The sequence below is a fragment of the Lynx rufus genome, unplaced genomic scaffold (genome assembly GCF_022079265.1).
Source record: "Lynx rufus isolate CCGP_SWC_20201006 ecotype Redwood Valley unplaced genomic scaffold, mLynRuf1.p SCAF_1, whole genome shotgun sequence".
In the NCBI taxonomy this organism is placed as follows: domain Eukaryota; kingdom Metazoa; phylum Chordata; class Mammalia; order Carnivora; family Felidae; genus Lynx; species Lynx rufus.
The window spans coordinates 197,158,239-197,399,894 of NW_025814823.1; the positions used below are offsets into that span (position 1 = coordinate 197,158,239).

A 241,656-nucleotide genomic window follows, 5' to 3' on the forward strand; every position below is an offset into this window, starting at 1 on the left:
ACACTAGTCTCCACCCCCCAGGCTTCTAATCCCACCTGCACCTGCCCGACGACCACCTGGCAGGAGGATCGGGGCCGGGGACGGCGGCCTCTTTCTGTGAGCCTGACTCAGGGACTGTCCCACGAGCCGTCCGTCACTGGCTGCACCTCAGAGTCCCAAAGCTGGTTTCCCGTCCACGATACCGACCAGCCCTCATGACGACCGGGAAGAGGCCAGAGATCGTCACCCCCGTTTTGAGAAGCAGGGCCGGGCGTTTACTGCGCAGCTGCTTGACTCCAAACCCAGTGCTCCCGTTGCTGTCACAGGGTCTCCCAACCTCCCATCCTTCAAGTCCTCCACCTGACTTTCGCCGGGTCCCTATGCCACCCGTCACCGTTCATTAGAAGTATTCTTTTAAAGGTGGCCCATCTTGTTTCCTTAGCTTAAAGGCCTTTGCTTCAAAACGAAACTTGATTTCACTGCCCTACTTGGAAATCTGGTGTCACTTACCATAAATGGAAGGCAGCCGTAAAAATAAAGGCAAGGAAATGTTATCACATCCCAGTTAGACACTGTTGCCTGCTCATGGCTCTGAGCCTGAGGCCTGATCTGTCTTTGTAAAAAGGGAGGGTAGCGAGTGTCAGAGGTGTTAAAGACCTCCCAGTGGAGGCTTGCTCCTTGAGGGACTGAGGCAGGATTGAGAACTTGAGCTTCCTCCCTGTGACAGCGCCATGCCCCTCCTCTCTCATAGGCAGCAGCCCCCCAGTAGGGTGTATCTGGCTCTTGGGAAGACCTGGGCGCAGACCAGAGGCCTCACCCTTGCTGACCCCCAGGCTGGTTCCCCCGAGCACCACCCCTACCGTCACCCCCGGCTGTCTCAGAGGCTATCCTTTGCGGGTCCTCTGGTCTCTGCCTCCTCACGTGAGGTCGCAGGCTCCATCACTGCCCGCTCACAGCCCAGCACGAGACCCCTCTTCTAACCCACCCGCTGCCTTAGCCAGGCACCCCCCAGAGCTCCGCCATATTGCCACAGCCCCTCCTGAGTGCTCCCTCTGCTTCCCATTCGGCCCCCCTCAATCTGTCCTCCACACCCAGGCGCCTTCTAAAGCCACGTCACTGCCGAAAACCTCTCCATGTCCCCCACAGCCCTCGGGATCCTGTCCCTCCTCCCTCGAGGTCCCACGAGGCCCTGCCTGCCCACACATCTCCCAGCCTCATTCCTCACCACTTCCAGCTCCAGCCGTAGGAGCTCGCCATCTTGGGCTTCTTCATTTCCTTACCAGGCCCCCCCCCCCTTGACTTTGCAATTTCACAACCGGTGCTCCCTCTGCTTACCCACACATTCGACCTGTCTCCGTGCAAATGGCACTCTCTCTGGGCGGCCTCCCCTAGTCTCCCTTGAGGCAGTCCCCCCACCCTGACCCCGGGCTTCGGTGGCCCTGTGTTTCTCCCGTCCCTCACGCTCCGTAGGAACTGCCTATGTCTGCCTGCCGCTGTGGTGCAATGCCTAGCACAGGATCAGACCTGTGTGCGGAGTCACGGAACCGCTCGTGGATCGAATGGAGGGTTCCTGATCCCCTGCACAGATCAATCTCCGCTTCCACTTCCGCCCCCTCCCCCGTTCTCCCCTCTGTCTTCATCTGACTAAATCCTGCCTCTCCCAGCCTTGATATTCTAGGTCAGTTCCTGCCTCTTCCATGAAGTCATCCCTGATCACTCTAGCCCAGACAGAATTCTCTTCCGTTGAACCCCCACAACATCTGTGTAGTTGTTGCACGAATGAATGGACGGATGAATGAGACATCTTATAAATGGAACGGCGCGAGAAAACAACGTCACTTAAAATTCAAGCTCACTGCAATGACTTCGGTTTTCTAAGAGGGAGAGTATAATTCCTAGCGGTGGAAAAAGAAATCCTGAAACCATTCACTTCTTTGGAGAGGCTGGCGGAGAGGGGAGACAACAGGCTGAACTCACACGGCATTTTTGGTTTCGGTTGCTGGTGCTGTATTTCCTCTGCAATAAAGGTGAAGGCCTGAGAAGAAGGCCTCTTTCGGAAAGGTACTTGGTTTGGGGGAATAAATCACGGCTGTACGTGGTAGGAGATCCAAAAGCAGATGGTTTCTGCTTAGCACACCACATTAATGAGTCTTTGAGTGTGCAAGGAGGTAGGGATCCGTGAGTGTGCAGAATCCATGGCTCCACACGATACAGTAAGGAAAACGGCATGCCTGGGGGAGCCCCCGGGGGTAGAAAAGTAGACGCTGAGAGCAAAGGAGACAAGCCCTCGAATGGAGTTCCCAGGTCCATAAAGGCGGTGTCCAGAGAGGAGGTCTTAGGGCCGGGTGGCCTGAGGGCCTTCGGGCCCGGAGCTGGCCAGGATCGACATTACTATTATCGGCCTTACTGGCTACATCAAGGTTTCAGGAGAGTTGGCTGCACTCAAAGCCCCGGAGGGAGAGATTTGGGGTCAAACAAGGAAAGATAGCTTGAATTGCCTGGAATCCAAACAGCCTCAGAAAGAACAGGAACCCGGGGCCTGGGGACATGGGGGTGACGGAGGCCCCTGGGAATTTGTGGAAACCTTGAGAGGGCATCACACTCTTCACAGAGGAGGGATAGGACTCCAGCTAATTTTATTTCATTTCAGAGGACATATGACCTCAGCTAACATTAGAATGATGAGGAACCTTGCTTTATAGTATCTTTTTTGTTTGCTAACACTCTGCATTCCTGACTAGACTGTAGACACTGGGTCTCACATTTTCTGTTTCACCCCCCACTTCCCCGCCAATAACAGTGGGCTGAGCACTGAATCCATTTTGGGGGCAGCTCATGACATCATCACTGAGGGACGATGGTGACTGAGTAATTCATATCTACCCCCCTCCCACCACACCCCCCACTTGGAAACCGCCCCGGGGAGGGCGCAAGCCATATCTGGGCCCTGGGCCTTAGCCTGGCCCCCACTACCAATGTGTTTGGAACAACCTTGGGGAAAAGCCCTTGACTAACTAAGTCAGCTTTTAACTAACACACCCTTCAATCAACAACTCAAAGAACCTCAAAGCAATCTTTATGGCTGTCATTCTAGCTGGACTGCAGAAAGTATAAATAAGGCCGTTTCTAAAGAATTCCCAAATTGCTGAGATATGAAGGTTGTAATGGGCAGCGACTGGCATCGGTGGGGGAGGCGGGCAAAGCAAGGTTGCCAGCGGCCTCTGTGACTGTGTTTCTGCGGCTATAAGTCTGGAACCAGCTCCAAGTCAAATATATGTACAAAGAGGAGGCTCGAACCCCACCTCACTGGGCAGGGCTGGCCGTCTCTCTGCCTCCACTGGAGAGATAAGGAAGCAAAGACGGAGAGGTTAATATAGTCATGTGAACATCAATGGGTTAGTCAAGAATTAACCCCATTAGGCCAATAGCAAATTCCTGACTTCTTCAGATCTCCGAGTTACTGAATTTCTGCCAAACTGAGGTTTTCACCACCTTCCGGAGGGCTTGCGATCAGACCAGGTAGTCATCAGCTCGGTATTCTGGATTCTTGACAGTGTTCAGTTTAAATTTTTGGTTTTAATTATTGCGTGAACCAGAACACTCATGGCAAGGATGTGGCATTTTGCTCGAGCCCAAATTTCTGTCGCAGCCCTGGGAAGCTGGTGTACCGGAAATATTAACAGCCAGTAAGTAAGCCCAGCCTGAGGCCCAGTGGCTACATTTCAGCATTGTTTTGTTGTTGTCACTTGTCACATCTGAAATTCCCAGGAGGTAGCGTTAAAACAACAACAACAACAACAAGAAAAACAACAACCCCAAAACAAAAAAGCAACCAAAAAAGAGATCTTTGACTTTCTATAAAATATGGTTCCTTGAAAAATAAGCCAACCTGTGTTGGTGATAGAACGGAAGAATAAGAGAAGTGTAAGTTCATGTTGGTCCCTACGCCAGAAAAGAGAAGTTCTGGATAAATTGCAGAGTGGAAGGTTGGACCCAGTGGGGGCTCAGATCCTAAAAGTGACCAAGTTCACCTTCTCTAAATGGTAACTTTGTGGGGTTTTTTATTTGTTTATTTTGAGAGAGCACAAGCGGGGGAGGGGCAGAGAGAAGGAGAGACAGAATCAGAGAAGGAGAGACAGAATCCCAAGCAGGTTTCACACCATCAGCAGAGGCTGAGGTGGGTGAGAGCATGACCTGAGCTGAGATCAAGAGTCAGACACTTAACCAGCTGAGCCACCCAGGTGCCCCTCTACATGGTAACTTTAAAAAACAATTTACAAAACCATTTCAAGAAATCACCAGCAACAACGACAACGCTAATAAAACAACTCTTTGGTAAGCCAGAGGAGACACTGCAGAGAATTGGAAAAAGCATTTGACGTGTAGATGGAAACCCTGATGGAAATGGGGAGTCATGCAAATACCCGAGCAAAGACCGCCACACATACAAATGCAGGGCTTGCAAAAGTCTCCAGCTGTTAGTCTGCAGGAGACTGCATGCCCCCTGGGAAGTCTGGCCTCCCCCCGTCGACTTGCTCATCCCTCAATTTTACCCCCACTCCCTTCCCAGCGCAACTGAGATGTCATGGTGGCATGCCATCTAGTGGTCAAAATGATTACCGCAAGTAATTGCGGTGAGCTTTCTGGTTTGGGGTTTTTTTTTTTTTTTCAATTTTTCTTTTTTTTTTTCTTAAGTTTATTGATTTATTTTGAGAGCGCACGAGAGAGGAAGGGGCGGAGAGTGAGGGAGAGAGACAACCAGTGCAGAGCCCGAAGTGGGGGATCCGTCCCATGAACCGTGCGATCATGCATGACCTGAGCCGGAATCAAGTCTGACACTTAACCAACTGAGCCACCCAGGCGCCCCTGAGCTTTCTGTTTTGATTTCATTACGTCTTCATTCATTTACTTATTCATTTAATGCATTGTTACCGTGTGCCGGACGCTGAGAATATAATAGGGAACAGTATCGATACAGTCTTTCCTTCAGGAACCCGCGATAGTCTAGTGAGAGGACACAAAAAATCCGAGGGTAAGATCATGACCTCCTATAGGGAGCTAACAGAGCACTGTCAAGGGGGGGGGGGCACCTGAGCTAGATTTGGTGGTCAGAGAAGACCTCCCAGAGGAAATGCAACCAAATTTGGGACCTGTAGGATGAGTAGAGACTTGGTAAGCAGAGGAAGGGAAGCGATAGCCTTCCAGATAGAAGGGGCAGCGAGCCTGAAAGCCGGATGTCAAGAGGGTGCAACCAGCTCGCGCTGGGCTTTCAGCTTTGTTTGAATTTTGAATCGCACCGCTAAGAGCAGTGAGGGCCATTTCTTTTCAGGGGGAAAAATTAAGAAGCCCCCTCGAATTTTAATTTCCCCCAGGCCCTGGCTTACACCTTTCCCTCTTAAAGTCCATAGCCTGGCACCAACCTCCTGTGCCGCACACGCCCCTGTGCTTTACTTTTTTGTTTTCCTCCCAGGCACGAGTTGCTCATCCTGCATGCCCTCGGTCTCTTGTTTCCTTCCGTCAGCAGAGAAGTTTGTCTTGCCCCGTAATCATTCTTAAGCTAGGGCAGAGCTTTAGCCCTGGCAAGAATAGGCCTGGAAATGCCAAATTGCTTTCTAGGGCCAAAGCCCTGGAGGGGAAGACAGTGGCTACTCTCAGGGTGAGGTCCTGGGTACCTTTGGCATCAGTATCCCCTGGCGCGTTTGTTAACGAGGTCGATCCCCAGATCCCATGTCAGGCCTGCGCTCTCCTCATTCAGAGCAGGGTGGCCCTGGAATGGGCACCAGGGTCCCAGGGGACCCTGCTGCTCACTCAGGTTAGAAGTACAGGTGCAGTGGGGGCACCTGGGTGGCTCAGTGGGTGAAGCGTCCGACTTCGGCTCAGGTCATGATCTCACAGTCTGTGAGTTCGAGCCCCGCGTCGGGCTCTGTGCTGACAGCTCAGAGCCTGGAGCCTGTTTCAGATTCTGTGTCTCCCTCTCTCAGACCCTACCCCGTTCATGCTCTGTCTCTGTCTCAAAAATAAATAAACGTTAAAAAAAATTAAAAAAAAAGTCAATCCAAAAGAGTACACAGTGAAGAGTACACGTTAAGACACACACACACACACCCAGAGGAGGGGGCTGGTGCTGAGGGAAAGATCTCAGCCCAAAGGGGTGGAAATGAAATGTCCATTAAATGTTTGGAGAATCTGATGGGGATCTTGGCTCCGCCAACTTCGGGTAGCAATCATGATTCTTGCCATTCCAAACTGGCGTCAACACAAAAAAGGATTTGTTTTTAACTTTGTTTATTTATTTTGAGAGAGAGACGGCACCAGGGAAGGGCAGAGAGGAAGAGAGAGGATCCCAAGTAGGCTCCCGCGCTGCCCGCGCGGAACCTGACGCAAGACTTGTACTCACAAACCGAGAGATCGTGACCTGAGCCGAAACCAAGAGGAGGACGCCCAACCCACTGAGCCACCCAGGTGCCCCGCCCCCGCCAGAAAGGGAATTTTTGATTCACTGAGCTGCAAAGGGTGGAAGGTAGATGGATCCGGTTTACATAACGTCATCAACCAGTCTCCAGTTCCCGGCTTGACTTCCTTCTGTCTTGGCTTTGTTCTCAGACAGGCTTGCTCTTTTGTGGAGAAAAGCCAACCAGCCGCTACAAGCGTAGCTGCGCAGGGGGCAACCCCAGCAGAGAGGCGGCATCTCTTCTGTGGCAGCTCCCGCCCTGGCAAAAATCCTGAGGCTTGGCTTGGATCACACGCCCATCAGTAAACCAATCAGTGTGGCCGGGAAAATGGAATGTTCCGATTGGCCAGGCCTGTGTCATGTGTGCAGTCTGGTATCCAAACTCCCTGGGCTGAACATAAGGAGTCCCTTGGATAAAATAGGGGCCTTGTTTCTGGAAGAAGGGGTGAGACCCAGTACGAGAGATGTCCTCAGTTTGTCCGTGTGAGACATCCCTGTGGCCCAGCTGTCCCTGGGGCCAAGTTCCTGGGCACCTGACCATCCATGTAGGTGTGCCACAGCTTGGTCCCTGGGCAAGGGGATTCTGGCGGCTCTGGGCGGCAGGTGGGAGGAGTCTCTCCCCTCGGGGTGGTCAACAACAGATGGTGCTCGCTGAAAAGGCATCTCTAGGAGGCAGCAGGCACAGCTGGTCTGCCCAAGCCCCCCAGCTGTATTTTCCTAGTGTCCTTCAAGAGAGGTTGGAAATGACAAAGATTGGGGGATGTTATCGGAGGAGGGGAGGGGAGAGATGCTAAAATGCCCCCAGCTGTCTCCGGAAGGCTAGGACCCCTCAACCAGGGTGCCCAAAGACCGTGGGAAGCTGCAGCCTCGGGCTGGAGTGGCATCGGGGATGATGTCCCTGCTCAGCCATCCTTACCTGTCCCCTCCTTTCTTCTCAGACCACCCTCCACCCCCACCCCAGCACCCTCTGAACTATGCGTGCCTCCTTTGAATGTATTCCTCCGCTCCAGATACACATCTCTTGGGCGCTTGTATTCATTCATTCAATAGCTAGATTAGCATCTACAATGGTCCCCACCCTGTGCCAGGAGCCACAGTGAATCCCCAGGCAGGCATCGCCCACAAGCTCACAGAATGTGCAGATCTAGAAAGTGTGCCTTCTTTGTTCTTAATTGCACAAGTTAGGCACGAACTGGTTCTCTTTGGAAGGTAGTCCAACAATATATTTGCCACTGTGGCCACTTGATTTTCCCCAGCCAGGTCCTCCCTCAAAGCTACCTCCATTATTCATTGGGTGTACAGCTGGCGAAATATTTTCTGCATATGAGCGTCCCAATATGTTCACGTGCAGACACGTACAGCTTTTGCTTTGTTGACATTTAAAAAGTAAATCCAAAAGAGGACACAGTGAAGACGCCCTCTGACTCCGTCCCCCAGCTTCTCGGTGCCTTCCCAGAACAGCCTCTTGGGTTCACCAATTTCCAGTGCTTTCTTCCAGATAAGCTGGGACAGAAGTCAACAAACCTTGTCTGTAAAGGGCCGGATCACAAATACTTTAGGCTCTGTGGGCTTATGGTCTCTGTCACAACTCGTCAACCCTGCTATTGTACTGAGAACGCAGCCATAGACCACACATAAATGAATGAGCGTGGCTGTGTGCCAATAAAACTTTATTTAAGGACGTGGCATTGTGAACTTCACATCATTTTCACATGTAAGGAAATATTATTTTCTTTGGATTGCTTTTCAACTAATTTAAAAATCTAGACACCAATCTCAGCTTGCTGGCTACACCAAGACAGGCAACTGGCTGGATTTGGCCCTTGGACCGTAGTTTGCCAACCCTGGCCTACACATGTAAAGAACGAATATGGCTTCCCCTTTCTCTTGCATGAGGAGAGCATACTATATACACTGTTCTATACCTTACTTTTCTCATTTTGCAATATGTCTTAGAGGTCCTGCCACATCATTTCATACGGAACGTCTTCATTTTTGCCTTTGTCATAATATTACATTTTATTCCATGATCATACATTCTTTTTTTTTTTTAATTTTTTTTCAACGTTTTTATTTATTTTTGGGACAGAGAGAGACAGAGCATGAACGGGGGAGGCGCAGAGAGAGAGGGAGACACAGAATCGGAAACAGGCTCCAGGCTCCGAGCCATCAGCCCAGAGCCCGACGCGGGGCTCGAACTCACGGACCACGAGATCGTGACCTGGCTGAAGTCGGACGCTTAACCGACTGCGCCACCCAGGCACCCCCATACATTCTTTTTTTAAAAAAAAGCTTATTTATCGGGACGCCTGGGTGACTCGGTCAGTTGAGTGTCAAACTTCAGCTCAGGTCACGACCTCGCGGTCCGTGAGTTCGAGCCCTGCATCGGGCTCTGGGCTGAGAGCTCAGAGCCTGGAGTCTGCTTCGGATTCTGTGTCTCCCTCTCTCTCTGCCCCTGCCCCACTCACACTCTCTCTCTCTCTCTCTCTCTCTCTCGCTCTCGTGTCAAAAATAAATAAAACCTTTTTTAAAATTTTTATTTATTTATTTTTGAGACAGAGAGAGCACGAGCAGGGGAGGGACAGAGAGAGGGAGAGAGAGAATCCAAAGGAGGCTCCGACAGAGCCCAGTGCAGGGCTCTTTCTCACGAACCGTGAGATCATGAGCTGAGCTGACACGAGTCGGATACTTAACCGACTGAGCCACCCAGATGCCCCAGCCCGTGAACATACATTTATCACAATTTCCTTAGCCGATCACTTATTTGAGTGTATGTGTTTTGAGCTTTCTTGGGATATAATGCACACGTCATACAATTTATCCATTCTAGGTGTCCCATTAAAGATATCCACAGAGCTGTGACACAGCAGCATAATTTTAGAGCATTGTCGTTGCCTCAAAATAAACCCCTCACACTTAGCTATCATCCCCATCCCTCATCACTCCCCTGGGCCGTGGGCAACTACTCACCTATTTTCTGTCTCCCTTGCCTATTTTGGATACGTATATAGAATCATAAGATATTTCGGCTTTGTGGCTGGCTTTTTTCACTTAGCATGAGGTTTTCAGGGTTAATCCCGGCCACAGTGTGGGTCAGCCCTTCACTCCTTTTTACTGCAGAGTGATGTTCTCCTGTAGGGCATACCACATTTTATGTATCCATTCAGCAGCTCGGGGGACATTTGGATTGTTTCCACTTTGGGGCTAGCAGGAATGCTGCTGTGAACATTCATACACAAGTTGTTGTGTGAACATATGTTTCCTTTCCTCTTGTTTATGTATCTACGAGTGGAAGCACTGGGTCACGTGGTAACTCTACGTTTAACCATTTGAGGAACTGTCCGTATGTTTTCCAGAGTGGCCGCACCATTTCATTTTCCCAGCAGCAATGCATGAGGGTTCTATTTTCTCCACAGCCTCGCCAACATTTGTCATTACCTGGTGGGGTTTTTGGTTTGTTTGTTTGTTTTCATTATAGCCATCCCGGTGGGTAGAAAGCAGGATCTCATGGTGGGGCATGTGTGTTTTTAACCAAATGTATTGTTCTGAGGTTTTAAGAATTCATTTCTAGGGGTGCCTGGGTGTCTCAGTCAGTTGAGCGACTGACTTCAGCTCAGGTCATGATCTCAGGGTTTGTGGGTTCGAGCCCCACATCACGCTCTGTGCTGACGGCTCAGAGCCCGGAGCCTGCTTCAGATTCTGTGTCTCCCTCTCTCTCTGCCCCTCCCCCACTCATACTCTGTCTCTCTCAGAAATAAACATTAAAAAATTTAAAAACCAAGAAAAATAAATAAATAAACAAATCAACAAACAAAAATGTGGAATCTGAGATTCCCCTCAAAACCCTGCCCCAAGCTCCTATTTTCCTAACTGGATATCACAGCTTTCCCCAGAAGGCAGCATAGAGAGCGGGGGTTAGAGCCCTGGCTTTCAAACCAGACTGTTCTGGATTCCAATCCCAGCTCAGCCCTCTGAGGCCTACTTACTTTACCCTTTGACCCTCAGGGTCTTTTTCTCTGACGGTTAATCTTCCCTACCTCACAGGGTGATGGTCCCATTTAGTCTGACGTACCCACCTCACAGGCTTATATCAGATTGAAATGAGCCAAACACATTGCCTGGCATATAGTAAGCACCCAGTAAGTAAACTGTGCCTATTATTTCTTCCCCTCCAGTTAGTTCTCCCCATCTTGGGTGACTCGGTGGTGGGTGGGTGGGTGGTAAAGATTCATTTATCACGGGCAGGGGATTCCTGGTTCAGAATCCACGCACTTGGTTGGGTCACGTGTCGCCTCTGTGTTGTTATTCCACGAGACTTGGCTTGACTTGCCCCCTGCTGAGTCCCGCTTCAATAAACTGTCGAGGGACAGGCCACATACCCTCGTGGATCACCACTGCGTAAGGTAGAAGGAGCTGAGAACAAGAGTTCCATTGAGCTCAAAGTTTTCTCAGCCTCGGCTGCCACGAGAATCACTTGGGGGAACATTTCAAAAAATGCCAAGGGCTGGACCCCATGCCCTCCCTGACCCTGATCACATTGGTTGGGAGTGGGGTCAGCAGCTTAAAACTCTCCAGGGGATTCTAACTGAAGTCAGAAGTGAGATCCACTGGTTTATGTGAGTGGTGTTCAAACTTCACTGTGTGTCCCTATCTCCCAGAGGGTCGGGCCCCGCCCAGCCCATAGGCCTGGGAACTTGTGTTTCTAACAAGTTTCCATGTGACGTCGATGCTGCCCATCTGGAGGACACACTCTGATACCAGCTGATCTAGATGAACCTGAATGGGCTTTTCCCACCCGAGTGGGGAGGTCCTTTCCTTCCCGGCATCCTTTCCCCTCTAGTAATAGCTCCTGACTTGTCTTTCATCAACCATCCTACCCCTCCTCACCTCTTAGGCCAGTGGTGTGAGTGGTCCTCACCTTGCTTGTCAATCTTAGGAGCAGGAACATGACCAAATCTAGCCAATCCACAGAATCTATACCCTGGCTCCGTGAGTGGTTCAGCGATGGGCATGTCACCTAATAGAGCCCATGACAGTCAGCCCTATGACTTTTGCCAGAATGCTTGGGAAGAGGCTTTAGGCTGGCAAGGTGTAAGCCTGGGGCTGCTACATCGTGCCTTTGCAGGGGCAGAGCTTGTCTGATGGCGAAGCAGGCAACAGACAGCAGAAGAGACCAATAGAGACCAGGTCCCATGACGCCTTCTTACACCCTAGATCTAGCCACGCCTGACTCCCGGCCTAAATGTTTCAGCTAGATAAGCCAACCAATTCTTTTTCGCTTGAGTTAATGGAGGTGGGTGTTTGCCGTGTGGAACTCAAAGGGTCTGAAACACAGCACACCTCAAGAGCCTTTCTGCCCAGAGTAGGATTCCAACTTCTCCCCCGGCTGCTGCTTCCGTCTGGCAATGCCCTTCCAAAAGGCCCCAGAACTGAACAGCAGAACGGGTCATTTAGTCCCATCCTCTCCTTGTTCATGCGGGGTGACCTGGGGGCCAAGAAGGGCGAGGACTGGTCCTGAGTCATGCGTACAACAAAGCCAATGGGATGTCAGCCCTTGGCTCTGTTAATAAATTCACCCATAGCAGCGGGGTGATAACAGTCGCCAGTGCTGAGGCCCCGCTCAAGGACACCCATGCAGGGACGGGGCTCACTCCTTCAGCACAAAAAAGGGCTTCATTGCCCTTTGCTCAGTGTCTCAGTTTCTGTAATTGCAATCCAACAAGCATACGCGTGAGCACCATTGTTATGATAAAGATCATAAATAGAGTGTATGGACATAGGAAACGATTTTTCAGGAGACAAAGATGTACTAGAAGGGGAAAATGAAGCCCTCCGGGTATCTCACCACCCTGCACGAATAGTGACAACATTCGGGAAGCATATTCTTTTGCATTTTTTGCTTTTTCTGCGAGGATTCATATGAAGCAAGGTGGGGATCTGTCCTGGGGAACGTAAAGTATCCTCTGAGGAAGGAATCCGGGCGAGTCCTGGAAGTAAGAGAGGGAAAAAGATACTCCACCCTTGGGGGGTGTATCACACAGGGTGATCGGTACAAGCTCCAGCATATAGAGAACAGGGGTTTGGGGGGGAAGGCCAATGGAAACTTCCACAACTGATGAAAGACTAGAAGAGCAGGCTTGGGTCAGCAGGAATTAAGGAAATTCTGAGGGCCAAGAAGCAGGAAGCAGGAAAAGCAACCATTGCCTTTAACTAGATGCTGTCAATGACCCACCACTGCCACTGCCCTTGCCAGAGCCAAAGTCCAGAGGAAGAACATTTTAGAAAGCATGCTCCCCCGCTGATTTACCCAGGTGAATGACCTCTTTGACTTTAATTGGAGGAGGCCAGCATAGGAGGACGGAACCAAAAATTACCCCACCCCTGCCCAAGACGGTCAGGGGGAGGCAACTTCCTTAATGAAACCGGGGAGGGAAATGGTTTCCCAGTTTCCAGGTTCAGCTATAAACCCAGAGCTACCCTCTAGTGAGCCTAGAGAGGGCAAGAGCTTGGGGTTTCTTCTTCTTCTTTTTTTTTCTTTACTGTTTATTCATTTTTGAGAGACAGACACAGAGCATGAGCGGGAGAGGGCTAGAGAGAGGGAGACACAGAATCTGACGCAGGCTCCAGGCTCCAAGCTGTCAGCACGGAGCCCGATGTGTGGGCTCAAACCCACGAACCGTGAGATCATGACCTGAGCCGAAGTCGGATGCCTAACCGACTGAGCCACCCAGGCGCCCCTGGGGCTGCTGCTGCTTCTAGGGACAGTTTGTAGCAGAGCCTGGAAACCGGTGCCAACCCAGCCACCCCCTAGCACACTGTCGGTATACTTGGGGAAATAAATCGATTTGTGTTTGAGTATCCATGTATCGATAAAGAGCTCTAACACCCACGTCCGGGCCTACCTGTCACGGAGTGGCCACAGCTGTGTGAGAGCTGTCTTTTTCCTTCCCAGAATCCTCCCGAGAAACACCTGAAGGACCAGCCGAATGGAATATGCCTTGATCAAGAAAGTGGTTTCTTTAGGGAGTAGGCACTGCCTCAGGGGCTGGGCCCGTGGTGTTTCCAGGCTCTTGAAGATGGTAGTAGAGACCTCCCACCTCACCAGGAGGGCCAGATTTTTGATTCGTGGAGTCTTGAAAAGGAGTTGAGGGTGGAGGCGGTTCTCCTCAGGGGGGAGACAGTTTGGAGGACTTGGGGCCACTGGGCGGGGGATATAACATAGTATCAGCAGCTGATGTCCATTTAAATGCAAAGCCTAATGTGCTGTCCCCAAAGTGTGTGCCATCTCCGGCTGCATTAATAGAAGCAGGTCTGTGGAAGGAGGGAGGAGATGTCCTTGCCCCTACTCTGGCCAGCCCACTGTCCCGTTCCAGGCGACTTAACAGGGATGTGGACACAATTGGTGGCATCCCCAGACCTTCTCATCAGCTGCACTGGGTTTCTCCTCACCATCACCATCCCTGACCCCCGCCCCCCACCGCCCCCACCTCCCGGAGCAGTTGATCGTGGTCACAGCTCCTTTCTTCCAAGCATTGTCAACTTTGCAGGACTCTCCCAACTGTCCCCTGGAGAAAACATGCCTGGAGGCTGAGTCCTGTTGCAGGTCAAGAATCCTACTTTATCAGCAGCTGCAAAAACATTTAGCGGATCCCGAGGGCAAAGCTTAGCCTGCCTGGCAACTCCTGGGACCTCCCCACCTGGCCTCCGGAGATCCTGCACACCGCCCCCCCCCCAGGGGTCTCAGAGACGGGGGGGGGGGGGGGCTGGGGGGGGCGCTGTCTCAAAGTCCTCAAGGCCCTGTGCCATGTGTCTCCAGCCAAGTTTTCCCATGTGATCTCCCGTTGTTCCCCTTTACATACATACGACTCAGCCAAAGGCGAGCACAGTTCAGCTTTTCAAAAACACATGCTATATTAGTTGTTTTTTGATTACAAGGGGCAGAGTGCCCAGTGAGACTAGGTTGACCAAGAAAGGAAAGTGAGATGTGCAGCCGTGTCTGGCGCCAGGCCCGATTGGGTCCCGCAGCCGAGGGTCTCTGGGTCTCGGTCTCTTGGCTTCGTGTTAGCTTCGCCCTCAGACCGGCTTTCCCCGGGAAGTTGCAAAAACGGTCGCTGAAAGCCTGTAGCGCAACAAGTCTGGTGGAAATAAAATTTGTCTCCTCCTAGGAGTTTGAGCCCAAGGCCCAGGAACTGACTTTCATGGAGCAGACTGGGGTTCTTGTCCATCCTAAGTCACGGCCTGTGGCAAGAGGCACCGAACGCAGTGATTGGATAGGCCTAAGTCTCATGCCCCAGGATGCAGGGGAAGAGGCCTTGTAGGGGTTGGGCTTGGCACGAGGGTCATTGTTGCTTATGACACATGGCTTGAGAGTGGGAGGGGGTGGGTCCCTAAGGAACAACGTGCATTCTGCAGTTAGAAGCAGGGGAAACAGGGGATGGGCAGGGAACACCGCATGCCCGCCACCCCACGTGCCGATCAGTCCTCCCAGCAACCCAGCACACTGGTATGAGTCCAACAGACAGTGAGGGAACTAAAGCCAGGTAGAGCAGCTCTGGATATTGGAGGGAAAGTCCTGTGTTTCTTTGGAACGTCTTAGTGGCTATGGGAGAGGACTGGAGAAATGGTTGAGGAAGCCATGTGAAGGATTTTGAACTTTGAAAATGGACCGTTCTGCAAGGATCATGCCTAATGAAAAGAGAGACGCTTCTGGAGCATTCTAGAGTATTCTGGGCCAGGAGAGGAACTGCGTTGGCAGACACAACCCAACACCCTTTGTCCCCTTCCTTCTTTCCTTCTTGAAGAGCCCTGCGCTGCTCAGGTGTCCACTCAGCCCAGCCTCAGGGTGAATCGTGAGTGGTCCACACCCATCGTGAGGCTCCGACCCGTCTTGCCAACCATTGGACTAGGAATACACACGTGATGCAATTCTGACTAGTGACGAGAGGCTCTTTGGGGAACCATGTTTTCACCGATGAGAGGACACACGCCGGAAGAAACAGACCGCCTCCCCTTCGCTGGACATCGTCATGTCTCGAAGTCCAGCAGTTACCTCGTGACCAAGAAGAAAGCCAGCGTGAAGGACAGTTGACACCCAAAGAGGACGGAGCCGAAAAATGCAAGGAACCTGAGCTCTTGATTGTGACAACCGAGCCTCCGAATTAACCAACGCTGGAGTCCTCCTACTTTGGGGCATCTTAGAAGGTAGTGTAATACATGTCCCTTCTTGTTTCCGTCAGCCGCATTGGAGCCCTCCCTTACGGCAGCAGCAGCACACGAAGCGACTCAGACAGGCTTGGCTTGTTGAGAGTCTCTGAAGACAGAGGACATTTTCAACACCAGCTGTTGAGGCTGTAGGCAAGCCGAGGGACTATTCTGGGAAGTGCAGAATCCTGGAAAGTGGATGAGCTTCATTCAGAGACTCACACTCCCAGATCCATTACTTACTAGCTGTGCGCCCTTGAACACTCGCACGCACCTCTCTCGGCCTCAGCGTTTTCCTCTGTCAAATGGGAAGAACAGCGCGTTCTTCACGGAGGCGTGGTGAGGATTGAGATCCCGAACAGCGTTCTGACAGACGATGATGATGGCTATTTATGGAAGGATCACTTTTATCTGCGCATCGCTGTACCGGGATCTCGGCGATGTCCCCACAAGGACTTGACGAGGTGCTGACACTTGAGCAGAATGTCTTCAGAAGCTTTTTGAAAACTCTAGATTCCTGGACTCCATCCACAGACACCACGATTCAGGAGATCTGAGACGGGGGTCTCTGTAGTAGTCAGGACTCTCGCGTGCAAGTAGCAGAAACCCCAAATCAAACTGGCCAAAGCCAAAAAAAAAAAAAAAAAAGGCAATTTATCGGCTCGTGTATCTGAACAGTCCAGGGGGATAAACCTCAGACATGGCTGGGTCCAGGTGCTCTTGACATGTCGCGAGGAATGTCCGTTTGCCTCTCTCTCTCTGATCCCTTGTCGTGGTCGGCCTCTGTGTCGGCTTCATTCTTAGCTGGTAGTTCCAAGCTGACAGCTACAGCCTAGGGCCTCCGAGAAAAGAGAACATCTCTTCCCCTAAAGCTCTGCCAAAATCCTGGGGCTGCCACTGCAGTGACCTTTGACCCTGGGCTGACCATGCCTGTGATTCGCCAGGCCTGGGGAACATGCTCACTCCTAGAGACCCGGGGGCGGGTCTCCACCCGAACCACACTGGGTCGCATGTGGGGAGGGGCATAGCTTTGTAACCTAACATAGGGGCTCTCCTGGGGGGGGGGGGGAGAGAAAATGGGTGCTGAATGGGCAAACACACTACAAGGCTCAGAATCTGTATTTCTGACCAAGTCACCCATTGATTCAGATTCACAGGCAGGTTTGGGAATGACTGCTGGTTTTAGGACTTATTACAGCCATGGAATCCCTTTCTTCCTAGGAACTCTTAAACAGGAGCCAGTAAACAAGACTGATGCAAAAATGGTCCTGTCCTAGTGGAAGGAGGGGCGCAGAAGCCTCCAGCTATCCCCCGAGCAGCCCTAAAGGCACCCCAGGGGTTCCCCTGAGCTCCCCAATTTCATTGCTCTCTGAGGTCCCTTTGGCTCTGATTCTCCAGCCCTGCATTTGGTGCAACGGTGGCGGGGGAAGGGTCGGGGGAGAGTCTCAAAGAGCTCCCCTAACGCGGTGCCCCCCGCCTCCAGCCCCCGCAACCTGCGTTAGAAGCCAGTGCCAGAGGAGCAAATCAGGACAGGAGAGGCCAGGGGCTGGCTTAGGAGGTGCGTCAGACGCGCCACATCGGATGCTTCTGGCTTTGAAAGCCCATCCTGGCCCGAGGCCAAATGGCCTCATGGGCTCTGCAGAGCCCTGTGCCATGGGCTGCGTGGGCGTCATGACCCGCCTGTCTGCCGGGGACAGAGAGGCTGGAGACAGTGCTGCATCCGTGGTAGCAGAGGGAGACGCTACAGGGACACGCTGGCTGGGGAGATGTGGTGGAGGATGAAGCCAATTTCACACCTTATTAGTCTGTTTGGGGCCAATTAAGGCCATCCGGAAACTGGGCTGAGGCCCTTTCCCTCCCCCCTCCCTTTGCCAAGAAGAAAGGCCTCTATGGCCTGAAACTCTTCTTGTGGAAGGAGCACTGTTTTTTTTGTTTTTTGTTTTTGTTTTTTCCTACTCAAAACCCCACAGTATCCAAACCGGGAGTCGAGATGCCTTTTCTTTTGCAAGAGACCGCAAAGTGCAGAGGTGAACGCATCCAGCGTGTGTCTGGCGGGGGAGGGGTTGAGCCATGTTGTTTATTCATTTATTCATCCACCGTCCATTCAACAGATGTGTCCTGGGAGCCTACTGTGTGCCAGGAAACTGAACCTTGGTGCTTAGTTTAGTAAAACATAATGTCCTCAGAAAACCCTCATTCCTTCCCCAGCTTTTCCACTGAACATCAACCATGTCGGACACCCTGCCGGGCTCGGGGGTGCAGTGCAAATAGACACAGCCCCCGCCCTCATGGAGCTAACTCCATGGAGAGACCCTCGAGTAAAAAGGCAATTTCAAAGAGGGAGAAGGACCCCAGGTAGAGGTATACATAGGAAAAGGACCTGAACTAAGCAAGGAAGGCTTCCTGGAGGAAGTGATGTATCACTGAGACTTGAAGGATGATTTAGCAGGGGAGGAGGTTGCGGGAGGATGTACCTACCACCCAGATGAAAGAGAGAGTGCAAAGGAGGCCAGAGAGAGCAATGCAGTGTGCAGAGGTCAAGGAAGGGAAGGAATAAACAGGGTCCACACCACAAAGCCACGGTCAGGAACCCCGGAAGGTCCTACCAAAGCCTGGATTCAGATTTGTGTCCCTGAAAGCTCTCCCTGGCAGTGGCCTCATGAAAAACAGAGGGAAGGCGGGAGGAACACAGTTGGAGACACAGCTGGAGGCTGTTGTAAGATGACAGGTGATGGGGCACCCGGGTGGCTCAGTTGGTTAAGTGTCTAACTTAAGCTCATGATCTCTCCGTTCATGAGTTCAAGCCCCACGTCGGGCTCTGTGCTGACAGCTCAGAGCCCGGAGCTTGCTTCGGATTCTGTGTCTCCCTCTCTCTCTGCCCCTCCCCCGCTCACACTCTGTCTCTGTCTCTCTCTCAAAAGTGAATAACGTTAAAGGAAAAAAAAAAATTAAAAAAAAAAAGATGGCAGGTGAGCGCTTGGGGAACCCCAAGCTGCGAGTTCACTGGCAGTGGGGATGAAGAGGAGTGGGTGACTTTGGAGGACCTGAGAGATGTCCTGCTCTGTGGGAATTCTCTGTAGGTCAGCGGGTGAGTACAGGGGACAAGAGACTGGACCGGGCATCAGACGAAGCTAGGTGTAGAACCTGTTCTATCTAATCTGCTTAACGTCTATGTGGCCCTCGGCAAATCCCTGTACATTTCCTCTCTTCCCTTCCTGTGCCAGCTTCATTCTCACGGGACCATGTTCCCAAGATGTGGACCCATGGGCCTTAAGTAGGGTTACCAGCGAAAATACAGGGCACCTAGTTAAGTCTGATTTGCACATAAACCATAAATAATTTTTTACTATAAGGATATCCCATTTGGGACATACTAACACATATTTTAATTTAGGACTGAATAAGATGGATAAAATCTCTACCTTTGAGGATCCTACTGTCTTCTTTTTTAAAGATTTTTTTAAATACAAAAATTTTTTTAACGTTTATTTATTATTGAGGGACAGAGAGAGAGACAGAGCATGAGCATGGGAGGGGCAGACACAGAATCCGAAGCAGGCTCCAGGCTCTGAGCTGTTAGCACAGAGCCCGACGTGGGGCTCAAACTCACAAACTACGAGATCATGAGCCGAAGTTGGATGCTTAACCGACTGAGCCACCCAGGCGCTCCAAGATTTTTTTAAAACTTTTAAGTAATCTCTACACCCAATGTGGGGCTCGAACTTATAACCCCAAGATCAAGAGTTGTATGCTCTACAGACTAAGCCAGCGAGGCGCCCCAAGGAACTTACTTTCTAAAGGGAGAATCAGACAACAAACTAACTAATAATAAGAGGGAATGATATAGTCTGCAATGACAGTAAGGGTGATGTAATAGTGAGCGACTGGGGTCGGGGTGGGGAGGGTTGGAGGCTACCCAGGTGGAGTGGTCAGCAAAGGTATCACTGAGGAGCTGACCTTCCTGACAAGAAGTTAAGCCATGGGCAGATCTGGGGGTAGAGTGGCCAGAGAAGGGAAGGGCCAGTGCAGAGACCCGAAGTCAGGAACAAGTCACGAGGAATAGAAAGAGAGAAAGCCAGTGTGGCCTCATATGGTGATCAAAGGGCAGGAAGGTCTGTGATGTGGTGGGAAGGAGGCAGGGTCTTTTAGGTTAGAGTGAGGAGCTGGGGTTTTGTTCAGTGTCGAGCAGGGGCAGGACATTCTCTGCGTGTTTCGAGAGTCACTCTGACCGCTTTGTGGCCAGTGGGCTGCGGGTGACGGACGAGGGTGGGAACAGAGTGACCGTCAGGAGGCGGTGGAGGCAGGGAGTGGAGTGACAGCAGGAAGGTTGACTGGCCTCGCTGAGGGGTTGAATGTGAGGGGCTGAGAGGAAAAGAGGAAGCAGGCCGAATGCCAGGTTGGGGGCTTGAATGACTGAAGGGATGGTTGGCGCCATTTACGGAGAGGAGAAGGCTGGGGGCTTTGGGGTGGCGGTTGCCGAGTAGGTATTGATTGCTGCCGTGCCTTGTGAGGAGGCGCAGAAGTGTGACCGTCCCTTGGGGAGCAAGTGACACAATTCTAATTCCAGATTCAATTTTGTTAAACATAACGTGGTACCTGCATATTGTAATACATTAACAAAAACACAGTATCGCTCCAGTAGGACTACAGAAAGGAACGCTGCGCCCAGAGTTTCCAGCTGGTGGCTGTGATTCTCCAGGTGGGGGTGGGGACACATGACTCCTAAGGGACGTGCCATAGCTTAGAGTCTCTGGCCTGGGAGGTGGCCAGGGGTGTGATATAAAGGAGAAGAAAATGGATGTTGAGATTTTTTCAATTGGGTATGTGTGTGGGGGGTGGGGGGTGGGGTGTGCACTGGGGATGCGTGTGTTTGTGCGGCTACGGGTGTGTGTGGGTAGGTGTGGGGGTTACGTGAGAGGTATGTGTGGGTGTGGGTGGCGAGGTGGCGGGGGGGGGGGGCGATCCTTGTGCTTGTGTTTTTATTTTATGCATGCTCTTCCGTCCCATGGCTTTTTGGGGGTGTGTGGGGGGGGAGTATGAAAAATAATTTGAGGTAGAAACATTTGGGAATTTGAAAAAGTCAGGGGAAGGCACACTCGAACGCTGGCCATATCAGCCAGGCCATCTGTCACTGGGCCCACGGCTGCTGGGGAGGCCTCTCCGGAGAGTGAAGTAATTCAAGATGGCCAACTCCAATCTCCAGAGAGTCTTCGAGGACATGGTTGCAGTTACATTCCCAGGGGAACAACCTTTGGCCTCTGAAGATATCTACTTGTTTTCAGTTTCGAAAAGAGGCCCTGTAGTGAGGGGGTATTTTTTCAGAGTCTGAGGTGGTCGAGGGTCAGGAACACAGACGTTGGAGGAACGGTGAAGACGCAGGCAGTGTTAGCCCAGAGGCAAGAAAACTCGGGTGCAGGGTCACTGCCTGCAAAGTTTGGAAGGGATCCCGTGGAGGGGGTGGCTTACGTGCTCAAGGATCAATCATTTATTAAGCACTCGATATGGTGCCTCACCAGATACAGCAGGCGCTTCCCTACCTTATCCCATTTCGACATCCCGACAACCCTTTGAGGCAGGACCATTTCCTGATTTGCCCACAGAGAGGAAAGTGAGGTTTTAGAGAGATGGACCAACTTGCTCGCTGAGGTCACACAGTGGGTAAGTGTCGAGCCGGGGTTTGAACTCGAGCATTTTGCAACACGAAGCCTGGGCTCCTGACTACCACCACCTCTGTATCTTTGATCCGGTCCACTGTACCCACCAGGTTCAACTCTGCCCTCGTACGGGGTGGGAGTGGGTGGGTTCCAAGCAGCTCTAGGTCCCAGGGCTCAGCATGAAGTCCCTTGTGCTGGAACCTCCTAACCTGGTGCCCAGCTCTCAATCCTGCCTCCTGCCAGGATCTCTGTGTCCTTATTGAGCCTGATCCCCGGGTCCTCAGGGCCTGGGACTTGAACTTCAACCCAAAGACTGGGCCCCTACTGCTCACTCTCTGACCTGGCCTCGATCTCTTCCTTCCTGGACACTAGGAGAGAGCTGTCCTCAAGTGCCCCACGGGGGCTCTGACCGCCTGCTGGACACCTGCCACCTCCCCCACGTCCCTAGGGAGTGTGCCCTCCCAAGCTCACAACTCCTTCACCTGACCCAACCCCCTTCCTTGCCCTGGCCGCTGGATCTGTGCTCCCAGCCTTGGCTGTGTCCCAGGGGAGAGGCCCGGGGCTCAATCCTAACTAGGACACCGGCATGGCTCGTGAAATGCTTGCAGAATGAGTTCCACAGTGCTGGGCTGCTGGTGAGATTTGTGTTTGTGTTTGTATTTGTTTGTTTGTTTGTTTGTTTGTTTTTTAGCCTGCAGCCCTTGAGAGCTTGCTATGTGCCAGGTACTGAATTAATCATGTCAAGTGGATTCCCTCATGTCACCCTCAAGCAGCCCCGTGAGCTGTGACAAGACGCTGTGGTGATCACTGTTAATGCACTGGTCCTTCCCCAGGTCAGAGGCTCTGCTGACATGCCCAGAAACCCCGAGACCCCAGAATCAAGACAAGCAGCCTCCTCCTTGGCCAGAAGCCCCACCTCCACTCCCTATCTCCCTGACCTGGGCCTCACTGCCCCTCCTGAGCTAGGACCAGACTCTAGGCACTATGGCCGGAAGGAGGTGACCCCGTCCTCCTGCCCACAGCCTGGCTTTGTTCTCACACAGCTGCCTTTGGGCCTCTGCCTGCTTAGAGCCCTGCAGGCACAGCCTCAGCTGGCCAAGACTAGGGGCCGCTCAGATTCTCACAGCCACTGACCCCGGGGTGTGACCCACTCAGCTGCTATCTGCTGCTGAAGACACTTTTAAGAGCTCCAGATGGGAGGGCTGGACAGTCCCCTGCCCCAGGGAAGGCGCAGCAGACCTGGCGATGGTCCCAATCTTCCCTGAGGGTTGGGCAGCCTCAAGCAGGGGCACCTGGGAGCCCCGTATTTCCACTGCCCGGTCCCTCCCTGCACCCCTAGCTACTGAGCAACCTATCAGTCACTGTCTGGTCGGAAAGAGAACCACCCGATGCATTCTGAACAGAAAAATTTAATACAGGGAGGAGGTTACGCAGAGGACAGAAGATCCAAGGAGCACCCCAGAGGTTAACAACAGCAAAAAAGACACTCCAGTCCTTTGGCTGGAGGGACGCAGGGAAGAGGCAGTGTTATTAGTGTCCAGTGTTGGAAGCTACTGACAGAAACGGGGAAGGATAGCCAGGTCTGTTCAACAAGGCTTGAGGCCACAGGGAGAGAGGGGCTGTCCCGTAGGGGCTGGAACCATGGAGAAGACCAGCCACAAGGAGCAATGGAGAGAGAGGGAGGGAGAAATACCTTGGGTTCTCCCCACCTCGCCCCTGCCAGGAAAGCAGAGGGCGGGAGGCCTGGGAAATGTAGTTCCCCGCAGCACAGAGCAGAGCAGGGCCGAGGATGAAGGCGAGGGCGAGCAAGCCAACAGCCAACGTCTGGAGGTGCGAGCTGCCCAGAGGGGATGGCTGCGGCCCCAACACTCGCTCCGGCTTCAACTTCCCGCGGCCCAGGGCTGTCCCGAATCTGGGGCTACTGTTTAGAGCCCCCTTTCCGCTCACAGGCTCCAAGGATGCCCCGTCCCCTGAGGACAGGCGGATGGGCCCAAGACGGGGAACCCAGAAGCACCTGAGATGTGCTAGAAGCACGGGGGCCGCCTGGGGCCTCGGTAGGGACCGGACAGCAGCAGCCGGTGCTCCTGAGCCCAGCCAGAAGTCAGAGCCCGGGAGGACAAACCTTTGCTCCCTAATCTGCTACGGGAGCCCCAGCAAGCTCTGGTTCCAGGGAATACACTGAGAAGACACCCCCGGGTGCAGAAGGCCCCAAGCCTGTGACCGGAGTTGCTGCTCCGGCAGAATCACGATGCTGATTGCCGCCTGGGTGCCTGGCCCACTTGTCCGGGCGCAGGACAGCAGAAAGGATATCGCTGGGGAGAAGCAGCAGAATCCGGGCCACTGGTGCCCTCGGGTGTGGCGCTGGACGGGAAACCTGCCCACCCTGGCCACACCACAGAGGGCAGAAGAGGGAAGATTCCAGGGATGCCTTTGGGGCGTGACGGCAGCCTCTGAGGGAAGGGCTGTGCCCAACTACAGCCAGGCTCTCAGGAGCCAGGATCCGGGGCTTCCTCCCCGTAGGGAAGTAGCAGGCCTCATCACCCTCCCACGTACAAGGGAGAAAGACAGGCCCTACGAACCTGTCCCCCCATGTCATGCCGTCTCTGCTGAGGTGCCCATAATGATGATAACTGTGTTTGTTGAGCACTAATGTGCTGGGTGCTGGGTGTTACGGCAGTATCTCATTTAATCCTTAAAAGAGTTTTGCGGGAGGGGTGCCTGGCCGGCTCAGTCGGTTAAGCATCTGACTCTCGGTTTTCACTCAGGTCATCACCTCATGGTTTCGTGATTCCAAGCCCCGAGCTGGGCTCTTCACTGGCAGCGTGGGGCCTGTGGTCTCCCTCTCTCTCTCTCTCTCTGCCCCTCTCCCAGTGGCACTGTCTTTCTCTCTCTCCCTCCAATAAATAAATAAACTTAAAAGAAATCTGTGGGATAGGTACCGTGGAGATCCCCATGGGTGGGTCAGAAAATATGGGACACCATCCAGTAAGTTCGAAGATGGCAACAGTAACAGGAGTATGAAAGGAATCAGCACTCCCAGAGATCCAAGGAAGGGGGATTAATGTCTGGGTGAAGTGGGGACACATGAAGGCACTTCAGAGGAACTATAAAGAAATGACACTCATTCTCCAGAGGAGACTCTCCACCCACACTCAGGCAGAAGATGCAAAGCGGGGCTTGATGTGGCCCATACAATCTCCACACGGATTTCACACACACACACACAAAAACAGACACAACCCTGGTTTCTGGCTTCTCTTGAAAAATCAGAACGTTGGGGCGCCTGGGTGGCGCAGTCGGTTAAGCGTCCGACTTCAGCCAGGTCACGATCTCGCGGTCCGTGAGTTCGAGCCCCGCGTCGGGCTCTGGGCTGATGGCTCAGAGCCTGGAGTCTGTTTCCGATTCTGTGTCTCCCTCTCTCTCTGCCCCTCCCCCGTTCATGCTCTGTCTCTCTCTGTCCCAAAAATAAATAAACGTTGAAAAAAAAAAAATTTAAAAAAAAAAAAGAAAAATCAGAACGTCTGGCATCGCTGGGCCCTCATTCTGTGGAACACTGGTTGCAGCCGAGAAGCTGCCAGCAAATCTGGACCGTGGGGGAGTGCTCTGGTCCAACACAGTCCCCACCACTCCCTAAGCTCTCACCCGGTCCTTCCTCTCAACCGTGCCATCTGCCCACCCCGAGGGCATTTCGGGAGGACCCGCAGCGGACGGGTAGAGCCCTGCTGCCACCTGGTGGCCAGAGCTCACCATTTCCTTCAGGGCACAGCAGTGAGGCTCCTGGGATGTGTGACCCATGAGCCGTCACACTGTTCCATTTACTACTCCCACCCACCACCCTGTGAGACCAGGAGTTGTGCCCATTTTACAGATGAGAAGACAGAAAAGACAAGTTCAGAAGTTACGATAAGAACACATGAGGGGCGCCTGGGCGGCTCAGTCGGTTGAGCGTCCAACTTCCGCTCAGGTCATGATCTCACGGTTTGTGGGTTCAAGTCCCATGTCAGGCTTTGCATTGACAGTGTGGAGCCCGCTTCGGATTCTGTCTCCTCTGCGCCTCCCCCACTCTCTCTCTCTCTCTCTCTCTCTCAAAAATAAATGTTTAAAAATTAAAAAAAACAAAAACAAAAACAAAACAAAAAACAGACAAGCAAGGTGAGATGAATGGATTGTTCGGGTTACCTGCTCTTCCTGGTTGATGTTGCCAAAGTGGAATCCAATTTTTCCCATAACCCCGGTCCAGGGTACTTTAGGCTCTGCCCTGTCATAACAGGCCCTACAGTGACCTCCATGCTGGAAGCTAGGTCCCGGTGGAGGGAGCCAGGGACTCCTTGGGATAAACCAGGACTCAACAATGAGTACTTTTGGGGCTGAGTGGAGAGGACAGGGCAGGCTGGGGGGCCTCACCAAATTTCTTCACATGCAGAAACCATGATAAGTGCACTTGCTACTTGCCTGTGGTCAAGGAGACCTTGAACTCAGGAGTCCTAAGACCGAGCAAAAGGGAAAGAGAGGTCTTCTCAGGCCCAGGAGCTTTTCACACCACCACGCTAGCTCCCCAGGCCTGAGAGGGTCTCTCTTTCGAGTCCCCCAATCCCACTTATCCCACAGAGCCCGGCCCCTGCCCTGCATCCTCCAGGAAGCCTCCCTGAGCACTTCAGCCTTCCACTCCCCCAGAACTCCCTCTTATCTGAGCACCTGCAAGCCTGGTCCATAGGACCCCTCTGGGGCTGACGGCATCCTGCCCTGTCCTGCTTCTCCAGCTGGCCGGGAGATCGAGTCCCTGGAGGCAGGGCCTCCCAGCCCCTCTGGGATGTTTATGTAAGCAGTACGCATGGAAAATCTATTTCTTGAGCAGTGTGACAGGACCTTGGGGAAATTCCAGAATGCACTAGAGCTTGTATCCTTAAATACAGCCCTGGGTATGTCACTCCTCTACTTCAATCCCTTCGGTGGCTCCCCATTGCCTTCAGAACACAACCCAGAGCTCCTTCTCACGCTGCCCTCTCTCAGCCGTCTCCCACGACACCTACCACGCCTCCACACACGCGGTGTCCTAGCTCTACAGCCTTTCAGGTCCCCAATGAAACATGCTCATGCTTGCCCCTGGGCCTTGGCATGTGCCCTCCCTCCCACCTTCACCCAAGTTACCCATCAAGCCTCAGCTCGGACAGCGCTTCTTTCAGGAAGCCTTCCTGAGCTGCCAAGTCTCGGGGGTGACCCCTCCGCTGGCACTTGCTACTGCCCCACCCGAACGTTTACACTGCACGGTAACTGACTACTGATTTGTCTGTCTCCCTCCCCAGACCGTGGGCTTCGGGAGGACAGGGCCCCCATCCGTCTGACTCCTCACCGGATCCCAGCAGCGGAGGCCAACTCCTGGAGGCACCAAGGGGTGGGTGTTAGACACTCATTAAACGAACCCAGGAGCAGATGAGGCGCCATTTTTATGAACAGCAAGTATCCAGTGAGCACAGGTCACACGGTGGCATCCGACTATCCAATGGGTAGAGTCCCACAAACCCCAGAGACATTTTCATCGGTGAAGTCCTTTATTCTCAGCAGGTCACATCATTGATTCACCAAGCTAGACCTCCATATCGTATGCGAGAATTCATTCATCTTCCCTTGACATTGTAATCTTATCCTCATGTTCAAAACCGGGTTTGGGCCCAAAAGGTTAAGGAGGATCCACTCTGTCGCAGGGAGCGAGGGCTACCCTTGTGAATCGGTCTTGTTTGGTTCACAGGCAAGTAACCTTAGCAAGTTTAATAGGTGAGAGCCCACCATGAAATAAGTAAGACACAGTGTAATGGATCTAGGCATTTAGGGGGGAAAAGGCACATTACCCAGAGTCCCCTGGAGAAAGTTCAGGCCGTTCTCTCTCTCTCTCGACATGCAATTTCTTACCTGTCAGTGACTTTTAATCTCATCCTCTTATCTACAAGACACCACAACCCATGTGCTACTGAACACATTTTCATTTTCCCCTCGCGAGATAGATTTGGTTCCAAGTGTATTTCAGGTTTCTCCCTTACGCCTTCAAGAACACCCACTTTTGTTCAGGTCCCTGTTAATGGCACTTAATAAATATACATTCTGGGACCCGACAGAACAGGCTGTCCTATTTCAAGCCACCTCTACAGCCGCCCATTCCAAACATCTGAGCTAGGACAAAGCTCAGATGGGGTACATCCTAGCTTATAGCCTGTGGCCACTTCTGACTGCACACCCCTCTCGTCCACCCCTGAGTGTCTCGTCCAGCCCCGATGGCACACCAGAAGCACCTCAGGAGCTTTCTGAGTTCCTGAGGCCCTGGCCACACCCCAGATGAATTCCATTAGAATCTCTGGGTGAGATCCTGGCATCAGTCACAGCTGAAAGTTGCCCAGGGACCACAGCAAGTAGCCAAGTTGAGAAGCCCTGAGCTAGGATTCCAGCCCACGGCAGATTCTCGGCAGTGAGGAACACACAAATGCATTTTCTATTTTATTATCTGCTCCCCTAGGCTTCCTGTTGGTACTAGAAACCTGAGCAGGAAAGAGAAAGGAAAATGAGCCAAGAGCATCTTACAGAGTGAATTTCGTGCTGGGAAAGGGCCAGCGGGGACTGAGTTTCTCTTGCATTATGCATCTTCTGCTTTCACAAGCCGAGGAGTGAGGTGCAGACTCTCACACAGGCATGCATATTTCTCAAATGCCCTCCCCAAACCAGAGCTAACGGCGTTAGGCCCTACAGTTATAATAACATGGAGATGTTCTTGGAAATAAGCCAAAACCGCCACCAGTTTTTACACACACTCTAACTTGGGTTCGTTCCAAAATTGATCACTTGCATTAAAGATCACGCTGGACCATCCCCTTCTTTGGACCTTGAGATTTATCTTAGCCAAAGTGACAACCCAGAGATGATGATTCAACAGTGGCTGCACCCCAAATTGCCCCAGTGGGCCAGTCTTCCTTGAACAGGAACTGTTTTTCAATTTCCAGGTTCGAGAAAGGGTTGACAATGGGTTTGATCTCACCAAGTTCAAGAGAGTGGCTGCCTAGAATGCAGTGTTGAGAAGGATCCTGAAGTAGACCCTGGGTTTATGGGAAAGGCCGCCACATTGATTGACAATGTCTGGCCTGGGGCCCGGGGAATGGGGAGCGGAACGCTCCTAGCTGCAGCTGGGTCAGGTGATGCTGGGCACATCCTGCTACCAAAGGCAATTTACATTTATACCACACTTTGCAATTTACAAGCAGCTTCCCAACCTTAGCCTCAGCTCATTCTCACCACAACCCTGTGAGTTGGATCTTTGTGGCGGGGAGGGAGAAACAGGTTGTGTCCTGTGTCTAAGGCTCCACGGCCAACTGACTTCACATTCACTGCTGCCTCCAGGCCCTGAAACCACCGGGGATTCCCCCTGGCTCCCAACTTCCAGAAACTGGAAACCAAGCCATGCCTAAGCTCCCCCACCCACCAGGCTTTTGACCACTTGCTGCATAGAGTTGCCTCTGCCATTTGCATAGCCTTTCGCTCCCTAATCCAGCAGTGTGTAACAGCCTCACAGGCCCCACCTAACACGCTTTCAAAGTCCCTCCCTTCCCCGGAACAGATTCTCAATTTGCCTAAACACATTCCAGAACTGTGATGTGGCCACGCCCATTCCCAGGCCGGGCCAACGGTCTCCTGAGAACCTTCCCACGGGCCCCACACGGCCTGGCTTCCCTGCTCAAGAGGGCTCCCAGGGGTTCGATGCCCAGGATAGCTCAGCTCCCAGCGTGGAGAAATAAAAGACGACCGGTCGGCTGTGGTGTCTCCTGATGCCACATGAAGGAAGCGAACCGTCAGGGCAGGTAGCCCTGGACCTCTCCAGTGTGTCCCCGTAACCCCATCGCACGCAGGTACCCTTCACCTGGGTGACCCACTCCCATGGGCAGGGCTGGATGAAAGCACAGGTAAGACTGGCCATAAGCTACAGCAAGTCCTTATCAATCTGACCTGCCATCCAGGCTGTTGTGACTTCAGATGGGAACCACCTTCTTTGCAGGCATAACAGTGGTTCTGCCTGGGGCCTTCCAAGCTCACCCAAGCCAAGCCGGGTACTCTGCAAGGTCCACCCACCTCTTCTGGCTGCCCTTCACCCAACCTTGGCCTGATCCCCCCCTTCCAGCCCCGCCTTCTCTTGGCTTCTGTCCCTTCGCAGGATCACGGCATCTAAGCCTCCCCATCCCTTGGCAACACGGGCTCCAAGGAGGGCACCCTAAGAGGGCAGACTCCAGCCCCACGGAGCTGGGCTTGGGGCCCTGGCCAGGAAGCTGGAAGGCACATATCCCCTCTGCCCGTTCACTTCCACGAGGCTCCATTCTGGGTTCCCCTTCTTGTCCTGGGCCTCCAGGACAGTCACCAGCTGGCCTGCCTGCAGACTCACTTCATGGCTGCTTCTGGCCACGAAGGGGTACACTGCCACCACCTGAAACACATGGAAAGTGACACAGAAATGGTCGGGGGGGGGCGGGGGAGACAGACAGACTCCACCCAGAGAGGCTGTTCGTCCTGCTCCCTCCCGACTCAGTCCCCACTGCTGGGCTGTCACCACCTCCCAAGGACATCCTGTATGCTACAGATGAAGGCTACCTCTGCTACTTCCGCCACCAATACCCACTATGTGGCAGGTTCCGTCCCAGCACTTTGCCTCGTGTTGATGCTCACAATTATATAATCCCAGTTGGCCCATTTTTCAGATACGGAAGTTGAGACTCCGAGGGGTCAAACAACTTATTCAGAAATCACATGGCAATGAAGTCAGGCCTGTCTGGCCTCAGCCCACTGCTGCCATCTCACTGACTAGAAGGCATGGCCTTCTCTGCCTCGTCACCTCCCCCCCACCCCGCCCTATCTAAAGGTGTCATCTGCTCAGGCCCATTTCCCAGCTTGGAGTACAGAAAAGAGGTTGGGTGACTTGGTCATGTTTTCGGGAAAAGCACGGAGCTGGAGGAAAAATTGGAGGGAAGGGCATTTATCAGGCTAATATTTCACCTCCCTGGCCTCAGTTTCATCATCTGCAAAATGGACGTGATATCATCCTTCCCGCCAGGTGGCTGTGGGAATTTAATGAATGATGAAGGCCCGTGCCTGGTACACAGTAAGGGCTCAGTAAATGCAGGCTGCTCTGATTATTTTTACCGTTCCCACTGTTACTGTGGCCAAGCCTCAGGAACAATCAGGAGCAAGGGAAGACTGGGAGGACCCCACATGTGTGGACCCATGAACAGGGAGGCAGCTGATGTGTCTGGGAAGATAGACCCAGAGACACTGCCCACCCTGGGTGGAGCAGGGACTCAACTGGGGGGCCAGGCCCTCTCGTGAGATCCTCGTGGGTCCTTTGCTGATAGGTGGGAAGGCAGGCTTGATGCACTAATTGTGGCTGGTTCTCCAGGCACTGGCCCTTGGAGCCTTCCCAGGGACGCGTCACAAGCCGCAAACGTCAGATTCCACAGGCTTCCATGCAGCCCCCACGCGGCCCACTTCAGGCTCGGCTCTGGTCTGAGACACCCCCTGGCTATTCACTGCAAGCCTCTGGGTTCCCACCCCTTGTCCCCCCAGGCCCTTTCTGCTGCTCAACTGTCACCTGTGAAGCTCCTCCTTTCTAACTGGGAGCGTGGCCTCCCTTTACTGAGGTTCACACATGCCCACCCGGCTTTCCTATCCCATCCAGCCCTCGTGGCGACCCCACTGAGCTGCTCTCCCTCCAGAACTCTGTCCCAGCAAAGTCAAACCCTTCCGTGGCTTCCCATCACTGACTTGTGTTTTGAGATATAAGTCAAATACCGTGACAGTCATCTTTCTAAAGCGTACAATGCAATCGTTTTTAATACGTTCAGAGGCTGAGCAACCCTCACTGCTGATTCCAGAACATTTTCATCACCTCGAAAAGAAACCCCATACCAGACAGCAGCACATCCCATCCCCCAACCGCAGCCCCTGCCAGCCACTGATCCACTTTGTGTCTCTGCATTTGCCGGTTCTGGACTCTGGACTTTTCATATAAGCGGAATCACACAGCACGTGGCCTCTCGTATCACACTGAATGTGGTGGCAGGTATTGGCACCTCCTTTTTTATGGCTGAGTAATAATTAACTGGACGGATATGCCATATTGTGTTTACCCATTCATCTACTGGTGGACATTTCACTTGTTTCTAATTTTTGGCAGTTATGGATAGTGCTGCAGTGAACGTGCATGTACGTCTCCCATTGCTTTTAAGTAAAGGCTGACACCCTCACCGAGACCACCAGGCCCTGCTGGCCTGGCCCTGCCCACCTCTCTAGCAGCGCCTCACCCCTGCCCTCCTCTTCCCGGACCACACCTGCTTTAGTCAGTTCCTCACGAGCCCCTGTCTGGGCCTCTGCATTCCCGGAGCACGCTTTCTGGGGAGCTCTTCCCCTCCACATCCCAGCACACCCCCTTCAGCCAATCAGTCCCTGCTCACCCTTCAAGTCTGAGAAAAAGCATCATTTTTCTGAGAAAAGCCTTTCCTGAACCTCTCCCACACCTGGGGCCCTGGCATGTATCACTGCTCTAACTTTACAATTATCCACATGATGATTTTACTACTTGCTCAGATTATAAATCTGAGGAAGGCAAGGACCAGGATTTACTTGTGCTCATTATTAGGTCTCTCCTCTAGCACACTGCCTGGCAAATATTCAATGAATGAATGAATGAACGAATGAATGAATCCCACTTGTCCTGCTGATAGGGAGCAAGGGGTTGCTGATGTGGCAGGGATGGGGGTTTCCTTCTTCCAGGTCCACTCCTGACCAGGACACCGGTGTGGCCACTGACCAAGGCCCTGGCCTCATGGGACGGTAGCCTCTTGGAACAGGAGGAAAATGAAAGCCCCACTCCAGGTGGCCATGCAGAGACAGATCCCACCCCTCCCCCAGACTCACCTGGGTCACTGTTGGGACGGAGGGGACTGGGGCTGGGCTGGGCTCTGGTGTTAGATGATGGGAGTCCTTGGGAGGCTGCACTTGCTCTTTGACCTCCTCCTGACCGGGGATGACATGGTACAGCTCCAGCTTCCCAGCTGGCACGTACCCTCGATGCCCTACAGGACATGCAGAACGTTATCGGGCTGCGGACCGCCCTCCCCACCCTTCAGGGGTAGAGGAAGTTACCACCATTTCGCGGAAGTGAATACCTCCAACACAGCTCTCCAGCCCAAAAGAGGACCTGAAAAGGTCACGGCAGGAACTTCACAAAGCCATCCCCAACCCACTCCCACTCACCGTTTCCAGCCTCTACTTGCACACCCTCACTGACAGGGAGCTCATTCCCTACTGAGGCAGCCTACTCTGTTTTGAACAGCTTTGACAGAGATTAAAAAGTTCTTCCTGGGGCTGGTATGAAAACTGCTTTTCCGGTGCTGGGCCCACGGGTCCCCTCCCCCTCTAGCAGAGGCCCAGAGCAGGGCTGCTTCCTCACCCCAGGACGGCCTTTTCCAGGAGGCAGAAACTGCCTTTCCCTTCTCCAAGTGCCCCCAGTTCCTGCTCAGGAACAACGACTCCAGTGCCATTCCGGCTGCTATGGCTGTGCGTGGTCAGCGCTTCCCAAGGGCCCGCGGGGAGCCAGAACTGGCATTCGATGGTCTAGCTTTCACATCCACCCTCCGGGTCAGGACTCCTGTCTCCATCTGATGGCTGAGCCAACACAGCTTAAGAGGCTCCGTAACTTCTCTGGGGTCACGCAGTTAGTAGGGTGGCAGGCTGGGGATCCCGGCTCCGTCCTCCTGACCCCAGGGGCCAGCTTGAACACCCAGGCGGCTGGGTCACGAAGAGTGCCCTTTCACGATTTCCGCTCGATTGTATCGTTTTCTTAAGTTTTTGATAGACTCACTTTTTAAACCTTAGACCTGTGCTATCAATAATTTGAAGAAAATATCGGCTTCTGTACTGGTTCTAGTTTTTCTCAAACGCAGAAAAACATTTCAGTAACAATTACAATAAACAGTCTGAAGGGGAAAAGCTGTCTGTGGATCCCCACCGGGTCCTGTGTCACCCTCGCCTCGTGGGTCACGTGCCCCTTTTTGGAAGACACTGCAGGCCATCCTGTCCTGGGTTCAAAGTGCCCCTCGCCTCCTGCCCAGTTACACTGGGGCACCCAGACCTGAGCAGCACACCCGAGGGTGGGACCAGTGCGCAGGAGACAGGACAACATCTCCCTCATTCTGGATGTCAGATGTCTCCCATGTGGCTGGGATCCAAGCGTCCCCTGTCTGCAAATCTACATCTTTCAGAGCGAGACTGGAGTTCTCTCCATACATCTCTGTCCACCCCGGTGGTCTGTGAAGTCCCGAGGCAGGGTCCTTGTCTTCTCTGCACAGCGCTCAGCACACAGTAGGTGCTTGATAATGCACGCAGCAACATGAGACTGCCTTCCTCTTGTTGGCATGTCACCTACCATACCAGCTGGCTGTGCCCCAAGCCCTGCATTTTCCCCTGTGCCGATCCCCATCCTGGGTTTGCACAGCCAGGCTCTGGCCCACACTAGTGCCCGGATCTCCCCGCTGGTTCCTGTTGGGTGGTTTTCCCAGAGGAAGGGGAAGAGCCCACGAAGTCCCACGTACCCCCAGTGTCCACCAGCCAGCGGCTGCTGTTGCCTTTGGTGTCCTTGTTTTGAAGGAGAGCCACAATCTGGCCCCGCAGCAGCGTCAGGTCCAGAGTCCCAGCCCCACTGATGTTGCTTGTCACCTGGTACAGCTTCTCCGGGCCATATCTGCTTAGCAGCGCCTGCACCTGGCGTTCAGCCCCTGGAAGGAGCGGCTGGGGGGGCGGGAGGGAGGGACAGACAGAGACACGGGGGCCTGAGTTGGCGTGTCAAAGCCGGTGCAGTGTTTGCCCACGTGCCGACGGCCAGGGGACCTGGGCTGATCCAACCTCTGCTGCCGACAGGCATCCCAGCCGGGCAACAGTCTCCTCGCCAACAGATGGCTGGACCACAGGAAGAACACATACTCTTAGCAGCCGAAGGGATCTCAGAAAAAAAAAAAAAAAAAAACCAAAAACCCTCTAATTTAACCCCTAAAGCCCCTCTAGGTCTACACTTCTGGGATTTTCTAAAATCCTAATTCGGGTCCTGAAATTTCTCAGTTACAGCACTCTAGGACTGGGCCCTAAACTCTGGCCCCAGCCTCAAGCTGAATCATCCCACAGGAAAAAGCCCGGCAGGGCTCTTAGCAGGGCTGTGAGCTTCCCACGGCCACCTGGCCTTCCTCGTGTGGCTGCTGTGACAGCCAGCACAGGGTGACACGCACAGACCCTCCCTCACGTGTGAAGGAAGGGAGTGCTATCTTTTATTCCACAAGTGTTCATTGAGCACCTACTGTTTACAAGGCCCAGGAAGCCTTGGGAATGGGGTAGTGGAAACACAGAAGACAGCTTTGCCCTGATGCGAACTGCCACCCAGCTGGGAAGAATGACTCAGTGGCACTGTCCGCCCATCCAACGACCTCCTGGCATTGCCTTTGTTTTCTTGCTCATGGTTTCCAGAAGTATCACCAAGAAGGGACTCGGGGACAACTGTCCCCTTTTTGTAAAACAAAGGAGAAATTTAAGATGTTCAATATAGATCTACCATATACTCTCTGACTATGTATCATATTCTATATGATTATTTCTGGGAGAAGAGGTGTTGGTGTAGGGAAAACAGGCAGAGGTGCCCTTCAGGGGCATTTGGGCACAGACTCTGCCATTAGCCCTACTCCAGAGGGTTCGCTAGTCAGGATCGAGAACCAGGAGGACCTGGTGTTTCTAAATAGGCCCTTAAATGAAAGTGGAGACAGGGTGGCTTTCCCCGCTGCGCACCCCCTCTCCCCCCGCCCCAGAATGCTGGTGTTAACCCGAGTATAAAAGCCAGTGGTGTAGAAACATTTGCCTCCTTTCTCAAGTCTGAGAGAGGCCCTAGGAAGAGAACAGCAGTATTCCCTGGAGGAGCCGAGGGGAGCCAGGGAAAAATATCACCAGGAGTGATGGGACAGAAGCACTCCTGGGTGACCACCTCGCTTCTGTGGGTTCTGCACCCTCAGGCAGAGAAGTCTGGAATGGATAGGGGGAGTGTGGGCGGTGGGGCAGAAACAAAGGTGGAAAAGAAGGGGCTTCCCTTCTCTTCTACTGACTTGCAACACATACTGGGGTTATGATGTTCCCATTCGTTTTCTCTTTTTTGTTTCTCTGTGTCTTCTTTCTACAATCAGCTTGGGATGCTTTTCCGATAAGAACGTTATTGTGTCTTAAGTAGAAAGAGAGAGGAGGCTCCCACGCCCCGGGACCCATACAAGTGCCTGCTCTGTGATTTTCTGCACCTTCCTCTCCCCGCATAGCAGGGCCCCTGCCACACCCCCCAGGAGACCTCTGCTGGGGCAGTGTCAGCGTAGGGGAGGAAGTGGGGGACGGCTGTGGCCCAAGCAGGAGTCAGCACCCCTCGGAACGGCCATGCATCTCTGATGGTCTTTGACCTTCTCTGCACTCCAGCCACGTGCCCAGGCCACGTGTATGGGCGCGCTCTGCTGGGCTCCTTTACTTGTCCCTCTGTGTCCCCTTCCCCCTTCTGGGGAATCCTGGTAGTGTCTCCTGACCCTTAATTTCGCAATTCCACGTACGACTGAACACCCAGTTTGAATTTCCTCAAATCCAGGCCCGTCCTCCTCTGGGGACTCTTTCTCCTTTAGCTACTTCAGCTCTGTTTACAAAACAGACTACCTAGGGGCACCTGGATGGCTTAGTCGGTTAAGCATCTGACTTCAGCTCAGGTCATGATCTCATGGTTTTGTGAGTTCGAGCCCCTTGTCGGGCTCTGTGCTGACAGCTCAGAGCCTGGAGCCTGCTTCCGATTCCGTCTCTGTCTCTCTGCCCCTCCCCTACTCGCTCTCTGTCTCTCTCTCTCTCAACTATAAAACATAAAAAAAAAATTTTTTTTAAACAAAACAGATTATCTGTGTATCTCCTTCAAGTGGACTGGAAGGTACCCTTTCCTTATATTTTAGAGAAAAATATTTTACAAAAAAAAAAAAAAAGCTGCACCCCATTGGCAGGTGAAGGACCGAACGGTCTACGGGACAAGGAGGGACACTTACCTGTACGGTGGGAGGTGGCAGCACTTTCTCAAAGCTCTCCTGAAAGGAGCGAAGCTGGTGACCAGTCTGGCCCAGCACATCCTCCACCAGCTTCCTGAAGGCTGGCTCGGAGAGGTGGTGGTGAGGCAGCTGGGTGGGGCAGACACTGTCATCAGAGCACGCTCTGGAGAAAGGGGACAGAAGGACTCTGGCAGCCTACACTCCAGCCCCGTTGTGTTACGATGGGTCTTTCTGTCTTTGTCGGCTGCCATTTTTGCCTGCCGACTGCCCCACTCTCTGTCCTTCAAGAAAGCATCCCTCTGGGAGGGTCTCGAGGGATTGCCCACCGTGGTGTTGCAGCCACACAGCTGGCAGGCACGACCACCCTTCTCCCATCCACCGTGATCAGCCCACGGACTGGACAAGCAGCCCACGCAAGGCTCAGAGTCGTCCTCCCGCAGATTTAGTATGTGAAGGCTGAGAACGACAGAATAACATTTCCCCTAGCTTCTGAGATGTGAAGCTGTCTCTCCCACCGTGCAGAAAAAGGGTCTGCCTGAGAATGAAGCCAACCCGGAGAGGGACACAGAGCCAGGAGGGGGAGCGAGAGTCAGAGCCCCGACAACCATATCTGTACTGAATGCAGCCTGCCCGGGGCTCATCCCCTCCGGAGCCTCCCAGTTATGCAAGTCACGACACTGTTCTTTAGGCCTAAGCTGGGTTGGAGCCCAAGGAGTTCTGAGTAATGCTCCACGCTGAGCCCCTGGCCCTGCTAGCCATCTCCAGCATTCTTACCACACGACCTAGGAATGAGTTAGACCCCACAGCTAACAGAGACATGTCCTCTCTCAGCTTGTCACCAAACTCACTGCTCTTGGCTCTGACTCAGAGCCCTTCCCCCGCCCCCCAGGATGCGGACAGACTGAGGCTCCACCGTGCAGGCCTTTCTTGGGCTCCACAGGACCAGTCCAGGGGGAGGGGCCATGGGCCACAGACAGGAAGCGGGCACCAATCACTGACAGGCCCAACCAGGAAATGTCCCCTTTCAGCTTGTATAAAGCTGACCTTCCCGCTATTGGCACCCTGTAATACTCCCCAGCCCAGCACATCCCGGTCTGAACACCAGGGGCCTGGCAGCCTTGGAGGGAAAACTAGAGGGCGGGAAGAGAGTGACAAGATCATCTAATCAGATTTACCCTCTGCCTTCAGGAAAGAGAAATGCTTCTTTTTGCAGATGGTTCAGGCTTAATTGAATTCAAAAAGAGTGTCTGAGATAGAACTCTGTATTAAATGCTTGGAAGGCCAAAAAGAATAAAGCCTACAGTCCCAGCCCTCCTCAATAAGGGGAAACAGCTTCATCCAGCAGCCCAGCAGAAGGCAGTCTCTGCTAAGTGCTTCACAGAGCACATCCGAAGGGCTGGTGGAGGGCAGAGGACGGTGAGATGGGCTCTCCCAGCCGGGAGAGGGGATTCGGAGGGCTTCATGGAGAGACTTGTTCATCCTCCACATGTTTGGGGCGTTCCCGCCATACACCAGGCACTGTGGAAGGCATGGGGGACGATGGGGTAGGGGTGTTCCAGGCCAAGGAAGGAGTTGGTGCAAAGGGCCGTGGTCACACTCAGAAGAGGTGTGCTGGAAGGGGCTGCAGGGGTGCAGCGAGGCACAGAGTCTCCACGGAGGTGGAGCATGTGTGATTTAGAGGAAATCTCATGCAACAAACTGCATGGGGGCAGCTGAGCTGGAGGCCATGAGGCAGAGGAGACAGCATGTGGTATGGGGAGTGCTGAAGTTCCCGGGGGGCCAGACCCACAAGCCCCTCAGCTCGGATGCTGACATCAGAGAGAGACTGGAAAGCAGCTGAGTCTGCCTTCCTGTGTCAACCCCAGTTTTCAAGAACCAAAGTTTGCCCTTGGAAGTTTGTCCAAACCTCTTTGCAAGCTCTTTATGCTTTCAGCAGACAGCTCTTCTAACGGGCTGTCAAGCGTTGTTCAGAGCCTGGGCTCCAGGGTTGAACTGCAAGGGTTCAAATCCTGCTATCAGTGGGGGTGGCCTTGGGCAAGCCGTTTAACCCCTCTGTGCCCGGGGCTTCCTTTTGGAATGAGGACAATAACACCACCTACTCTACAGGGTCACTGTGAAGATTAGGTGAGACAATTCACGGAAGGTACTCACTAAGTGCTCACAAGGAGGCGGCTGCTAGAAGAATAGTAGCAGCAGAACAATAGTAGCAGCAGAACGAGGCTTGGGACATTCACTCCTGATTGTGTAGAAGGGTCCTGGCCTCTGTCACCAATGTCTAATACACCCCAAGGCCTGGCCCCAAGGTCTGCTATTTTCCCAGCAGAGCCTCTTCTGCTTCTGAATCCCAGAGCCCAGGAATGGCCTGAAGTCCCAGTTCTACCCTTGTTTACATGATCTGATTCCATTAATGGAAGGAGAACCGGCATCAGAGAGATCCAGAAGGTCCCCGTGGGCTCCTCCCAAGCACCTGATGGCCTGTTTGGAAGGCCCCCCATCCCAGCCCCCGCAAACAGCTGACTGAAGGGGCCAAGAGGCCTTGCCTGGCTATCCTACAGAGGCCTTACCTGGGCCAAGCTGCCCTCTGCCCTCTGCAGCACTTGCTTTGCAAGGTCCCTCTGGAGGTCCACGAACGTGTGCAAGATCTGGCCCAGCCACCGCATGGCCAGCTGGTTAAGCTGGGGGAGTTCAGCCACCAACAGGGAGTTGAGGGCCTGGTACGTGTGCCGGGCCTCCTGCTCCTCGTACGTCACGCTGCCCACCTCCGACAGCTTCTCTTCCACCCTCTCGAAGTCCAGTAGTTTGTCCAGACGCTTCTTGACCAGGTTCTGAGGGCCACTCAGGGCTTTAGCGAGGCTGCACAATGGCTGCCATACCAGGCCTTCCAGCCGCTGCTTCTGTGGGGAGAGGTGAGCTGGGGGCTGGGCAAGGAAGTGGCAGAGGACAGGCACCTGGGAGAAGGGGTTTTGGAGGCAGGTAGGACTGGGCTCTAGTCCCGCCCCCACAGACTAGCCGTGGCCTCTTGCGTGTTACGGAACCTTTCTGGGCCTCCACGTGCCCATCTGAAAAACGGGGACGGCGCACATACGAGCTTAGCAGAGTGCCTGGCGCTTCCCAGCATCTGTGCACAGGTCTGAAAAGATCTTGTATAGAGTGGTGATCGCAAACACAATCTTTGGGGGCTCAGATCCCAACTTGCCATTGACCATCTGAGTCACTTGGGAAGTCACCCTCTCTGAGCCTCCAGCTCTCATCTGTAGAATGGGGCTCTTAATAGCATCGACCCCGTGAGCCATGTTGTGAAGATTAAATGAGATGAAGACTGTAAAGGGCTCAGCAGCTTATGTGCCTGGCAGACAGCAAGGCACAACAAACATTAGCGGGGGCTATTTTTATCAGTAAAATGCATTAATAATAATCCCTGCCCTGCTGACAACTCCGGGCAGTTGCGGATGTGACAACTATGTAAAGGTCCTGACTTTTAAATATTCTTCTTTTTCTTCTTCTTTTTTTTTTTTTTTAAGTAATCTCTACACCCAACGTGGAGTTCGAACTCCCAACCGCGAGATCAAGAGCTGCATGTTCTACCGACGGAGCCCGCGAGGCGCCCCCTAAATATCGTTCCTAATAGGCTCTGCCGCCTGCCTGAAAAGCAAGGGGAAAGGAGAGGCTGCACTTACAAAGTCTGGGAAGGCCTGGAGCTGGAGGTCTCCCATCAGGCTGCAGTACTGCACCACCGGCCCCCCAGGGATGTCCAGCTCGGATTCCTGCGGCCTGAAGCGGAGGAAAGCCTGGACCCCGAGCAAAGGAGAGACAGTCAGTCATGGCCCATCACAGCCATCTCACGCCTGTATCCCCACCCCCCAACTCTACCCTCAAAGAGACTGTCCAGGCTCTCTGCACACCCACCGTGACAGGGAAGCACACAGCCTAGTCAATCCTTGCACAACTTGGGTGATTAGAAAGTTCTTCCTTGGACTGAACCAACATCTCTCTCCCTATTCCAGCGCTTTCCAAACTTCATGCCTTTGCCAATCACCTTTGTGGTTTTACTGCCATGTCCATGTTCCACACATTCTATTAACCCTTGAAATCAACTAACCATGCCTATTTGTATCAAAGAATTTAAAAAAAAAAACAACAACCCACTGATGACACTACCATAAGAGGAAAACCAGCAATCACTGTCATAAATAGGCATGTAAGAGTAATTGCAATAAAAACAATGTCGTTAAGTTCTGTCTGGACATCATTGCCTACAGAAGGCTCCCAGCCCGAGACTCGCTCTGCCCGTGTTTGTTTGGTTTTTTTTAATGTTTATTTTTGAGAGAGAGAGAGACAGAGCTTGAGCGGGGAAGGGGCAGAGAGAGAGGGAGACACAGAATCAGAAGCAGGCTCCAGGCTCCAGGCTCCGAGCTTTTCGCACAGAGCCCGACGCAGGGCTGGAACTCACAGACCGTAAGATCACGACCCGAGCCGAAGTCGGACGCCCAACCGACTGAGCCACCCAGGCGCCCCTCGCTCTGCCTGTGTTAAAGACACACAGGCAAAAGAAGGTTCTCCTGGACTGGGGATTACAAGAGGGAGTTGCGTGCTTGTTATGGGATTGCATGTCAATGCTGTGTCTGTCACATAAGCCTGAGTCTGGGGAAATGCAGCCAAATGCTTCCAAATATCTGTCCTACCTGCAGAGCCACATGTGTCTCTCATACGCCTCTGGTTTCTCTCTCATGGCCTCTCCATCCTTTTTCTTGAGAGCCTTCCCCACCCAGCTCGTTGTACTGTGACAGGATCCTGCTGCCGGATCCTTCCGCTGGGGGGCCCGGGATGGAGCAGGAATGAGCAGGGGGATCTGCCCCACACAAAGGGAACTGTGGCCTCCCTCATTTTACACACTTCCCGTAAGGCCACCCCAAACCTCACTGTACGAAGAGCCTGTGATCATCTGACCAGACTGCTTTGCACCAATGGACATGACTGAGAGCGAAACCACAGGAAAGGGACAGAGTGGATGGAATGAGTCAGCATCGATAACAAAAGTGAAGGACGCTTTGGGCACGAGGCAAATGACGTGTCGGAAGGCATGCAAACTGGGGTTCCTGCAGGCTAAATTCAGCCCCTAGAAACATTTTTTCTTGGGCCTGTACAGCATTTAAATTTTCATTTGTCGTTCACATGGACACATCAGGAGATTTCGTCTAAAAGTCTGAATTTTCAGTTGTTGTCTTTTTTTTCCCCCTAAAATCAGAACTGGCTACTCTGGGTCCACACTCCCAAACAGCAACAGCTTCCCCGAGCCAAGTAACAGCTGCCCCTTTAGCTTGGAACCATCCGCCCATCCAGTCAGTCAGTCAAATTCTAAATATTATTATGTATTTAACGCTCCTGAAAAGTCTCATAAATAGCCTGTTAGATATTAAGCCTTGAACACCTGCACATTTCACTCGGTAATATTACCTGCCTGACTCCTTCAGGCACCTGAGTCTGTCACCTGCTCTAGGTGCCAGAATGGCAGGGTCCCTCTAGAGGGCTCGGACGCCAGTGAATTTTAACCAAGCTCATTCCCTACCAGCTCAATGGGCTTGGAAGCTAAGGGTTGGGGAGTGCTTGCCCAGGGCCTTCTTCTGGCCTACAGCCAGTGACCAGGTGACCTCTTCCGTTTGGTTCCCGCAGCTCCTGCCTCTGCCAGCTTGTCAGATTAGCCCGGCGTGCCTCCTGCCTGGGGGGCCCAGCCCAGCCCACCCGTCATTAACTGCAAGATCCTCACCTCCAGATTAGCCAGGTAAACAGCCACGTTGTTCTTCGTCTCGGTCACACACAGCGACACCCAGTGCAACCTCTCTTCTAAGTAATCGAATTCCTTGTCTTCTGTCTGAGAGGAGAGTTTGTGAGAGCTGAGAATATCCCTGGGGGAGGCAGTGAGGCAGTGTAGACCCACACCCGCATCCCAAATCCTCACGGGGGACCACCTCGCCCAGCCCTGCCCCTCAGAGCCACTTCCTATGGCCCCAAAGCCGAGTGGGACAGTTAGAGGCAGTGAGTGCGGCCTAATGGAATTGTACTCAGACCATGAACTCCGATACATGAGCGAGCGTAGGAGTCCTGGTTCACTTGCTTCCTAGCTGTGGGACCTTGGGCAAGTGTTTTACCCTCTCTGAGCCTGTTCTGTCATCTGCAAATGGGGTAATCAAAACACCTACTTCACTGGGTGGATCAAACCATGCCTGGTTCAGAGGAGGTATTCGATCAGCCTGAGCTGCTGATAGTTATTCAGAGCTGGTTCCTTGCCCAAACCCAGAGATCAGCTCTCCTGTCTGCATATAAAAAAGTACTCAGAGAAAGAGTAGCACAGGAGGCAGAGGAGAAAGCCCTACCCTGGCTCTTCAGAATCACGTGAGGGGACCACCTCTGCCTCCTCCTGGCTATGCCGTGTGGGGCACTCCCTTCACCCGCTTAGCCTCAGCTTCCTCATCTCCGAAAGGGGTCTAAGCCTGCCCCACCCACTGCATAGTCCTGCTCCTTGGGATGGCTGGGATGCAACCCTTCCTCCGTCGCCCCCGCCCTGGGAGCTCACCCTGGGCACAAGCCCAGCTTCCTGCTTCAGCAGCTGGCTCAGCCGGGTGGTCTTCTTGGAGAGGGTGTGCGTGTTGATCCGGGCCAGCCTCTCCCGGAGCGTCAGCTGCCCCACTCTGGTATACTTGGAGGCTGCACCAACAGAGGACAGAGAAGGCATGGGAACCAAAGCGGACCCAGGAAAGCAGGCATCCCTGACACACCTGGTCCGGCACCCACCCAGAGCCCTCTTCTCAGACATCAGCGTCACATCCATTAGGATGGCAGGCTGCCGAGGAAGAGCACAGGGCTCGGCGCCCCTCGCTCCAAGGTGTGAGCCCCGGCTCAGGAGCTGTGGGACTTTGGCAAGTCGCCCACTTCTTGGGCCCATTTCTTCATTTGCACACGAGACCAGCCCCCTCGTGTGATTGCTGGGAGGGTCACATAAGATAGTGGGTCTGAAGGCACTTTCTAAAGAAGAGGGAGGTGATTTGCCTGGGGCCCCGTGGCCAGTGCTAGCCAGGCCAGGCTGGGGCGCACACATCCCCAGTCCTGGTGTAGGACCGGTCTGCCACCCAGCCCCGGGGCCTGAGTTTGACACCCAGCTCTGCCTCTTCCCAGCTCTGTCAGCTCTCATTTTACCTGGAGTGTAGATTGTAAGGCTCAGCCCAGATAATGAATGAAAGACATGTCACGGTCAGCCCTGGGAAACGTGAGCTGGCTAAACTAGCACCTCTGTACCATCTAGGTCGTGCGGTTGCGTGTTCTCCCCGCTTGGGACACGGCTTCCTTTTCCAAGTCCTTCAGTTCCAACAACCTGAGAGATAGAGTTCCCCACCCACTAGCTGCTCTTCCCAAGGTATATATACACGGCTCCTGGCCTCCCCCTATTCATGTCTCCTCCGCAGTAGAGCAGCCTCCTGGTTCGGATGGGACTGATCTCACTTTAGTTCAAGGGGTGGGGGCTCACGGGCATAAGCCAGTTCATGTAATCCCAAACCCCTGGCCACAGTGATTGGTCTCAAGAATGAAACATAAACCAGGCCCAAGCCAATCAGCTCATGGCATTCTCCTAAGCGTGCTGATTGGTTCAGGGGGAGCACATGACCCAAGTGGATCCTATCAGCGTGAAGCTCCAATTTAATTTTATGACTAAGGGGAGAAAGGCCCCGTCTTCTCCTAGAGGCTTTGCTGTGCAGATGTGAGTCTTGGAACTACTATCATGAGGGAGGCCAGCCTGAAGATGACGCTGACACAGAGTAAAGACCGGAGATAAGAGAATTATGGGAAATGGAGCCAGCCCCCTGATTAAATCCTACCGAAAGCCCATATTATCTCTGGACTTGTGGTTACGTGAGCTGCTACATTCCCTTTATTAATGAAGACAGTCTGAGATGAGTTTTGGATCTGGACGCATTCTCACTGATAACAGCCCCTAAATCCCCCCAGTCCTTACCCACTTCCTTGCGCCTCTTGTACTCATTGATGTTGGCGTTCACGTCTTGGAGGGCAGAGGCAGCCCTCTGAAGTACAGGGTAGGCACTGGCATCAGGATCTGTGTTCTCCAGGATTTTCTGCAGCAGCAATGGGTACTTGGTAATCCTCTGCAGAGGGATTACCAGTAAGAAACTGAGGCCTGAGGGCCCAGCTTGTGGCCTGGGGGAGAAGGTTGGCGTTAGGTAGGTAAAGCCCACCCTTTCGGGCACCAGGAGGACTGGGCTCTGGTCCCAGAGCTGCCGTTTAACTCGCCGTGGGCTCTCAGGTAAGTCACCCTCCTTCCATGGCCCTCGGTTTCCTCATCTGTAACGCGTGAGGTCTAGATGTTAGATAGGCAGTGCTACTTCTCACTGTACCTCTTTCTGGGCCCTGAGTCCCCATCTGTACTAAATGCAACGGTTAGTTCTTTGTCCTCAGCTTCCTTGGCCTCTCAGCAGCAGACACAGCTGACTGCTCCCTGCTCATATATTTTTTTTTTTAATGTTTATTAATTTTTGAAGGAGAGAGAGACAGAGCGTGAGCGGGGGCGGGGCAGAGAGAGGGAGACACAGAATCAGAAATGGGCTCCAGGCTCCAAGCTGTCAGCACAGAGCCCGATGAGCGGCTCTAACTCACGAACCGTGAGATCATGACCTGAGCCAAAGTCGGTCGCTTTAACCGACTGAGCCACCCAGGCGCCCCTGCTCCCTGCTCTTAAAACAGTTTCTTCTTTTGGCCCCATAGATGCCCATTGTCCTGCTTCTCCTTCTCCATGGGCCATTTTCTTGGCCTGTGGCTTTAAGCACATCCCAAACCCAGATCTCCATTTCCAGCTTCTGTCCAGAGCTCCAGACTCACACAGTCAACTGCCTGCTTGACACGTCCACTTGGCACTGTCTCAAGCACAACTCCGTATGCGGGACATCCATTTTATATTTCACTCATTCAAATGGTTCTGTTGCTTTAAAAATCAAAAGCTTTCTGTCTCCCTCTCTCTCTGCCCCTCCCCCACCAGTACTCTGTCTCTCTCTCTTTCTCTCTCAAAAATAAATAAAACATTTAAAACAATTTTTAAATCAAAAGTTGTAGGGGCGCCTGGGGGGCTCATTCGGTTAGGCATCTTTTGACTCTTGATTTCGGCTCAACTCATGATCTCACAGTTTGTGAATCTGAGTCCTCGTCGAGCTCCACGCGGACAGTGGGGAGCCTGCTTGGGACTCTCTCTGTTTCTGCCCCAACCCTGCTTGTGCACATGCACACACTCTCTCTCAAAATAAATAAATGAAAATTAAAAAAAAATAAAACTCGGGGGAAAATGGGTGATGGGCATTGAGGAGGGCAGTTCTTGGGATGAGCACCGGCTGTTGTATGTAAGCTATGAATCACGGGAATCGATCTCTGAAGTCAAGAGCACACTGTATACACCGTATGTTAGCTAACTTGGCAATAAACTATATTTTAAAAAAATCAAATCAAATCAATCAATCAAGAAATAAATATTTTTTAAAAATGAACTGCTAAAAAGACTCGCTTGCGCAAACTCTAGACCTCAGCCTCAAGATTTCTTCCAAGGACAAATACAAATCTCAAAAACCTTCTTCACAAATACTAATAACAACAAAATCTCCGGATCTGTCTGTATATTTATATACGTTGCATCTATTTTGAATATATGGCACTTTCTACCTCTAAGGTATTGCTAAAATTACTTGGTAAAACAATTCTCTTTAACCAGCTTAAAGAAAATGAAGCACTTACATAATCCTAGTATTCATAAAAATTCTCAAAAATGGGGGTGCCTGGCTGGCTCAGCTGGTAAGCATGCAACTGTTGATCTTAGGGTTATGAGTTCCAGCTCCATGTTGGGTGTAGAGATTACTTAAGTAAAACTTCTTTAAAATTTCTCAAAAACAGAATAAAAACAACCAAAGTGAATTTCAGGTTTATGTGATCTGGGACAAGATTTGGTAATGAAGCTAGTTTATCAGTTTAGTTAAAACAGGCTTGTCTTGGGGCACCTGGGTGGCTCATTCAGTTAAGCATCTGACTTCAGCTCAGGTCATGATCTCACAGTTTGTGAGTTCAAGCCCCACATCGGGCTCTGTACAGACACTTCAGAGCCTGGAGCCTGCTTTAGATTCTGTGTCTCCCTCTCTGTCTGCCCCTCCCTCCCTCTCTCTCTCAAAAATAAATAAACATTTTTTTAAAAATGCCTATCTCTACAGTCATCAACATTAAATATGAAATACTTATTCTACCCAGGTTTACTAAAATAAGCTCATGTTATCGCTGTTACAAAATTTGTCAATAAAAACTTGGTAAATAAAACTTAAAAAAATAAAAAATCAAAGTCAAAAGATTTAAAAAAAATCATAGGCACTTTATGTTTAGGATGCATTTAAAGTATTTAAGGGTAAAAAGTCATAATGTCTACATTTGTCTTTAAATAGTTTAGTATAAAGATAGACGAAACAAAATGTTAACACTGGTTAATTTTAGGAAGTGGCATACGTTTATTACATTCTTCCATTTTTCTACAGGTGTGGAAATTTTCACTAAAAAGCTAAAAAATAAAACAAAACACATGAACAACTAGCGTCAAGACCCCTTCCAGATGCACTATTTGATGAATGGGTGACCATTTCTAGTCCCTTTATTGATGATGTCTAGCATTTGCAGAAAGAATGCTCAAGTCAATGGCATCTGGGAAGAGGTTCCAACAGTCTTCCCTTGATCGTGACCAGCAGCCTTTAGACCTGCCTTTCGAGAAGCTCGCGAGGATTTCAAGCCTCAGTGTCTACGCATGCCTCCTCCAAGAAGACTTACAGATGCTGCTCACAGCCATTCTTTGCCCCCCTCTCCGTGGTACCCATGCCTCTTGCTCTTCCTCCAAAGGAAATATTTCCAGACCAAATGTCCAGCAAAGATCAGTCATGAGGCTAAGAATAGGCAGAGCAGGTGGGTGCCCTTCATTAGCTGCAGGGGGTTGGGGGTGGGTGGGTAGGGGTAGAATTACCTGTCAGGACATGCCTACGCTAACCATCTGCTCTCGCCACGGGTTTCCTAGCACTTGGCTGACCACGAGCAGGGGAGATGGAGAAAGTCACCAGACATTTGCAATACTCTATCCTCTGAGCTTACTTTCCATGGGAAAGGGCCAACTGCCTCCTAGGGACAGCTGTCACTCCACAAATAAGGGGATGGGGGGGGTCTTCAAAGAAATGATCACAGCTCTTCTCCAGAATTATCAAGCAGTCATGACAGAATCATAGCAGCCTTTTATGTTTATGGCTTTTCTAAGGTAATCTGGAGAAAATGTTTAAGTAGCCTTTCAGACAGGCAACAAAAACTGAAAGATAATCCAAAGGGAGGGAGGGAGAGAGGAAGGAAGGAAGGAAGGAAGGAAGGAAGGAAGGAAGGAAGGAAGAAAAAGAAAATGGGTGTGGGAAGGGGAAACAGGCCCACTTACATTCTCTTGGTGGTAGCAGCAATTGGTAAGATCATTTTGAAGAACAGTTTGGCAATTTGTGAAATGTACAAATCCTTGTTCCATCGATCCTACTCCAGATATCTGCCCACAGAAATGTCAACTCAAGTGAGCAAAGATAAAGGTGGGAGCTACCAACAACTCTATTTATCGCAGTAAAAAATTGGAAACAAGCCAGATATCCATCAGTAGGGGCTTGGTTAAATAAACCACAGTCTGAGCTGCCCTGGAAAGGAACTCTGTGGGGCCATTAACAAGAACATGCTAGAAGTATTCCTAGTGTTGTGAAAAGATATTCATGACCGTGGTTAAGTGAAAAAGTTCTAGAAAAGCAGGTAAGTCAGAGCCCCTTTAAATTTCTCCTTCCTTCATTACTTTTCTTTCCATCCATCCATCCATCCATCCAACACTTAGACTTCTGCGTGTAAAGTCTGTCTGCCTGTCTTTAAATGAACAGAAGAAAACCTGGATAGAAAAGGTTAACTACGAGGTGGAGAGATGGGGAAATGTGAGACCAACGGGGAATGGACTTTTACCTTTTACTTTATATATCTGTGAATTGTTTAAATATTCCTTTTTTTTTTTAGTAAGCATACATTACTTTTATATTTATTTATTTGTTAAAGTTTATTTATTTACAGGGAGAAAGAGAGAGCATGAGTGCATGCACCTGTGCCCACAAGCAAGGGAGGGGCAGAGAGAGAGGGAGAGAGAGAGAATGAGTAGGGGAGGGGCAGAGAGAGAGAGAGAGAGAGAGAGAGAAAATGAGTAGGGGAGGGACAGAGAGAGAAGGGGACAGAGAATCTGAAGTGGGCTCCCTGCTGTCAGCAGAGAGCCCAGGGCTTGAACTCACAAACTGTGGGATCATGACCTGAGTCAAAGTTGGGCACTTCACTGACTGAGCCATCTGTCAGCTCAGGTCATGATTTCACAGTCATGGGATTGAGCCCTGCGTCAGGCTCTGCCCTGAGCGTGGAGCCTGCTTAAGATTCTCTCTTTCCCTCTGCCCCTCCCCAGCTCACGTGCTCTCTCTCTGTCTAAAATAAAAATTAAAATAGACAAACAAATAAATAAAAATAAAACAAACCAAGATTGCCAATAAAGGAAAACAAAGAAGGTTTATCTGCCTTCTGCAAACTGCCTCCGCCATCATTCTGAGTGCTTCATGCCTCTGCAAGGCAGCCTCCCCCAGCTGACAGCTGTACAATCAGAGGCAGAACTTCCTGCATACGGCAAGGGCGAGCCTTTGATCCCCTTGGCCCTCAAGGTGGGGGCTGCATTAAGAGACAGGATAAACTGAACACCTCACCCACTCACCCACCCAAATAAAGGGCGGGAGGCAGCATGCATTTTGGAATCACAAAGAATCTGATCAGATGGTCCATCCTATCCGGATGAGAAAGAACCACTTACGGTCGATGTGGGGATTCTGGTTGGCTAAGCTCTGGAAAGAGTCCCATGATCATAAGCACAAGAAAGCCAAGAGCAGGTATAGCTCATTGGTAGAGCATTTGACTGCAGAAGCACAAAAAAGCCAGGATTATTGTTTCAAGAGAGAGGAGACAGCAATGCTGACAGGAAGAACGGCATCCCTGGTGCAACACTGGACCAGAGGCTTTCCCCGAGGGGCACTGTGGAAACCTTCGGGCACCAGGCAGCTACAGGCACTTAGTGGGCAGGGACCAGGGAAGCGGGACATCTGCAACGACAGTCCCGCACTGTGCAGAATAGTGCTATGTCTCCTACGTCCCTCTGAACATTCAGAGACTGAATGAATGCCTCAAAATGTGCTGTGATTTCAAGAACTGAGATCTGAACTCCATCTAGTCACTTACCAGAACACTGGAAATTATTATGATGCTACCCTTCATAAACAAGACCCAGATCATCTGGAAGAACATCATTACTTCCTCACTTCCACTGCCCCCCCACCCCCACCCAGATGTGATGCTATCCCTACATCACCTATGTCGTTTCCTTCTTTTTCATATCATACACAGGGAAGTCAAATTTGCTATCATTGCTACTTGTCATTCTAGGGGACGCACATTCTCTGCTCTCTCCTTTTTCCCTACTTCTTTCTTATGCAGAATGGCTTCTGACTTTCCTTTCCTTGAATCCAAACTTATTTTATTATAAGTAGGTGCCAGCATCTGATTGCTTCATTAGATTTTCTAGGGTAGTGGTGCCCAAGTATTTGCACACCGAAATACATATAACTTGATTAGAAATTATTTTCCTTTTACTTCTCCTTTTTATTTTGAGCCATTATATTGATTTTTTTTAAGTTCTGTATATAGGTAGCATATATATGTAGATTTCGAGAATATATTTCAGGATATTAATGGGGGGGAGGGGCAAAGGGAGAGGGAGAATCTTAAGCAGACTCCACGCTCAGTGTGGAACCCAACATGGGGCTCGATCCCATGACCCTGGGATCATGACCTGAGCTGACATCGAGTCGGATGCTCAACGGACTGAGCCACCCGGGCACCCCTCAGGATAATAATTTAATGTCTGTTATAAAAAAGGAGCATTGGAACCATTAGATCTGAGAGCCACGATGTGGTTTCAAGAGACAAGGATAGCCAAGACAAGGATGAGAGCTGGGGCTCATAGAGTGTCACTTGGGTACAATGAGTCCGTGTCCCCATGAGGTGTAGTTATTACTCTCCCATTAAGTAAGGAAACTAGGTTCTGATTCATGAAATGGCTTCACCAAGGTGAGTTAGGAGCAGAGCCAGGTCCGCTACTGGGCAGTGTGGCACTGGAGCCCATGAGAAAAGTCTGGACTGGCCTGGCTGGGAAAGACCAGAGTGTGGAAGGCACGACAAACAGCAGCCTCTGTACCAACCACGGCCCCCCAACAGTGCTTCTAACATGTCAGAGCTAGATGCCAGCATTTGGCGCCTGGGAGACGTTATATCAAAGTTTCTGACTTCTCTGGAAAAATCAGAGGATCTCATTCCTACATGGCATTTGAGGCAGATGGTTTGTAAAATAGGGCTGTAATCATTCTACTCTCTGTGTTCGCACCCTTTGTTGTGGTGGTGGTGGTTGTATCCACACCCTCTGAATATGACCTTGAAGCTCCTCTATTCTATTTTTCCACCCCTTGGGTCTGTCGCCGCATGCCAATTCCCAGCCAAGACCTCTAAAGGCCTGCCCTGCCCTCTCACCGTCCTTCTCCCTCCCTCCTGCTCTCTCCCTCTCTCTATCCTGTGACCACCGTGTGAACGAGCCTGGGCCACCTGCCAGATGATGAGAGGCTGTACCGCCAGAGCTGAGTCAGCTCACGTGTCTCAGATGCACGACAGAGCCCCACCAAGATCAGCAAAGCTGACCTTCGGTCGATCACAGGCACGTGAAGGTGCTCGGCCAGGGCTGACAGAACGGTTTACTGAGCCCGGCCACATTGCTAACAGGCAACAACGTGAGCCAAACAAATGTCTGTCTTAAGCCATTCCATTCTGGGGTGGTCTGCTACATAGCAAAAGCTACTTGATAGAGCAACAATCAGTGGAAGGTGGGCTGCAACCACTCTCTCCACAGGGTCTGTTGGCTCTGGTTGGCCTCAGTCTCCACTGCTCCCTTTTGCCTCGCACCGGGCACCTTGCTTCCCTCATTTCTGTTATCTGCCTCTCTCCTACTGAAATGTATTTAGTGACCGTTGCAAAAGCCTAAATTTGTTAAGACCCGTGGAAGGATGAATCAAAGGAGGAAGTGAATGTAGGTTTTGAGGGGCAGGGAGGGGCTAGGACATGGGTACTTAAAAAGAAGGCTTCAGGGGGGTTGAGGGCATAAGGTAAGAGAGAGGAGGAGGGGAGGTAGCAGGAGGTTCCACATGAGATACCGTCATCTTCAAAGACCTAAATCGAGGCGCCTGGGTGGCTCAGTCGGATAAGCATCCGACTCCAGACTCTGGCTCGGGTCATGATCTCATAGTCCGTGAGTTCGAGGGCTGCGTTGGGCTCTGCGCTGACCAAGTGGAGACTGCTTGGGATTCTCTCTCTCCCTCTCTCTCTACCCATCCCTATTGCTTGCTCTCTATCTCTCAAAAAAAAAAAAAAAGAGAGAGAGAAAGATCTAAATCTATATACTGTGTTTCTCTTGGGTGTAAAGGGAATGTCTAAGCAAGATGAAATGGTAATAACCTTTGTTCTTCCTGCCCTATTTTGATTTCCAGAAAATAACCTTCATCTCTCTCCATTTGGTGAGCTAGTCCTGGGGAAGACATAAGCCTTTGTAAAACAGAAAAGAAGCAGGACGATCCCAGGCAAGGAAATATAAACAAGTCTTAAATATACAAAGGGATGACCAACTTTAACCATAAGAAGCAAATGCAACATGAAACTACACTGAGACACCATTTGTCACCTGTCTCAGAGGCAAATATTCTAAAGTTTAATAACATAGTCTGGTGAGGCTATGAGGAAACAGACACCCCTACCTTGGTCACGGGAATGCAACTTGGTGTAGCCTCTACAGAAGGAAATTTTGCAATAGTATCAAAATTATCCATACATAATTTCTTTGACCTAGCAACCCATGTCTGGAATCTACCTCACAGAAATACCTGTACCTGAGTAAAATGACATATGCTCATAAATAATTACTCAACACTACCTGTAACATCAAAAGAAAAGAAGTGAACCAATGTCCGTTAATAAGAGACCAGTTAGGGGTGCCTGGGTGGCTCAGTCAGTTAAATGTCTGAATCTTTATTTCAGCTCAGGTCATGATCTCACAGTTTGTGAGATCAAGCCCAGTGTCGGGCTCTGTGCTGACGGAGCAAAGCCTGCCTGGGATTCATTCTTTCTCTCTTTCTCTCTCTCTCTCTGCCTTTCCCCCTCTCAGAGCTCTCTCACTCCATCTCTCTCTCTCTCACTCAACATAGATAAACATAAAAAAACAAAACAAAACAGAGACCAGTTAAATAAACTGGGAAACAGCCATGTGGTGAAGGATATGCCATTCACAGGATCACACGTGTATGTGTTGAAATGGAAAGATATTGGGGCGCCCGGGTGGCCCGGTTGGTTAAGCATCCGACTTTGGCTCAGGTCATGATCTCACAGTTCGTGAGTTCAAGCCCCGCGTCTGGCTCTGTGCTGACAGCTCAGAGCCTGGAGCCTGCTTCGGATTCTGTGTCTCCCTTTCGCTCTCTGCCGCTCTCCCACTTGCACTCTGTCTCTCTCTGTCTCTCAAAAATAAATAAACATTAGGGGCGCCTGGGTGGCGCAGTCGGTTAGGCGTCCGACTTCAGCCAGGTCACGATCTCGCGGTCCGTGAGTTCGAGCCCCGCGTCAGGCTCTGGGCTGATGGCTCAGAGCCTGGAGCCTGTTTCCGATTCTGTGTCTCCCTCTCTCTCTGCCCCTCCCCCATTCATGCTCTGTCTCTCTCTGTCCCAAAAATAAATAAACGTTGAAAAAAAAAATTAAAAAAAAATAAATAAACGTTAAAAAAAATTTAAACAAATAAATGGAAAGCTATCCAAGATACGGTGTAAGTGAAAAAAAATACAAACATTCTTTAAAAAGGCAGTAAAATGATAGTATATGTTTGTATTTGCTTGTGTTCACACATAGGAACTTTGCCAAGATCCATAAGCAATTTCAAAGTGGCTACCTTAACGCTGGGGCTGGGAGTAGGACTTGGGTAGAGGAAGGGACGGGGTTGGGAAGAATTTTTGGCTGCCTAAATGCGGATGCTTTTAAGTTTCTGAACCATAACTGCTATCCATTCAAAATTTTAATTTAAAAAAAAATATTTGTTCTCTACATATTTCCTTCTAGAGCTTCCACCCGCTGGGGCCAGCTCTGGGCAGTGAAGCCACCCAGGGCAGTTCTGATCCTGTTTCGTGGGACAGTCTTCAGCTATCTGGAGAGAGGCCCTCCCAGGTGATACAAACCAGCTTCGTGCCACTGCCGTCCTGTCCCACAGCCCGTAATTCCGTCTCACTGCCCTTCCTACGGTAGACACGAGTGCTGTTCACCACATGTTTCTGTTCTTCCACCTCTGGACACATGGCAGGGTAGAAGCCCTGGCCTCCTGGTGGTCGGATGAAGCCACGTGATTAGTTCTGGCCCACGGATCACGAGAGCTGATAGAGACCATTTCTGGTCGGGAGCATTTAATTACCAGCATTAGACCCTTCAGAGCTCTTTTCCCTTTGTCACAGTTACTGGCAATAATCCAGAGAGTGGCTCCCGTCAAGCTTGGGCCCCAGTGTGAGGATGACACAGACAAGGGCCTCAAGTCAACCGCAGTGGCGCATAAGGAAGGCATAAACCTTTGCTGTTTGAAGCCGCCAAGAGCGGGGGGGTGGGGGGGGGCTGTTTGTCTCTGCAGCCTCGCCTGACTGAGACACTCCTGAAGCAGCGTGAGCGGCACCAAGGAGGGGTGAGACCTTAACGGCTCCTGACCTCGGAGTCAATGGCAGCGGAAACGTGTGCTCACTGGTCATACTACTTACACCGCTGCCTCAATGATGCCCTGGATCTCTCGCTGAAGCTCTGGCTCCTTCCGGTAGGTCTCCACCAGCAGCAAGGCCTGGTCGTAGCTGGCGCAGTAGACCTTATAGACACGCTCCAGCTCCTCTTGGAATTCCAGGAATAAGTTGCCTGGTGATGAAAGAGCGACAAGAAACCCTCAGAGGCATGTCTGTCCGTACCCTTGCTTGGGACACGGAGGTGTTGAGAGAGACAGCTAAGCCCTCGGCTCGGGAGTGAGGCTGCCAGGCCTAACCCGCTTTGTCACTTTGGGCACGTTCACGCTTCTTCCTGAGCTTCCGTTTTTTCATCTCACGTTCAAAAGGCTGCTAGAAGGATTAAGTGACAGGGTGATACAGGGCTCAGGCTGGTGCACTGTGAGTCTTAATAAATGGTAGGTATAATTATGGCAACGATATTAAGAATTCCCCTATCTGTACAGTGCTTTACAGTTCATAAAACACACTCGTGTTATAGCTTTACAATTGTATCCTGACAATTACTGTGTGTGGCTGTAAGGGTTAAATTGTACTGTAGGGCTAACGCTTAGCTTGAAAGATAACAACTTTGTTCTGACACTGAAGGTCAAAAGATAACAACCTTGCTTTTACTCTTGTAAATCATACTTCATACTCTTGTGAATCAGGCTTTACCAATGAAGGAAACAAAAGCTCAAAAAAGAGCATCAGAGACAAGGTCAAGGAGATCCACTGGTTGCAACTTAGCGGCAGAAAGTCTAAAATAATCACCTCATTCGATAACTGTTTCTGACTCATCTGGCAACTATTTTAACTCATCTGGGAACTGTTTCTCTGTTCTGTTCCCAGATAACGGTAAAACGATGTGATCGGCTTTAAAAACTCTGTACCCCGGCTGTTAAAAACTCTGTACCCCGGCTGTTCGGGGCCACACTCTTATCAAGAGTGTTGGTCCCGATCGGTCGGCCTTGCCTCTCATTGTAATAAACTTTGTTGCAACTGTCACTGGTGCCTGTAAGCATTCTGTTTCAGGAGTCGCGTGGATGCAACATGGCAAGTACAACTTCAAACCCCCAGTTTACAAAGACACGCTATAGCAAGCAGAGCATACACATGGACTCTGGAGTCAGAGAGAACGAGGGCCAGATCTCTGGTCAACCCTTCCCCAAGGGCATACCCTAGGGCAAGCACTTGACCTCCTGGACCCTCCATTTTTTCACCGATAGATTGGAATAAAAATAGTATTCACTTCCAATTATCTTTTTATGAGGATTAAGTCAAATAACACATGTAAAAACACCTGACACAAACTTTACTCACCAAATATTTACCGACTGCTTATTTACGGACTATATGCCAGGCACTCTTCTAAGCTCTGTGAACAAAACAAAGCCCCTGCCTCACGGAGCTTATATTCTAGTGGGGAAGAGAGACAGTAAATAAATATATTATATTCGTCAAATTGAATATATGACGTCATACTGATTCTTGTTACCAAGAATCAAAACAAAACATTAGAAAGTAGTAGGAGAGCTATTTAAGGAAGGCCTCCATGAAGATGTGCATGCTTATCAGAGACCAGAAGCACATGGCCCTGGGAGTGTGTGGTGGGAACAGCAATTCAGGTTTAGGGGGAAAAAATCCAAAGGGCATAAGGGCAGGAGAAAGAGGGGGAAGAACAGCCAGAGCAGAGTGAACGAGAGCAGAAAGCAGAGAAAATAAACAGAAAACACAAGTCAGATCCCAGAGGGCCTCAAAGTAAGTAGGTACGGTGGGATAAGGGGTTTGGATTTTATTCTAATTCTAATGGTGGTAAGAAGCAACCAGAGGGGTCTGAACAGGGGCGATCTGCTTTCTGTTTTTTTTTTTAAATTTTTTTTTTCAACGTTTATTTATTTTTGGGACAGAGAGAGACAGAGTATGAACGGGGGAGGGGCAGAGAGAGAGGGAGACACAGAATCAGAAACAGGCTCTGAGCCATCAGCCCAGAGCCCGACGCGGGGCTCGAACTCACGGACTGCGAGATCGTGACCTGGCTGAAGTCAGACGCTTAACCGACTGCGCCACCCAGGCGCCCCTGCTTTCTGTTTTAAATAGATTACTCTAGTGCTCAATTTCAGCAGCACATATACCAAAGTTGGAATAATATGGAGAAGGTTAATGCACAAGAATAAAAGGCAAGTCTGTGGAGCATTCCAAATTTTTAAATCAGAAATTTATGAGGTTGGTTACTGCAGCAGGTGGATGGAATGGGGTGGAAAGAATGAGGGAACAGGATAGGATAGTAGGGATGAGAGGGAGCATGGACTGGATGGACTGGAATTGTAGGTATCAGTACGAACTCATGGTCTTAAATATATAAAGATAGATAGATAGATAGATAGATAGATAGATAGATAGATAGATAGAAAAGATAGAGATAGAAAGAAATGTAGATAAGTGCATATGCACACATTAGTATACACACATATATTTCCCAGCTCTATTAGTTGAGAGGGTAATGACACCCCAGGGGCAATGAGCATACCTAGAGCCTAGAACTTGGTGTCTAAATACCATTCCGCCAAAATAGGAACCAGGGCTCCCAGGAGAAATGGCTGATTCCAAGGATGGGACAGGGAAGTACAAGATGAACCTGGAACGTCTTGTGGTGTCTGAAAGTAAGGGTGTGCTCAAAAATTGTTGGAGGCATACAGAAAGGACACAGGAGCCAATGTGAAGGAGCTCTCAATGGCCAGCACTGGCATAATCTGAGCAAGAATATATATATAATATATATAATATATATATTATATATATATAATATAAAATATATAGTCCATAAATAAATAAATAAATAAATATATATATAAAAAGTCCAAGAGTCCATACTGATATAAATACCTGAATAAATGAATGGGCAAGAAAGGACAGTTTGTGCTTATAGAAAAATTGCAATTAATAAATGTAGAAGGAATAAGGGAAATAGAAAATTACCACAAGAACACCAGTAATAATTACTGCAGGGCAGAACCACTGATGGATGCTAAAATTAATGCTTACTTAAAATTAAGTTTGAAATGAAATAGAACATTTGTGTAATATAAAAGTTTTTCTCCATATTTACTAATTGTAACAGAAAAATTGTAACTTTGTAGAGGAAAAACACAGAAGACACCATCTTCTATCAATCATGTGATCAAAATTAACAATATTTTAAGTAACAACATATAGAAACATCATGTGCCCCTGTTCTGAGCCACTAAGAAGGACAGGATGTTAACCATGATCTTATTGCCAAAAATGTCCAACCTCAATTTAAGAATGAAATATAAAGTGTTTATAAAATATTTATAATTTATAAAATATAAACGATACATCTATAAAATTTTACAAAATCTATAAAATCTTTTTAGTTTTAACAACTGAAAACCTCAAATTGAGGGATATACTATAAATCTGGCTTGGACTTTCCAAAGTGTTATGGTCCCAAAAGACAGACAGACTAAAGAAGTCTAAGGGAACATCACAATAAAATGAAATGTGGTACCCTAGGTTAGATCCCGGGCCAGAAAAAGGACGTTTATAGGTATGCTGTCAAAATGTGAGTGAGGTCAGGAGAGTCAATAGTGTTCCAATGCTGTTAATTTCCTGGTTTCAACATCTGTACTGTGACTGTCTGAGATGTTAAAATTAGGGGACTCTGTATCGAGGGTTATTTAGGACCTCTGCATTATTTTTGCCACTTTTCTGTAAGTCTAAGCTGATTTTAAGATTCATTTTTTAAGATTTAAAAAGTTTAAAAAGAATTTTGAAGACATTATGCTGAAGGCCAAACACGACAGGACAAATTATTGTAGGATCCCCCTTTTGTGAGTTACCTAGAGTAGTCAAATTCACAGAGACAGAAAGTAAACTAGAAGTGACCAGGGGCTGGTTATTATTTGATGGGGACAGGGTTTCAGTTCAGGGTGAGGAAGTAGTTCCAGAGAAGGGCAGTACTTATGGTTGCACAACAATGTGAAGGTACTTAACACCATTGGACTCATACTTAAATATGCGTAAAATGGTACATTTCATGCTATGTGTATTTTACCACTATAGAAAAAAGTTTAAAAGTGAGTTTTAAAAAGGGGCACCTGGGTGGCTCAGTCGGTTCAGCGTCCAACTTCAGCTCAGGTCATGATCTCGTGGTCCGTGAGTTCAAGCCCCGCGTTGGGCTCTGTGCTGACAGCTCAGAGCCTGGAGCCTGTTTCAGATTCTGTGTCTCCCTCTCTCTCTGCCCCTTCCCTGTTCATGCTCTGTCTCTCTCTGTGTCTCTCAAAAATGAATAAACGTTAAAAAAAATTTTTAAATAAAAAATAAAAAAGTGATTTTTAAAAAACCCTGCACACAAAGGCTTATAACGGTTTAATTTATAACTGCCTAGACTTGGAAGTTACTAAAAATGTACTTCAGGAAGTAAATGCATAAAATGTGCTATGTCCATACAATGGAATATCATTCAGTGATTAAAAAAAGAAAAAGGAAAGAAATGAGCTATCTAAGCAGGAAAAGGAGAAAGCTTAAATGCACATTGCTAAGTGAAAGGAGCCACTCTGCGAAGGCTGTGTACTGCACGACTCCAGCCATAGGACACTCTGGAAAAGGCAAAACTATGGAGACAGCAAAAAGATCAGTGTTTTCCCAGGGGGGAGGGGAGGGAGAGGGATGACTAGGAAGATTTTTAGAGCAGGGAAACTACAAAATTCTGGGGTTGGGGGAATGGGACTATATGAGAATTCTGTGTACATTCCACTTAATTTTTCTGCAAACCTGAAAGTACTCCAAAAAGCAAAGTCTATTCATTAAAAAAAAGATCTATACTAGCTGTAGTATGTTGAGACTAAACTAGGAGTTAAAAGCGGTAATAGGAATGGCTGTGAGAACGCTAGCTACCTCAAGTACCCAGAAGAGTCCTTGGTTGTCCATCTAGGGGGAAGTGGCGAGGATGAAGACAAATGTATTAGCCACGAAAGTGGGTGGGGAGCCGTGGACCACAGGAAGCCCAGCTGACCCCACTGTCTGCTGAAGGTACAGGTTGGGCCTCTGACCTCGACCAAGCCCCCCATGGGGTCACATGGGGACACACGGGCTGGTGCCTAGCCCAGCGTGGTCCAGCCCTCGGCAAAGACGCCCACAGTGAGACTGCCACCCAGGACCGGTCCTCCTCTCCAATGCTGGTCCAGCCAGTCTCCAGAGAGAACTCCCTCAGGAGAACCCCCAGAAGGAGGGGGAACAGGGAAAAGAGTACACAAAGCTGCAGCCAGGGAGAATCTGCACGCCGGGAGGTCAGCCAACTGCAGAGATCATCCCTGCTAAGAGACAGCCTGGGCGTAGCCTTAAAATCCAGGGCGGTTCCCACATTCTCCTGAACCTGGGTGCGTCGGCAGGCATGTGACTGAGAGCAAAGAAACTGTATCAGAGCCAGTGTGACCAGGGCAGGGGCATTCCAGTAACTGAATGGCAGAGGAAGGCAAACTCCCAGAAAGCAGAGCTAGCCAAAGGAGTAGGAATGCCAGGAATAGGAAAGTAAAGACTTAACTTCTTTCCCTCTTGTCCTGTGGTCACAGATTGCAAAGAAGTCACAGTAGTGAAAAAGTTCCTCCCAGTATCAAAAGACTACTCTGCCGAGACCTAGGATCAGTCAGAAAGGAAAAAAAAAAAAAGGGAGGCAGGATGGTCAAGAGTTAGGACTCTTGTTCAGCCTTGACAAGCCCTGCCACTCGGGTCTCAGGTTCTTCTTTAGTAAGATGGGGACAATAAAAATAGTCATCAGCAAGTAACAGTATCGTGAGATGAAAGAGCTCGTACATGTTAGGTACTCAGAGTTGCGGCTGGCACATTTCAAAGAGGCAAAAACTGAGGCTCAGAGACATGAAGGGACTTGTGGGTGACACAGCCTTGCCAGTCAAGACTCCAAACCGTTAGACCTGCACTGCCCAGATACAGCAGTCACCATCCACATGTGGCTTTTGGGCACTTGAAATTTCAGGATCCCAACTGAGATGTGCTGTCATTGTAAAAGACACCGGTTTCAAAGGCTTAGTACCAAAAAAAAAAAAAGTAAAATATGTCATGAATAATTTTTATATTGACTGTATGTTGAAATGTTAGTCTGCGGACATACTGGGATAAAATCAAATATATCGTTAAAAGTAACTGCACCTGCTTCTTCAAGTTTTTTCAAATGTAGCTTCTCAAAAGTTTTCAAATAAATGTGTGGCTGGAATGACATTTCTATGGGACTGCACTGAGCTACAGCATGGTGCCCTGTCGTGAGACCACCCTGGGAGGGCCCCCTGGGAACGTCGGAGTGGCGTTGGAATCGTTCGTAATGACAGGGGACCTAAGTCATCTGGGAGGAAAAAAGCCTGTTAAAGACAGTCATGCTTGAGGCCCAAACTCTCTTAAAATGCCGTGGCCACAGGATTGCGAGAAAGGCGATCCTAGCATAGCAAGGCGTGGGGGCTGGACTGGGAATAAAGAGCTGGCAGGAGCCAGGGCAGTCTTGACCCAGCACAGAATGCACCAAAGAGAAGAAAAGCCACATGGATTCTTTGTGCCTCTTTTTTTGCTAACCACAATGGGCAGCGGACGAGGAGGCTATCCTGTGTAGACTCTACAGTCAGGAAATAGGACTGCCAAATTAGAGGGGGAAAAATATAGGACTACATTTCAGTGGAATTTAAATTTCAGGTAAACAATGAATAAATTTTTGGTATAAGTATATCCCGAAGGTTGCATGGGACATCCTGATACTAAAAAAAATTACTCACTGGTTATCTGAAGTTCAAATGTAATTGGGTACCTGTAGGGGTGCCGGGTGAGTGCCCAACTCTTGATTTCGGCTCGGGTCGTCGTCTCACGGTTCATGGGTCCGAGCCCTGCGTCAGGCTCTGCACTGGCAGCATGGAGCCTGCGTGGGATTCTCTCTCTCCCTCCCTCTCTGCCCTTCCCCTTGCTTGAGTGTGCTCTCTTTCTCTCTCTCCCCCTCTCTCTCTCTCTTTCTCAAATATATAAATATGTAAGTATAAAAAAAAGATATGTTAATTGGGCACATGTATTTCATCTGGCAACTCTACTAGGAAGGCAGGGAATGGAGTTGTCACCAGGTGTGGTCGGGAAACAAAGTGACATCCTGACTCTGACTCTTTGCTGCCAGTCAAGCAGGAAGGCAGAGACTGGCACGCAAGGACCCTTAAACAAGGCACCACATCAAACCGCAAGCCCATAGCAACAGAAGAACCTAACCTCAGAGTCTGCAGCCCCTTAACAGTGTCTTTGGCCTGAGGCTATACTGATTCCCACTCAAGCAGGTGGTGATTAGTAACAGAAACAAGGACAAAATGATAAAAGTTGAGAATAGCTTCCCAGGTACTTAAAAAAAAAATCTTGTTCTTTAATTTTGTATTCATCCGTCTTTTTGAGGAAACAGTAACTCATTCACATTGCTGTTTTAATAAGGAACTCTATTTTTTTTTAATTTTCTTTTTTTTTTAATTTTTTTTTTTTAATGTTTATTTATTTTTGAGACAGAGAGAGACAGAGCATGAACGGGGGAAGGTCAGAGAGAGAGAGACACAGAATCCAAAGCAGGCTCCAGGCTCCGAGCTGTCAGCACAGAGCCCGACGCGGGGCTCAAACTCACGGGCTCGAACTCACGGACCGTGAGATCATAACCTGAGCCGAAGTCGGACGCTTAACCGACTGAGCCACCCAGGCGCCCCAGGAACTCTATTTTCAAGGGAAGAATAAACACGCGACACACAGGCTTTAATCCCATATCTGCTACATTGAAGCTATTAGGGGCAGTAGTTGAGAGCACTGGCTCTGGAGACCAACTGCCCGAATTCAAATCGTGGCTCCATCATTAGCCAAATGACCTTGAGCAGGTTAGTTCCTCTCTCTGTGCCTCTGTTTCCTCAACTGCACAATGAGATAACAGCAGCTACCTTCCGGGGTGGTTGTGAAGATTAAATGAGTTAATACATGTACATCAGGACAATGCTAAGCATTTAGTAAACACTCAGAAAGTAGGATTTCTACAAAATTTGTATATTTGTGGGGTGCCTGGGTGGCTCAGTCAGTTAAGCATCTGACTCTTGGTTTCGGCTCAGGTCATGATCTCGCGGTTTGTGAGTTCAGGCCCCATACTGGGCTCTCCGTGCTTCGGATCCTCAGTCCCCACCACCCTCTCTCTGCCCCTTCCCCCTCACACTCTCTCTCTAAAATAAACATTTACAAAAATAATTATAAACACATTTTTAAAAAATTGGATGTTTGTTATTTTTAAGCCCCATCATGTCTAGGAAAGGGTAGAAGATTGGGGATGTAAAAGGCCACTAGGGTGGTCACGGTGCTGGGTGTCCCCCCCCCTCCTCTGCCTTCCCCCAACTCCACTCAAAAACCCCTGACCTACAAGTTTTGTCAAGTGACCCCAGGGCAGCAGATGAGAAGAGAATGAGGGACACGGGTGTGAGGTTTATAGCCCCTTGTCCCTCCTTCTTCATGCCCTACAGTCATCCTAACCGTTCCAGAATGAGTACACTCCCACCATCTCTCAGCTGGGCGACAGGAAGGCTCCCGCTGGTCTCATGGTTCCACTGTCGCCACCCCCTCACAACCCACTGTCCACAAGGGCCAAAGAGGTCTTTGAAAAGCGTGAATCGGACCATATCACTTTCCTGCTCAAAACTGGCCAATGGTTTCTCATCACACTCGGAGTAAAATCCAAACTCCTTACCATGGCCTAGAAGGCCCTACGTGATTTGGTCCTCCTCTGCCTCTTCCACCTTATCCCCTAACACACTCTCCTCACTAATTCCCCTGGAGCCACGCCAGCCTTCTTTCCGTCCGTCCTCCCAACATTCTAGGCTCATCCCTGTCTCAGGGCCTTTGCACAGCCACTCTCTCTGCTCTCCCTCCAGATCTCAGAGCTGTCTCCTTCCCAATAGTCAGGTCTCAGCTCAAATGTCCCCTTCTCAGGAGGACTGCTCTCATGCCCCAAAGTTACTACAACTGTTTCTTTTCTTCAAATTACAAATTGTTACCTAAAATTCTCTTATTTATCTGTTTATCTTCCGTCACTCTAACTTGCCAGACCTTTCAGAGTGGGAACGTGGACTCGCTTGTTGATACTGTGATGCCAGCACACAGCACAGGGATCGGCAGGTGCTCAGTAAATAACTGCGTCTAGTAAATAATGAAAAGCTCAACCAGGCCACTGACCCATTAGTTCCTCCCTGTCTCTGGGCCCCAGTCTTCTCTTCTGTAAAGTGATGGGACTGGGCTGGATATTATCTGAGAGTCCTACCAGCTCTGACACGCTGTGTTTCAGGAATCCCCAAAAGAAGCTCCCATTGATTTGCATTTCCCTGGAATTCTGGAGGCGGTTCAGCAATGCCCACATGCTGAGGACAATTCCGTGGGAATCTGAGGCTGACAGCTGCCTTGTCTTTTGCTTACCAATTGAGTGCACTTGTTCGTCTTCCCTGGATGCTGTCTCTTGGAGATCGTGAAGAAATTTGCTGTTCACTTCAATGACATCATCGATGTTTGAGAACAGGACATCCAGGTCTCCCTGGGGCAGCTAGAAGAAACAAAGGAGCCATAGGAGTCTCTGGGATTTGGGTTGAGTGGCTCTATTCACCGGCTTTGGAGAGCAGTCCAGAACATTCACACCATCAGGGGCCTATGACTTTTGGAGAGACCGCCCCAGTGGAATGTCTGCGAGGCTTAGAAAAATTTTATAAATTAGGTATAAATTAGGTACTCTTGTCACTCTGGGGAAACAGGAAGGGATGGAGTGCTCAGCATGGAATGAAAGCTGAACTGGGTTTTTTTCCCCTAGATTTGCTGGCGGCTATCATTTTTCTGCTCTCAGTTTCCCCATCTGTCATATAAGGGTGGGAAGCTGGACTTCCTTCAAGCTCTGATATACTTGGCCCCCACCACCATTACCTTGAAATGTATTCTGAACTCCAGCCACTATTAACTGGTGGTACCACCGTGAGACAGAATGCAGGACATCTATATATGTGCACAGGCACATACAGGACATTGTGTGTGTGTGTGCGTGTGTGTGTCTATCCTGAATGCAAAATCAAGTAGGAAAAGCTAACTGTAGAAAAATATCTAGAGTAGGCTCTTATTTTTGTTAGAGTAAGTAACAATCTATATTTTTTGTTTAATGCCTACAGAGAAAAATCCTCATTTCTGGAGGGTAAAATATGAGAGGCCTTTCACCTTCCACATTTCCTACTTGAGTATTTCATTCATTCAAGAAAAAATGAACCGAAGCCTATTATTTATGTGTCCAGAACTGGGGGATATATTGAACTAAACAGGCATTGCCCTAACTGAGCTTACATGCTAAGGGATTCTTAACATCTTATAAAGAGAGCCTGTATTATTTCTGAAATCAGGAGAAAAAAAGATGTAAAAACCCATCATAGTGAAAACTTCTCCAGGTTACCATCTCCTAAATGAGACAATTAGAATATAGGTCAGTTTTGGGAGCGCCTGGTGGGGCACGGTCAGATAACCATCCAACTCTTGATTTCAGCTCAGGTCATGATCTCACAGTTCATGAGTTCGAGCCCATTGTCAGGCTCTGCACTGACAGCAAGGAGCCTGTTTGGGATTCTCTCTGCCACTCCACCTTCCCCCCCACCCCCACCCCACCCCCTCTCTCTGCCCTCTCCCCTCTGCTCACATGCACTCACACTCTCTCTCAAAAATAAACACATAAGCATTTTTTTAAAAATAGTATAGGTCACTTTAAGCAATCTGTTCTAAATCTGATAAAGGGCTATTTTATCCATCAGCTCATTTAATTCTCTGAGGCGATTACTCCTCTCCATTCAGCAGATGAATACACGGAGCCTTCAGTGTGTTAAAGGCTTTGCTGGAGGTGGCATGGCCAATAAAGGGAAGTACCGGGGCTTACATCCAGGTGACTTCACGCCCGCCACGCCTTCCCCTCCATCAAGCCTGCCCCGGGAACAGACGTGCGGTCTCAGAAGCCAGGACCCACGTTTGCCCCTGTAAAGGGAGGCTGTGCGCAGCCCCACCCAGGTACCTGCTGCAGGCGGCTCCTGATGTCTGAGGCACAGAGCTGGAGCATGTGCAGGTAGGAGGCCTCGGTGTCAATGAGCTCTCTGACAGCCAGCCTCTGATGCAGCAACAATCTGTCCCCAGAGTCCCGACCTTCTCCATCGGGACTCTCTGTACTGGAGGACGGCTCATCAGTCCCATGTTCAGCCATGTCAGCAGGTTCTAGGAAAGGCAAACATATCCCAACTCACTTCCGGGAGCTCTGCTGGAACATGCTGTCTCTAATCCAAAGACGACTATTCATCAAGTGGCCTAAAAACATCTCTAGCTTACATACTGCAAGATGAACTATGTGTTAGCATTTGTGGGCAGTATCTGAATAATCTTAAAAGGCAGAACGCAGCTCAGATCATTGTTGACATTTTCCAGGATCCAGATAATGTGCTTGCCTAGCTTTTCTTCTATTCCATCCCCCTCCACCCCCAGCTCTTGACCCAGATTTATTTATCTGGTTCAGCCAAGTCTATCGCACCCTCTATCCCAGGGACTGCCTCCTTTCTACCCCCACTACCTCATTCAGGCCTCACAACCCATCCCCTGGGCTATCTCCATAGCCTCCAGGAGTACCTTTCCAAGTCCAAACCCCTGTCCCTCCTGCTGCTCCCCACACCCATTCATCCTGGATGTGCTTCCAGTTTAAACTTCCTGAATTGAAGCTTGTGATCACGGCGTTCCATGCTGTGAGGCTTTAACAGCTCCCTGCTGCTCTGGGGTCCGGCTCCAACCTCATTTTTCCCTTCCACAGACATTCTCAGCAAAAGAGAGCTACGTGCTTTCCTCCATGCGCGCACACTCACTTCCTGCCTCTGTGCTTTTGCACCTGCTGTGCCCCCCTCCCAGGACACTATCCTTGGACATTCATCTTACCTAAGGCCTTTCCTGATCCTCCCAGCCAGATGGAATTTCCCTCATTGAAACTCCCATGACCCCTTTATCTCTAGGTTTAAAAGTACAAATGGCAATACTGTGGACAACACGGCCTGAAAAACCCCTACTACAAAACACCCAGAAATGCTGGATCAGGTATAACCAACTTCCTTTTCACAGCCTGGTGAGGCTTGCAAGAGAATAAAGGGAATAGCAGGGCCCCCAAATAGAGGGAACTAGAAACCAGAGCAGGAGCAGCTGGGGCCCAAAGTGGAGAGGTGGGCAGGGAGGAGGATATAGCCAAACTCAGTGAACCAGGGACTTAGGTGCTGGTGTTCAGGCCGGAGCAGGAGACAAACTTCTTCACAGAACTGGGACACCAAAAGACTCCAATGAAATGGTGCATCAAAAAAAAAAAAAAAAAAAAAAGTCTCCCACTCACACAGAAGATAAGGTCATCTTGGTCTGGGTCCAACAGAGGACCAAAAAAATCCCCTCTGAAAATTCATAAAAGTAGCCCTGCCTTCACTGGGCTTTAGGTTTAAAGTGATATTACACATGTGGTCCAAATAACCCAAAGCTGTGAAATTAACAGAAACAGTTGTAGACCAATGCTATTCTGAGTGCCCATGGAAAGATAATGTCTCCATGGGAATGCAAACTGGTGCAGCCACTCTGGAAAACAGTATGGAGGTTCCTCAAAAAATTAAAAATAGAACTATCCTAGGACCCAGCAATTGCACTACTAGGTATTTATCCAAGGGATACAGGTGTGCTGTTTCGAAGGGGCACATGCACCCCCATGTTTATAGCAGTACTATCAACAATAGCCAAAGTATGGAAAGAGCTCAAATGCCCATCGATGGACGAATGGATAAAGAAGATATGGTATATCTACACAATGGAGTATTACTCGGCAGTCAAAAAGAATGAAATCTTGCCATTTGCAACTACGTGGATGGGAACTAGAGGGTATTATGCTAAGCGAAATTAGTTGGTCCAAGAAAGATAAATATCATATGACTTCACTCATATGAGGACTTTAAGACACAGAACAGATGAACATAAGGAAAGGGAAACAAAAATAATATAAAAACAGGGAGGGGAACAAAACATAAGAGACTCTTAAATAGACAGAACAAACTGAGGGTTACTGGAGGGGTTGTGGGAGGGGGGGATGGGCTAAATGGGTAAGGGGCATTAAGGAATCTATTCCTGAAATCAGTGTTGCACTATATGCTAACTAACTTGGATATAAATTTTTTTAATTAAAAAAATTAAATTTAATTAAAAAAAAAGAAATATAATGTATCCAGAAGAATATATCCTTAGCCTAGCCCATGTGGTACGCCAGTAGATAACCCTGTCCTGAAGATGAGTTGACAATCCAAAATTATAAGAACTCCATGAAAATGAGCAGGATTAGACCCCAAGAACATCAGAGAGTCAAACTATCACATACAAAGTATAAAACAAGCAGGAAAAAAAACCCATATTATAAAAAAAAAGACCTGTATGATTTTTTAATTAATTTTTTTTAAGTTTATTTATTATTCTTGAGAGATAGAGACAGAGCATGAGCAGGGGAGGGGCAGAGAGAGAGGAGGAGACACAGAATCTGAAGCAGGGTCCAGGCTCTGAGCTGTCAGCACAGAGCCGGACGCGGGGCTTGAACTCACGAACTGTGAGATCATGACCTGAGCTGAAGTCAGCCGCTTAACTGACTGAGCCACCCCAGCGCCCCGACCTGTATGATTTTTTAAAGCACCAAATAAAACTTACAGTAATTAAAATTTTAGCCTTTGAAATTAAAAACTGAATGGGCAGATTTTTTTTTAATTTTTTAATGTTTATTTATTTTTGAGAGAGACAGAGTGCAAGCAGGGGAGGGGCAGAGAGAGAAAGAAAGAGGGAGACACAGAATCCAAAGCAGACTCTGGAAGCTGTCAGCACAGAGCCAGATGCAGGGCTTGAACTTGTGAACCCTGAGATCATGACCTGAGCCACTTAACTGACTGAGCCACCCCGGCACCCCCTGAATGGGCAGATTTAACAGACATCTAGAAAAGAGAAATCGCAAAAGGGCATATAGATCTGAAGAAATTATCTAGACTGCTAAAGAGAGAGAAAAACATGGAAAATATAAAAGAATTTAAGGGATGTGGATATTGAAATAAGAAGGTTCATGCATCAAATCTGAGTTCCAGAAGGCAAGAATAAAGAGAAAGAGAACAGGCAATATTCAAAGAGATGAGAGTAAGAATTGTCCAGAATTTATTAAAAAAAAATATAAATTCTTGGGGCGCCTGAGTGGCTCAGTCAGTTAAGCGTCTGACTTCAGCTCAGGTAATGATCTCTCAGTTCATGAGTTTGAGCTCCTCATCAGGTTCTCTGCTGTTAGCACAGAGCCCGGTTCAGATCCTCTGTCTCCCTCTCTCACTGCCCCTCCCCAGCTTGCACTCTTTCTCCCTCTCTCAAAAATAAATAAACATTTTTTAAAAAATGAATTATTAGATCCAGGAAGTACAAGTCCCTCTCAGAAGTTTTTTTTTTAAATTCACATCCATGGGGCGCCTGGGTGGCTCAGTTGGTTAAGTGACCGACTTCAGCTCAAGTCATGATCTCGCAGTTTGTAAGTTGGAGCCCTGCGCCGGGTTCTGTGCTGACAGCTCAGAGCCTGGACCCTGCTTCAGATTCTGGGTCTCCCCGTCTCTCGGCCCCTCCCTTGCTCATGCTCTGTGTCTCTCTGTCTCTCAATAATAAATAAATGTTAAAAAAAAAAAAACTTAAAATTCACATCTAAACACATTGAAGAGAAACTGCAGAAGCTCGAAGGCCTAGAGAATTTATCTTTTTATGTTCCTGTTCTCAGGAAACTATGGGAGAATGTGCTCCACCAAAATAAATAGAAAAAAAAAGACATGGGGTACAGGGGACTGGTGGTCAAATGTGAGAGCAGCCAAGGAAATCCCCAGACAGGTGAAGGAAAATCCTAGGATTGACCGTTGGCTACAGGCAGATGGCAAACAGTTCAAATTAGAGTATTTCAGAAAGTAATAGAATATCTTTAGAATAGATGTATTGAATTGGTAGAGAGTATGGTGTTTCTTTAGGGGATAATCACATAGATCATACATACAAAACTAAGAGGCAAACCAAAGAACAAATACAACACAGTTGTTAAAGAAAAAAAACTGTGCAGAAAAAATGAAAGTAATTGTATGTTACCGCCTGGTTCAGTTATAAATACAATTTACACACATTATAATACAAGTGATGTAATTAATATTATGTATAACTATACTGGGAGAATACGATAATGGGAGGGGTATACATGCGTAGTGGCAGGGGAGTAAAAACAAAAACCAAAAACCTAAATCCTCATCTTCCATAGCAGAAAGTCAAAGAACAATACCTAAATCAAAAGCTCAAGAATTAACAGTATATACATGCTATTTAAAAACAAGGAAGTAAAAAGACAAAACAAAACAAAAAAAACAAGGAAATAAAGTTTTAAATAATCAGTGAAAAATGATAGAAGGAATTGCCTGGTCAGGCCTGGGTCAGGAAGGAAATAGAATAAGCTGTTTTTCATAATAAACATTAGAGAATCATCTGTTTCTGTTTTTCATAACAAATATACAACCACCCATCTCTTTAAATTATATGCTTTCATCGCTTTAATATGAACTAAAAACTAAATGTAAGAAAAAGTGAGAGTTCCTCAATTTTGCTGGATATTAATATTCAAAAATAAAGCATATTACTGTATATACCAACAATATATTTTAAATGCAATTTAAAGATAAAAAGGTTTGATCATATAATAAAGACAAATATTATTTATTCCTTCTGAAATATCTTAATTTAACAAAAGATATATAAGACCTTTATGAAAAAAATTATAAAGCTTTATTGAACTTACTGAGTTGAAGAAACAATTATAAGTAGGGATACACTATGTTCATAGATAGGAAGACTCAATATCATAAAGAAAAGAAAAAAATTTTCCCCAACCAGATTCAATTCCAGTTCCAGTGAGACTCCCAGCAGAGTTTCACTTTTTGCTTTTTTGTTAAAACACAACAAGATAATTCTAAAACATATATGGAAGAGTAAAAGGCTAAGACTGGCTAAGGCAATCCTGAAGAACAAGGTGGGGGGACCTGTCCTATGAGATATCTAGATCTACTTGAAAGCCAATAGTAATTAAAAAGGATGGTGTTGATACAGGGCAAACACATTAGTAGGACAGATTAGACAGCCCAGAAATAGACCAACAATAAAAATGGAAACGTTTTATATGACATGAGTATAAGTCACTGAGAAAAGGATGGTCATAGGATAAGCGGCCTCCCATATAGAAAAATAAACAAATGTAATCCCATATCACACTCAAATAAACTCCAGATGGTTAAAGACCTAAAGGTCAAATATGAAACTCTAAAATTCTTGGAAGAAAACATAGAAAAAATATTTTTATATTTTTGTTTATTTATTTTGAGAGAGGGAGAGAGTACATGTGTGCCCGGCGGGGAGGGACACAGAGAAAGGGAGAGAGAGAATCCCAAGCAGGCTCCACCTCAGCTTAGAGCCCAGTGCGGGGCTGGATCCCACAACTCTGGGACCATGACCTGAGCTGAAATCAAGAGTCAGACACTTAACAGACTGAGCCACCTAGGCGCTCCCATAGGAAAATATTTTTATGCTCTCTGAGGATTTCTTTGACAAGACATAAAAGAAACCCCAAAAGGAAAGATTGGACAAGACTGATAAATCTGATGACAGTAATATTGAAATGTTCTGTTCATCAAACAATTCTACAATCAAAAGGAAAAGAGACGCCTCCAACCAGAAGATATTTGTGATGAATGTAACCTGCAAAAAGTTTAATTATCTACACTACATAAAGAACCTTCTATGAATCACTAAAGCCAGGCAATTTAAAAGAAAAACAAAGCATACTGTTGCACATACAATATATTGGTTCATTCAATGTCAATGTTAACCTCCTCCTATTAAGTCATCCCGTAATACTGAAATTGGACAGCTAAACCCCAGCTTCCTTGCAGCTAACATTCCAACACGCGTTTTCAGCCCCACCAATCAGATGGTCTCACGTGAGCACTGAGTTTAGAACTGAGCTAAGTAGGAAGAGAGGTGATGCTTGAGATATCCATTTAATGGGGCAGGTACTGCACGGTTTAAAGTCATCAATTCTGGCAAAAGATTGTGGCTAAAGTCATGGAATTCTGAAGCCAGCAGTAGGGCCAGCAGCATCTCAATTCTCTAATTTCCTGATTGTTGCAGAGGGTAGCAATGCCTCAGGAGGGGCGTTCCTGTAGCATGGCCTTGGGATTCATTCCTAGTGGCCTATTCTGTGGTCTGCTTGTCCAGCCGCTCTGCTGCTATGGTAAGCACCTAATACACTCTTTTAAATACCCGACTAGTTAAAACAGAATGACTTGTGTTCTCTCCAACTAAACTGCAGATGACAGAGGTGTGAATAGGTATTGACAAAAGAAGAAATTAAAATGCCTAATACACGGGGCAACTGGGTGACTCAGTCGTTTAGCATCCGACTGTGGCTCAGATCACGATCTCACAGTTCATGAGTTTGAGCCCCACATCAGGCTCTGTATTGACAGCTCAGAGCCCAAAGCCTGCTTCGGATTCTGTGTCTCCCTCTCTCTCTGCCCCTCCCAACTCATGCTCTGTCTCTCTCCCTTTCTCTCTCTCTCAAGAATAAACATTAAAAAAACATTTTTTTAATGCCTAACACACGAAAGAAAAGACTCACTTGTGGGGTGCCTGAGTGGCTCAGTCAGTTAAGCATCCAACTCTTGATTTCAGCTCAGGTCAGGGTCTCACAGTCCTGAGATCAATCCCTGAGTCGGGCTCTGTGCTGAGAGTGGAGCCTGCTTGGGAATCTCTTTCTCTCTCTCTCTCAAAATAAATAAATAAACATTTTAAAAAGAAGAAAAGATTCCCTAGTAACTAGGCAAATGTGAATAATTAAAACTGCCATGAGATACCATTTCATGCTCATCAGATTGGCAAAATATAAAAATGGTGAGACTGTAGGTGAATGGGGAAGTCTCATGTACTGATACGGTAATGTAAATTATTACAACCACTGCAAAGAGCAATTTGGCAATGACTAGAAAAGTTAAAAATGCTCACACTGTCAGGCCAATCAGTCTACTCCTAGATATATCCTGTCTTCAAGAAACTTCTTCACATATACACAAGAAATGGACACAAGAATGTTCACTCCAGCACTGCTGATAATGACTGGAAATTAGAAACTATCTCAATGTCCATCAACAGGAGAGTGGGTAAATAACTTGTAATATATACATATCATGGAATTCTGAACAACAGTGAAAATGAACAAACTATAAATTCATGTATCAACATGGATAGCCTCACAAACACTGTAAAGAAAGGGAAAAAAAAGAAAGTTCTAGAAGGGGGGGGGGTTGAAAGAAAGTTCCAGAAGGGCACATAGATTATAATACTATTTTCTAAAATTTAAAATACGTAAAACAATGCTAGATAGTGTTTAGAGATATATACATATGGAACACCAGTATTGAAAATTTTGTGGAAGTGGGGCACCGGCGTGGCTCAGTCGGTTAAGCATCAGACTTCCGATCAGGTCATGATCTCACAGTTCGTGGGTTCCCAGTGGGCTCTCTGTGAACAGAGCCCACTTCAGCTCCTCTGTCTTCCTCTCTCACTGCCCCTCCTCGGCTCACATTCTCTCTCATTTCTCAAAAATAAATAAACATTAAAAAAAATTTTTTAAATGTTTGTGGAAGTGATTAGCAATAAATTCAAATGGTAGTAACCTCTGGAAAGGGAAGCAGAGAAACAGAATTTAAGACAGTATCAAAAATGACTTAATGGCATCTGAGGGGTTGGGGTTTTTTAAGTTAAACTTTTAATTTTGAGATAGAGATTCACATGCAGTTGTAATAAGTAATACATTGGTTCCATGTACCCTTTACCCAGTTTCCTCAATGGTAACATTTTGCAACACAATCTCACAGCCAGGATACTGGCATTGATACAAGGGTCCCTTTTCACCCAACCCCATCCCATCCTTAACCCCTGGCTCCCAAGAAATCAGTTCTCTTGGGGCGCCTGGGTGGCTCAGTCGGTTAAGCGTCCAACTTCGGCTCAGGTCATGATCTTACAGTTCTTGAGTTCGAGCCCCACGTCGGGCACTATGCTGACAGCTCAGAGCCCGGAGCCTGCTTTGGATTCTGTGTCTCCCTCTCTCTCTGCCCCTCCCCTGCTCATGCTCTGCCTCTCTCTCTGTCAAAAATAAACATCAAAAAAAAAAAAATTAAAAGAAATCAGTTCTCCATTTCTATAATCCTGTCATTTTAAGAATGTATGTAAACAAAATCATTACAGCGTGTAAGCTTTTTAGGACTGACTTTATTCAATCAGCACAATTCCCTGGAGATTCCTGTAAACCGTTGAATGGATCAACAGTTCCTTCCTTTTTATTGCTGAGGACCTGAGAGGTTCTAGTTGCTTAAAAATAATGAAGCACATATGGCAAAAACGTTAAAATTAAACATAGATAGATGGTAAGAACATGGTATTTGTTGCACTGTTCTTTGTTTTTTTTTCTGGATGGTTAAAATATTTCCTAGTATTTAAAATGGCACACATCCCATTCAAACTTGCACTTGGTTATTTAGGGGCATTTAGGCCTCATCTTCCTGGCCAGACACTAAGCACTTAGAGACAAGATAAACACCCATTCACCTCATATCCCCCGCTGTGCCTCACAATACTGAAGACACTTGCGGATGTCAGTGGTCCTTTGGGAGGCATGAGTAGCAGCAGAAATTTCTGTCCTGGGCCATCAGATATTATGTAAACTGACTGCGGAGAGCAATGGGCCTAGAAAGCTCTCGGAATGCATCTGTCTGATGCACAGTTCTGTTCCAGCTTCTGAACACTGCCTGTGGCCTGCTGACCTGTCCCCGGCCTGATCCGCTGACACTCACTACCCAGAGCATAGGTTCTCTAGAAAGATCCCAACAGGATTTCAGGAGAACTACTCAGGTTCCACTACTCAGAACTCTTGCTAAATAAACAAAAAGCACAAATACTTTATAGAGAACTGCTAACTATTTAAAATGGCATTAATTTGCACTTAGGTTAATTGAAATCTAGACCTCCAAGCAGGCCTGGCAAAACCTCTCTGTAACAGCATTTTGTTATCTCTTATAGTCTGTGTAATGGAAAGGAACACACTTTTATTTCTTTAAAAATATATTACTTGGCAATGAAAAGGAAGGAAGTACTCCTGATACGTGCTCCAACATGGATGAATCTCGAAAACATTATGCTAGAAGTCAGTCAAAGAAATCAGTCATAAAGGACCACCTATTTTATGATTTGGTTTATGTGAAATGTCCAGAACAGGCGAATGTGTAGAAACAGAAAGCAGATGATTGATTTCCTAGGCTGAAGGGATAGGGGTATTGGTGGTTATGGGGTACAGGGTTTCTTTTAGGGATGATGAAAATGTTCTAAATTTATCGTGGTGATGGTTGCACAACTCAGTGAATATACTAAAAACCATTGATTTGTGCATCCTCGATGGGCGAATGATATGATACATATTATATCTCAATAAAGCTGTCACCAAAATAACATTAACTATTGGCAAGGATGTGGGCAAACTGGGTCTCTCATATATTACTGACGGGAATATAAAGGGGTACAGCCACTCTGGAAAATAGTTTTTCAGTTTCTTTAAACACGAAACATACACAGGGGCACCTGGCTGGCTCAGCTGAACGTCCAACTTCGGCTCAGGTCATGATCTCACGGTTCACAGGTTCAAGCCCCGCATCAGGCTCTGTGCTGACAGCTCAGAGCCTGGAGCCTGCTTCGGATTCTGTGTCTCCTTCTCTCTCTTCCCCTCCCCCACTTGTGCTCTGTCTCTCTCTGTCTCTCAAAAATAAATAAATGTAAAAAAAAAAAACAAAAAACAAAAAAAACACTTAGCAGCGATCATACCTCAGGACATCTATTCCAGAGAAAGAAAACTTAAGTCCGTACAAAAACCTATCCACAAATGCTTGTACAAGTTTGATTTGTAATAGTCAAACTGGAAACAATCAAAATGTTGTGTTTTTTTTTTTTTTCAACGTTTTTTAATTTATTTTTGGGACAGAGAGAGACAGAGCATGAATGGGGGAGGGGCAGAGAGAGAGGGAGGCACAGAATCGGAAACAGGCTCCAGGCTCCGAGCCATCAGCCCAGAGCCTGACGCGGGGCTCGAACTCACAGACCGCGAGATCGTGACCTGGCTGAAGTCGGACGCCTAACCGACTGCGCCACCCAGGCGCCCCTCAAAATGTTGTTTTAATAGGTGAATGCTTTAAAACAACAACAACTGTGGTAGATCCAATATCACTGATCACCCAGAAGGAACCGGGAATAAAATACTGATACATTGCAATAACTTGGATGGCTCTTGAAGGTATTATACTGTGTCTCAAAATGTCACACCCTGTGTGATTCCACTTATGTAACAAAAGAAATTATAAAGACAGAGGCCAGATAGGGGTCACCTGGTTAGGGACAAGGGGGAAGGGCATGGGGGTGTTACTGTAAAGAAAGAACACGAGAAAGAACTGTGTGTCTTAATCGAAGTGATAGTTACACAAATTTGCCATGTGATATAATAACACAAAACAAGCATTCACAAATAGTGTGCCGATGCCAATTTCCTGGTTTTGATAGTGTGCTATATTTCAATAAGAGAGAACCACTGGAGGAACTTGGTCAAGGGCATACAGAAACCCCGGTACTGTCCTTGCAACTTGCCGTTAAACAAGCCTGTACGCCTTATTCCTGCCTGTATGTATTTCAAAATAAAAAGTTAAAAACAAACAAAATATTACATAGCTTACGTTTTCCACTATCATTGCAACCCTCTCTGGACAAGCGGAACTCAAAAGCCTGGGAGAGCAGGCTGGGTGTCCCTGTTCCATTTCCTGGTCTGGCCTGATAAGAACTCTGGGTCTCAGAGAACATGCTCAGAAAACATGGCTTTTCTTACAGTCCAGTCATGCTCACTCCTGAGATCTCTTTCATGCCCTGTAATAGCCAATTAAGAACTAACATCAGTTTAGCATACAGGCGGTGCTAAAAAAAAAAAAAAAAAAAAAAAAAGTCTGTTCATGGGGCACTTGGGTGGCTCAGGTGGTTAAGCGTCCAACCCTTGATTTTGGCTCAGGTCATGATCTCACCGTCTGTGAGATCGAGCCCCACATTGGGCTCTGTGCTGACAGCGTGGAGCCCGCTTGGGATTCTCTCTCACCCTCTCTCTGTGCCCCTCCTCCACTCAGGCTCGCTTTCTCTCTCTCTCAAAATAAATAAATAAACTAAAAAAACAATTTTTTTTTTTTAAATGCCTGTTGAATGTTCTGCAGCCACAGCTTCAGACTCCAGGATGGTGTAAAACAGCTCTTTCTGTAGCACACGTTCATTCAATAAACATTTGGAGCAGCTACCTTATGCCAAGCACTTTCCTAGATTCTGAGGATATAAAGATCAAGAAAAGAAACAGATCTACAATAAGGACAGGGTATTTAAAACCTCTGGTTATTGGGGCGCCTGGGTGGCGCAGTCGGTTAAGCGTCCGACTTCAGCTCAGGTCACGATCTCACGGTCCGTGAGTTCGAGCCCCGCATCGGGCTCTGTGCTGACGGCTCAGAGCCTGGAGCCTGTTTCGGATTCTGTGTCTCCCTCTCTCTGACCCTCCCCCATTCACGCTCTGTCTCTCTCTGTCTCAAAAATAAATAAACATTTGGGGCGCCTGGGTGGCGCAGTCGGTTGAGCGTCCGACTTCAGCCAGGTCACGATCTCACGGTCTGTGAGTTCGAGCCCCGCGTCGGGCTCTGGGCTGATGGCTCGGAGCCTGGAGCCTGTTTCCGATTCTGTGTCTCCCTCTCTCTCTGCCCCTCCCCCGTTCATGCTCTGTCTCTGTCTGTCCCAAAAATAAATAAAAACGTTGAAAAAAAAATTAAAAAAAAAAAAAATAAATAAATAAACATTAAAAAAAATTTTAAATGTTCAGACTCAAAAAAAATTGATTTAAAAAAAATAATTAAAAAAATAAAACATCTGGTTATTTGCCCCAAGTTTCTTTCCACTAAAAGCAGAAGGACTAACTCGGTAAATGTTATGGACATCCTGATTATTTCATCCCTTTCAAGACAGAAGAAGTGACAAGGGGAAATGATGCATCAAATCTAATTCTAACCAGGGATGGCTCGGTCGGTGGAGCATATGACTCTTGATACCAGAGCTGTGAGTTCGAGCCCCACGTTTAGAGATTATTTAAAAAATAATTTAAAGAATATATAAGTCAGACCGGTCCAAAGAACTGAACAGAAGAAGTAGATCCCTGGGGAAAGGGAAACTGTCACCTTAAAGTTCTTTCAGAAGATAAAATGTCACAGAAGAGAAAGTCCAACATCCATGAGCCTCCCACCCCAGATTTTAGATAGAGATCAATTTCAATACTTAAGATTAAAAAAAAAAAAGTAAGATGTGTGCATCTGGTCTGAGACTGTAAAAATGAGGGTTCATGGAAGATTGTCAAAGGTGCAGTTCAAGCATCATGATAGCAAAATACTTTGTTGAAAAACAAAGGAAGGAAACACCTATAGAAACAAGAGTAGCCACGCTAGGATCCTGCTTAACCTGGTGCCTGGTTTATAAAAACATATACACACACACACAAAGTAAAAATTAAAAAAGGGGGGGAGGCGCCTGGGTGGCTCAGTCGGTTAAGCGTCCGACTTTGGCTCAGGTCATGATCTCACAGTTTGTGAGTTCGAGCCCTGCGTCGGGCTCTGTGCTGATAAGCCTGGAGCCTGCTTCAGATTCTATGTCTCCCTCTCTCTCTGTCCCCCCACTCTCTCTCTCTCTCTCTCTCTCTCTCTAAAATAAATAAACATTAAAAAAAAACTTAAAAAAAAAATTACAAAGACATACACGACAGTCAGAGAGGAAGGTCCTCTACAAAGAGCTTCCAAAACGCTAAACACCCAGAAGGAGCTGGGACTGATAAAATTATAAGAATAACGGGCTCTTGGGTGGCTCAGTCGGTTAAGCGGCCGACTTCGGCTCAGGTCACGATCTCAAGGTCCGTGAGTTCGAGCCCCGCGTCGGGCTCTGTGCTGACCGCTCAGAGCCTGGAGCCCGTTTCAGATTCTGTGTCTCCCTCTCTCTCTGACCCTCCCCCGTTCATGCTCTGTCTCTCTCTGTCTCAAAAATAAATAAACGTTTAAAAAAATTTTTTTTTAAATTATAAGAATAACTTCCAAAGCTCTGCCCCTACTATGACTGCCACGTATATTTTAAGATGCATGTTCAGAAAAAGTAAGAAATAGGCACACTATTTGATGGCTTTGCTTTCCTCTTCTCAGCCCTAAAGAGGGACTTAGGAGGCAGTCAGTGTGAAAGCTTGGTGCCCAGACCCTGGAGCAGGGAAACCTGATTTCAAATTCTGATTCTGCAGTCAACTGGCTGGCTTTTCTGGGATAATGATATAACCTTCTTTGTAGGGTGATTATAAGGTTTCATAAGATAACCCATGTAAAGTGTCTCAACAGAGCGCCTGGTATAAGGTAAGTTATCAGTAATTGTAGCAGTTGCTTTTGTTACTCTTAAGGTCAAACGGTAAAGGATAGCATCACCATGGGTCCAGTGGATCAAGAAATGTCTAAGGACACTTGGCTGGTCACATTCAAGCAGACGGCAAGAAGAGTTGATTATGATGACAATACTAAGTAATAGGAACGATACACCAGAGCCTGACTCAGGATGCCGCTAACACCAAAGAAATGGAGCTGAGAATGGAGGGATCATGAGACTGAGCCTTGATGACATTACTCAGTCCAGCCGTGATGGACACCGATTGACTTTGGATTTTTTTTTTTTTTAATTTTTTTTTTCAACGTTTATTTATTTTTGGGACAGAGAGAGACAGAGCATGAACGGGGGAGGGGCAGAGAGAGAGGGAGACACAGAATCGGAAACAGGCTCCAGGCTCTGAGCCATCAGCCCAGAGCCCGACGCGGGGCTCGAACTCCCGGACCGCGAGATCGTGACCTGGCTGAAGTCGGACGCTTAACCGACTGCGCCACCCAGGCGCCCCGACTTTGGATTTTTTCATGAGCTAGTACATTTTCTTTCCCCATGCCTCTTCAGACTTGGCCACTCTGAGCTGGGTTTCTGCCACCTGAGTAAAACAGATGGCCTGCCAGCCATTAGAAAGGGAAACCGAGATCACTGGGAGCCAGCATAGGTGAAGAAAAAACAAAAACAGAATAACAGGTCATGCCAGACTATCCTCATTCTCTTACTGAAAGGCAACTAGGCCAGTGGATCAAAGGAATGCTGTAAGCTAGGGTAACTGGCCCCACAAGGTGATGACGTCTTTCTAGAGAGTGTCTGTCTGTCTATCTCTCTCTCTCTCTCTCTTTTAAAGATTTATATATTTTTTAAGTTTATTTATTTATTTTGAGAGAGAGAGAGAGCACGAGCAGGGGAGAGGCAGTGAGAAAACCCCAAGCAGGCTCCGCACTGTCAGCAACTCAGGGCTTGAACTCACGAACTGTGCAATCATGACCTGAGCTGAAACCAAGAGTCAGATGCTTCACTAACTGAGCTGCCCAGGTGCCCCTTTGAAGGAGTCTCTCTAGGAAGTAAGACAAGGGTGATGGAGGTTGGGACTGAAGGTGGGGGGAATCACAGCACAATAATATGAACTAAAAACTGATAAAACTACACAATTCAAAAATGTTGATCAGTGTCAACCTCTGTTATCTGCTCAGTTTGCTTAAGGTCATCTGTCAGTCCTTCCAGTGCTTTCCATCTCCAAGACCACCTGAGTCTAAACCTCCACCACCTTTCTGCTGGAAGACTGCTAAGTCTCCTGACTGGATGCACAGCACCAGAGTGGAGCGTCTTTCAAAAACATGCAACTGACTGCTTGGAACCCAGACAAGCTTTCCCTTGATTCCCATCCTCCTTCCAAAAAACTACTCCTTTCCCCCCCCCCCCCCCAGTAATTATTTTTCTTATTCTATTTGTTTTACAGGTTCATTCAATAAAGTGTAAGCCCCGCCAGGGGGAGGATCACATCTGTTTTCCAACACATCACCTAGTGCCGACTCCAGATCTAGCATATGGTAAGTGCTCAATTAATTGAATGAATGAATGATGCGGATGAACCAGCAGAATAATGATCAAATTGCCAATGGCACTGTAACAAATGGAGTCAGACTAGTATAATCATATACAACTCTCAGGGGCCACCAAAAAGCTCAAGGTCAGGTGAGAGATAGCAAACCCCCCTCGAATTTTATATCAGTGGAATTACAGAGTATGGGCTCTTTTTGGTCTGGCCTTTTTCTTCTCTTTTGAGCAGAATTCTTTTGAGATCTATCCATGTTGTGGCATGTATCAAGAGTTCATTACTTTTTAAATGCTGAGTGGTATTCGACTGCATGAATATAGCACAATGGTTGTTTTCTATTTATCACACTGGATAAACAATTGGTTGTTTTCCATTTATTACAACAGAGCTAGACGGAGAGATGTACTGTCTGGCTTACATGACTTACATTTCAATGTTTTAATGTTTATTATTTATCTTTGAGAGAGAGAGAGAGAGAGTGTGTGCGCGCATGAGTGCGGGGGGCGGGGCGGGGGGGGGAGCAGAAAGAGAGGGAGACACAGAATTGAGGCAGGCTCCAGGCTCTGAGCTGTCAGCACAGAGCCCGACGCGGGGCTCGAACTCACGGACCGTGAGATCATGACCTGAGCGAAGCTGGATGCTTCACTGACTGAGCCACCCAGGCGCCCCTTTAACTTTTTAAGAAAATGTCAAACTTTTCAAAAGTGGTGGTACCCCTTTACATTTCCACCAACAGTGTATGTGACTTCTAGTTCCTCCACATCCTCATCAGTTATCCTCTAGTCAGTCTTTTTAATTTTAGCCATCCTAATAGGTAGCAAGTGATATCTCATTATGGTTTTGACATGCATTTCCCTAATGATGAATTATCTGCAGCATCTTTTCAAGTGCTTACTTGCCACCCATATGTCCTCCTTGGACATTATGGTTTGTTCAAATTACAAAAGAGGCTCTCACTCCTTACATAATTTAGACAAACGATACGGAATGTTATAAAGAATATGTAGTCCCCCATTACCAATCCCCACCTCCAACACACACACTGATAACCAAAGGTGCATAAGAACCGTCAGGAGCGCTGGTCAGGCAGGCAAATTCTTGCCCCCATTCTTGAAGATTTTTTTTTTAAGTTTATTATGTATGTACGTATTTAATGTTCATTCGAGAAAGAGCAGGAGAAGGGGTGGGGGTGGGGGTGAGGCAGAGAGAGAGGAGAGAGACAAAGAATGCCAAGCAGGCTCTGTGCCATGAGATCATGACCTGCGCCGAAACCAAGAGCCCAACTGACTGAGCCACGCTGGTGCCCTGTCCCCACTCTTGAAGATTCTGATTCAGGAGGTCAGGGATGGCTCATTTCAGCAAGTCCCTAAGTGATTCTGATGCAAGTAGTCTGTAGATCCTTTCTTGAGAAATTCTGCTTTTCCTACTAAAGAACTGTTTAAAGAATGAAGACAGCCAGTCTGGAAAGGCCTGCGTGGGCTGTGTTCAAATAAGGAAGAACCTTGGCCTGAGGGAGTGAGCACGTTTGCCTGATGTCGTCCTATGGGGCACCAAACGTTTGGAACCTAAAGGTCAAATTAGAAAAAACTTTCTAGGGGCACCTGGGTGGTTCAGTCGGTTGAGCATCTGACTTCGGTTCAGGTCATGATCTCGCGGTCCGTGAGTTCCAGCCCCGCATCGGGCTCTCTGCTGACAGCTCAGAGCCTGGAGCCTGTTTCAGATTCTGTGTCTCCCTCTCTCTGCCCTGCCCCTGCTCACAGTCTCTCTCTCTCGAAAAACAAACATTTTAAAAAATTTTTTTAGAGAAAAAACTTTGTAGGAGCGCCTGGCTGGTTCAGTTGGTAGAACAGGTGACTCTTGATCTTGGGGTTATGAGTTCAAGCCTCGCCATGGGTGTACCACTTACTTTAAGAGAAAAAACAACTTTGTAACAGAGTTACTGTGAAACAAAATCAGGCCACAGAGCCGGGAAGGGAAGGAACTTGCCAAAGTCCCTGAGCTTGCAAAAAAGAAAAAAGGTTGAGAAATGACTGGCTGAAGGTGAGACAGAGAGGAGGCAAGAGGCATCCCAGATGCACGCATACACATTCTCTGTTTCCGAGGAAAAACTCTCCTTTATAAATACCCAGAGAGGAATGTAAGCCACCAGACAGGTAGTGTGTGTCTTAATCCAAATTAAATAGCAGCTATTTGCCCTAAGCCATATTTCCCTGACTCTATTTGCAAGGCCTAAAATGGTAGAGAAAGGAGACCACACAGCCTTTTGTAAGAGCAGTTCTTTTTATAGGTAAGTAGGCCTGCCCAGGCCCTGTCCTCACAATTTTGGATCCACAGACTTTAAAACTCCTAATGAACAACCAATAGGCTTTGGACAATCAAGCTCAACAAACGCCATTTTGCTTCAGTTACAGCGCTCAAACACCCGCCTCAGGAGTTAAATAAAAAGCCATTTATTTGATCTAGAATAGACTCAACGGAAGCACTGTTTACCATGGCAAGCTGCTGATCGAAGAGGGATGAGAGCCAGCTGCCAGCAACTCCTGTCCCCTGGCAGGGACTCAGCTGAGCCCCCATCACCTGGTAAGACTGTGTGTTGCCCAGGCCCCCATGTATGCCCTTCTCTATCCTCTCATGGAAAACCAAGCTATGCAGGTGTTGGCTCCATCCGAAAAAGGCAAGCAAGGCCCAATAAACCGTCCTTGTTAGAATGTCTGATAGCTTCAGGGCACCCCAGGGGCTCAGTGGGTTGAGAGTCCAACTCTTGATTTAGCCTCAGGTCATCATCCCTGAGGGTTGATGGGATCAAGCCCTGAGTTGGGCTCCACACTGTGTGTGGAGCCTGCGTGGGGCTCTCTCTCTCTCTCAGAGGCACCTGGGTGGCTCAGTTGGTTCAGCATCAGACTTCGGCTCAGGTCATGATCTCGTGATCTGTGAGTTCGAGCCCCGCGTCCGGCTCTGTGCCGACAGCTCAGAGCCTGGAGCCTGCTTCGGATTCTGTGTCTCCCTCTCTCTCTGCCCCTCCCCCACTCGTGCTCTCTCTCCCTCTCTCTCTCTCTCTTTCTCTCTCAAAAATAAATAAACATTTAAAAATTAAAAAAAAAAAAAAAGAATGTCTGGTAGCTTCTACTCTCAGCATTTCACCTTGGGCCAAATACTGATGCTAGGCATTGCTATGGTTTTATTTAGGCTATCGTCATCACAACATGCGCTGCTGCTTCTAAGCCATAACAGGTTCACTCTGGAGTTTCATGTTTATAGTTTTTTTAATTATTTCAGACACAGCCCGATTTCTCCCAGGGCATCACCTTTCCTAACTGGCACAGCAGCGGGCCACTGGATTCTGTGCACCAGCACAGAAGGGCTCAGCCTTCATTCTTAAGTCTGAATATAACGTGAAGGATGAAGCAGACAATCTTACCCCTATTGCACAGGTAAAACTGGGCCCTGGAGAGGTTAAACTACTGGTCCAAGGTCACACAGCTAGCAGGGTCAGGACACTGGACTGACTGTCCAATTGGACTCACTTCTTTCCCAGCTGCCTCCCTTTAAAGGAGCAAAAGAATGCTCCGAACAGCACAGCCTGAAAGCCAGCCTTCAGTCACTTCTTACAGCAGAATGCTTCATTCAAACCTGAAACCGTGTGCAAGGTTATGTGTGAACCTTGGGGCGGGGAGAGATTTCCAAAGGGTCGGGGATCCCCAGAAGGTTAAGCATGTGGGCAGGCTGCTGTCAAGTTTCTCTACTCCCCTCCAAGTTTTGAGCGCTCACTGTGCACGGAGCACTGTAGGGGGAGCGGGACAGCCCCGGCTCTCGGCTCTCCGTCCCAGCTTTGGCACAACCTTCCTGGGGATCCTTGGCCAAGGCAGCTCACCGCAGGGAGGCAAATTTCCTTTCCCCTTTCCCCTGGCCTGGACTGACTAGTCACAATTATATTTTCCTTCTCAAAGATTCTTTAATAGTGTTTGCATTTTCCATTGTTTTAACCTATGGGTTCTTATTAAAAGTCACCCCAAATCCTACAGTGAAGCAGGCAGGGGTTAAGTTTTTGTTTTTTAGGCCACCTTACCTCTCTGGGCCTTAGTTTTCCACCTGTAAAAGGTCACATGGATCAGGTTGCCAGCATGCCCTTAAGACCCGTGACGCAAACAAAGCTCACCGCGCCACCTGGGACCGGGCGTCGCGGCTTCCGCGCTCCCCACCTCCCCACTTGAATCCGAGCGCCCCCCGTCTCCGCGCCCACCCCGCCCCAATAGTCGGCAGCCCTCACCTCGCGGATCTCTGCCTCCGGCGACGCAGCCGCGGGGGCGCCAGGGGCGCCCGGCTCCCCTGCCCCGCGCCGCGTCTGGGCCTCGGTGCCGCGGGTCCCACGGAGGGCGCGGGCGGGCGCGGCTCTGCCCACGCTGCGCGCGTGCGTGCGCCGCGGAAGGGCGGCCCGCTCTCGCGCCTTTGTCAATTGTCTGCGGCCAGGTTGTTTTCCACTCGCTGCGCCCGGGACCCGGCCGGGCCGGACCGGGGTGGCCCTGGCCTTGGCCCGCCGCCAGCGCGGAGAGCTGCTGAGCGCCTAGCGCGCCCGGGGGCCCGCCCACCCTGCCTTCTAGTTCAGCCGTCTTCTCGCCGGGGGCGCGGCACCCCCAACACCCGGGCCAGCGCTTAGGCCACCCGGTGGGAATGTTGACCCCTGGATCACTGAATATCTGTATTATCTGTGCCCCGGCCCGAAGCACTGGACATTAGGGCTGGACCTCGATTTCATTCCGAGAGTTCGCTGCCTAGGACCTCTGGGTTCTTACCCAGGCCTCCCGTGAAGTCAGTTTTAGACAAATCTGTCAGTCTCCCTGCCCCCGAGTCTCCTTTTCTGTGATTTGAAGGTGTTCTCCATTCTCTCCCTGCTGTGAAATGGGACGCTGTTCTAGGCACTAAGTATTCAGCAGTCCACGGGGCAGAAAAGGTCCCCGTCCTCTTAGGGGGGTGGTGGGTGAAGGGGGTCAGTGAACACTAAAATGATAATTGCAAGAAAAAAAAATGTGATAATTGCTTTGAAAAAGGTTCCCCATCAGGGCAACCAAACCTTGTTTGTGGGGTTAGGAATCGACTAGATTAACTTTCTTAAATCTTCTCGGTCCTAATCCTTATTCTTATTCTCGTTATTAGGGCTTATTATTTTTTATTATTATTAATGACAGCAGTAGTAGCATTGCTTACTAAGTGCCAAGCACTATACTAAACATTTTACTTGTATTTTTTCATTAACTTCATTCACAACTTCTCTATGCAATAGGTATACTTCTCATTATTGTTAATATTATCCTCCTTTGAGAGACACTGAGGCCAGAAATGAAAAGTAACTTGTCCACTATGGCATAGCTACAAAGCAGCAGAACCAGTATTCAAATTCAGACTCTCTGAGGCCTCAGGGTGCTTCATCTCTACTCTACACCTATAAAAATATGAAGACCAAAATGAGGTTGTCTTCAATGTGATGGATGAGAAAAACGGAAGGGGAGAGGGTGGTTTATTCTGTAGACAAGAAAAACAAAGGAAGGTGAGAGCTTTCTGAAAGAGCTGTCCTTGGATTAGACTTGGCGCGTATGACCTGAGAGGTCACTAGCATGGGGAAATCTATGAAGGACAGACACATTGCAACACATAAGGCAGAATTTCTCCAACAGAACATTTCACAAGTGGTATCAGCGCCTGGAGAAAGTGCCATTAAGGGTCAGCATTCAAAATATAACATTGTAGGGCACCTGGCTGGCTCAGTTGGAAGAGCATGTGACTCTTGATCTCGGGGTTGTGAGTTTGAGCCCCACGTTGGGTGTAGAGATTATTAAAAATAAATACATGAACTTCAAAACAACAACAAAAACAAAATATAACATTGCATGTCAACTATATTTCAATAATAAAAAAAAATGTTTTAAAATAGTCAACATTCAAGCAGAGAGGCTTATCAGGAATGCTTCAAAGAAGAGTCCTGTAAAAGTTAGACTGGGTTAGGAATCTCTAAGTTTTCTTCCCATTCTGAAGGAATTCTGGAGGGAAATGGAATCCCAGAGTGCTTAAGTGACATACCCAAAGCCCCCCAGGAGTGAAGACCTGACCCCAAAGCAAGGCTGACTTCTAAATCAGACTTTCTGGGGCGCCTGGGTGGCTCAGTCGGTTGAGCGTCCGACTTCAGCTCAGGTCATGATCTTGCAGTCTGTGAGTTCGAGCCCCATGTCGGGCTCTGTGCTGACAGCTTGGAGCCTGGAGCCTGCTTCCGATTCTGTGTCTCCCGCTCTCTCTGTCCCTTCCCCGCTCATGCTCTGTCTCTCTCTGTCTCAAAAATAAATTAAAAAAAAATTTTTTTTAATAAAAAATAAATTAGACTTTCTGTTTGTGGGGAAAGTCTTGCATGCTCAACACCTCAGTTCTGTTCCTGTAAAGAGTGTGTGTGTGTGTGTGTGTGACCAGTCTTTTCTTGGGAGTATGGAATCAGCTGCTCTCTCTGTTCCGCTTTATATTATTAATGTGCACCTTTCCTCCTTGCTTGTGTTGAATATTCTGTGATTTCAGACACAAGTGTCAACACTCCCCGGGCAACTGCTGTATCACTGGAGTCTCAGGGGTAGCGGGGTCCCAATTCCGCAAGAAGGACTTATTTGGTAATTTAAGGAAAAAGGAGACAAGCTGGATAGTATTTTCATTTGAAACTGATGTTTCTTAGATTCTGTTTGAGGACTCCGGATTTATCTTGAGTTAAATTCCTAAGGTACTAACACTAATATCCCATTTCTTATCCTAGGTCACAAATACTTTGTTGCGCAGCAATCTAGAACTGCCAACTTCGGAGGAGGCATTCTTTTCTCGGTGCTCTAGACAGCTACTTGTTTGTTTTCAAACTGGAAACCTCGAACGGAGGATTGGAACTGGTTTCTAGAAAATACACAAATGAATGGACATCACCTTGCCCCCAGTGACACTACTTCAAATTAAAAGTTCCTCTTCTCTTCTATCCTCAACAGTGATCAATTTTCTTTTTTTAAATTTTTTTTTCAACGTTTATTTATTTTTGGGACAGAGAGAGACAGAGCATGAACGGGGGAGGGGCAGAGAGAGAGGGAGACACAGAATTGGAAACAGGCTCCAGGCTCTGAGCCATCAGCCCAGAGCCCGACGCGGGGCTCGAACTCCCGGACCGCGAGATCGTGACCTGGCTGAAGTCGGACGCCTAACCGACTGCGCCACCCAGGCGCCCCTTTTTTTTTTTTTTTTAATTTTTTTTTTTTTAACAGTGATCAATTTTCAAATTTCTTTTTTGAAAAGAAAATGTATTTACCTAGCTCAAAATTCAAAAGTATACCGTTAGGGCTACAGCTTATTGATCTTTGGGTGCCTCTCAGTGCCTGCCGTGTTGCCTTGTATACAGTAGGTGCTGAATAAGTGTTGATCGACTGGGTGGATGAGTGTGATGAAGAAGTTGTGGGAGACACAGGAAGAAGTGGTTTAGTTAGGATGGGGCAGCAAACATTTTGCCTGAGATGCGTGGGCTTCAAAGGAGCCAGTTGCAACAACTCCCAGACCAGTTGCAAATTTGACCACGACTTTATCTGGAGATCTGTATTAAAAGCGGTGGCCTCAGGGGCGCCTGGCTGACTTAGTTAGATGAGCATGCGACTCTTTGTCTTGGGGTCATGAATTGAACCCCCACGTTGAGTGCAGAGATTACTTAAATAAATAATCTTTAAAAAAAATCTTTAGGGGCGCCTGGGTGGCTCAGTCGGTTGGGCGTCCGACTTTAGCCCAGGTCATGATCTCACGGTTCGTGGGTTTGAGCCCCACATTGTGCTCTGTGCTGACAGCTCAGAGCCTGGAGCCTGCTTCAGATTCTGTGTCTCCCTCTCTCTCTGACCCTCCCCTGTTCATGCTCTGTCTCTCTCTGTCTCAAAAATAAATAAACATTAAAAAAAATTTTTTTTAATCTTTAAATAATCTTGAAAAAATATTATTTACTACTAAAATGAATAATCTTTAAAAAAAAAAAAAAGCAGCGGCATTAGACCCTTTTGGATGGTGCACGATCTAAAGATTACGTACCAGCCAGAGTCTTTTTGCTGCAAGCGATACTCACTGCTTCTGGTTAACTGAAGCATCAAAGGAATTTATTGAATAGTACTGAGCTCAGAGAATCAATGGACAGGCTGGAGAACCAGATAGGTGTGAAGGGAGGCTAGGGGGCCAGACCCGCAGAGGAAACCACACGAGAGGAAAAACGCTGCTTCTGGACATCGGCAATGCACTGAGGACGGGTGCTACAACTGACCCAGCTGTCATTGCTGCCACCAGATATCGCGTGCCACCACTACCGGAATAAGTTCTGTACATTGCCTGCTTCTCTTGGCTCCTACCTCTAGAATCGTGATCCAGGTGGGATTGGCTGATCGGTCATGCCTGAGTCCCAAACAGTCAGCGATCAGGGAACATTTTTGGCTTCCTTGAGTGAGATGCAGGGCCCTGCTCTCCACACTTACAAAGGCAGTTTGGAGGCTGGGCAATCAGGAAAATGATAAATGTCCACCATGTAGTTATGTTCTAGTAATTTGTAGGCCCCAAAGGGAAAGAATTAAAGAGTATAATCTGTAAAAAGTGCTGCATAATACAGCATCTGAGCTGAACTCGCAAAACCAGACGAGGTGGCTATTACAGTTATTACCGAACCTTCAATCTTTTTTAAATTTTATAAAAGTAAGCTCTACGCCCAATGTGTAGTTTGAACTCATGACCCCGTGATCGAGTCACATGCTCTACCGACTGAGCCAGCCGGGTGCCCATTTCCCAACCTTTTAAAATTTCATCCATCTAAGAACTTCTTTATAGCACTAGTATTTTCTTCCCAAGCCTTTCCTTCTCTTTCTCTGTGGAATCACTCATAATTGCACGGCTGAGCAAAGAAAGGTTGAGAAGAGGTAAATTATGCCAAATGTGTACTTAGCAGCACAACACAGGCAGTGCCATGAGCCTAATGAATCGGATTTGTTTTTCTGATAAGTTTGGTTTTTTGTTCAAACTGCTTCCCTCTTTTTAGAGCCTCAGTCTTGAGACCATATCGATTTTTTCATTCATCTTTTTTAAATCCACACTCTAATTTCTACACTGATACTACAAACAGGTGCAGGACACCTGGGTGGCTCAGTCAGTTAAGCATCCACTTTCGGCTCAGGTCGTGATCTCGTGGTTCGCGGCGCGGGTTTGAGCCCCGAGTCAGGCTCTGTGCTGACAGCTCAGAGGCTGGAGCCTGCTTTGGATTCTGTGTGTGTGTCTCTCTCTCTCTGCCCCTCCCCCGCTAGCACTCTGTCTCTCTGTCTCTCTCTCTCAAAGATAAATAAACATTTAAAAAAATAATTTAAAAAATAGGTGCTATTTACTGAATGCCTAATACATGTCAGAAATTTCTCATGGATGATCTTTAATCCTGACAACCACCCTATATGATTTGCAGTTTATAATGGTGGAAATGGAAGATTAACCCATCCAAGGTTACATGGCTCATAGGTGACATCTGTAGCCAGGTCTATCCAGCACACAATTCTGTGTCTCAGATGGCTGCTTTCTCCAAAGATTCTCATTGCCATTTAGAAAAAAAAAAAAAAAATCATACTAAAGGATCACCTGGGTGGCTCAGTCGGTTAAGCGTCTGACTGCACCTCAGGTCATGATCTTACAGTTCATAGGTTCGAGCCCTGCGTCAGGCTCTGTGCTGACAGTTCAACATTTATTTATTTTTGGGACAGACAGAGACAGAGCATGAACGGGGGAGGGGCAGAGAGAGAGGGAGACACAGAATCGGAAACAGGCTCCAGGCTCTGAGCCATCAGCCCAGAGCCCGACGCGGGGCTCGAACTCACGGACCGCGAGATCGTGACCTGGCTGAAGTCGGATGCTTAACCGACTGCGCCACCCAGGCGCCCCCTGTGCTGACAGTTCAGAGCCTGGATCCTGCTTCAGATTCTGTGTCTCCCTCTCTCTCTGCCCCTCCTTCACTCATGTTCTCTCTCTCAAAAATAAATAAATGTTAAAAAAAATTTTTTTTTAATTCTACTAAGTCTGAATATAATGATTTCCTCTATCTTCGGAGATCTTAAATCGTCGGAAAGACAAGCCAAGAAATTATCTGTTGCGTGTCCTTAGCAGAATTAAGCTTTTATCACATTAACAGGCTAGTTTAATAACCTCATTACTAATGTATAAAAATTTTTATAACAAGAGTGTCTGCTTTATTCGGCCCAAATTACAAGCCAGTTACTATGCTAGTTAGCCCTAAAAGATGAGTTTAACCATGTTCTTTTTTATTAATGAGAAACCTGACATTTTCAGCGACAGAAACTCGCCAGGGGCCTCGCTGCTCCAAAGGGGCAAACCTAGGACCGCAGCCGCAGCAGCCGGGACTCTGAAGCCTCCTTTGGTCCGCGATGTCACACTCTTTCTGGGCCACTTCTATAATTTGTACTGAGAAACACCACCTAGCATCTCTTCTGTTTCTTTCTCCTCCTGGTTTCCAGTGGCTTCCATCTGTGTTCCCAACTTGTCGTGGGTATAATCACCATATAAAGACAGAGCTCTTCCCTGTTCCCTTCCAAGTTTCCCAGCTCCCTCTTCCCATGGTCAAGGGCACAACCTTCTCCTTCTCCTTCTCCTTCTCCTTCTTCTTAATGTTTATTTCTTTATTTTTGAGAGAGAGAGAGAGTGAGAGCATGTGGGGGAGGGGCACAGAGAGGGGGGGGTGGGGGAGAGGGAGAGAGAATCCCAAGCAGGATCCATGCTCAGCACAGGAGCCCAGTGGGATGGGGGTGGGGTGGCGCTTCATCCTATAACCGTGAAATCATGACCTGAGCAGAAATCAAGAGTCCAATGCTTAACCCACTGAGCCACCCAGGCGCCCCAAGGGCACAACCTTCTCACACAGACTCAGCCCTGAGCTCTGTCATAGTCCTGTTCTTAAAATTTTTTTTTTCAACGTTTTTTATTTATTTTTGGGACAGAGAGAGACAGAGCATGAACGGGGGAGGGGCAGAGAGAGAGGGAGACACAGAATCGGAAACAGGCTCCAGGCTCTGAGCCATCAGCCCAGAGCCCGACGCGGGGCTCGAACTCCCGGACCGCGAGATCGTGACCTGGCTGAAGTCGGACGCTTAACCGACTGCGCCACCCAGGCGCCCCTGTCATAGTCCTGTTCTTAATGTGCAGAAAGATGTGAAAACTTAGTTTTGAAGTTTAGGAGATACCCTCTAAATCTACTTTGCTGGAATCCCATCCCTGAATAAGTGCCTCAGTTCTAGAAATTGACTTTAACACATTACAATCATGATTTTTTAGCCCAGGTTTGGGAAACTTGCGTTTACCCTACCTTACTCCTCGTATTAGTCAGTACTCCTTTGGTCCCAGTGCCAGAAATCCAACTCATCTAGAAATCATAACGTCCATTAGAGACATCTCTAGAGAAAAGACCATCTCTGCCTATGTGTCTCTTCAAGAGAACAAGCCCTCCTGGGGCACCTGGGTGGCTCAGTCAGGTAAGTGCCCGACTCGTGATTTTGGCTCAGGTCATGATCTCACAGTTGCTGAGATCGAAAGCCCTGTGTTGGGTTCCTTACTGGCACTGGGCTCTGTGCTGACAGGGCGGAGACTGCTTGGGATTCTCTACCCTGCTCACTCCATCTCTCTCTCTCTCTCTCTCTCTCTCTATCAAAATAAATAATTAAATGTTAAAAAGAGAGACAGAGAGAGAACAAGCCCCCCTAAAAGTTCTCCAGCACAATTTTCCTCCCATCTCATTGAGTACAATAACATGTCCATACCAAACCATACCTAAACCAATCGCTGACTGGCTTAGATGGGTGAAGACCCAACACCGGGCCAGCCGCCTCTAAACCATTAGTTATGTAGACTTAACACAATTGGAGTCTTTTGGGGAGGAGGAAGGACAAGGGGGAATGCCCTTGGGTAGGCATCCAACAGTGTCTGCTGCAGGAGGGAGTGGGCAATTCTACAAGGAAGATGAGAGCCAAAGATAAGGTGACCCTTCCTGCTGAGTCCTTAAAGAGAGAGTTCTTACCAACTAGATAGGCATGGAAAGTTATGCCACGTAGAAAAAGCTGCATACATATCACTATGCAACTTCCTAGGGGTGCCTGGGTGGCTCAGTCGGTTAAGGGTCCGACTTCAGCTCAGGTCATGATCTCGCAGTTGCGGGTTTGAGCCCCATGCCCGCATAGGGCTCTGTGCTGACAACTCAGAGCCTAGAGCCTGCTTTGGATTCTGTGTCTCCCTCTCTCTCTGCCCTTCCCCCACTCACGCTCTGTCTCTCTCCCTCTCACAAAAATAAATGAACATTAAAAAAATATGCAACTACCTTGTGTTTTCAGGAAATGCAATCACTTCATTATAGCTGGATTGAATGTTATACATCGGAGTGCAGTGACAGCTGTAGGCAGGCACCGTGTTCTGGAAAGCACATATGTCCTGCTAAGGAATTTAAACCATGTCTGTAGGCCATGGGGGAGTCGTCGGAGAATGGAGACAGCATCATATTATTTGAATTTTAAAAACATCACCTAGTGAAAAATGGATCCCGGAAAAATATAAAGCTGAAGGCTGGGAGACTAGTTTGAAAGTTGTGGTGTTCAGCCTGGGGTGAGATAATAAGGCCTCAGGTTAAGGCTGCAGCAATAGTAAAGTAGAGAATGAAAGGATAAGAGGAAAATGTTGAGGGAATATCTGATGACCTACAGGATGTGAGGGGACGGAGGGCCTAGGCCTACTCTGAGATTTTTGTCTTGGGCAGCTAGGTGCATGGTGGGAAACTTCGCTAAAGAAAGGGCATCCTAGAGAAGGAACAGGTTTGGGGCAAAGGTTGGGGGTGGGGGGAAGTAGTGAGATCACTTTTAAACCAGCTGACACCCTGAGCATGTCCAAGTGAAGACGTCCAGTGGGAAGACGGAGGTAAGGTTCTGGAAGAGGGAAATTGAGATCGATAATCCAGCTTTGGAAGTCACTGGCAAGCTGTTGTACATGAACCTATAAGAGTGAATGAGATCAGCCTGAGAAAACGGGAAAGACATGAAGAAAATAAGACCAAGGACAAAGACCTGTGAGCACAAGCAAGGGACAGATGGAGAAGCTGGCTAAAAAGCTAGGCTAGGGGAAGTCAGAGTGGGGAGGTGAGCCAGCCTTTTAGTAAACTTCCTTAGGGACAATTTCTTTCAACTGTTGTGCTTCAGTCTGGTCCCACACCACCAAGACAAACTACGGTTAAAATTCTTGGCCAGTATTGTTTGAATTATTTTAGTATCTGATTTTTATTTATTGGTTTCTAGTTGAAAGTCCGCTTGATCAATGCAATGCTTTTCTGGAAACTGCAGGAGAAAAAAAAGGTTTGGTGAGGAAGGGAAACTTCCTCAATGCACTATGCATTCCCTGTCCTGGAATACAGCCGCAAGGTCTTGTTGCTACACATTTAAGGATCTGCAATAATGTGGCCAAGGGTGTAAATAATTTGTAAGACTGGAAGTTGATACAACCTTTGTGACTCAGCAATTTCACGTCTGTTTCCTATAGAAATCCACACAGTGCACAAAGACACATGGGTAAGGTTGTTTATTGTGACTTAAGAAAAAAAAAATCAAAGTAGGGGCACCTGGGTGGCTCAGTCAGTTGAGCATCCACCTCTTGGTTTCTGCTCAGGTCCTGATCCTGGGGTTGTGGGATCAAGCCCCGTAGGGCTCCATGCTGAATGTGGAGCCTGCTTAAGATTCTCTCTCTCTCTCTCTCTCTCTCTCTCTCTCTCTCTTTGCCCTTCCCCTGCTTGCACTCTTTCTCCCTCTAAAAAATAAAAAAAAATTGTTTTAAGTTAAAAAAAAATCAAAATAAAGAGCTAGAAATAGCCCAAATAACTGCCAGCAGGAGATAGTTAAATAAATTCCAGAGCGTCTACACCAGGTACTGCTATGCAGCCAATACAAAAAGAATAAAGTTTTATTTATAGGCATGGACCTGTAAAGATGTCCGTGTTATAAATATTGTTATAGATGTTGTTATATTAACTGAGAAAAAAACAGGTTTCAGAGCCATATGCTTAACATGCCCATAGGTAAATCTATATAATGCATATATATAATCCATTAGTCATTCAATAAATGCTATTGAGTGAGGCACTGTTCTGGGGATACGTTAGTGAACAAGACAGAAAAAAATCCTGTCTCAATGAGCAAACGTTCTAGGGAAGGAGGTTAAATCAAAAAGGGTAAAAGCATAAATATATAAATTTAGATACTAATAAGTGCTATGAAAGAAAATAAAGTAGAATAAAAACCCAAAGAGTAGCTAGGTATGGTGAGGGGATGTAGGTAAATGGTTATTTTAAATAATTTGGTCAGGAAACGTGTTGCTCAAAAGAGAACCTCTCAGCCGTGATCTGAACGAAATATATGTGTAGAGAAAGAGATTTATTTTAAGGAATTGATTTATGTCATTGTGGAAGCTCAGTAAGACCAAACTCTGCAGTGGAGGTGGCAGGCTGGGGACCCAGGGACGAGTTGCAGTTTGAGACCAAAGGCTGTCTGCTGGCAGAATTCCTTCTTGCTTGGGGGAGGTCGGTCTTTGTTCCACGAAGGCCTTCAGTTCATTGGATGAAGCCCACCTGCATTGTGGAGGATATTCTGCTTTATGCAAAGTTCACCTATTTAAATGCTAATCTTATGCAAAAAACATCTTCACAGAAACGTTCAGAATGATGTTTGAGCAAATATCTGGGCACCAAGGCCCAGCCAGCTGAGTTGACACACACAACGAAGCATCTCTGGGGCGCCTGGTTGGCTCAGTCAATTAAGTGTTGGACTATTGACTTAGGCTCAGGTCATGATCTCACAGTTTGGGAGTTCCAGCCCCGAAGTCAGGCTCTGTGCGGCTCGTGCAGAGCCTGCTTGGGATTCTCTCTCCCTCTCTCTCTCTGTCCCTCCCCCTGCCCCAAAATAAATAAATGAACTTTAAAAAATTAAGCATCACAAGTCCATCCCTTGTCAACTTGGCACCCAAATGCATCTCCTTAAGTCACACTTAGTCTCTGAATAGACAGTCACAAGGTCACACTTCCATCTCACATGATACAACTATCTCGTGTACAACTGAAAACGAAAAGACACTCTTTTCTCCAGAAGACGATACAAAGTCCTTGGGTAATGTGACACATCTCCTTAATTACTGCTGTCTGCCATGTGACAATACAAGAAGACTGCAACCCAGAAGAAGGTTCTCACCAGAACTTGACCATGTTGACACCCTCATCTCAGACTCTCAGCTCCCAGAACTGTGAGAAAATCAATTTCTGTTGTTTAAGCCACCCAGTCTATAGTCTTTTTGTTATTTATTATTTGGTATTTGTTACTATGGTATATTTGTTTCCTTCCCTTTCTTATCCCCTTATCATGTAACATAAGATGCATTGACTTAGGGGCGCCTGGGTGGCCCAGTTGGTTCAGCGGCTGCCTTCAGCTCAGGTCATGATCTCACAGTTCGTGGGTTCAAGCCCCAGATTGGGCTCTGTGCTCACAGCTCAGCTCAGAGCTTGGAGCCTGCTTCGGATTCTGTGTCTGCCTCTCCCCGGCTCATGCTCTGTCTCTCTCTCAAAAATAAATAAAAACATTAAAGAAAAGATACATTGACTTTATATTGTCATATTCAAGTATTGTTAATCAAAATGCAGTGTTTGATCTTGTTTAGAAAGCACCATAGGTTTGCTCAAACTCCTGGCAATTACTTAGCTCCTCAAGTGTTCTTCTAAGTTCCCTGACTCCAGCTCTTTTCTGGGCATTTAACATTTGACTGTTCAGATCCTGCCAGGTAATTCTGGTCAGGCATTATGCTAGGCTACAGAAGTTGGCTAAAGTAACAGAAAATAGCTAAATCCACAAGGTGGCAGTATTGTATAACTATTGAAAACCATGATGCAGTGTGGGCTCTTGAACATACCCTTCTGTGGCATATTCTGTGATCTATTAAATGAATGTCTGTTTTTGTAACTTCACTTATTCTTGAAATAAATGAGCAGGGTGTTTTAAACCTTCCTAGGGTGTTTTATAGTTCTTAGATGTTTAGACTGGAGGAAAAAAAAAAAGCAGGATTCTTGGAATCAGAAAAGTCTGAGTTGAAGTACAAGATACACCCCTGGCTTACTTTGTGCACTTAGGCAAGTTAACTGAGATCTCTGTGCTTCAGCTGCCCTATCTAAAAATTTAAAATGGGGTGTGTGGGTGGTTCCGTTGGTTAACCTTCCAATTCTCGATTTCAGCTTAGGTCATGATCTCATGGGTTTGTGAGTTCAAGCCCCATGGCAGGCTACACACCATGCATAGACTGCTTGGGATCCTCTCTCTCTCCCCTTCTGTCTGCCTCTCAGCTGCTCGTGCTCTTTCTCTCTCAAAATAAACAAATAAACCTAAAAAAATACATAAAAATAAAAATTTTAAACATGGGGACACCTGGCTGGCTCAGTTGGTAAAGCATGTGACCCTTGATCTCAGGGTCCTTAGTTCAGGCCCCATGTTGGGCATAGAGCTTATTTTTAAAAAATTAAAATTTAGGGGCACCTGCTCAGTCGGTTGATCATCTGACTCTTGGTTCCAGCTCAGGACATGATCTCATGGTTCGTGAGTTTGAGCTCCTCTCTCTCTCTCTCTCTCTCTGCCCCTCCCCCTTTCTCACATGTGCACACAAGCACTCTCTCTCTCTCAAAAGAAATAAACCTTGGGGCGCCTGGGTGGTGCAGTCGGTTAAGCGTCCGACTTCAGCCAGGTCATGATCTCGCGGTCCGTGAGTTCGAGCCCCGCGTCAGGCTCTGGGCTGACGGCTCGGAGCCTGGAACCTGCTTCCGATTCTGTGTCTCCCTCTCTCTCTGCCCCTCCCCCGTTCATGCTCTGTCTCTCTCTGTCCCAAAAATAAATAAACGTTGAAAAAAAAAAAAAAGAAAGAAGCCTTTATTTTATTTATTTATTTTTTAATGTTTATTTTTGAGACAGAGAGAGAGAGGGAGAGAGACAGAGACAGAGCGTGAGTGGGGGAGGGACAGAGAGCAAGGGAGACAGAATCTGAAGCAGGTTCCAGGCTCTGAGATGTCAGCACAGAGCACAATGCGGGGCTCAAACCCACGAACCGTGAGATCATGACCTGGGCTAAAGTCGGACGCTTAACCGACTGAGCCACCCAGGCGCCCCTAAATAAACCTTTTAAAAAAAAAAACCCTCGTGCAAAATGTTTAAAATTAAAAAATAAAAATTTAAAACAATGAAATTACTTTCCCCGTAAAATCTTTTTTACGATGTGAGATAATACAGGTAAGAATACTACTGTATAAAATTTATTATAAATGTTAAAAATAATTATTACCTTAGCATTGGAAAATCAATCAGGGTAGATGTCATCTGAAAGCTCAGTATCTTCAAGTTGATTAGAAGAAAGGTTCTGAGGCTTTCAGAATAGCCTGGAGTATCTGATTTCTGTTTCCTGTGACACATCTTAGCTTATGGTGACCTTGTCAGAAGGAATCATCTACATAAAGAGATCATTTGTGGTACTGTCACAGTTATTACACTTTTCTTATTTTTGGCTTTGGACTATAACTGTGAAGTCCCTATTTCAGCTGACAGCCTATCTCCTTCCACCAGGAAGGTTAGAAAAAGTCACCTCTGGCTTGAATTACCTAATAATAACAGCAGCAGGGTATATTTGTATGAGGTTAATGGCTTAAACAAAGTGCTTTAACGTATCCTATTTCAACTAGGGCAGAAGCTATGGCAATCAATGATACAGTGTGAGACAAGAAAATATAAGCTAGGAAGGTCAATAGGATTTGAAATTCTTTTTTTTTAAGTTTATTTAATTATTTTGAGAGGGGGTGGGGGAGGGGCAGAAAGAGAGGGAGAGAGAGAGAGAGAGAGAGAGAGAGAGAGAGAGAGAATCCCAAGTAGGCTCCGCGCTCAGCAAGGAGACAATGTCAAGACTGTGAGATCATGACTGGAGCTGAAATAGAGAGTCAGACGCTTAACCAACTGACCCACCCAGGCGCCCCAGGATTTGAAATTCTAAGCAGTGAAAGAAAATATAAAATATTTGAGTCTGAGTTGGAAGAGCATATAGAGATTGATCTCGGGGATGTGAATTGGAGCCCCACGTCAGGTGTAGAAATTATTTAAACAAATCTATATATATATACGTGTGTGTGTATATATACATATATACACACACACGTATATATATATACACACACACATATGTATATATGTATATGTGTGTGTATATATATGTATATGTGTGTGTATATATATGTATATACGTGTATGTGTATATGTATAAATATGTACATATACATGTATATACATATATTGTATGTCGTACATATATTGTATGTATGTCGTACATATATACACATATATTGTATGTATGTGTGCACATATACATATATACATATGCATGCATATATACATACATGTACACGTGCGTGCATATATATACATATATACACATACATATATACATATACATATATATACATACATACGTATATATAAGTCTCATGTGGGTTATAAGGAGGCGGAAGGTGAGTAGAAAGGGTCTTATATCTATCACTATTCCAGCATAGAGAACACTGAAAAGAAACAGTCATAGGAGTTCAGATCAGGTTCAGGGTCCAACAGGAAGTAAGGAGGGGCTGGAAAGTCTGGTAGATAGCTAAGATTTAAATAGGTTTGTTGGCTTGAGAATCTGAAAGGGAAAGAGGCAGAAGAAATTAACACTGGCTAGGCAGGAATAAACAGTGTTGTCTAAGAGGAATCGCTGGTGGGGACGGGAGGATAGAGGTAAATAACTGAGGTCAGGTAGCTAGGACCAAGGAATCAGCTAGAGAGCCAGGGACTACTAAGCATGGAGGAGATGAGTGCAGTCCTCAAAAGTGTGGGAGTTTGGGCTCAGCTGGAAGTCAGAACCCAGACCCAAGCTACAGAACTTCAGCGCTGCGAGATCAGTTGAGCTGCAGATGGCCCGGGGCCGGCCAGCTGCAGGGGGATGACTTAAGTCAAACTTAGATCTACTGAGGTAGTGACTGCTAACTGCTCCCCATTTAGATGTAGAGCAGGCTCCAAGGTCTGAACAGGACATGCTAACTGTGAGAGTGAACAGTTACATTCCAGAACGGTGGCTTTGATTGTGAGGAGTTCTCAAAGGCTGGTGGTGTTGGATAAGTCGCCATACCTCTCCAGATGAATATAACAATAGATGCCCTAGTACAGGTCATGAAAAGCACGAGTTAATGCATCACCAAATACTTGATGAACTGTAAAGGGCTATATAAAGATATTTTGACTTGTTTTGCTTTGTGGATCAGGGCCCTACAATCCGGAGTTCTTTTTTTCACCTATCAGGCCCCTGACTCCGCTCACTGCAAGAAGACTTTTCCTGGCAGCATTGAGCTTGGCTAAGATCAAATGGCACAGCTACCCATTTTGTGTGATCGGTATCAGTACATCCTGGCATTAGCGTGGGGAGTTGAGAGTTAACAGGATGTGCTTCAGGACCCGCTCTCCTCAGGAATGGCAACTCAAGCATCTTCCAAATTTAGTCTCACAAAGAAGAGTAGATTACTATAGTGAGTAATAATGAGTCACTGGGAGCACAGTTTCATGCCCTTGCCGATGAACAACGTGGAGGAAGAGAAGAGGGGCTGAGAAAGGGAAGGGACCTACAAATGGCAGAAACTGCAAAACACAAAATTCTTGCAAATAAAAATGGCCAACACAAATATCCCCAAATGTGATGTATAACAGCACATTTCCAGGAGTTAATTGTTCGTGTGATTAAAAAAAGAAAATGTAAGATATAATTTGATTATCAAAATATCGACAGGTCAGACCAACTGACCCAAACAATATAACCCGGGTATAAGGGGGAACCCAGGAGAAATTCAGACATTTCATCTTTTCAAGTTCTGCTGTTAGTATGGTTTTCAATGAGTATCAGGGAACACCACTGATTTGAATTTCCTCCCTGTCAGGACATATCTCTAACATTTAAATATGACACTGCAGAATGTTCATTGCAGACAAATGAGTTAAAGCCTCAGGCATTATTTCAAAGCAACTCTGAGAGGAAGGGGAGGGGCTAGTGGAAACAGTATTTTAAGAAGACAGGAAGCAAGCTTTGCTTGATTTTCACTGGTGAATCTCATTCCTTGCCAAGAATAAGACTATGTTGAAGAGTCAAATCATTTCATAATTTCCTTCTATGAGAATCTAAGCAAGGATTTTTTCAGACGAGAAAAACTGCCAGAGGTCATTTCACTGAGGCCCCGCCCCCACCTCTAGGAAGAGCCATACCTAAAGCTAAGATTCAATTATTGCCTTTCTTAAAATACTTTAAAAAAAAGATATTTCCCAGTCCGTGATTTGGGAGTCTCCTCTAATTTCTGGCTACTGTATATATTGATTGCTGTGTTTCACTGTTAAAAGAGTCTGCTTTTCCTGACAAGTGTTAAGGGGCACGGGTAAGGACCTTCCCGTGAGAATTTGATCTATTATCTGAATTTTAAGAAGCTGTAAAAGAGAAACAGCATGTTTATTTCCTTTTTCTACTTCAAAATATAGAAGGCATTTTCAGTATATAGCACAATGCTCAAAGCTAGAAAAAACCTTAGAATCTGACTTCTCTTTTAAAAGATTACAACCGTGAAGCCTAGAAAATATTTAAGGTAGAGTTACGACAAAAATTCAGATTTTAATGACTACTGAGGTCCGGATACATTTCCCTGTATCATTTAACCTAGTCCTCAAATACCCGAGTAAAAGGGCACTTTGTTTCTCCTCTCCCACCCCAAGGTTTTTGACAACATATTTTGTTTGTTTCTATTTCTTAAAATTCTTTAAAACTTTTTTTTTTTTTTTTAATTTAGAGAGAGAGAGAGAGAGAGCGAGCAAGCCAGCAATTGTGAATGGGGGAGGGGAGGGACAGGATCTCTGTGCTGAGCTCAGAGCCTGACTCGGGGCTCAATCCCATGACACGGGTATCACGGCCTGAAGGGAAATCCGGAGTGGGATGCTCAACCAACTGAGCCACCCAGGAGCCTCAACTACTTCTTAAGAATAAAATTAATTTCCATTACTCTAGTATTGTTTCCATGGGTTTTTGCTTAAAGTTAGGAAAACTTCCAGGTCCTCGGCTACTCTAAATGTAGGTGGCAACAATTTACCCACATAGGTGAAAAAGGACATGTTCTCATTTAACAAAATACCCTGAGATGCCTAATTCAAGCATTCAAAAATGTCTGTAGTAAACTCTGGGTCAATCTAAGTTTTAGAACACTGATAAGTCGAATTCTCCCCCATCCCTAAGACTTTGCACACTTAGTTTTGTGGGAATACTTGAGCTCGTGCAAAATATGAGAGACTTGAACACATAAGAGATTATCCTGTTTTTCCTCTTTTGTTTACTGCAGGCAGTCTTGGTTTTGAGAGGCCTTTGACCTCATTCTTTCTTACCGGAAATTAATTGTGCCCTCCTCTCCTTCAACTAAATCTAAATATCTGTAGAACGCAATTGCTTCACTAATGGCCAACAGAAGTGTCTTGCTAGCTGCGTCCATAATAGGGTCATTTTCAATTGCATGAGTACATCCTTGTAAACCACAGACTTGCAACATTCTTGAGATTTTGAAAGGGGTGGGGAAGCGAATAGGACAGCTGCAAAGAAATCTTCTAATTAAGTTTATTAGGCTTTACAACAACAGGTCGTCAGGAAAAATAAAACCCTAACAAGCTTTCTTAAGGTAGACAGAAAAAAATTAAGATTTAATTGTAGATAAATTTAAGAAATGAGAGGATAGCCCATGAATATGGGTTTAATCATGACAGACTGTACTGAGACAATTAGAAGTGGTTATTCATGACACAGTTTTTTTTTTAAGTTTATTTATTTATTTTGAGAGAGAGAGAGAGAGAGAGAGCGAGAGCAGGAGACGGGCAGAGAGAGAGGGAGAGAGAGAAAGAATTCCCAAGCAGGCTCTGCCCTAACAGCACAGGGCCCGACACAGGACTTGATCCCACGAATCACGAGATCATGACCTGAGCTGAAATCAAGAGTCAGACACTCAACCGACTGAGCCACCCAGGTGCCCTCATTCAAGAGGTTTTAAAACTCGTAGCATTTCTGGAAATATACACTAACCAATTAATTTTGGATGTGAGCAAAGATATAGCTGTACAAATGCTCATTAAAACATTGTTTATACTAGCAAAAATTTGGAAATAACCAAAATACTCAGTTGGGTCTGGTCAAGTGCTGTTCCATCAACACAACACATATTTATAGGTAGACAATGAAAATGATTCTTTGGGGGCACCTGGGTGGCTCAGTTGGTTAAGCGTCCAACTTCAGCTCCGGTCATGATCTCGCAGTCTGTGAGTTCGAGCCCTGCGTCGGGCTCTGTGCTGACAGCTCAGAGAGCCTGGAGCCTGCTTCCGATTCTGTGTCTCCCTCTCTCTCTGCCCCTCCCCTGCTCATGCTCTGTCTCCCTGTGTCTCAAAAATAAATAAAAACATTTTTAAAAAGTTTTTAATGATTCTTTGGAAGATTACTTAGTTATGTGTTAAAAAAAAAAAAATTCCACCCAGTAAATTTGAAGATCTAATTGGCTTTATTAAATGATTCATAAATTGGGCAGCATCTCATGTAGCAAGTAGAGGGCAGCTCTGAGGAGTTGTACAAAACGGAAGTTTTTTATAGGAAGGAGGGTGGGGCAAGAAAATTACAAGCAAAAGCAAAGAAAGGACTGTCTCTGAGAACATCACCTTCCCCGAGGGAGAAGGGCAAGGGGTCTTATTATACAGATTACCTCATCTGCCTTTGGGAGGTAGAGGAGGTCCAAGAGACAGATGATCTCATTGGCGCTTATCAGAAAATTCCTGACTGATGGGTTAAGACTTACATTTCTGAGGGAGGTTGAAACTACAATTAGATTAGGTATTAAGCCCTGGTCTACTGACTTGGGGCCTTAACTCAAGTGAGGCTACTTTGGGCCTGTGGTTTTCTTTTTAACCTAAGGAAACATGTCTCCAATAAATTATGAAGTGAAAAAAAATAGGTGTCAAAACTGAATGTGCACTATGGTTACTTGTAAATATTAAGAGATAAAATTTACAAAAAAATAAAATTAAATATACGTATATATGCACATATTTGATAGCTATACATAGACCTAACACACACACACACAAACACACAATATGCAGAGAAAAAGACTGGACATTTATACACAGCAACATGTTAACGTTTGGTGATTGTCTCTTAAGAGATTTTTGTTTTCTTTTTTTTCTGATTTATCTAAATTTTCTAAAATTTTCAAATAAAATTGACATAAGAAGAAGAACAGTGAACATTTATAGGTGTATGTGATTAGGGGCGCCTGGGTGACTCAGTCAGCTGAGTGTCCGACTTCGGCTCAGGGCATGATCTCGCAGTTCGTGAATTCAAGTCCCGCATCGGGCTCTGTGCTGACAGCTCAGAGCCTGGAGCCTGCTTCGGATTCCGTGTCTCCCCCTCTCTCTGCCCCTCCCCTGCTCATGCTCTGTCTCGCCCTCTCTCTCAAAAATAAACAAACAAAAATACTTATATAGGTGTATATGATTATTAAAAAGTCATTGGGTAGCGTACATAGGAACTTACCAATCTTCAGAATCTTGAAGCCATATGGGTCAAAAGCATAAATGAGCTCAAAGAATGGAATTAATTGAAATTATGGCTAATGACTCCATAGAAAGTAAGAAATGTTTACGATAAGAATGTGTCAAATGTGTTTGAAGTAGCTACCATAGAAGCAGCAATCCATTTTTACAAAGCCTCCTGAACAACGCAGGGGGGGGAAACGGGACCTGAGATAAGAAAGGGACACAGAAATTGCTGTCACTGTCAAAGAGTGGAAAAGAGACTAAATGGATTATCACTCTGACCCAACAGGACGTTTCTGATGGTCTCTTTTTCAATCACTCCACTACTCATCTGATACTGATTGTGCACAAGGCAGTTTAACAGTTAAACAACACCTGAGACAGTGTTTGACGTCTTCTAAGACATTTCATTTTTTTTTTTTTTTCTGTTTATTTGTACCAAACACCCCGGAGATAGGCAGACCACTCTTGTTTTTAATTTCCTCCCTACGGCATCCATCTATAATTGTTGTGCTTGTCTTTAACATTTTACTCAAAATGCACTCTGGTTACCAGTGCCCTTTCCTTGGGTAAACACTGGGGCTTTACAAAAAAAGGTTTTCAATTCATCTTGACCCATGAACATAAAAGTAATCACTGGGGCACAACTGTTCCAATTTTCATTCTACCCCTCCTTTTTCTCTTTCCTTTGGTTAGACGTTCGGGTTCTAGTGCTTTCTTTGCCATTGAGAGCTGTGTGATCTTGGACAAGCCACTTTTGTCCTAGTGCGACACAAGTGATACGTGTGAAGCTACAGTCCATGGCAAAGCATTTAACAATATGATTACTGAACTAGATGATCTCTAAATTTCTCTGAAGCTCTCAAATTTTTTTTTAGTCTATATTTTTCGTTGTATTTTTAGTGAATTCATGTGATCCAGGAATTGCATTTTGGCACATTTTGGAAGTCTCCCTCCATTATACCAGAGCTGCTGCTGATTCAGTAAGTACAGAATGATTTGTAACTCTAATAGTAGCACTAAAAACAGGTAATTCTTCAATTGCTGAGGTTGAAAATTACCACAAATGATGCATGATTTTAAGGAAAAGGCTGAGTCATAGCCAACACCTAAAAACTTTTATTTTCTACATTAAACACCCCCTCCCCAGCTTTTGCCTTCTTAAATATGACACATTTAAATCTTTAGATGGAATCAACTGAAATCACATTTGAAAAGGCTACAGCTACTCATACGGCATTTTAGAGCATTTTGCTGGAAATTGTCAGTGCTGGAATAGTGACTACGACAGGCAGGAGACAAATCAGGAGGCTCACCAAATATATACATAAAATCATCATCACATCTCAGAGTTGGAAGGTCGTCTAAAAGTCATTTAGACTAGTGAGTACTAGAGTGTTTGATTTTGAAAGCCTATAAAAATTCAAAATAAACAGCAACAACAAAAAAGGAGGGCAAGCATAAACAGGTCAACTTTTAACTTTGATAAGTAAGGGTATGAACAAAAGAACAAAACAACCATCCCCTATTAGGGCCATTTGATAAAAGGTCACTTTATTTTTTAAAAACTGTTAGTTTTTTTTTTTTTTCGTAATGTTTTATTCATTTTATCTATTTACACCCCATATGGGGCTCAAACTCACCACCTCAAGATCAAGAGTTGCATGCTCTTATGACTGAGCCAGCCAGGTGCTCCTATAAAAGGGCACTTCACTTTTTTTTTTTTTTTAACGTTTTTTTATTTATTTTTGAGACAGAGAGAGACAGAGCACGAACGGGGGAGGGGCAGAGAGAGAGGGAGACACAGAATCGGAAACAGGCTCCAGGCTCTGAGCCATCAGCCCAGAGCCCGACGCGGGGCTCGAACTCACGGACCGCGAGATCGTGACCTGGCTGAAGTCGGACACTTAACCGACTGCGCCACCCAGGCGCCCCGGCACTTCACTTTTTTAAAATTTATTTTTAATGTTTATTTATTTTTGAGAAAGAGAGAGACAGAGTGTAAGCTGAGGAGGGGCAGAGAGGGAGACACAGAATCTGAAGCAGGTTCCAGGCTCTGAGCTGTCAGCACAGAGCCTGATGTGGGGCTCAAACCCATGAATGGTGCGATCACGACCTGAGCCGAAGCCGGATGCTTAACCAACTGAGCCATCCAGGCACCTAACAGGGCACTTTAATGACATGTGTAGGAAGACAAATATCTAAGAATAAAGTACAACTTGAAATTAAATAAAATCAAAGAAAAATGCATTATATTGCTCTTATTTTCCTAATATCTTTCTGGAAAACTGTTAGACTTGCCCTTGTCCCTACACAGACCTTTGGAAATCCCTAATCTAGTCCATTCCATGCACACCTCTGCCTCCATCCCATCCCATCTCCCATTCCACAATGGAGTTGTATCCTCACCAGACCCCCTCCCCCCTCCAAAAAAAAAAAAATCCCTCTAAATGTATGCCCCATCTGCCCTGTGGGGATCTCCTCAAGGTGTAGAATCCATTAAATTTTGGATGTCTGTGGTAGAAAATCAGCAGAATAGTAGCTATCTCTGGAAACTTCAAGATGCTTACATCTGGCTTTTCTTTTTTTTAAAGACCAGAATCTAATAGCAAGGAATTTTAAGTAGGCCAACCGTGCTTTAGAGTCACTAAAGGAAAATGTCTAATAGTGCTGATTTGGGAGACAGGCAGCGGGAGTTTAGGTGGCGCATCAAAACTTCATTCTAAACCTTAGGGGATCTGTTTTCACATTCAACATATTTGGACTAGAGCTTCATGAATACAAGTATTTAAGTAGGAATCAGAATCACATGGAGAAATTTTAGTTATCTTTCAGGATGAACCCCATTACTAATTACTTAATCAGCTTTCAAGGTTGCAGTCGGGTCTACATTTTTTTTTCCATTTCCATTTTAATGAAACTATTTTGAGAGATTTCGCTTAAACTTCTACAAGTGGGGTTGGATTCATTCATCAGGGTTTGATTCATATTACAGTTGACAGCATCAGCTTGCGGAGCTTTCTTTTGTGATCATTACTACTAAGCTGTTTTCTCGGGTCAAATTTTATAAACCAAAATGTGGTCAACATTTTTTAAAATCAACTTATAGTAAAAAGTTTTCCTCTATAAACGTTAACAGTAACATTACAGTTCGCTGTTTTAAACGTTATCAATTTTATTTTTGTGATAGTTATTTCCACCCTATGTTTTTTGGATCAGTACTGCAGTTTTGAATATGACCAGTCACTACGGAGTTGTTTTGGAGGCGGGTGGGGGCGGTGGAATAATAACTTCTACGTGCAGTTTTCCCACAGTTGTAAATTTTATTCTGTTGACTGATCTGCCACTAAAATTGAGTCGGGTATTGGTTTTTTCCCTGGGGACCAACTGTATCAGTGGAGAAACAACACAAAGACATAGGGCGGCAGGATAACTCCTGCTTCCTTCTTTTCCCTTCCTGTAATATGAGCTTCTCCAACACTCCATAGAGCGCAGAACTCTAATTCTTAAGACTAAAGAGCTAGATAGACTCAGCCAAAACCGGGAACCCTGAACAAACGCAGCCCAGCTACGTCTGCTTTGCTCTTCTTCTCCACCAGAGGTGACAGCCTCTCGCAAAACAGAACTGGGCTGGAATAAGCCGGTCTGAGGGAGTGGCCGGAGGAAAGATCGAAGGTTAAAAAAGGGCCTCAGATAAGGAGCAAAGGTCAGCACCCAACTCCCAAGGAGGCCAGAAGTTCCCATCTTCCACGAAAAACGAAGGTGACTCCTCCCTAACAAGCTCTCGAGGCCGCGGGCCACGGGACCTTTCAAACACCAGGCGGGTTCGACGTGACTGTTTAACAGGTAGCAAGGTTGGAAGAGCCAACAACCGGAAGTGGAAGTGAGCCCCGGGCGGGGGTGAGGAGAGCCCGTTGCACGCCTGCGCAAGCAGCAGGATTGCATTACGCAGGCGCAGTTGGGCGGTGACGGGGTGACGCTCGAAGCGTGGGCCGCGACTCTCACGGATCCGGTTCCGCCCTCCCTCTGGTTGCCGACCCTCCGGGGCTAGCGCCTGAGATCCCTTTCCCAGAGTGCTCTGCGCTGTGAAGAAGCGGCTCCCGGGGACTGGGGGCATTTTGTGTTGGCTGGAGCCGGAGTAACAAGATGGCGGCGTCGGCGGAGTGACAGGAGTCCCTCCGGGCGGGAGCCGGCGGCAGTGGTGGCAGCGGTATCGCCGCCCTAAACCACCGCGCCCCTTTTCCAGCCCGCGACGTCGCCGTGAAAGCGAGGCAGCGGCGGCCGCCCAGGAACAAGTGGCCCAGCCTGGTAACCGCGAGAACCCCCTCATAAACTGCGGCCTGGCAAAAAGAAGCCGGACTGAGCGGCGGTGATCAGGTTCCCCTTGACCGAGTCTGGGCCCTGTAACGCCTGGAAAGAGCCAGGGCTTGCCGTTTCCTGCCGCCCTCCTCCGCAGCCTGCTCAGTGGACGAGCCCCAGAGGCCTCTGTTCTCCCCTCAGAGGTGTCGGGGCTTGGCCCCAGCCTCCATCTTCGTCTCTCAGGATGGCGAGCAGCAGCGGCTCCAAGGCCGAATTCATTGTCGGAGGGAAATATAAACTGGTACGGAAGATCGGGTCTGGCTCCTTCGGGGACATTTATCTGGCGATCAACATTACCAACGGCGAGGTAATCACCTGGGGTGGGGTTCACGACCACGCTGCGCCAGCCCTCACTCCCCACCCCAACCCCCAAAGTGCTCAGGCCTTTCCCCACCGCACGCACGTACTGGGGAGGGGAGTCCAGAGGGAGCCAGTTTTCCCGGCTTAGGAACCTCCCCCGCTCTCTTTCCCTAAAAGGCAAAGAACCCGATAGAAAGGTTGGGAGAACTATGAAGTTTCCCAGCTTGTTGAAAATGCACCTTAATCGAACTTTTTTAAGCCGTCGTTTAAGGTGAGAACGGCAAAACCGTATTTCTGGGATCCCCGTGTTTTTCTCTCTATATGGATTTATTTTGTGGGGGTTCTTGCTTGCGATCGTCAGTTTCCTTCTAAACCTTTCATTACGTTTTCTGGATGAATCATTTTCCTGCACCTTCGAGGACGTGCCGATTTCGTCACTATCCCCTGAAGAGGCCTTTGGGGCCGGTTGCCTCGTTTTATAATTTGAAAGAGAGCTTTCTCTGTGGGCCTCGTACTTCCCCTTGTAGTCTCGAGTCGGAGCTTTCCTAATGTCTCCCCTCCTTTCCCAAGTGACATTGAATCCTTAGGGATGTTGATGCCATCGTCCCCTCTCTCCCCTGCAGGAAGTGGCAGTGAAGCTAGAATCTCAGAAGGCCAGGCATCCCCAGTTGCTGTACGAGAGCAAACTCTATAAGATCCTTCAAGGTGGGGTGGGCATCCCCCACATACGGTAAGAACCCATAAGCAAACAGGCGGCGCACGGAGGGAAGTACGGAAATGGGGGAAATGGGTAGAGGCAGGTAGGAGCACCGGCTGGATCCGGGCCTTGGTGTTTGAGTTTCCTGGGTTTACTATAGCCGGTAGTTTCCTGTGAACCGTGAGACGCCACAATCACTGAGTAAATTTTCAGTTTGCCAACTTCGCGTAGAATTTCACTTTGTTACACTGTGCTCCATTTAGCTTCCGTCATTCTTCCGAGGCTTTCATTTGCAGTTAAGTGTGCGGGTCGTCTTTGATCCCTACGCGGAAGGGTTGTCTGCTGCTTTCTTTGCGCCGGCACCTCTGATGTTCTTAGGTTTATCCAGGGAAGTGGATTTGAAGCTGCCAAGTGACCGGGTTCGGCCAGTTCGGGTTGCTATTGGAGCTGGCTTGGGAAATGGCTGCTCTTTTGTTGTGTTTTTGTTCCAACATGTCTTCCTCCTCCGCTTAGAAAATGGCGGAACGACGTGACTCAACCACATATTCCTGCCCTTTTCTATGCTGGGGTTCACAAGTGACCCTTCCTTGATTCCCCCTTTAGCAGCCCTGAGTGGATTAAACCTTTGAAAAGCCAAGAATAAAGCTGCAGGCGGCGGTGGGGTCCAAGGAAGGGGATGGCATAATGACAGTCTGTTTGTGATCTCTGCAGCAGATGCGACGTGAAATTGTTCAATTATACTATGCGGAATCCCTCATAGTCCCTTTAAAAGTGTTAATTATTCTTTCACGAAGGATAATGTTAGCCGCGTTTCAGTTTGTGCACTAAATTTTTATGAGTAATGGCAAAGGCAGTTTGAGCACTACTGTATTGAAATTGACTCAGATCAGTTGTATTAAAAGGAAGATTAATCACATAACCACAGTGCGGTAAGTAGCTTTAACCTGTTGAGTTACTTGGTCGGTAACTCCTCACATCGAGGAAATTGTAGTCTTTTGGGGGATAGGATACTGACGAAGGCAAATGGTAATAGTGATCAGGATACGAGATGACCAGGCATTGGGGTTTTTTAAAATGGTTAACTTTAAAGGTTGTTAATTTGACTTTGAGATTAAAGAGTATCTACCTAGAACAGAGGCCAGATTGTTTAAAGCCAAGCCATTTTTCAGCAATTACTCAAAAATAACATTTGCAAAAAGAACCAGAGAGAGCTAAAAACTGAGTGGAATCATAGTCACTGTAACCTCTTTTTCTATTCCACTTTATATTTCTTATGAATTAAGGACTGGATTGCATACATTAATTCAGATGTGGAAACAATCAGAGTAATACTATCCTTAAAAAATCTCCAATGCTGGTAGATATTTTTGGTTGTAAGTGATAAATCATTTATTTTATAAGGTAGATAATGTGAAATCCAACATGATGGAAGATTTTAAGTGATTCCTATTCCCCACCCTCCCTCCCTTTTTTAAAATAATTTTATTACATTGTCTAGTTTTTTTCTCCCTCAAAATAAAAAGTCAATTGCATTAGCCCCAAAGTTTTAAACTCCTTTCCTTTTGCCTTTAAACACACCTCTCCACTCCTGGCCCCCACTGATTTGCTTTCCATCCCTGTAGTTTAACCCAGAATTTCACATACATGTAGTCATACAGTAGTATGAGGTCGTTTGTGTCTGACATCTCTCATTTAGCATAATGCTCTTCAGATTCATCCATGCTGGGAGGTTTTAGAAATTTCACAAATCAGGTTGGATTTAACATATTCAAAATAATTTTCAAAAAGCATTAAGCATCTGGCATTTTCAGTGCTAAACCCTTTTATCTGGTAGCCTTTATTTAAGAACAGTGCTGGGGCACCTGGGTGGCTCAGTCGGCTGAGCGTCCGACTTCGGCTCAGGTCATGATCTCAGGGTTCATGGGTTCGAGCCCTGCTTTGGGCTCTGTGCTGACAGCTGAGCCTGGAGCCTGCTTTGGATTCTGTGTCTCCCTCTCTCTGCCCCTCCCCCACGTGTGCTCTGTCTCTGTCTCTCTTTCTCTCTCAAAAATAAATAAAATGTAAAAAAAAATTTTTTAAGAACAGTACTGATCTAGACCAACAAGAGCAATGCTTAATATACTGAATAAGCACATGAATAAATGAAATTGTGAGCAAAATAATAGGCATCTATTATAAGATGTTGAGTGCAGAGAGAGTTGTAGTTATAAACTGGGTGGAGCTAAAGAGAGATTAACCTGGCTTTCAAATTAACGCTTCCTGGGAGAGGTGATGGTATTTCAGGATCTGGCTTTAAGGAAGAAAGCTTGGTTGAACTGGTTGGGGAGGGCATCCAAGAATACCGGGTGGCTTCTGGGAGTATCTAATGCAGAAAGTAGTAATTGGATGAGGGTGGGGAAAGAGTAAATTTGTTTTAGGAGTGGTAGACTCTGGTACATAGGAACAGTAGTGGTTCATTAGCTATAAAGTGTGAGAGAACTGTTTTTCTGCTGAAGTGAAAAGGGTAAGAAAGACTTACATAAATTCTTTTTTTGGGTGGTTATAACTTCCCACCCCTTCATTTTGTTCCCCACTGTTTCCATGTTACCTATATATAGCATATATACAATAAATATTTACTTGGTAAATATTAAAGTAAATTGACGTTAGTTTATTGAGATGAAATAAAGTAGTCTGTGTGTTATCCTATGTTTTAGATGGATATAAATATAAAACATTTAGATTTTGGGTGCCTGGCTGGCTCAGTCAGTAGAGCATGTGACTCTTGAGGTCATGAGTTCAAGTCCCATGTTGCACATAGAGCTTACTTTTAAAAAATTTGGAATTTGCTGCAATTACATTTAACTCATTTTCTTCCCAGCCTCCCCACCAATTTATTTTAAGATACTTCGGGATATCCTAAAACAAGGGCTCAAAATTACCTGGCCCACATAACAGACCTAATTAAAAAATAGTAAGGGAACTGTTGTTCTACCGAAGCATAGCATCCAGTGCTGGTGTAAAGACCAGGAATGAGGGTGGTGTTCACTCTCCATATTTTTAAGAAACTAGGGTCATTCTTTTTAAAAAAAAATTTTTTTTTAACGTTTATTTATTTTTGAGACAGAGAGAGACAGAGCATGAACGGGGGAGGGTCAGAGAGAGGGAGACACAGAATCTGAAACAGGCTCCAGGCTCTGAGCAGTCAGCACAGAGCCCGACGCGGGGCTCGAACTCACAGACTGAGAGGTCATGACCTGAGCTGAAGCCGGACGCTCAACCGACTGAGCCACCCAGGCACCCCGAAACTAGGGTCATTCTTTAGTTGAGAAACTAAAATCGTTAATTGACTTCTGGAAGCTTGTTAAAAATTACTGTATTTTTCTCTCCCTCCACCTCTGCCCCTCCCTCTCTCAAAATAAACAAACATCTAAAACATTATTTAATAATTACTGCATTTCTTTTACAACCTTCTGTTTGTGTCCCTCAATTTGAATTGAATTAACATGATCTTCAAAGAAGGATTTATGCTACCAAGCTCTAGATTTGTCATGGGATATTGACAGAGTGGTCTGGGGTCAGTCAATCCTTTAACCTCTTTGGGCCTACCAGTTAGTTTCCTCATCTAGGACATGCAAAGAGGATTTTACCAAGTTAGTAATTTTCTAATTCTGTTGGAATAGGAAAGGAAAATAGTGGACAGAAAGGTTTAAGGTTTCCTACTCTTCTAGAAAAACAATTTTGCTCATTGAGCTTTTGGGTAGGATTTTATTTGAACAAGGTACCCAACCTAAATAGAAGTTGTTGACCTAGTTGATCTCAGAACTTCCAGCTCTGAAATTTTAGGATGACTTTTCAGTCATGTAGGTTTTACCTTTGAATCTTAATTTGGTATAGAAACCCCACTCAAGGCTATTAAAAATGCCATCTGCATCAGATAAACTATCAGTACCATTTAGAAGGAAGTAAATTAATGGAATATATTTTTTTTTATTGGAAAATAAAGAAGATGGGAAGGGGCATGGGAGAATTGTTGCCTTATTTTTTTAACCATTTTGTTTTTTTGCTCTCTCTGAATCTTAAGAATTGTAGAAGATAATTATAAAGTACTAGTTAATGCTTACTCTTCAGTGTTAAAAGCAGCTTAAATTTTAATCTTAGCTTTTTTGGCATTGAGCATATATCTTGCAAATAAGTTCTAATGCTGTTATCTGAGAACAAAGATGCCATCTGTACTGGATAGGTCTTTATTTGTTACAGATCACTGGATGCATGAAAAATGTGATTTTTAACTCAGGGTAACTGAATCCACAATATACTAAACATGCTTTATGGTGGCTTATAATGGGTTTCTAGTTATGGAATAATGTAATGATGCTTAAGTAGCATTAAGTAGCAGCATTTGTGAGCTGCATGAAACCTGAGAGATATAGCCTGATACCTCAATGCAAATTAGACTACTGATTCTCAGAAAGGTTACTAGAGTCTCCTAACTCCTAATTTTTCTGAGCCATTTTTATCTTTATGTCAAGGTCAAATCATGCCTGTTCACATACTTCACACCTTTTCATGTGATGCTACAGAGCCATACTATGCCTCCTTCAGTTTATGGCATTTGGTCTCAGAAACTGAAAATCTTTTCTGTAAATACAAGTTACTTATTGTTTGTATCATTTAACTAGATGCTAATAATTTTTATTGCCCTCTTTGGCTCCATGGATTGCAGGATGAGAACTTTTGTTGGAGAGTATTGATTTGTAGCTTAAATAGAAGTAAATACTTGTGAGCCCATGTATAGAATATGTACTTTAACTAACTACCTTAGCTTTAATCATTTTTAGAGCTAGATCATTTTGTTTCAGAGTACCTAAAGTATCAGTTAATGAGGTTTTTCTCCTGATTTGTCAGTGTATAGTAAGGAACTTTAATTTTTTTTTTAATGTTTATTCATTTTTGAGAGAGAGAGAGAGAGCGCGAGCAAGCAGGGGAGGAGCAGAGAGAGAGGGAGTCACAGAATCGGAAGCAGGCTCCAGGCTCTGAGTTGTCAGCACAGAGCCCAATGCGGGGCTCGAACTCATGAACCTCAAGATCATGACCTGAGCTGAAGTTGGACCCTTAGCCGACTGAGCCACTCAGGCGCCCCGCCCCATAAGAAGCTTTAATGTCCAGAAGTCTATAAATGTTATAAATTGAATTTGAAACAAATGTTACGAATGGAATCATTTAAGCTTATTTTGCTATGTTATTATCCGTCCTTAACTTTTAACAGTTTTTCTGAGGTTAGGTGAGTAGCTTTCAAACTAAAAATGACTACTTAGTTAAAATGGTGGGTTTTGTCACTGTTTTTGTTTCCAAAACAATATCAGGTGGCTTGAAATTTAAATGATCAGTAATCACATAACATGGACTAATGCATGTTTTAATGATTTTTTTAAAAACTGAGATGTAACTTAAAATGAAATGTAATTTATATACAGTAAAATGCATAGCTTTTAATGTGCCATCAAATGAGTTTTGACAAATGTATACGCTGGTATAACCCACACTCCCTATTGAGATAAAGCATATTTGATTTTTTTAAAACATTTGTTTAATGTTTATTTATTTTGAGACAGGGAGAGTGGGGGGAAGGGCAGAGAGAGGAGAGAGAGAATCCCAAGCAGGCTCCGTGCTGTCAGCACGGAGCCTGAGCCGGGGCTTGATCCCACAAACCATGAGATCATGACTTGAGCCAACAAAACCAAGAGTTGGACACGTAACCCACTGAGCCACCCAGACACCCCTGATTTTTTTTTTTTTAATACTGCTAATCCTTGGTAAACTACATTTTGTGACAGGGTAGGTTTTTTTTTTTTTTTTTTAAGTTGGTCTTTTGGATTATTTTTACAGTTTTTTTCTGAATATGATGTTGATTTGTCCACATGCAAGACTACAGGTTAGTAATCTTTTTAGCACCACGAAGTATGCTGTACAACTTGTCTAATGAAATAATCGGGTGGGAGTGATGAACAGTGAGTGGCAACTGAGATCTTAGCCTTATTCTCCTTAGAGGAACCAGAATACTGCTTCTTCCTTTTCTGAAAGTCCTCGGTGGGATATGTTTTAATGGGGACCTTGGCAGTATTGTACAAAAAGATTTAGCTGTAGAGTACATTCTGATCCTCAATGTAAAAAAAATGGAAAGAGCACTATATGAGAGTCAAGAGTTAGAGATCTGTCTGTGATGTCATCTAGGTTTAAACCTAGAATGAATTCTAAAATTTGTAATGTCAGCTTTCATTTATAAAAGCGATTTTGTAGGATTAACTAGGTCTTAAGAAGTTTTCTAATGCATTGTATAAATTGATGGGATTAGTAGGCTAAAATACGGCTCTTCTATTCTCTGATGCAATAATTTTCTCTAACTTTAATACGTAGTTGTCTTAATTTATGATGTTGATACATACTACTGAAACAACTGGGTAGTTTGTTGAATTCAGTTTGGCTAAACATTCCTTTTCCATCTGTGTGCAAGAAAGAAAAGTAGAATCGACTGTTTGGACGTTGTACATGGTCTGTGTCATTACAACAGTCCTGTAATGGGGGTTTCGTACAAAGTGTGAGAGTGAGGGGTTAATTTGCCTAAAGTCACACAGCTAATGTGTTGTTTAAATAGATCTTACTGCCTCTTCAGACTGTGCCATTGGTTCCCAAACTTTGCTGCACATTGGAGTTACATGGAGAGCTTTAAAAAAAAAAATTGACACTTAGCTCCTAACCTTACATATTTTGTTTTATTTCTTTATTTTAAAATTTTTTTTTAAGTTTATTTATTTTGAGAGAGAGAGAATCCCAAGCGGGCTCTATACTACCAGTGCAGAGCCTAATGCGGGGCTCACACTCTTGAACTGTGAAATCATGACCTGAGCTGAAATCTTAAAAGTCTAATGCTTAGTAGACTGAGCCACCCAGGCACCACTTACATGTTTTGATTTATTGGGTTGGGGGGTATGCCTTACGCATCAAGAGTTTTAAAAGCTCCCCAGGTGATTCTGATGTGCAACAGAGTTTTTGGAACCATTTTACTGCACCATATTTCAAGGTTATAGTGCTTCCCTGCTCACAACCCACCAAGTCCCATCTTTCTAGAACTACAATTTGATAAGACTTATTTACCTCCTCCTGTGAATTGGGTTAATTCAGGAAATCCTATACTAAGAAACATGGCACTGGAAAATACACTGTAATCCCATACAATCAAATGCTTTGATTTCTGAAAAGTATCTAACACCAGTATTTGAAATCATTTTTGTACTCACATGTCTCAGATACATTCCACAAGAAAGCATTCTAGAAATTTCTGGAGGGAAAGAACCATGTCTCGCTGACTGAGGTATCTTTTACGTTTCTTAGAATAGTGTTGGGTAAAAAAGGCACTAATGATTCATAATAATGAAATTCTGCTTTTATTTTATTTATGTGCATTTCCTTTTTTAATGGAACCCTGTAGAAAGTTTGCTTCTACACATTTATAAAACTTCAGGAATACCTGATGCATGCATAGCTCCTAGTGGGAGTATTTATCATCTCTGTAGTACTTAGTATTTCTTCAGTATTCAGCTGAACTCTGTAGCTGGCTGCCAATTTACAAATGGAAATGTGATTGTACTAGTTCCTTCAGCTTTGAATGGTATGTAAAACTACTACCATGTTATTAAATGCTAATGTCCGTGAATTTCACAGTGAAGTCTTGCTGTTGTGGACATTTATCAAGTTAAGTATCTATTAACATCTCTTAGTATTTCTTAGTGGTGTTGGCCTTTTGCAATTTCTTTTGGTTCTAGATCAACATAAGGACTTTGCAACTTTTGTACTGGAGGATTTTTAAGGGGGACAAGATGGTGACAGTGGCTAAGCACACATCGTATAGGTCATCCATACGTTTCATTTGTTCATTTGTGCCTTCATTAAGTGTATAGTGGAGAGATGTGCAAATTAACCTGAAATTGAGGTTTACTATATTTCACCTCACCTGGAAGCTACTCTAAGTATTTCATCTGTTGTATTTGCCTGGACTGCCAGACTATTCTGTCCTTAATGTGACTTTCACAGAAAGGAGAGTGTAAGATCTGATTATAACCTGCTTGTTGGAAGGTAATAGCATGAAATTATTGAAAGTTTTAAGTGTCAGTTTCCAGGTCTTTTAGTTGTATTAGAAGTGTCTAATACATTGTTCTTGGTAACAACTAAATTAATGAAATTCTCCTAAGCAGACTGGAGTTTATACCTTTACATAAATACCCTTCTTTTCCTTTCCTTTACTCTGCTGTTCATTATGTATTGAGGTCAGATTGTTTCCTTTTTGGCTGTTTGCACTTGATGACAATTATTCTTTTTTGTTGTTGTTTGTTTAAGAGCAAGTGGGGGGGGGACAGGGAGAGAGAGAGAGAGAGAATCTTTGTAGTTTATTTATTTTGAGAGAGTGAGTGGGGGAGAGGGGGGGTGGGGGGGAGGGGGGAGAGAATCCCAAGCAAGCTCCACATCGGTAAGTGCAGAGCCTGATGGTGGGGCTCGAACCCACGAACCATGAGATCATGACCTGAGCCCGAATCGGGAGTCCAGCTCTTAACTGACTCAGTCACCCAGGCACCCAGTTATAATTATTCTTACCAGAGAGTTCCACTTACTGAAATCCTGGTGTTCCCATTTCGAACCTCCATGATATTAATACTTTGTATCCCTTTTAAAGAACAGAGTAACGTTGTATCCCTCTTAAAGAACAGAGTAAGGTTAGCTTCTACTCTTCTAATGAAAGCTCAAATGTTCAAAAGTGTCTTGGTGAACTGAATAAATTTCACAACACCTCCTACAGTATTTTCTAGAGGATAAGCAAGAATTTCTTTCAGTCAAGAAACATATGAGTACCTACTATGTGCCAGGCATAGTTTAAAATACTGGACACATTTCAGTTAGAGACAAATTTTGTGAGACTTCCATTCTTTTTGAGCATATGCCATGCATTTGGCATATAGTTGTGAATTTGTCTCTCTTGCTGAAAATTAAGAGGAAATGTATAAATCTCAGTGTGGATATGTTTCCTTAACATCAAAGGGATGGTATTTTGAGTATTAGCCCACAATAGTACCCTGAACCATACATAATTATTACTTACAGAGCTTGTTAAAGATGCCTGCAGTTTCAGATACATAGTAGGTGCTTAATAAGTATTGAATCAGACATTGGAGGAACAGATTTGGGGGAAAAACTTTTTTTTAAAAGATTTTAAGTAATTTCTACACCCAGTGTGGGGACCTGAACCCACAGCCTGGAGATCAAGAGTCTCATGCTCTACTGACTGAGCCAGCCAGATACCCCTGGAGAAAGAACCTTTAAGGAGGTAATTTACATACATAAATCACCTATTTCAAGTGTACAGTCGATTGGTTTTTAGTGTATGTACAGAGTTGTGCAACCATCACCATAATCTGATTTTAGAATATTTTCATCATCCCCAAAAGAAACTTGAACCCATTAACTAACAATCACTGGCCGTGTCCTGTCAGCCCTAGACAACCACTGATCTACTTTGTTTCTACTTAGAATGCTCTTTTAAAAATTTGATAAAGCCTTTATAATTGGTATTATGAAAGCTGTAGGTATATTGTCCACTTCTCCACATGCTGTCTTCCAGTAATACTACTACCGATATTAGAGCAGTGACAGTAAGGACTGACAGAAATCAGATCATTTGTGATCTTTTTTTTTCTTTAAGTTCATTTATTTAGAGTGAGAGAGTGAGCAAGTATGAGTAGGGGAGGGGCAGAGAGAGAGGGAGAGAAAGAATCCCAAGCAGGCTCTGCCAGCCTAGAACCCAGCGTTGGGGCTTCAACCCATGAACCCATGAGATCATGACCTGAGCCAAAACCAAGAGTCAGATATCCAACCAACTGAGCCACCCAGGCCACCCCCATTTGTGATCTTTGAAATATAATTCTGGGTAGTATGGTGAGAATGATAACTATTTTGCTGGGAATCGAGAAAAAAAATGAGAGTGAGATGGCAGATGGAAACTAGGTTTTCAACAAGTTAACTGGTAAGCAAGAAAAAAGGTGACCTTGTTTCACTGTGTCCCAACCATGCTGGCTACTTCCAGTTTGTTGTGAATACCAAACTTCAGGCACCCTCCTAACTCCCATCCATCTCTTTACCTGGCCATCAGCCATTTTACACTTCAGGGATCAACCATGCTTGTCGGAAAATGCTTGTCAGAAAAGATAGATTGGGTTGCCATAATTGGGGCCCTCTCAGCACTGGGCTCTCCATCAAATGTGTTACTTATTTATTTGCATACACACACTGCTGTAAGCTATGAAAGCAGGAATTATATTTGGTTTTGTCTTGTTAGATACCATAAATACTGCTTGTATCAGTAAATGGTACCTTTAGTACTGGGTAATGAATGATATGTACCAAAGCACATTTTTTGGTTTTGTGTTTTTATAGTTTTTTGGGTTAAGGAACATTTATGCATCTTTGAAAGCAAAGGGCAGGGAACAAGGAGACTGAGAAATACGAAAATTTTATAGAATTAATTCAAGGATCTTGGGGACGATATTGTCTGCAAGGGATTAGTAGTAGCAGTTAGAAGGGTTAGGATGGAGAACAAAAGCGTCTTAGTTGACAGTAGTATTGCTGAGCACAACATACATTTCATGCCCAACTTTTCAGATCTTACTCTGCGGTGTCTTTACCTTAAAAATTGGGTTTTGAGGAAGAGGGGAACAGGTGAAACAAGTGATGGGAATTAAAGAGTACACTTACGATGAGCATTGACAGTGTATAGAATTGTTGAATCACTGTATTGTACACCTGAACCAACTAAAACACTGCATGTTAACTATACTAGAATTAAAATAAAAAACCTAATAAAATTTAAAAGAACCCAAAATGGTTTTGAAACAGGGATTCTTAATCTGGTACAGATATTCCTCATTCTACCCTCTCAAGTGGTAGCTAGGGGAAACAATGACATCTTTATTCTCACGAACTTCTAACCGAATCTAGTGAGATGGTCCCAGACATCAGATCGTTTGACTGACTTATGATTTTTAGACTTTACGGTAGTGTAAGAGTGATACGCATTCAGTAGAAACCATACTTTGAATTTTTGAGTTTTGATCTTTCCCCAAGCTCGCAGTATGTGGTATGACTCTCTCGGGAGGTTGCTGGACAGCAGCAATGAGGTAGCTCCAAGTCGGCTAGGTGCTCATGAGGATAAACACCTGGTACATTTACAACTGTTTATACTCCTGCAACCGTTCTGTTTCCCCTTTCCATACAGTACTTAACAAATGACATGAGCTGTTGAATACTTTATTGTAAAATAGGTTTTGTGTTAGAGGATTTTGCCCAGCTCTAGGCTAAACTTAAGCATTCTAAGTACGTTTAAGGTAGGCTAGGCTAAGTTATGGTATTCGGTATATTATGTGTATTAGGTGTATTTTTGACGTAGGATATTTTCAACTTGTGATGGGTTTATCAGGACATAACCCCATGGTAAATTGGGGAAGATCTATTTCTATTATAAATGTAGGCAAGAAATCTCCACTATCTTTAGCAGTGCCTTACGGCTTTATCACCATATTTCCATAACACATTATTGTTGCAGAAATCTCAGAATATTGTTTACAGTCATTGCTGCTTCAGAATTATAGTATTAATTAGATTTGCCCATATATCATTATTTAATGCATTAATAAAGATACATTACTGTATCAAATTTAAGTACTTTCATTGTAGTGAAATTTCCCCGTAATTTTCCTTTTTAATGCTGTGTATTTTCTGCATTTAAAATATTCTGAGGAGTCCATAGACTGTCAGACGAGCAAAGGTGGGAGCTCCGCAGCACCAAAAAGTTTTAAAAATTTTGGTATAGAACGAGTTGTTCCACCTCCATTCTCCAACTTGTTTGGACAAGTTCTTTGTCATTGTGGCTGAATAACATTTAATGCAAGGTTGGTCATTCATTTGGTAGATTTCCAGTATTTCCTTTTTTTCCCCCCAATATTTATTTTCTTTTCCCTTTTTAGCCTTGTTTAATTCCCAGTTAGTTCCATGTTTATTACTGCCCTCCCCAGGCTTGTGAGACTGTAAAGGTGGGAAAATCAGCCAGTTAAAAAAGGTTGAGCAGTTCTAAGAACTGAAAGATTGAATTAATATCTAAAATTTCTTGAGATCATCATATTATCAGTTACTACTTTGATTGCCATCCCTACAGCTAAAACTTTAGTTACTTCATGTCTAAGTAAGTTGCCAGTATGGAGAAATCTATCTAATCTGTGTGTGTGTTTGTAGTTCTGTGTATTCCGAGTGTTTTCTTTCTTAAACCTGATTCCTCAGTTTCCTACAGTAGCCAAATGGTATTGAGTGTCTTTTCTCTAGTGAAAATGCCCTGGATCTCAAACCATTTTAGAGGTATTTCTGCAAGTTATAAATCCAAAGGATTATGGATAAAAATTACGTGTTGCTAGCCTTTTAAAATCTGGATTGCATTTTAAATGTGAAATTGCAAGAGAAGGAATAGATGGATGCTCTTACATTTTTGGTGGCAGGTCATTAAATTCTAGGTGTCTTGTATTAAAAATAAAATAAAGGCTACAAATCTACAGAGCATTTATGGCCAGGGAAGCTTAAGGAGAATGAGAATTATACAGCAATCTTGTTTATTGAGAATTAATAGAAAACCAAGAGGTAACCCGTATTTAGTTCTGTGTCTAGTTCTGTTTCAGAAAGGGCTGAAGAGTTACCATGAATGAGAATGTAGTCGAACCTGTCTTGCATTATTGGTTCTGTTTTCGTGATGAATGCCATTAATAAGATGGAGCTTAATAAGTACTGACAGTTTTAGGTTAGAAGTTACAGCATCTGACTCAAGTTCACAGATGCCTGCAGCTTCCAGAAGTAATCAAACGAACACACTACCAGAAGGATTTGAGACTCTTGTATTTAAATGGAGAATAGCGGGGTTGTGTTGTGGTTGAGAGTGCCCCTCTGTTAGAGTCTGGTAATTTAGGGTTGTGGGGAGGGGAATCAGAAAGATTGTACTAGACCAGATCCATCCATCCATCCTTCCTTCCTTCCTTCCTTCCTTCCTTCCTTCCTTCCTTCCTTTTCTTTCTCTCTCTCTCTTAACTTTTTTAATGTTTGTTTATTTTCGAGAGAGAGAGTATGAGCAGGGAAGGGGCAGAGAGAGAGGGAAACACAGAATCTGATGCAGGCACCGGGCTCTGAGCTGTCAGCACAGAACCTGATGCGGGGCTGGAACCCATGAACCGTGAAATATGACGTGAGCCAAAGTCGGATGCTTAACCAACTGAGCAAGCACCCAGGTATACCATCCATAGATTAGATCTTACTTTCTACCCTCACAAAAAGGAACATAAAGATTGGATGATGGTAAGTTGGCAAGAAAATAAGTTTGATAGACCATATCTTGAGACTGGAGATGCTATCTTACAGCACTGATTCGACACTCATACTTTTTAGTGTTCAGTAAAGACTTTGAGACCTTGAGATTATTGACCTGAAGATGGGAAGGTAAAAGGCACAGGAACAGACCTGTACCAGTTAAGAATATCACGTTTAAATATCTATTTATGTATATATATATATTTTTTTTTTTTTTAATTTTTATTTTTTAAGTTTATTTATTTTGAGAGAGAGAGGGATAGAGAGCGAGAGCTGGAGAGAAGGGGAGAGAGATGCAGGTTTCAACATTCTTAGTGTGGAGCCCGACGTGGGGCTTGAACTCCTGAACCATGAGATCATGACCTGGGTCGAAACCAAGAGTCGGAAACTTAACTGAGCCACACCAGGGCCCCTATTTATTTTGGGGGGGGGTGGGGAGAGAGAACGTGTGCGCAAGAGACCCGCCTCCAAGTGGGGGAAGAAGAGGGGCGAAGAAAGCCTGAGAGCGAGAATTCCAAGCAGGCTCCACGCTCAGCTGAAATGGGGCTAGAACTCCCAAACTGAGTTCATGACCTGAGCTGGAATCAAGAGTTGGACGCTTAACTGACTGAGCCACCCAGGCGCCCTGAATGTAACTTTTAAACTTTTGTAATTACTTTGTTAATTTGAATCAAAGATGAGTAGAGTCTTCCTGATGATTTTATACTTGCAGTACAGAGTGTTTTTGTATTCCTTGTTTTGTTTTCCTCATCTGCCACATCAAGCACTCCTTAGCCTGTTAGAGCCTGTTATATGGCTTTTCATTCTTTAGTTCAGCAAATGTTACTGAGCATTCCCTGCGGGCAAGGCATTGTGCTGGATACTGGAAATGTAGAGTTCTGAACAGGACAAATACAGTGGCTGCCCATGTTGTATTAGTCTGGATTCTCCAGAAAAGAGAACCACTGGATTATATATAGATATACAGAAATATTTATTATGAGGCATTGGCTCACACCTGTGGAAGCAAAGCAGTACCATAGTTTGCGGTGTGCAAGCTGGGAGGCCCAGGAAAACCAGCGGTGTAGTTTGGTCCCAAGCCTAAAGGCCCAAGAACCATAGGCATGGACATCCAAGGGTAGAAGTCCCAGCTCTGACAGAGTGAATTTTCCCTTCCTCTGCCTTAGTTTTATTCCCTTTTTTATTCAAGGCTTCCACTTTAGGAAAGGTGATCTCTACTTACTCTATTATTCAAATGCTAATCTTGATTCAGATGCTAATCTCTGGAGACACCCTCACAGACACCCCAAAATAATGTTTACCAGCTATCCCAGCATCCCTTAGTCCAGTCAATTTGATGCATAAGATTAACCATCACACCAATCAAACTAATAGTTTAAAGGGGAAGACCTACATGAAACAAGTTTTCTGTTATTAACTATCCTAGGCGTAGAGATAGAACGTATTTGGTTGCTTTAAGCTGAACTGAATACTTATGATAGTTATACTGATTTATAGTTCTTGGAAGTCCTTAGGTATTGTAGCAATACCTATTTCATGGGGCGCCTGGGTGGCTCAGTTGGTTAAAGCGTCAGACTCTTGACTTTGGCTCAGGTAATGATCTCATGGTTCGAGTGGGTTTGAGCCCCATGTCAGGTTCCATGCTGACAGTGCAGAGCCTGCTTAGGATTGTCTTTCTCTCTCTCTCTCCCTCTCTCCCTCTCTCCCTCTCTCCCTCTCTCTCTCTCTCTCTCTCTCTCTAAATAAACTTAAAAAAAAATGTTCGTCATTTTATTTTCTAAGGGTTTTTTTATTTTCATAAAGAGATTTCTCAGAGAAAAGAAAACCCTAGCTTCAACCCTCCAACTATAACACTTCTAACTTGTCGCCATGTCCTTGTCTCTCTTCTTGCCCATGCCTAGGATGCCCTTTTCTACCTTCCCTATCAAAATATTATCCCTTTGTCAGGATCTAACTGGTAACAGACTATTTCACAAGATTCCTTTGGAAGGATTTAATTCTTATTGATCTTTTGGTTTTCTGAATTATTTAGGCATTTTTTTTTTTTTTGTCAGCCTCTGTGACTTGTGCATGTATTTTCTTACACTTCTGCTTTTTATTGTCTTAATTTTTTAACTAGGTTTAGTTTAGATATTGGTTTTGGAGGAAGGGACATGAGAGCAAAGGGGTGGACTTCGCCTTCTCTAAGCATCTTCTTCAGACCTTAAGGTAGATTTTTTTTGTGTTCTAAATGGTTATATACCTTCAGTCTACTTCATTGATTGTTCAGGCAACACTGAGTCTGAAGGCATTGATTTGAAACCAATGGAAAATGAGACTCCTGCACTTTTTTTTTTTTAACTTTTCATCTATTATATTGCTTGGTTTTTTTTTTTCATGTTTTGAAACTTAGTAAGAATAAGGTCCAAATCAAATCAGTTCTTTTTTTTAATAGGTATTTGAGTACCTACGTTGTTTTGTGTACATCACTTTATCATAGTGTACTTACTAGCAACGTATATTATACTCACATAAAAAAGGCACCATGATATTGTATTGTCAAAGGGTTTGATTGTGGATATAAGTAGTATCCCAGTAGCTATGGGAATTCTGTGAAATAGGAGACCAGTGTGGAACAGACTACTTAAGGAAGACTTCTTTGGTATCTGGGTATTAAGATTTTGAAATTGAAAGTAGAGAGTTAGAAGCTAGTTCAGAATAGAAGTGGAGGGGCGCCTGGGTGGCTCAGTTGGTTAAGCGTCCCGACTTCCATTCAGGTCATGATCTCGTGGTTCGGTTCGGTTCGTGAATTTGAGCTCAGCATCAGGCTTTGTGCTGACAGCATGGAGCCTGCTTGGATTCTTTGTCTCCCTCTCTCTGCCCCCCCCACCTCTCTTTCTTTCAAAAATAAATAAACATTAAAAAAAGATAGAAGTGGGAAACATGGAGGTGACGGTAGGAACTGAGTAAGTAGCTTTTAGATAAGTAGTAGACTGTTCCGGGCTCCTAATCTGTGTGGTATCAGTTTTTATTGGAGTTAACGAAGAAATTATTCCAGTGTAGTTGTAAAATAACTTGTTCTTAAAAAATTTTCTTTTATACTGGCCAATTTTCTTTTCAAGCAGAATTAATAATCTAGAGAAGTTTAAAATTTAAATGGTAGTGCTTATTTTTAGGAAGGTACCCTTACCAGAAATACAGGCATATAGGAACTTGAAATCATTTATTATAGTGATTCCTAGCCCTTGGAATCTCTAAAATTAAAAGTAGATATTCCTGGAGTTTTTGGAGACAAATTGTATATTTATCCACAGTAATAAAGCATTGGATAATTAAAACAGGGCTCCAATTAAAAGCAAATGTCATCTTTGTTGTAATACTGGTTATTTTCTGTAATTAAGCAAAAATGTGACTACTTTTTTAAAAAAAGAGCAAGTAATTATTGATTAAATACAACATGGTAGTAAATGGGACAGGAGTTCTAAAATAAAAGAGATCTTTGCTTTGTAAGACCAGTATAGTTTCCTTCATTTCTTCAAATAGGAAGTAGTATCAGATGAGATTAAGGAATTTGCTAAAGGTCATAGGAATCAGTGGCAGATAGGTATAGAATTCAAATGGTTAAGGTTACCTGCAAATTCTTTTTTTCCCAAAGTTTTTATTAAATCTCAGTTAACATATAGTATAATACTAGTTTCAGGAGTAGAATTTAATGATTCATCACTTACATGTAATACCCAGTGCTCATTACAAGTGACCTCCATTAATACCCATCATCCGTTTATCCCATCCAACCTCAGTTATCTGTAGTTAAGGGTTTCTTATGGCTTGTCTTCCCCTCTCCCCTCTTTGCCCCCTTCCCCCATGTTCATCTGTTTTATTTCTTAAATTCTGCATATGAATGAAATCATACTTGTCTTTCTCTGAGTCATTTGCTTATTATTAGCACAGTACACTCTAACTCCGTCCACATCATTGCAAGTGGCAAGCTTTCATTCTTTTTGATGGCTGAGTAATATTCCATTGTGTGTGAGAGAGAGTGTGCATGTGTGTATATGTACATAACACACACACACATCGTCTTTATCAGTCAATGGACATTTGGGCTCTTTCCATAATTTGGCTATTGTTGATAATGGTGCTATAAACATTGGGGTGCAGGTGTTTCCCCCATGAATCAGTATTTTTGTGTCCTTTGGGTAAATACCTAGTTGTGCAATTGTTGGGTCATAGGGCAGTTCTATTTTTAACTTTTTGAGGAACCTAACTAGAAAAGTAAAGCCATCTTTTTTTTTTTTTTTAAATGTTTACTTATTTTTGAGAGAGATAGCATGCACATGAAGGGGAGAGAGAGAGAGAGAAGGAGAGAGAGAAACCCAAGCAGGTTCTGCACTGCAGCCCCAATGTGGGGCTCTAACCATGAACTGCAAGATCATGACCGGAGCCATAATCAGTCACCCGGGCATCCAGAGAAGTAAAAACTATCCTATTATTAGGGCTTAAGAATTTTGAAAATTTAGTGATATTAAATGATAATCAGCTTTTCATAAAGCCCTCTCTTTTCCCCTTTTGTTAGGTGGTATGGTCAGGAAAAAGACTACAATGTGCTAGTCATGGATCTTCTCGGACCCAGCCTCGAAGACCTCTTCAATTTCTGTTCAAGAAGGTTCACAATGAAAACTGTACTTATGTTAGCTGACCAGGTATGTGAAATGTAGATGAAAATAAAAATTGAGAATACTACTATTTAACTGTAACGTAAATTTTCATAAACCAGAGTGTGTATAATGCTGTGTGTCAATCTTATGTTCAGCAAAAATATATATATATACATATATATATATATATATATATATATGTATATATATAGGTTGTGCTCACTCAAGTGTACTTTTCTCTAACACAACTTAAAGATGTTTTCCTGTGGTCATAGGATAGAAATGGATTATATTCGTTTTGTTATTCACCTGTAGAAAAGTACTTTTCAAGCTGTTACATCAGATGCAGTCTGTTTCAGTGTAGAATATAGCAGGTTTCTTTATAAGATTTTTGAAAGGGCTCAGCATATATGGAGGGAAATATAAATATGTAGAAGTTTTGGATAAGTGAATTGGATGTTATACATTATGTGTGGGGCCCTTAGGAAAGCTACATATATATTTTTTTAATTTTTAATACTTTTTTTTAATGTTTATTTTTGAGAGTGAGTATGAGCAGGGGAGGGACACGGGGGGGGGGGGGGACAGGATCTGAAACAGGCTCTGCTGACAAGGGCTCGAGTTCACAAACCTGTGAGATCATGACCTAAGCCGAAGTTGGACACTTAACCGACTGAGCCACCCAGGCGCCCCCTGAAAGCTATAGTTTTGAGGAAAACAGTACTGAAATAATTTAAGGAAGAATTTTTGACCAAGTAAATGTTTCTTGAAGTAATGAATTCTCAGCCATTGCTAGTATTTAAGCAAAACCGGGGAAATTTTGAAAATGTCATGAATTAAATTCATGCACTGGCTGAAGGTTAAATTGTTTTAAAGCCAAGGTGCCTGGGTAGCTCAGTAGATTAAGCATCCGACTTCAGCTCAGGTCATGAATGATCTCATGGTCTGGGAGTTTGAGCCCCCAAATGGGCTCTCTGCTGTCAGCACAGAGCCCGCTTTGGATCCTTTGTCTCCCACTCTGTTTGCCCCTCCACTCTGGTTCTCTCCTCTCTTAAAATACATAAACTTTGTTAAAAATATATATATAATATATATATATACACACATATATATAATATATATATTACATATTGTATATATATTATGTATGTGTAATATATATAATATATATATTACATATTGTATATATATTATGTATGTGTAATATATATATAATATATATAAAGCCAGAACTTCTATTTTTTTGTCTTAACAAAATAAGAAAAATGATTTTAAAGAGTTTTAAGATGGGGGAATGATATCAGGAACAAGCCTTCAGGTAGTGGATAATATGGTTAAAGATGATAGGTAAATATCAACGAATTTGTAATTTTAAGTATTTTTTTTAAGTTTATCTTTTTGAGAGAGAGAGAGCACGTGTACACATGTAAGTAGAGGAGGGGTGGGGGTGGGGCGGGGAGAGGGAGAGAATCTGAAAGCAGGCTTCAGGCTGTCAGGGGAAAGCCCGACATGGGGCTCAGTCTCAACGGAACCGTAAGATCATGGTCTGAGCCGAAATCGAGAGTTGGACGCTCAACCGACTGAGCCACCCAGGCGCCCCAAGGAATTTATGATTTTAAATTTTGGTCAAGAAACAAGGGCAGGAAAATGATGGAAATGTTTCAGGTTAAACTCAGTGCTGTGGAAGAGAATATTTTTAAAATTTAGATTGGATGTTGAAGTAAAATGAGATGGTAAGAGTATAAAACCAAAGGATTAGAAAATAGTGTTCAGTCTCTGTAATCAGCATCGACATTTCCAGTAAGGTTAACATAAAAACTGAGGGGCTCAACCAATATTAGCAAATTACATTGTTTTATTTGTGGTACGATAAGAATTCAAACATTGAAAGGTAAAAATCCTTCTATGTTTTTTTTTTTTGTTGTTTTTTTTTTAACGTTTATTTATTTTTGGGACAGAGAGAGACAGAGCATGAACGGGGGAGGGGCAGAGAGAGAGGGAGACACAGAATCGGAAACAGGCTCCAGGCTCTGAGCCATCAGCCCAGAGCCTGACGCGGGGCTCGAACTCACGCACCGCGAGATCGTGACCTGGCTGAAGTCGGACGCTTAACCGACTGCGCCACCCAGGCGCCCCTAAAATTTTTTTTTTTTTTTTAACGTTTATTTATAAAATTTTTTTTTTTAACGTTTTTTTATTTCCTTCTATGTTTTAAGTAACATGAGTGAATCCTAGTAAAAGAGTTTATATGCTGTAGGTTCAGTAACACAGAGGTATTCATACAGAGAACATTTATTCGAGGCTGCTGCTTTACTTAGCACTGGAGGGTGCAAAGAAGAATAAGAACTCTAGTCCCTTTCTTCTAGGAGTGTAGAAGTTAGAGAAACAGAAAACATACGATGTTCAAGATTTCTGTGATAGAAGTCTATATGGGGTACACTGTTAACATAGAAAAAAAGTAGTTCAAGGAAGGGTGTCGCGAGAAAGCAATGGTTTAAGGAGGTAACTGCTAAGTCTTGCTGTGTATATGATACATTAATAACACTTGAAGGTAAGTAGTTGGTGCCATTTATTATCTTTGCCGAACCTTTTCCCAACAAGTTAATAATCCTGATTTAATGATGGGTATCAGTTAGTTAGGACAAATAAGTACATTAAGTGGGCTGAATGTTTTGTTTTAGTTCCGTTAATAAAGTACAAGTTGCTGCTATAACTAAAAGTACTGTTTGGACATTGTATACAGCTACTTCCTTGAGTATAAATAGTTTAAGCTAGAGATTACAAATTTGGCTTCAAGAGACACTTGTCAAGGTTCACAATCTGTATGGTAATAAAAGCTCTAGGGAAAATGGGGACAAATAAAAAATAGAATCCTGACACATACTACTGAGAAGAGCAAGAACATATGGGTAGAAAGGTAATAGTCTTTGGATATTGAAAACATTTTCAGATGCTTCTAAGTATCTTATAGACACTTAGACATATTTGATAATTTGAAAATTAAAACACAGAAGGGATTAAAAGTGATGCCATAAAGTTACAAGACAGTTTTTTAAAATTAAAATTATTTACATAACAAACGTAAATAAAAAGATTGTTATGTGCAAGGAATTCTTAAAATCGACAAGACTAGGACAAGCCAAAAAAATAATGGACAGAATATAGATTGATAATTCATAAGATAGTAAATGAGAAGACTTTTAAACCAAGTGTTAGGGAAGTAGAAGTGAGGTCAATACCTGCCATTGACAGAATTTAGAAAGAATTAAAGTTTGCCAGTGGGAAGAAGAATATTCTTAAGTACTGCTGGGAAATGAATTGTTAGAGCCTGTGTTGAAAGACATTCTGATGCCACCTATCAAAATGATAGCTGCTTCAACCGACTCTCCCTACAATTAATTGTATGGGGTTTATAGTCCATAGGAATAAAAGCACCAGTAGATAAGAATTGATTGATTGGTTTAATCAATTGGTTTGAGAGAGAGAATGAGCAGAGGAGGGGCAGGGAGAGACGGGGACAGAGGATCCAAAGCAGGCTCTGCATGCTGACAGCAGTGACCCCGATGCAGGCTCCTACTCAAAAACCATGAGATCATGACCTGAGCCGAAGTCGGGTGCTTAACTGACGGAGGCACCCAGATGCCCAGATAAGGATATATTTAAATATATTAATAACATTACTGTTTACAGTGGGAAGATACTGGGAACAATGGAAATAATTTAAGTTGGGATGATCGGGGAGAACCTAATGCCAAAGACCTATACCATTCAACTTGGCAGAATGTCCAAGCAATTAAGAAGAGGTTGTTGGAATGACAGGCTTCCTATTCAGTTTTTGAATGGGATTTGAATGTTATTACTGAAGTGTGGAGAAAAAACATGGGAGAGTTCAAAAAGCATCTAAGAAGTAAAACCCAGCATGTATATGTCCCCATGAGTTATGTTTATGTTGTATATGCTACTGACTTCTGGGAATGTTTGGGTTGTTTAGTTAAAAACAAGCCAACAAGAATAAAATGAATAGGATGCTTACATTCCAATTTAAAACAGTAGCAACTTCTATCTTTCAGTTGGTCAACACCTTCTGTTCCCAATTATATGTGTGTCTTGAGTATGTAAGAGCACAGAAATGGATAATGCCAGGCTATTCTAACACAGGTTACCTCAGGTGGCATAGAATTGGGGTGGAAAGTTGATGATTTAGCTTTTCCTAACTGAAACAATTCTAAACTTACTATTTTATAATTTAAAAATTGCAAACATCAGTTCTTTCTGTCAGGTTAGATGATTGTCATATTTATAATCATTAATACTAGAACATGCCAAAGAATGGGGCGGGTTTATGCTTAGATATTCATCAGTCTAGAGATAAATGGGGATCCTGGTTGCCCTTTACATTTAATTTTGTCTAGCACTGTTTTTGTGAATTTAATACCTGGGATCTTGAAAAATAATTGAGATACTGAAATAATTGAGAAATAATGTGTTGCTTTCTTTTTTTACAATTCAAATCACATGATTATCTCTCCCCCCCCCTCCTTTTTTCCAGATGATCAGTAGAATTGAATATGTGCATACAAAGAATTTTATACACAGAGACATTAAACCAGATAACTTCCTAATGGGTATTGGGCGTCACTGTAATAAGGTTAGTCAAATGTTCTCTGCATGAAAGAGCAAAGAGTAAAAACTCCAAGAATTGCTTTGGTAAACTTTGAATCTTTAAAAAGTCATAGGAAATTGTATTTGCTGTTGATGATTGCTTTAAAAGATTGTGCTAAAGGATAATCAGCTAACTCTTATTAACTTAGTAACTTGAAATAAATTTTCTTCCAACTTACCCAACCCAGGTTAATTATCTGTATGGAAATATAAAATTCCCAAGGGCTTTCTAATGAAATGTAATCATCTGTTATTTAACTATTCAAAAGTTGTATCTATTTTTCATTCGTTGGAAATAGTAAAAAACCCCATATACATTTTTTCCTGAATGCTAAAATCAGATTTTAACCTTTGTCACTGAAGCGTGGGTTTTTGCAATATATGTGCTTGTGCCAGCGTGGGGACCACTGACCCATCTGTCACCATGGCGTTAACATTTGCTGACTGAGCATGATCATAATGAGAATTCTTCAGTCCTTGGATTTGTGTATTCAAAAGGTTAACTTTTGGGCCTGCTTCAAAAGTAGTTGACAGTTTCTTACTTGGGTGCCAAGTTGGGTGGATTCTCTACCCCTTCTCCCCCTTTTAAAGGAAAATATAGTCAAGTGAAATGAATGTTCATACAACAAAACTAGTATTCATTGGGGTCTCAGAATGGTTGAACGTATGGGGTGATTGGGTTTGAGCTAGTGACGCATGATTGCAGTTAGAAACTAATTGTGTTGAAATTTTTCTGCAATGATTAGTTTTATTGAGTGAATTGCTTTATTTATCGATTCAATGTTGAGCTCGGGCAGACAGGCAGCATTGGCAATGCACTAAGCATGTTATGATCTGATGATCTGATAGAAATTCTCAACTTCAGGACAACATGGGGCTTTTTGGTTTTTGTGGGGTTTTTTGTTTTGTTTTTGGAAGGAAGATTCCCATTTGTTTTATTAAGTCATTAGGAAGTGTTTGGTGTTTTTTAGGTCTGGCTATAAATGTTTACCTTTGTTTGCCTGTATGAATGCCAACTTGTAGCCATTACCATTAGAACTGGTGTTATTTGCTAATGCGTGAGACATTGATGTTGGTCTGACCAAGTTTTAGGAATTTAAATTTTTTTGTAAGCTAACCTTTAAATAATGAAAGGTGTGTATATCTACATATAACTTACCTTGCCATTCCCAAATTGCATCTTTGTTTATTTTTAAATATTATGTAGCTTCTCTCTCTGAAGCATCCAGGTTCTTAATTGTTATTGTAAAACCTGGTGGTTTAATTGAAAAAAATTTTACTGGTCTTAATTTTTGGGGCATTTCTGTTAGTTTGACCCTGATCTTTGGCCATTTCCCAGCCCCCCCCTTCCCTATTTTCTTCCTGATAAAGACCCACTATCCTCATGTGATCTGTGTTCTGCATGTTGACATTGCAGTACATGGTTTTTGTCTTAAAATTAAATGATGACCTAGATAATAACTCTTTGCTCCCTGCCCCCCTTTTAAAAATAGCTTTGTTAATTACATAGTTGTGTTAGGATGTCCAGTTTGCCCCATGATGAAAACCTTTTTAGGCTCTTGTGTCCTCTTTAGAGATACTAAAAAATATTGTGGAGCTGCTTGCTGTTAATAGATTCAGAGAGTCCCTAGGGTAGAAGTGCAGTGTTTCACCTAACTAAGATTCAAATTCTAAATGTTGTTCTTGAACATTTTAGATTAGTGTTTTGTTTCTGTAGTTGGTTTTTAGTGTTTTCTTTCTGTATTGTAGTTTGAAAAACATGCCAGTTTTATGAGACTGGAGTCTTTGGTTAGTTTGTTCTAGTAGTTTTCTATTCGTGGGAACAAATGGGGGGCTTTTGAGGTTGATTTTTTTTTTTTAAGTCAAATTTCTTACTTGGAAAATTGTTCTGAATTTGATATTTAGGAGTGACCACTCCGATCTTAGTGAATTTATTCATCTCTTCCAGTAATCAGCCCTGCATGCTTATGAAAACCAATTTTGAGGTGACTAAATGCCTTCTACCTCTTCCTTACTGAAGATTTTTTTCCCCTGTACAATCTTTTTTGGGGGAAGGGCAGATTGTGGTACCAAATATTGCAGAGCCAAATTCCCCATTTTTGATGAAAATATTAAAGAGCCAAATGTCACCATTGCTATCCCTGATTCAGGCAGTGACACAATATAGTGGCATTAAAAACTTGAGTATTTTCCAGAATTCAAATGTTCTCGAGCATGTGATTCTTATTTGGAAAACTGAGAAGCTACAGTGCTTGGTGGAAGAAGGATGGCATTTGGCTACCCTGTTCTTTCTCTAATGCCTCGGTGTTGCCTGTCTGCGCCGGCCATTGTTGCAATGTAAGCAATACTGTTTGATGCACTGCCACCCTCTATTGTCTGTTTAGTGTTTAGAATCTCCAGTGGGGAAGAGGAAAAGAAGCATGACTGTTAGTACTTCTCAGGACCCATCTTTCTCAGGATTAAACCAGGTCTGAAACTGTCTCCTATTCCAACCTCAATCCCAAATTCATGTGCTTTTCTTTTTTATTGTTTTCTTTTGATTATTTTTGTTTTGTTTTAATTCTGGAGAATGTAGATCTTGCTCAAGCATCTCTTACGTTGGCATTATTCAGACATACTTGGCAAACATATAACATTACTAAGATGTTTTTTTGTGGCTTTTGCTTAAAGCTTGTAAAGTGTAGAGAAAACCTAAATGAAAACAGGATTATGTTTAGATCTGTAACATCACATGAGGAAATGATATGTTGGTCTAGTATTGAAATTCTTTATCTAATGGTAAACTTGAGCTAGACTTTAGTTTTTAAGAATGTATTTGGAGTTGCAGAACTTTTAATGCATGAAATATATCTAAATTCAGTTGCATCAGTGCTGTATGATGAATATATTCTGCCTCAATTCTCTTCCCCTTCCCTAGTGAACTTCAGGTAAGTGTAGACCAGATTTCAGATCTAGTGTGTCTAGAATTGATTTTACCTCAATATGTGAATTCTCCGACTTCAGCCAAACGGCCTAAAATGCTCAAAGAGCATCATGTGCTCTGGAACTAGGAGACATTGCAATCTAACAATGTAACAGTAACATAATTGAAGCACTTAGCAAACAATTACCATTAATAACATGCAAGATAAATTAATGCATAACCTGATGATTTAGTGTTTGGCAGGCTAAGTAATAAACACCCCAGTACTTTTCTTAAAAAAAAATTTTCATGTAAGTGGAAGTCTCCACTTTTTTTCATAGAAGTTGGCCAACTTTGTTAAGCTCTTGAGCAAAGAAGTGAATGCTAATCATTCAATTTAGTATACACTGAGAAGGAAGTATTGGCAAGAGTAATCAAAAAAGATAAGTTGAATTTGGTATAGTTTCAAAGTATGTTGCATACTTTGTACCACATGCATCATCTGAGTAATCATTTAATCCTTTTCTGTACTGCCCAGCATTATTCCAGGGATCATCTTCTGCTGTTACTGGTTTCTGAAACTCAAACTTATTTTTATTCACGGAGAAATAGTAATTGTTGTGACTAGATCTGAGGTGGGGAGAGAGAGGATGGTGGGTAATTAGGCACTTTGTAAAGCATCTAGTTCCCCATTTTTGCTTATCCATTCATTCACACAACTTCTATTTTGTAACATAATCATTTAGTAACTTCCATAAAATGACATTGAATCGATTATATTTTCTACATACAGATTAGCTGGGTTGTGAGGAAAAGTGATCCTGTGAATGTTTTGAAAGGGCAAGGAAATGTGACCCCGTTAGGTGAAAAATTGCCAGATTAAACTAAAAATCTATATAAACTATATATTACAGTTTTTTAATTTATAAACTAAAATTATCGATAGTGTTTCTAAAAACACCTCTGCTAAAATAAAATGCACCTCTGCTGAATGAAGAAGTTATCCCACTATGCCCAACATTAATTCACTCCCACATGCCTTTGAAGAATAGACTGCATTCTGTAAAACTGGCACAAATTTTACTTAGAACACAAAATAAAAATTCACAGAAAAGCAGCTTGACCCACCAGAGAAATTAGACTTCTTTTGCATATGCAAATGTATAAAAATATATTATCTTATGACTTACTGAACATTGACTTTTCCTTGTTTGGTTCTCCCTTTACATATTTGCGGCTGTTTGGTTGTATCCTTGGAAACATGGTGTCATGTAAACACTTCCATTTTGTGTATATTCATTTTTAAATTCAAAGCAGAGAACTACTAAAGAAGCTTGATAGGTACCAGAAGATCATGAACTACCAAGAGATTAAAAAAATTTTTTTATGTTAAGTAGCTTTCTTTTTCAGTTATTTGTTCTTATTTTCACCTTTGCTTAGCAGTGAAATTATTTTTCCTGACTTACTTTCAGTTTTTATAAGAGGAGAAATTTTAAGTTGTTTTATTTCCTTTGTAGTTTTTTGTTTTGATATTAAAGATTGAAATATTTGAGAAGACAGTGTTTGTATTTATTTTTTGTTTTCTAAAACTACATTTCATCCTTTAGCATTGTGGAAAGAAAGAACACTAGAGAACATTGAGCTTTCATGGAACAATCTTTTAAAAAGTTGTGAGAAAATGTCTGGTCATTGAGTTGCAAATGGAGCAACTGAATGTAGACTTGGACATGAAGGACACTATCAGATCTAATTTGTCAGAGTTATTCTTATTTTCTCCTCCATTTTGAAGTACTAAAAGAAGCAATCCTAGGAAATGTCCTTTAGAGGAGAGTCTTTGTCTTAATTGCCTTTTGTTTAAAACTCACGTAATTCTTACGGGCATTTAAAAAAATACTGTGGAGCTGGATGTCTTTTTGTGTTTGTTTTTGCCTTGTTTTCTTTTCAGTGTGAATCTGCAGAACTTAAGTCATGCTTTTTGGTTTGCTTAACAGAAATGTATTTTGCTTATTTTAATATTTGTGTACTGAACCCATTTTCATATCAAGAGAAAAGTAGGAGTGTGAGCTTTATTTCTCTTTGTGTGTTCTAAGACTTTCTCTTGGTCGTATAATAATGCAATTGCCGAGGAAGTGAATTTAATCTTACTAGATAGGTCTCATTATCCAGTTAAATTTTACTAAAAATTTGCTCTTGATTCTTTCATAGTAGACCAGGGGAAAATAGGTATGTCCTTGTTACCTTGGTGACAATAAGCTCAAACCTCAATGTCTTTTCCCATCCAGTGTATAAAAAAGGCCTGCCTTTTTTTTTTTTTTTAAGATTTTTCTTAAAGTAATATCTACCCCCAACGTGGGACTCGAACTCAAAACCCCAAGGTTACGAGTTGCATGCTCCACCGACTGAGCCAGCCAGGTGCCCTTCCATAGAAGTGTTTTTTACTCTCCTAAGAGAGGCACTTGATCAGATTTTTTTTTTCACCCAAATCAATCACTTTGTTTTTTGTTTGTTTTTAATTTTTTTTTAATGTTTATTTATTTTTGAGAGAGAGACAGAGCATGAGTGGGAGAGGGGCAAAGAGAGAGGGAGACAGAATCTAATCTGAAGCAGGCTCCAGGCTCTGAGCTGTCAACCCAGAGCCCAACGTGGGGCTCCAACTCACAAACCATGAGATCATGACCTGAGCTGAAGTGAGATGTTTAACCAACTGAGCCACGCAGGCCCCCCTCAATTACTTTATTCTTACACACACCCTAAGAGGCTAGGTGAAGGGTTTCTTAGGATATCATAGATTGTAAACTAGACAGAAGGGACCCAAAGTCTGCCTAATGGAAAGAAAAACTAGAAAACGTAGGCACAACTAGGGAAAAAAAGGTCTAGGGCTAGGTACTAAAAGGGCACCTAGACCTGCCTGTTGGATAATCTTTGTAGACATAACTTTAATAAGAGAATTTATGATAAAGACTAACATTTGAAATAAAGATTATTTATTTTGCTTTAGAAGGTACGTAAATAAATACTGGATTTTTTTTTCTCTTTTGTCAAAAATAGGGGTTTTTTTTCCTTCAAAAATTAGCTACATTAGAAACATCTTACTCCCATGTGTCCCATATAAACATGATAGCACTAAACATTATTTTGTTCTAACATTATTTTGTTCTAAAATACTAGTCTTGTTTTTAGTTAGCTCCTTTAAACTGCTAATTGTAAGTTATCTTGGTGTAAATAGATACTAAGTGCTTTTTTTAAGATTTTAGATCCATATTTATATTTCCCAGAAGTTTAACCTGATGAATGGATAAATATCAGTGGGAAGCAGTAGAATGTAATGCATGCTTGTTTTAAAAATGCTTATTTTTTTTGTTAATAAAAATCTTGGTTTTGTTGTCAATATCAAACTTTTCCAAGTTGTCTTATTTTAGATAATGAACATTCTGTTGCTATACTGAAGGAAGAATAGCCTTTGCAAAATGGAAGAATTCCAGATAGCTTACATTCAGTTTTTGAAACCTCATGCTTGTTTACCAACAGTAACAGGATGTCAGGTTTCATTATGGCACACAGCACGCTTTTCAACTCTGCTATGAAGCATGTATATATTTCTTCACTACTTTTCTAAAGACAGGCTCCCGAGTGTGTAATAAACTGGGCCTGTGAAGTTGGTTCAGCTGACAAGGATCAACCATTTAACTGTATTTGCTTTAACTTGATTTATTGATGAGAACTAGTAAAAACTTACTGGAATGTTAAGTTTGTTCATTATCTGTTTCGCTTACGATACTTTATTTTGATATAGTTGAACAAGGTAGAATAGATGCTGTTGAATGAGTAAGCAGCAGTTCAACTAAGCAAGGTTGGAAACCTAATATCCCTTTATTTTCTTTTAAAGTTATTCCTTATTGATTTTGGTTTGGCCAAAAAGTACAGAGACAACAGGACAAGGCAACACATACCATACAGAGAAGATAAAAATCTCACTGGCACCGCCCGATATGCTAGCATCAATGCACATCTCGGTATTGAACAGAGGTAAGTTTGAAAAATGAATGTGTTTCTCAGATCCATAGCAAAAGCCACTAATGGGTTTTAGAAATATTTTAACTAGTTTCTTATGATGCCTAAAGATGTCTCTTGGCTGAAGATTTGAAGGACGCTTATTAATTCTTTTACCTGTTGAGCTTTAGTCAGTGCTGTGATGCCAGTTAAACGAGAGACCTTTTGTTTCTTTGTTGAAGGTTGTCTCTTGGGGAGAAAATACTCCGTAATGGAAAATTAGAAGCATAAATGTAATTTTATCTTGATGTTTGTTTGTTTACTTGCAACTGAAGACAGTAGTACTTATTTTCTTCACGCTGATCTTGAATTTTTATATTTTAGTGATGCAAGTTGAGTTTGGAAAATAATGTTTTAGTTATTTAGTTTTACAAGGAAAATGTTACCTGAGTCCTAATGAACTAAGTAAGAGGGGGTTGGTGGGCCATCTCATGTTCTGCTTTTCACTCCTACATAAATTAATAGGATCTGATTTGAAGTAAACATTGTCATGATCTCGTTGCTTTTTCTATTTCTTCTATCTTCTATTTTTTTCTGGTCTTTCATCTTCCCTTCCTCTTTTATTGATCAATTTTTATTCCTTAAAACAAGCATAGAAATGATAAATGATATGCTTCTAGGTTCGGGAACCTCAAGAGAAGGATCTTAAGCTTAGGAAATGTTCAGTGTATATGTGTATATATATATTCACATGCATCATTAATTGGCTTTAAAATGTTAATTGGGGAGCTTGGGTGGCTCAGTCAGTTAAGCATCTGACTCTTGATTTTGGCCCCGGTCATGATCTCATGGTTCATAAGTTTGAGCCCCATCACCACGCTGTTGGTGCCCAAGGAACCTGTTTGGGATTCCCTCTCTCTTTGCCCCTACTCTGCTGTGTTCTCTCTCTCTCTCTCTCTCTCTCTCTCTCTCTCTCTCTCTCTGTGTCTCAAAAATAAACAAACTTAAAAAAAATGAAATGCTAGTTTATTTCAGCATCCCTCAAGTTAGTTTTTAGGAGCTTCTGCAAAACTTAAAAGTGTCCTGCTACTTTGTACTTTGTTCTATCTTCTTCATTAACCTCATTTAGAAAGTTGTCTCGCTAAATCCTTTTTGCTCTTTAGAAATTAAATTGCAGGACTGTGTTGGATTTTATAATTTTGTATTCTGTGAGAAAATTTTGTTTAGAAGTAACTCGTTACGAACTTTCTTATTACTTTAAGTACTTTCTTTCACAAGCCACCAAATTGCTCTTTCTCTTCGCTTGGGAAAACTTCTTGTGTACCTGGCTTTTTTTTTCCAGATGCTTTCCATAATAATTCCAGCTTGTAAATTTACATTTTCTTTTCTAGTCGCCGAGATGACATGGAATCATTAGGATATGTTTTGATGTATTTTAATAGAACCAGCCTGCCCTGGCAAGGACTAAAGGTAAACCAGACTTCCATTACCAGTCTTTTTGTTTTGTTTTAAGAATAAAAATACACATTGGAGATGAACTTTAAGGTCCCTTTGAAACTTAAAGCTTTCTGAGAGTGAATTAACTTTATTTTAACCTTTTATTGGGAAAATAAAATCTGATCGCTTCAGCAAGAATTAATAGAATCCCATTGTCAGGCCTGAAGAACAATTTCCTTTGGGACAGTAAGCAGATACCCACTGGTAACCAGTAGCTTTATCTGAATGGAAATTGACGTGGGCTAATTAAAGGTGGAGGCTTTCTGATTTTGATGTGTTGCCAGTGTGTTGAAAAGGAAGACTTTTATGTGTAGTAAAACTGGTTCGTCTAGTAGTACTACTAGCTATATTATTTAATTATCCTAACATTTGCTCCTATTAATTAGGAGTTTCACCTTGATTTTTGTGAGTGTCTGTTAATGATAAAATCACTGTGTCCTAGAATTTAATGGCTATTCTGATACTTTATTGTTCCTTTAAAGGAAAATGGTCCCTGTGTTTATTTAGCATCTGTGAATTAGATAAATTGCTCAGTGCTTGTGTGGATAGCTCTATCAAAAATGAGTAATTTTTACACTGGAAAAGTATTTTGACGTAACGTAACTTACTAATGTTACTAAGTGATGAGCACTTTTGTTGGTATTGAGCTGCCTTTACTTTTGCCCTTGTGTTGACTATTGATTATGAAAACACATTTCAGATTTGACTTCACCCATTTTTACTTAAGTCATATTCCTATTAGACTTACCCTTTCCTAATAGCTAAAAATGTTCTTGAGGTAGAAACACCGGTAAAGAGCTATCAGTTTGGGTGGGGGTTGGGTGTGTTTTATTTACTTTGATTTGGTTTTAATTCTAAGGTATGATTTCTCTTGAATCTCATGTTGACATTTATGTCTAGTGGGTTAAACTAACACGGTTCTTCTCGATAGTATTGACTATGTCTATGTGGTTTGATTCTTATTTTCCACAGGCTGCAACAAAAAAGCAAAAATATGAAAAGATAAGTGAAAAGAAGATGTCCACTCCTGTTGAAGTTTTATGTAAGGCAAGTGTGCTTGAGGCCTTTTTTTTTCTTTTTTTTTTTCTTTTTTTAAATAATAAATAATCCAAGAAGAGGGAGCATTTTACTTGCCTGTCCTGGAACTTAAACATCCTATGAGGTAGCTGGCTACTACCATTTTTAATTTACTTTTTGATGATTCTAAGTATCTTTAAGAGTAGCTTGAATATATGAGCCATTTTATTTTTTAAAAATGTCTACTTATTTTAAGAGATTGGAAGAGGGAGAATCCCACGCAAGCTTCACACGAAGTACAGAGCCCTATGTGGGACTCCATCCCGCAACCTCAAGATCACAACCCAAGCTGATACCCAAGCTTAACTAGCTAAGCCATCCAGGCATCCCTTTAGGAATCATTTCAAATAAGTATTTTATGTTTCTCATTTGTTTGGGTTCTGTAATCTGTTAAAAACTAGAGGGGGGAAAAAAGGGCATGTAAAGTTGTCTAGTGGAACCTCACTAGTTCATGAGAAAATAAATATTCTCATCCCTAAACTGGTGCCAGAAAATAATGGATATCGGCAGTTGGCAGGCATATCAAGGAGTAGGGAGACAAAGGCATATCACAGTATTCCAAAAATAGCCAATGGCGGACAATACAGGCGACAGTTGGAATCAGGCTCATTTCTCTTAAATCTCAAGCTTTGTAGAGAAGCCTAGGAGTTGAGAATGGAGAGTTGTCAGTTTCATGTTGGATAACCATGGTCTCTTACATAGAAAGAAAACCACCTGGTCATCTTTGAGACAACAGTGGCGTAACCGACATAATTAGAAGACCGTATATAATTATATAGTTGGGTGTTGGGAAGTCAACATGGAGTTGAAATAGTACTTTGTGGAAGGGGGAAAGTGGTGTTTTTATGTCTCCCTATCCGCAAATTTCCTTTTTCCTTCTCCACATCTACAGTTAAAGGAGGGATTGGGGTGGGTAAGAGACTATGTTCTTTTCTGAGATTCGGGATTTGTTTTAAATTAATAAATACATTGTAGGTCCATGAATAAAATGTTCTTGTCTTAATGGTGCCCCCAGATAACTTTTTTTTTGTTTTAAGTTTGTTTTTGAGAGGGAGACAAAGAATCCCAAGCAGGCTCCATGCTGTCAGGGCAGAGCCTGATGCAGGGCTCGATCTCACGAACCATGAGATCATGACCTAAGTAAGCCAAGATCAAGAGTCAGGTGGATGCTTAACCTACTGAGTCACCCAGGCGCACTCCCCCCCCCCCCAACTTTAAAATCTGTATACTTCAGGAAGCAAAACATATTTTCTGTACGCTACTATTTCTGTGCAGCAGAATGATTCATTTGGCTTACCGGGAAAGTCAGCCATTTTTCAGGAAGAGAAAGGGAGTGTTAGCACATCGTCTGCTTCTGGGTTACGTATTAATTTTGATCTAGAAATTGTGAACTAGGTCTCACTTTCTGGATTAGCCACATATAATTGTCAGGGTGCAGTGAACACAGAGTATTAGTATTATTAAAAAGTAGTGAGGGGCGCCTGGGTGGCGCAGTCGGTTAAGCGTCCGACTTCAGCCAGGTCACGATCTCGCGGTCCGGGAGTTCGAGCCCCGCGTCGGGCTCTGGGCTGATGGCTCAGAGCCTGGAGCCTGTTTCCGATTCTGTGTCTCCCTCTCTCTCTGCCCCTCCCCCGTTCATGCTCTGTCTCTCTCTGTCCCAAAAATAAATAAAAAACGTTGAAAAAAAAAATTAAAAAATAAAATAAAATAAAAAGTAGTGAGATTGTTTTCAGTCTCGTTACAGTGGTAACTACTTCATATCTGTATTAGTTACGGCATTGGTAGTTTTCTTTTATGAAGGTTTTGCCTGCCGTCATAAGATAGCAGTGCATGAAGTATACTATTTGACTTTTACTTCTGGTTGTTTAGCTCTATTTGGAATGCATAAATGCAGGCTCATCTGGTATGTGCTGTTTAATGTCTTGTTAAGAATTTAGGGGCGCCTGGGTGGCGCAGTCGGTTAAGCGTCCGACTTCAGCCAGGTCACGATCTCGCGGTCCGTGAGTTCGAGCCCCGCGTCAGGCTCTGGGCTGATGGCTCGGAGCCTGGAGCCTGTTTCCGATTCTGTGTCTCCCTCTCTCTGCCCCTCCCCCGTTCATGCTCTGTCTCTCTCTGTCCCAAAAATAAATAAACGTTGAAAAAAAAAAAATTAAAAAAAAAAAAAATTTAAATAAAATGTATAATATACTGATTAGTTTCAGCTGTCCATTCTCGAACAGTGAAATAATATAAGAATAAAAGCTGTTTACATATATGCAGTCAATAAAGATGAATGTTACAAGTATATCCATTTTATCCTACCTTAGTTTTCTGGATACGAGAAATTTCTCAAAATTGGAAGGTTGTGGGAAGAGACTGTCTCTTTTAACGTAAAGCTCTTCACATATATTTGAGGGGAAGGATGCAGGGATTTTTGTTTTAATATTTTACATTTCTATGTTGGTGATGGCAAAATCTTTTTGGTGATTAATATCTATAGGCTCAGGGACGCCTGGGTGTCTCAGTCGGTTAAGCATCAGACTACAGCCCAGGTCACAATCTCATGGTTTGTGGCTTCAAGACCCACACTGGGCTCTGTGCAGATAGCTCACAGCCTGGAGCTGTTTCTGATTGCATCTCCCTCCCCCCCCCCCCCGTCTCTCTGCCCCTCCCTCCCTCCCTCTCAAAAATCAGTAAACAACAACAACAACAACAAAATACAGGCTTAGAGATGTTTATATACATTTTTGAGAATCTTTCCTAAGAAACTGAAAATGGAAAAAGTTTATGCCCACAGGTGTTCTTACTAGTATTGTTTAGAAAAGAGAAAGATTTTAATTGCCTAAATGGCCAGTTACAGGGAACTAGTTAAGTATGATGTATTCACTCGTTTGGATGTTGTACAGCCATTCAGAAGCTTATGAAGAGGTTGGAAAATGACACAGAAAGATACTTGGAATATAATGTTGGTGGCAAAACAGTAATATGTAAATTATGTAAATAAAATAACAGTTGCGGAAAAAAGAAAAGGCAATCCCAGTCTTCGTAGGACAAAGCATTGGATTGATCTGTATCACAATATTGGTTGCTTTGTATGATTGCACTCTCGGTGATTTTACTTTTCTGTTTATGTAAGTATATTCTACTACAAAAAAGAAAGTAATTTCAGAGTCTGAGAGAAAGTGCCTGTTCACTGTGCCTTTGTGGCAAATAACATTACCGGCCTCGATTTTGTCATTTGTTCATTGTTTTCCATTGAGTTGTTAGATGTTGATAAGGTAATAAATTAACAAGTGGGTTCTCCAAGTTATTTAAGGACATAATACTGTAGGGAAAGGAACCATATTTTCTCTGTACATGATGAAGTGGTCAGAACAATGAAATTTTATTAAATTTATGAGGATACCAAGTCATATTAGTTGCGTTCTCAGATCTTATGGCAAAGTAGTAGTAAAGCACTGTCCTCAAAAACAAGTTTTACTTGCATTTTTAAATGCATTTATTTTTCTGTCTTAAATAAGTTGTTTTGTTTTTTTACTTTGTGTTTTAACTCTTGAACTTGTAGGGGTTTCCTGCAGAATTTGCCATGTACTTAAACTATTGTCGTGGGCTGCGCTTTGAGGAAGCCCCGGATTACATGTATCTGAGGCAGCTATTCCGCATTCTTTTCAGGTCAGTTTTTAAGGTGTTTTTAAGACTAGAGACTCCAGGGAAGGAAATTAGTCAAATCCACCCAAGACATCTGTTCTGACAAGTAGCGAAATAAAGTGACTCTAACCAGTATGAATAAAATATTAAGAAATTTGAGTTCGTTTGGCATGTTTCCATTGTGATGCAAACGTGCTTGCAATTATTTTAGCTTGGGATGGAGAAACAGTTACTCAAACTCAGAGAATCTAACCTTTCCATGATAATGGCAACTCATATTGCAATTCAAGTGACTGTTGGTGGTCCTTGGAACACTAACTTTGCTATGGAACCCTATTTAATATCAAAATTAACAGCAATTTACATACGAGATAGTTATGGGGTGTATGATGGTGTGGGAGCAGGCCTCATACTCTAGGGTTCCCTGGTGCAACCCAGAAATGGTCTTGAGCGGATGGGGGAGGGAGATAGAGTGCATGTGGCTGGAAATCTTAGTTGGAAGAGAAGAAGAATTGGGGTAATTCTCTAAGTCCAGGAAAGTCTGCTTTCCAAGCCACCAGCATACACATCCACACACACACACACACACACACACACACACCAAGCTTACATTCTCATACCTACTCTGATTTGTTCTTAGAAGGTGCTTCCTATTTGGATGTTTCCCTAGGTAATTGACAGCTTGAGTGCTGTTCATTACCACTCCCCTGCCTCTTTCAAGAAAGTTTAAAAGTCAGCTTCTTTTTGAAAAAGGAGATTTATTCTTATTGAATACATCAGACTGAAGTGTGGTGACATCATTTTCCTTCAGTTGTGACTTGTAAAAAGTGAAACTGAAGAGTTAAAAAGTCACGTATATGGAAAGAATTCTTTTAGGAGCTACCATAATTAGAGAAAATACTACCATTTTTCTAAAAAGTGCCCTCCCTGTTTTGCAGGTTCAGTAGAGTGTTTAGCCAGACTCTCTTATTAAAGGATTAACACATCATTTTCTGTTTTCCAGGACTCTGAACCACCAGTATGACTACACATTTGATTGGACAATGTTAAAGCAGAAAGCAGCACAGCAGGCAGCCTCTTCAAGTGGGCAGGGTCAGCAGGCCCAAACCCCCACAGGCAAGCAAACTGACAAAACCAAGAGTAACATGAAAGGTTAGTAGCCAAGAACCAAGTGACGTGACAGGGAACAAATTGAACACAAAATTGGGTAATTCCTTCATTTCTAACAGTGTTAGATCGAGGAAGTGGTTTTGAAAGAAGTAAAAATTTGGCTCTGTGTTTTTACAAAGAGACGTCCTTGGAAAATTTGACTACTAACTTTAAACCCAAATGTCCTTGTTCATATATATATGTATATGTATTTGTATATACATATATGTGTGTATATATTATATCATTTCTCTTGGGATTTTGGGTCATTTTTAACAACTGCATCTTTTTTACTCATTCATTAACCCTTTCCAAAATAAACATTTGGTGTTGGGAATATGGTATACTCAATCAATCCAAAATCCTAGACCTAACACTTGTTGATTTTTAATAATGAATCTGGTTAGCTGTGGTATTTTGACTTTCAGACTAACAGTGTTAAGAATTTTTCTGCATGTTAATGCTGTAGCATTTAAAATGAAAAATGGTGAACATGGTCCGATTTCCAGAGGTGGTGCGTCTGGCATTGCCCCCAAAGTGTCTATCTTCTCGGTTGCGGAGCATCTCATTTACGTTCTTAAATGCTCAAATAACTGAAAAGCTCGACACATCTTTCCTACTCAAGAACCAGATCTCTCTTTTGGTTGCTATTTAACTACCTAGGTTCTTAATTTTAAAATGCTTGTTTTGTTTTGGGCTTTCTTTTATGGAACCTTGCAAATACTCAGGGTCTGGGAATTCATTGTGGAATTGAACTCTGCAGTTAGGCCTTGCAAATTGGAAAAAATTGGGGCAAATGCCACTGAACTGCTAGTCTCTTTCCTTTCTGTCTCTGGCACTCTTGGTGCTACTAAGGAGTAGAACTGTTGGGGCACATTCTTGTCACTGTTGCCATACAGTTCGACTCCCGAGTTTCATGGTTTTTGTTTGCTTTTCTTTACCCCCGTTGTTCCCTTTCTGGGGCTTACCTCCTGATACCTGCCTACTTTCTGGAAGGGGTGGGCAGGTAAGGTTTGGTTTTTGTGGTTTCTAATTATTTCATTTCTGAATGCTCTAGTCTGAACCTAGCCTTCTTTGGGCTATATTTTTAGTATTGTATCTGAACAATTTGGTAATTTAAAAACAGATTCCGATCTGAGGTTACTTTTCAAGAAGGAGAATTCACTGGTGTCATCCTCATCCCAGCAGCTCATCTGTTAGGAATGAAGTTGAGATTCTTTTCTTCAACATTTCTGTATTGGGGGAGGATTCACAGCTGAAAGCTTAGCGTAACGGGGGTTCTTAGGTGATGAAATTTCCGCTCAGGATAACAAACACTGATGCTTGCCTCTGCATCTCAGTTGGGACCTAATTGTCCCTTTTGAGTGTTTTAATCATGATATAGCTAATCAGAGTGCCAAACTCTTAATGCGCTAGGTAGCTAGCTGGTATCACTGAGAAACGGTCCTACCAGTGTAACGTCTCTAAACTTAGGACTTGTTATGCCTAACATCTATTAAGGTATTTGCTTTTTTTCATAAAATGAAACCAATTTTTGCCTAAAGCTAGCTGGGATAATAGGATCATCACGAGTTGCAGTTTCTTGAACTAAAATTAGATTGAAATCTCATCTGACCTAGAACATTTCACTTCAGGCATTCAGCAGCCTTCAGAAAGAATTCCCTTATTTTGAGTTAGTTCCATTGTTAGTTTACTGTGTGTCTCTTTCTCAATAAACAAGCAGAATTTTTGTCCTGCCTCATCTAGGTCTTAAAGATGAGAAGTTGGATCCAGTGAGTTAGTATGTTTCCTTGGAAAAAAAAATTGTAATTAAACTTAAGTTTAATCCTTAATTTTGTATTGTAACTATTTTTCATAAAAGCAACTTTAAATATCTTACACAGTTTTCGGGGCACTTGGCTGGCTCAGTAGAGCATATGGCTCTTGATCTCAGGGCCTGAGTTTTAGCCCCACTTTGGGGGTAGAGTTCACCTAAAAAAAAATTTAAAATCTTACAAAATTTTCACGGCAATCATAGACACAGGGTTTATATAAATTACTACATAAACATCAACTTGTAAAATATTGAAAAATTGGATTTTTCATAAAATGCATCCTTTACCATTGACTGCTTTCAGAGAGACATTTTCAGGTGGTATATTTTGATTCCAAGCAAAATACTGCTTGCTACTAAAATGTGCCAGGCCCTGGAATACAAACAACAAAATTGTGTTTGATCTTTGGCTTCTCGAAACGTTTGTTTTGTCTTGGATCTAGAACTTAGTGCCCCAGACAGATCTCATGTGAAATCCCCTCAGTATAAAGCCATGAATGTGTACGGCAGGTTTGAAGGTGGCATGAAATAAGTTTGGGGAGCCTACTTCCCTAACCCCAGCCGTATTTATCCAGACCATCTATTGAGAAATCTCCTATGAAGTCTGGACTTTGAAGACAGTCCCTTTAGGTGACTTACTCCTTATTTCAATCTCTATGTAATTAGGGTGTTTAAAAGCATGTTATTCTCTTAGGGTCCACTACAGTCATTTTTTTATTCAAGGAAGAGCTCCCCTGCAGCTCAACTCTTCACTAATTCCAAGAAATCCTTTCAGTGACGATAACATCATATAATACATTTTTCTGGTTAAAACTTTAGAAGGCACTTACCTAATACATCCTATCAGTTTTTGTTCACGGAATTATATGCTGAGGTTTTCCAAAGCAGAGAATTTGGTTTCTTAAATGTATCTTCAGCACATGAAACTGTATACTGCAGGGATATCTATTCCTGGAAAAATCCCCGGAACTGGTTGACATATTAATATATTTTACGTTACTAGTTTTAGTTTTTGAAAATTGTATATGGGATGTTTCTTCCATGGAAAGGTGTGTGTGTAATAAGTTGTTTCAGCAGTTCACTGTGAATGTCCAAAAAGTCTTTTAAAGTCTGACTTACTCAGCTAAGATGGGTTTATTATGTGTAATAGACTTCTATCCTAATTACTTTTCTAAAGAAAAGATCTTTTGAAGTGCTCCATTCCAAGGCCCATCAAAAGACTAAGAAATAAGGCGTTTCTCATTTCTTGTAAAGCCCACTATGATGTGTACTAATTTTCGGTGCTCTTACGCCACAAGATTATAATTAGTTTTTATACATGTTAAAGAGAAAAATAAAAGATTCACATCTGAGACACTTCCAAATTCATTTCGCTTCCTTTTATTCAGCTGTATGTGATTATCAGGAAAGTAGTTTTTAAGACATTTAAGAAGTACTAAAGGGAAAAGGAAATCTTTTTAGGACATTCAGAATCCAGTTAAGTTCACCATTTCTTTAGTTGAGGTCAGAGATGGGGAGAATTTCAGAAGGTAGTGAAGCCAAAGTTGGATCCTTACATAATTCTGTTATCATCTTAGTCCCTCTGTTCACTACTCCAAGCCGTTGATATTAAGCATAGTTTTATCATAATCACATACGTGGATGTCAGATTGTTGACAGTCAAAACATAGAAATTTTTTTCTATCACATTCTCCTACCATGTCCATGGTCTTCCTTGAATTACCTTCCAGTGTTTACTGGAATTCACCTACCATTTATGTCTAGCTTAACTTTTTCTGACTTCACCAATTGCTGCTAGGAACGTGGCTGGTCACTCAGCAACGTAACCCAAATCACAGGGGAAGACCTTGAAATAATCTGGAGACTGATCTTCTCTGAATACACTCAATCTAAAGAAGTGCCAGAGAGCTGCATCTGCTTGCTGAAATTTTTGTCAGCTTTTTTCATTGTGGACACTACCACTGGAGAGAAAAGAGCTCAGTAACCCAACAGGAAATGAAGACGAGTGTGCAAGAATTGATTTGTGGTCATCTGAATGAATCTCACATCTCCAAGGCTGGCTGGACTTACCAAACATGAACTTGTCAGAAAATCTGGACGATACCACAACAGTCAGAAGACCTAGAGGAGTACAGTGTTGCTGTGACTCAGTGGTGTATAATGCAGACCATCTACCAGTTGGGGAAGGAATCAATTGTAACAGGTATTTCAAGTTCAACAACCTCAGAATTCTGTAATAGGGAAGACAAAAAAAAAAAGAGATACCAGTCTGGTTTTTTTGTTTTTTTTTTTTAAAGGCAGTTGAAGGGGTAATGTGTGTACTAAGTCGTCATTTATCTTATTTGTAGTGATAAAAAAATCTCTTTCCCAACTTTTATTTTTTTTTTTTAGTTTAGCATAGGAAAAGTTATTGTAGCTGTTTGTGTTTTTATTCTTGAGCTTTTATAGTGCCAATCTGATTCAAAATTCTCCAAGTTTGATTATGATTTCTGTGCAGCCAAAAAAAAAAAAAAACGAAAAAGAAAAAACACAGACATGTTAACTAATAATAAATGGCATTACATCATGAATGTGAATACTGCATTCAGACTACTTTTAAAAAGTTATGTCTTCCACTAGGAAAGGATACTGAAATTTAAAAAGCCCATCACAAACTTCAAGCCTTACTATTATATAAATATCCCTTTGAACTAATTTGTGGTTCTATTTAAAAAAAAAAAAAAATCAGGGACATCAGAAATGCATTCATAAATAAGAGCCAGTGTATACTTTTCAGATTTTGGATTAAGGGGTAGAATCTCACTAGTTACATAAACATTTTTTTCCTTTTGCAGATTTGAAAAGAAACTTAAATGTAGCTATTAACTCAGTAGTTACAGTGATGGTCCAACTCAATTTTGACTTTGCTTTTTGCTCCCTTTTTTTTGTTTTGTTTTTTTGTTTTTTTTGTTTTTAGGAGCAAAGGGATCCCTTTCTTATTTTAACTGTTGTTGCAGTGAAGATGGGTGTTTGGACTTTTAGAAGCCAGGAGACACCACCTAAATTACAAGATAAAAACCAAGGAATCAGTGCACACTGGAAAAAGGAATGCACTTGAAGATTGAATGTTGAATACTTGCTGAATGCTCCCATTGAGATTTTTCCTACGTAAACTTGAGTAACATCTTAGGACAATTCTCTGGAGAAACATTGATCCCTGGGTGGAGTATCCTACCATTGGCCAATCTGAAGAGTTACATCTGGATCTGACTGCTCTATTCCTCAGGAATATTTTTAGGCTAGCCTCTGATTCCTAAGCAATTGTAATCATTAACTGACCCAGTAATTTCTCAAATATCAGATGAACAGATACAATTCTTACCTAGATCTAATTTTTATCCCTGTTAAAGACACAAGAGTGTTCTAATATTTTGACATTGTAACTTACGTTTTGTTTTTAGTTAGTGATAGCGGTTTCTATTTTAAAGCTGTTTGGATATTCAACGTAGTAATTAGATTATTCAGTATAACGTAATCACATAGCAAGGTGTGGTAAACAGTTTTAGTAGCTGTGTAAACATTTTTCTTTATCATATTTAAGAATAATTGCAGGACTTGAAATCAAATGCTCATCAGGGTAAGGGACACCTCTAATTAGCTAATTCATAGTTTTAATTTGCTTCACAGTATTCTGTATTTTAACATTGGAATTACGTTACAGAATATGGTCTTAATTTTAAGGGTTTTAATTCAGGTTTGATCTGACAGCCTTTTCTTTTTGTGCTTACTTTGCTAATTCTCTTTAGTAATATATACCAAATAGAACATTCCTTGTGATGAAGTTCATTTTCAGAAGTCTTCATAAAATTTTTCATTTTGGCATTTACTTTATGAATTTAGTACTTGGGCAGGCAACAGAGGTTTATTTTATTTATTTTTTTTAACAGAGGTTTATTTTGTGTCTACTCTGTTAGTCGGCATAGAGAGCGAAAGAATGTGTACAGCACTGTCCTCAGGGTGTTAGCACAATATGTTTTTAAACGAATTAAGATGACTTTCAGCCCTCAAATGAACAAATTCCTAATTAACGAGTGAGCCCATATTTCCCCAAAAATGATATATAAATGTTTGGTGTTATCTTTCCGGGGGGCGGGGGAGGGGTGTGTAGGGAGGCATAGATTTTAGAAGCATATTATTTGTCCCACAGAGCCCATTGGAAATGGTCCAGCGAATGTTTGAGAAGCACAAAGAAGGGAGAAGTTTATGATGAATAAAAACATGGTTTCCACGCTGAATTTAGAAGTGAGAGATCAGAGTGGGCTAGAAAGAGCTATAATGAGGCCAGCTATAGGGGTTTGGAAGGGGATGAACCAAGGGGCATGGTCACCTCAAGGGAAGGCTTTTGGTGAGAAGAGGTGGTACTGATGGGGTTTTCGTGTTTTGGCTGAGGAATGGGCATACTTCCTTTCTGCCTTGAGCCACAGATAAAGCTTGTAGGTAATAGAGATAAGCATTTGCTCTAGTGGTCTTTTGCCACAGATGGAACATGCAGCTGTTACTACCCGAGGCTGGTTTCTATTCAAACCTGCCTATGTGTGGAAGTCTTAAGAGTCTAATTGTGGCAGAGGGAGGTAGTGTTTACAGGGTGGGAAGGCTTGCAAAGTAAATCCAAAACAAAAAAGCCTCACTTGTTTAGGTTTTCAAATCCAGGGCAAAACTTTTTTAATGTATTATTGGTGGAAGTACAACGTTTTTAAAGGTTTAAGGTTTCTGTGATAAAAATCATACTGACCAGGTTTGTGTTCTATGAAATAACTCAATTATGTCTTGAATACATTTATTATTAAAGCTTATTGCTCCTTATTTGGATCAGAAGTAATGTGCAGAAAAGTTCCTGCATATAGTATGATTAAGACTATAGTTTGTAATTTTTAAGGCAAAACCATCTTACTTTTCATTCGTTTGATAAATATTTGAACACGTTCTATGCTCTAGGTACTAGAAGTCTAGAAATAAATAAAACAGGCTCATTGGAATTCCCAGTAATTCTCGGGTCTGAAAAGTGTATGCTGACTGGGAAGGCTTTGATTCACTGTGTACCGCTCCTACGTAAAGGCACCTAGAACAGAAAAGTTTTTGTATGTAGTTTTAAGATGAGCTGTGATTTTCAAATAGATGAAAATATTCTGAGTCACCATTCTAATAAAGTAATTATTGGCCCAGTTCCACCCAATTTCCCAGTTTTGGGTGTGGTTTTTAAAAATCTTTTGTAACTTGGAATTGTAACATTCTTTTTTTTGTTTCGATTTTTTTTTTTTTTTGAACAGGTTTCTAAGCATGAATCAAGGAACAGAAGAAGCAGAGCAGATGATCGGAGCAGCATTTGTTTCTCCCCAAATCTAGGAATTTTAGTTCATATGTACACTAGACAGTGGTTGTGAACAACCATTTACTTGGTGTAAAGAACTTAATTTCAGTATAAACTGGCTCTGGGCAGCATTGGTGATGCCGTGTCCTGAGTTGTAGCCGCTGTAATTGTGAATATTAACTGAGATAGTGAAACATGGTGTCCAGTTTTCTATTGCATTTTTTCAAGTGGAAAAGTTAACTCTAAATGGTTGACACACACAAATTGGTGGAGAAATTGTGCATATGCCAATTTTTGTTAAAATCTTTTATTTTGAACTATACTGCTTTGAGATCTCATTTCAGAAGAACGGCATGAACAGTCTTCAGCCACAGTTGTGATGGTTGTAAATGCTCACAATTGTGCGTTCTTAGGGTTTATCCACCCCTGGGGTTTGCAAGTTGTTCACTTAAAACATTCTTAAAATGGTTGGCTTCTTGTTTGCAAGCCAGCTTGATACGGTAGCAACCAAAGATTCCAGTGTTTGAGCATTCGGAAGACTGCCTGCTTACCTGTGCTAGAAATAACAGCATCTAAAGTGAAGACTTAAGAAAAACTTAGTGACTACTAGATTATCCTTAGGACTCTGCATTAACTCTATAATGTTCTTGGTATTAAAAAAAAAAAAAAGCATATTTGTCACAGAAATTTAGTTAACATCTTACAACTGAACATGTATGTATGTTGCTTAGATAAATGTAATCACTGTAAACATCTATATGATCTGGGATTTTGTTTTTATTTTGAAATGGGAGCTTTTTTGTTTACAAGTTCATTAAAAACTAAAAACTGTTTCTGTAAGGAAATGAGATTTTTTTTAAACAACAAAAATGCCTTGCTGACTCACTATGAAATCAAAATCTCCCCAATTTTTTAATAGACTACTTCAAGCCATTTGTTACATACAGTTCCTTTGCGAATCATTTTAGATTTAGTGTTACAACTTTTCCTCAGATTTTTTTATTTAAAAAAAAAATTTTTTTTTTTTTTTTTTTGGTCTGAAGGGGAAAGGCATTCTTTATTTTTCCTTTTATAATGACTTACAGGCACAGTACCTAGTGCCGCGGCAGCCGGGACTCCGTGTTCTAACTCCTGCGGCCTCGCACTAACCGCTGGACTGATTGTGCATAAGAATGAAAGCGTTAAAGGGTTTAACTACCATTTTGTAGCTTTTCTTTAAATTCCTGGTTAATTTGGCTTTGAGCAGATTGATTCTTAACTTTGGAGAGCATCCCGCCAGGTGGCCAGGTGAGGTTCCTATGATTCCTGACCCTCCCTAAGCCCCCATTCTTTCCCCTAAGTTCTCTGTGCGCTTCCTCTTAATCTTAAATGCGCTCTTCTCTTTCCTCTTTCTGACCCAATAGAAAGAAAAATTTATTGACAGTAATTCTTTAAATAGCGTAATTTATTCATTTATAGCATGTCAGGATTAATTAAAAGAACCTTTGTCTGAAAATGCTGCCAGGAGCCTGTTGTAAATGTAGGTATTTTGTAAAATAACCTTGAAACTGTAAATTGACAGGTTTGTTCAGATTGTGTCAGGTTTAATTTGTTTTATTTTTTTTCTCTTTCTTTTTTAAATCTACTTTAGCAATAATTAATTCCATGATCACCACATTCTGCTATTACAGAATATATTAGCACCCTCCCACTGCAGAAATCTTAATGAGTGCGAACTTTTGGGGTAGGCAGCTTACTTGTTTCTTTTCTATCCACCCATGTGAGTTAAGGTATTTGTTTCTTGACTAATAAACCCTTTGATACTTTTAGCCAGAAATCAGTCTCATAAAGCTATTTTTGAGTATAGTTTGTGTAAAATAAAAATGTTTAGCTTTGGTAATAACTTTTCCGAGCTGAACTCCCTCTAGCAAGATATTTTTCAGTGCTTTTATTTACTATGCACTTAGACTATGCACTTTTTCTGAAATATTTTTGTAACACTTAACTTTTTTGTATTTTTGCCATTTGAAAAGGTTGTGGTGTAGTTGGTCTGTAATTAAGTTGCAGATTTCAAACTGCTGTTAGCTTTGTAAATCAAAATATAGGTGTTTCTGTCCTGGTATATCTTCATTCCATCTGCAGCTGGAGCTGGAATCCCATTGATCTTCTAGCTACCATTCATTTTCTTCACAGTTCACAAAAGAAGAATGTGAAATTCAGTGAATGCTGTTCCTAATCCTGTCGGGAGATGAATCTCATTTCACCAAAATTAAATTATGTTTTTCCACTAAAATGATGATACAAGTTGAAGACACATCACTCTGAAATTGGAAGACCTCACCACTTAAGGCTCCGCAGTGGCTTACTCAGCTGAACTCTAGGTTACTACTCTACTTTGTTCACCCATTGGGGGGTGCAGTTTTTTTTAAATGTCGGGAGATGGCCATTCTAACTACTGTTGAATGTCTCTGTTTTGGGAAGGTATAACAAGAAAATAAAAAAGAATATATATGAAGGGAGAGACTGGTTATCTCCTCCCATACGGTTGTGCTCATGCTCCTATGGCCTACAAATGGAATTTGGGAGGTTTGCGTTTTCTATTATTTTCCATCAACAAATAAGCAAGAGATTTTCCTATTTCTATTAGTGCTTGCAGTGCTATTAAAATGTTTCAAGCGGAGAATACTGTAATGGCTATAAACTGAATTCCATTATAATAAACATAGCAATCAAGATTTTAGAAACCAAGCCAGTAAGCTAGTTCTCCCTACCATTTGCTGAAATACAGAGAATGGGTTCTTCTGACTTGAGTAGAATGAACGGTAGGACTTCTAAGAAGGGTGCCCCTGGACTTTCTTCATCTCAGCTTCCGAAAATTCAGTGGTCTGACCAGGGCTCTTCTTGAGCCAGATGGATATGTAGCCATGTTTTACGTTTTCTTGTTAGTTTTTCAACGGATAAGCATGTGATCAAAATGTGAGTGGGTCTCTACGAGGTATATAGCAAAGCGTCATGAACAAAAATTTATCTCAGATCTGCCGTCCCCTTTAAAGTGAGACCTTGTGAGGCTGTACCTTGACAGGGTTGTTTTCGTGCTCTTCTCATCTTTTAAAATGGCCAGAGATGGTGATGAATCAAGAGTAAGTTGATCTCATCGGTCTTTGAATCATCAAACAGTACCTTGTTGAAGTAAAATGACTTGATTTCTGAAATGACTGTTAGACCCGTTATGAGGACATAATGCAAAAGTAGTGAAAATGTTGAACAATAGGAGAGCTGTCAGACTAGCCGTACACGGCCGCGGTCGCATTGTTGGTCAGATGGCATTGTGTCTGTTGCTTGAGGCTGTGGACCCACGGTGACTAGAAGTCCACAATGAGAAGGAAGATTCTCCTCCTCCTTGTGAGTTGGGAGAGCCCTCCTGGGACTTCACACTTCATTCTGTTGTTTGGTCTCTGCTATTTGTCAGCCTGGCACGGTGACTTGGTTCATTCTGCCTCTGCCTGTACCAGATCAGATCCCTTAAGTGTTTTTGGGGAACTGCTACCATTGGCTACTGTGTACACCCGTCTGGATCAAAATCGCGAAGAAATGTTTGTAATGGCGATTTGAAGTGCTGGGGCAGTGTTGAGTTCATTGGTGTCCGTACCACCGTAGACCTGAGCCATAGCACCTGACTCCCTAAAGAACTTGACTCCCTAAATGGGAAGAACAGTAAAGTGGAGGTGGAGAGAGTGTTGAAGTGGCCAGTAGATTAGATCAGTGTCCTTCATAGTGAGGAGGCCAAGCAGGACATGTAGGGGTTGTAGTGACTCATCTTGTGTTTAAATTCAGGATTTCTTATTCTACTTGGCCATTTATCACTCCAGCCATGTTTGTTTTTATAGGTGACTATTTGGATACAGAAGGGTTTGAAAAAATGAACTGTTTTGGCATTGTAGCGCACATTCCAAGTCGATTTTTAGACTGTCCGGGACTATGCCAGCTACAGGGAATTCAGAAGTGACCAAGACCATCCCCCCCACCCCCCCCCAGCCTTGTTTTAAATGTTTATTTATTTTAGGGAGAGAGAGACCGGGCAAGCAGGGGAGGGGCAGAGACAGGGGGAGACACAGAATCTGAAACACGCTCCAGGCTCCAAGTTGTCCGTGTGGAGCCTGATGTGGGGCTCAAACTCTAGACAGTGAGAACATGACCTGAACCGAAGTCGGACGCTTAACCGACTGAGCTACGACTGAGCTACCCCGGTGCCCCAAGACCATCCCTTTTTAACAGCTCAGTATAAGAGAAGAAATAGCAATTTTGTATCACTGTAACCATTGCTAAAGAGGAAGCATTTGGGTGTTATGAGAGCACCTAATAGAGACATCGAACTGTCTTAGGGTTTTAAGGCGTTTAGCAAAGAAATGTAGACAAATGGAGCAGCACATGAAAAATCTGAAATAAAGATGGGACTAATTATGGAAGGTAGTAAGTAGCTGCAGGACCATTAAAGGTACGGATAAAATTCAGGTGCCCTTTGGAAGGATCACAAAGTATGGGCGGCCCATTGAAGCTGTTGTAGGGAGACCAGGGCCATTCCAAGAAAGCAAAAAAGTGTGGAAAACTTGCGACTGAGGCTCCCAACTGAAGAGACCTTTACAGTTCTACATTTTAGCATAGACCCAAAAGCTGTGGAAAGGATTAGATCATCCAGTGGCAGTGGGAAAAGGACTGGGGAATCTGCAGAGTATGCCTATTTGTCAAAATCCTGAAAAATACTGAAGCATCTTATTTACTGAAGGAGACATTTTAGAGGAATTTATGGTTCAGGTCCAAATCTCAGTCTTCCAGCATGGTATCTTATTTGGAAGAAGTGGGGAGAGATTCCATATTAGGATGAAATTTAACAGCTGTATGAAACTACTTTCATTTATTAACCCTCAAAAATCCCTTGGCCTATAGCAAAATTTAGGTGTTTATATATACGTTTCTTTGATGCCATTAAAGATGTTCATACAGGGCCGCCTGGGCGGGTCAGGTCAGTTGGTAGAACATGAAGCTCTTGATCTTGGGGTTATGAAGTTAAGTCCCATGCTGGACATAAAACTTGTTTTTGTTTTTTGATGTTTATTTTTGAGAAAGAGCACCAGCAGGGCAAGTGCAGAGAGGGGGACACAGGATCTGAAGTGGCCTGTCTGCTGACAACAGAGGGCCCGAAGCAGGCTCGAACTCACAAACTGTGAGTTAATTGACCTGAAGTCAGATGCTCAACCTACTGAGCCACCCACGTGCCCCCCCCTGCATAGTTTACTTCTTTAAAAAATCTGTTACATAGACTGTTTTAGCTTTATTCTTAAGATAAAAAATTTATCCCCCTTTTCATCGATGACACAGTGACTTGTGCACGTTTATCTACTAAATCTCCTAGTTCAAACTTTAACAAGGCCAGAGCTAGGTCATCTCTGAACTGAGCCGATACCTGTGGAAATAACGTCCTTCAGTCTGCGAGGTGCTTCTTACGCTTTGTTCTTTTGATATTTAAGGAGTGTCTGGCGGGCTGAGTCAGTGGAACATGTCAGTCTTGATCTCAGGGTCATGAGTTGGGAGTCCCACATCAGGCATAGAGTTAGTTCACCTTAAATTACAAGAATGGTACAATGAATCTTCCTTATGCTCAGGAGATTCAACAGTTGTTTACATTTTGCCCATTCAATCTGTTTGCACATCTATTTATCTTTTCATCTTTATTTTTGAGAGAGCGAGCAAGCATGAGCGGGGGAGGGGCAGAGAACCCAATGCGGGACTCAAATCCACAAACTGCAAGACCATGACCTGAGTTGAAGTCGGACGCTCAACTGACTGAGCCACCCAGGTGCCCTTGCACATCGCTCTGTAAACATACACTTTTTAACCATTTGAGAGTAGGTTACGGAAGTATTTTAATTTTTCTGAGAACAAAGATAAACTATTAATCATGGTACAGTTAATCAAAATCAGAACATTTTAAGATAGACCCAGTTTTCTAGTCCAATTCCGTCTGTAGTCCCAGTGTCTTTCATAACCCTTCTTTCAAATTGTCCAGGACAATTTGTCCAACAAAAGAGCCATTTACCGTACTTACTTATGTTTTTAAGTTTGGAACAGTTCCTCACCCTTCCTCTTTCATGACCTTAATGTTGTGTGTGTGTTTGTGTGCGCTTATGTGCATGTGTATGGTTTCATTTTCCAGCTGTGTTCGCTGAGGGTCTGGAACTCATGCTACTAAGGTAGCAGTGAGCACACCGGGCGCCCAGGTCTTGATTTCTAAATACTAAGGAACCATGGCTTCTTGGAGAAGTGTCTGACTTCAGGGCTGGGGTAGAGAAAATAAATACAAGGTGAACCTGGAATATTCTTGTGCCAGAAAGAAAGGAAATCACAAAAAAATGATGAGTACATGTCAGGACACTGGAGCCACTTGAAAGGTTCTTATTGGCCAAAAGTGTATCAGTTATATGAAAATGCTGATGACAGTGTAACTTAAATACCCATGGTTTCCATATTTGTATAAAAGGAGGAGAAAGGAAAGCTCTTAAAAGAATGCTGATAAGAGTAATGTTGCATTTGAAAAGTCAACATTTTACTAAAGGGAGCAAGTGCAAGTTTGATAAGCGCGAACATTTACGTTGTCAAAAGTATTACTTACCAAGTAGAAATACGCATTACTTGCCAAGGAGCATTCTAAAAAATACCTGGCCCGGATCCTCCATTGGAAAGGTGGTGCGATCATCTCCATTTTAAAGACAAATTCTAGGTTTCATAGCATATCTTGCAGAATTAGAATTTGAATCCATCTAGAACTTAACAGCTGTCCAACAGACATCATGTCAGTCCTTAATCATGACAGTTACTGTTGTTCCTGATAGAAAAGAATTTAGAAAGGTGGGACTACCCAAGATGTGACAGCTGTTGGGTTTTATAAAGCCAAGACCTAAACCTGGCTTCCTTTAGTTTTTATATGGTTAGACCTGGTGCCCTTTTAAAATTTTATCACCATTTGAAACCCAGAGGTTAGTAATATTAACCATTTATTGAATGCTGTATGCCAGGCACCTTTCTAATGCTAATTTGCCTGATTGTCACAGCTTCCCATGAGGTAAGTCCTGTCTCCTGTTTACTTTTGGAGATCCTGAGGCACAGGGCTGCAGGAGGTACTTTATGTTCTCGTAGTTTCTCAGGAACTTCGCTTTCCTCCTTTAATTTACATAGTCAATGTATGTTTTTTTTTTTTAATGTTTATTTATTTTTGAGAGAAAAAGACCGTGCAAGTGGAGTAGGGGCAGAGAGAGAGGGGGAGACACAGAATCCGAAGCAGGCTCCAAGCCGACAGCACAGAGCGTGACACGGAGCACGAACTCATGAGCCACAAGATAATGACCTGAGCCGAAGTTGGACACTTAACCAACTGAGCCACCCAGGTGCCCCTAGTCTATGTATCTTTAAATGCATATCGAATAGGATGGCAGTCTAAGAGTTTCAAAGTGCCAAACAATGCCATAAAAGGTTCCTCATAAACATAGCTCAATTTTGGCTGTTTGTATACTTGAGTCCCGCATTTAGGACCAAATTCTACATCTTGGTGTTTCTGTTTTTGTTTTTAGTCTCTTGGAAGATGATTGAAATGAAGCCCCAAAAGGGCCTCCTGGGTGGCTCAACACGGGTGGCCCAGTCGGTTGAGCGTCCGACTTCGGCTCAGGTCATGATCTCATGGTCTGTGAGTTCGAGCCCCGCGTCGGGCTCTGTGCTGACAGCTCAGAGCCTGGAGCCCGCTTCAGATTCTGTGTCTCCCTCCCTCTCTGCGCCTCCCCACTCATGCTCTGTCTCTCTGCCAAAAATAAATAAAACATTGAAAAAATTTAAAAAATAATAAATTAAAAAAAAAAAAGAAATGAAGCCCCAAAAGACGTACAGATGTATTAAAATTACCACAACCAAGACTAGAACTCACACCAAGACATTCTTTTCCTAGTGGTACTTGCTGTTAAGCCAGAGGAATTCTTCTGTATAATACATTTATCAGCCAACTTTTACCTAGTTACCACCAAGTACCCATCTGTGTGCTAATAAAAGAAAATGTCAGCCAATTTTGCTATTAACCAGTCTTACTAGAAATTGAAATCAGTTTTTTGAAATCAGAATGATGAAGTACTAGTGTTGTAAGATGTTATTCATACCTAATCCAAGAATGGGATGCATTGATAAAATCGCATTCTGTTCGATGGTTGGTCAAGGTATTTTTCCTTGGGGGGAATGTTTCATTTACGGTTTTGGAGCATATTCATGTGGCCAGGTTTGTGTAGGTTATTCTAATATGCTAGTACATTCACTGAAGGGGTTTTCTTCCCCCCGCCCTGTACTGTAGTACCAAGCCCGAGAGTGACATTTATATAAGGAGTATAATGTGTTAGGTAGAAAAAAATGTAGTCCATTCTCAACATGACCATATTAAGGCTGCAATGTTACTGATTCAGGGAAGTAAGTAGTTTGAATAACCATTGGAAACAATTTCTGGGGGGTGTCAGGCAGCACACTTTGGTTTTCTGCCAGTGGACAGTTAACACAAATCATGGTGGTGATAAAGTGTTGCATTAGATATTTAGGTTTGGAAAAGGGGAGGTGGGTATTTTTAGAAGCTGCTCTCAACAGTTGCTAAGTAAATATTTTTTATTAATTGCAAAGCTGGTTTGCACTGTGGTAACATTGCAACTCCATTAAGAGTATAACGTTTTAGTCTAGATTTAGAAACACAGTAAAACTAGCCTCTAGATTGTGTGTGTGTGTGTGTGTGTGTGTGTGTGTGTGTGTGTGTGTGTGTGTGTGAGAAAAAGGGCGAATAAAGACACCAAAATTATGAAAATGTTCTTGACCGCCCTAACCCCTGCAAAATGAAGAATGTGTAAGTTACTGCTTCTCTGTCTTGAATTTCATATGACAAGCATGCATGATTTTTTTTTTAAGCCTGTGTACAAAAAGTGCAAGTTCAGTAGTTAGAATAGATTATAGTTAAATAGATTAGTAGCTAAAGAGCATTTACTGAGTCTCTTAAGTGCTAGGCCCTGTGCTACTCCCTGGGAATTCAGGAGTGACCGTACGAGACTATGCAATGTGGGATGTTACCAGAATTGGTGCAATATAGACGGAGGTCAGAGGAGATAATCTCTGAATTGCCTATTGAAGGAAGAGTAAGATTTCACCGAGCAGAGGAGACTCCTCACCTTGATGCTAATCCTGGAGGAATGGTAGCAGATCACACCCATGTGAAGAATTTAATCGGGCAGAATACCCACTCCTTCAGTTTAGAGCCAGATGAGTGCTTCAGGCAGTGAATGCTGGAGGTTCACACCTCTTATGAGATTATGTGAGTAATATGTAAGCCATACGGAAGTTTTTACAAAACTGAAGTAATTTGGAAGTAAAGACAGTTTAGTTGGAATACAAGCCCTAGGATTTCAGTCTAGGAAGAGATCTGAGAACGGTCATGAGATAAAATGACAAGTAGTGGGGGCGGGGGGGGGGGGCGGGAATGGTAAGGTGTGACAAAATCCAAGCAGCCAGCCTAAACTAATGAAACGTATTGGACCTTTGGTGGGGCTGGGTGGTGGCAGAGAGGTGCTTTTCAGAGCAGACAGCAGAATATCCTCATCTCGCACCAATTCCAACCCTTTCTAGCATGTCCACAGATTGCTAACAGTTGCATCAATGACCTCATAAATTAGGTACGGTAGTTAGGAGTCCTTGGATTCTATTACATATATCAAGGCAAGTCTTTTGTTGGGTTTTAAGGCTGATGATGTGCCCCTATGGGATAAATGTGTTCAGTGTCTTTTTAAATGGCCCTTGTCAATCTTCAATTTCTATCTTTAGATAAAAATATCCTAATAATTGAACATCAGGAAGGACAATATCATACATTAATTTTACTCCGGGTGTGTATTGTCACCCAGGAGACTATGAAGCCTCATTGGGGGTTTTTGCTGCTTGCAGAATCTGGAGGTGCCCAATGCTCTGCTTTTTTGTCTTTGAATTCTATATATGGCACGTTAGCAGGCCAAGGTGGATAAACACGAGAACAGCATTATGTGAAAGTAAACAATAAGATCATTGAAACTTGAAGCTGTGGTCTCCCTTTGGAATAATAGCCTGCTCAAGGTCACAGAGCTGATGAGCGGCAGATCTAGGAAAGAATCCAGCTGGAGGCCTTTGCCACTAAACTGCTACTCTAGGCACAGGGCAATGATTCTAAGTACAGTTCCAGCACCAATAGCCTGGGAACTTGTTAGAGATACAAACTCACGCCCTGCTCCAGACCTACTGAATTGAACTCAGGATGGAGCCCAGCAATCTGTGTGTTAGCACCCCTCAAATACTGCTCATGCTCGCTAAAGTTTGAGCAACACTGGCAAAAGAGAATGAGGCCAAAAGTAGTTGGTAAGTAGAAATTAGCTATAGTGGGAAATGGGGAAAACCTTGCATCTGGGGCTTTCCTCCCACACCCACACCATTCCCATCACCACCACCCCCATTGGTTTTTTAGCATATAAGGGTTCCAGATTGCAAAACTCATGTTTCTTTGTCCTAGTTTGTAATCCTCGGAACTTGAGTTAAAATTAAATGATTGACATACAGTCCCTTTAAGTTGCAAACTTTTGTTTTTTATTTTTTTAAAGCTTATTTAGTTTGACAGAGACAGAGGGTGAGTAGGGGAGGGGCATAGAGAATCCCAAGGACACCGTCAGCACAGACGCCCATGCGGGGCTCAAACTCATGAAATAGATCGTGACCTGAGTCGAAACCAAGAGTCTGACGCTTAACCGACTGAAGCCACCCAGGCACCCCTAAATTGCTAGCTCTAAAAAAAAAATGTAAACTTAGGGGGGGAAACCCGATTTGTACATCTTAACAGGACTCCGTTTTCAATCAAAACCACTTTTCTAGGAGCCCTGTGAAACCCCACATTTTGAATAACTAATGCTTAGGGTCAGACGTGCCCCCAAGCCAGAGATGTAGATTTGGAAGCTGTCACCGTAGGAGTGATAGTTGAAATCCCAGGACGAGGGGAGTTTTTCCAGACTGCATTTCCAGCTGGATGTGAAGAAGGTTGAACACAGAACCCCGGGACATACAAGGGCAAAGCAAAATGAACCAGCGAAGAAGATTGGGAATTGTCACAAAGGATGTCCGGGAACTCAGCAGTGCCATATGGAGAGGTCGAGAAAGAAGCTGAGTGGTTGATGAGTCAAGACGCTTCATGCTAGTTGCTGCAATGGCCAAACTCGAGACTAATGGCTTTATGCAACATGTATTTCTCCCTAGTGTGAGGGATTAGCCTTCCACCTCGGCCTTCCAGGCTGATGCTGCAGGGAAATGTGTCAGCAATGAACTGCCTGAGCGGGACAAACATGTATCACTTTTTTTTTTTTTTTTTTTTTTAAATAAACCGTCGGCCAGAACCAGTCAGGCCCATTCTATCTGCAAAGGAGGCTCACCTCCTTTGCTATTTAGGTACCTAGTTTTCTTGGTCACGGCTTGTTGGCAAGTGCTGCTGTACAGGAAGCTGGATGTCAGAAAACTGCCCCTGGCTGTTTGTACCCTCACGTATCCAGGCTAGGTTTTCCAGGAAGGCAAAGCCTGGAGCCAGTAAACTCCCATGGCCCTCTGGCACAGTCTCCTGGCCTCTCTTCCAGGGCTTGTCACATAGGAAAACAAGCCACGCAGTCGCTGTTGCTAGGAAACCCGTAAACACGGCAAGAAATAATCTGCCTATCTGCCGAGGCCTTAGCGTTGCCACTCGCCCGTCGATGCCCCACAGCTGCTTGACCTTCGCGGGGGGCTATATCTGTGTGTTGGCATAGGAATAAGGAAGAGAAGAGTGTGTGTCTCTCCTGCTGGGAGCAGAGTTTCTTTACAAGCAGAAGGCATAATTATTTTTGTCCTTTGTATACGGGAGCCTAACACAGGAAGGTGACCGGTTAAACTGCCATTAGAATCCGAATCCAGGATAGCGTTCGCTTTCTTTCAGCAGTGGTTCGCGTCCTGTTGATTCATCGGACGTCTGTTGCCAGGGCCACGTCTATCTTGAACCTATGCAAATAAATAAATAAAATAATAAATACGTTTTGGGGTCTATGTGCTGATTTTATACGTATTTTTTAAGTAAGCTTTATGCCCAGCCTGGGGCTTGAGCCCCACACCTAGAGATCAAGAGTCACATGCTCCACCAAAGGAGCCAGCCGGGTGCCCTGTCTACCTGCTGATTTTGGATTCAAAATGTGTGTTTGTTTGTTTGTTTGTTTGTTTGTTTACAGGGGGTGGGGGGCAGAGGGAGAGAGAAAGCGAGTCTTAAGCAGGCTGCACGCCCAGTGTGGACTCGATCCCATGACTGAGAGAACATGAGTCAGACGCTCAACAGACTGAGGCACCCAGGCGCCCCTAGATTCAGAGCTTTTAAATGGCTCCTCCATCAAATGTTACTGCCCCCTAAAGAGATCAGCAAAAGCTCCCCAGTTTCAGCTTTTTGAAAACAGAATTGTAATTCTCTCCTTACCGCTTCAGATCCTCTGCCCCCCCCCCCCCCGCCGCTCCCCACCCCTCTCCTGCTCACACTCTCTCTCTCAAACATAAACATTAAAAAAAAAAAACAACATGCTTTCAAAAGGTCAGTGTTGCAGGTCTACCTAAATCTGACCATTTTAATTCTTCTTCTTCCTCCGTGCTGACCCTTCAAGAAGACTGAAACGGAAGGACTTTCTTACACTTCCCTAAGTGCCTAAGAACCTGCCATCCCTTCTGCTTCCTAAAAACCCATGGAAGCTGACTTGAACACGTATTTGAATCTGCTTACTAGCTGGCTCTAGAGCCCACGCTTGAGGTGGCTAGTTACGCTGGTTATGCTGTGTACCCCGGGATTTGAGATCCATGCGTTGCAACGGCCACCCAAGTATCAGAGTTGACTCACCATGTCTCCCAATGAATCTACAATTTTGCTTCCCCAAACCTGCTTTTCCTCCTATAGTTGATTCTGTCTTGGGGAATGGAAGGCAACTGTAAGCAGAACACCTGAGCGCCTCCTTGGCTCTCTTATCAAGCCCAATTACTCACTGTCCTCACTGGTTTTGCCTACACTGGGCCTTTGTCACCTCTTATCCGAACTCCTGCCTTACACTCTGCTCTAGTCTCCTTGCCTTGGGTCTAACCTCTCCAATCCATTCTCCACATCATTCTTCCTGAATGTGCCACACCCTTTTCCCCCTCCTTTCAAGACGCTGACTGAGCTCCAGGATCTGTCTCCTGCTTCCCAACCTAACCCAGCTAATCTCTTGACTTCGATCCCGGCCCCAATCTCCTTCCCAACCCTCTACCCTCCAGATATGAACGCATTTCCCAGGACACATTATCCCATCGTGTTTCCATGTACTTTCCCTGTGCTTACGGATGACTTCCACTTTCCCCTCCAGTCTGCCCGCTAATTCAATTCGAGTATTTCTAGAAAGTTTCACCAATTCCAGCAGAAAGGTTGACCATTCCCTCCTCGGTGCCCTCACTGCAGCACTTTCCTAACTGTGTTTGCTGTTGTATTTCTGCAATTATTCAGACACACATTTCCCCGTTCTTTTTCTTTTTCTCTTTCTTTCTTTCTTTCTTTCTTTCTTTCTTTCTTTCTTTCTTTCTTTCTTTTCTTCTTTCTTTTCCTTCCTTCCTTCCTTCCTTCCTTCCTTCCTTCCTTCCTTCCTTCTTTCCTTCCTTCCTCTTTCTGCCTATGTGTATTTATTTTGGGGAGAGAGGCAGAGAGAGAAGGAGACACAGAATCCCAAGCAGACTTCCTGCTGTCAGCACAGAGCCCAATGTGGAGCTCAAACTCACAAACTGAGATCGTGACCTGAGCTGAAACCAAAAGTCTGAGCCACCCAGGTGCCCCACTTTCTTTCTTTTTCTTTTCTTTTCTTTTCTTTTCTTTTCTTTTCTTTTCTTTTCTTTTCTTTTCTTCTTTCCTTTCCTTTCCTTTCCTTTCCTTTCCTTTCCCTTCCTTTCCTTTTTCTTTTTCTTTTCTTTTCTCTTCTTCTTTCTTCTTTTTTTTTTTTTAAGTAATCTGTATGCCCAGCCTGGGGCTTAAACTCACAGCCCCCTGTAGGTAAGTTTCTTGTGAAAAGTGGAGTGTGGATGGTCACCTTGGCTGTCACTGCTGATTAGACTTTTATCTTCATACTCTTTTGCTCCCATGTCTGCTAAAAGACGTTTGAAAAGTGGTGCACCACCTTCAGGTATATATTAATGTATACTTTTAAGCGGACATCAATTTTTTTCCCTTTTTTTCCCCTATAACCTTAAGTAGTTGCAAAGGGTATGCTTGGAAGGTGTTGGCAGGGTGCAGCACATTGGCTTCTCTTTTCTGAACACCATTAGAATCCAGTTTTGAAATTTTGATCTTCAACTATATCCCCAAAGGGGGTCAATAAAAGGCATCTACAGCCTGGCCTCTTTCCAAGCAGCTATGTTGGGTTGGGGCACTTGTTGAGGAACTACAGACACACCTTTTGGGGACAGCCCTGCCCACCTTCATCCTCTGAAAAAAGTTCACGGACACGTTCCGGCCAGAACGTTTACATCATTCTTTTCTCTCCCTCCAACTCCTCTTTTTCCATTTCACCTTCATCACAGAACTTTATCATACACGCTCTTCATTTTTATGCCCTACTGTCTTTTCATGGCCGCCCTATTGCGCTTTTTTTGAAACAAAAATATGCACTTAAATTCCAATTTTGATGTCTTTTAAGTAAGCTCTAAGCCCCACATGGGGCTCAAACTCATGACCCCGAGATCAAGAGCTGTAAGTTGCGCTGACGGAGGCCCACCAGGTGCCTCCTCCAATTTTATTTTATTTTATTTAAAAAAAATTTTTTTTTAACATTTATTTATTTTTGAGACAGAGAGAGAGCATGAACAGGGGAGGGTCAGAGGAAGAGGGAGACATAGAATCTGACACAGGCTCCAGGCTCTGAGCTGTCAGCACACAGCCCGACGCGGGGCTCGAACCCACAGACCACGAGATCATGACCTGAGCCAAAGTCGGACGCTTAACCGACTGAGCCACCCAGGCGCCCCTCCAATTTTAATTTGCAATTTCTTGTGACTATAAACCTTGACGTGTCATTTCCTCTGGCTAGAGATGCCATTGCAGTTATGATACTTCCTTGATCAGAGCCACCCACGTGCATTAGAAATTTGGGTAGCGATTTGAATATGGAGCGTTGAATTTTGTTTAATGAGATGGATTTTTTACAATGCATACTCGCGTATATATACATCGATCAACGCTATTTATTCCCGGGCTGAGATAGGCGTCGCCACCAGCCCTGCCCCCTGCTTTTCATTTTCATCCACGTCTGAGTTTTGAAGCCCTTTGCTCACACAATTATATGGGACTGGAAGTGGTTTGGTTATTACAGTACCACTCGCTTCTTTGAATTCTTTCCAAGATACATGCCAAGAATTACTCGGGGAGCTTTTGTAAAAAATTAACGAACAATTCCATTAGGCCTTCCTTCAGTGCTGTGCCATGGAAGCCTCTCTTTGCTAAGGCTGTTTCCCTGAAGGAGCTTCCAGAACGAGGTAGAGCGGTTTACAATATGACCCCTGGTTGGAGGCCCGTGAGAACAGAAGCCGACTTCGGGCTCCGAGGCCCTCAGGAAGCCTCCAATCATTCTCTGCCAGCTTGGGCCTATCCCTTTCCCTCTCCGGGTTGGAATCTCTGGATCTGGTGCCGGCCGGAGAGTCTCTCGAGCTGAAACTCGGGATTGTTCTCTGCCTCCCACTCCGTCAACTCCTCTCCTTGAGCTGTCTGTCTCCGCAGGACAAAGACTCACCCTGTGTCATCAGCCAATCAATCCAATGATCTAAAATGATGTTTTTGGGCCATTTACAATCAGCTCTTATACAACGTAGGGAACGAGCAGTCTCTGCCTAGTTCACTAAACCACTCTAGAAAATTGGGGCGCCTGGGTGGCGCAGTCAGTTAAGCGTCCGACTTCAGCCAGGTCACGATCTCGCGGTCCGTGAGTTCGAGCCCCGCGTCGGGCTCTGGGCTGATGGCTCGGAGCCTGGAGCCTGTTTCCGATTCTGTGTCTCCCTCTCTCTCTGCCCCTCCCCCATTCATGCTCTGTCTCTCTCTGTCCCAAAAATAAATAAACGTTGAAAAAAAAAAAGAAAAAAAAGAAAATTGTGTGCCACTGGCCCCAACTCGCCTCCGTTAGCATTTTAGTTCAGGGCATCAACTTTGCTTTCGGACCTGGGCCTGCTTGGATCCTTGCCTCTTTCTGACCACATTAATTATCTCAGGTTTCACCAGGACCCTCCCCTCGGCTTGCTCCCGTTTCTAACGAGGATGGACTCGCCACCTCAGGGCCGTGTAGATTGGTGACTTCTTGCATCGTTAGCCTTTCCTCTGAAACGGAAACAGAATCCTCTCTGCTCCTGGAAGGCAGCTTGATGCCTTGGAAATAACACGGAAGCTGGTGGCGACAGATGCCAAGTTCACTAGGCTTCGCTCTGTCACCGACAGCGAGCCAGGTTAGCTCTGTTCTCTACCAGGGACACGACTGCATACGAATGTTTTCTCGGTCGTGTCCTCCTACCCAGGATCACGGGGAATTCAATAGAAGCTTTCTGTCTAGATAGTGCCAAGCATACAGTCAGCTGTTGACGAACCCGTTAGTGGCCATTGGGAATATCCGAGAGGAAGCTATTCCCCAGAATCCGAGGCCTGTCCCGGGAGGAAATCTTTCTCGTGATCTCAGGGCACATGGTGGACCCGGGAGATTCCGACGGAGGAAGACAGAACGCTAGGCGGTGAGCAGATCTGGAGGTCTGAAGCGTTGTCTCCTTAAGCGCCCCCCATCCCCGTCCAGGCAGGAAGAGCCAGGGCCTTCCTGGGGCCCGGGCGGGCAGGGGGAGGGGGCGGAAGGGCCGTTCTGCCAGCTCGCGGCCACCCAGCTGCTTTCCACAGCTCTTCTCAAGGCGGGTGGGGCACCGCCCAGGCTGTGGGTGAGTCATGGTAGCTGCCTGTCTGGGCAGGAGTTGGCCCTACCTGCCTCGCGGACGGAGTGCTGGGGCACCTGGGAGGGCCAGCCCTGGCCTGTGGCGGCCGCTGGGAGGAGCCGGCTCCCCCAGCCCCGAGCTGGACAAGAGGAAAGGCTCCCGGGGGAGCAAGGAAAGAGCCTGCACCAGGCAGCCGCGGCCCACAGCCGGGAGGAGGCCCAGGCCACGCCGGCAGATAGCCATGGTCCCTGGGGAGGCCGGGCGGGGGACAGGAGTCTCAGAGGATCCGGGTGTGGCTTCCGGGCCGCTCACCAGCTCTGTGACTCCAGGCCAATGACTCCCCTCAACTCCAGAGGAGGCGAGGGTGCCCGCCCCACGGGGTTTTCGGGAAACCTCAATATTTCCTAAAACAAAGGTCCATATGAAGGACTCAGCAGAGGCCTAGCTGACGGAGGTGAGGGCACCTTAGGAGGTGAGGGCACTCTAGCCAGAGCCAAAAGGAGGGTCTGGGGCTAGAAAGTGAGGTCCTTCTGAGGACTGAGGCGGCTGCTGAGTAGTCAGTGCGGGCAGGAGAAGGGAGCGGCGAGGGGGGAGGTGCCTCGACTGTGGGGGTCACGAAGACCAGATTATGGAGGTAGGCTTTGGCTCCGTAAGTCACGGGGAGCCTGTGACTGTGTCTGCGGGAGGAGGGGTGACTTCAGGTCTCTGGAATGCAGAGCTATACCGTGTCTTCCAGCGTAAGGCCTGGCACGTTTCCTCGGTGAGGTGACATAGGCAATGAGGACAAGGCAAACGTCAGCCTGCCCGGGACACGCTTGTGCTTCACCCTGAGAGAATTCAGGAGCCAGGGAGTGACCCGAGGCAGAGCTCTAGGAGCCCCCTGATCTGAGCTCCTCGAGGCCCAGGCCCCCGTGTAGAGAGAAGTCAGGGTGCAGCACCCGCTCTGGCTCCCGTTGTAGAATGAAAGAAAAATCAGGAGGTCAGTCGTTGGAACATGTGACTCTTGATCTTCGGGGTGTGGGTTGGAGCCCCAGCTTGAGTGTAGAGATTACTTAAATATAAAATTTTAAACGAAAACCAGGAGCCCCTGGGCCAGCCCCTTATTTCACAGGGAGGAGAAGAGCCCAGAGCTGGAGTTCCATGTGCACAAGCCACACAGCAGGTGGTGAGAGAGCAGGCCTACGGATGTGGGGCTCCTCCTTTCACTCCGTCCCTCCCCCTGAAGAAAGGGCCTTGTGGCAGGGAGGGACACCTCGGTCGTGCCCCAACAGGGCCCTGTGCACCTCCCCCAGGCCCAAGATGTGGGCTCTCACGTCAGGGAGAGGAGATGAGGTCAGCAGTTCTGGGAGCGCGAGAGGAGGCACCGCCCTGCCTGGGATGATCCGGTCTCTGCCTCACCTCTCCCTCCCTGGCTCCGGGCAGGAGTTTCTAATGAACCGGGCTGGGCAGGCTTCGCCTCCTTGGAAAGCCTCCAGAGGCATTGCAAGGAAGCAGTCCCTGTCTGCAGCTGCATTCTCCAAAGGCCCTGCGCGCCCTGTCCAGAGGGGCTTGGGGCTGCGCCTCCCCCTCTCCCAGGGCACCGGGCCCCTTCCCCTTCTCTCCAGCGCAGAGGTGCTCAGGTGGGAGAGCAGGGGCGCAGTGCCCTGAGTGAGCTATGGGACCTGCTGAGTCATCCTTCACAAATATGCAGCCAGGTCCCAAACTCCTCCTCTTGTCCAGTAACGCCCAGGTCTGAACAAGTTCTGACTCTCATTACCCACCCCCCCACCCCTCCCATCACCTCCCAGACTGCAGTTCTGTGACTCTCCCTTAATCGCCCCTTCCGGCCAACCTGACCCCTCACTGCTTCCCTCTTGCCAAACGTGACCACCCACCGGTCTCAGGACATTTGCACTTGGGGCCGTCCCCCAGAGTCTTCCTGATCTGTGCTGAAATGTCCCCCTCTCAGCGAGGGCTTCCTGGATCCCCCTGTTTGAAGATGCCACCTGCCCTTCAGTCCTCACCTCTTTCCCTGTTTTATTTTTCTCCAACTAACATACTATATACTTCACCTGTTACTTTAAAGTAACCGTCATCTCCACCCCACCAAGAAGGCAGCAACATGAGAGCAGATGTTTTTGTCGCTCTGTTCATTCACTGCTGGGTGCTCGGGATGTCACGTAGCGCCTGGCACATAGCAGGCCCCCCACGAACCCCTGGTGAACACTGAGTGGATAAATGAGGGAACGACTAAATAGATTAAGAGAGCAACAGAAGCTTCTTTGCTCTCCTGGGCAGAGGGCGTCCCCCCTCCCTGCTCAGGAACTCCTGAAAAGTGTGGGACTCTACAGACTTTGTAAGAGGGAATTGACCAAACGGTGGGGGGGGGGGTGCGCCGCCAGGCAATCACCACCTCCACCCCCCTCCTCCAATCCCGTCTTTTATTTTTCAGAGAACTGAGTCCACCCCTCTTGCCCCAGTCAAAACCCCTCTGGTTTCTTCACATCTGTCTGATACACTGGAGGTATAAATGAGATACAATAAAAGGCACAAGTCCGAAGCATGCAGCTTGATGACTTTTTACATAGTGGTAACCACCACCCAATCCAAGATGTGAGCCATTTCTACCCCCGCCGGGGGGCTTCCCAAAGGCAGCTACCCTCCCGACTTTATCGTCACAGAATTGGCTGTCTCTGTTTCAGAACCTCACCTAAGTGACTGGCACAGTATGTGTGCTTTTGTGGCTAGTTTTTATTTTTATTTTAGAGAGACAAAAGCAGGGGAGAGGGGCGGAGGGAGAGGGAGGGAGAATCCTAACCAGCCTCCAAGCTCAGGTCCCACGCCCCTGGGGATCATGACGGGAGCCGAAATCAATAATTAGAGGCTCAACCGACTGAACCACCCAGGTGCCCCTGTGCCTGGCTTTTTTGGCCCAGCGTTGTGTTCATGAAGTTTCTCCACGTAGCACAGGAGTTTGCTCTTTTTTTTTTTACTGCCGTACAGATTCCTCCTCACATCTTCTCGAGTCAGGATTACATGATGTGGGCCAGTTCTTCCGTCGGGCCTAACGGAGAACCTGGGGGAGCCCCCACCCTCGCTCAGCCCTCCGGTCTCTGGCGTTTTGTGGACGCACAGGCTGGAGAGGAGCTCATTTGCTCCGCTCCGGACTTGGGGACCTCATCATAGTGCTTGGAAGGCCGACCAGCATCATGGGCGAGGGCTGGGCCCTAGAATCTGGCTCGGGCTCAAACTGCTCATCTGCTACTTCTTGGGAAGGTGACCGGGCAAGTCACTAAGACTGGACTTCTTGTCTTCATCTATAGAATGCAGATATATTTATACTACTGACTACATGGCATTGCTCTGAATATCACAGAAAATGATCCATGAGTCTGATAGGGCTGGCAGAGGTTGGACAAACGCTGGTTATTTTTGTGACGGCTTAGACCATCAGACACGCCTCCACAATTGTCTTTATTGGGATCTTTGCCCAATAGGCCAACCCATAGCTCTTTCCTGGTCATCTCCCCTCACCCCCACAGTGCTGCCTGCTTAAGCCTCAATTTCCTCAACTCGCCTAACATTTTATGAATGAGCACGGAAGAAATACACAGAACACAGGGACCATTTACGAGCACCATAACGAAAGCCTTGTATCCTCATTGCAGAGGATTCCTTAAGAGACCTTCGTTCGGGACTTTGAACTTGAGCTTTACAAAGTGCTGAGTGAAGAAGTAGCTGAGGCACAGAAGGCAGGCACCAATTTGAGATTCAATCTGCTCTCCCAGATGGAAAAGCCTGAGCCACTCACACCCACTCCTCATGGTCTGTTGCCTCCCAGCGAGAAAGCTGCCATCCCCACGATGAGGCCACGCACGAGACACAGCCCCACTGCGGGGGCCTGGGCACGTTATGGGAACACCAATGTCACCCCATGACTCAGCCCCTCAGGACTACGGGCCGGGCCCCAGTGACGTGTCAGGTGTGGTGACTGTGTCAAGGGGCACCTGGGGAGCACTTAGCGACCCCGGTGGCAACCATCACCTCCCCTCAAACCGTCACGGAGGATTGATAACAGCAGGGGTAGTTTCGGATATGGGCGGGCGATGGACAGTTTGTGGGTCCCACGCTAAGTGGGACTCCGTGCCTCTGGGGAGCCACTGCCGCCTTTGTCGATGGGTGAGGTGAGGTGTGAGGCCCAGCAGTGAGTGCCAGCGTCCCTCCACCCGACCACACTGCAGGGATGCCCTGTCCCTGCGGCAGTCACCCCACAGGACGCGCTGCCACCACCTTGCAGTGAGATAACACTTTGCCCGTGAGGACATCTGTCGAGGGATTACTCTGCGGCCCGCACTTGATGCATTAGCTCGTTTAATCCGTTCAGCAGGTCCGCGGGGTGGTTTCGGGGGTTGAACTGCATGCCTCCCCGATGGAAGTTGAAGTCCCAACCCAACCCCGGGACCTGTGAGTGTGACCTTCTTGGAAACCGGCTCGTCTCCGCAGATGATCAAGTTCAGATGAGGTCGTGAGGGTGGGCCTTTATCCTGCAGGACTGGTGTCCTTACAGAAAGGGGAGATTTGGACACTGAGACACGCACCCGGGCCGCTGGGATGAGGGAGTAGCTGAGGTGGGCCTAGGAGAGTCCCCGAGAAGGCTGCTTGCTCCCTGACAGGTGGGCGGGTGCCCTCCACCGCTGGGGACGTCCACATCCACTCCCACTCGCTGCAGCCTGGCAGCCTCCCCCCCTCCCTCCTTTCCTTAAAGGCCTAGGGAACTAAGTGCTGAGTCAGTGGCCCCTCCGGAAAGCGGGTGCAACTACAGGCCCCAGGCTGCAGAGGGGAGGGCAGGGGGCTGCTCCCGCACGTGCACATACACACACACACACACACGCACACGCACACGCGCACGCGCACGCATGCGCACACACACGCAGGGCTGGGGAGTGGCGGGGTGCTAGCTTGGGGATGGAAGAGCCCGGAAGTGGTGCCCCCCTTCCCTCATGGGCCCTGCAGTACCCCCGGCAGAGGTGCAGACCCTGCCAAGGCCATAGGGTGGGTCAGCAGGGGGCCAGCAGGAAAGGAAGGGGTGGCCAGGGCAGAGGGTGTGGAGTGGGGGAGAGAGCTGGGGCACTGACATCAGGTGCGCCTGGGTTCCCGCTGCGTTTTCTTCACTCGCTGGCTGCTGAATTTGGTCTGTCCTCCCTCGGCCTCAGTCTCCCCATCTGTAAATCAGAAATAAACAATCGCGGGGCGCCCGGGTGGCTCAGTCGGTTAAGCAAGCGTCCAACTTTGGCTCAGGTCATGATCTCACAGTTCGGTGGGTTTGAGCCCCACGTCCGGCTCTGTGCTGACAAGCTCAGAGCCCAGAGCCTGCTTTGAAATCTGTGTGTCCCTCCCTCTTTCTCTCTGCCCTCCCCCCAACTCGCGCTCTGTCTCTCTCTCAAAAATAAACATTAAAGAAAAAAAAGAAAACAATCATAGGGCCTTCTCTTAGAAAGCAGCGGCAGTTTCTAAAAGCCCTCGCTTAGCACAGTCCCTGATGTGGAGTGAGGACACGATACGTGTCACTGGTCGTTGTCATTGTAGTTATGGGAATGCCCCTGGGCCATCCTGAGAAGAAACACGGTATGGAGGGAGCAAGGTCTTGTGTGCCCTGTACGGAGAGGCATCCGGGTCCCTGCCTGGCTCTGCACAGCTTCCTTGGGTGAACTTGAGGGAGTACACGGGAGCCAGTGTGTGCATTTTGCAGCTTCTGCAGCAGGAGGCTGGGAGAAGAAGGGGGCCTGGACTGGGGACGTGGTTTTAGCCAAGTGGGGGGACCCAATTAGCGACTCTCTTTTTTCTTTTTAGCTTTACTTTTGACTTTTTCTTTTCCTTTAGTTATTTTTTAACAGCAGCAGAGCTCTTTGTCCAAAAACAATCTTGGGCAGAAACCCAGTAGATGACAGAGATACAGGCAGCATGCCAGGGGAACGTGGCCTAGGGCTCCAGAATCCTCCCCTCCCGGGCATCCCCCCCCCCGATGCCCGCCACTCAACAGCCCCCCAGGACTTCTCGGGGCAACCCATGGACTGAGTGACCCCCTGATCCTAATGCCCCGTCTTCAGTCTAGAAATGCATTAGCCTTCTGTCTGGTCTCTTCCAACATGAAAGAAGTTTTGATGTTCTGCCTCTTTCCCTGAGTGCATACTGTGTGCATAGCCTGCTGTGTCCAGGAGCCAGGGCGCCCTGGGGTGGATGTGACAGAGAGGGGGGCCATCTTCCTCTCCTTCACGCGAAAATGAATTGGGGGTACGCCGCTGTGAAGGAGTCACCAAATTAAAGATGGAAGTAGTCCTCTGGCTTATTAACTGGACCACGCACCCTTTGCTTACTGACTTCCAAGAGCTGAAGGATGGTGTTCCAGCAAGTGTGTGTCCGGGGCAGGGACGGAGTCCCTTGGCTTGCTCTGCACCCGTCATATGCCAAGGGGAGCAGGGTCTTCAGTTCTGGGTCTACTGTGCTTGCCTCATGTCTGTGGCCAAGGTCATACTCCGATTTTTTTCCCTCACGCTCTCATAGGAGTTGCCGGACAGACACCAAGAGAAAGCGGCCCCTCAGAGAGCCTCACTTTTCCTTTATTCCCATGGTCTGCAGGGCCAACAGCCAAGCAGGCATCGCCTTTGCACCTGCAGGTGGAATTCACCAGTGGTGAGGACCGACCTGCTGAGGTTCAGGGACTGTGGTGTGGGAGGGGTCCCGGGGCTCTGAGCTCAGGATCCCGGAGACCGCGGATCAGGGATGTGTCTTACTCATGGGCTTTCATGGGAATCCTACATATTAACCTCTTGCCGTTTTTGTCTATTAACCTTCTTTTTTAAAAATTAAAAAAAAATGAGAGAGAGAGAGAGTGAGAAACAGTGAGTGAGCAGGGCAGGGGCAGAGGGAGAGGGAGACACAGAATCCGAAGCAGACTCCAGCCTCGCTCCTAATGACCACCTCGAGAGACCATACACACGTCATCTGTGGAAGGGCAGGGCCCCGGTTGCTTCTTGAATGTGCACCCCCTGTGCCAGGGCTACGTGGGCACCCGGGGCTCTGAACAGCGACGCGGCTGCTAGCCGCGTGTGATGCAGAGGCTTTCCTTTGGGTGCCGGAAGGTTTGGGCTTTTGGCTTGTTCTCCAGATGAGGTGTGGTGGGAGGGGCTGGGCTTGGCAGGCGACGCGGGCGCTGGGCCTGGCCCACCCTTGACTTGCTTGGGGATCCTTTGCCTCTCTGGCCATCCAGTGATAAAATTCCGGATTCTCTTTCCCACCTTCCTCCATGTCATTCCCCTGAGCACATTCTCCACAAGTGCTTCCTGTTCAACTGATTTCTGGACACGGCAATGGGAGCAAAGTGAACTTGTGCCAAAGCCAGACTGAGTCATGGAAGAAGGTGGTCAAGGGGGTGCGTGCTGCCTCACCAAAGACCCCACCCCCCTCCTTCCCTTCCACAGCCCCACCCTGCTGTGAGGACCCGGCCACAGCCCAGACCAGTGGGAAGGGACCCATCTCTGGCTGTAGCCTGGGGCCCTCCCAGGACCGTGGTCAGCCCAATGCTCCATTTTCCCACGACCAGGCAGCCCAAGGAATGAGGCCCAGATGGGTCCCAAGCCCCCCGCTTGCCACCTTCGCTGCCCGATGCCAGGTTCATCCACCAGGTTCTCCTGATATCCTCTGATGCCATCAGGTGTGGGCTTCCTGGAAGGGCCTGCCTGGCTCAGGGGTGTGCCCGGTATGTGGCCTTGCACCGGTCAGTCCGTCTGAAGCAGGTTTTCGGCAGTGGGTTCCACAGGTCGGCCAGAGCTGATTCCACAGTCCGTGTCTACAGACAGCTTTTTTTTTTTTTTAAGTTTATTTATTTATTTATTTATTTAAAGAGAGCATGAACAGGGGAGGGGCAGAGAGAGAGGGAGAATCCCAAGCATGCTCTGCACTGTCAGCAGGGAGCCTGATGTGGGGCGCGAACCGTGAGATTATGACCTGAGCTGAAGTCAGGAGTTGGAGGCTTAACCGACTGAGCCCTCCATGCGCCCCCAGGCTCCTGGGTGCTTGACTCACACCGTGACCTAGCAAACACTCTATGAAATACTTTAACTGACCAGCCCTGTCTGTGCTGGCCCCGTGTCACCCTCTTCCCGTGTCACTTCTTGGAGTCACTGACACAAGGGGATGTATGGGCATCCCGGCCGCTCACTCAGGGCTCTGAAAATGCAGAGGACAGAAGAGGCCCCTTGGGCTGGTCGGGAAATACCCGGTTTCTGTGGTGACAAACAGGTGGTATTGGCGACAGCATGCACCGGGCAGGGCTCGGCTTCGGGAAAACCTCTCCGGTCCTCACTGTGGAAGCGGAATGACAAGCAGCCCAGATGCCCTGCACAACTTGGAGGTCTGGGCAAAGGGTGTGAGTATCGGCCACCCTCCGGCAGTTTGGTTTCATGGAGCTGACAGCTTCAGCCCTCACCGTGAGGGAAGCTCATGGAAAACACTGGAAGGAAAAGCCTGGGATTCTTCCTCCCAGGATATGAAGCACGTGTACAAATCAACTGCCTCAAGCAAAAATGAATGCGCTGACCGAGTTGCTACAATTTAAAAGTATTTCACATAGAAATCTGGATTTTTCTGTTGAGAACATCGGAAAGCCTGGCGGGACCGGGGCCTGTGTTCTTGGGTGGAAAAATCTGGCAGGAGCTGAGGGTCCTCGTGCTGACTTAGCCCTGAGCTCCTCATTCAGGATCCTTTTCACCATGACCCATTTTCCTCATGCCCAACCCCCTTCCCTCATTTCTTGTCAATAATTTTCTTAATGCTTATTTTTGAGAGAGAGACAGAGTGCAAGCGGGGGAGGGGTAGAGAGAGAGGGAGACAGAATCCGAAGCAGGCTCTGGGCTCCCAGCTGTCAGCACAGAGCCGGACGTGGGGCTCGAATTCACAAACCATGAGAGATCATGACCTGAGCTGAAGCTGGACACTCAACTGACTGAGCCATCCAGGCGCCCCTTCCCTTCCCTCATTTCTGTCCCCTTCCATGGGTGGAAAGTTTTTTGGGTTTTTTTTTTTTTTTTTGGTCTTACATTCTTTTATTATATATATGCAAATCTATTTTATGTACAATAATTGATTCTATTGGATGAAGTTTTTTTACGCCTATATAGTCCATCGATCAAAATAAGTCCTATGATTTGAGAAAGCCTGCACACTTGCCCCGTTCTTATTTTTTTTTAATAAAGTAGTTTTTTTTTTTAAGTTTATTTATTTATTTTGGGAGAGAGAGAGAGAGCACACGCACACAAGTGGGGGAGGGGCAGAGAGAGAGAGAGAGAGAGAGAGAAAGAGAGAATCAATCCTAAGTAGGGTCCATGCTGTCAGCACAGAGCCCAACGTGGGGCTCAGACTCACAAACCGTGAGATCATGACCTGAGCCGAATTCAAGAGTTGGATGTTCAACCAGCTGAACCAGTTGGCATTCAACCAATGCCACCCAGGCGTCCCTGTCCTGCTCTTCATGACTCACAGACCACATGAACCACATGAAGACCATATGAAGGCTCTGAGAAGTCCAGTGATTTCCGGAGGCAAAATGGTCCCCATGTGATATAGCGGGTGCCTCCCCAGGCGGTTCCTGTGCCTTTGGTGCGGTTCCTGGGCTGATGCTTTGGGATCATCTCAAAGCACGGGGCAGGCCTCAGGGAACTGGTTGAGGAACACCTCTGTGATGTGGGGGAAGCTGCCTGTTTGACTCACAGAAGGGAAGACGATCAGGTGATGAACTTCAAACCAGGGCCCGTGAATCAGTGTCCGGCCCCCAGCCTTGCCCTCCGCCTGGGTGTCCCCTTACAAGCCCGGCTGCGGCTCCTGTCCTCAGGTTTAAGTAATTAGAACCTCTGTCCGGGGACCACTGACCACGGGTCCCAGCCCCTCCCAGGCTGTGTGTCCTGCTGGGGCGGGAGTGCTGACTCAGATGGCCACACCAGCGCCCGGAACAGCTCCGGAGATCAACCAGACCTGTCGAGTTCTTTCATGTCAGCCGGAATTGCTTGGCAATGGCTCCCTGGAGCACACTGCTGATTCTGAGTCTGATTCTGTGCTCAGCGAACGAAAGGGTGGCGTGGTACATTAGCGAGGCAATGGCTGCCACGGTTGGAAAGGAAGTGGGCTTGTCCCCAAATGACATCCTGGCTTTAGTCGGTGGGTCAGTTCAGAGGCCCTTCCTGGGGTTGAGGGGAGCCCATGAGAAGGAGCAGTTTGTAGAGGGAGTTGAGGCATGAAGGAAATAGTAGACATCTTGGTTGGGCTCCATCCAAGCCTACCTCAGCATGCCTCCCGCTGTCATGGTTTCCTCAGCAGCAGCCATGTTGGTACCATGTGACCCCCACCTCTCTGGTTGCATGGACTGTAGGTGGGGACCCAATTCGGAGTCTGATTCACTAGCCTTTGAGGTGACCTGGTGGGAATATTAACTGAGATCCTCTTGGGGAAGGAGAATGGAAGGCAAAGAGTAGAACAGTTGTTCATAAAAACAGAGGCGATAAGATCAATAAACAAGAGGAGAGAGAGAGAGAGAGAGGACAGGAGCTGAGTGGGGTTAATGATGCGAAAACCACCAATTCCTGGCCCCAACACAGCACCTCCCAGGAGTCGCCTTGGCCCAGGGTATGGGAGTGCAAAAGCCTGCTTGCTGATTTAACCAGTAATCGGTGCCCATGACCCTCTGATTCGGTTTCTGGTCAAAGGGATTTTTCCTGCGCTGAGGGCCTGGGCCCTCTAGGCCCTGCAGGGGTCTCAGCCACCAGCTGAGGATGTCAGGGTGGGCTCCTGGGGGCCTGCTGGCCAGATCGTGGCATGAGCCAGATTAAAGCGAGAGCCATCTTCAACTAGAACTCGTGCTGTGCCCACTCCTGGGCCCCTTCGGGTAGAACATGGCGTCCTCCCTGGGGACTGGGCCTTCAGAGAACGAGCGTGCATCCATCAGGGGCTGCAGCCGGCTTTAGCTTTTTGTTACTTCAATAAATATCGATGGTGAGGAGATAAAAGCCTGGGCTTGCCAGCCACACCAGCTGAGTTTGAGGCCTGGCTCTGCCATTTACCAATAGGGTGACTTTGGGCAAGTCACGTAACCTCTGTGTGCCTCAGTTGCCTTGGCTGTGAGATGGGGGCAATGCCGGCACCTCAGAGGGTTGTTGTGAGGGATGAATAGAAGCACTTAGAACGGGGCCCGTCATATAGTGAGTGCTACTGTCAGGCCCGGTGCCAGGTGCTGAAGGGACAAAGGGGATCTGGCCCTTGCCCTTGCAGCGTCTAGAATTCAGGGACCACTGAGGGCCATTGCCCACCTCTGTCTTCCACGCTGTGGGGAAACTGGTCTTTTCTGGGCCCGATCTCAGCCGACCTCGGTCAGACCGACACCGGCCGCCACACGTCTAGACCTGCCTCAAGCCTTCTGCCCAGCTAGGGTTGACATGTGCCGGCCAGGCGTGGCCGTGACAGAGCTTGTGCCCAAGGCGGGGGAGACAGTCAGGGCTGTGAGTCAGGAAGACCGCTGTGCTCAGGGGGGCACAGGGATGGAGGAGGCAGGCCAGGCACGAAACCAGTGGCCGCCTGGGGGAAGACATTTCTCAGGTCTGCGGCAGCAAATCCCCACAAACTGAGTGGTTAAAAACAACAGAAATGTATTCTCTCGCCACTCCTGAGACCAAAGTCCAAAATCAAGGCCAGCTGGACTGCCGCCTCCAAAGCCAGTGAAGGAGAATCATTCCTGGCTTCTTCGAGCTTCTGGCGGCTTCCGGCATACCTTCGCTTGTGGCAGCATTACTCCAGTCTCGGCTTCTGTCTTCACATGGCTTCTCTCTGTGGGGATCTCTATTTTGTCTCTGTGACCAAATTTCCCATGAGGATACCAGGCATGTTGGATTTAGGGCCCCTCCCATGACCCATCTTAACTTGATTACACCCGCCAAGACTCTATTTCCAAAGAGGGTCACATTTACAAGTTCCGGGTGGATATGAGTTTTGGGGCAGGGGGACACCATTCAACCCAGCAAAATTTCTTAGCCATCACCTATCAGAACGAATTCAGTGCTTTTTCTCCCATTTGACAGATGAGAAACTTCAAACGGCCTCTCTGACCTACTGAGGGCCTCGGAGTTCAACGCATGCCCAGACAATGTGGCGCTGGAGGAGGGCCGGGAGGCGCACTCCTGAGGGAGAAGGAGCAGAAACAGGAAATTCCCTCTCGGGGCAATGTCCAAGGCTGCTTATCGGGCTAGGACGGACTTCAGCCTCCCAGCCCTCCTCCTCTTCCTCCAGCCCGATTCTCCCTCGGCCCCTCCCAGCGGCAGGCAGGAAGCAGCTTAGCTGAATGTTCTGCAGAGGCCTGTGCTGTGCTGACCTGGCCAGAACAAGCCAGCAGCAGCTCGGGAAGAAAAGCAGTGGCTGGAACGTGCTGGAAAGAATGTTCATCTGGGGCCAACACCGGGGGGAAAGAACTGGAGCCCACAGCCAGAGGCCCACTTGCCTGGGAAGGGCCCTTATCTCCCCTGAGGTGCTGGGCTCTCGCCTGTGTGTGGTGACCCGAGGCCTGCAGTGCTTGGGGGGTGTGGGGGAGGAGCATGGAGGGCCCTGTTGTCCGTCCTGGGGCCCTGCTGATTCAGGTCACGGGGGTATGTTTATCAGGGCAGGGAGGGCCCCCAGAGACAGCCAGTCCCGGGGTACCAAATAAGTGGTGGGTCTACGACCAGACTCCCTCCCTCTGAATCCTCCTTAACACAGCACCCCACACAGGTGCACATCAGCCGGAGCTGGCCCAAGAGTTAACAACTGCCCTGTGCTTCTAGCTTCTAGCACCAGGACTCTGTGCCTGGATGATATCTCCCCGAGGGGTGGAAGGGCTCCCTCCAGGTCCCACGGCCTGGAGAGAGGCAGGTCAGGACCAGCTCTCCCAGTCCAGATCCTAGGCACTTTTCATGACACACAGACTTTTTACACAGGGGGTGACACCCACGCCGTCCTGCCTGCTGCCGAGAGCTAAGTTACGCAGCTGCTGTGATTGTAGGAGGGGCTGGCACTGGCCTCCCGGGACAGCTGACGCTGCAGCTGCTGCTGGGGTGGTGGCGGGACCCACCCTCCCCCCAGGCTGTCTGGTCTGTTCGGTGGCAAAGCTCAGAATGGTTTTGAAGTACAGGTAGGAGTTTGCCTGGTCAAGAAAGTTCAAGGAGGGAATCCTGGGCAGAAGAATGAGCGTGTGCAGAGGCCCAGACAGGGCTGAAGGGAGAAGGGGTGGGGGGGGGGGCGGTGAGAGCTGAAGGGGATGGGAGGTGGCAGGGACACACGAAGCCATGGTCCACAAGATCCGGGTTCTGGTCTTTGCTTCGTCACTATCTTGCTGTGCAGCTGGGGCAAGTCCCTGCCCTTCTGGGCCTCGTTTTCCTTATCTGTCCGGTAGGAAGCTATGGTCAGGTGCTCGCTATAGGCTGTTCCTGCCTTGTCAAAGGGTCCCCAGTGCCCACAGTCCTTGCCAGTGGAGGAGACGAGATGCTGATCCTCAGAGAGGCCCAGCCTGGCTGGGAGCTAGCCCAACTGTCCCGGGCCTCTGAGCAGCCCACTCTGGGACTGGGGAGGGGAGACACGGTGTCCTTTCTCACCTCTGTGCTCTGGGGCAGGAGGCGGCCCAGCAAAGCGTATTAGCCGCTCTGACCCTGAGCGAGTCATGTTCGCTCTCTGGGCCCTCCCTTCCGAAAGGCGACAGGCCACTAGCCAGGGACCTGAGGCCCTGGCAGCTGGTGGGGTGGTGGGAGCCGGGGAATGCCTGCACAGCCTAGGAATGTGTTTACTTCCCCCTGTGCTGGGAGGAAACCGAGCAAGGCCCCCTGCTGGAATCCTTCCCAGCCAGGCCAGCAGGCCTCTCCACCTCCTTCCTGGGCTGGCCACATTGTTTTCGGCAGCCCTTCCTCCCAGCCACATTCAGGGGCATCCCACCTTCCTTCATCCCTTCACAGATACAAACCTGACCCAGGAAGGGCCACCCACTGGTGTCAGGCCTTCGGCTTGGAGCCTGGACCCTGATCTCTGCTCCCCCCACCCCCCCAGCCCTGTGTCTAGCCACTGAGGGGCCCTGACAAGTCCCTTGTCTTCTCTGGCTTCCATTTCCCCTTTCTATGATGCAGAGATGGGGTGAAGTGAGCTCTGAGGGACCCTTTGGTCCTGGGAGTCAGAACCTCCATGAGGCCTCCCGGAAAGGCAGGGTGATGGCCATAAGCACAGGCTGTGGTTCATTCAACAAGGTTTCAGCACCGGAATGTGCCAACTCGGTTCTAGATGCTGCCGACCCAGCAGCAAACAAGACAGATGGGATCCCTGACCTCGCGGGAGGGGGAGATAGGTGTCACACACGTAATTATAAACCGTGCTGTGTGCCGAGGAGAGTTTTGATGAATGAACTACCTGAGAGGAAGAGATCAGGGCTCAGGAGAGGACTCATCCGGGACGTGAGATGTGGAGGAGAAGGTGCCGGTATCACCCAGAAAGGGGCAGGGAGCAGTGTTCCGGGCTGTGGTGCCAGTCCGCCTGAAAGGATGAGGAAAGACTGGGTAGGGAGCACGGAGATCGAGGTGCTGACTCCTCCTTTGGCACCCACGGAAGGGCCCTTAATCTCTCCGAGATTTATCGACACCTGCAAATTAGCAGTAATATTTAACTTGCAAGATACTTGTGAGAATTTAATCCCATAGCGCCCCCTGTTTATTTCAGGACCTTGGGAAGAAAAAGCACTCAATAAATGGCAGTAAAGTATCAGGCTGTGCTCTGTGCATATACGATTGATATCTATCGGTCTGATTATATTTTATGGCAGTCCTCTTTCTTTATTCTTCTGCTTTTAATTTTTTTTTAAGATTTTATTTTTTATTTATTTATTTTTTTTAACGTTTATTTATTTTTGAGACAGAGAGAGACAGAGCATGAACGGGGGAGGGTCAGAGAGAGAGGGAGACACAGAATCCGAAACAGGCTCCAGGCTCTGAGCGGTCAGCACAGAGCCCGACGCAGGGCTCGAACTCACGGACCGTGAGATCGTGCCCTGAGCCGAAGTCGGATGCCCAACCGACTGAGCCACCCAGGCGCCCCAAGATTTTATGTTTAAGTAATCTCTACACTCAATGTGGGCTTGAACTCACAACCCTGAGACTGAGGGTGACACACTCCCACATTGTATGTATTGTTTTAAATTTCTGTAAAGGGGATGTTAGTATTTCTATTTATTTTCCGATTTAAAGAAAGTATTTATTTATTTGTTTGTTTGAGAGAGAGAGAGCATATGAGCAGGGGAGGGGCAGAGACAGGGAGGGAGAGAGAGAATCCCAAGCAGGCTCTGTGCAGTCAGTTCAGAGCCCGATATGGGGCTTGATCCCTCGGACCATGATCTCATGACCTGAGCTGAAATCAACAGTGGGACGCTTAACTGACTGAGCCACCCAGGCACCTTATACTATTGGTATTATTAATAATAATAGTAGTAAAATGAAAGTGTGGGAGGACGCTTTCAAGTGTGTTAATTTGCTGTGCAAAGGTGAGGAATTCTTATCACACATTCCAAGTGTCTCCAGCTGTACTGATTTCCAATATATTGCATCACAGCTCTTTGCAAGCCCAAAACCTCACCCATGGGCTGGGGAGCTGTGGACATGGGCATCTTTTCCCATGGGGCTCTGGGGAATGGCACGAGGGATGCTCTGAAAGCAGGTAGGCCCTGTGAGGAAGGAAGGGAACCAGGGAAGAGAAGTCCTGGAAGTCTGTGAGCACCATCAGCAGGATTCTGGTTGGCCCTTCTGAGGGAGAGAACTTGGTTTTATGCAGACGGAATGAATGAAGATGCGTAAGAATTTTCTAACACATCCCCAACAATTCTATTCCAAAGATGAAATGACCTTGAGAGGTAGTGTTGAGTGAGTTGTACAATGACGCGTTAAGCAATGGTTGGGAGAGGATTCTGTATATTTGGGGCATGGTGGTAAAGGACATGGGAAAGCCAGAAGAGGTAATGTCATCAACTAGGATTAGATTTGACTACAGGAAACATAAGTGCTAAAACAATAATGGCTTACAGAATATGGATGCTTATTTATCCCTCCAGAAAAGTGCAAAGATGGGTGGGCTATCGCTGATGCAGTGGCTATGCTTTAAATCCTTCTGGTTCACATCTGTCTTCACTGTGGTGTGGTCCTATTCCTCATGGTACAAAATGGTGGCCATCATACCTACATTCCAAGAAGATGGAAGAAAGGACAGAATCAGAAAGATAAAAAGGAAGGAACATCTGGCTGGCTCAGCTGGTAGAGTGTATGACTCTTGACCTTGGGGTTGTGAGTTCGAGACCCACATTGGATGTACAGATTACTTAAAGAAACTTGAAAAAAAAAAACAGAAAAAAAGGAAAGAAAGATAAAGGGACTGGGATGAAAATAGGATGAAAAGGACAAAAGATCCTCAGAAGGTCCTAAGTGATGTTTATGCTTGCATCTCATTGGCCAGAACTAAGTCACCTGGCCGTGACTGGTGGCAAAGGATGATGGGAAACGTAGTCTTTATTATGGGTAGCCACAGTTCAAGCTAATAAGTCCATCTCTGTGGAAGGAGAGAATGGAACCACCAGCATGACATTTCTGATCTTTTTCAGCTCTAAAAGTTCCGTAGTTTGTGATTCTTGACCCTCCATTACTATAGCCAAAGTCTGAACCCTTGCTCTTGATCCAAAGTGAGTATCTGGGTGGGGCAGGACACATCGAGATGGCTGAGGGAAGGCAGGGAAGGCTTGCAGAAATGCAAGAATGTCCCTGAGAGAGGGGACAGCCTCTCTGTTCTTCAGGCTGACTGAACGCCAACCTGATATTTGGAAGTTTCTCACTGGGAGCCCATGAGCTCAGCAGCCTACAAAATTGCCTTTCCTTGGGGCAATGAATTGTTCTGTCTTTCTTTCACAGGTTGGGCAATTCATGAAATGCACACGTGAAGGGTATTTCCCTATCTATGCAAAAATGGAGGTGAAGCTGTTGTCTACTCTGTCAGGAAATGCCCTGGATTTAACTGCTGCAAAGAGATCTATTCTGGAATTCAGAATCAGGAAAATGCTTATCTTCAGCTGAGCTCATATGATTTTCTTTCTCTGTTAACAAAGTGCATAATGCTGTGGCACTCTGTTTGCCCTCTTGGCATTATAGCTCCGCCTCCCCCTATGGTAACATCACCTGCTTTTTTGTTGCTTTCAGTCCATGGCGTTCTTCTGGTGCTTTCAGAAGCTTCTGGTGCTTTCAGTCCATGGCGTTCTTTCAGTCCACTCCTTCTTCTCCTCCAGGGGGAGGGCACAGTACCCAGGCATAGCTAATTGGAGCCATGGTGATTGGTTCCTGGATTGGATCATAGTGAAGTCTGGGCCATTAAATGACATCCCTGGGACTTTTTTTTTTAAACTTTATTTATTGTATAATTTACATCTAACTTGGTTAGCATATAGTACAACAATGATTTCAGGAGTAGATTCCTAATGCCCCTTACCCATTTAGCCCATCACCCTTCTCACAACCCCTCCAGCAACCCTGTGTTTGTTCTCTATATTTAAGAGTCTCTTATGTTTTGTCTCCCTCCCTGTTTTTGTACTCTTTTTGCTTCCCTTCCCCTATGTTCATCTGTTTTGTCTCATAAAGTCCTCCTATGAGTGAAGTCATCTGATATTTGTCTTTCTCTGATGGACTAATTTCACTTAGCATCATACCCTCCAGCTCCATCCACATAGTTGCAAATGGCAAGATTTCATTCTTTTTGATTGCCGAGTAATACTCCATTGTATATATATACCACATCTTCTTTATCCATTCATCCATCGATGGACATTTGAGCTCTTTCCATACTTTGGCTATTGTTGAGAGTGCTGCTGTAAACACTGGGATGTGTGTGCCCCTTCAAAACAGCACACCTGTATCGCTTGGATAAATACTTAGTAGTGCAATTGCTGGGTCGTAGGGTAGTTCTATTTTTAATTTTTGAGGAACCTCCATACTGTTTTCCAGAGTGGCTGCACCAGCTTGCATTCCCACCAACAATGCAAAAGAGATCCTCTTTCTCTGCATCCTCGCCAACATCTGTTGTTGCCTGAGTTGTTAACGTTAGCCATTCTGACAGGTGTAAGGTGGTATCTCATTGTGGTTTTGATTTGTATTTCCCTGATGATGAGTGACGTTGAGCATTTTTTCATGTATCTGTTCACCATCTGGATGTCTTTTTTTGGAGAGTGTCTATTCATGTCTTTTGCCCATTTCTTCACTGGATTGTTTTTTGGGTGTTGAGTTTGATAGGTTCTTTATTGATTTTGGATACTAACCCTTTATCTGATATGTCATTTGCAAATATCTTCTCCCATTCTGTCAGTTGCCTTTTAGTTTTGCTGATTGTTTCCTTCACTGTGCAGAAGCTTTTTATTTTGATGAGGTCCCAATAGTTCATTTTTTTTGCTTTTGTTTCCTTTGTCTCCGGAGACGTGTTGGGTAAGAAGTTGCTGTGGCTGAGGTCAAAGAGGTTTTTGCCTGTTTTCTCCTCTAGGATTTTGGTGGCTTCCTGCCTTACATTTAGACATCCCTGGAACTTTTACTGAAATCATTGAGGGGTGAGGGAAATCATCTTTTCCATGGGAGGTATGAAGCTGATAAGATGCAGATCTGAAGTTGCTGGTGACATTTTATGTTATGTTATGATATGTTATGTTATATTATGTTATATATTTTTAAGTAAGCTCTACGCCCAATGTGGGACTTGAACTTATGACTCTGAGATCAAGAATTGCATGGCCCACTGACTGAACCAGCCAGGCACCACCCCCTTTTAAAAAATATTTATCGTTTTTTTTTTAATGTTTATTTTTGAGAGAGCACAGTGGGGGAGGGGCAGAGAGAGGGGGACAGAGGGTCCAAAGGGAGATCCACGCTGACAGCAGTGAACCAGGTATGGGGCTCAAACTCATGAACCTCGAGATCATGACTGGAGCCAAAGTCAGACCCTCAACCAACTGAGTCACCCAGATGCCCCTGCTTTTTAAAAATTTGCCGGTGACCATCTTTACACCTTCTAGAATGAGTTTACTTGCGAATGAGGGAATGAGGCCAACACAGAGGACGGCGGAGCGAGAATGGAAAGTGTGATACATTTCTGATGACATTATCTGAGCCTCTGGGATCCCGCCCTCTGCAGCCCTGAATTTCCCAGCATATGAGTCGATGCATTCTCTTTTTTTGCTCAAGACGGCTGGAGCTGGGTTCCCATCCCTTGCCAAAGAAATAGTGCCCCAAATCCGCTAACCAAAAGAGAATTCCCCTTGGAAGTGGAGATAAGAATTTTGTGATGAAGGGTGCTAAGTCATCCCGGGTGCCTGATCGACCTGCTGCTCAGTTTCTTTCACAGGAAACATATCGGGAGCTCAATGAGCATGCCCACTGAGGCGGGGTGCCTGCGAAAGCGGTTGCCAATGACTCCTCTCATCTCCGGGCACGTGTCCCACTTCTCCCACTGTGTGCTCCAGTCCATTTTCCCTCCCCTTAACTCACGAATCTTGGCTTGCTTTGACCAGTGGAATGTGGCTTCAGTGGCACTGTGCTAGTTCCAAGCATAGGTCCTAAGGGGCTTGCGGGTTCTGCTTTTGCCCTCTTAGGTTCTGAGCCGCTGTGTAAAGAAGTCTGGCTACCCTGCTGGAGAGACCATATGAAACAGGAGGCCTGGGCAGCCTCTAGATATTGCAGTCACCACACTGAAAGCACGGAACGCGTGAGGGAAGCCATCTTGGACATTCTGGTTCTGGCTAAGCAGAGCACGGACTGGAAAGTGGGGCACATTTCCTGATGATACCACTCGGACCTCCGGATCCAGCCATGCCCGAAGGCAGTCCAGCCGGGTGCAGCTGAATGCAGCTGCCTGAGTGGTCTCGGCCAACACCATGGGGAGCACAACCACCAGGTGAGCCCAGCCAACCCACAGAATCACCAGCGAGACTAAATCGCTGTTTTAAGCCACTACGTTTTGAGGTGGTTTGTTACACAGCGGTAGCTGATGGAACTATCCACTTGAGCAACTTTGGAACATCAGGACGCGTCACTGGGTGGCTCATTTGAATTCCAGGAACTTATCGCCTCATTGAGAAATGGTGGTGGGCAGTCAGCGTTGGGACTCAGGGTCAGGAGAGCAGAGCATGAGGACTGAGACTCTAGAACAATGAGGGGGAGGCACTCTGCTTCGGCTCTGGGGGTCCTGGGTGGCGGGGAACTCACCTCGAGGAAGAGAGAGCTCAAAGCCCAGGTTTCGGCTCAGGAACGCACGGGATGGCAAACACCATTCCGGAGGTAGTTGTTCATTTGTCCTCCAGCCCAGCAGCCTTCAGGGCGTGGAGGGGAAGCAGAGCCTGGGAGCCCAGTGCTGGGCACGCTGGTGGGGGACAAGTCGGGGGAGAGAGAGTGGGGTGGGATGGTCAGAGGCAGGGCTGGGTTGGTGGCTCTGTAATCACAGACCACTGGGTCCTTCCAAGGTTAGAAGGCCCTGGGCCTGGAGAAGCAAGGGTAGTGGGTTTATTTTGTTTTGTAATGTTTTTTTTTTTAAATTATTTTTTTTAACGTTTACTTATTTTTGAGACAGAGAGAGACAGAGCATGAACGGGGGAGGGTCAGAGAGAGAGGGAGACACAGAATCCGAAACAGGCTCCAGGCTCTGAGCTGTCAGCACAGAGCCCGACGCGGGGCTCGAACTCACGGACCGTGAGATCATGACCTGAGCCCAAGTCGGGCGCTTAACCGACTGAGCCACCCAAGCGCCCCTGTTTTTGTAATGTTTATTAATTTTTGAGAAAGGGGGGGGTATGAGCAGGGGAGGGGCAGAGAGAGCGAGGGGGGGTATGAGCAGGGGAGGGGCAGAGAGAGCGAGGGAGACACAGAATTTGAAGCAGGCTCCAGGCTCTGAGCTGTCAGCACAGAGCCCGACACGGGACTCAACGAACTCGTGAGCCGTGAAATCGTAACCTGAGCGGAAGTCCGATGCTTAATGGACTGAGCCACCCAGGTGCCCCAAAGGTAGTGATTTTAATCCTCCTACCCTCCTGTTTGGGGGTGAGATTTAACCTTGGAAACCACCTCAGATCCTTTTAGGAAGTGGGTGGGAGGAGGCGGCGGGACATATATGCAGGAGAGCTGGGACTAGCTCTGGAACCCCAGCAGGGGAGCAGAGCTGACCCCCCCACCTGGCTGCACCTGCTCACCTCCGGGCAGGCCCTCACGTGTGTGAACGTGTCTGTGACTGAACACATGTGCGTTGTGTACATGAGCCCTTGTGAGGGTTGGGTGAAGACGGGTGTGTGTTGGCATGTGTTGAAGAGTGTGAATGTGTGAGTTGAATGTGCATACAAGAGTGAGTACGAGGGGCGCCTGGGTGGCTCGGTCGGTTAAGCGCCCGACTTCGGCTCAGGTCATGATCTCACGGTCCGTGAGTTCGAGCCCCACGTTGGGCTCTGTGCTGACAGCTCAGAGCCTGGAGCCTGCTTCAGACTCTGTGTCTCCCTCTCTCTCTGACCCTCCCCTGTTCATGCCCTGTCTCTCTGCCTCAAAAATCAATAAACGTTAAAAAAAAAAAAAAAAAAGAGTGAGTAGGAGAGGGCCCATGAGTGTTGTGTTCCTGGGCATGGGTGTGCTCCCGTGAAAGTGTAAGTGTGGTCATGGAATGTGTGTGAGTGTGCACTTGGACGTGTCCGTGTGCTCGTGCATCTGAGTGGGAGAGAATGTATGTTAGCGTGAGCATGTCTGAATGTGCTGATGCGGGAACGAGGACACGAGTAAGCGTGTGCCGGCTGAGTGCGCACAGCATGGGCGTCATCTTTAGAAAACTAGTCACAGACCCTGCAGGCTGTCCAGTGCTCCCCGGACAAGTCCATGCCGGCGACGCGGTCACCCCGCCCACGGATGACCTCACTGGGCTGCCCTCCTCGGCCTTCCTCTGCCCCCTGCGGGGTTTGGTCACACCTGGGCACTCCTGCGTCCCCGGGACTGCCCGTCCCGAAGGCTGTCCTGGGAGATGGCTCCCCCGCCGGACTGCAGCGTGTGGGGGTGTCGGCCCCCCGGGGCCGGAACCCAGAGAATGCTGCTGTGCCAGAGGCACCGGTGAAACATTTTCCTGACAGCAGTGAGGCTGAAAATCCCCAGGCCTCCGCCTTCGCAGACTGCCAAGGTCACGAGCTCCCTGCCTCTCGGATCCCGCTCTCTGCCGCCCTCTACTGGGCGTCTGCCGCGGCGGGTGCAGAGGGGAGCCACGGCCCCCCATCTCCACCCAAAGCACTGAGCTTCCCTCCAGGGTCCCCCCCACCTCCCCCCCCCCCCCGCCCCGCACACCGGGCCGCAGCCGGGGGTAGGCAGGCTGGACACTCCCCAAGGCCTGGGATCCGGGTTCACTGTCTCCTGGATGCTACTTGCCCGTCTGACACTCATAAATGCCCCACATGGCGGAAAATGAATACACGGATTGGGTGAGTCGTCAAAGGGCAAACTGAGGCCCAGAAAGGGGAACCTCAGTAAGCTGTTCGCACATGAGGGACTCATACCGAAACCACTAAGTGACCAGGACGGGGCTTCTACTGCCATGACTTCCTGGTGGGGTGAGTTTCCTGCTCAGTAGGAGCCAGGCTTTTCCATTCGACTGGACTGTCTCCAGATTGGGGCACCTGGACTAATTGGGGGCTGGGGAGGCAGGCAGCCAGGGGCTGGACCCAGCCCGCCTCCGCCGGGCACCCTCAAGGACTGTGCCCAGCTGGCCCCTGCCTGGGCGGAAGATGACTTGGACACCGACACACCTGCAGCCAGAGGGTGTGGGGATTGCCCAGACACCTCCGCTCCACCCACTGCCCCCACCAGGATGTCATCGTCCCCAGGGACAGATAAGGATGCTGAGCTTCGGAGGCCAGAGCTGTTTGAGGCCACCGCTCTGGTGTCCGATGTCCTGCTTGCTTTCTCCAGCTACCCAAGAGCCACTGCCCTGCCCTCGGGTGAGACAGGCTGCCTGCCTCCCATCCTGGGGCTCCCAGACAGTGACAGCTGGCCCCCTCTCTTCTAGCTGCCCCATGTAGAAAAGGAGAGACACAGAAAGGTAGAACACTCTAGTGATCAGCCCCACTCCCCAGGGAGACCCAGTAATGCTGCCTTTGCTTGAGCCTAAATGGCTTCCTGCCCTGTTACTTTCTCCAGGACTGAACCTCTCCCTGACCTCTCCCTGTGGCCTCACCCCGTCCACCTGCAACCCTCACCCCAGCCAAGACTGTCCCCACCCCAGGGAAGGCCTCCATGCCCCACCCTCTTCCCACACAGTTCCTGCCTCGACAGCTCAGGAGCCCTGCAGGCCACAGGCACCGAGACTCCATTTCTAAATGAGGTGGCTGGGTAAGCCATTCCCCTGCTCTAAGACCCTCTGTGGCTCCCAGGCAGACAAGAGAAGGCCCAGATGGTTTAGTCTGGCATTTGAGACCCCACACGGCATGCCTAACACCACTCCGGCCGTTATTCCTCCACGCCGTAGGTCCACAGGAATGCTGGGTTTCCTTCTGGGCCAGCCTCCCCTGATAGCTGGTGAGGGGGGTGAGAGCAGCAGCTGTGTCCATCTTCTCTCTGTCTCCCCGGGTCCTGGCACAGAGCGGGCTCTCAGTAAACGTTCACCAGAAGAAGAGAACTGGTTTGAGCCGACCAACTCACTCCTGTTACTAACAGTAAGAAACGTTTTTTAGCATGGGTTATGTCCCAGCATCGTGCTGAATGCATTACAAGGATTCCTCACTTCGCCCTCAGAACTATTTTCTAAGGCGGTGCTATTATAATGCCCATTTTCCAGATGAGAGAACGGAGGCCCGTGTGATCAAAGTCATAGGCAGGATTCTGCCCCAGCCCGTGCCCTACCCGCTGTCCTCGGCGACAGAGTCGGCCTGCTCCTGTCTTGTAAGCACGCAGGCCGTCTGCCCCCTTTCCTATCTTTCCGCCCGACCCCTTCTCCACCCGGACCCAACGGCCCTCCGTTTTGTTCTCACTTCAGGATCAGCCCCAGGCCTGGGCTGTGCCAGGCAAGGCTCCAGCAGGTCTCAGGTGCCCGGCTGTGGCCGAGCCTGCCAGGGAGGCTGCAGGGACAGGTTCTTTAGAGAACAGGAGCGCGCCTGCTCTTTCCTGTGCCTAAACGAGACGCAACAGGTCTATTTCAGGTCCTGAAACTCAAGTTCCTCACAGGAGCTTGAACTGACGCAGCACTGGCGAGGCCTGGCCTGGGAATCGGGGCCCACGTACGATCACAGACTTACCGTGTGACTGCGAGCCTCAGCTTCCATATCTGTGCAACGGGCATGAAAATCCCCACCCCACACAGGGTCACTGGGAGCATGGAACGTGAGCTGGCATGGGAAGGGGTTCCGTAAGACTGCAGATGAGGGGACGTCCTTGCCCTGTGGGATGGGGTCGGCAGTGGCCTGGTGTAGAGGCCGTGAGGAGGAAAGGCAGGACAGATGCTACCCAGCTGGGCACAGGCTTTTGGGTAAGGGTGCGTGTGGTGGGGATGGAGGGGGCCCAGAGGAAAACAGGCTTGTGGAGTCAGGTGGGGCCTCTGCTGAAGCTGCTGGGGATCCCAGAAGAGCTGCTGAGTCACCTCTCCCTCTTTATTCTCCTTCTTCTTCTTTTTTTTGCAAGTCTTAATTGCTCTTTCTGCTTACAAAGGCAGGCTTTATTGATGCTCACTGCTTCAAGTTCAAACCACACGAAACTGTAATGCGTAAGGGTAGGCAGTTTCCCATGGTCACGTGCCCCAGATGCAACCGCCGTTGACATTTTGGTGTGTGTCCATCCAGAGTTTTGATGACTAGATACATATTTTTTAATTAAAGAAGCATGTTCCTTGAAGACGATTCAAAGCAATGCAGACTCTATAATACCCACTCCCTCCCACACCCTTCTCAGAAGCAACCACTCTTAACAGCTTTGTAGGTATCTCCTCGCACTTTTAATGCGTGCTTCTGTCCCCAGGTGGGCCTACATGAGGAGGGGGCAGCGATGATTACAGACCCCAGGGACACGTAATTTGTCAGCAAGGATTCACAATCATTATATATACACATAAAGAGAGTTGTTTCTCCCTCCCACAAAAATGGGATCGTACTATGCATACTGCCCTGTCTGGTTTGGAGGGGGAATTATGTGCCAGATTAGTCACAGGGATCCTGAAATTCACATCGGAGATGGGAAGTCTTGCATTTAGATGAAACGAATCGGTTGCACAAGCGTAGGACGGGAGACACCTACATTTCCCAGGCTGAGTCACAGCCGCCTCGGTGATGTGGCTGCAGCCCAGGCTCGCATGAGGAGATGCTGAGCTTTCAAAACCAGGGAGGCGGTGGAGTTTCTGTAGCCTGGGTCTGTTGTCGGTCCATCTGAGGTTTCTGTTCCCTGAAAGGCCACTGCAGCCCTCATCGCGCCCACATCCAGCCACCCACATGGTCCCTTGTCTCGTCTCCCTTGTCCTCCAGTCTTCTCAGCCTCAGTGAAGGCAGCAAAGTCTGCTCAAACCAGCCCCAGGGAGGGGTGGAGGGGGCGGAATGCAGCTCTCTGACCTTCCCTCCCTTCCTGCCTCTGATCCCTCTGGAGTCCCAGAGGCAGGCCTTTGCTCCCACACATACCCACCTCTCCTCACATCCCCCCTCTTCTGCTGTCTCCACTCTGACACCCTACAGTCTGTTTGCCACCCCAGAGCCAGGACAAAGTTTTAAAGTGGACTTTGGGGGGCGCCTGGGTGGCGCAGTCGGTTAAGCGTCCGACTTCGGCCAGGTCACGATCTCGCGGTCCGTGAGTTTGAGCCCCGCGTCAGGCTCTGGGCTGATGGCTCAGAGCCTGGAGCCTGTTTCCGATTCTGTGTCTCCCTCTCTCTCTGCCCCTCCCCCATTCATGCTCTGTCTCTCTCTGTCCCAAAAATAAATAAACGTTGAAAAAAAAAATTTATAAAAAAAAAAATAAATAAATAAATAAAGTGGACTTTGGGATGTGTGTTGTGATGAGTGGAAAGGTATGACCCAATAGGTATGTGCAGGGGCGCCTGGGTGGCTCAGTCGGCTGAGCGTCCGACTTCGGCTCAGGTCATGATCTCATGGTTCGTGGGTTCGAGCCCCACGTCGGGCTCTGTGCTGACAGCTCAGAGCCTGGATCTTGCTTCAGATTCCTTGTCTTCCTTTGTCTCTTGCCCCTCCCCTGCTCGTGCTCTCTCTCTCTTAAAAATAAATAAACATCAAAAAGTATGTTCAGATCTATTCTTAGAATCTGTGACCAAGACCTTGTTTGGAAAAAGGTTTTTTTTTGCAGATGTGACTAACTTAGGGATCTTGAGATGCAGAGCTCATCGTGGGCTTCCCCGGTAGGCCCTGATTCAGTCGTGAGAAATGCCCTCACAAGACACACACAGGGGAGACAGGACACACAGAAGAAGGAGGAGGCAGTTCGGGGCAGAGACTGGAGTGATGTGGCCTCAGGCCAAGGAAACCACCAGAAGGTGTAAGAAGCAAGGAACAGGTGCTTCCCTAGAGCCTTTGGGGGGATCATTGCTCTGCCACCACCTTGATTTTGGCTATCTGGCCTCTGGAAGTATGGGAGAGTGAATTTCTGTCGCCGTGGGTCATCCGGTTTGTGACCGTTTGTTTGGGCAGCCACAGGAAACTAATGCAGGTAATATACACTTGTGGGTAAAATCAGAGAAAAGATAAACGCTGAAAAGTCCTGCTTTTCTAGGGATCTGCTGTTATTAGGTTCTTTTATACTTTTTCTGGGCTTCTTCATAGAGATCTAAGAACTTGTGAAAGGGGAGGAGGGCCTGGCGGGCCCAGTCTGCATGCAGAGCATGTGACGCTTGATCTCGGGTCGTGAGTTCAAGATCCACGTTGGGCACAGAGCTTAAAACAAAACAAAACAGAACAAAACAAAACAAAACAAAACAAAACAAAACGAAAATGTGAAAAGCGATTGCATTTCAATCCCCCTGCCCTGTGTGAGAGCGATCTTTTAAAATGTATCTGGCTGTGTCACTCACTGTCCTTAGAGGCATGGCCCCCGGGACCCCGCCCACCTGGCCCCTCCCGCCCCCCCAATGCCCCTCAGCCCCAGCCGTCGCCCTCTTCACTCCAGGCTGCAGCCTCCCCTTCTCCTTGTGTGAAGATCCCAGGCCCTTCCGTCCCCACTGTCATCTGACTTGTATTCAAATGTCACCCCCCACGAGCCCCCCCTGACCTCCCAATTTAATATGCCTCTATTGGTCCTGCCATTTGTTATTCACTAGTCCGTTTCATTTTCTTGCTTGAATTTGCCACGGTATAAAATTGACTTGCCTATGTGTTGCTTTTCTTGTTTTTGTCTATCTCCTGCCCTAGAGTGTGAATTCTTGGAGCTGGGATTTCGTCCGTGCACACTTCCACTCTGGGCACCTGAAACTGGGCGCGCCTGGCACGGAGTAGGGCCTCCATACAAATGTGTCAGATATATAAATTAATTATGAAGGCCAGCCATGTCCTGGAAACTGCGACATACGTGAAAGAAAAAAGAGTTCTTAGAGTCCGTGGACCCCGTAAAGTAATACGTAACATTTCGTGCGGATGTGCATTGTTTTCCATGGAGATGATTGACAGCTTTCATTAGATTCTCAAAGGGATTCTGATCCCACAGATGAGAAGGTGGTCTTAACCATTTTTTTAAACAGTTTATTTATTGGGGCGCCTGGGTGGCTCAGTCGGTTAAGCCTCTGACTTCGGCTCGGGTCATGATCTCGCGGTCCGTGAGTTCGATCCCCGCGTCGGGCTCTGTGCTGATGGCTCGGAGCCTAGAGCCTGCTTCTGATTCTGTGTCTCCCTCTCTCTCTCTGCCCCTCCCCAGCTTGCACTCTGTCTCTCTCTCAAAAATAAACATTAAAAAATCAATTAAAAAGGCTTATTTATTTATTTTGAGAGAGACAGGGCACAGACAGGGCAAGGGGAGACAGAGATGAGAGAGAGAGAGAGAATCAGGCTCTGTGCTGTCAGTGCAGAGCCCGTCTTGGGGCTCCATTTCACTAACAGTGAGGTCATGACCTGAACCGAAATCCAGAGTTGGACGTTTACCCAACTGAGCCACCCAGGCGCCCGTGAAGGGGTCCTACAATCAGGGCTTGATTGTGCAGCAAGAAAAACAAAGTTCAATCCAGTCTCCAAGGCCCACTAGGAGCCCTGGGTATGTTTAGCCTGCAGGAGAGAAGCCTAAGGAAGCCAGCTCCACTGTTTGTAAATCTCCGTAGGCAATGAAGAAACCAGGGGAAACAATAAGAATTTCACCCCCACAAGGAAAGGCCCTCCTAACAATCAAAGCTGACTAAGGACATAGGGCTGACTGGTGAGGTGATGAGGTTCTTGTCACTGGAGGTATGCAAGCAGATGCGCATGCCCCTTTGTCAGAAATTGTTCTGGGATGAGCAGGCCAAGGAAACACCCCATTCTGGGATGTAGGAGTGGTGGATGGCTTGGGTCAGAGGGGAGAGTCTCTAAATTAATGTCGCTGTGGTTCCTTCCGGTCTCCCACAGGTTGGAGTCCAAGTGACATGTCCCTGTATGTCCCAGAGGGAGCCACTTGAGTGCCATCCCCGGATTCCACATAAAAGGAGCAAGTCTGAATCTATCCCCTCCCTGCCGGGTTGGTGTCCATTTTGCTCCCATGACCCTCAGAGGGATCTGAAATGTAGGGATGAGCCTGGGTCCCCTCTTCTTGTCCACTGCCCCTTCACAGCCATGACCTCGGCCTGTACAGGCCGCCAGCCAGGACCACAGGCCTGCTGGGGTGGGTAGTCCCCTGCAGTCCAGACCGTCCTCCCCTGGGCTCCCTCGGACCTCCTCAAGGTCAACAGCTTTCTTTCAAGCCCTTTATTTTGGGACCAGAGCATCCCATTTCACCTCCTTTGTCCTGAGCGTCAGATCACCTCCTGCAGTAATTTTGGGGTGACTTTCTGCTGTCCCCGCCTGAGCGAGGCATCTCTCAGGGAGCCAGGGAGCCTTTCTCCTTGAAGCAGGAAATAAAATCTCTCTCTGCTGAGCTAAAGGTGCCAATTTCCTCAGGGCACACCAGAAGGCAGAAGATGGTTCCTCGCGAGGGGCTGTTGGCTTCAAGGCCAACAGCACGCCCTCGGAGCCAACAGTACGTTGGGATCTGTAGCAGGTTCAGTCGTGGTGGATGAAGTCTCCCAGGGCGTTCTTCCCACCCCTCGGCAGCTGGGGAATCTTCTGGGAGCTGGAAGACCAGATTGGACACTCTTTTCTCCAAGTTTATATGAGAAATGGTTCTGGCTGTGGGGCAGGTGCTAGATTATCCCCGGTAGACTCTCCCGGGTTTGCTTCCTGATGGAGCTATTTACCAGTTATGGGACCCTGGACACGTGTCTAATGCTTGGAATCCGTTCTCTATCTGTACCATAAGGACCACCACACATCTCATAAATGAGGCAATACGTATAAAACAAATTCACAGGGCCAGGCACAGAGTAAGGGCTCAAAAAATCAGGTGCTATTATTAGTAATAATAGCAATATTATTTTAACGAGTATTGCTTAAACTCTTTGGGCCTCTGTAAAAGTATGATGACAATATACACCTCACAGCGAGGATCTAATGAGATCATGGATGGGAGGTGCATTTTGAGCGCCAAATCCTACATAAATGGGTTGGCTAATGGTCACTGATAATAACAAATAATAATGGGAGGCCCTAAGCAAGACTTGTCTTTCCCAGATAGGCCACAAGAGGGCGCCTTTCTCCCTTGCCCCAGTCAAGCCCCGTCTGTCACTCCTCCAGCAGGAAGGTCCAGGCTTCCCAGCAGCAAAAGGAGGTGTAGACTCTCCTGTCAGAAGAGCCTGGGCCTATAGTTCTTGGGATATTTCCCTGGACTTGTCACCGGGGGTGCCAATTCCTTCTCTCCACAGGACAGAGGCCTGTGGCATTTAGGGATGTGTGACAGCTGTTGCTACTTTGGGGCTGTGTTCAGAAATGATCTCCGCGCTGAAATTCTGCAAGGGAAACGCAGGATCTCGTATTTACGTGTGTGGGATGGAGTCCGTCCTCACAACTGGGGACCTCTCCGGTTGCCTTGTCTACTGCTGCAGTCCCAGCACCAGGTGCATGTGCCCACCCAGTAAGGGCTGGCGGAGTTGTGTGGAGGTGAATAAAGAGGGGCTCCTTCTGTTGGGTATTTGCTATTTGCTATTAATTCCTGTCCTCCCCCCAGCGCCCGGTGATCTCAATCCGTGTGGAACCCTGTCAGGAAGGCCCCAGCGCAGCTGGCGACAAGTTATCCAGGGTGTGGAGTGGGAGTTCTAGACGGAACCGCAGCAAGGACAAGGCCGGTGAGCTTCTGACTGGGTCCTGTTTCAAAGCTGAACAAACTGGGGTGGGGACTGTATTTAGGGATACGGAGGGGTAGGAAAGTGTATCGTAGGGATTCGCCCTGGGCCTGCCTCTCCCTCTCCTTCCCTGCGGCTCCCAAGTGGCCAGAGGCCCTCACAGGATCTCGGGCTCCTCAGAAGTGGAGCGTAGGCCTGCAGGCATTCCCCTCAGCGTGTTCTGGGGTGCAAAGGAGAGACGTGGGGAGGCCTTGTGCATTTGGGAATTGTCAGGTCAGGTTGTTGGATTTTTTTCCCTCAAAATGTAGCAGAGCTTAGAGGATCACGCTAAAGGGGGAGTGTGTTTAAAATGACCCCAAGTATTTAAAAAAATAATAATAAAAAAAAGAAGAAGAAAAGGGGCGCCTGGGTGGCTCAGTCGGTTAAGCGTCTGACTTCAGCTCAGGTCATGATCTCACGGTCTGTGGGTTCGAGCCCCGCATCGGGCTCCGTGCTGACAGCTCAGAGCCTGGAGTCTGCTTCGGATTCTGTGTCTCCCTCTCTCTCTGACCCTTCTGCGTTCATGCTCTTTCTCTGTCTCAAAAATAAATAAACACTAAAAAAACCATTTTAAATGACCCCAAGTGGGGCACTTGGGTGGCTCAGTCAGTTGAGTGTCAGACTTCGGCTCAGGTCATGATTTCGCAGTTCGTGAGTTCAAGCCCTGCCTGGGGCTCTCTGCTGTCAGTGAGAAGCCTGCTTTGGATCCTCCGTCCCTCTCTCTCTGCCCCTCCCCTGCTTGCTCCGTCTCTCCCCAAAATAAATAAAAGTTAAAAAAAAAATGAAATGACCCCGAGTGTTGGCCGTGATGCCCATGGGACAGCTACAGTCCAGAGTTCACTCTGAACTCTAACACCTGTGTGAGATGTGATTTCCTATTGGACCCGGTCAGTCACACTTTGGGGGGCTGAAGGGGAGAGGTGGCCGTGGGTAGGCTCCTCAGTTCACGAGTTGGTCCCACCCCAGGGGGTCTCACCTTGTGGGACTCTTCCGTCCATAACTTTCCACAGCCGAGTTTCTAGACATAGCATGGAAACTTTCTGGGGCTTCTGACTGCCCCGAGGTGGGTGCTGACTGATGTCTATGCTGGCCTCTGGAAATAGCTGACAACCAAGGCACTTGGGGATTACCTCAGCTGGGGTTGTGTTCTAGAATCAATTGTGTCCTCCCCAGCTCAATTCATGTTGAAATCCCAACCCCCAGTGACTCAGAATGTGGCGGTATTGGGAGATAGAGGCTTTAAAGAGGTAATTAAGGGGGCGCCTGGGTGGCTCAGGTCGGTCAGGCATCACACTCTTGATTTCGGCTCAGGTCACGATTTCACGGTTTGCGGGGTCAGGCCCCCATGGCGCACTGCGCTGACGACACGGAGCCTGCTTGGGATTCTCTCTCTTCCTCTCTGTCTGCCCCTCCCCTGCTCGCGCTCTGTCTTTCTCTCTCAAAATAAATAGGCAAACATTAAAAATCATAAAGAGGTAATTAAGGTTACGTGAGGTCATTGGTTGGTCCCTGATCCAATATGACTGGCTTATAAGAAGAGGAAATTAGGACACAGACACACAGAGCGAAGACACGGCCACCTACAAGCCGAGGAGAGAGGCCCCAGAAGAAACCAACCTCGCTGACGCCTTGATCTTCCGCTTCCAGCCTCCGGAACTGCGAGAAGATAAAATTCTCTTGTCTTAGCTGCCCCAGTCTGATACTTTGCTGCGACAGCCCAAACACATGGAAACAGGCTGTCGGTTTCTTCCCCGCCTTCTCCTCCTCCCCCTCGCCCCGTGTTCCCAAGAAAGAAACAGGGCACAAGTCGAGGGTCCAGCACTTTATTAGAATCACGGGGCACAGAACCGACCGCTTGGGTCTCACCGGAGGGTTGTCTTACCCCCTCCCCGGGGAAGCCCCGGGGAGACAGCCCTGCCTGGTAGGGCAGGCCAGTAGGAGGGAGGGGGCAAGGGCAGGTTAGAAGTATAAACACAGACATGGTGGGTTCCCAGCTCAGTGTCAGGTGGGTGATCTTGGGCGAGTCTCTTAACCTGTCCGAGCCTTGCCTTCCTGGCCTGTGACATGGAGTCAATGACAGAACCTTCCTCACTGGGTTGTTGGGAGACTGGGTGAGACAATGCCTGTGAAGGGTCTAACACAGTGCCTGGCAGATTGCAAACAGTCAATGAGTGGGAGCTGCTACGATTATTTATTAGGAGAGAGTCAGCGAGCTCCGTGCTCAGACGGCTCCAGTCTGTGAATGAGGGGGAGGGGATCTCATCCTTCCTAAATGTCTGAGGCAGGATGTGGCCTGCCGGGAAGACAGGCCAGGTCACAGGTGAGAGCCACCTGGTCCCCGGGAGTACAGGGATCAGACCCGCAGGTGAGGATTCTGGGGCCACGGCACCCACTGTCCCTACCAACTCCATTGAGAAGCACTAGGAAGAATTTGCAGAAAGTTCTAGTGCAGCGCCTGGACTGCCTTGCGTCTCAGGCATTTGCTCACTGGCATTCCCTGCGTCTGTTCAGACAGAGCTTCTCTTTATTTTTATTTTTTTGTAGTTTTTGCTTTTGGCTAAGGACTCGCCATGGGCCACCGAACTTGGAATCAACTCTGGCTGTGCCTTTGGCTGCCTGGGTGAACTTGGGCTGCTCATTTCACCTGTCAGCCTCACCAACCACAACTGAGAGCTTTGAGGACAAAGCCAGGTTACAGAAGTAAACTCTAAGTGGTGGAGGCGTCACAGGTAATGAGGTGATGGATGGGCTAATGCATTCACAGGGTGTGTGTGTGTGTGTGTGTGTGTGTGTGAGGGAGAGTCCCAGTGTTCCCGGAGTAAGTAGAGACAGGTATCACCACAAGAGGGCGCTCTGGGCCTTTTGTCTTCTGGGCTTTGATTGAAAAAAGTTTCATTTTTCTGTGGTTGCTTTCCAAATGGAACTAAGATTTATGGTTTTTAGTTTCTCTAACTGATTTAATAAACTGTTAAAATAAATTCACGTCCGTTCATTAGTTTATCCATTAGGTAGATGCCTTATCGTGGCCCCTGCCACAGGGCACCCTGGGAAGTGGGGTGAGGGGCAGGGGTGAGGACCGGGAGAAGCATGTACTTTACGGCGACCTGGTTCAAACACTCCTCATCCGAGTGCCGCGACAGATTTCCCAAGAGTACAGCGGTGGTGAAGTTCCCACATCCAGGCTCACAGGAATGTTACGAATCGGACAAAATGGAAACAAAAAGCAGCTTAAAGGTCAAGAACACCGCGTGCAAGCCCTCTTACCTCCAGGGCACCGCCTTCTCCTGGAGCCTCGTCCTGTGCTTGAGCTGAGGTCCCACGGGGACAGCTCTGGGTGGGAAGGAGGTGAGTCCAGTTGCTAAACCATGACCTCAAGAACAGTATTTCCAGGAATCCCCATCTTAGCATCTAAGGGATTCCTGGGAAAACTGGACCGTGAGGACAAGGTGAGAGAGGGGCCTTCAGCACCAAGGCCCCGCCACGTCCCTAAGGACCAGCGGGAGTCTTCCTCGGCTTCCGGCCCCATCTGCAGAAGCCAGTGTGGATGCCACGCATTGCAGGACTGGCTGATTGCTCCAGAAGGAGTGACTGGAACTTCGAGTGCCCTTGGAAAGTACCTTCCCTGCAGTCAAAGGCCGTGTTGTTGACCAGAAACCATCTGGCATCCCAGCCGTCCCCCTCCTCCCCACCCATGACTGACGGGGGGCTGTATGTATTCCCGAGTCTCCAGCCAGAGGGAGGGTTTGAGTCTAAACCCTGGGCAGATCCGGTTCTCAGTCTCCAGCAACTTCCTCCCCTGGTCGTCTCCAGCAAAACCACGTAACCTCAGCTTTCCTCAGCTGTAAAATGGGACAGGAGAGGACCTCCCGGATAAGGTGAGACAGATACAGTTTGGGAGGAGGGGTGGAGTAAGGCAGTCCATAGGATTCGTGGAAACCGGCTAGGTCTGTCTTTGCTGAAAGTGACCCAGGACGTAAGGAGAAGACCAGGTTCATTTATCATGTCCTCCTCTTGCACCCCCACCCGCAGGTTCCAAAATCACACGCACTGGGTAAGAACACGACCCCCAAAGCGGACAGATTAGGCTACGACCTTGACTAACACGATCATTGTGTGGCCTTGGGGGAACGGCTTAACTGAGCCTCAGTTTTCTCATCTGTAAAAAGGGGTCGGTAACACTGGCCACCTTCCAAGCTTCTTGGGAGGTTCAATAAGATTGTGCTTAGCCCAGAGAGTCTCCTCTGCTGTTCCATGCTTGCCTGAAGCCTCTGAGACGGGTCGGACGTTGCCTGGAGCCAAGGTTAGGCACTCAAAGGATGAGGCGTCTGAGTCAAAGCTTGGGACCTTGGTCTTTCTGCAAAGGTTTTTAGGAATTGTCCGTCCAGTCCACACAGGATGAATGGGTTTCAGCTCTGCGTTATTGCCTGTAGCTATCCAGGACTTAGTGTTGGGAAGGATTTTGAAAGGCGCATCTGAACTCCTCAAGAGAGGATGCCCTGACTGATGAGCAGAGTGTGCCATGGGCTCAGAGACAGAAAGCAGAGGCGGGGTTGTCCGGATAACGGCCACCGCCGAATGCCCCAACATCTCACTTCCAGCTGGACAAACGGGGGCGCCCGGAGGGGTCAGGACTCGCCCCGAATCATGAAGCAGGTAGTGGCCCGGGCAGGCCTGGGGTCCAGGAACTTCCTCAGCACAAGCAGCTGCCAGCATGGAGACTGGAAACACTCCCAGCCTTCCTGGTGGCCCCGAGCACAGCGGCCACTTACGGCTTCCGGGCTGACAGCTGCAGAACAACTTCTCCCTTCCCGAGCTACAGTGCTTCATCTCAGACTCCCAACTGACCAGAGATGCAGCACTGCACCTCAGGCTGGGGGACAGGGCGCCGCTGCTGGGTGCCGGGGGCGCGTGGCGGCCACTCCACCCTAGGCGGGAGAGGGGGTGTGAGGGGGCCCGCGGCTCCCCCCGCCAGACGCTGCCATAAGTGCCCCCACTGAGCCTCCCGCCCCCGTCCCGTCCGAGCCCTCTGCGAGGGCGATCCACCCTCGCCCTCCGTTTTCTTTTAAAAACATTTTTTTAACATTTATTTACTTTTGAGAGACAGAGCACAAGTGGGGGAGGGGCAGAGAGCGAGAGAGAGCGAGAGAGAGCAAGAGAGCGAGAGAGCGAGAGAGAGAGAGAGAGAGAGAGAGCATCCGAAGCAGGCTCCAGGCCCCGAGCCGTCGGCACGGAGCCCGAGGCGGGGCTCGAACTCACGGACCGGGAGATCATGACCTGAGCCGAACTCGGACCCTCAACCGACTGAGCCACCCAGGTGCCCCTCTTTTTCTTTTTTTTTTTTTTAAACCAGCTTTGTCGAGATGTAATCCACACGCCCCCCCCCCCAATTTAAACGTACGACGAAATGGTTTTTAATATGTTCACAAAGTTGTGCCACCACTGTCGCAATTAATTTTAGACCACGTCCTCACCCCCAAGAGAAACCCCTTCTCCGTTAGCCCCTCGCATCTCCCACCAGCCCTGCTCTGGGCAGGCCGCTTCTGTCTTTGCAGAGCAGCCTGAACTCACCCGATACGGTGGCCCCATCCCCACCTTTACCCGCTGCTCATTCCAGCCAGACGGCACCTTCAGGGTACTTGTGTGGACTTCCTGCTCCGGCTCCTCCCGACTCCCCAGCCATCCTTCTCAGACATCCTTCCGGAACGCTCCTATTGCCTCCACGCTTACGAGCCTGAAAGCGCTCACCCTCCTTCCGGCTAAATTCCCAAACCCTCACCGAAGATCACGAGGACCTCTTCCTCTTCTCCGGTGCCCACCACCTCTGGACTCTTAGGGGGTGCTCCCCCTCACGCCCCCTGCTGACTCCTCTCCCAGTGCTCCGTGCCTACTCAAAAGGCTGTTTTTTCTGGGAAGCCCTCCTCCACCGCCTCAAACATCAGGACGCCCTGGTCAACGTCCTCACACATGCTGTGTCCACTTTCTAATCCTGTGTCACACGTGGTGTGCAATTCTCTTTTCCGACCTCCTCCACTTGTGGGCTGTGTGGACCACCTGTGAGGGAAGGGACCCGGCTGGCTGGGCTCACCACTGAAGGTAGGTTCCCCCGTGTAGACGCTCATTAAGCATTGGTTGAATGGCTGAATTGTTTTCCTCAATCTGTTTCTTTCTGGGGTCAGGCTGCAAATGGCATCTGGGTCTGACTGGGTTAGTATCCAGTTCCCTGGGGAGAGCGCCCACATTTGTGGGTTTAGGGGTGTCCTTGGGCCTTGCTGCGGTCTTTGTACGTGATACTGGGCCCCAGGGAATGCCATTTGGTGGATGAATGAATGGCCACGGAGACAAATTGTTTTTCTGTTGAGAGCGGGCTTGGGTGGGAACCTCCGAGTGAGCAGACAGAGCTCCCTCGGTCCCTCCTGCCCCGCCAAGTTCTCGGGGAACCCCCAGAGGACCTTCCTGCGTTGCTGGATGTCTACTGTGGTGGCCTTGATATGTGGCGACATGTGGTGCATGACGTATACTTTCAGAGATATCTGAAGGCTTAAGAGGGGAGGCGGTGGGTATCCTCTCCTTAGCAGAGAGCAAAAAACCACACACTTCCTTAAAAAAAAGAAAAAAAAAAGTATCTCCTGTGCCTCTATCAGAAATCTGAAATTTGGCCCGAATCAAAAGAGTCTCTGTCTCTGGTCTGCCACTTGGAGCAGCTCAGTCCCCACGGCCTCCTGAGAGGGACAGCCCCATCCTGAGGTATTCCCAGCCAAAGAAATGCCTTTCTTTAATATGGAATTCTCCTGTAGGAACTCTTCCCAAACTGCATTTAGCTGGGGAATGATTCCAACAACCCACCTTCGGGGTCCTGGGCAGCTCACAGCCTGTCCACACCACTCTCCCACCAGCCCTGCGAGAGAACGTGCCGGGCCTGACAGCTTGAAGCTTTCAGTAAGAAGCTGGGGGCCGGGGGCTGTCCCGACAGAGTGAACTTTCCAGGGCCCCGGGAACCAAGCTGATAAAGCCAGCCTCCCGCGTCCCTTGCTGCACAACTCTTTCTGAAGCCTTCAGCTGCCCACCTTTGGCGTCCCTGCGTCTTCCCCTCGGGTCTCAGGCCTCAGGCCCAGGCCCTTGCAAGCCACGGTACCAGGGGGACGGTAATCACACCGCCTGGGGCTCGCTCTGCTTTTTCTCACCTTCGTCTCCTCGTCACGAGCAGTGTTAGAGTTTCTCATGAACGGTAGCGATTTGTACGTACCCATTGCCAGTGACTCGTGTTAAATGTAAAACTATTGTGACGGTTTGCAGATGTGGCAAAAATACGAAAGGGGGCGTCTGCGTGACTGCAGCTCGGGGAACTGCGCCCCGTGACGCTGGACCTTCAGGACAGCTGGTGAGGCCGGCAGGGGTATGTTGTGACCTCCACGCGGGGGACTGGGACGGGGAGGAGATGGTTCTGTGGGCACAGCCTGGCTCGAACCAGGGGAGTCGCGGGCTGTTTCCGCACATCCCGTTAGGCTCCGAATATCGTGGCTGAGAGAGCCCCCCTCTTGGGTATGGAAACAGGAAGTAGATGGGAGGCAGGCCCATGTTCCCGTGGGAGAAAGTGATGCAGGGACAGGGCTCCATGAGCAGCCTTTGGGGGAAGCTGTTTGCTTCTCCTCTGGCTATAGGCTGCGTACTTCTGTTCCTTGTAGCTAGGAAAATCACAGTGACGCCGACTGTAATAAGAGCAGTCATTTGTTGACTGTTTTAATTGTGCTAATCCCCTCGTATCCCCAAGGCTCTGTGAGAAGGGAATTTTCCAAGGCCACGGAGTTAGGAGCTGAGCTGGGTTCCTAACTCAGAACAGCCAACCCCGGCTCCCTCGCCTTAACCTCTATGCCGAATGTCTCCTCCCCTGGCCAATTTACCAATCCTTTGGGTTTGAGACAGGGTCTCACCATTTCACCTCACCATCCAGCAAGCCTAGGGTGACTTCTATGTGCCGAGGGGAGGTGGGACTGATGTCCTTGCCCTGGAGGAGTGCAGTCAGGCTGAAATGGAAGAAGAATGTCCCTGGCAAGGTGAATAGGGCACAGATCCAAGTGGCACCAGGGAGAGCCTAAGAAAGGACTGCCAAGGTCTTAGAGGACAAAGAGGTTCCCGCCCCAGGGGGAAAGCTGGGAGGACTTCCTGGAGGAGGAGGTGGTGGGCTGGGAGGAGGGGCAGAGATGCAGGAAGCGTGTCCTCTTGCCCAAGAACTCTTCCCTTGAGTCTCTCTTACTTGTCCAGCAGGCAGACAGTGCTGGCCCTGACGCCTGGTCTCCTTCAGATGAGAAGGAGGTCGACAGCCCTCCTATTCCACTTACCCCACCAGAGCCTCCTTCTTACTCTCGGTCCCCAGTCAGGAGACAGCGGGCCATTTGGGAGACCTGAGTTCTACCGGTGTGGTCACTTCTCCCACGTGCTTCCCCTCTCTGTGGCTCCCTTTCCCCTGTGTCCAAGGAGACACTTGAGCAGGTGGCCTTAGACTCACAGCGGGCGGATTCTTACCTGGTGCCGGCTGTTGGCAGTCTGCGGCGTTGCTCCCAGAAACGGGCCAATTTCCCCTCACTGCTCCCTACTGTCTTCAGGAAATGTCGCCAAGCCCAGCCCGGGGGAGCCTCTGTCTTCTTGGGAAGCTCCGGGGAGGCTGGGAAGGAGAAAATAAACAGTGGCTGTCTGGGTTTTCTCGCCAGGCCCAAGTGAGGAGGCCTCCCCAGCTCCTTCCCTTATATGGGAAGGCTGCTCTGGGCCAGAGCCGTCACTGTCACTGCACTCCCCCACCCTCCACCACCACTGAGGGCTGGGGGCCACTGCCGGGCACCTGGGCCTCTGGTGCTGCCGAGGCTGCGGCAGGGCTGAAGGTACGGGGTGGGTCCCAGGATATGTCTCCGTAGTTGCCTCTATTGCTGAGCCGCCTGTCACGGCCTCTAGGCTACTTGGGGTGGAGCCCGTGGGGAGGATTTTTTTTAAATGTTTATTCATTTTTGAGAGAGAGCGTGAGCGGGGGAGGGGCAGAGAGAGAGACACAGAATCTGAAGCAGGCTCCAGGCTCTGAGTGGTCAGCACAGGGCCTGAGGCAGGGCTCGAACTCACGAACTGTGACATCGTGACCTGAGCCAAAGTCAGAAGCTTAACCTGACGGACTGAGCCAGCCAGCCCCCTCCCCACCCCCCCACCCCCACCGTGGGGAGGATTTATACTGGGATGAGGGGTGGAGGAAGAGAGTTTCTATCTGGTCCCGACTTAATCCCCAACTCGCACTGTGACCTTGGCCAGGCCTTTTCCCTCTCCCACCTCTGTGTCTCCCTGTGTCAAATGAGGGTGTGAAAAGTACTAATCCTCACGGTGAGTCCCACGAAGGGGAGCTTCTGTACCCCCATTTCGCAGAAGGGAAAACAGGCTTGGCGAGGCCAGCTGCACTACAGCTCTCCAGCTAGAAAGGCAGGGTTTGAACTTGGGGCTGTCAGCCTTCAGGGTCTATGTTTGGAATGGGCTGCTTGCTAAGGCTGCTCTCGCTGTAATATTCAGCCGCTCACCTGTGCCATATGGAAAAGGCATCTATCTAGTGGTGCCGCTCCCTCAGAAGACCGGGGGGCCCCCAGTGCCCAGCGGCCAAGCCCAAAGGAGCCTGACCTGTTTAGCGATGGGCGCACCAAGGCGTTCATCCCGGTGTTCCCAGCACCCCATTCGGGGCTGGAGCAGACTCAGGGCTCACGAAAGGGGAGCTGTGGAATCCCTGAATAGCAGACGTCAGTAGTCACATCTGTGCCATGGGCACAATCTCTCAACTCTCAGGCCCACTCTGATGATGAACAAAACGATGCATGAGAACGCACTGAGATGTCACCTTTATAATCGGCATTGTCTCTGTTCATAAGCTCCTTTTTCTCTCTCTCTTGTGTCTTGTCCCCAGGCCATCTTCTCCCAGGCTGACCAGTTCTCGCCTGCCCAGCTGTGGGACTGACAAGGATGGGTCTGCTGGGAGCCGGGGCTCTGGGCCCTGGCGGCAGTGATCACGGGAGAGGCTTTGGGAAGGGAGGTGGGAGGGGAGGAGGGGATGGGCTGCTGGGAACAGCTCAGAGACGAGCCTTGCACAAGCACCGACATCCTGTGTGCTCTTGGGCCAGCCCATCCGTCATCCCGGCATCCTCTCAGACCCCCGGCCCTCTTCCTGGGGGCCCAGGGGCAGGTCTCCAGGACGGAGGACAGACTGTCAGCGTGGCCGAGGGACAGCAGCTGGCCGCCCCGCGGGTCTGCTCAGTGTCGGAGCTGGACAGTGCAGGGGGGGGAGGGGAGGAGGGGGGAGAGGTGTCTGCAGCCCTCCTAATCCAATTTGTTCAGGCCAGGGCTCTGACGCTCATTGGCTAGCGAGAGAGGGCCCGGGGGTGTGTGCTGTGCGGGGGCCCACGTTTGCTCGCACAAACGAGCGTGGGGCGTGTGCAGAGGTGAACAGGTGTGCTGCGTTATATAAGCCAGGCCTGGGCCTCATCACCTGTCCTGGAGCGTCAGCTCCCTGCCAGAGCCCTGCCTCCCCCTCTCCCGCCATCAGGTCTTTGTCCACTTTTTCCAACCCTCCTGAGACCCGGTGCCAGAACCCCGCTCTGAGAGTGAGCGCCTCGGCTTCTCTCTGCCTCCGTGTCTCTACCTGCCTTAGGGAGCTGGTACCTCACCCCTGCCTGCTCCACCCGCGGGGAACGAAAGCTGGCGAGCGTTGAAGAATGTGGTAGAAGGGACGAAAGCTATGACGGGTTTCTTGGGCTTCACCGTGTGCCCAGCAGCGGGCACACGCCTGACCTCACAGACCCTTTCGAGGCCCTGTGAGCTGGTTATCACCAGGCTCACCACGCCCAGGTCTGTCTGCTTCTAGAGCCCGACCCTGTGTACTCCTTCCCAGGGAATTCTGCTGTCCTCCCCCAAGGCTGTCGTTCGCCGTAGCGCAGAGGCTTTCTTTGCTAGCTTGTAGGGAGCGTAGGGTGGGGTGGATTTCTAGCTCCGGCTTGGTTTTCCCTTCTCTGACTTCACTTCTTTTCTCCTACAGCCCACATGTAGCAGCTTTGATGGCCCGCACCCCCTCTGTCAGTTGAGGGCCTTCCTTCAACTCTTCCCAGTGCAAGGCCTGGTTTCCTGGTCATTCTGAGGGTTGGGATGGGGAGGTATCCTGGGGGCGCGCAGGGCTGTTGCAGGAGCCCCCAGTGGCAGGGCTGGGGCTGTGGAAGGCGTGGGGGAGGCACTCACAGCTCTGTTTTCAGGGCCTCTGCCGCCTGCCCTCCTCTCTGGTCCTCAGGAGGCCCTCTCTGGGGTGCTTGCTCGTCCAATGTCAGCGTTGCAAGAGTGGCTCCCACCGGCCAGTGCCCTTGCCTGAAAGAAACAAAGATACAGCCTTTCAGAAGGATGCTGGGGAGCCCTGTGGCCAGAGCCCTGCCGTCCGTGGGTCCTGACTGGGCTTCCGGGCTCTGAGGGACTGAATATGGGCCTGGCCTCCTGCTGGGTCCCCAGAAGTCTGAGGCTGAGGCTGTTAGGATCTTCCAAGCTCCAAAGAGCCTGCTCCTCAGTCCCTAGGCAGCCACTGTCCCCACTTTACCTGCCCGGCTTTCCAAGGGAGTGTTCTGAGTGGCTCTAAGCTCCAAGAGCAGCAGGGGCCACGGTCCCTTCTCAGCACACTAAGGCCCCAACGCGAAACAATGGGTCTGGAAGAAAGTTTCCCAGAGGCCCCTCTGACCAATGGCTCCACCTCCGGCCTCAGACGTCAGAAAGGAGCCATTTAGGGGTAGGTCCAAACTTTGGGTTACCACAGTGGCCAAGGCCGAGGGGACAGCCCTGGGGCCGCCCGTGACCGCTTCGAGCCGCACAAGGCTTTCACCCTGCAAAGTGCTTCCTTCCATCACTGAAGGTACCACCTCCGCCAGGGGTAGGAGTAACTTCCCCGCGTAACCGAGGTTCTCAGTGGCTCTGCAGTGTGCCCAGCGTCATCCACTGGCAAGAATCAGAAGGAAGCTTGAACCCAGGGCGGCTCACGCTCCATCCAGCCTGAGCAGCGGCCTGCTGGATGACCCCGAAACAAAGCTCACATCGTTACGGTCATTGCAAAAGCCGCTGTGCCCTCTGCTGGCTTTGCTCACTTCCAAGAAACACGAGGGCCTGGGAATGGGCCACATCTGGGAGCCAGATGGCACCACAGTGGGAGAGGGCTGAGCTCGAAGCTCCTCGCAAGCACAGGAAACCGTGCCCACAGCCGGGTCCCCCTGGAGGGGCTTCCTTGCCCTCAGCTCCCCTTCCTTGCTCCCTCACGCATGTACACGGATTGCAGCCTGTGCCCTCCTTGGACTCCAGGGTCCTGGGATTTCCACCAGACGTTTGCAAAGAACAGAGAACCCAGGCCCTGCAGCCAGGCAGGTCTGCACCGAACCTCCCCCTAGCTCTTTCTAGCTGTGTGACCAAGAGCTGGTGGCTTCACCTCTCTGAACTTGGTCCCCGACCTCAGGCTTGTTTGTGAAGGTCAGCTGAGGTCCGTGTCAAGTGCAGGCGCAGTTGCTGGCATGTAGGGAGCCCACATACATGGCTGCATTTCCATTATGAGCCCGGGGCTGGACCCACAGTGAGGCATAGGCTTGGGAGGGAGGGAAGCAGGAAGGATGGGGGCAAAGGTCCAGAGAGGCATCCAGAGAAGATGTGGATGCTGGGGTGGGAGCCACCACGTGGGGCCCCTTTCCATGTCCCCTCTGTGATGCGGCTCCTCCGGGCCTCTGTTTCCCAGGGCGCCCTCCCACCCCCTTGACACCCCAGCTGAGTTCACTAGCCTCACACGCTCCCTACTTCCTCCCCAGGGAAGGCTGCTGCTGGGGACTTTTGAGCAAGCCCTGGGAATGCAGTTTGAGGCTGAACTGAGAGTGATGGAGGAAGAGAGGGAGAGGAAGGGGGTTCCACCTGCCTGGCCCCTAATACCAAGCCTGGTGCTCAGGCCCCGGGAGGCTGGGGGCTAGAGGACCCCCGTGCTTCTCATTCACCATGACCTTCCAGTGAGAACAAAGGCAGGGACACACAGTGACAGTTACAGTAGCCACCACCCACTTACGCCGGGACCTGCTGTGATCCTAACAAGAGCTTTCGATGCGCCCCACACTCGCTAAGTGCTTTGCACTGGCTTTCTCACAACCACGTAGAGGAGTTGCGTACCGTTTTCACTCCCATTTTCCAGACGGAGAAACTGAGGCTCGCAGAGGTCATAGCGCTCCCTCAAGGTCACACGGCCGGTGAGCGTCAGGCTCAGGATGGGCTTCGGCCAGCCCAACACGCGTTTTCACGGCTGCCCCGTGAGACCCGACTATCCCCCGGCACCATTTTTATAGAGCGACAGCCTGGGTGAGTGTCTCACGGCGTTTCGTCAGGCCTGTGTTCACTGAGGTGGACACGGGACTGTGGGCAAAGAAGCATCTGCAGAGTAAACGGAGGTGTGCGGACCCCGGCAAAGGTGCACATCTCCAGAAGCAGGGAGACTTTCCATTTTCGTTATGCCTCTCGTACTTCTCCCTAGCGTGCTGTCTGTTTAAAACCAACCAACCGCAGCAAAGGGATTAGTTCTCCCTTCTGCCCTGTCCACTTTGCAAAGAAGTGGGGCCTCCAGGGTCCCGGTTTGCTGGCTCTGAGCGACGCTCTCTGGATACTACAAATGCTGGTTTCTTCTGGAGCGTGCTGGATGGGAAGAGCAGCCGGTTAGAATCCAGGTCACCTGCGGTGTGATTGCGGAAAGAGCCTTCCCCTCTCTGGGCCTCACTGTGATGTGGTGGGGAGGGGACCGCACTCCATGGCATCCCACTGGGGGGATGGCTTGACCCCAGCCCATCCCCTTGGTGTTAGTGTCAGTGTGCTGGAATTGGAAGGTGGACGGTCTGCATGGATCTCCACGGAGCGAGAGAGAAGGGGCACCGAAGGTTGAGGCTGGAACTCCCCCGCTGGCTCTCACTCGCTTCCCCTGCTAGCCCACCCTATGCTCAGCCCAGAGCAGGCCACAGGGACCTGGGCCAGGTGGGTTTTCTGCAGCAGGACTCAAAGTCTCAGAACGTTAGTGCTGGAGGCAACCTCATCTCGCGCCCATTGCTCGGATGAGGAAAACCGAGGTACGGAGAGGAGAAGCAACCCGCTCAAAGTGATGCAGTCCGAGGCCCAGCTGGGACTGGCTCTTTCTACTCACGGAGGGATCCTAATCTGTTAGATCTTAACAAAGAGGCCCTGGGAGGGAGGCGGGAGAGAGGGGGCCTTTAAGTTCCTTTGGCTTTGAAGATGGAATAATCATGACTTCCTTTTCTAAATATCTTTTGGCCCTTCCTAGAACCAGATGGCGGATGTTTGGAATTTATGTTGTAAATAGTGTTTAAGAAGGGGATGGGGGTGAAGATGTGTTACTTTCTCCATCTTCCAAAAGCCGGATCTGAAGGAGGGGATGGGGGGGAGGGGAGCTGTGTATGAGATGGGGGAGAAGAGAGAGGAGACGGGGAGGAAGAGGGAGGAGTCATTGACCGAAGGGCAAGAGGGAGAGAGGCAGGGCGAGGAAGAAAGTGAGTGAAGAGGGGGTGAGGGGTGAGAAGAGGGGCAGAGGGAGAGAAGGCGGGCGAGGGAGATGGGGAAGGGGCTCCCCGGGCTGCAGGCTCCGACAAGCTCCATCTCAAGTCCAGGAGCAAACCCTTGAGTTTTCTAAAAATAGCTCAGCCTTTCCCCCAGCGGTGCTGGCAGCAGGGACGGGGAGAGAGGCACGCTTGCCCTTTTATGGTAAGAAAAATTCAGATCCCCAGAGGGGGAGCTGGGCCAGGAGCCTGTAGTTCTGGATGAGGCCCAGCCCTGGGGTCCAGGGTGGGACAGTCTGGGTGAGGGCTGTGACTTGGTGGGATGTCCTGGCCGGTTGGGGGGAGGGGAGGAGGGTAGCTCCATCGTCTGTGAAGAGAGGGCTGGGGTGGCCACACTGGAAAGCCCTGGGGTCCTGGTGGAGCCCCAGTGATGGAGTGCAAGACCTTAGAGAAACATCTGGTCCATGCCATCTCCCTGTTTTTAGAAGAAACTGCATCCCAGAGAGGGAAAGAGACTGTGTGGACGTTTGAGGTGTCAAGGTAAATAGATCCCAGGCTCACGCGTGGATGGCTAACGTGCCCATTACTCTAAAGGGCAGCGTGGTTAGTGGAGAGGGCACTGGTCTGGGCATCGGGGGACCCAAGGGCCCACTTCCCATTTGCACATGGTTTGCTGTGTAACCTTGAGCAATATGCTGAACCTCTCTGGTCTCTGATTCCCCCACTGGGGTGATCTTCAGGGCCGTTCCAGCTTCTTGCCTCTCTGGGAAGTCCGAGGCTGGACAGCAGAGCTTGGGCATAGAGGATGCTGCTCCCAGTAGAGGGGAATCTACAGGTTGCTGTTTTCGTCCTGGCTGACTTCCTGTGCTCAGGCAAAAGCTTAGATGGATCGAGACAGGGAGAGAGGAGGGGAGACTGAGGCAGATCATGGGTGGAATCTCTGACCGTTTAAGCTGGTTGGGTCCAGCCCCGCTCTGAACACACTGAGGCCAGAAAAGACCTCACACTCATGGTCATGCTCAAGGTCATATGGAGGGTTGAGGCAGAGCCAAGAATAGAACCCAGGGCTTCCCCTCCCAGCCTTGGGCTCTTTCCTCTGCAGGAGGCCTCCCGTCTGCAGCAGCTGACAACGTGAGGGACTATCTCTGGGCAGGAAAAGAGCGTTCCTGAGCAGAGCAGTTAGAACTCAAGATACACCGTCATCTTTTGACTACTTCTTGGGGATAGTTATGTCCTGGGGGGGCACCTGCCTCTCTTCTGTCCCCTTCCCTTGGCTTTGAGGACCATATCGTAGCTTCCATCTCTGGATACAGGCAGGGAAGAGGCAAAGAAGGATGCACCAGGCTAGGCGGCCACCCTGGCAGTGTGATCTTGGGCAAGTCCCTCCCCCACCCCACCCCGCTGTTGGCCTCAAGGTTCCACATCTATAACACGCTCTTGTTAGGTCCCTTTTCGCTCTAACAGGATAATGACACTATGAGTTTAAAATTCAACACCAGGAATGATGACTAAGCATCTGCTAGGATCGCCAGGGTGAGCGAGAGGGATTCAGTACTACTCTGTAGCTTTATAATCCATTGAGGTGGGGACCCAGTGCCCAAGGTTCCTGGGAACCCCAATCCTGAACCCGGGCTGATTCTCTGACCCCAGGCTGAACCCAGAACTCACGGAGCTCTGGTGTCACTGCCGAGGCCTGGCTGTCCCCGTGGCTCTGCCCTGGCCTCTCTCTACTCTTTCCCACACGGCTGCCCTATGTGGTTCCCCTTCCTATCTGCCCACGGCCCATCTCTGCACACCCAGCCTTTCTGTGACTCAGCCCAAAGAGGCTTGCTTTCCTCTTACAGCCTCCTGTGACACCCCCACCCACTGCTAAGGGAAAAGAGGGACAGGAAAGAAATAGGGACAAAAATAAAGCGTCTTGTTCTAAATTGGAAGCTTCCCTGTGACCCTCCTGGAATTTCCATGTAGACTCTCGGGGGCGTGTGAACAGAGCTCCCAGGGACCCGGGCCCCCTCTGCCTCATTCTTGCTGGGGTGGAAGGCCATCGGCTGAATGCTCCCTGGAGACCCAGTCTTACAAGCAGGCTCCAGGTCTCCCTGGTCAGGCCTGGTGGGTTCCCTGGGAAGGACGAAAAGCAGCAGTGGGGTGAAAGGAAGTGGAGGGGAGGAGGGTCCCCAGAGGGCCCTTGTGAAGTCAGGGCAGAACTGATGTCATGCCCAGCTGGGAATCTGACATCCGGGCAGCAGGGGAGTTCAGTCCCAAGGCAGCCGGGGCTGTGATGTGAAGTTCCAGGCTGGTGGTGGGAAAGGCCACGAGGCTCAAACTCTTCTAACTTGATTTCTCTCCACAGTGTCCGTGTTAAGCTTGCATACCTCTGGGGACGGGGAGCTCAATCACCTCATCTCTCTTTGGACAGACTCTTGGAGAGTCCTTCCTAATATTCCTACTGACACCTGCCCCTCTGGGACTGCATGTCCTGTCCTTTAAGGTTACAAGGAACAAGTGTCTGTTCCCTAGAAAGCTCTTCGGAGGTTTAAACATGGCGACTACAGCTCTCGGGCTCCCTACCCTTCCTAATCCCACCCCAGGTCTCCTATCCCATTATTTGATATCTCAGAGTCACTAATGCCAAATTCCCAGGGCTCTCCCCTGCGCTGGGGCTCTTGGCCTGACGGTGTTGGGGAAAGGATACAAGCAGGCTAAATAAAGAAAGGGACTCCCTCCCGAGACAGATACCAAGAAAGACATCTACCACTTAATGGCATTTTGGTTGTAGGCTATTAAGGCCGCTTCGCCATCCAACCTTCCCCACTTCGCCAGCCTCAGCTCTCACCCGGCTTTAGACCTACCCTCCGTTCCGGTCAAATGCGCTTGTTTGCTGTTCTGAAAATGCCCTCCTAGTCCCGCCTCCATACCTTTGCACACAGAACTCTCGACCTGGAAAGCCTTCCCTTCTCTTCGCTGTCTATCCAGAGCATGCCATGCCGCTCCGACCACCCCTACTCCAGGTTCTCCCTCCCTGACAGTCCAGGCAGCCACCATCACCCATGGGATGACCCAAGCGATCTCCCTTCCAGCCCAAATCATGGAGCATCACAGCCTAAAGGGCCCGGAGGGACAGCGGAACTTAACCCAGTGTGTTAGCTGCAGAGCTGGGGTCCGAGTCCTAGCCTGATTCTTTCCCTTTATCGCCATCTTGCCCCAGTTTATCTCAGCCGACACCCCTGGATTCAATGGGGTTGTCAGGTCACATGCCTGAGGTCTGGCAGGCTCCGGGGAGACAGGCCAGTGGCCTCTGAGCCTGGAAGACCAGCCAGGGGTGGTGCCCTGGCTGTTACAGATGCCATCCTGAGGCGGCAGCCTCCCTCTGGACACTTCAGCCCCGTCCTTGTTTGCCGAATGAAGAAGAGGAGGAGGAAGAAGAGGAGGAGGAGGAGGAGAGGAGGGGGGAGGAGAAGGAAGAAGAGAAGGAGGAGGAGAGGGAGGAGGAGGAGGAGGAGGAGGAGGAGGAGGAAGATGGTACAGGGTGGAAGCTAGTGGCAGCTGAGCAGTGTCCCTGTTAAGGTCACTGGGGCCAGTGTGTTTCCCAGTTCGGGGCTTCTCCTTCTCCCTGGATGCATGGCTTGGGGCAGAGGAGGGCCATTCAGGAAGGGACCTAGGCTTGCGGCCCATACGGGTGCTCAGGGAAGGCTGAGGTGAGGCTGCTTCTTTCAGCCTTGGTCTGGCTCACTGCCCCCTCCTCAAATCTCTGCTGGGTGGTGCTGGGTGAGGGGCACCCAGGACTGATGGGCCCCCCCAAGGGTACTCAGTCCACACTACGGGGTGCTCATTGGCCAGAAGGATGGTTTGGCCAAGGTTTGCATTTTTGCCCTTGAGCAAGTGTGTGGATGGAGGGGGGGGAGGATGGGGGTGGGGTAGGGGGAGCTCCATCTATCCCCTCACCATAACAATACTTAATCTAGAAGGAGGCACCAGACTTCAAACGGTCCCCTTCCCAAATGCCTAGTCGGTCCTATGGGGCAGGCCAACTCTCGCTCACTGACTCAGTGGGGCGGCGCTGGAGCTATGGGCACGGGGTCCTGGAGCCAGCCAGACCTGGGTCTGAGCTCCAGCTTGGCCTCTTACGAGCTGTGTGACTTCAGGCAAATGACTACCTCTCTCTGAGCCTCTGGGACCCCAGAGAGGGGCCAAGGGCCAGGCGCCTGGGAAGACTCGGCAGGCGGCAGTTGGTGTTTTTGCAAGAACAAGGGCAGTTTATCCCCCCCGAGGGAAGGAAGAGTTGGAGCCCACTACGGCGCCTCCTTCCCTCCCAAAGAAGCTGCCTTGAGTACAACGGTTCCAGTTACCCGCGCTCAATGGCGGTCTGTGCAGAAGCAGGTGACCCGCCTTCCGAAGTCGCCTCAGAAGGTCAGCCTAAGGCTGTGTCACAGCGCCTGTGTCATCAGGTAGGCACTTTCCCTTCTCACATCATCACAAAGAGAGTGAGTGCAGTACGATAAGATATTTTGAGAGAGACGCCACCCTCACAGAAGTTTTATTACGATACGTTGTTGTAATTGGTCTGTGTTATTAGTTATTGTTAGCGTCTTACTGTGGCTAACTTCCAAGGTAAACTTTGTGACTGGTAGGTGTGCATAGGAGAAACACAATATGTACAGGGCTCAGCGCCCCCTGCGGTTTCAGGCATGCCCTGGGGGTCCTGGAGCAGACCCTGTGTGGATGAGCCGGACGGCTGCTAGCACATTTTAGCAGTTATTTGCTACTGACCACTTACTCTGCGCCCGGTCACTGATCTGAGGGCCTCACGCGTTTGAGCCCGTTTAATCCAGGCAACTCAGTAACCTGAGGAGACAGGAATTCTTATCACGCCCCCTGTCACACAGATGCTATGAGAAAGATCTGGAATTCAAACCCAGGCAGCCTGACTGCCATTCGGCACCTTTAACCACGAGCCTCTTGCATCTTTCTTTTTTTTAATGTTTATTTTGAAAGAGAGAGAAAGAGAGACAGAGACAGAGCACACGTGGGGGAGGGGCAGAGAGAGGGAGACACAGAATCCAAAGCAGGCTCCAGGCTCTGAGCTGTCAGCACAGAGCCCGACGCGGGGCTCGAACTCATGAACCGTGAGATCACGACCTGAGCCGAAGTTGGAGGCTTAACTGACCGTGCCACCCAGGCGCCCCCCACCAGCCTCTTGTATTTTAGCCCTGTTCTGGCAGCCGTCTGACCCCCCCGCCCAATCCCAGTCCCCTCTTCACCTGGGCAAAGAGTATCACCCCACCTCTGAAAGCCCCTTCGCTCAGGAGTTGGCCTCGGTTTCCTCATCTGGACAAAAGGGGCCCGGATGAGTTGGTCTCCACGGGCCGTGGGAATAGGTGATTCATGCTGTGCGCTAAGGCGGGTTTTGAATTGGAGAAAAGGTTTCTGGTGGAGAAGCATGGCTGCCAATAAGTCGCTTTTGCAAGCGGGGAGGTGGCCGCCTCTGTGGCCCTCGTATGTGTGGTGAAGTCCCGCGGGGCCTGTCTAGACAGGCCGTCCGGAGATGGCAGCCCCCGTGGGCTCTTTCCCCCAAATTCCTGCAGATGATCGGGCAGGCGGCCTCTGGTTGGAGCGTAGCCGCCTCACACCGCTGGGCCGGGGGAAGGCCGCGTGAGCAGTGCTCATCCTGCCCCAGGGCCTCCAGGGTGCTCTGCGGCTTGGCGCATGGAAGGCGGCCTTCTAGACACCCATGTGGACAGCGGCGAGCAGAGTTTTGTTTCTTTTTCATCCTTTTTTTTTTTTTAAAGTAAACTCTAGGGGGCGCCTGGTGGCTCAGTCAGTCAAGCCTCCCCTCTTGATTTCAGCTCAGGTCATGATCCCGTGATTGTGAGATCGAGCCCTGTGTCGGGCTTCGCGCTGCCCCTCCCCTGCTCACGCTCTCCCTCTTCCCTCCCCCCTCCCCCCAAAAAAAAGAAAAGAAAAAGAAATCCGACCATTTTAAGTGTTGTGAAGGCGGGGGATGCTTGTATGCAACTGGTAGGAGTGCAACTTGATTCAGCCACTTTGGAGGACGAGCCAGTGCTCTCCTGTAAAGTTGACCAGGCATGTAGGCCAGACCCCAGCAATCTCTCTCTCAAGGTATAAATTCCAGAGAAACTCCGGCTCACAGGCACCAGGAGATGTGGACAAAAGTAGTCATAATAGCAACCATCAGAAAAAGCCTTCATCACAGGTTTTTGCACGACCCCACGGCCCTGTGCCCTGGGGACTATTCACTTGGAAGACAGTGGTTGAGGCAGGACCCAGGCATAGCCCAGCGGTGAGGACCTCGGAGACCATCTCCCTAGCTCCTCAGGGCTCGCACGGGGAATCAGATACAGCCCCGAGGGTTCGCGGTGACACTGGGCCTAGAACTTTCTATTCCCCAGAGCGATGTGTGTCAGCTCTTTCCCACAACTGGCCACTCTGGGAAAGGGCTGATTTTGCCCAGAGAGCTGCAGTGTGGCTCTTAGCGAGTCGGGACAAAGTCCTTTCTATCCTGGGGCAGCCGTGGGGCTGAGGAAAAAACGGTGGCTTTGAAACTAACTAGAACACTTGGCTTCAAGTTCTGGCGAGATCACCGTCTTAGCCAATCTCCTCTCTGAAATGGGATCCCTCCTCCCTGCTTCGAGGTGTTGTGGTGGGCAAGCCAAGAGCGTGTATTTTGGAGCTGCGGACTAGGTTCAAATCCCCTCTGCCACTTTCTTAGTTGTGTGACCTTGGGTGAGCTCCAGTGGTTTCCTACTCTATAAATTAGGGATAATGAAATGATGCTGATTCCTGCCTCTGGGTAATCCTGGGAAGATTAAATGATACTACAAGTGATTCAGCCTGGTACCTGGCCTCCCAGGAAATCCTCCATGTATATTCACGAGGTCACCCCCACATTGGAGGGTCAGCAGGAAGTTCTGGGGTGGAGTGGCCGAGGGGCAGGGGGTGGGAGACCCCGGGGGGAGAGAGCAGCTGGGGCAGCTGGCACAATACATGTCCAGCCTTAACAATTCGCGAGCTAGGTGACCTTAGGCAAGTCACTTAGCCTCCATGACTCAGTTTCTTCATCTGTCCAATGGGGATCATAATCGCGCCTACCTCACAGGGTTGTTGTGATGATTTAGTGAATTGTTTCATGTAAAGACCTTAGGTAATGGCTGGACCATGGCAATCGCAATATAATTCTCGTATCTGCACCACCACCATGGAGTCCGGGATTCGGGAGGCCGGCTGCTTCTGTTCTAGCCCTGTCATCGGCTCTCTGCATGACCTAGAGCAGTGCTCTCTTATTGGATCCAGTTCCCTCAGCTGTGTTTGTGAGGGTCTCGGCTGCTTGGCCTCACAGCATTCTTAAAACATGGATTCCTGGGGCCCCACCGACGGCTTAACCTCTGGCCTCATGACAACCAAGTGACGTCAGAACCATACTCATTTTATAGAGGAGGAAGCTGAGGCTTGGGGATAGCAAGTGACTCGCCCAAGGTCACGTGTCTGGGAAGTAAAAGAGCCAGGATTGGACCCAGGCAGTTGGATTCCAGAGTCTCCTTTGGGACCATTATGGCCTCAGGTCTTATGTGACCAGAGTGGGGCAAGCGAAGGTGGTGGGCGGGCTGGCGTTGGAGGGTTGTGTCCACTCTGGGCCCCAGATGTGGTCAGAGCATATTCAGAAGAGCGATACTGCCTGCACACCTTCCGGTGCCGATCCCAGGCCTCTGCCCCTGCACAGCCCTGCCTCGCGTGTCTGCTGCCTTCCTCCGAGGCCCCCACCACACCGCATTACCCCTCCTGAAACCCTCTGCTGTGTGTTCGGTCCTCATGGCACCCCGAGGCCCTGCACCCCCTGGTCCAGAGATCAGCCCCTTCCCCACCAGAGGCTGCAACAGGGCCAGGCTCATCCTGAGGCCTCGGGGCTGTGGGCTGGCCCTCCCCTGGCCAAACCTACAGTCGGAGACCCTTGGGCTCCTTTCCGCCACTTGAGGCTCAACCTCTGAACGCTCCCATGGGCTTCAGGCATCTGCGTGGACTCTCAGCTCAGGGACTCGGGTGGGGGGCGGGGGACTTCCGGCACTGGCTGCCCTTTAGGCTGCAGTAGGGCTCCAGAAGCCACATCCTGCACGGAGACCTTGTTGTCCCACAGTTTCGTGGTACGGATGGGAAACTGCAGCCCAGAGAGGGTAGGGTGCCCGCCCAGGGCCACAGGGCCAGGCAGTGAGAGGCAGAGCTGGGGCTGGAGCCCACGTCCCCAGCCCCCAGCCGGCACCCTGGCCTTCCCCGCCCCTCTGCCGGTCTGCTGGAGCCTGCGCTGACATAGCTTCGCCTCGGCTTTGCTTCTTGAAACCATTATTTGAAAACAGCTTTCCTTGCCAGGAGCCCCAGGCTTTTGGAGCTGTGAAATCAAACCTCCCAGAGCAAGGAACAAGCGGTGTCTCCAGAGAAGCCGGGGAGATGGGCCCAGGGCCGGCAGGACACGAACGCCGACCGCTCCCTCCGCTCCCACCCCCCACTTAACCACGGCCACAGAGCCCTCCGGGCCAACTGGACCACAGACCCCGCCCATCCGGTCAGGGCAGGGTGGGCACTTAGAGATCGTCCAGTCCGGCCCCTGGACGGATGGGGAAACTGAGGCCCGGAAAGGTGGAAGCGCAGAGCAGGTTAGCGAGAGAGCAAGGACCAGACCCCTGGCTACAGCATGCCCCTTTGGCGGATGCCACAGATGCCCCCCGATTCGCAGACGCCTTGTCTGCCACTGGTTCTTACCTCTCCTGGGGTCTGGTCCAGGTGTGGCTCCTTGTGGCCCGGACACGGGGGGCAGCCCATTTAGGGGACGGTTGGGGGCGTCACTGCTTCTCAACTAACTTGACCGGGCCTCTGGCACCCCTTACCGCCACGGGGCATTTTTAAACGGCTGGCACTGGGCCCCCCTCCCCTTAGCCCCTTGCCCGCTGCTCCTTGGCCACAGAGGGGCCCTCTGCCTTTTACCTTATATGAGCTGAAGAGGCGAGCCTGGTGTTGGGGTGAGGCGGGTGCTGAGTCCTCCCGGGGCCCCCCATTGGCCCGGGCGCCTGCCACGTGACCGCCTCGCCTTGACCTGCCCCCGGTGCCGAATGTTGCTTTTACCCCCTAAGGAAGGAGTGGTTGACAATTTTCATATTTCTTCTAAATTTGGAGATTTCAGACAATGCTGGGAGGCTTGGCTCCAGCTGCCAGAGCCCATGTGGAAGTCATTAAGCCAGAGAAGGGGGGGGGCGCGGGAGAGAGGGAGGCAGGGAGAGGAGGAGGAGGAGGAGGAGGAGGAGGAAGGGGGACGGAGTTCTGAGACTTGCCAGTTGTCAGCCTGGGAACACGAGCAAACTCCCTGGGAGCTTGCTGTGTGTGAGAATTTCCTTCCTCTTTCCCCACTCCAGTGCCCCAGGACTGGAGAGGGAGTTCTGAGATGTTTCTGGGAACCCCCGGTGGGGAAGACACCAGTCCTGGTTCCTGAGGTCCAGGGTCTGGTAGGAATGGCAGGGGACAGGGGACCAGGAGGAAGTAAATTCCCTCTCCAGAAAGCCGGGGCCCTGATAGGCCAACCCCATGGTTGTGCAAAGGAGGTCCCGGGCCCCAGAGGGGAAGGGCCTGTCCTGTCACACAGGAGGCGGTGATGGTGTAGAGCTTGAATCCAGGGTTTCCCTGCTGGGATGCTCTCTCCCCACTGTCCTAGTGGTCACAAATGCCCTTCTCTCGCCAGTATGCTCCTTCTTTCTCATTAGGCTTCCTATAGAGTCCTTAACATTTTTCATGCCTCAGGGCCTTTGCACTTACAGCTCTCTGCCAGAAGTGCCCTCTCCCCAGAATTTCCCGCAGCTGGCTCCTTCCCCAGCAGCTGGTCTCAGCTTAAAAGTTACCTCTGGGGGAGGCTTTGCCTGGCCGCTGCACTACTCTACTATTCCCCTTGCTCCTCTGTGAAATGGGATAATAAAGCCTGCCTTGCAGTGCTGCCACGAGGGCCGCGTGGCACCTGCAGTCTTGGGGGACGGGTCAGGCAGAGACTCTGGAATCAGACTCAGACTACGCCCAGCACCACCTCTGCTGTTTCCCAAGGGGGCTGTGGGAGGGAGCTGGGGGAAGTAATTTAGCATCTATGAACTTCACTTTCCTCCTCTGTGGAATGGGGCAAGAAACAGTACTTGATGAATTGCCAGCGTATGAGTAAGTGCTCCGCAAATGGGAGATCGTATTAAGGGTTATGATGCCAGACCCGAGGCATGGCAGACGCGCCGTCCCATTTAGGTCATTCCCTTCCGTCCTGGACCAAGACGTCCTGGGTTCCATTCATAAGCCCATCCCTGGATAGGGAAGATCATGGTCGGGGAAGGCTTGCAACCCTCCCTCCCCGCCCTGCTCTGTCTCCCAGTTTCTCCCTCCAGAGCACCACAACAGATCGCTGGGTAAAAAGAAAACCAGCTGATAGAGCTATCAAAGTGATGGGAAATCCACTTTGGAGATTGTGAAACATACCTTATGCTTCTGTTACTCCTGTGTAACCATCAAGGATTTTTCATCAAAGCAGAAAAGAAAAACAGAGAAAAACTATCAGTGTATGTTGTAGAGAGATCCACCAGTTCCATGGCCGAGAATTCTGTGCCCGGCTGAGCAGTGAGTTGGTTACCCCTGTCATCAGAAAGACCATCACCGGAGGTCAGGACAAGGACTTGAGCGACCCGGAGACAGATCCTAGGACAGGAGGTGTCCCAGCACCAAAATATCTTAAAAGGCTCACTAAATGGCAGCCATGTGTGACTCAGTCTCTATAAATCTGTCTCATGCATTTTGAAGCCTGTTTTTATTTCCTCCCATACCCTCTCTTGGGAGTTATGGGTGCTTTATGTGTATTAAACACTCTGGGAAGTGGCTTTTTTTTTTCCTCAGACGGTGGCAAAAACAGCCTTGAGAATCCTTGCACTCCCAGAGGAAACAGGTCAATAAGGCCCCGGCTTAGTGTGTGTGAGTAAAGTGTCCTGGGAGGTGAAGGGGGCTTCTTGTTAAGGTGGGGGGGGTATGAGAGTGGGCTGGGTGAGTTCTGTGTGCCCAGAGCGTGTGTGCAATTAGGGGTAAGGGGAATCCCAACCAGGAGGGTGAACGGCTTAGAGAACAGGAGACTCATGGCACCTGGAAGATGTCTTATAGCTTCTGGTGATCAAGGAAGAGAGTCAGGTGGTATAATTGGAAACTTCAGGAAGATAGGGTTTAGATCTACATAAGAAGGACTTTTTAAGTTGGTGGAGACTACCCAAGGATGAAATGGGCAAATGAGCTCTCTTGGTAAAGTGATGAGTTCTCTGTCACTAGAGGAATGCAAACAGAGGCTGGGTGGCAATTTAGCAAGTCCTTTCCAGCCCAGGGATCCTATGAATTTTATCTCACACTTCCCCCAACCTTCCCCTAACCCCCAGCTCTGACTTCGTACTGATCTGACTCGATGAGAGGTGATGGGTTGGGAGATAATTATGGACTGAAAAGGGCCATCACCCCTGAGTTAAAAATCAAGCTTCCTATGTTTTCTTTGGTAGGGATAAGACTTTTGGTTCATTGCCTGACTTTGATCCTGAGGAGGAAGTCATGGTGAAGAAATGGTTAGAATTGTAATCAAGCCGATTTCTGAAAAACATCATTTCACACGCAGCTGTCGCCAGTGTATTATGATACCCATTTGGATGGCAATAATAATAATAATAATAATATAATACACCCTAGATACTTAGATACTTGTACACTGATGTTCACAGCAGGGTTAGTCACAATAGTCAAAATGCGAAAACAACCCAAGGGTCCCTCAGTGGATGAATGGATAAACAAAATGTGGCTTACACGCACCCCGCAATATCATTCAGCCGTGAAAAAAAGCAAAATTCTCTTCCACCGGCAACATGGGCGAACCTCGAACACATTATCCTAAGTGAAGTAAGTCAGACACAAAGGACACATGCTGTGTGACTCCACTTCTGTGAGATTCCTAGACTAGACAAATTCATGGAGACAGAAAGTAGAATGGGGGTTGCCAGGAACTGGGCGGGGTGGGGAGGAGAATGCGGAGTTAATGTTTAATGGGTCTAGAGTCCCTGCTTGGGATGATGAAAAAAGTTCTGGAAGTGGATCGTGGTGATAGTTGCACAACACTGCGAACGTACTTATGCACTTACAAATGGTGAAAATGGTGAAAATGGTCGATTTTATGGAACGCGTATTTTACCACGATCAACTAGATGATGTATCCGTTGGGGTGGAGAGTGCGGATGTAGCCCAGTGCCCTGCTGGGGGCTGAGTTTGTGTTTTGTCTGTCCCTGAGGCTACTGCATAGACAGGCCAGGACAGAAGGTCACTGGGAAGTGACTGGCAGGCGTGTCTCTGGGAAAGGAAGGAGGATAAGCTTCCCAGCTTCATCGCGAGAAGGAAATAACCCACTTCTTGTGTGGATCACCTGGGGTAATGGCGGTGTAGCACGGTCCTCCCAGACCTCCGTGACCCCCCCGGCCCCCAGGACGTGGGACAGGCTTGCACTGAGGGGCCCTTGGGGCTCTTTCCTGGGCTGGGGAGAATATGAGCTTCTACCTCTCTGGCCGCGTTGGAAGGTGTGGACTTGATCCACAATTTGGGATCTGACTCACCGAGACCAGCTTCTGCTGGATGTTCGTGTCTTTCTACCCCAGGCTATGCACCTGCTGTAGCACTGCATGGGACTGCACGCTGCCCCCTCCCGAGACACCTGTAACGACCGGGGGTCCCCTGGATACATGCGAGGAAGGTGGCGAGAGCCTCAGAGAGAGCGGCTCCGGGGCCCGTCTCTCTTCCTGCTGTTAGCATCATGTGGGACCAACTGGGCCACACCGATCACACCCCGAACTGTGCAGAGGAACACCCCAGTAACGCATGTGCATGTGATTGCACGCGTGTGTGAAAATGCACTGTTAGATGTTTGAGAGAATATGGGGATTTGAGTGCTTTTAGCCCACTTCATGACTGTTTTCTGGATTTGATATTTCCCCGATTTACACCGAGCACTTATTGTTTTTCACTATCAGGGGGGAAAGAAAGGGAATTATCACTTTTCGAAAGGCATACAACATGGATGTTCCTCAAAAACTTCAGAAATACTGGGGCGTCTGGGGGGCGCAGTCGGTTAAGGGTCTCACTCTTGGTTTCGGCTCAGATCACGTTCTCACAGTTCAGTTCGTGAGTTTGAGCCCTGCGTTGGGCTCTCTGCTCTCAGCAAGGAGCCCGCTTCAGATCCCCTCTCTCTCTCTCTCTCTGCTCCTCCCCCACTTGCACTCTCTCTCCCGCTTTCTTGAAAATAAATAAACATTAAAAAAAAGAAATTGGGGAGTGGGGGAGAGGGGAAAGTGGGTGATGGGCATTGAGGAGTGTACCTGTTGGGATGAGCACTGGGTGTTGTATGGAAACCAATTGGACAATAAATTATATTTAAAAAATAGAATATAGGTTTTAAAAGAGAAAAAGAAAAAAAAAAGAAATACCATTCGATTGAGTAATCCCAGGGCAGGATGTTTACCCAGAGAAAACAAAAACGCTAATTTGAAAAGGTACAGGCACCCCCATGTTCCTGGCAGCATTATTTACAATGGCCAAGATACGGAAGCAATCAAGTGTCCATTGATAGATGAATGAATAAGATGTGGTATATAAGCACACGGGAATATTACTGAGCCGTGAAAAAGAAATGAAATCTTGCCATTTGCAACAACAAGGATGGACCTAGAGGGTATTATGCTAAGCGAAATATGTCAGACTGAGAAAGACGAAAACCCTGTGATTTCACTTATATGTGAAACTATATACCAAAACAAACAAGCAAGTAGCAGAAACAGACCCATAAGTACACAGAGCAAACCGATGGCTGCCAGAGGGAAGGGGGGTAGGGAGTGGGGAAAACGGGTGAAGGGGAGTGGGAGATACAGCCTTCCAGTAATGGAATGAGTAAGTCGTGGAATGGAATGGAATGGAATGGAATGAGCTGTTAGCACAGAGCCTGACATGGGGCTTGCACTCATGAACTGTGAGATCACGACCTGAGCTGAAGCCGGACGCTTAACCGACTGAGCCTCCCAGGCATTCCTATTTTTTAATTTTAAATAAATGTTTATTTATCTATTTTGAGAGAGAGAGAGAGAGAGAGAGAGAGACAGCTCAGGGGAGGGGCAGAGAGAGAAACCTAAGCAGGCTCCATGCTGTCAGTGCAGAGCCCGACGTGGGGCTCAAATTCACGAACTGTGAGATCATGACCTGAGCTGAAATCAAGAGTCAGATGTTTGACTGAGCCACCCAAGTGCCCCAGCTATACCTTGATTTAAAAAACAAACCAAAAAAAAGGTCACAAAGGTCCTTGACAACTTTGTGTTACAACTTACAAATGCCAACGGTGCAAAATCAAAAATGTAATAGGGTGTTAAATGTCCAGTGAATTAGGACCAGTCAGCATTCAGCTGTAGGAAACCATTCCTGCTAATTCAAGCAGAAAGGAATTCACTACAGGGATTAGGTGCTCACGCAATTGTTAGGAAGGCTGAAGAAGCTCTCGGCGGGGTCTGGAAACGACTCAGTTGAGAACACCACAGTGCTGTCCCTCCAGGTCAGTTCCTACCTCTGCTGCCGTCAGAAGTGCGGGAATCAGAAAGGGCTGCCCCCCCGCTGGCTTTAAGAACACACTGCTGTAGATGAGTCAGGGGTCAGGAAGCCACCCTTGGCTCTTCCACAGCGGCCCCTCCATGCCCACAAAGCTGGTAAGGGCTCTATATTAGTTTCTTCCTCCCCCCGCGCCCCCACCGAAGCTTTATTGTTTCCATTTGGTTTCCCGCTTGGGAGAGGGCTCCAGGGTGGGTTAAAAGCTGCCTAGTAGCTTCAGGGAGAGGCTCGGGCAGAAGCCCTGACACCAGGGGGTGCAGAGGGGCCCCTCAAAGGCTGCTGAGCTCTAGAGGCTCCTAGTGATGCTTGAAGGTGACCCTTTCGAAGAGACACTCACCCAGCCAGCTGGGGGTTGGTCAGCCTGCAGAGGTGGGACAGGTGGTCACCATCTTCTTGATGAGGTTCACCTCCCCACCCAGGAAATAGTTCTCCGGATCACAGAGATGGGGGTCTGTGCAGCAGAACCCAGGGCAGGCAACTCCAGAAGAGCGTGGGTCAGGTTCTACTCCAGGACCATCATAGCTTCCATGGCGTCCATGTGTCTTGAGATGGCTTCTGCAGGTCCTAGAAGAGGGTGCGGCTGGTGTGTTGGTTTTACATCTTCAAGAGCTCGGTGCCCTTGCACTTCTCCTCAGCCACCTCATGGAAGGAGTGGCCTGCATCCAGAGCCACATGGTCATGGTTGAAGCAGAAGCCCAGAGAGCGGTAGGTGTAGGAGGTCTGCAGATGCGTATTGACCGGGCAGTTGATGGTGCCCTCCACCTTGGTGGAGCTTCTAGGAAGCTCCTGGTTCATTGGCAATAAAGAATTCAGCTCCAAATATGGTGGAGAGGCTGGTCTCAGAGGCAGGGGAAGGCTGCAAAGATGTTCTAAAAGGTTGTGGCTGGAAAAGAGGTTGGAGGGTTGTTGGAAGCTGGGATAAGGGGCATCCCTGGGTTTGTTCATCCCAAACACAGTTGCAGCAAGAGACAGATCTGCGGGACCGTTGGGGACACTGCCTATATTAGCTTCTTAGGGCTGCTGTGACAAAGTACCAGAGCTGGGTGGCTCAACAGCATATTGTCTCCAAGTTCCGGGGTTCTGGAGTCTGGTGTTCTGGAGTCCAAGAGCATGGTGTTGGAAGGGTTGGCTCCCTCTGGGGGCTGTGAGGGAGAATCCATTCCAGGCCTCTCTTGTAGCTTCCGGTGGTTTTCTGGCAGTCTTTGGTGTTCCTTGGCTTGAGATGCATTAGTCTGCCGTGTGCTTTTACGTTCACGTGACATTCTCCCTGTGGGTGTCTGTCTCGAAAGTCCCCCTTTTTATAGGGACACTGGTCATGTTGGATTAAGGTTCACTCTGCTCCCGTGTGACCCCATTTAACGAGTTACATCTGCGATGACCCTATTTCCAAATAAGGTTACACTCTGAGGTGTTGGGGGCTTAGAGCTTCAACATATGAATTTGGGGCGATACCCTTCGGTCTATAAATAATACAAAATTGCTGTAGAAAACCCACATGGTGGTACTTGACATCAGCTATAATGAAGAAGCAGGGATAGGACCTTCATCTAGAACTCTAGGAGGTCTGAGGAATGTTTTCAGCTGACTAGACTCCGCATCGTGAAGGCACCCTAGGAGTGGGTTTGGATGGAGGCTCAGCCAACCGCCACAACCCTCGCCTAAATCCAAGATCCTCTACCTGCCTTCTCACCGGTCATTCTGCAGCTGGCAAAATTCACACCCCTGAGCGCATGAACCTGGGGTACTAGAAATAGCAGTCTCCTCAGAAACTAGAAGATGGGGAGTCAGACCCTGGCCTCTAACTGACTTGTAGGCTGACAGCCACAGCTAATCAAAACCTACCGCCATCCACAATTCACTCAACAAACACTGCGGGGCCCACAGTCTTTACCACACTCCAGAATCTTGGGCCACGCCTTGGCAATTAGCTTCATAAATTTGTTCTATAAGGCCGTCCCACTCAAATTGGCTTCTTTGTTCTTTCTATCCTGGGATTAAAAAAAAAAGATAATCGTCTTCTCCCCAACCACGACCGGTTTCCTGTCACCACCATTTTTCCTTCTTGTGTCTGGGTTATTGTGTGCCTGTGCCGGCCAAACCCAACAGCTCCTTTGACGACACGTCAGTGATTTATTTTATTTTATTTATTTTTTTAAGTTTATCTATTTATGTTGAGAGAGCAAGCGAGGCAGGGGAGGGGCAGAGACAGAGGGAGATAGAGAGTCCCCAGCAGGCTCTGTGCTGGCAACGTGGAACTCGACACAGGGCCCGATCCCACGAGCCGTGAGATCACAACCTTTGCCGAACCTAAGAGTTGGGCAACTCTTCTGCTCCATCACCCAGCCTCAGGGCCTGGTGCTTTCTTTCCTTAAGCAAATATAGCTGCCTACTGTATACAACGTGTTGTTGAAAGCGATCAGGCCATTTGTGATACAGTTCAGAATGTTCTCACACAACACTCTCTTATGGAGAGGGGTGAAAACTCGGCTCTTAGTGACTTCGAGACACTTAGTGGCTTCTTTGGCTCCGGTGACTGAGAAGGCCTCGGGTAGGTTCAGCTTCAGGCACGGCTGGATGCAAAGACTCAAACAATGTTCCTGGAATCTCTCTCTGAGCATGGATCCTGGAAGAAGGCGGGAGGGAGGGAGGGAGAGAGGGAGAAAGACGGCGTACAGACAAGATGGAGTCACTCGTGTCAAGCGGTAACTTCCCTCAAGCCGTGACGCAAGAACCAAGGGCGTTGCACCAAAGACCAGATACCGCCGAAACCGGCCCAGGCTGACGACGCTCAGAACTGATGACCAGCAGGACCAGAGGGGGTCTGCAAAGGCCCGCGACTGATGAAATCCCTTTAAAAAGGGAGAACTTTTGCAGCAAACTGTCAGACTTTCAAGACGCTGACCCTTTCACATCCGACCACGTCAAAAAGGGAGCTGCCGCCGAAGGCCGATGCCCCCAGTTGCTCTTGGACCAGAACAGACATCCTCCGCTGCTTGAACCTGACAAGCAGCACGTGGTGAGAGCCGCCCGGTCAGACGGAGGCCTCATCTCCACTGCGCGTCCACGGGCTGACGGCCCGTGGGGTTCGGTAACTTCCTACCCCTTGTTATTTCTCGTCCGCTGCGTGACTTTGTCTCGTGCTTTGCTTTGTGTGACATGTAAAAGCCAAGTTAAACACGTAGTCAAATGGCCTGGAGCTTGGAATCCCGGGCCTGCTTTATAAGTATGTTCACCTTGCTCTATGACTGAATAAAGCTGACGTTGCGGAAAGAAGGCATGACTCGTGTGTGCGCCCTCACAGCGAGCTTGCAACAGAGCGCGAACTGCAAAGAGGCCCAGACACAAGGGCCCCGGACAGAAAACAGCGCTGAGGGATAGGAGAGGTCTCAGTGAAACACGAGAGGATTTCCGAACAGGGAAGAACACAGGCGTTCATACATTCTTTTATTCACGCATTCAGGTTGTAGACATTGAACTCCTGCTCTGGGCTTCCCACTGAAGCCGGCCGGGGGCTCCTGAGATGCAGACCAAGTCCCTGTTACTAAGGAGCTCCCACTGGCTAATGGAGAAGGCGGGGGGATTTGGACAGTAGCGTAGGGATGCGCCAGGCATGCCTAGAGGTCATTCCAATCTGGGAATCTGGAAAGCCGTACGGTGGACTGGAAGAGCATTCGAAACAAAAGGAACAGCGTGAACGAAAGCACAGAGGCTCTATTCAGAACTGCACGGAGGCTCACTTACTAGATGACGTTGGGTACCCAATTTTCCCAAGCTGTTTTTCTGCTTTTCAGTTTTTCTGTTTGTACAATAAAGGGCTTGGACAACTTGCTACTGGGGAAGGGAGGGAGAAAACAAATGAGAGATGCTGGATGTGGTTGTCCCCACCTTGGAGCGGTGAGCCCAGACTCACTTCTTTTTAAAAAAAATTTTTTTTTTTAACATTTATTTATTTTTGAGACAGAGAGAGACAGAGCATGAACGGGGGAGGGTCAGAGAGAGAGGGAGACACAGAATCGGAAACAGGCTCCAGGCTTCGAGCTGTCAGCACAGAGCCCGACGCGGGGCTCGAACTCACGGACGGCGAGATCACGACCTGAGCCAAAGTCGGACGCTCAACCGACTGAGCCACCCAGGCTCCCCTCCAGACTCACTTCTAAGGTCGCTTCAGGGATGCACGAAGGTGAAGCCTCCCAGGCCCGGCCCAGAGGAGAGAGAGGGGATGAAATGATACACATCATGCGGCAACAGGTATTTATTTTTTCTATTTAAAATTAGCATTTATTGCCTGAATAGGTGGTATCTACACATTGTCACCATCAGAAAGCTCTAAATGGCATACCATGAAAAGCAAGTACCCTCCTGAATCTGCCCTCTATCCACCTCTCCCCTCCTCGGAGGAAATCTGTCACCAAGCTTTGCTTGTATTTCCACGAGAATCCATGCTGATGCTTTGCTTATATTTCCACGATAATCCAGGCAGGTACATATACAGCCCTGGCGTTTTTGTATTTACACATAGGAGCACACCGTTCACCCTGTTCTGCACCTTACTTCGTTTCCTTAGTAACGTGTCTCCTTATTGCAGCCTAGCATCACAGAGGGGGCTCCCTGTTCTTTTGATGGCTGCGTAGGGTCCCCCCGGGGGGGATGTGTCCTACTGCAGGCCACCAGTCCTGTGTGGATGTAGGGATGAGCATCTCAAAGTTTTCCAATCCTTTGCTGGCATCGGTGAGGCGGCAAAGCCGGTCCTGGTACCCGTGGCATTACCGTGCGGGGGTGTCTCTGTCGCGAAGGCCTGGAAGAGCCGTTTGTGGGAGCAAAGGTCTCAGGCGTTTGTGGTTCTGACATAGCCCTCCGGTCCCCCTCCCCCCACAGAGGCTGTAACCCGTTAAGTACTCTCACCAGCAGTGGGCTAGGGGCCTTTTAGTCCCTTCAGGCAGCAACCCCTCCAGGAGGGGTGGGGGGGGAACTTGGGAGGAGTGCAGAGCTAGAGAGAGCCAGGATGTGCTCCGGAGGGGGAGGAGCCTGGAGCCTGAGCAGACACAGGGCCAGCCATAAGTCCCTGGGGAAATGACGGTGACATAGGGGCTTGCACACCAAGTGTGATGTCGTGTGCACGCTGTCGGTCGCCCTTTGTCCGTCAACAGTCCAGTGGAAGGCCTGCCACCACCACAGCCTTGTATTCCCAGGAATGGTGCTTGGGAGGAGGGGCGCCTGGTGATGCGGGGGTGGGGAGGGGGGATGTGAGCGGGGACAGGAGCTCAAGTTAGGAGCCAGTGCCTTGAGAAGCAGGCTGTGCCAAGTGAGGACTAATTCAGGAGGCACTCGCTCCCATAAAACTCAAGGGAGTTTGAGTTTTGTCAAAAGTGTGGATCCGGAACTGAAGCCATCGGATCTGGACATTAAAGACAAGTGACGTTGGACATGGAGAAGGCCACCATTTGGCCGACATGCCTAGTGGCTGAGGTCCTCAGCCCCTCTAAGATTGATGGTGTACCCCGACCTCCCCCCACCCTACCATTTTTCCCAGGGGGCCAGAACTACCTGAGTCTCCGTTCCTTGCCTTCCTGTTTTGAAAAGGGCAATTTGACCCTGGTATTTGGGGGAGGTGAGAGAAGAGGTGCTTCTGGGGATGTTCAGTGATGGTGGTGGCAGTCTTCTGTGCTGCCAGTTCATCACCAGCCCATCTCTTGACTTGGGCGGTAGGGGTCCTGGACCCCCACTCCCCGGGGTCTGAGACCTGAGACCACCTCAACCACACTCCTCCCCAGGCACTATTCTTAACCAGACCACCTGCCCCCAACAACCCCTTCCCTAGACTCTGTCCTGTACTCTATGGATCCTCCCAAAGATCCCCAAGGAAGGCAGACGGGTGGGACTTTTCACCCCACTTTACACATGAGGACACCTGGGGTCTAGAGATCAGCCTCCCAGGGAGTGTTTCCCTGCCCCCCCGCCCCCCCAGCATGGCTCCATAGAACTTCTGGCTTCCAGCGGGTGATGTACAAAGAAAGCAAAGCCCAAGCCCTCCCACACCAACAGGACCCCAAAGTGGGTGGGCTAACTAAGGGAACATCAGGAGACACGGAGGGTGGACTGGCCCCTCTGCCCCTTCCATGCTGTTGACCCCATATTACCCACAGCAAGTCCCGCAGCACTGGGCAGCATTGCTAACTGTTTTAAATTTTTTTTTTTTCAACGTTTATGTATTTTTGCGACAGAGAGAGACAGAGCATGAACGGGGGAGGGGCAGAGAGAGAGGGAGACACAGAATCGGAAACAGGTTCCAGGCTCTGAGCCGTCAGCCCAGAGCCCGACGCGGGGCTCGAACTCACGGACCGCGAGATCGTGACCTGGCTGAAGTCGGACGCTTAACCGACTGCGCCACCCAGGCGCCCCCATTGCTAACTGTTTTATAAATGTTATTGACGCTTGTTCTCTGCAAAAGTACCGAGTGAGGGGCTGGAAGTAGAACAGATATATGTCACTAATCTGTGTGTCACACAGTGTCCGCAGTGGATGGAATGGGGCTTGGCTCTGGAGCCCATTTGATCTGAGTTTGAATCCTGGTTTACCACAGTTTAATAATGAATTTACTGTGTGCTTGCTATCTTCATGCATCTAAACGTCCAAGCTGCTCAGAATGTGAAAGAGTCAGAAAGAATGAGAGATGCTTTTGTTTCCCAACTCAGGAGAGCAAAGACGCCTCGAAATCTTGGGGGGTGATGGGACCCCTCACTCCACCCAGAGTTTAAGGAGCACTGAGTTCCCGGCCCTGGTCCAGGGGAACTCAGCATTTTTAATCATAAAACCTTAGAAGTAAACAACGCTTTATTTTTAAGTAAGTTGTTTTAAAAAATAACTTTTTAGGGGCATAACCTGGGTGGCTCAGCTGGTTAAGTGTCCAACTCTCGGTTTCGGCTCAGGTCATGATCGCACAGTTTCATGAGTTTAAGCCCCGCATTTGGCTCTGTGCCGACAGTGTGGAGCTTGCTTGGGATTCTCTGTCTCCCTCTTTCTCTATCCCTCCACCATTTGCACTATCTCTGTCTCTCTCGAAACTTTAAAATAAATAAATAAATAAATAAATAATCTTTATAAATTCTGTCAAGAACGATTTTTTAAATAACTTTTTAAATGTTTATTATTTTTGAGAGACAGAGCGCAAGCAGGGGAGGGGCAGAGAGCGAGGGAGACACAGAATCCAAAGCAGGCTCCGGGTTCCGAGCGGTCAGCACAGAGCCTAACGCGGGGCTCGAACCCACGAGCCGTGAGATCTCGACCTGAGCCGAAGTCTGACGCTGAAATGAGTGAGCCACCCAGGTGCCCCAAACACGATTTTAATAATATAGCCTCTTCCCTTAACAAATAAAAGATAGACATTAGAGAAGATAGAAGTAAAAATAAAAGACTCTAATATTTTTCTTGAGCTTGGAATGACCCCCCACGTTGGAAATCACGAACCTAGCTTCGAGAAAGCACAGGCTGCCTTGTCCAAGGGACTTAGAGGCGTGTGTGTGTGTGTGTGTGTGAGCACATGTGCTGAGTCAGGAATGGAGGCAGAGGGACATTTGGGACAAGGCGAGGGTTTGAGGGGTTTCCTTGAGTGGCAGGGGCTGGGCTGAGCTTGCAATGGGGTCCTGAGTGAGGAGGGAAATGTGGCCGGATGGTAGATGGGCTGGACCTTAACTGTCTTGTCCTGGAAGCAGTTTGGCAAGATCTCCATACCCCGACTTGGGCTGCATTAGGAGGGGAGCCTTTCAGCCTAATAATGATCCCATTCCCTACCCCTTAGTTAACCTCCTTGCCTCCTTAGGTGGTGACCTTAACCATAGGCACTTCGTTATATCTTATCTTATCTTATCTTATCTTATCTTATCTATAACATGAGGGACTTCCATTTTTTACATCTATCTTTTCTAATTTCTATTTTAGTGTTAAGGGAATATAACGTATTCATATAATAGTATTTTACAGAATTTATACAGATTTATTTTAAAAATAACTTAGTTAAAATAAAGTTATTTATTGAAATAAGCATGGAGGTGGAGCCAGCCCCTCGCCCACCTCCCCGGAAGGGGTAGGGGGTGTGCTAATAATGACGGCGGTTGCAGGGGGTTCAGTCTGAGAAGGCACTGAATAGTAATGTGACCCTTGTCTTACCTGCTTGCCCGAGAGCAAATTCATGTCCACCGCCCCTGTATGAAACGTTATGGTAACGGTTTTTGGAGATAATTTCCCACTGGGAGCCACCTGGTTGAGGGGATGAGGGACGATTAGCGCCCCCTAGGCCCTGGCTGAAATTGACCTTGTTTGTCCATCTCTCCCCTTGGCTGCTGAGGCCTCTCCCTGCCTCCCTGCCCCCACCCTGTCCGTGTCTCCCCGGCTGACCCTCCTGGGGACTGAGGCTGATCCAAGGCTTCGTAAACCATTCAGGACTGTTAAACAAATCCTATAATTAGAAGCCAGGTTTCCTAAACGAAGTGAAAAATGTAACGTTACCCTTTGTTTGTTCACTGGATGCTCAACGCTTGTCCCATGACCCAGAGGAGCTGTGACTTTGGGTTTTCAAGAAGCCTTAATAAGGTAATGTTTATAAAGTTCTTAGCTTTACAACTCTGCCGAGTACAACTCCGTGAACTGAGGACAAGCCGCAATTCCAAAGAGATTCCACCCCCATCGGCCCCCCATCCCAACGGTGAAGAACGGTGTCCCCTTGTCCTCTTATGCGGTACGTGGATAGCACCAAGACTGGGATTAAAGGGAGTGGGTTCAGGCCTCATTGGTGTGTGACATTCTATCAGTCTCCTTTCGTCTCTGGACTTGTGTTTCTCCGTCTGTAAAAGAGAAGAGTTGATGAGACTTGTTTGCTCCAAAAGCCTCTTCTTTTTTTTTTTTTTTAATTTTTAAAAAATGTTTTTATTTATTTTTGAGACAGAGAGAGACAGAGCATGAGTAGGGGAGGGGCACAGAGAAGGGGAGACACAGAATCCAAAGCAGGCTCCAGGCTCTGAGCTGTCAGCACAGAGCCTGACGCGGGGCTCGAACCCATGAACTGCGAGATCATGCCCTGAGCCGAAGTCGGACGCTCAACCGACTGAGCCCCTCTGAAAGTCTCTTCTAACTCGGATATTCTACAGTTTGATTTCTGTGTCTCTCCACCATTGGGTTTTATTTCAAGCAAGGATACTTCTCCAAATTTGATCTCCATTCTCTGAACTTTCCCAAAGGACTTGGTAATGAACCTTGAACAGGGTAAATCTAGTTTGGGGTTGGCAACACACAGACATACACCTTTTCTGCCTCAGCTTTGAACCGTCAAGCTCCTCCCTCACGAGATATAATACATGACCCCCTCCCCCCAAATGTGAAAATAACGTGTGGGAAGAAGAATAATTCCTTAACTCTTCAAAGGAGTTCAAACTGGCCAAGATGGGGGAGCGTGGAAAGAGCCAGGGCTGTGGCTGTCTGGAAATGGTAGCCCCCGTTAAGCGGCCAATGTTCTGTTAACATCATAACCGCTGACGTTTATGGACTTCATTCTATGAACCAGACTCTGTGCTGAGGGCTTCTATCCATCTTCTCAGTTAACCTCACGGCAAGTCTGTGAGGGACGTACTTTTTCATCTTCATTTGACAGATAAGAAACTGACCCTTACAGAGGAAAGAATTTGCCGGAAGGAAATAAGTGGTTGGAGCAGGGACTCCAGGGCCCATTCTTGACCTCCATAAATCCGCGGCCTCCAACCCCCTGATCCTGTTGTGGTGCTTGTGGAAGCGTCCATCATTCTGGGTCCCTGAGCGGTTCAGATGAGCAGAGCATGTGCTGGGAGCCTACGTAGGACTCGTAACGTAGGTGAGAAAGACACCTTTGCTGGAGTAAGCCTCCAAGATCTGGGAGGTGTTTCTTACCGCTGCACAATGTGGCCTATCCTGAGTGACAGTGCTCGTCACAGGGCAGAAGGAGCAACTTTGTTCCGTCTGTTCTCAAAGAGCAAATTTGTCATCAGCAGACGGAAGGAGCAGGGAGGCAGACGTTTAAATCAAGCAGCGCCTAAGAAGAGACCAGGGAGCATTTACTAGGAGCATCACTGAGAAGCCAGCAAAATGACCGTAAGGTCCTGCTGATCCTGAGGTTCAAGGAAACGGTCTAAAACAGTTGAAGATTTGTGAGTAATTCTGGAAAGACAGTGTCAGAGCTCGCTAGCCCTGCGGTTGAGATAATGGGCTAGAACGCCAGGGAATCCCAATATGGGAGACAAAAAATTGTGGACATAGCTATGTAATCACCAGACCGAGGAGTCAAACAGTCCCAGTTTTTCCACCCCTGGGGGAGAGAGAGAGATTGGGGTCAGCCCGACCCTAGAATTCTCTCCAGAGCTGACTCAGAAAACATGGCCCCTTGGCACTGAGCCCTCTTGCCAGACGCAATTCTCTTCAGGGTAGGCTTGTTCACAGAGCACAGCCAGGCCACGTCGAAGAGAATTCGGATGGACTTTGGTGCTGTGTATCCTGCCTACTGACATGGGTGCCCACCTCTAACCGCTGCCTGGTTCCCAAAGCTCATTCCCTAAGCTGGGGCAAAGGTTAGGGGCAGGTGGTGGTCAAAAGTGGCCCTGGGGACCCAGGCTTTCAGCCTAAGCTCTGCACTTTTTCTCCTCACTGTTTTCCTACCCAGTTTCCTCTTCTATAAAAATCTTTATATTCACGGGTGGTTGATACAAGGAAATAAGAGTCAAGGATGTAAAAGTGCTTTGTAAACCGTAGAGAGCTACACATACACAAAAGCTCTCACTCTTACCACCACGCAGTTATCGGCAGCGTCTGTCTCGGTCCGAAGGGTATATATACCACCTCTGTCTCCCGGGGCCGGAAACCTTGAAACTCTTTTTTTTTTTTTTTTCATTTTTAACAAAAGTTTATTTTTTTCTTTTTTAGTAATCTCTATGCTCAATGTGGGGCTCAAACTCACGACCTCAAGATCAAGAGTCACATGTTCTTCTGACCGAGCCAGCCAGGCGCCCCTTGAAACTGTCTTCCAACATT

At 47.3% G+C, this 241,656-nt stretch overlaps 2 protein-coding genes across 4 annotated transcripts; one reads left to right on the forward strand and one right to left on the reverse strand.

The window, feature by feature from the left end:
- Positions 1-26,815: 26,815 nt before the first annotated feature.
- ARHGEF37 (Rho guanine nucleotide exchange factor 37) lies at positions 26,816-84,976 on the reverse strand. The gene is made up of 13 exons (XM_047092471.1): positions 84,907-84,976; positions 65,487-65,683; positions 63,872-63,995; positions 54,392-54,539; positions 44,410-44,609; positions 42,976-43,106; positions 42,169-42,273; positions 40,082-40,192; positions 38,969-39,298; positions 36,405-36,533; positions 33,900-34,095; positions 32,224-32,381; positions 26,816-29,740 (listed from the first exon to the last, which is right to left on the reverse strand). Exons 2-13 carry the CDS (start codon positions 65,670-65,672, stop codon positions 29,531-29,533), a joined length of 2,028 nt encoding a protein of 675 aa, XP_046948427.1. The 5' UTR covers positions 65,673-65,683; positions 84,907-84,976; the 3' UTR covers positions 26,816-29,530.
- A 23,430-nt stretch (positions 84,977-108,406) lies between these two features.
- Positions 108,407-156,353, forward strand: CSNK1A1 (casein kinase 1 alpha 1). Of its 3 annotated transcripts, XR_006964564.1 has the most exons (11): positions 108,407-109,043; positions 109,660-109,766; positions 127,714-127,840; positions 132,345-132,443; positions 139,246-139,385; positions 140,741-140,819; positions 141,819-141,893; positions 145,468-145,574; positions 146,554-146,702; positions 150,311-150,715; positions 151,469-153,724. XR_006964564.1 is itself a non-coding variant. In XM_047092486.1 (10 exons), the coding sequence occupies exons 1-10, from the start codon at positions 108,921-108,923 to the stop codon at positions 153,824-153,826; spliced, it is 978 nt and encodes a 325-aa protein (XP_046948442.1). In that variant the 5' UTR covers positions 108,408-108,920; the 3' UTR covers positions 153,827-156,353. The 3 variants fall into 3 exon arrangements, 2 of the variants coding, with proteins under 2 accessions (XP_046948442.1, XP_046948437.1); XM_047092486.1 differs by lacking the exons at positions 150,311-150,715; positions 151,469-153,724 and adding an exon at positions 153,819-156,353 and having other exon boundaries at positions 108,408-109,043; positions 146,554-146,666; XM_047092481.1 differs by lacking the exons at positions 150,311-150,715; positions 151,469-153,724 and adding an exon at positions 153,819-156,353 and having other exon boundaries at positions 108,410-109,043.
- Positions 156,354-241,656: the final 85,303 nt, after the last annotated feature.

What these genes read in the sequence shown, in the direction of transcription:
- ARHGEF37 (XM_047092471.1), bottom strand. Translation starts at nt 65,672, where the DNA reads ATGGCTGAACATGGGACTGATGAGCCGTCCTCCAGTACAGAGAGTCCC. An exon ending in CTGGCTGGTGGACACTGGGG is followed by an intron (nt 32,382 to 33,899) that starts GTACGTGGGACT and finishes CATGTCCTGTAG; the next exon opens with GGCATCGAGGGTACGTGCCA. An exon ending in CCGTCCCAACAGTGACCCAG is followed by an intron (nt 29,741 to 32,223) that starts GTGAGTCTGGGG and finishes CATGTGTTTCAG; the next exon opens with GTGGTGGCAGTGTACCCCTT.
- CSNK1A1 (XM_047092481.1), top strand. Translation starts at nt 108,921, where the DNA reads ATGGCGAGCAGCAGCGGCTCCAAGGCCGAATTCATTGTCGGAGGGAAA. An exon ending in TCAACATTACCAACGGCGAG is followed by an intron (nt 109,044 to 109,659) that starts GTAATCACCTGG and finishes TCTCCCCTGCAG; the next exon opens with GAAGTGGCAGTGAAGCTAGA. An exon ending in TACTTATGTTAGCTGACCAG is followed by an intron (nt 127,841 to 132,344) that starts GTATGTGAAATG and finishes CCTTTTTTCCAG; the next exon opens with ATGATCAGTAGAATTGAATA.